This window comes from Pseudorasbora parva, chromosome 19 (assembly GCF_024679245.1).
Source record: "Pseudorasbora parva isolate DD20220531a chromosome 19, ASM2467924v1, whole genome shotgun sequence".
NCBI lineage: Eukaryota > Metazoa > Chordata > Actinopteri > Cypriniformes > Gobionidae > Pseudorasbora > Pseudorasbora parva.
Genome location: NC_090190.1, coordinates 28,565,366 through 28,853,723, shown reverse-complemented (window position 1 = coordinate 28,853,723; position 288,358 = coordinate 28,565,366). Strand labels below are relative to the sequence as shown.

Sequence of the window (288,358 nt, the reverse complement as noted above, 5' to 3'; positions counted from 1 at the left end):
TTGACTGAAACTGAGTGTTTCACCCCCCTTTAAAGTTAATATGATTATTTAGTGTCTAACTGAAAAGTTTGTAATACACTTTAATTAAAAATTACCCTTAGTATTGTAAGAAAACACTAATTTTACCTGGCCAAAAACAGCTCTGTTTTCAACAAGCCATTTCAGTGCATATGACTTTAAATGATAATGAGCTTTGCTCACCCCGCCCCTCTGTTCTGTGGGGCAGGTTTGACACAAGTGAAGTGTTGCCCTTGACAAAAATGGCGACTGGAGTCTCTGAGGACACCGTATCAATTTGAACACGGAACTGAATGGTTGGTTAACTTAATATCAATTTGATCTATCTTTGTACTGACAGGGTAACGTTAGCGTAGTGAGATACGAATGCTATGGGTTTACTGATGTATATGTTAGTTCATTGACAGATTGATGTTACAGCTAATGGTCATGAAAAACGTGTTCTGTAAATGTAGGCTTGTCAGTGATGCGTAATGTTATCTTTGCAGTGTTATGTACAACTGTCAGGGCTGAAGCACTGACATTAGGTGGGTCACCACAGGAATGTTTCAACAGACACCGTTATTATAAACTATCTAAGTAACAAAAGTAAGCTTAATGTAGTGTTAACATATTGACTTTATCACCAGCGTACGCAGTTTGTAATAAAACAATAACCATAACGCGTTGTTCATTATAAACGTGGGATTATGAATTATATTGAGAACGTCATACATAGAAAGCATGCTGTATTTTAACTTACCCTGTAAACTTTATCCGCATTCATCGCGAGACGTGCACACATTTCAAACATTACACTCACTTTCTTTTGGAGGTGCAGCAGGAACACGTATAGTTGGTACCGAGCTTTTTTTCAGGATCAGCTTCTTAGCAAATCCTGCTTTATACTGACCATCGTTTATAAAGCAGTCTGAGACAAGATTTATGCGACGCAAACATGAAAGCATTGATGTTGATCGGGGTAATATTCCCAGATTTAGGAACATCAAAATGACTGCAGTGTTTGTTATTACACCCAAGAACAGAACCCCGCAATCGCTTAGACAACATTCTGCTTCAGCGTATCAACAATGGCAGACTATGATGAGCTCGCTCAGGGCGGGTCTGGGTTGAAACTGTTAGGGGTTACAGTTTTGACCCATAGACCAGATATGCGAAATGAAGAACAGGAGTCAGGATTTTCAATCATCGGAGAGAATTTTACTGAAGAATAGTTTGCAGTTTCATCAGTAGAGTCAGCTTCAGAGTCTCTCAGGGCGGTGTCAGGCCAGACTCTCCTCTACACAAAATTACCACACCAGTTATACCAATTTCAAGGGCATGATTTACATCATTACAAACACGTGGAATATTACTGATTGGCATAAAGTCTCAACAATGTGTCACACGAGAATAGATAGGAGATGTTGTTGTTGTTAATCAGGATGTATACATCAGACAATCCCAAGATTGGGGTAGTGTTGACTTCAGGGGAGTCCTAGAAAGACGCCAAGAGGTCTAGGGTGTGAGAAAAGCGGTCCACTCCAGTCGAAAGACCTGCACAGAACATGTAACACACACACACAAGACTCATAGGGCACATCTCTCCTCCAAGGTTAGCGCAGCAGTGAGCTTATCAACAGAACAAGATATCAACACCACATGACAAACGGATCTCCAGAAAGAAAGGATGACTAATATCATCTACTCATTCTATAAAGAAATATAAAGACAAAAATGTACTTCTATCAATGGGAAAAATCACACTATATAAATGGGAAGAAATCACAATTGGGAGACTCAAATCCTCCCACCCCTTCCTGTCCTGGGGTTACTAACAACAGGCAGGATTCACCTCTTGGAAGTTCTAACTTTCTCTCCAAGGCCCTGTTGGTCAGGACCCAGAGATAGAGGTCAGGCTATCTATGTCAGGGCACATAGATAGGGGTCAGACTGTCTTTGTCAGACCGTCTCTGGAAAGCAAATTAGACACCATACAGCAGACATAGAGTCAAAATCATATTAAATAATAGTTAAATGTATTAATGATCACATAAAATTGATTGTCAATAATTCATTATTTTGAAAGGATAATAACTGATTATTAAATTCATGAGGTTATTAAAAATCATTCAAAAGGATAAGATGCATATGTTGAAGATGCATATGATGAAGAGGCAAGGGTGTCGGCCCACTCCATCCTTCAAAACGCTGCTGTCAATCAACAGTCATGGGAGCGACCATGTTGCGTCACATGGTCGAACGGCTTGATGTGAGACAGGAGAAAACATAAAAGGAGATTTAAAAAAAAACACTGTATTGATTTTTATCATTATAGGAAGGTTGTGTACAGGCACTGCCAACACACATTTCCATGCAGTAAAGTGCATGTACCATTATATGACCCCTTTAACACTCCATTCCAGTCCATTCGTGAAATTTCCTCACTACTAAATATTCCACAGTCTGTTACATACTACTGTATTATAACAAAGTGGAAGCAATTGGGAACAACAGCAACTCAGCCACGAAGTGTGGGGTTGTTTTTCAAGGGTTGGTTTTGGCCCCTTAGCTCCAGTGAAAGGAATTCTTAATGCTTAGCATACCAAGACATATTTGACAATGTCATGCTCCCAACTTTGTGGGAACAGTTTGGGGATGGTCCCAAAGACATAGATGAGCGAGTTTGGTGTGGAGGAACTTGACTGGTCTGCACTGAGTCCTAACCTCAATAGAACACCTTTGGGATGAATTAGAGCGGAGACTGCGAGCTAGGCCTTCTCGTCCAACACCTCCGTCACCTCACAAATGTGCTTTAGAAGAATGGTCAGAAATGCCCATAAACACACTCCTAAGCTTTGTGGAAAGCCTTCCCAGAAGAGTTGAAGCTGTTAGCTATGGGCCAACTCCATTTTAAACCATACGAATTAAGAATGGGATGTCATTAAAGTTCATGTAAAGGTAGACATCCCGAAACTTTTTGCAATATCTTCAATTAAACTATATGGGCAAATAATTAAATATGAACATATTAATATACTTGTATATAAGTATAATTTTAATCCCTTTTACTGGGATTCTACTTCGTCTGTCACCGGTTATTTAATTATTAAACTTAATTGTCAAAATATAGTTTTAAATATATAGTTGATTTAGTATTTTATATTAATGACAATTAAAAAATATATTAACAGTAAATATAAGTTAAGTAATACATTATGTAAAAGTTTAGCTAGCAGGGCTTCTTGTCCCAATTTGGCCCTATAGATGGATGGATGGATGGATGGATGGATGGATGGATGGATGGATGGATGGATGGATGGATGGATGGATGGATGGATGGATGGATGGATGGATAGATAGATAGATAGATAGATAGATAGATAGATAGATAGATAGATAGATGGATGGATGGATGGATGGATGGATGGATGGATGGATGGATGGATGGATGGATGGATGGATGGATAGATAGATAGATAGATAGATAGATAGATAGATAGATAGATAGATAGATAGATAGATAGATAGATAGATAGATAGATAAAAAATATTGCCACATTTACAAACAGACAAATATTTACAAAATATGTCAACATGAGCACAATTCCATTTTATTTCTACAATATTTCCAACATCCACATCTATCATCCACAACAGGCAGTTTGTGTGTGTCTGTGTGTTTATGGGTGTGTGCCAAGTGGAAGCCGATAAAGCGACAGCTGTCAGAATGATGGAGTGTCTGTCAGACAAGATGTGAGTAGCGAATGAATTCAGTGCTGCTGCCTGCATCATTGATTCACATCTTTCAAGTCATTCAGAGACACATGCAGTCAAACGGAGACCCTCTTAGAACTCTCAGAATCAGTCTCTCATTTGCATAGAACACGTATCATGTTTAGCTACTGAGCCATGTCTTGTCATTTTAACTATTAATTTACTTTAAATTTTATTATTTACAAAGACAGTAACTGACAGCCAAGGGAAGAGGCGGCTTACCAATACAAATTGTACCTGGCCCCCTGAATTTCAGCAATAGCCCTATATATATATATATATATATATATATATATATATATATATATATATATATATATATATATATATATATATATATATATATATATATATATATATATATATATATATTTATTTATTTATTTATTTATTTATTTATTTATTTTTCAAGTACTAAAGCTTAAGTATAGCTATTGAGAACTACAGAATGATTCCACCCATTGATATTAATGTCGTTTCACAGAAAGCCACACAATCTATTCTGTTTATTGGTATTGGTTACACTAAAAGACCCAATTCAGGAATAAGTAGATTAACTTTGAACATAAATTTAATTTGGCCTTGAAATAAGTATTAATGTTTTGTTGTTTATCTTACACACCTAAAGGCAAAACATGGTTAAACCTGTTTCTAGTAAATTAGTCATTAGCTCCTGATATAGTTAGTCCTTATCTAAATGCTGACAAATCTTTATAGTTCAATATAAGATCTCTGGTGCCACCTAATGGAAAATTGACAAAGGACTGTGCACGTCAACAATCAACAAGAGTGCTCTTTTATTGTCTACCCCTGTCCGTATTCTGTTTCCATAATATCTGGAGAGTTAATGTCATAGATACAGTAGTGTCAAAAAATACAGTATTAGCCTATAGTAGTAACTAAGACATTTAGCTGAATTTTTAAGAATAGACTGAATAGCGGTGCCCGATAATAGTTTTGTTTTAAAAACCAACATTGAGAGAAGATGGTTGGAAAAAATACAAATTAATGAGAGAGAAAAAAGAAAATGAAAAATGATAACATAATTAGTCTTAGCCTATATATTGTATCAATCTTTTTGATATATATAACGAGAGAAATGTATCAAAATTATATAGACCAACCTCCACACACCTGCAAACTACACATCTATATCTGCCAAAAAATATTCATTATGATCGGCTACTACTCATGAATAGATTCATCTTAATTTTTTTGTCTTGAATTACTGTTGCAAATTTAACAATTAGGCTAGCTTTAACAGATAAATGCATAACACTCATTCAGACGCATTCACTTTTCATCATGCGTGATTTGCTTCACTTTTAACCACTAGGTGTCACACTACAACATTTAACGCAGAATATCAACTGGAAGGAAAAGGCTGAAGGGGGCGCGCTGCGCGATGCCAGGTGAAGAGTTCAGTGCGCGCCTCCGAGTGTGATGATGCGCGACCTCACATCAAACTATAATTCAATTTGCCACGAGGTAGTAAATGCATCGCTCTCGACATGTAGTATTGCGATCGTCTAAATAAGGTCCTTAAAGTGAGGCGTGCCAATAAACAAATGCTCCGGACTATTACAAACACTTAACCTTATGAACGGAATATGTTTGCCCTCATTAAGTTCACTGTTTCACACCGCTCGCAGACATTGCTGATACGAATATCTAATGGGAATATGCCGTTTATGTATTGGAGTACTATCCTTTTAAGATGATGCCATGATTGGAAAAAAAGAGAAAAGTGACAGGTTGTGTTCGACTAACTCCAGTGCAATGGAGAAGAGGTAACTTCTCATATGGAGTGTGAAAACACATGGGGTGTTTCAAAATTGTAGTTATTATAGCTAGATCTACATAATATGAATAGATTTATCTTAAAATGTATCTATAGCGAAGAAATTCTTAACACTCTTTCAAACGCGTTCACTTTTCACCATGCATGATTTTCTTACATTTAACCAGTCAATAAGCTTTTCTTGCTGGTCAATTGTAGGAAGAGGGACCTTCTTACACTGTACATTTTTTGTTGGTTTAACTTAAAAAAGTAAGTAACCCGGTTGCCTTAAAATTTTGAGTTTATTTAAAAAAAAAAAGTGAGTTAATACAATGAAGGAAATTTGTTTAATAAATAGAAACTCAAAATATTTTAGTACCTAAAAAAATGGATAAATCATGAAAATAGCACAATTTGGCATGTTTCACTGCAGAAATAAAACACAATTAACCAAATGCTTACAAAATCTTTTAATAATATTTTAATAAAGATCGTCGAATCTCAAAAAAAAAAAAAATTATTGTATTAACTCAACATTTTAATTTCAATGAACTCAAAATTTTAAGGCAACCAGGTAACTTTTTTTTCTAAATCATTTTTTACAGTGTAGAGATCATTTTATTGCACATAAATCTGTGCAGTGCGCAGTATTAATATTTTCAGTTCAGTTTCCCAGAATGGAAAGAATGTACATTTTAAATGCATAAATCTGCTAATTGACATTTTGCTTACTTTTTTAGTAGCATAAAGATGTCTTCAACTCTATAGATATTAACCCTACAAAACAGAAATATCGATTTTATGAAGTCTTTAACACAAACCAGGCAAAGTTTTATATTTGAATTTTTATGTGACAGTGATATTTTAGGAAATATTTTGCAAATTTTTCCATGTAGGACAACAAAGGGTGAAATCTTTTTCATTTTCGGAATTGAATTTCTTATGCAAACCACATAAAACACACACATCTGCGTTTTATATGCATTTGGAATTGCCAATCTGCACATTGTTTGATACTCAAGCTGTATGAAAACAGACCTACAAGTGCTCATAAGTCCTGTTAATTGCTATAATTATGAAGTGATGACACTCTGATTAAATTACCGCAGCACCAGCTGCTCTGAAGCAGTCACGTGAGAAGTTGGCTGGGCATGTGTGTTTGTGTGTTCTCTGCAATGACTGTAACCTTGACCTGCTTTCATGAAGTTCATGATGTCATTTCCCCAAGACATCATTTATGTGTATACAGAAAACCAAGAAACTAGGATGCATGTTCACACAGGCACATGCACGTCAACACACTTGCCGGATTCTTCCTCTCAAGCAGATAACAGAAGTTGACTGAAAATAATGCACACATGACTTTCGTCAGACTGACAGAGAGGGTCATATACCTTTGCCCTACATGGAACACAGAGAAAAAATGGTTTATCAGCCATATTTTCAAAATGATACACAGACACGCATACAGACACAAAGACAAAGGTGTGAGGGCTGATAAAAGCAGTGTGCTGGTCAGTCTCTAGACAGCTTCTTCCGTTGAACGCACAGGCTTCCTGCCGTGATAACCTCGTTCTGCGGCCCACAAACTCTTCCCTTTCACACTCTAAATGAACATATGGAGAGCACTAATCAGGAGAATAAACCATGTTGGCTTGAGATAACTTGTAGTTAAAATACTATCTGTCCCAATCAGAACGTCCCTATTAGTTTCCGACCATCTGGTTTTTTATGTTTACACATAAAACAGACCAGTTGTTAAGATTAATTTTCTTTTTTATGCTTAATTCTTCCTACTTATTTCTCAGTCCTTTGTTGTATCCATAAAGTACTTGACTTTTGATTTGACTTGTTTCTTAATGATATGCACCGTGAAGATATTTGAGCTGGGCCAACATTTGTGCTGTGTGTCTGAGGATCGATGAGTGGTCTTAAGTTTATCTGATTTTCCACTGGCCGGACGGGGGACAGGTCGATGTTAAGCTGCCTGTGTCAAGTTGACCTTTTCAGGGCATCGGCGACCGGCCGTCCCCTGGGCACCCCTCCCGTTCCTGTGTCACACTCTGAGTGACACCGGTCCGTTCGGCTCAAACACAAAGTCCGGCCGGACGTCTATATTGCACTGTCGCGGCAGTGACAGAGATTGGCTGCAGTATTTGTGAGCTGTCCTTTGCCACTGACACTTTGCCGATGAATGCAGGCTAATTTATGCGGCCAAATCTCCTCTGTGCAAAAATGAAAGCTAATTGAGTCATTACCTGCTAATTCAAGGCAGGATTGCTTGTGTAAATTGGCTTACTTTGTAAAGCCATGTCCCAATAATCTCTCTATCTTGTCTCCCTCTCTCTCACTCTCTCTTTTTGCAGCCTAACCTACAGGTTTTTAGACTCACTGGTATAACTTTTCTCCATTTTCTGTTTATACATTTTATTATTATTTCGTTTTCTTACTGTAACTCATTTATTGCATTTATTGTAAGTGCATGCCAAAGTTCGCATGTCTATAACTGTTTAAACAGTAAAATACCTTTTCATTCCTTTTGCTATGTGGTTGAGTTATTGTGCTAGTTGCAATTATGATGTTAAATGTTCATTTCAGTTCATTTTAGTTCTATTGCTGGAGGCTTTTCCTTGGATTACTTATCATACTGCTTATCAGTATGCTTCTGATACAGAAAGAGCAATCAAAATAACAGGAAACTTAGTCTAAAATGATATCTAAGAAAATAAACATTTATCAAACCAATTCATATACTTTTGGGACGGAAAACATCATCTGCTCATTCCACAGTCCAACAAAATAATTAATTATTCACAGGCTAATGTCTGCAGCACTGCATCATCCATTATGAATCTCAATGGTTTGTTTATGAATCGATGTGGACTTTTCCGGAAGGACAGTCACACTGTCATCATCAAGATTAATTAAGATGTTTCCTGCATAGCTAATGAATCCAAAGCCATCACCATGACAACTGTTGATCACCTCAAACTCGATGTGTGTGTGTGTGTGTGGAGATAGTAATGTTGGCAATAAACAGCTCTAACTGCATTTTTCAGACGGTTGTGGTTTCCAGTGGAATTGAATGTAATGATCTTTCCTCCTCCGTGAGCCTTGCCGAAATAAAACTGTCCATTTCTCTTCCTCTGTGGTTTCTTATGGGAATAAACACAGTAATTTGTCTTTCTTTTGTGGTTTTAGTGGAGTAAATGTGAAACTAACATCTGACACCCACTCTGACCCCACTGCCGCATAGGTAGTGAAAGGCCCCGACACTAAAACACTTTTGTTTGTCATTAATCAGTGATTGGATTTTAAAGCTTACAAAATAAAAAACTTTCTTGCTTTCATACGATGTCCAAATATATAGTATTTGAACATGCTGTATATAATATTGTACACCTAAAGCACAGTAAGCCACAAAATAACAACATTTTGGGGCATATTTTAAATATTACAATAAGAAATGTACTTTAATTTCATGGTTTGATTTCTTCAGTAATATATATTTAATAAGATATATTTGACCATGTATATAACTTTAGTGGTCTTCACTCGTTTGTCTTTAAATGTATAGACCGAACGAAGCTGTAGTTACAATTATATTGATTTGTATATATACAAAATGGTTTATCAAAAAGTGACAGTAAGACAGTAAGTTACATTTTTTATTCATCATGAAAAAAATGATGAGACTTTCCAAAAAAAGCAACTAAACTTTTTTCAACATTGATAATAATCAGAGATGTTTCTTGAACATCTACATTTCTGAAGGATATGTGGCACTGAAGACTGAACAACCTGGTCTCACAGAATTCTGTGAAATCAACACGGAGCCTTAACTCAAAAATCCTTTGTAGTTTCACGGAATCGCCGAAAATTCTGTGATGGATTCACGGAAGTGATACCTATGTATGTCAATGACAGGCAGCATCCGTTGTCCACACATGGATTCCCAACACGTTTAATTATTTGCATTTGTAAAAGTAGACATGATTTTATGAATATTTATAGCCTACCTTTATATTTCGGAGCAACTAACTCCACTCCTACCCACTTATCAACAATATAAAACACATAACAGGCAAATAAATGTACAGTCACAGTTATTTATTGCAAAAACGGACCAGAAACAGTATAGAAGTATTAACTCATGTTGTATTCCAAGTCTTCTGAAGTCATACGATAACTTCATGTGAAGAAAAGAGTTGATCTTAATGTTTCAGTCGTTGAAATGATGATCTTTGTGAACGGAACACGCATGCACTTGTTAATATCATAGACAGTAAAAGAAATGGACAGAGCGATCCCATTGACTTCAACGGCAGAAAATGAGGCCAATCAGAGGCACTCACTTCCTGATGGCTGAGCTAACTGCGCAGGCTCAGACTGAGCTTGACGATGTAGATGTGATGTAAGCAACCTGTCTGACAGCTGTAGGTCTTCTAGTTGTGGAAAGTAAAATCTGAATCACGTTGTTTAAATATTTTCTCCCGTTGCTTTTAGCTCACTATCGGCTTCTCCCCATTCTTCCCCCTTGACTTTATCGGACTTTATGTCTCCACGTCCCCCCGGCTTGGTTAGCAATGCCCGCCCCTATGGGTGGAACGCTTTCCGAGTGCTAGATTACCCCCTTGGTTAATATTCTGCTTCAAATGATACGCAAAAGTTTAGAATGACGCGATCGGTCACGAGACACACAAGAGCCAATGGCATTTTAAAATCAAAGCTGACGTAATGACGCAATTGGTCACGAGACACACAACAGCCAATGCTGTCAAAGCTTCCGGCGGCAATGTTTGATTGAAATGTATTAATATTCGGCGGATGGACTCGAGTTACTGATCGCTTTTGGGGATTTTCTTCACAGAAATCAATCGTTTGATTTACATAATTTTACAATGTATTTATTTAATAATAAATAAGCCCAAACCCTGAAAAAAAAACCCACATAATAATCCCCCCTCCACCAAACTTTACACTTGGCACAATGCAGTCAGGGAAGTACCGTTCTCCTGGTAACCGCTAAACCAAGACTCTTCTATCGGATTGCCAGACAGAGAAATGTGAATCTTCACTCCAGAGATCACAACTCAACTGCTCCAGTGGTGGGTTCATTGCACTTGGGGATGTAAGGCTTGGATGCAGCTGCTTGGCCATGGAAACCCATTCCATGAAGCTCTCTGTACACTTGAGTTCTTGAGCAAATCTAAAGGCCTCACAAAGTTTGGAGGCCTGTAGCTATTGACTCTGCAGAAAGTTGGCGACTTCTGCGCACTGTGCACTTCAGCATTCACTGACCCCGCTCTTATTTTCACGCTGCCTACCAGGTTGTGTTGTGATGCTGTTGTTTCCAATACTTTCCCCTTTGTTATATCACCACTAACAGTTGACCATGGACTATTTAGTAGTGAGGACATTTCACAAATGGACTTATTGCACAGGTGACAACCTATCACACTCCTGAGAGCGACCCATTGTTTCAATGTTTGTCGAAACAGTCTGCTTGATCGTATACATCTGTGACCATGGATAGCGATTAAAACACCTGAATTCAATGATTTTGAGGGGTGCCACAATAAGAAAAATGTTGGTTTAGAGAAGAAGAAAAAACATTTCAAGCACTGATTGTCCCTTTAAATTATATGGTTACCAGAAAACGACTGCATCCTGTGTGAACCCTAATCACCTGCTCCTGATGGAGATGAACTGGTGTGGCAGTGACCTGGTTTGCCTGGTTGCATCCTGGTGACTTATTTTAAGCCAAGGTTAAAAATGTCCCAGTAACGCCACTGAGATATTGGGTCATGTTTTTTGTAGAGCTCTATAGGGACAGAATGAAAAAAATATCTTGTGCATTCCAAAATATGTTCACACATGTGACCTTGTATATGATTCATTTTTGTAGTGCTATTTTAATTTTATTTTCAAATGTACTAGAAAAAATATTTGAAATAAATACTAGTTATACTCTTACAGTTTAGAAGTAGACAGTTGATAATGATTAAGTGTGAGAGAAAGTCTCACCCTTATTCATCAAGACTGGACTAGTAACTTACGATACAGTTGGTTTGAATGTAATTTGCAGCCAGCCTCATAAAGTTCCCCCATATGTCATTCCACTCTAGCATAATTCTACATTAGTGGAGTACTTTAAAATTTCCTGAAGCTTAGTATGATGTAATATATCATATTATGTTGAAGAATTTAACATTCACATATTGATTGATTAATGAAATATTTCAATCATTGCTTGGCTAATATGACTGTTGTGACATGTGCGATATGATGATTGTAATTTGAGATACCCTCTTGGCCTTGGAACCATCTAATGTCAAATAAATCCCTGGTTAAGTAGTTGGAATGTCCTTTGTCTGAGATAAATGGGCTTATTGAACTTACATTGTATGAAATATAAGAGACCAAATTGGAAGAGAGAGAAAAACAGTGGCAGACTAGTGATCAAATCATAGCTTAATAAAGGAGGCAAAAGCTTGCTGATCTGACAGAGTCACACTATTCAAATTGACAGCATTTCTCTCAGTTTAAATGTCCGGCACTTTTTGGGCAAAAAAAGATGAGGAAAAGATATTAAACTATTGCAGGAACTATTTTGCATACTCAACATCTGTGCTTCTGACAAGTCTAGATGGGATTTAAACTTTTTATAACTGTGCCAATGTTTTTCTTTATCCCGGAACACATCCATTCTTACCAGTTAAAAACACGTCGGAAGAAGAGAGACTGGAGGAGAGACAAATAAAAAAGATATAATTTCAGTCTTGCAGTACCAAAAGTGACTGATTAATAAGCAGTGAAAAAAACTTTTCTTTATGAACATAGAACAGAATAGGCCTATTTTGAAATGCATTTTCTAATAATATCTTAAACTCGGACCAGACTTTATATTATTAGTCACAAACAGTCACAAAATACTTCAAAATTGTTAAATGTTTGATTTGTTTTACATAAAGGCATACTTGTGTCTTGAATCATGATGAGGTTCCTATAGGTTAAAGGACTCCCGCCTTTGAAATGTTTAGTCACTACAATCAAAAGACATTTTGTGTGTGTTTTCTCTGCGTAATATTTCCTGTTGAACAAGATGGTTGTTAGCTAATCAGCTAATTAGAACCCCTGGGTTTAATTAGGGCATTAGAGCACATATACACTCACAAGCACACATTTAGACCATCAACATCTCGCTGCTCTGTCAGAGTGCTTGTTAATTACTTCAGTGTTCATTAGTGACAGAGCCCCAGGCCTTAATTAGGGAACTGGATACAAGAGGCATAAACAAGAAGTATGGTTGTGATTACGCACACGCACACACACACACACACACGCACACGCACACCCACTCGCACACATTTGTTTTTGTGACATATGGGGACAGTCCATAGGTGTAATGGTTTTTATACTGTACAAACCGTATCTTCTATCCCCTAAAACTGCACCTGCCCCTAAACCTACCCATCACAGGAAACATTCTACATTTTTAATTTCTAAAAAAAACATCCTGTATGATTTATACGCATTTTGAAAAGTGGGTACATGGCCAATATCCTCATATTTCACCCTCTCCTAATACATACCCATGTCATTATACACATTTGTGTCCTCATATGTCACAAAAATATGCACGCAAACACACACACACACACACACACACACACACACACACACACACACACACACACACACACACACACACACACACACACACACACACACACACACACACACACACACACACACACACACACACACACACACAAAATAGTAATTACACTTTAATAAATATATACAAATTGTAATAACTAAAAATTGTTGCTTTTTACATGATTTTATTTTTCAATAATTACCTGATTCTGTATAAATGTACATTTCTGCATTTTGCTGATTCTTACACACTTAAAAAGTGACTTACATTGCAAAGTATATTTTATCAGTTCATGCATTCCCTGGGAATCAAATCAATGACCTTGGCATTGCTGCCATTATACCATTTGAGCTTTGAATGCTGTAAATTAAGAATACATCCTGGCACAACCTAACAGAATAGATCATAAAGGAAAGATGGGTTTTACAAATAAGGGTGAATTAAAATAATCCTTATTTTGTGAGTACATTGTTGTTTTTCTCTTGGTTTTTATTCCTTTTCTTTAGGTTCTGTTAATCATAGCTGGGAATGTGCTTCTGTTCACATGTATGCAAGCAAGCATCTGTGCTCGCAATGAGGCCTTTATATGAAGGATGGTCCGCAGAGGAGCTGGACAGGTGGGTTCTGTTTGTGGGAGGTTGGCTGAGTTAGAGTTTAGAGTCCTGGTTCGTGTGTGTGTGTGTGTGTGTGTGTGTGTGTGTGTGTGTGTGTGTGTGTGTGTGTGTGTGTGTGTGTGTGTGTGTGTGTGTGTGTGTGTGTGTGTGTGTGTGTGTGTGTGTGTGTGTGTGTGTATGTGTGTGGAGCTTAGAATTCAAAGCCCAGCGATAAATCATTCAGAACCTCCCTCTGTAATCACACACACTCAAGAGTTATGATGTATGAGCCATGTCAGAATCAGAGGCCCCATGACACACACACTTCACAAAGAACACAGGCGAACACACACACACTCACACATGGTGTAAGAAGCAAGTGAATCCGCTATGGTGTTTGGGTCTCAACAGGCTTCAAGCTCATCCTCTGTCTCTCTCTCTCTCATCTGTGCCATTTTACTGTCTATGTCTCATTCTTTCTCTCCTCCTCCAAAACTTTCCTCTCCTCTCAGACAAATATAAAAACACCACAATCAGTGTCTTTCTTATATATATGCAATACAGATATAATTGCTTTTGCAAGCTATAGAAACAGACATTCTAATATACAGAAAATGGAAATTAAAATTAAGAATCACGGTTAAAAGAATTAGTCTCCCACAGCTTTAAGTTTTGTCTCAGATGAAGATAAGGTTGCTTCCCTGAAACGTAAACTGTAAAAAAAATATTTAAAAAATAAGTTACCTGGTTGCCTTAAAATTTTGAGTTCATTGAAATTAAAAATTTGATTTAATACAATTTTGAGAATCGATAACCTTTATTTAAATATTATTAAAAGATTTTGAAAGCATATTGGGTAATTGTGTGTGTTTTATTTGTGATGACGCAGTGAAACCAAATTGTGCTATTTTCATAATTTATCCATTTATCCATTATCACATAATTTTATGTGAGTTTTTAATCAATAAACTCAAAAATGAAAGGCAACCAGGTTACTTACTTTTTTTTAAGTTAAACCACACTGTAAAAAAATGTTGGTTTTTGTTGGTTTAACTTTAAAAAGTAAGTAACCTGGTTGCCTTAAAATGTTGTGTTTATTGAACTTAAAAATTTGAGTTGATACAATGAGGGAAATTTGTTCAATAAATAGAAACTCAAAATATTTTTGTATCTGAACCACATAAAAAATGTGATAAGTCTGCGTCTGCGTCATCAGAACCCCCCCCCCCCCACACACACACAAAATTACCCAATATGCTTACAAAATTTTTTAATAATATTTTAATAAAGGTTGTCGAATCTCCAAAAATGTTCATTGTATTAACTCAAAATTTTAATTTCAATAAACTTAAAATTTTAAGACAACCAGGTAACTTTTTTTTCAAAATATTTTTTTTACAGTGCAATAAAAAATATTTACAGTGTAATAACTTTTTCAAATTCTTATAGGTATGCTGCTGAAAAGAAAAACTAATCTGCTTGCTCATTTTATGTGCTCTCTTGGCTGGTTTCAGGCACTTTTCACCTGCCAAGGCTTGGAAAGTTAGTGACTGTCCAGATAAACCAACTTGACCAGGCTGGGAAACCTAAGAGCAACAAACCAGGCTGATTTCAGCATGGGGTTTTCAACACTAAAGTATGATTTCTGTTACAAAGTACACTCAAAAAAATGATATGTTTGATTTCCTTAATTTTTTTATGTCAACAGGTTCCACGTAATTTGGTTATGTTGAATTTAATTAACATTGTTTATTTCGGTAAACGTAATTTTTTTACGTAAAAGTTAATTCAATGCCATTTTGTTAAATCAGGTTTACATTCTTCATTTTGTCCAAAACTATTACGTTTAATTACTCTGAAATGAATATAAAAAAAACAAAACAAGTAATCCAGTTTAATTGATTATTTTTATTTAGTGAAATGCTATTTTTTACAACATTTACAAAACCTTTTACATTACAAGATTGTATTGGCTAGATGGTTTTGTACATCCATGGCATGCCAAAGTAGTTGTTTTTTTTATTTATTAAAACAGCTTTAATTGTTATTAGCAGATCCTTACCCCAAGCACATGCTCTACTCTTCACCACAATGACAGCGTCCAAAAACACTAACATAACACACAATAAAACAATATAATTTTTTAATATATATTTCTTTTTATTAAACATTTTAATTACAAACAAAAACATATATAAAACAAAAACACAGCACAGGAAATAATTTAACATATCTATGAACATGTGGATAATTTACATACAGCATTTCATCATATGATTGTACCTACATTTTTATCCAGTTTCTGTTTATGACCGTTTAATCTTTATAGACACTTTAAAATATTCTCCCATTTTTTAAACAGGTGCAATTTACCATTGAAATAATACCTCAATCTTTCTAGAGTTACAACTGCGGATATCATAGATTTCCACATCTGAGTAGAAGGGGCATCACTACCAACCCATTTGACCATTATAGCCTTTCGAGCCAACTTTAGGAGAAACTGAACAATCTCTTTGTGAGCTCTCAGAGGGTCAGGTATAAGCCCCAGTAGGCACATGAGTGGGCTGAGTCATAACACACATTTTTAAATAACAAAACATTAAACATTAAATAGTCTCTCCATTTTCTCATCTCGTAAGAAATGCATTAAATAGCACTTTATTTAAACATTTACTCTCCAAATTTAGCCCATTTGCAAAGCATGATATTCAACTAAGTAAAAATAAACTCTTAGTTTAACCCTAACCTCAGTTCTTGGACCTCTTCTCAATAACCACATCTTTGCACTGTCTTCTGTTCTCTGCTCAGATCAACTTCAAGACATTGGGGCTTTACAGGAAAGTCACGGGCTGCGCACCCTCCTACCTCCACTCTCTCTTTATGAGTTTATGTGCCCTCAAGGAGCATCCGGTCTACACGTGAGTGGTGACTTTGTATTAATAGCACTTCTTGTGCTTATTGCCTCTTTATATAAATAATTTATTGTATTCCTCAATTGTAAGTAGATCATTGTAAGTGGATAAACGCATCTGCCAAATGAATAAATGTAAATGAATGGTGTTGAATAAGAAAAATATGTTAAATATATAAAGGTTAGTGTGTCAAAAGAAGCACAAGGCAGACATGTTGACTCATCAGATGAAGAGAGAATGTATCTATTGGGACAGGTGAAAGTTCTTGGTCAGCAGTTTCCATTGTAATGCCTTGGAGAGGAGGAAAGTCTGACATGATGAATAATTTAAGATTCATGCTGAACGCTGGACACCCAGCCACCCACACACACACACACGCGCACGCACGCACGCACACACACACACAGGTTTGTTTTACTATATTAGTGAGGACATTACATAGACTTCCATTGATTTTATATCAGGTTAATGATACTTTCTATCTCCTAACCCAACCCCTATCCCTAAACCTACTCATCACAGAAACATGTGCAAAAATAGATTGAAATAAAAACTTGATGTGGCCGATTTATAAGCCTTTTAAACTAGTGAGGACCAGTCAAATGTCCTCACTAGTGAGTTGTTTTCATGTTTTACTATTATTAGTGAGGACATTTGTGCCCTCACAAGTATTGGTAAACAAGGAACACACACAGACACACACACACACACACACACACACACACACACACACACACACACACACACACACACACACACACACACACACACACACACACACACACACACACACACACACGCACAAACGCACAAACGCACACACGCACACTAAAGGACAGAAGTGTATATTTGCTGACAACCAGAAAACTATAGCACACTCTGGGAGTGCACACTAGCTACTTTCACACTATAGTAGCTATACCTTCCCTTCCCAGGCATGCATGTGACTTGTATCCTTTAAAATCATTTTAATATAAGATGGTTAATGATTAATGATATGGCTGGAGGATGAGAGACTAAAAAAATGCTGGCTCACTAGGTCTCTGAATAAAAAAAGGCTGATTTTACTTATTTTTGCAAGCAGGGAAGATATTTTCTTTGCTGCAAATAATACTTACAATCCAGTGCAGTTTAGTGGTTGATTTAAACAATAAATAAACATGCTCTCTGACAAAATGATTCATTTATGAATGTAACCGAAGGAGCATAGGCACCTATTGTAATCTGTAGTCTTCTTCTTCGTTTTCCGCTCTGGAAGTCCATGAGAACCAATAGAATCATTTGCAAGAAAGTTATGCAATTTGACACACAGATAGAGGATAGTCTGAACATGAAACAGTGATTTTCGTGAGTTGGTTTGTCAAACGGATTTGGAAAAACGAGAAAATGAATTTGATGAAGAGCACGCCAAAATGGATGTGAGGCTATATCTCTGCAGTGCTTTAGTGTATTCAGACCAAACTTGGTGTGTGTTATGACAACCATGACTTGAAGGTATCTGTACCGTTTCTTCACAGTTCCATCAAATGGTCAGGAGATAAGAAACACTTTTTGCTTCTAACTATAGAACAATGAGGCCAAAAACTGGTCTCTGTAGATCCAGTGCAGCATGCCATGTCGAATACCTTTCCCCATATCGGCCATTTTGAATTTTGTCATAAAAAGCTGTATTTTACAAACACATCGACGAATGGTTATGAAACTCGGTTTGTGCCATCAGCACCATGCCCTAAAGCTACTTAAAAACTTTAGAGACAGTGTCACCTTGTGATCAAAAGTTTTGCCTTCTATTGAAATTCCTTGGACATAGAGACCATTTTTTTCATACAGGGCTCGAATTGTGCATATTGCACATAATTTTACTAATTCTTTTTACTAATTTTGTGCTTACACTTAAAGTGTGTGCACATAATTCCGCCTCTCATTACTACATTGAGTTATTTTTTGCTTATTGCTATTAAACTGTCAAATACACACAAAATAATGCCAAAATGGCAGTCTTGACAAGTATTCGCATAAACACAGTCAGTTATGTTTTAAAAGAACGTAAACAGTTGAGAAAGAAAATGCACAGTATAATGGATCAGTGTGTCGTGTCTTAAAGTGACAGCAGCTTAATATTCCTGCTGCCAAATTATGAGAAAATATTTAAAATATCTATATGGCATTTTCCCCATTATATCAATGTCAAAAATGTGGGTAACTCCTGTTTATAACTGTTTATAACTCCTTCTTGACCGTTTTTCAGATTTTCACCAAACTTGAGTCTTCAAACCATGCTGAGAAAAAGTTTATGGATTTAACTAAATTGTTTTTGTATACTGCATCTACAAAGTGGATGGCAGGATGCCAAAACAACTGTTTCTCTGCAATACTTTGGCATATTCACACCAAACTTTGCATGTGTCATTGTCACCTCACTTTGGCCAAACCACATCAATTTGGTCACAGCGCCACCTATTGGTCAAAAGTTATAAACCATTAAATCATATTAATACAATCGCCTTTGGCTTGGCTTGCTCAGTTGGGGACACTAAAATTATGATCAAAGTTATTCAACTCAATATACAAATAAAATTAATTAATTAGGTCTTATTTAATTCTATAAACTATAATACTGATCTGCCAACATTGTCGCTATATGATAAATTAATATGTTTTCTCCAGAACGACGGTACAACCAAATCAAATTTTGTTGCAATATTGTCCTATTTAACACTGTGAAGCTGCTTTAAAACAATCGTCATAAAAGAGCTATATGAATAAAGTTGATTGATTGATTGATTGATTACTAATGATTGTATTCTAATTGTTCAGCCATTTTGACTAAAATATTGCTCATTGTTGCATTTGGTCTGATGCTCTCAGCCATGCTGGCATTATTTTTGCTTATCCCTTAATTGCTGTTTTCTGCTATTATATTAATATTATTATCAATACTATTATCATCAAGTCATTCTATGAATTGTATAAGCATTGGAATAAGCATTGCAATCTGGGGCCAGTTGTTCAAAACATTTAATCTGGATAAAAATTGGTGAAAAAATATTCAAATGCTTGTGCGTTCTCTCAGAAAAGTTCCGCGTTGTGTTCTCCTGAGAAACCTTGCGTTCACTGGCAAAGACCTTTTGACTGGTTCATCTCTTATAATTTATAAGGAGTAAAAAAAAAAGTCATATAAGTTATTAAAAACACTATAAACCTGATATAATATTTTTGTTTGATATTTATAGCTGTTTGGAGATTATTTTATTATTTTTATTTTTTATTTACTCAGACTGTAGGATTAATAGGTAGCCTAATTTCTAATTCTAGTGTATTACTTTAACAATTAGCCTAACTAATTAAAATATGTGTTTGTGTATTATATGATACAAATGTTGTTGTTTTTTATTTTATTATTATTATTATTATTATTATTATTATTATTATTATTATTATTATTATTTACCAGTTTTAAAGTTTTACTACAAATTTTGTTCCTGGATCCACCTTGAAATCCTAGGGGTCAGGGGTCAGGATAATCCTGTTTTTTTGGATCAAAATTATCCAAATCTTACAGACAACTTTTGAACGACACAAACTGAAGGTTTGATCCAGATTAAAACTAGAATTGGATTCCGTGATCTAATCTGATTTCAGATTCCTTCTTTCCCTTTTCTAGATTTGATCCAATCCAATAACCACAATCTGATCAGTTTACCTTCTGAACAACTGGCCCCTAGAGATACAAATATGCTAAAAGATAAAGCCAATAATTGTAAATTAAAACAGAATTTTCAGTGTTTCACAAACTGGGGAAATAATCACATTTCAGTTCATTCATTTCAAAGATTTATTCATTGATTGACCACTGAATCATTCATGTAATTACTACAAACACCTATAGGGGTCAGCACTAGCAGCGTCTCCGTTACTTTCTGAAAAAGGTTTTGGAACCAGTAATTCCCTCTTTTCTAGTTTTCTGCCCCTTCTTTGCACTTTTCCCATCTAATGTGTCTGTAGAGCTGTATAATGGAGGTGAAACGATTCAAATTAAAAGCACCATCTGCTCTAATTCCATTACAAATGAAAAAATAGACTTGTCAAAAAAAAAAAAATTGGTTGCCAAGGTAACGTGCAGTCTGGTGGGACAGGTGTAATGGCATTTTGACAGAGTGTTCTGGGTTTGTGTAACTGAGGCAGGTTGTTTTGTATCAGTGGCAATGTGAAGCCATTTATTGTTGCTTTCGCAGAATATACATTTAAAAAGGCGATTTGTTATTTGCTTTGAGTTTAAAAAAAGATTAATGATTTAAAGAGGTATCTAGTGAAACATTGTTACATTGTTACACAATTTCAAGGTTATAGGCTTTCAAAAAAATCTTTTATTTTGTCTATTTGTGCTCAAGTGGCAGGTTGCCATAGCAATGCCCTGGTACCATTCCATCACAGCTGGGATGAGAGTGAAGACTGGGGCCTGACCCCTGTGTGAACCTGGTGGGGTGTGATGCCTTCAAAACACAAGCTGGTCACTTCACAGTATGAGCCTCCATATGTGTTCCACAGACAAGCCATAATACATGTGGGGGAGAGCTGGAATATAAACATAGACCTTTATACTGGTCCTTTACAACCTCTGTATGTCCTTGGACTCAAGACATAGTTTTGTTATTTAGATGGTGTATATTTAAAATGTATTTCAGTTTATTTAATGGCTTTTTGAATCCAGTGTCACATTCTGGTTTTTATACATATATATATATATATATATATATATATATATATATATATATATATATATATATATATATATATATATATATATATATATATATAATGTATTATATTTTTGCCATATTGGGTTCTTTTAGTCTATCTCTTACACACTTACCTCTATTTGCACACACGCACGCACGCACGCACACACACACACACCACATGCACGCACGCACGCACGCACACACACACACACACACACACACACACACACACACACACACACACACACACATGTCATGTTTCCATGTTTAATGGGGACATTCCATAGGCGTAATGGATTTCATACTGTACAAACTGTACATCCTATCCCCTTACACTGCCCCTGCCCCTAAACCTACCCATCACAGGAAACATTCTGTATTTTTACTTTCTCAAATAAACTCCTTCTGTGTGATTTATAGGATGTTTTCCTCTTGGGGACCAAAAAATATCCCTACAAGGACAAGGATTTTGGATATTGCCATCTTTGTGGGGACATTTTGTCCCCATAACGTAGGGAATACCACCACACACACACACACACACACACACACACACACACACACACACACACACACACACACACACACACACACATGCACGCACGCACGCACGCACACACAAAGACAACATCACTTTTGTAAGATCAAGGTGTCTACCTCTATGAAGCCAATATGGCTTACAGAAACAACAAATAATATTATGGGTGAGGGGATGTGTTTGTTGATGATATCAAACATGTAGACATATCCAACTTAAAAGTCTGTTACCATTTGCATCACCTGTGCACTGTTTATACGCAGCAAAAAGTTCTGATGCTTCATTTACAAAGCACACATGCAAGCACATTCAAAAGATCTTTGCCATTAGGATATATTGTCAACACACGGGGCAGTATTGCTCTCTATCTGTCCTCTCTTCCATCCTGTAATATTTTAGAATATAGTTTGTGAGAGAATGTTATATGTTTTAGCAGAATTAGGATGTTCTGGTGGTGTAATGATGGTATCATAATTATCTATCATAATAGCCCTAATTTGCAACTTAAAGCCTTTATTATGACATGCGACAATTATCACATGTATATACTGGAGCCCCTGAAAACATTTGCACAAATTTGTGTGTGTGTGTGTGGGGGGGGGGGGGGGGGGGGGACCAGGGGGGGACACAAATGTGTATAATGACATGGGTATGAAAGATATTACAAGGAGAGGGTGAAATATGAGGACATTGGCCATGTCCCCACTTTTCAAAATGCTTATAAATCATACAGTATGAGTTTTTTGAGAAAGTAAAAATGCAGAATGTTTCCTGTGATGGGTAGTCATGACTCACTGGAGTGATGACCTCTCATGGTTCGCTGAATGAATATCATCCTTACAAAACAATACCCTTATGGATACATGCACACATAAAAACATCCTGGAAAAGCAACGCAAAACATTTACATATACTCTGATCTAAAAAAGGAAGTGGAAGAGCATCTGTAGCTCCTGGCTGGATGGCAATAATTGACTTTCATGTCTCTGCATTTTAAATCATGAATAACTGTACTCAAAAGCTGAAATGTTTCACATGAGCCTGTAGAACAAGAGAAAGAGAGAGAGAGAGTATGAGAATCTTAGTCTGAGCACTGAATACTGATATTAGTCAATGAAAACTAGTAGTATATGAAAATATTTTAAAATGCTGGGCAATCCACCATATTAATGATGGTCTTTAATTGAGCCGAAGGGTCTACAAAGAAGTGTATGTGTGCATTGCAAACCACATCAACAAATAATAATTCATAAGACAAAGAGGGGTTGAAATGAGGCATGTCCCTAAGGCATCAGATATCACAGCTACAGACTTCAACAAGAGTCACTGTGGGTCACCAAAATGTATGAAACATATTACCTCCATCTCTGCATTACATGTGGCCGCAGGGCTTCAAAGAAATCCCCATTTGAAACTGTTTCAGAGGTGTGGTGTTGGTTGTACCGTGCATAGTTTAGGAGCATTCAATCATTAAGATGATTCCTATGAGGGGGAAAATGTTATTGAACTCTCTCGTGTTGGCCGTCACATAATATCAGTCTTGAGAACATGAGCTATTTTGTCTTCCACTAGTATACTGTAGATTAACAATGAAAACTGTGGAGCCAGTCGTAAAAACACTCAAAACTCATTTATGCATAAACAGATGTATACTTTTTGTGTTGCTCCTTTTTCTTATAATACAACACTGACAATTGCCTTCAGCATCCTCTTCGTAGATGGGGAAATTTTTGATTGTTTGAATGCATGTTGTACTATAATTTTTATTTATTAATGTATTTTTTGGACTGATTTAGCTATATTATTGATAAGATTTGATTACAGGATGTTGTAACTGTGGATTGTGAGGAGAATATCATTGCAACCTTCTCGTTTAACTGCAAATTGATTGCCTTTCCAAAATAGGCCTCTCAATTGTGATGTGAACCAGTGACCTAAGGATGATACAATGAAATAAAAATATCCTAACCTAATGAGATGTTGGTCATCTTGGTCAGCCCCCTGAGACATTGGGAAAAGATTAAATCGCTGTTTACGTCGCTAAGCTAACAGGCTAACACCATGCTAATCCCACTAAGCGGCTGTTTATGTAAACGCTCGAGCCAAGGAATCCCTGATGAGGGCTTTATTGACCTGAGGCTCAGACATGTGCGCGCACACCTCCACGCATTTAGATCACTTCACAGTTCCATGGAAGTGTCAATGGAGGGATGGACAGATGGTCCCAAAGGTACTGAAATGGACACACACACCCTGTCCATTTCTTTGACCCTTATCCACATACAAAAACAGAGAAAAGGAGACTAAGTTAAAGATATAGTTCACCCGAAAATGAAAATTTCGTTGTCTTTTACCAAATGTCAGTTTCTTTTTTCTGTTTAAAAAAAAAAATCAACCTTAATTATCAAAAAATAAATTATATATATATATATATTTTTTTTTTTTTTGAAGAGTTGATTGTAAAGCCATTGACTTCTAATAGTTTGAAAACTATACAAGTCAGTCACTGTAAACCCTAATGCTAAAAATGAAATTTTGAGTAGAGTAAACTTAAATTAAACAAATTTGTTCAATTAAATGACCTTTTATGAGTAATTGAACTTTCTTTTTCTTTTGAGTTCACAAAACGTAACACAAGTAATCTGAATTGGTTAATTGTTTTTGAGTTTTATGAACTTGTTTCTTTTAATTTAGACAAACTTACATTAAATTAAATTTATTATCTTCTAAAATATTTAAGTTGACATTACATGATTATTTTAAGTTAAATGTCTGAGTTAGCACACTAATATATACAATTAATGGCAATTTTCAATGACAATGACAATGAGCAATTAAAATGTACAGATATAAAATAAAAACATGTCAGTTCTGCTTAAACTTTGAATTGCTAAATTTAAAAAATCTGATGTAACAGACTATATTTTGCCTTGAGTTTTACTTAAAAAAATTGAGGCAACTATTTGCATCACACTACTAAGTATTTTAAAGGGGTGATGAATTGAGAAATCAACTTTCCCTTGAGCTTTTGATATATAAAAGCTATGTAATGCTAATCATGCTAATATAAGATCATCCTGTAAGTTTCAGAGCTGAAAACTTCCTTTTTAGTCAAAGAAAAGCTTCCATAGACACCAGGCCCAGAAAACGATCGTGATTCTTACATCATAGCGCTATAAAACACACATACAGAAAGTGTAATTTAGTTGCCCTGCCCACCGACTCATGGAGGTTTTCGGATCACGTTAGCCAGCAGCAATAAACATGTGGAAGAAGATAGCAAGATATTGTGGAAGAACACAGTCGCTGCATAAGCTTCCTCCGGATCATAATATTAGGAATGTGTGATACTTAATTTATTCTTAATGAAGTTCCAGCTCATGTGGGGAAGAACGTTTGTGTGTTTGCTTCATTTCACTGCGGAATCGTTAGTAAAGAAGTCTCAAGTGCTGGATTTGCAAACACAATATTAAATCTTATTGGATCCGACAGGAATGGTGCATCAAACTTATGTGAGTAAAACGTCTTTTTTATATGTAATAGTACTAGTCCCGGGGCTGTACCAGACCAAAACATAAGCCTGTCGGCAGAAATTCTTTCTTGATCCGCACACGTGTGTGTGTGTGTGTGTGTGTATTTGTGTGTGAGTGATCTCTTATATCTCCGATCGTGCGGGTGCGGGCCATGTAATACAATCGTGGGTGGATAAGAAATAAATCATTGTGTTTGTTTGATAAAGAGAAGTTGCAGTTGCTGCTTTCAAAATAATCTCTCCCTCATGTGAACTGAACTGACAGGGGCATAGATATGACAGCTGACCTGAAGCTCATTAAATATGCAAATCTTATCCAATAGTGGGCGTTTACTTCCCAGTCTCCAGTGCAGCACGCCCATCAAAACCCAGCGTTCAGAAGACAGCCTCAAAATCAGTGTAGAAAATAGCCTATTACTTATTAGTTATGATGTTTTTTGAATGTAAAAACCACACAAACGTCATTAGTTGACCTCAGACAACAGTATATATAAAAAAAAATCAGTTCATGACACCTTTAAATTAAATAAAAACTCATTTGTGTTTGACCAAATAGACTTGTCTTTAACATGCACCCTTAAGTAATTTCAACTAAATTTTTCTCGTAAATACAGCTTAAATACTTTTCTGTAGCTGAAACAATTCAACTAAGCGGCAATAAAATTGAGCCCGATCTCACGAAAATGCATACAAGTGTGCAATCTTGTGGAATGTATATGCCAAAATGAGTTTTGACGTGCATATGGTACGCTGTTTTTCACATGCATATGATACACACTTTATGGCGTGTACAAACCCCCCACCCCAGCACCCTAATCCTACCCAAGAGCATGTCATATGCACGCCATAAAGTGCTTATCATATGCACACGAAAAACTGCATAACATTTGCACGCCAAAACTCATTTTGGTGTATCAATTCCTCGAGATTTCATACTCGTACTATTGATATGCATTATCATGAGATGAGATGTGTTGATAAAATTAGATGTAAAACTAACATACACTTATACAACATGCATTAGTTCTATTTCACTATATGTAATATTAAGTATGCAGACAAACCACAATACTGCTATAAATGGTTGCTCATCGAGCAGAGCAATTCATATGATGCAATTGGCCTACCTGTCATCAGCCTAACCTCAGGCTTCACTCGTCACATCACGGTAACAAAACTCCAACATACCAAAAACGTTTCTAAATCCCAACTTAAAGGGGTACTTCAGCGCTGGGAAGATGAATCTGTATTTAAACCGGGTCATCAATGCAGTAGAAATGTGAAATTATTTTTGAATTTGGTGTCTTCTAGACTGAGAAAAGACAGAAAATGTATTTTTGTCCCATGGGGATGAAAGACTACAATTCCCAGAATGCTTCGCTGCCCTGTGAGGCCATTCCCAACACCACCAACTTCATTACTGTGACAGAGTTAGAGAAGACACTACAATTAAAAACTGAACTGTTCAATATAATGAGTGAGTCACCGCGCGAGTATCACAGCACTGAGCACTAACTGCAGGAGTGATGAGAGCTGAGGTAATCGCGACTACATTCGCGGCATACATTCACAACGCGAGTTCAGTCTGGCACGCGTTTCAGTTCATGCCTTTGCAAGCTTAACTTTCATAGAAATGAATTTGAGAAGTTAAAAGACTTACATTGCTCACCATAGCTCCGTTTAAATGATCCTGTCTGCAAGCTGAGCTCTCCCTGCCAGCTGAGTGTAATCGCCCATCCCCCATGCGCAGATTCAAAACATGCGGAAATAGCTCCCTCTGCTGGCTGTAGTCTTTAGCCTCTGGGCAAACATTCCTCCTATGATGCAAAAATCGTCATTTTGCATCATAGGAGGAATTTTTCCAGAAATAAAATGCATAAATCTCTTGTCTCAGGGAGATATGAGGGGGGAAAGCACAATAATTTGAATATTCTCCAGGGTTTCTACTGATACAAAGCCATATGCTAATCGCTGAAGTAACCCTTTAATAGAACATTAAACAATGATAACAAGCCTAATAATACTTCATTCTTGCCTAAAACACATTAAGATAAATAAAATCAACAAATTCTATTCCGATTAAATCTCATGCAAAGCAATCTGGGAACTAGAAATTTCTTTACCCCCAGTAAGTAGATTGTACACAATAAAATTAAGTTGTGACAAAATGTTTATTTGAATAATACTGATCAAGCAGCAAATATCCTTGAAACAGCAACGGTCACTCCTGATGTAGACAACGCTGTTATAAAAGTACCATAAAATATTAAATATGCGATGTGCAAAATGTAATTATACATACAAAGTTCTTAATACAAAGCCAAATTAAGTGAGCTACTTAAATTATCCAAGTAAAAGTATTAAACAAATATTTATTTGTAAAAAATTAAGTTTTTTAATGTTTATGTTACACTTATGTTACAGACTCAATGATTCATTTGTATCAGTGTACCTCATTTTTGGAGTTTTGCCAAATTATTAGGGTTTACAGTGTGTCTAGTTACCAAAATGTTTCAAAATATCTTTTCTGTTCAACAGAAGAAAGAAATTCATGTAGGTTTGGAACAACTTTTGGGAGACCTATCCTTTTAAGTTTATGATTTCTGAAAATCAATATATATATTTAATTTTCATTGTCATTGTGTATTAAAAAAGAAAGACAACTCAGATTTTGTGTATTTTGGTTATAGTTAATCACTGTGATGATCTATGGTATATTATACATGTAAAGCTATATTTAGTCATCAATGCACACTATGAATTTTAGCCCTTAAATGCATGCATCAGTCATTATTACATAATGTAATACTTTAGTGACTTTAGTGACCAGGATTTATATGTTAACATGAATGGATCTCTGCTTAACATGATAATATAAAACTCTAAATGCTGCTTCATCAGATCCACCATCAAGTGACAGTGACAATAATATTTACCTGATGATATTTGCTATTCTTTTGTTTTCTGCCTGCAGTAACTATGAACGAAATGTTACTTCATCATTGTGTATCAGACATTGCCACCTTGTGTAATAAAGGTAATATATATATATATATATATATATATATATATATATATATATATATATATATATATATATATATATATATATATATATATATATATATATATATATATATATATATATATATATATATATATATATATATTACCTTTATTACACAAGGTGGCAATGTCTGATATATTGATATATTGTTATATAGTTTATAATGGATTGATTGAGAAATAATAATAAGGCTGATGTCTAACTTAAATAATGAGGAGGAGGGTAGTGAATCATGTCCTGGGTCACTAAAGACCCTAGGTATGCACTTAAGGGTTAAAGTGACTTGTTGAGTGCTCTTGTTTCCCCTAGCTAACTAATTTTATTCCCAGAATGTGTAAAGAATGTTTATAGTTATGTACAATAGCACCCGCACCCCCACCAAAACACAGATTACAGTTCATAAATTCATATTTGTGTCAGACAAACATGCCCTGACATTCTGGGAATCTTAATTTATGGGGGTTTAAATAATAATGTATTATCTGTGTTTTTTAAGTACAACTTTTTTTATTTGTAACAAAATAGTATGTTTATAATATTTTATGTCTATGCCATCTACAAATTGATTGAAGGAAGCCATCAGCCTCAGTAATCTTAAGAAGCAAATTATTACTATCTAAAAAACTCAAACATGTACTGATCTTTAACTTACAAATGTTTACAGGGATTCAACATAGTTTAGCATGATTACACTCCCACTGTGATCTTCTACCTATTTTACAGAGACATATATCCTATCCTTAAAAAAATTATCTCTTGATGAAATTGATGAAATTATGAATAGATTTATCAAATTGTCTCTTTTGAGCAATATGCATTTTATGTATTTTTGCTTGAACAGACTTTCTGAAGTGTGTTTTTTAGGGTTTTTTGACCTCCTTCACATAATGTGATTGAGCAGCCGGCTGCCATTTGGCTATCGGCGGTTGTGTCTTCAGCCTCTCCATGTCCTGTCTTAGTATTGCCGTGACTGCGTTAAGTTCCTGTCAGGATATTGGCTGACAGAGTGTTTAGTATGCACGCTGGGGTCTGGTGTATAAACGACCAAAATGCCAGTCTATAGATCATGAGGGGACTAAAGATCACATCACCGGCCACACAGACACATGGGTGACATGTCACGCTCTGATGGAATGAGCCCTGCCAGCGTCCGGCAGTGATGGTCAGGGTAAAGACAGCTCTGTCATTAAATGCTCGCTTGTACTAAGAATCACTTGGCCACTCTTGCACAAATTATAATGTGGGGAGGTAATAGTGCCCAGGTGTGAGCCTAAAAGCCCAAAGAGGTCAGGATCTGCAAATAGACCTAGGCTTTCTATGCAAAGTTTTTAAAAATGAGGAGCCTACGGAGGCTTTCTGGTCCAACACTAAACAAAACAGCGAAGAGCCTTTCTAGTTTACGCATGCTCATGATGAGCTTTTTGTCTGTAAGATTAATGCCACTAGAATTTAGACAAGGGAAGGAACTGCCAGATTGTTTCTGTTAATCGCAGACCTAATATTGGCATTAGACAGATATTCTGATGATCATGGCAGTCAATGTTCAAAAATATCACAAATTATATGTGCTACTGTAAATGCAGACATTTTAAACGATTTAAAAGGATAGTTCACCCAAAATTGAAAATTGTCATAATTTACTCATGCACCCTCATGTTGTCCCAAACCTATGTGATGTTAACACTTACAATAAAGTTTCATTAGTTAAATACTTTAGTTAACTTGATCTAAGAATGATCAATACTTCTAGAGCTATTGATCTTCTACTTATTAATCTTAGTTGGTGTTAATTTCAGCATTTCCTAATGCATTACAAATCAAAATTGCATTTGTTAACATTAGTTAATGCATTAGTTAATTAGTTAATAATTGTTTTATTAACTAACATTAACAAAGTTTAATAAATACTGTAACAAAATGTATTGCTCCTTGTTACAAGACCTTATTTTAAAGTGTTACCGATTTTATTTCTTCCGTTAAAAGCAAATATGTTATTTTGTGATGGTTAATGAGGTTCATTGATGTTCGACTTTTAGCTGAAACGTTCATCCAAATATCACAAATCATACAGCTTTGGAATGACATAAGGGTCAGTAAATTATTTTTTGAATTAATATTTAATCATTTTTTGGGTGAAATGGAATCACTCAAAAAAAATGATTCAGGCCCTTCATAGATAATACACATTTAAATGATGTTTACTTTACTTAATGAAATTAAGTTGTGTCGAAATTATATATATTTGTGTTCAATTAGCCTAATATATTAAAAAGTGAAGTTTACTTAATTAATTTGCGTTAAAACTACATGAAATATTTGTGCTGACGTAACTAACTGGGCAGTGGATCTGTACTTCGCAGCATGCTTTGCAAGGGACTGCACTAGGAGAGAAAATGTATGGATTAAAGTGTTATTTTATGTGTTTTTTAGTAAAGGGAAAATGTTGGTATTTAATGTTCAGTTATGTTGGAGACTGAGGAGTTTCTGTAATTTTGTGGTTATCATTATGCAGAAGAGTGGTGCCTGTGTTTAGGCTGTTGGCAAATTCATTAGGTGGAATTCCTGCTCTCAATTAAATATTTTTAGTTTGTCCAAAGAGTTAATTTAGCATTGATTTATTTTAATGCTAGTTAATTTATTTTTTATTTATTTAAATGTGTTTGTTGTTATTTACAATGTTTAAAGGCTAATTAAATTGATAACAGTGTTCACCTTACATAATACACTTTTATAAATTTTACATCATTAAGTAAACAGTAACACATAACATCATTAAGTAAACAGTAAAAAAGTACTGAAAACTTTTACAAAAAAGTAAAAGTTAACAGTCACAAATTAAAATGGTTTATATTTAATACATTGTAAATTGTGCCAGCTTTACTAGATTTTTTTTGTTCATATAACAATTGTTATTTGTAAAAAAATTGCTCAATATAGTTGTGTGCAACCACTTACCATATTTTTGAGTGTGGAATGGAAGCTTAAAGTATCCACTTGTCTCTCATAGCTGAACTTGTAATACTTAACCATTTTAAAGTCCCTAGCGCCCTGTTTTCCAAGTCTAGCTCAGCACCTGGTCCATGCCATCCAGTCAACTATGAACACCCATTGCCTTGTGGGAGATGTAGTTTGCATTTCATTCCGGTCTCATGCAGGTGTGTCAGGTGCGACTTGGCTTTGCCTAGAGGCGACAGACAATAATTACTCTTGCATAGCTTCACTGTATATGTCTGACAGCTTGTCTATCTTTGCCTCCTTTTTTTTTTGTAAACGACATTTAGTGTGAGAGTGAGTAGGTGTGTGAAAAAGACATGATGTTTCACTTCATAAACATAGTTGAGTGTCACTGCCGCCCCAGGTTACATTTCCATTCTTCTGAGAACAAGAATATCATTATTACTCAGACACTGACAGTGTGACTATTGTTTGCCTTAACAGGGAGCAGAAGAGCAGTTGTTGAAAACCATGATGTACAAATGATAACAGTAATGTACCTCCAGCCCTACAGCCATTCTTGTCATTGATGACCATACCTTAAAATGAGCAAAATTGACCATCATTTTACTGGTCTTTGTAATTTTTGTATGACCTTTATGAAACAAATGCATTTCTTGAAGCTTAGCTAAGCCTATATTTATATTGAAATAGCATACGCTCTTAAATGGATTGATTACATTTACCCTTCTGATAGCTGAAATCTCCATGTACGGCAGAAGAAAAAAAAATCTAATCATCAATTTGTCACACAAAGGACAAATTGCACCAAATCCGTACAGACAATGTTTAAATGGTAGGCCTGTCAAAAGGCATGTGAGCGTCATTTTTCATTTTGATCTTATGTGCCTTGTGTATGTGTGTGAATTCTTTGCAAGAAAGAGAGACTATTTCCTCAGGGCTAATTGGTGCAGGTGAGCTGAACTTGAAACAGAATCAGTATTATCTGATGAACCTCGGTTTTGCTTGTAGGTAAAAACTGACTATGGAAATTTCCACCACATTTCATCACCTATCCTTTTTGTCTCCCTCTTTCTTGTACTCGAAGGGTATTTTCACATGACAAGCATTAATATATTATATTATATTATATTATATTATATTATATTATATTATATTATATTATATTATATTATATTATATTATATTATATTATATTATATTATATTATATTATATTATATTATATTATATTATATTATGTTTCATGAAGTTGCTTGCCCTTTGACTGGACTATTGACTACTGTAAACATATTTAGAACAAGATTAAAAAATCAGGAGGATCTAATTCATGATTACTCCTCTCAGTTATTCAGGTATATGATTTAAGAATTTGCCGCCATATATAAAAAAGCATCAAGCATTTCAGATGAGAAATACCAAAATGAATAGTATAAATATATGTGTATATATATATATATATATATATATTTATATATATATATATGTATAGTTATAGTTATATAGTTATATAGTTATATAGTTTGTAGTTTGTGTGCATGTGCGTTCATTTCCCCCCTCTTATGAATGGTTGTGTCCTTATGGATATAATCTAAGATGCTTTGTGTTTTTAAGTTATTGTGGGTCCAGTCATTTCAATCAAGCAGTGGCACTCACATCAGTTAAGTTGTAGTGAGACGTTCTGGGAGGTGTTGACAGATCGCACAAAAAGAGCATGCTAAAACGCTCAGTCCATCTCCACGGTTACCCGATCTCCTGCACAGACGAGAGGTGCCTCATTGGCTGCCAGGCTGGGGTCACCGTGAGGTTAAGACAGTGTGATGGATGGACCTCTCTCTTTCTGTCCTTTTTACTCTGTCTGCCTCTCTCTACACCCCCCCCCCCACCCCCAATTTCTTCCTCTTTTTCTGTCCGATTCTCGGTTGAACACCCCTCTGTAATGTTCTTCTTAAATCAGCTTTGGTCTAATCCATTTTAAGCAAAACTTTATGGCTCGTGTATTACAATGAGAGTGAAATTCAATGCATATTCTGTTTGTGTAATCATTATAGGACAGTTTTTTACTGAAAGGATGGTTGACTATATAATCACAAGAACACAAAGAAAGACTGTGGAAAGTCTTTTTAGAACCTGAGACAACATGCCTTGTACATTGCTTTCTACATGTGCGGTCCAGTCCCATTATCAGCTGCAAGAATGGACATTTGGAAATGTTTTCATATGCTATTGTTTTTGTCAACACAGGAAAATCTGCACTTTAAGTAGTACAAGCATCATTTAAGCCTGTAATCCTCGTAAATCAATACTATCTGAGAGATGTTTTATATTTTCATTTGCAGTGCATTTACATTCCTTGCCTATCATGCTTGTCTTGAAAAAATATGTAATTTGTTAACATTGAAAAGATCAGAGAAAAGAAAAAGTATTTTTATACATTGCAGTCCCGGTATTTCTTAGTTTTGCAAATAACAGTGCATTTTTTCTAAGCATGCACACACATATATATATATATATGTATTTTACAATATATATTATACAATGTATATATATATATATATATATACAATGTATATACAATATATATATATATATATATATATATATATATATATATATATATATATATATATATATATATATATATATATATATATATATATACAATGTATATACAATATACAATATATATATATATATATATATATATATATATATATATATATTATGCATAATATCCAAATGTTCTCTGCTATGCTTAATACTCTAACGCTTAATACTCTACCACTTAATATAGTTCAGATTTAGGTTGTTTTGTTGATTATTTCTGACTCCTAAGGCTAAGCATGAGTGTGCCTGATCAAATAAGAAAAATCTCAAGAAAATTAAAGATTTTAGTCCTGATTCTTCAATTTTGCCTTGTTTACACAGTCAAATAGTATAAAAACTAATTGATTTATACATTTTGGCTCATACCTCCTCCATATGCAAAGTGGGTAAATTATTTAATTTATATTTTCCATTAAAAAAAGAGATAACTGAATAGAACTGAGTGAAAAAGTAACTTTATAATAAATGGAACATGCAGACTAAAACTATAGCAAATTTTTGGGGGGTTTAGACCAATAGTTTACAAAATAATTAATGACTTTTAGGATCAAAATAATTTATGTTAGACATTAGTTTTTAACATCAAGTACGCAACAGCGGCCACATTAGATGACCATGATATATTTTAGCTCTCACATGCATAATCTAAAATGATCAACAGGTGTTATACCTTCAGCAGCATGCTCAAAGAAAAAGACTATATATATATATATATATATATATATATATATATATATATATATATATATATATATATATATATATATATATATATATATATATATATATATATATAGGTCGAATCATTGATTGCCATATTTAGGGAATAAGTAGCCCACTATAAACGCGACATGATTTTCTTGTACATTTGAGTGTATAAAGAGTTGTAAATTTCGGCCTCTTCCACTTCATATAGAATAGGCTATGTATAGCACTCACTCAGTTTTATCATCTCAATAATTTTAGCTCTCAGTGTAGACAAATAGTCTAAAATGAGTGGTTTTCATTCGGGGGTTCAGGTCAGCCTTTAATGCAAAGCCGTAACAATTAGTCTTAAATAAATATGCCCGTGAAATAATTTTACCGCAATAATGTAATTTTTACAAAACATTGTTATTATTATTATTTATTTAAGAACTGAATGTAATAATTGAATAGTTTGTTTAAAATAGATCTTTAAATCCTTGCTCATTCTTGCATTAAATAACGAATAATTAATAAACAAATGTAGGCCTATCATTTTATAATAGACTGATTTAATCGTGTCTCATTTAATAAGCATCTCGGCTACATGTTTCAGTTTTTAATCATTTGTTATCAGTTTCTTTGGGAAACAAATTAAGATATATAGGCTATGAAGATAACACGTTGTTTTTGGCGTGCAGAATATAATCGCATTTATGTGTTCACAGTCACGAGCCTTCCTGCTTAAGTCTGACAATTGGAGAGGCGACAAGAACACAGTCAAATCACGTAATGATCATTTGACTTTACATTGGGGGGTTTATTTCCAAATTCTCAAATTTATTTTCGGTTTTATTTAATTGTAAATTTGCCTATTTTTCTATTTTTATGGCTATTTTTTGATCAAATTATTTGTAGCATAATTTGCAACGCAACCATCCAAATTAAATATGTGAAAAAATATTGTTAAATGAATAACAATTATGGCATATGGCGTCACACAAAGAGTGATCTTTTTTTCGTTATAATTGACTGTTCATTAGTTCAACAGTATGACAAATCAAATCAATAGTTTTCAGCGCGTTCACATGTGTGCCCAATGTCCGAAAATTTACAGAAAAACCTAATTCATAAAGTTGAATGGAAAAGTTCTCATTTAACAATATTAAACTGAATAGGCTAATACAGTGTTTTTAGTCAAGAAAATACTTTAATACGATTATTATTTTAAACATACATACAAACACACGTCGAGCCTTTGAAGAACTTACGTAACCGGAACAGAAGATATTTAAGCTCCACGCGGACTCACACGCAATCCTCATGTGCACCTGTGGAGTTAAGGTAAAGGTGAAGCTCAGTCAAGACCGGTGTGTGCGTTTAGTGAAAGTGTCGCACTCTGCACTCAAGGAAGTAAGTTAACTAAATGAAACATTTGGCGTGTTTTTAGTTTGTACAGTTTAAAAACCATTACGCGTGGAATGTCCTTATAATGATGTGTGTGTGTGTGTGTGTGTGTGTGTGTGTGTGTGTGTGTGTGTGTGTGTGTGTGTGTGTGTGTGTGTGTGTGTGTGTATGTGTGTGTGTGTGTGTGTGTGTGTGTGTGTGTGTGAGAGAGAGAGAGAGAGAGAGAGAGAGAGAGAGAGAGAGAGAGAGAGAGAGAGAGAGAGAGAGAGAGAGAGAGAGAGAGAGAGAGAGAGAGAGACTTGAACATGTTGAACATGCTCCTTGAACATGCTCCTTATAATGCTCCATTACTGCTTCAGTCGACACTGTAAGCAAAATAGATATAGGCTAAGGACTCACACCTCATCAGCACGAATGGAGTCAGACCGACTCATTCTTGTCGATAGTTGAGATGATTGAATCGATGTTCACTCTTTTTTTTCTTCTTGTCCTTCGTTTGCCTTCTATAAACTAACAGGTCAATAGGGTTGTCATCACGAATGACGGTGACAGCACTGCGCATCCTCTTTCGTGGATAAACATGCTTGCATGTGCCAATATATTTTGGTCCCTGAGGAAGAAACAACGCGCGGACGCATACATCAGTTACTGAGCCAAAGAGTGAGCTTTAGTATAGATTATGACTATGCAAAGTAATCGATGACTTAAACATAACAGTCCAGCCAAAAAACTATATATAATGAACAAAACAATGGAATGTATAACATTGTCAGTAATATTTTGAAAGTTAAATGTGGCTGTGCGGGAGGCACTATAGCACAATAAAGAGTAAAGGACCAGCGTTCACATAAATTATAGTTGAGGAATTTTTAATTCACACATTTAATTCACCCGTATCTTGATCTTTTCCCAAAGTATGTTTCTAACGGAGACTTGTGCTTTTATCTCCGACTGATAAAACTCAGTATGACCTACGACAACTTATAAGAATTGCGCATCATGTTGCAAAACTCACATCACATTCAAACCATCAGGGATAACACTATGCGCCGTCCAGAAAAGTTGTCAGTGTCTTCAAACAAACCTTTTGCCGAGAGCTGCAACTGATTAATCTCTCCTAATAACACATTACATAAATATATTGCACTATTTCTTTTGGTTCTTGAGGTAGGCATTTTGATAAATGGTGTACAAGACGTGTAAAAGTGTAGCATTTGCTATTACTGTGCACAACAATGCACAATCCACTTGTTCTATAGGTGCTTGACAAAGTGCTCAAGACTATTAACAGTCATATTACAATAACACAAAGCACATGTAAATACACTGAGTGGTCAAAATGATCCAGGACGAAACAAAGTAATGTAATGGTCTCTGTATATCACATGATGATTTTGACAATGATTTTGAAACGAGACAGTAACTAGCCTAACAGTTTTGCAAAAAACAGGTTGGCAGGTGACGTGAGAGCCGTTTAATTCGAGGAGTATGCATCAACAGTCGGGGAAGTGGGAGAGGGCGTGGATGGTGCGGAGAGCGACTTTTCGGATGCATCCTCGGGTTTTTCGAGACCATCCTTCAGTTCGGACGGAGATTTGGGCAAAAGACCTTCCTTTTCCCGTTTCTTTTGCTTCATACGACGATTTTGGAACCAAATCTTCACCTGAGTCTCGTTGAGTTGGAGCGCAGCCGCAATCTCCACACGCCTCGCGCGAGTCAAGTACTTATTGAAATGAAACTCCTTTTCAAGCTCTGTCAGCTGTTTTGTGGTAAAATTGGTGCGTACTGTGTTTGGCTGCCCACCAAATCCATACTCTCCAGCTTTCCCTAAAGAGAGACGATAAACAGATAGATAAATGAGTGTGCATGCATTTCATATTCAGTGCCTCATAGATTTCCCCACACCCCCACACACGCACAATTTTCCCCACCAAGGGTGTTCGGTCCCTACTGTATCAGGGAAAAATAGACCTTGACATGCGAAAGTTATCCATCCACTCACCTGTTTTTGGCGGGTTCCGTTTAACCTTCATCCAGTCAAATGTCTGCCCTGTGGAAACGCCATCTGATAGAGGTGAACAACATGCATCGTGATGAGTCACATGCAGTGGGTATAGCGGATTTGAGCATCCCGCCACAAACGTAAGGTTTGCCTGATCCGGACTATTACCATATGTAGCTGAGGCGTACTGGAACTGCCCATGGAGGTGAACGTTTCCGCTACTGTAACCATGGCGATGGTGACGGTGCTGCACAACCGTGGAGGAAATATTTCCAGAGTAAACTAATGGGCCGCACTGGGGAAAGTTCACAGACGAGTCCACATCCTGATTTAGGGCATAGTGACTGTATCCGGAGCAAAAACTTTGAGTCCCGTAACTTGGATGGGCGCTGTAGGTAATTGACAGAGTCCCGGGGGACTGGTAGGAGCCGGCTTGATGTGGCTGAGGGTTAATTGCCTCTTGTGATGATCTACTGGACATGAACCGCTCGTCCCCACTGCAGCTATTTACTCTAACAGCACACGATGATTGGAATGTTGAAAGTCCGTGGTCGCCATGGAACGCTCTGACTGAGCATGAGCCTCCGCCACCTCCGTCTCCACCACCACTTATGGCCGAGAAATCTAAGAATGTGCTCATTGTAGCATCTTCCTGGGCTTCTATGCGCGTGGCTGCCACACTGGCAGATCTTTGGGCCCGGGGACTGATTAACGTCTCACCACTCACCCGGGGTTGAACCGAGCCACCCTTCTGCCTCCTTCAATCAGTCGTGGTTTGGGGGGTGTCCGCGAGCTAGTGATATGAATGACCAGTGACAGTCACGTGGGCTGGGTCAGCCAGTGATCAGTTGTTCTGTCTCATCTTGATCTTAAGTGGCCTTGCACTGACAGGTTGTCGTTAAAGACCAGACTTATGTAAATGCCGACCTCTTGTCGATCACCGTGACGTAGGCCCACCTTATCCCCCCACTGAAAGGATGGATTCGCTGGCAGAGGAGCAAGTGTCTCACAGACAACGTGCAGGCAGCATCAGTAGCCTAGGCTACTGTTGTGGGGAAATATGTTGAAGAAATGCGTAAGGTAAGATGAGCTCAAAACAATAATGAAACAAATAGGGAAATAATGTAAAGCGAATGTCTTTTTTTCTTATGGTTTATTATCCATGCTGTCTGTGTCGTGAGTCAATTGCTTTGTAGGGTTAGGCAGTCTTTTGTCAACTCGGCCTTGAGTATTAAAACAATTGTGCAGCTGATTGTATTATTACCTGAGGCTTAGGCTACTTGATAAAAAGCCTGTGCTAGCTGTAGCCTATATCATTGCAACGAGCGATTGATGTAAAACCTTTTAACATCAGGCAAAATGGAAATAGACTTTGTTACTAGGAAAAAGACTAGCTACTTGATAAGATACTTAACAATGTTTTGTGATCAGTGGTCAAAAAAGTGATCAGTTAAGCAAGAGAGAGAGCGTATTCATATATCCACGCTTAACGGAGCAGGAAGACATGCGCCCCCTGTGGATGAATGGCAAAGTTCCTTACAGATGTCCAATGGTTTTTTTTTTAAATCCTCAAAATGGCGCTTTCCTCAAGCTTCTGACGGCCTAGTATTTCTCACTCTCTCTTTTAGCACTCTTTTTAAAACCATGGTCACAAACAAACAAGGGAGCAAGCCTAAACAAGAACCTTTAATAAAGCTGCGTAACCAATGCATTTAAGCAAAAATGTGAATCCGTTATTAGAAGTAAAAATGTTAAAAAAGAAAATAAAAAAGAGAAGAAAAAAGTAGGCTATTACAGTCAATTCATTTAAGACAATATTTCGGGAAGTGTGGGGGATGTAAACATAAAATGCAGGTTTTAATGATTACAATGCATTTTTTTTTTTTTAATGAATAGGCATTTTTTATGTATTTTACAATAGCAGTCAGGTTATGAGGACAATATTTTTTTTTAAAAACAGACTAAGACAAACTGCGTGGCACGCTCAATGAAATATACTTTATGAGTGTTTTGTGTAATCCTAATGCCGGGTGTTAAAATGCCAATAAAAATGAGTTATAATCGCCCATGTGGGTTGTGCTGCAGGATCCACATTCTTAATGATAAAGAGTGAGTGAAAACGCTTATTTTGGGTAGACGTTTCACAGGCAGTGATTGTCTTGGTGCTGTCAGCTTGCCTGAAAGACTTTGATTTATGAGTTCGCCATGGAAAGAACATCATTGGCATTTCCCTATGCATAGCAGAGAAAAGAATCTGAGACAAAGAGTCCACCTCTGGTGAAAACCCCATATTTTAACACATTTTTTGTTACTTAAATTATAGCATTTGAAAAGTTTACAATATTATGTATAATATGTGTTGGAAATAATTATACAGGTATATTAATTTGCATCGTGGTAAGGGAAACAAAACGTTATAATATTTATCAGTAGCCTAGCCTGCAGTGCAGATTCAATTTTAGTGATCTCCAAAAAGTTTTCTAACGCGGAGCTTACGGCCCCTAATAAAACAATTTCAGCAGGTAAATCTTAAAATGGAGAAAAATAAAATATCAAATCTGTATGCATTTCACACATCTGTGTGACTTCTTCAAATGATCTGTATTATTGTCTGCTCGGAACATTCGTAGACGTGAATCTAATTTGGTTCAAGAATGATTAGTAGCTCGAGTTTACATTTCGTAGCTAGCTACTTAAAAATAGGCTTATAGTTATTTGTTATTGTTGCAACGTGTGTGTGTGTGTGTGTGTGTGTGTGTGTGTGTGTGTGTGTGTGTGTGTGTGTGTGTGTGTGTGTGTGTGTGTGTGTGTGTGTGTTTAATTTAAAAATTGAATACTGTCTTGAAACAAGTCTTTACAATGTGTATTTATTCTTACAAAAATAAGCAACAGACAAAATAAAATATAGGCTACAAGGAATCTAAACAGGCTACTTTTTGAATAGGCCTATGCACTGAGAGTAGGCTACAGCACAGGTCTTGCAGCTTACCTTTTTATCTCATCCATCTTGCAAATAATAATAAAACAACTTTTAAAACTCCTCAATTATCCTTCCATCTGTTCACTGACCCACTTTGATAATCAGTTTGTATTTTCTAAATCAGAAGTAGGCTAGTAAATGAATCCGTTAAAAAAATAAAACCCCGTTGGTATATCATCTGGGCTTTCCAGAGACTTGTAAAGTGTTGGCGAAGCAGCATCAGATAAACGTGTGTCCGTCGAAAAAAAATTCAAAATCCTGCTCAGACGCGTCCATAACACGCAGGGAACCGCAGTAGTCCGGTACGGCACATCGGTTGTTTATTATTTTCCCCTTGCCTGGAGGTGGTTGAATAAGAATATATTTTAGTCTTCTTTCCATAAAGCTGTTAGATATCATTTCAAACATTTGCATGTCGCTATATCATTAGAGGGCTGCCCGGAGACAGATCGTTTTAAAAAGAGGTCGACTCTCCTTCTACAATGCCCAGTCTACCATTAGCCAGGCCACAAACAGAGGTGTCCTCGTCGCTGTGTTCAGCGCTATCATCCACGACATTTACCTTGCTTAGCTCCCCAATTGGATGTCCTTAGTAGCTATGGGTCTGGCATTTATGTTTCATTCGTCGGTTCTGGGACCACACTTTGATTTGGCGTTCGCAACGCGGCTATTTCCACACGGCGTGGTCGGCAAAGGTATTTGTTGTGTAACTCCTTCTCCAGCTCCAAAAGCTGTGTGTTTGTTTGCTGTTTTCAGGCGGCGCGAACCTACTTCTTCACTAGAGATGCCGCCCTCGGGAAACTCGGTTGAACCTTGAAAAATGAGTCCAAAGAAGAAAAAGATTAAAACACGAGGCTACTTGTTTTGTTACATAGTCAAATATAATAAACAATACACGACAATCTATTTATCAATCGCAAAGATAATGTAATGGTAACTGTAAAATGCGATAAAAAGCACAAAGTATTGTGAAAAACACTTTGGACCGCAAACAGCATCGCTAGTGTCTGCGTGGTAGGCTATAGCCTACCGACCACCATCTTCTAATGAATGCCTGAGCGTCTCTTACGCCACAACAGTAGGCTAATATATCATTCTTCGTTAGACGTCAGTCATCGGAAAGACCTTATTGATTAGAATTAAACTAGATGGTCAAACCTTTTACAGAATTTTCACATAGGCTGTAGGCTATATGTAAACTGCGTGGAGAGAGTGCAGATTAAGGACATGCATGCTCACCTTTTCTCTCAGAGCTTAAAATACATTAATTCTCTCTTCAGTTAGGTTTTCCTAAACTCACCTAATGGAGAGAAGAAAAATACTCCCGCTGAAGTTACCAATGAGCCGGTCGGTGTCTTTGGGTGTTCTTCTTTTCGCGCATCCACGCAGGTAGGCTATTCCGGGGTAAGAGAATTGCAGTGGGCTCCCCCCGTCTAAGCTGTAGGCTACCGAGGCCCTACATGTCTTGGCTGGCTCCCCAGACTCAAGCTTGGGGTGGTGTGCTCGAAAGGAGGAAGAGGGTGAGGGTTCGTGAGTGCTGAGCTTTTGATTGATGACTTAAATGAGTCGTCAACGGGGGGAAAGAAGTAAGGCACTCCGCTAGCGATGGCCGACTATTAATGAAACCCGTTTCGTGCTCAAATTCATAATTCATTGTAAACCTGTTGATTCCTGCACCGAGAGCGGAGAGGGTATAGGGAAAGTTTGGTTTCGTTTTTTTTACGCTCTCATTTGATTAATGCAGATGCATGTGAAGAAAACAAATACATTAAAACTATTTATTTGAATTATGCCATATGTGGACCGCTTATTACCGACAATATTGAATTTAAAATGAGACTGGAAAGTCCGAAAAGTCATATGATTACCGGTACCTCTACCCAATTGCAATTTTGGGTTTATTCAAAAGGATCCAGCTTGACAGATCGATCCGAAGAACTTCCTCCAGCAACTCTCTCAAGAGGGAGCCCACTGCTGTTATGTATATCGGTGTCATGGTGTAGCCTACGTTAAAGAAGGCAATGGCCCTGAAGCTTCCTCTCAAAACCGGTCGCCGGTGCGTATAAAAATTAGAGCCTTCCTTCTGCCTCTGCTGCACACGTGCTCTGTCTCACAAATAAATCTAGTGGGTCAGTCTTGATCCAATACATTAGCCAAATAAGTTACGCCTGTACTAAAAGATGTTTTGTTTTTATCTGATGTGGCGTAAAAAGACAGCGGCTTCAGCCCAGCTCCTCTTACCATTATTATTGCATATAAATGCATTTGGACCCCTCCCCCACCCCAATATATTGACGTAACGTTCCGCCTACCGATTCTTAGGATAGGCCTACACTGGTTAGACAAAAACGTAGCTACAGCTTCATATGTAAAACGACCATACTTATAGAACATGATCCCACTAAAATGTATTCTATAATACATTATTAATCTATCAAATTATTTATAAAATACCGTGCAAGATAAGATGCAAATTCAAAGTAGAGGTTAGCTAGGCTATTATATTATGGTCGTCGTTCCCAGTATACACTTCCAGATACCAGATATTTTCATATAAAGAAGTTTTTTAATGTTTGAACAGTGAGGATTAATGTAAATAGCCGACTAGAAAACTTGATATCACATCTCTAGCTTGTTCCTCTACTGCCCCTTACATTGTATAGTCTACTATGAATATTATTGTGACAAATTCCTATTTGTAGTCGTTTTTTATTTATTTATAAAAGCGTCTACTAAATAAATGCGTGTCCATTACTTATTTTTAGTAGCTTACGTCATAGTAGCCTATAGAACTTTTGGGGAAAAAAGTTATTTTGTTAACAATTCCATTCTACACAGGAAGGAGATATGAAATAAACTTTATTTTTTATTTTATTTTTATGTTTAAACTTTACCGAAGCGAGTAGGCTACTTGGTCATTTGTAGTTTTAGTGCTATACTAAACAAAGAGTTCTAGAAACCTGCACGCGATCAATCTTACTTGCCGAAAGGTCTGACAGCCTCATGCCCCCACAACACATTTCAAATCCTGAATCAAACGAATCAAATCCTGGCAAAACGGGAGGCTCCATTACAGAGTTTTGCCTCTGTTTGTCTCTCTCATAAACACAGAATTAAAGTCCACTTTCAAGGAGCAGTCATTTTCTATCGAAGAGTAAGTAATTTCTTTTATATTGCATAATTTGATAGTGGCTTAGTGTTATTTTTTAAAGTAATCGTTAGGATTGCGAGAGTAGAAAAGCGGTCAGGCTGCTATGTGAGAGTTGGAAATAATTCCAAGTTGGTTAAGACTTTCCCCATGAAACCCATAACCACATCTTTAATGTCTTAAATCGATCAACTTTGTTTTTCTTACGGCGTGAACTAGATATCCCCAATGTAATTTGAATAGGCTAAATATATGTTGGGGACTCTTTGCTTACACATATTGGCAAAGAGTTCACTCATGTTTGTTTGGAAATGAAATTTTTACTAACAATAGCAATTGATTTGTGTGAATTTCTAGAGTGACTTGTGTAACTACACAACAATGAGGTTGCTAATTGCCTTTTCATGTAAAGTGAAATTCCAAAATAATATTATTAATAATGCGTCGCTACATTTAGAACAATTGTGAATAGGAATAATTGTGTATGTCTGTCTCCGAGTATTACTGACGATATATGTCTACGTTCATTATTATTCTTAATAGTAGCATTTAATACTTATCTTTTATATGTATATACTTGCACTGTTGTTGGTCCAAAAAGAGGGCTGGGCTTGAGCTTTTCAGAGGTTTAAAGATTTTTTTCTCTCCCACAGGCACTGCTGGGGGTCTAGGAGACTGTCACTACAATGGATGGAATTGCTTGCACTTTTCATATAATGCAAGACTGCAGGAAATGACGATTCAACACTCATTAAATATATGCACGTATCTTGTTTGTGTCCTTTTTCCAAATGCCTTTCAGTCATCTTTTTAATAATAAATAGGGCTACTTTTAACGTTTTGCTTAATTTGAACCAAACTGTGACATTGTGTATTGAGCAAATGATCTGCTGATTAATTGTCTAACTGTTTCTGGTGATTTTTGTTGTGTATCCCCTCTGTTAGAAGGCAAATACATATCTCGTCAGTTAGTTTCTTTTATTTCTTCAAAGTGGAGCAGCATGGAATGTGTGACATCAAAAATATTCAAACAAATAAAAGTATGAGTAGTTATCTTATCTGATGTCTCTTTCGGCTGTTTAACCAAGACATGATTAACATTCGCACACACTGATTAATATACGAACACACTGACCTTTGATAAACAGTCTTGTCTGTTAGCACTTGACAATATGTTTAAGCGCTGACATGACTGGGAGAATCCAATGGATGCATTTTTCCATTTACCCATTTCTTTATATCTGAAGGGTTTGGGCTACATAACACAAACAATCTACTGTCCATTGAAACAAATAAATACATTTGAAGGACTGAAAGACACGAGCTCACGCTGTATGATAAAACTGTTGAATACGAAATCGTGTTTGTATGCATCCTTCCTCAAGTGCAAAATGCAGAACAGAAAATAAATCGTGGACTAGGGACAATTTAAAAACCCTAAAATCAAAATCAATTAAAAAACCTGTCACAAAATTGCCCTTTTACCCTGTTTCGGATTTTCTTAAAACAATTAAAATAGCCCTACATATATTCCCATTATGCCATGACATTTAAGTTTAATTTCTATATATGTATAACGTTGAACATAAAACAAGGTCGCTTCACCTGAGCCTAAGTCAGGAAAACGATATGAACAAAATATGTGACAGAAAACACAGTCAGAACGGGGACGCAAGTGTGTGCCGTGGACGGGGGGGGGGGGAGAAACATTGTATCAGCACTATAGATGAGTCAGTTTGGGCGCTTCCTGAATTCTTCCCTGAGAATAGTGCGGTGTAAGGTCTGTAAATGTGCATGGATTTGGTTCGCACCCTCCTTGCTGATGACTGTTTCCCATGGTGATGGCGCCGTTGTAGTCTATATTGCCTTGGGGTGGATGCGGTAGATGTGTCAGGCCAAATACCGAGGCCCCCATTCCTACCAAAGAATCCGAGTAGCCTCCACCGCCACTGACATACACCGGGCTACCCTGTACTTGCGATCCGTAATTGTTGTTGCCTTGAAGATGATGCGTGTCGTATTCAGGTGTAGCTGTGCCAGTCCCCGGATACCGCTTCTGGGTAGGCGGGCAGTTGTTCAGAGGTGGATATGACGTAGGAAGGCCGTACGCATTAGGTTGGAGTTTGTTATAAGATGCAGGAGAGGGTGAGTCGTAGGGCACGCTGTTAACCAGAGAATGCATTGAACTTAAATATGCACTCCCACCCCCTCCGCCTCCGGATGACAGAGCACCGGGACTGTGAGGAGACTGTGCTCCAGGAGAGGGCATCATTCCAAGCCCCTTCTGGTCCTTTTTGTACTTCATCCTGCGATTCTGGAACCATATTTTAATCTGCCTTTCCGTGAGGTTGAGCAGATTTGCCATTTCCACTCGTCGCGGGCGGCAGAGGTAACGGTTGAAATGAAACTCCTTCTCCAGCTCTACGAGTTGAGCAGACGTGTATGCAGTACGAGCGCGCTTGGAGGCGGCTGAACCTGGGGGACTCTTGTCTCCAGCGCAGCTCTCTACTGTATGAGGGCAAAAAAGTCAAATGAAAAGCATTAGTGTATGTGTCCCACCCAGTAAATGGAACTAACTGTTTATCATTTTAAAGATTACAGGGTAATACTACCATTACTGTTGGTAAAGCTAGCACATGATGACTGTATTAAAAACATAACCGCTTACTTGCAGCAGCATTTTAATACAAATAGGCCTACAGAAAATTGGGATAGTTAGTGGGGTAGAGCAGGAGTGCAATCACTAGGTAACTTGTTTTTCCGCTGATGTGTTTTGATTGTATTATTTTTTACAGTACTTTGTGTTTGCAACTCATAGTGCAGTAATGCCCAAATAAAATGGTTGCTGAAAGTATATGAAAGTATAGCGGATAGACAGGGGTGTGTGTTGGAGGTCTGTATAACGGCTCATAAGCCTTTGAAATAATGCTCTGATTTGTCAGTAAAGAGCCAAAAAAATTAAAGGCCAAATTCCATGTTGCCTATAGATATGTTTACATTATTTTATATGTAATTTATGTAATTTATGTAGAACAAAGTGACAACAAAACATTGCACAAATTATGTTACAAGAAAACAACAGAAAGCTATGAATCGCCTACTAACTCCATGATTAAATGCGTAATATGGCGCGTATGCGCATTATGTATACATGTAATCACCTGAAATAGTACTACAGGATTTCTGCTTTGTGTTCTGACGGGACTCCTTCATCCACGGAAAAATTTGTTTCCTTGTGGCTGGCGTTGGAGATGATGAATGCCCAGGATTCTTAGTGGTGGTATCATTGCTCGGAATTTGGTTCAGGGCACTGGGAGAAGATGGTCCAGAAGGGGCAGTAGGGGGCTGGTTGTTATCGGGGATGTCTGGTACTGGGGCTTGTGTCCCGTTACTCCGTTGGCAGCCCTCAGAGATTTCATTGGGTTTGTGCAGAGCTACAGAGCCACCAGGGGACTGCAAGGAACAGGCCGGTCGATGGTATTCACTTTCCACATGAAGGGCCTGGAGATATTGCTGCTGATTGGCATCATAACCTAAACCGTTTGCGCTTTGATAGGGGAAGCCACTGTAAATTGCCGAGCCGTCGCAGTAGGTCGCTTTTTGCATCTCGCCGTTTCCCAATGTTTATTTCGCTTTCTGACAAGGTCCTGACACCTTCGAAGAAGAACATTGGCTCAACGTAGTCACGTGACACCTCTTCGCCAATGGGCTCTACGGGTGAACCTACGGTGAGAGAAGATACGTTGAGCGGGTGAAATAAGGCCTATCCATCTTACTTTTCAAAGCTCAGTTGACACTGTGGCGAGACTGGGAGAGCCGCCACTTACCTTATGGCAAACTGCAACAATAGCCAAAATAACTGAAGAGAACTGAGAATATGATAACTGTTTAAAATATTTAACTTAATCACACTGTCCAATAAAAAAAGCTAGGGCCATATATAAAAATAAAATAAAAATACACAAAAATGTATCAGTTACTAGCACGAGATCATTGAGAGACTACCATTTACTGTTAAATGGAGCATTGTGTTCATGTAAACGAGTAGTATGAACCGAAATAAAGTATTAGGGCAATAAATAAACAACTATTGCCGTGAATTTAATGTGCCCCTTATTCTCAGTTTTTCATAGATAGCCTTTTCATTTTAACAAAGGTCATTAATCAGGTTACTTGCGTTTGATTTTTTGTTCTTAAGGTGTTTCAGGACATTTTTGTCTACATAAATTCAAGCCCCTGCGTGTATTGTTTGGGTTCGAAAGTTGTTGCAGGAAACCTGAAAAACCGGGCAGACGCGCGTCTCCATTACCACACTACGAACTCTTCCTCGCCGACCAAAAATAATGGATAATGATAACTGGCATCGGTAGATGCACGAGGGGTCGACACGGCCCAGATCTAATCCAGAGCGCTGCAGTAACGAATTAAACAAATTACATTCGCCTAGTAGCCTACAATGTTCAATTCCGAAGTAGCCTATCCTATTTGATATTTGAAAGGTCAATACCCTATTAATAATTACACCACAACTCGACATGCATTTATATAAGAAACAAAACGCAGATAAAATCACAATAAATAAAAAACAAAAGAATCATGATCTACTTAGAGCGCACAAAAAAATCTGCTAAACCATGGACTAGGCTATTTCAGGAATAACATCATTAATAATAATACCAAACAATACAAAACAATAACAGAAATAATAATAATAATAATAATAATAATAATAATAATAATAATAATAATAATAATAGTTGAAAGATGCCAATAAAACGTGGCTCAAGAAAAGAAAAATAAATAAATAAATCAATAAATAAAACGTGTTTTTTGTTTTGTTTGGTTTTGTTCTTTTTTTTTTTTTTTTTTTTTTTTTTATACAACCAGCGATATAACTGTGCCGAAATCAGGCCCAGATACCATACATGAGATCACATAATTACATAAAACCAAACCAACAGGCCTCCTTATTTTCTAGATTAGCCATCCATGCTTGGCTTCCAATAATTCACTCTCTGGCACTATCATACACATGGAAAGCTAAAAGAAAAGACACTAAAGCCACAAAGCAGGAGACCCAGCTGCTGCACGGGAGGAATCTGGCTTGACTGTGAGTGAGTGTGTGTATGTGCGAGTATGAACTCTCCCTGAACCGAGATTGCAGTCGCGCGGTCATAAATCACAAACTCGCCATTTAACAGCCATGCGAGAACTCTGCCTCTGTCCCGCTTACCTTCCTCTCTGACGAGCAGCGCGCAGCACGGCGCGAGCTTCTCTCATTCAGCGGCAGAAATCGATCAAACAGCGGTCCAGGGTAAAGCTAAATCGGGAAGACAACAAAGCCAGAGCTGCACTTGCAGGAGTCATGGGACGTATCTGCAGTAAAGCTGCGACTCCGTCGCGCTCGAAGACTGAAATTCCTTCCTTCTGTCTTTTTCTCTTTGAACGTAAATCAGTATAGCTGCCAGATACCGAAAGTTGTCTCGTGCGCCCTGGTCGTAAAGATTAAGCACCTTCACACATACACACATATTACGTAGTACTAAATGAACGCCTGTGTTCTCGGACCTATACTAAATGCCACCATGGGCTGCGCTCTAGTGAGTCTTTCGTGTACCACTAACGTGCACAAACTAGCACGTTAACACATACTCATGCACACCCCAGTGAACTCCCTCGAAACAGAGCGTCACCGTAGACAAGAAAAATTATGCAAATGAAGCGCCTTCTCAAGCACAGAAAGCTGCTTCTCTCCCCTGTGAACCAGTCTGGACGTAATATACTTCATAAAATCTATATAACTCTATAATTACGTTCAGAACTAGACAATTTGTTAGAAACTATTTTCAAATGTAAGAATTTAAAACGGCAATAGCCTACATATTTGACTGAAAAGTAGGCTACGGAATTACTAATTACTATAGAGCAACCACAAAAATAACAAATAACAATAAAATAACAATAACAATATAATAATATGCCTAATAATAATAGCCTAATATTAGGCTAAACATAGGCTAATAATAATAATAATAATAATAATAATAATAATAATAATAATAATAATAACTGTAATAATAGGCTAATAATAATAATAATAATAACAACAACACACTGCAACATTTCAATAAACTTCATCCATTTTATAAATAACTTGTCATGAAGATTGAGTCAAGTACTATTGGCAATAAAAGCACAGGATGCTTTTTTTTTGTTACACAGATAAAAAGGTAATAAAACTCCCGGACCTCCAAAGTAGCAGGAAGAAAAAAAGGAGCCGCGAGCTGGGGACGGGAGGTTATGGATCAAACTCTTCTGCATACGAATGAATTACCAACATCAGCTTGTGTATTTTTCTCGGTCAGACGCGAAGATTTATGTCCTTACGCAGCACGGCAGTAAACAGATTCCTGTTCTCGCGCGGCCCACTGGATTACATATTGCCAAAGCTAAAGAGAAAAGAGCGGGCGGCGTGGGTTGGTGAGTGGGATTTAAAAAACCCTTGTGTATGCGGTTTTCCTACAATTTCAGCATTTTGAACATTTACACCATTGTTTCCTTATTTCTTTCATTAAAACGATGACTAAGGGTTTTCATTAAGGCGCGGAAAATGCTAGATGAAGAAGTAGCCAAGATTAAATGATATGTAGCCTACTTTTCAAACAGTTTAAATAAAATATCTGTGTTTTACAGTAAAAAGTGTATTAATCCTTATGTTAATCCGTAGCCTATGAAACTGTTTTTATCACGTTAGCCCAAGAGTATTGCAACAGTCTCCTTCATAATGACAATAACACCATAGAAACGTGCAAGAAAGTGCATGCGTGTAACATGTGTAAGCCTTTAAATAAATGGAACAGTATAAATAATATAGTAAGACATGGTAGTTGTGTAATGAGAGCTCACCTTAAGCAAAACACAGTCTCGCGCAGGCTTAGTGATGGGACACATTCATTTATTTGGAGATCTACGACAAGAAATAAAAGTATTGTCATTTTTTTGGTCTTTTCTCATAACAATATCTTGGTTTTGTGTTTTCTCATATCAAAAACAGCCAGGAGAAATGTAAACAGTCAGCAATTAATATCCATGACACTTAACTGAACAATTTTTGTCACTCTTTTTTTTTTTAAATGAGTAGGCTATATCATTCAAAATACATACTTTTTAATTCTATTTTTATTTCAGCTGGGTTAAACAATTTTCACTGTAAATCTATTTGCACTCATTACGAATGGTTACTTGAAATCCAATCTATATCTGACACAAATAAACATAAACTGATATCAATAAAATGTATTTCTACTGAAAACAATCTTAGTAACATAAGCTTTGTATAAACATGAACAACAGATGAAAGCTCAAAAACATTAATGCTCAACTCGAGCTTTAGAGAAATATACATTTCAAAATCCTTTATACTTTAGACTATTGCTTTGCTAACGCAATTAATTGCACTACTAATAGATCAAATGCAAGAAAGGTAGAGAACCCTAAGATTAACAGCACAAATACATCAAATTAATGAATGCATTTTTACAGTTAAAGATAAATATTGATGCATGTGTGTAAATAAGAATGTATCATCAGTAATATCATAAGGAATAAAACACTCGGGCAAATGTATCGAGTTCTCCTCCATTGTGTTTCCTTCCGAGAGAATTTAGATCGAATAGTCATTAGCTCTGAAGCAGCGGCCGCCCTTAGTCCCCCAGCCCATAAATCAAGCCTCGAGCGTCGTGACCTCGTGCGGCAGCGTGCTTCTGGATGATACTCCTTATATTATATCCTCGTTTCCCATGCGAGCCTCCGCAACAAACCGGCCGCCACTGCTCTGTTGAGTTTTATTCGCTGTCTGGTGATTTATTCTTTCTGGGAAAACCCAGTTTACACACCCTTACAACCTGAGCTTTACAGCCTCGCACAAGTGTGGCCGATTTGAGTCCACGTGCAATACAAATATGTTATCGTTAATCATTCACACGTTTAAAAATAAAAATATTAGGATAAAAATAGTATTAAATTATATACTCCGGAAACAAAAAATGAAATTGAATTATAGTGTTGTGAGAGAACATATTTTTTGAGCTCCAGACAAATTTTGAAACTTCTGAAATGTATTAGAAACCAAATTAAATAGATAGTCCATGAAGTCTGTGATTTTTAGTTACAATAATATAATATAATATAATATAATATAATATAATATAATATAATATAATATAATATAATATAATATAATATAATATAATAAACCTCGGGATTTGTGAAATGAAGCAGATTCATTTTGATTTATATGGATTTTAATACATTTTTATTTAATACAAATTCAGTCTGTTTTATGTTTGGTTTTTTGTTTTACATTTTAAAACAATAATAGTTTAGTAAAGTGTTGTTTAAAGCAATGTAGCATTTATATAAATGTAGCCTATGTAACACACATAGATGAACATTTACAAGTGGAATAGTTGTTTCAGTGCCGGTTAAGTGATGAATAAAAGTTGATTCTCATATGCTCCAAGTTGAGTTTATTTTAATGATCTTGAGTCCTACTCTCTTCTGTGTTTATCCGCCATTTTACGGTAACTGACCTTCTCTTTGAGCTGCAAAAACTCACTAGAGTAATGAACAATCAGCGGAAATACCTCAAAATAAAATCCATCCTCACGGTGCGCAGGGCTTTCTGTCTTTTTCTGTGTGGAAAAACATATCCGTTCATGACAGCTGTATAACATCATCCGCAAAACGCACCAGGGTCTTTAGTTCTTTTAATTTATTTTTCTCTCTCTATCTCTCCGGCTTTCCAGCAAGTCCACAATGACCCAACCCCACTTTAGTAAAGTAGGCTAGCGCTATCAGCACAGCAGCAGACCGGGGTTCGCATGCCATCCACCCCCTTCATCATAATATCGCAACCATATTATGCGCCCCACTCACGTGACCCGGTGTCTATTAAAAAGGAAACCCTTTTTGATCTGTGAATCATTAATAGAGACTATTGTTGGTCTCCTTTGAGTCGGATCACAAAGATGGAAAAGATGGAAGTAGGCTACTGTGCTTGTCTTATTTTTTAGTAGGCTATTTAACCAGAGAAAAAGAACGTAGCACAGACTAGTTGAAACGTTATAATGAGATTGGTTGTAGATAATGTGAGAACTTTTGGTGTTTTGAGGGTATTTGGGGTGTCCTAAAATCATACCTCATAACATGAAGTCTGCTTGTGTGCCAGTGTTACTGCTAAAGGAAATAAATATATTCGCTGAAAGCAATCTTATTTCTTAATAATAATAATAATAATACAAAAATCCGATTTTACGAAACCCCCCACGTCCCCCCCCCCCCCCCCCCCCAAAAAAATAAAATACACCATCCACATGCTTGCTATCAACTACATATATTAAAATCTAATGTACTACTGTTACTAAATTGCTACCTGTGAAGAACTCGTGTGTGCAAGGTGGCCCTCTCTCGGTGATTACGGTGTATCAGTCAAACAAGACTGAATAAGAAGTTCATGTTATCAGCGGACCTACCAAGCATCTGCTCTCTCTGACCTTATGCTCTTGTCAACTCTGCAGTAGGCTACTGGTACAAATGTGCATCTGTAATAGTATATGTGTTAATACTAAAACGTATAACTGCGGACATAACCTGTAAGTTATATATATATATATATATATATATATATATATATATATATATATATATATATATATATATATATATATATATATATATATATATATATATATATATATATATATATATATGTATATATATATATATATATATATATATATATATATATATATATACAGAGAGAGAGAGAGAGAGAGAGAGAGAGAGAGAGAGAGAGAGAGAGAGAGAGAGAGAGAGAGAGAGAGAGAGAGAGAGAGAGAGAGAGAGAGAGATCTATCAAGTCTATATCTCAACAAACAAAAGAAAGAAGACTCGTCAAGAAAAGAGGCCTACTCTTTACACCATTTGGAGCTTGTTTTCCGGCAGCAGAGTGTTTACTGAAAGCTCATCCAACAGACGTGGTGAAGCCCTGTAGATAATTAATCACCTCAGCCAGGCAGGACCGCTTCTCCCCTTGCACCAATGCTTTGTTCTCTCAAAAGCCATAACTTGAAGGAGTACAAACTTTTTTTCTTCAGATTTGAACATGAGCTGAACTATGTTATCATTTTTGCTCCATATTCAAGAACCTGGAAAGAGGCCAGCACTGTCCACTTTTGAGTGAACAATGCAAAGAGGATCCATAATACATCTTAATTTTGATGTAGCTGAGTTACTGTGATGTGTGTGCTTTATCAAGCGTGACTTATGAAAGTCAGATATCTTAAAGGAGTGATGTATCCAAAACCGCTTCTTTGCTTAGAATTTTTTGTAGGTATATTCACTTGCCTGTTATAACTACAAACCCTGGGGTGTTGCGAGAAGTTATGCGAACCTGCTGAAGTCCCTGGTGCCTGTCTGTTTGCCTTCAACCATTTCAGCATATCTCCATCCCACTTACCCGAGCAAAAAGTGGACTATTTTTTTTAAAGCCATTCTGGACCAGGACTAAGGGGTGCAAATATTCGTCGTCTTTTAACATCACTTATTTTTTATATGAATTTATTATAATTAAATGATTAACTGCAGACCAGCATATTTTAACATTTTGGTTTTCATCCCTTAACAAAATGGGTTTTAAAAAAGTCAACAGGCATGGTTGTATTTTCACGAAATGGATCGTGGACTATCGCCAGGGGACAGAACAAATCTGTTCTCAATGTTGACATTTGGAGCTCTTAAAGCTAAGATTAAGCCTACCACACGCAGACGAAGATAATTCTTTTCCTTGGATTTACCGTGGTCATCATCAAAGCAAAAAATGACGTACAGCTCAAAAGCAGCTTGATCATGGTGTCAGTGAAAACGGCAATTAATGTATGAGTTTGGATAATGTTTGTTGAATCTGAATGCAATAAAAATATCTGTAGGTCTACTTGAGTTTCTTTGCAGACTGTTTTTTTCTTGATATAAACATTGACACGTGAACTGATGTTGTGGTTTATGAACAGTCAGAACACTATTATTATTATTATTATTATTATTATTATTATTATTATTATTATTATTATTATTATTATTATTACCATCATCATCATCATTAGGCCTATGTGCTTTATGGTCACAGTTTACAAATTATTTGTAAATTTGTCGAAACGTGGCTACGAGCCACAGTCTACCACTAAAATGAAAGTGATTCACTATTTAACGTTTTTACATAAACATAACCTTAAAAAAACTTAATTATTCAGGGAAATTCGACACGATAAAATTGTTGGATAATAAAAAACACAAGTTTAGTTCACATCTGTACAAACAGCATCTGCACATAACTGTACTTCAAATATGTAGGCCTACTGCATGCTTTTTCATATAGCCTATAACACTCAAAATATTATATTTCAAAAAGCTTAGATTACTTACTCCAAATCCCCTTTTGAAGACTGACCGGAAGAGGAGCAGCTGGGAGGTTCTGAGAGGTCTCGCTAAGTCGACGGTCAACTGCAAAATGAAAAATCCTACCGAACCTCCTGTGTCTATTTCTAACCAAGATGTAGCCTATCTATTATTTAATAAGGTCATGTGAGCCAGTCAATTAAATTTTAAGCATGGTAGATTGAGAGGTGAGGTGCTAGTGTCATGATGGAAGTTTAAATTTCCTGTCTGTCAAGATCTGAATCAATGATGACGGACTGTGGCTGCAGTTTAAGGGTTTTCTTTCGAAATTTGAATATTTACAAACACAGTCATACGCACTGATTTCAAAAGCCACACATGGATCGTAGCCTACCAGACCATAAACAGATCGTAAACAGACCAGATACACTATACTGTTTAAATTCATAATCCACCTCTGTGTGGGCCTAATAATTGATATCCTGGTGATAATTAGCCTACACATACAAACTATGCGTGCACTTTAGGTCCATATATATTCCTATTCTTAAATGATCTATTGCTTAGTTTCTTCGATATGTTTAAATAGTTTTTTCACAGTTTATTTTGTCTATAATACGGTTGCTCCAGTGCGAGCAATTTAGCAGATTTGAACAGTTAAGTTATATTTTTTTAGGCGCAAAGTAGGCTAAACGCAGAGTTGCCTACGGTTTTGGTCTCCCCCTAAATGTTCAAACATAGGCCATATTCAAGTTCCACTACTGCCCCATGCGTTCGAGAAATAAAAGGACCATGGTCTACGAGGGTGTTGAATATGGCGAGGTCAGAGGTTAAGGGGTCGTACGCAGTGCTTCAGTTGATGATTGGACAGCTCAATTGTGTCCTCTGCTTGACCCCAGCAGTAGTTTACACTGGTAAGTAGCCTACTGTCCGTCTCTAATTTATTTCAATAAACTTCTATGGGGGGAAGAGTGACATATATTTGTTATTTAAATAGCCTACATTTTGAATTTAGAAAGTGACTGCTAAAAAGAATTTGCTACATTTAGGATCGACTTTTAAAATGGACGTCAATTTAGCTCTAGGAGTAGCTATAAATGAGTAGCTTTTTGTGCTAAAAAGCAAAAAGATTGGGTAGCTACTCAAAAGCTACTCTGTTTGTTTTGAAATCACGAATTAGTAACATTTCTCAGCCTAATATTAAAACAACAAATTTATGGGATTTGGTCACAATAGCCTAACGGTTTGGATATTTAGAAGAAGAAAAAAAAAACTGCCGCAAAATAAATGTATTAATTTCATTCAACTAACAACAGCGATGCAAGCTCAACTATTTGGAAATGTGTAACTTATCGCATTACAAAATAATTTTGTACACAAATATGACCATTAGCTCTGCGTATGGCGTTTTAATAAACAAATACCAGAGCATTATCTACTGGAATAAATAAAAATAATTTACGTCATATGTTTGGTGGCAAAGTAATTTGATTAGTAAAGTGCACCTTTTTATGTCTAATGTTATAATGTCTAGAAAATCAAATAAGCACACCTTAACCGTTGGTCTAAACAGCAATGTTCTTGCAATTTGCGTAATACAAATTTGCTAGGCAAGCTTTTAGTCGAAAGCGAAATTTGATTTGAGTTTTACATAAGTTTTGCTTTTGTTATGGATTATAAAGATACTTAAAAAATAAAACTGTATAGGCCTACGCTTTAGAAAACAGCCAAAATAACAAAGATCACCATAGTCCTTTCTATGGATTAACCTAAAGGGATAATGCACAATAAAGTCATATTTATTATTTCCACGGGGAGCCTACAATTGCATACAGGCTTACTAAAACAACTTGACATCATTCACCAATATACAAATAACCAAATACACGAATATTCACAGCTTTGATGACGTAAATACACTTAACAATACTCTAAAATATAGAACTAAGACAAATAAGATATCTACTCCAGGAAGATTGTTCCTATACTTGTGCCTTCATGTTAAAATGTCAGTTTGTACACGCATCACTATAGCGTTGATATTCACAAATAAGACTCGGTATGCCTCGGTTAAAGACAGAAAACGTAACGATCCATTGTCCAAGTTAAAGTACATTCTACTATTGTTCCTTTAAGGGAGAAAAAAAACTATTTTACAGGAAGGATGTGATTTCCAGCTCAAAGTATGGTGGAGGAAGAGGTTGGGAAGGCGAAGTTAGGTTGCCTCGTCGGACACTGAATAAAAAGTGACCCTGTGAAAATCCGATCCTAATACTGCAATGTGTTCTTCTTTCTTGTTCAGTTCCGTCTGTGTCGATTTGCTTCTAGCACTATAGGTTTGAGGAACACGGCGTGGGAAGCAGCGTTTGCTGCTGCTGAGTGGCATCCGTTTTCACGTGATGGTTGGAGGGCGCAGAGCTCGAGGAGCGGATCTTTGTATTGGGCAGCTTGTGGTCTTTCTTCCACTTCATGCGGCGGTTCTGAAACCAGATTTTCACCTGACGCTCAGAAAGACACATAGTGTGTGCTATCTCCACCCGTCGACGTCGAGTCAGGTATCGGTTAAAGTGGAACTCTTTCTCAAGCTCAAGAGCCTGCTGGCGCGTGTAGGCGGTGCGAGACCTCTTGGGCACTCCTCCAGAGTAGCTGGCGGTCACTAAACACATAAACACACAACCAAGCAGGTGTTATTGACATTCTCAGGTATAAGTGAGATGCCGGATAATTAGTACACTTACTGAATGTTTTGAAGAGCACTAAACGAGTAGAGTATGAAACAATGGATACGCGTCGTTCTCCGACGACAGAATTCCATTCACACGCAGTCTTGATGTAACTAATTTGGTAGCATTTCAACCTGAGTCAAAGCCTATGGGAAAATAGCTTAATTAAAAGGCCTGTTTGGTGTGAATATGGTCAACGATAAACTCCTTTGGTTCATTAGATACAAAAGGCAAATGTTCCGGGCGGAACATCGAGGGAAATAAAATTTGCGTGAACTCTTTATCACCGAGATCTCGATGGCAGTAAATCCTCTAAATGAGCAATTACAACTGGGTATGTTCCCTTCATGCCTTCCGACAAATGCCCACCACAGGGCTCCTAGAGCTTTTATTGCCCGTGCACATTACTTACCAGTATTAACATGGACTTTTTTCATCCAGGGATACACCACCGGCTCTTTACCCTTCTGTGCGCCTGGAAGAGCCTCTGACACGAGGCTACAATCCTTGTTCGCAGTTGAACCAGCACAGCTCTCTGTGGTGAGGCGGGGTCCATGATTCTGCGGAACGGATTGAGGTTGCGCGTGATGACGGTCGGTGAAATCGTTGAGGCCGTTGGTTGGCACATTACCGTAATCATAGCTCGGCTCTTGGTAGTTTGATCGCGGGTATGATGTCTCCTCGTGATGGGGGAAGCCCGCGTCTTTCGGCCGCTCATAATAATCAGAGGACACGGGCATGTATCCGTTCTGCTGATATTCCTCGCAGGGTGGGAAAGAAGGTTCGATGTAATTTGAATTGATCAAGTAGGAACTCATGATCATTAATTTGAAAAGTGCAACAATTCTAATTTTTATCGTGCTGTCGTTTTTCTGATCTCTCCAAAACCCACCTACTCCTCTGTCAAATGTACAAAGTTGGTCGGTCACGTGAGAAATACGACCAATCAGCGCCTCCTGTGGGCATCGTGTAAACAAGCACCAATAGCAGGCCAGGCATCAGCAGAGCAAAAATGTGTTCGAGCGGTATATGCGTCTCTTTTTGTTATCGAATTAAAACATCAGAAATTAATTCGATATCGTTAGCATACATCGTATAGAAAACGAAACAGCTGGCTGAATGCATACGATCTATGTTCAAATGCATGCTATACATACAGTGATAAACAATTGAGTGCAACAGAGGACGTGATTTATCACGAAAGCATCCCCTTCCAGTGTTAATGCCCTTTCTGATGATAAATGTACAAAAAGAAATCTCGTTTGTTGTGTACCACGACCTGCAGTTTTGTACCCTCCAGGGACGTTCCAATTTTATAGGTTCCTCAAAAGAACCTTCAAAAAGGCCCACGACCATTTTCAGAAAGCAACTATAAGTAGCCTATATGCTGCTCACAGTGACTATGCACCTGTTAATGAATAGGACAAAGACTAGTTTTAAGCCAGCAAAATCATCAGCCAATAATTCCACACGTCTTTTGTAACAGTTTTTACAAACACAATAAACTGACTTAATTTGGGGGTTCTACTCATCGTCAAATTATTAGGAAATATCATCAGTTAGATGGTTTGCTCAACGTTAAAGCAGCCCAAGCGTGTGCCGTCAAGAAAAACGAATGCATGCTGCACGAGCCTTTTAGTTGCAAATATTTGCATATTTGCATCAAATGCTTTTTGATTTTGAAATGGTTATCATTACTGAATTAGTAAGAAAAATCTCACACATATATTCACTAAAAGCAAAAATACATAAATGTAGTCTAAATAAATAAATTCTTTCTCAGAAATCCCATAATTAAATGTATTTTTTAACTGTCCAGTTAAACTTAATTGGACATCTTATAAAGAACTTTAATGTTTTGTATATACGAGGGCTTAGATGCATTGTTTTTCGTATTCTACTCCAAATATATTCAACTAGGCTATGTTTGCAGGCAGCTATTACTTAGGCTATTAGTTGAATCAATTGTTTTTATTGCAGTTAGCTTTAATTTTGTTTTTTGCGATACATATAGCAGCCTTATTGTTTGGAGTGGAGTTTTATTCGTATAGGCCCTTTCTTCAATAGTAATGAAAATACTTAAGACTCGTTATAATAATGGCTGCAATGTCTTGAAATCGGAACTTAAGCATCTCAATGTTATTATTTTTTATTTTTTTAACCAATAGGCTAGGCTAATGATTTTTGTCTATAGGCTATCCCATTTCCTGTGAAATGCGCAACGATTATTCTATATTCCATAACTTTACAATCTTTCTGGACTTGTTGAACTGCAAATATGAAAACGACACAAATATTAGAAGGCCTACCTTGTGTTCGTGAGGAAAATAATATCCCTGACCTTGAAGCTGATAAGACTGCCCATATAAACGAAAATAATGACACATCCTTCTTGCCACAGGTAGTTCCCATAGTGTTTCTTTATCCTTAATATTTCCACGTAGTGATTCAGCCACCCTGAACTGAAAACTCCTATTAAAGTATCTACGCCAGATTCACGTTAGGTTCCAGAGCTTCAGAACCTCTCTGGCTACCTTTCTTTAGCTACACAGATATAACTTTGGGTTGACCTCTCAGTGACTCAGTGTCCATTTCGCCCCTTATTAATCTTGTTCTTTGACAGTCTTTGTTAAACAACAAGGCGTGCCCTCTGAAAAGGTGACATTTTCATATTTGTTAGACGCAGTGACCTTGCATTTACCCCGGCCTTGGACTTCATTTATCCCCATAGAGAACAGGGACCTTCTGGAGGTCGGCATATAAAAATGCTAGGTTGTTTCAGTCCATGTTTGGGTCAAATATGGACAAACCCACCCCTTGGTTTAATTTTTTTAATTAAATAGTTAACCCAAATAAATGATTTGTCCATATTTGACCCAAACCACATTTTTCAGAAGTTGTTTTAGAAGCAGTTTTCAAAGTGTATCATAAATCAAATAATACATTATAATAACATTTATTTAGAATTATATAATATTATTGTTATAATGAAGTTGAAAATAAAGATGATAATAATAAATGTTACATTATAGGCAATAAATATATTATATAGACTATTATATATGTTATTATAATGTTGTATTATTTAATTGAACTTCCTGACACATTAAGCTAAGTCTAAGGACATTTAACCATGAGATTTTAATAATATATATTTTTTAAAACAAGGAAACTTTAGTTTTCTGGGGCCCATAAAATTATTAAAATGTTGTCTGTTATTCATTACTTCTCTCCTTTGTGTACAAAACTGTCAGGCCTAAAATCAAACAAGCTACAGTATTTACATATTTAAAGCAAGTAAAACAAACCATTTATCAGAGGATCAGAAGAAATAAAACTGTGATTATGGATATGTAAATCTCACAACTACAATAGTTATTTATAGTTATATTAATAAAATATAAATTAGAGAGACCGGGGTTAGTTGTCACATTTTCATTTACTCCACTGTAAATATTGAAAGTCAATTTCAGAAACCGTGCATGTATGGTCATTAAATAGAACGAGAAATTGCCAATAAAAGCAAAAGCTAGAGAAACCTAAACATTAAATAAATTAACAGTTAATGAAACACGAAAAATATAAAAGGTAACACATTTCACCAACAGATTGTACAAAATGACACCATTTAAAATACTTACAAGTACCCTTCTTAAAACAGTTCAAATTTCCTGTTACAAAATACCTTTATTAATCGCCATACATTTTTATCCGTTCATCTGACTTGTATTGTAATTTCAGATTTGAGGACAGAATTCCAACATAAATATTTCGTTTTATTGTTTTGAACAAGTTGGCGGAAACCAAAATGCAATAAAAATTCAAAATAATTTCAATCGCGAGCCTTTTTATAGGCTAATTGAACTTTTGACGCAAACCCATATATTTGCAGAGATCTCCGTATGCGTCCCTGTGGAACAGCTCCAGTCTTTTATAAGGGAATATACGGCTATAGCATGTGTCATCGGGTCTTCTGTAAACCTGAGGTAAGACCCGTAAATTAAGTTAAATACAACCTTGGTCAAAAGTACTCGAAATTACTTTCATTAAACAAATTTTCCCGATACAAATGTGTGTGATATACAGCCTAATAATAATGGCAATTGTTGTTTAAATTTTCTGTAGGTTATTACAAAATTATACATTTGCACCAATATAGGCCTATGCATTCTTAAAAAACAAAAACAGAGAGTCAATATGGAGCCAATATGCAATATAAGATATACAAATCCATGCATATCCAAAACAATATGCGTCCCAAATGGATGAGTAAATACAATTTTTTGTAAGACATTTTATCACAAATTTCAATTCCGTCTCAGCCACGTTTATCCATATTTTACCGGTAAACAATGCAGAGTTTATTTTCTTTTCCATTTTTCTTCAGTTAAACTAAAACAATGTCTAGTTTTCAAGAGTCCAGACAAAGAGGAATCAACTCTTCAGAACAAAGAAATGGTCATTGCGGAAATATCAATCCTAAATGCAAATTCCCAGCAGAAATGTTGGTCATCAAATGCGATTTATTCAAAGGAAATTCACCAATCAAACCCTATAATAAAAACTGAATACTTAATCTCTGGCATAGGCGGAGGAGGTAGTCTCTTGGGGATGCTAACTTAGGGTCACCCCGCTTGCAGAGTTCATCGCAAGGTTAGACCAGAACTCACGGGATTCACAGCTATTCCATCTTTTGTGCCATTATAAAAGTGGCACTGCGCTCTACAAGAACAGATGACAGCTACTTGTTCTGCAGTAAACTTTTGACCCCAGCCCTCCCCCCACCTTTACAATCTCACTCTTTCTCCCTCTCTCTCTCTCTCCCTCAGACAAACAAGCACAAATAAACAGATGGACACAAACAAGCCTTCAAGCTCATCAACTTTCGCTCTCTCTCTCTCTCTCTCTCTCTCTCTCTCTCTCTCTCTCTCTCTCTCTCTCTCTCTCTCTCTCTCTCTCTCTCTCTCTCTCTCTCGCTATTGTTTTCCCCATGCATCTTTTATGTCTTCCATTTATCATGACCCGTAATATTAGGCCAAATCTATTAATACGGCATCAAACAACCTTTATATCTACAGACAGCTTGGCCTGCTGTAGCCATCAATTTCGTTCTGCTGATATCCATGCTGCATCCAGATTTGTGAACCATTTCTATTCTACCGAGAGTCCCTGCAATTAAAGGTGTATGCGGGAGTTATTATTCTTTCTCTTTCTCCCATTTCTATCCTTATAGGGATAAGGGGCGCCAATGCGGGTGACACTGAACTTGGCCAAAAGCGAGCTCTGCTGGTGGTTTACGGCGTGCGCACATTCATCTTCCTGCCGCCACTGACCTCACGGTGAACCAGGAGCGAAGACATTTTTCTTCAGTCCCTCTCTCTCCTTCATTGTCTATCGAATCCTGCCTATCTCCCACTCATTCTCACACATCGCTTTAAGTATGTGGAAGTTATATGTGCATTTTCTCATCTAATCTGCATGAACATTTTTATTTTTTCGACAAAACTGCGATTTATGTGACGTTAAGATAAAATAAAACAGCATTGTTGATCATGATACCTAAAAATGTTCTGCAGTGGTGCTATAAGATGTTGAATAATATTTACTATTTTTTAATCACAAGACTGTCAGTTGATAAACATATCCAGAAATATGAACAAATTAGGGCTATCCATATTGAGAGTAGCCGCATGAATATGCTAAAAAAGTAAATGATAGATAGATAGACAGACCAACTCCCTATCCTCTCTCTCAAAACTTTTCGACAGGTCTCAACATCAGCCAAAATTCCTGAGGGTGTAGTTGGTACTAGAAAAACTGACACAAAAGTAATCAAAAACTTCGCAAAAAAATCTATTATTTTATGCATGAAGCAATTAGTCAGAGAGCAATACCCCCTACCACTCATCTGCCGGACAAGCAGGTCTTCACAAACCCTCATTTACACAGTTGAAACTGAGTGCATTTATGTTCTGCTCATTTTTCCATTGTGGGCCTATAGAAAATCTTAAAACTCTTAACAGAAGCGAAAAATCGAAACAAACAAGCTCGAACTTACCATGAGCTGGCTCTGGTCCACCCGAATGAATACGGTCGACGTGTTTCCAGTCCATAGCAATCTGGTGTGTCAATAGAAGTTGTGGTAAGCAGTCAATGAACACCTCTAAGGTCTGCAGAGAAAGAGAACGAAGCTCCACGTCAGTGCGATTAAACTTTATATGCGATATAGTGTCAACTCCCCAAAACCATAAAACTGACTTTAATTGCCACCACGTGACTGTTTTATGGCCAGTGAGCCTATCTGCAGTTTCACTCTGGGTGAATTTTACGATCTAATTCGAGGACCAAACCTCATTATTTATCTTACCCGCCAATGTCACGGATCCAGAATGGCAAAGGGTCTAGTAAAGTTTGCCGCTAAAACCCTTTTCAGATTTCCAGAGAAGAGAAGAGTGCGAGACACTGGGCGTGGACGCATACTCATGTTGAGAAGTTGGCAAGGGGACCATAAGTGCCCTTACCACATTGGGTAAGTAAAGTAGTGATTAGTGCGTCTCATACCTGTTGAACCACCCACGCTTTTACAGAAATAAACAAATTGCTGTAAAAATAACAATAATAAAAAAAACCTTGCTACACATTTTATTTACTATGGTTTTGAAAGTGTAATATTTCATTTGCAGTTTTATACTCACGCGCACATCAATAATCAAACCACAACAATGTGGTAGCCATGACTTTTAGATATTTGATTCTTCCACACACAGACACACAAAAACAAACATGACAAAACATTGAGATCTAATATTTTAGGTAAAAACTTTATTGTTATGAACAGTGCATTTATCATTGACCATACTGTTTTCTTCATTTCCAGTTATCATTCAAATTTCACGAGAAGGGAAATTGAATAATTAGAGTTGAACATTTGAGTAAAACACAAACCTATTCAAGTATAAAAATGAGGACACGACAAATACACGGACAAGTCTGAACATAACAATTTTATCAATACACAAAGATGACAGCAGCACAAACAAAATTATTTTACTTCAGCATTACAATGAATTAAATACAATCGATATTTGATATCGAATGAAAATAAATACATACATAAAATACAGCCATTTATATTTACAAACCAGGAAACAAAATCTAACAACAAAATTGCATTTAAGTTACGCTTCATTTAACAAAAGTCAAATACTTTTACAAGTTGGCTTACCCAATGCACCGTCAAAACATGTTATATTAGCCTAATTTACACTTTCGTGTGGCTTTCTAAGACGATGCAAAGATCTATCCATATTAGCAACATTGCATAAAAACACAGAGGGGAATTGTTTAATTCTTCTTCTTCTTACTATTATTATTATTATTATTATGACAAAGGCCGCAACACAGAGCCCAACACTCTATCACGTCGAGTGGAAAGTTATTTTGTGAAATGGGAAAAAAACTTTATTTCCTTGTAAAACACACTTAGAATAAGGAAACAGACGCGCACCCCCGCGCGCACAGACTTATTGAAACACTAACAGATTTCATGTATATGTTATAGGCACATTTACAATATATACACTTTTTCAGGGCCGGTATCCGCTTCCTGCAGCCGCCATATTCATACTCTTCAACTTATTGTCCTTTTTCCATTTCATTCTGCGGTTTTGAAACCATATTTTGATTTGTCTCTCTGAGAGACAAAGCGTGTGTGCAATCTCAATTCGTCGGCGACGTGTCAGGTACCGGTTGAAGTGGAACTCCTTCTCAAGCTCAAGTGTCTGGAAGCGTGTGTAGGCTGTCCTGGGCCTTTTCCCCTCCGGTCCGGTCAAATTGTCTGTTATACACAAAAGTTTGTCATTTTCACTTTTATAATTTAATGTAGCCTACTGTAATACATATTATGTAATGCACGACACAAAACACGGTTGAAAGGACATGCGTCATCTTCAAAGCATGCGTGACACTCGCTCTCAAGGACAGAAAGCATACAATTTAATTCGTCTAATTTCCTTAAATTATCTCAAATGAAATCAGTTTTATATAATGCATTTAGCCAATTCCTTAATGGGTAGTCGACAGGGCAATTCATAATACAAGTAGGTTCTTTCATTTTAATAAAATAAAATCTATTTTAGATTATTGTCCAAGACCTGGACCCAGTAAACATGACAGCACACTGGAGGTGAAGTTTCGATATAACTGTCCAAAAACCAACGTAAACTGTATTTGCATTAGACGTCCCCAACTGATTTTGTGTAATTTGACAGAGGGTGATTCACACCTAACTCCAACACTCAGAACACAAACATAAAAAGCAGAACTCTGTTTTCCGTTTACCATGACTTATATGAAGTTTTCGCATCCATGGATAAATCTGCGGCGCCTCGGAAACATTCTGTGAGGCTGTCTGCGCACTTCCAGGCAGATGTTCTTCTTCCATAGTGCTAGACGCTTTAGAGACGTCCTCGCGACTGAGAACCGTCCCGACGCCGTTGGTCGCTGAGCCTGCGGTGCTCGGTAGTGAGGTTTTCAGGGCGCGGTGTGACTGCTCGCTGACAGGAGAGTTGGCTAAGGATGAGCAGGGGAGAGGGTCAGAGGAAGTCTCGGCGCCGCTCGCGGTAACCGGTTGATTGTACTGGACAGGCGTCGCAGTTGGACTGTCTGTGTAGCTTTGAGTTCGCTCACCAGATGAGAGAAAGTGTCCGGTGGTAGAGCGCCCAGTGCTGAGATCCATTCCATTGTAGCCGTAAGCATACCTGCCCGAATGCATGCCCGTAGAATCTCTGCATTGGTCACTAGAGCTATGGTCTCCATAGTTATGTAAGGGATAGTCCGCGCCATTTGGATAGCGACCGCAAAATGAGTTCACAAAATAAGAGCTCATTGGTTGACAATTACCTTATAATTATTTTTAGTTACTACAACTACCTTTATGGAGAGAACAATGCTGCCGTGTGTGTTTGATTTGTATCTCTTGATGGTTTTGAGCTTCTATTGCACCCTTGCACAATTTATGATGAATTATGGAAATGAGTGAGACACAGACTTAATGCTCCCTTACGTAGGCTCCCAAATATGGGGTACGGCTTAGAGTCACGTGTTTTTGTTGACCAGTCGTAAATCCTATTCCATGACCTCCAGCGGTAAACTCACGCGTAAGCAGGAAATCAGGGTGGAATTGTTAGGACACGGGAGCGCGCAACAAGAGTTTCGCCGAACTAGCTGTTGTTTGCTCTGCTAAAGATTGTAGCCGCGCGCCCCCCTCTGGTTTAAGGCGGGACTACCAAAACCATCAGACTAGAGGCGAGCACGCGATGGGGTCATTCAGAGGGTAACGACTCTGCGGTAGAAAAATTGTATCTGCTGAAACAATGCACCGTGACCTGCACACAAAACACGCACCAGAATGTCTAATGGATTCAGTAGATTCAAAGACAAATGCAACTGAACGTTTGAAATAGCTATAATACCAAATATATACCATCGGAATCTTGTGTCTATAACATAAGCATACCCACTCATAATAAAAAGGAATACAAGGAAAATAAAGAGTGGTTTATCAAATTTACACTATTCGGTTATGTATCAGGTATGCCACACTCTCTTATAGGTTTTAAGATATGGTGCATGATCATCACTAATTATTATAGTATTGGTAGCCTATATTATATAACAGAAACATATATGGAAAATGTAAGGTTATGATGATCTGTGTGTGTGTGTGGTCTTGGTAATCCCTACTTTATGGGGACCACAAATGTCCCCTCAAAGATGGCAATAGGTTACCAGTAGCCTAATTTGTACCTTGTTGTGACATTTTTTGGTTCCCATGAGGAAACAAGCTTATACACATAGGCTACAGAATTCTCTATTTTTTAAATAAATTAATTGATTTATTGATATATTAATTTTTTTTTAAATCTGAAATAACAGAAAGTAGGTTTAGGGGTAGGGTATATAATATACAGTTAGTACATTATAAAAGCCATTAGGTGGTAAATCCCTATAAAATATGGAAACCCAAGATTGCCCAAGATGTATGTGTGTATGTGTGTGTGTGTGTGTGTGTGTGTGTGTGTGTGTGTGTGTGTGTGTGTGTGTGTGTGTGTGTGTGTGTGTGTGTGTGTGTGTGTGTGTGTGTTGGTCTGGTTAAATTAGCTTTACTTATTGTTGTTTGTAGTGATTCTTTGATGTCTGTGAGTGTGCTGCAAACGTACTTTCCCAACAAGGATAAATCCAACTGATGTTTCAAATATATGCTGACCAATGGCTTTAGAGGGGAAATGTATCTATATAATAGCCTATATAGCCTACCTACAATAGGGAAAAAGCACATTCAATTGTAAATTACGGTTTCTTTGAGTATAAGAGGGAAAACAATATCTGAATAGCTACTAAAGCAATATAAAAGTTAAAAAAAAAAGATTAACTAACTAACTAACTAACTTTTCACGAGCTTTACCTATTTTCTTGACAACAGGCAGGAATAAAATTCCCAGGAGCTTATGACGATGAAAAGAGCAAAGCAGTGACAAAGTAGCTGGCCCTTGGACAAACACTTATAAATGAGAACGGGTTTTTTTTTGTAACACTAACCTAATAAAAGCATATTGTTAAAATTCAAATTGTCTTCTCCACAGCTGTTCATTCTGCAAAATATAGAACCTTATTTAGGCATGCTTTGATAAGATGACAAACATATCGGAGTCCTAGAGATATTCGCTTAAGTTTTGGCTCTTGTTCAGCACCCAGCACCATATCCGACGGTTCGCGTAAGATATCGAGGCGCTCATCTTATTGCCTATGACATTGAGGTCGTAATTCGTTTCAGAATAGCCCATTATCTAGAAACCAGGCATCTTTGAATTAACGTCGAATTCAGCTTTCCCTCTAAAATTATAGAAATTTGGTAGAGATGTTTAAATGTTTAAATCTTACGCGAAAACGTTATAAAACTCAAACCCCAAAATATAATAATAATAATAATAATAATAATAATAATAATAATAATAATAATAATAATAATAATAATAATAATGGCTATACATATTCTTCAGAAATTCAACATGCAAGTTACCTAAACTGGTGAGTTATTTCATGTTTCAGACATCCTGACACAATTCTGTGTCTATTCCATTCTCTGTAGTGGTAATGCTTTTAATGCTGAACAGTAGCTGAGCTAGGATCTAGATAGATTCCTCGCCGTTTTACTTCACATTTCAGTTTGTTACAGGCTAGTTTGAACAAGTGAACATAAATCACTTGCTTGTACACCCAGTAAAGTAGATCACCATCTAGTGGTGGGTTTGATGTAGCCATATAAATTAAACATCATATGTGTCCCCATTCCCAATAAGAATATTTGATATTTAAAGCGTTTAAAGATTTCTACGATTTGCTTGCTATTTAGGAGTCGAGACAAAATAAAATAAAATAAAATTAAATTAAAAAAGCCACATTGTAGCCTAACGCATATTTTACGAAGGCTAGCCTATAACCGTTTTGAGTTTAGGTGTAATTTTGCGGCTGTCCTGCAGGTGACTTCATGTAATCAGTATACACTTTTGCACTCGTACGATTTTCAAGTCCTAATGACAAGACGCAAATAAATAAAGGCGGTTTCTAATTTATTATTCGTAATACCGTTTCAATTATCTACTAAGACTTATTTTAAGAACATGACCTACAACTTTATGACCATTAGCTATTAGTAGTAGTACTCGAAACCTAAAACTTTTCTGGAACAAGGACCGTACCACAGTTCTTGCCTACAACGCATAATGAATTAATACAAAATCCTATATCGACATTGTACAACCCTTTCAAAGTTCATTATTTATAGGATACAAATAGCTTATGCAAACCTATTCCATTAAGGGAAATACTAATAACCTTTTCCTTTAAAAAACTAAAATCAAATCATGACACATTTTTGCAACGCTAGTCATATGACATAGGCACATACCCTACAGTCTTCAAGGCAGCAGTAGACATAATTCAGTGAACAAAAAACAACGACAGCAGTAGACATAATCCAGTGAAAAAACAACGACAGCATCAGCAACGAACAACAGCATCATTCAGACCAACAAATCTAATTTTACATTTTTCACAAAACGCAGGATACGCTATTAGCAACATTACAGAGTCAGTTCGATAGCACAAGAAAAACCCAAGTCCTTACCGTTCAGTGTTTGTTGGTCCACGAAGGCAAGAAACAAAAGCTGATGAAAAACACTTCACAGATCTTCGGAAAGCTTCTCTACTATAGTGTGCCAAACAGGATTCGAGCAGTTTTCTCTTTTCTGTCAGTCAATGCCCACTTCGATGGCAGAGAATGTAGACTATTACCTCAAAATTAAAAGACAAGAAATTAACAACGACGAAATTATGTGAAGAAGCAGAGATGACAGAATGCTAGACAAAGCAAGGTCAGAAGAAGAATGCTGCTCTATTTTGGGTAGGGATGCATACACATAAAAAGTTAACGTTCCTGTGGCCTCAAGACACGTGAACAACTGGTAGCCAATAGGAGCTAGCGGCAGCTCATAAAGTTGTACGGCAAAGTAGTAAATTTTAATAAACAACAACAGATTTATAGCTTCTCTAGAGAAGAGGACAGAAGGTGGGGGCTGGGAAAGCAATGTTTTCAGCCAGGCGCCATTTTACAGAGAGGCGGAGCACACAGGAAAAGTAGCTTAACTCTAAAGACTTAGGTTACATATCAGCATTAGTATACAGTGAAAAATTATAAACAATAACTTTTTTTAATCAATTGTTTGAATTGTCATAATAATATTAATTTAACCCTACATACACCGATTTATTAAAATAATAATAGGCCTGATACATTTTATTTCAATAAAATTGAAATCATAGGATAACGGGCACATGAAGATTTTAAACGATCCAAATATTGTGGAGGATAACTGATCTTTTCAGATGTTTTCCCAGAAAAAACTGATGTGAACAAAATAATTACACAATATGTTTTACTTTAGCACAAGCATAAAGTCTAGGCCTAATTCGTAGTGGTTAGGCCTACATTTTTGTGTCTAACACCATTTTAGGTGTTAAATTTAATCTTTAAGTTCCCATATTTTAGAAACTAATATTGATGTATGACTATTAATGTTATAACGCGTTTTAATCATTTTATTAAATTAACTTGTTTAGACGATAGCCTCGGAAGCCCAATATAGGCTACGAGTTCACATTTGGTGTCCTTTTCTGAGTCTTTGTGAAATAGCCTACCGCAGACTGATCGTTGAAGTCATTTTGGCCTGTCACTTTGTCAATACCTAAAATGATCGAAATATAAATATTTCTAGATTTATTATTTAAAAACTGCACGATTAGCATACTCCAAAGAGAGACATTAGGATAATATCATCGCTCCTGTCTAATTAAAATTATTCTTGGTTTTGTAGCCTACCTATTAATTGATAAATTATATTAGGCCTATTGACATGCCTGTGACCTGTTAGTATTAGGTTAGATTCTGGTCAGTATTTTACAAAAGTATAGCCCAATGCCCGCCACATCAGGTATATGAATCCACGGTTTCTTTAACAGAAGCCATGCTATAAATCTGGCAAGCAGACACAAAGAGAGAAATCAATTATGCAACCAGATACGCATAGGAGATCCTCTAAATTAAGACACACTGAGTAATTAATTTATTACCACAGACCCAAGATATTAAGACATTTACGACTTCACACATGCATGAACAGCTGCATCAGCGTCTTAATGTTACAGGACACGACAGTGTAGTCTCTGACACAATAAAAATAGGCTAAAATAGACAAGCTTTCTCAAACAAACAAACATGAAAGTCATACCTTTTCACATTGAAGATACACATCCGACAGGTTCTGTCCTTGCATGCTATAGGCCTATGAATTTGGTGAGGGAGATGTCCAAGTTCTTTCTAAATCCACGATGAGCCGCAGCTTGACCATGTCATGTGTAAAAGTCAGTTCCTCCTGCAGTATAGACTCTATATTTCCAGAATATAGCTCCATTTTTTTTTTTTTTTACACAAAAAGCAACTTTTCTGGCCAGAGTTGAGGAAGGAAGAGTGAACTGCCTTTGTATGCTGTGAAAAACATTCCAAATTCATTTAATATTCATATTCTTTTTTATGTTGAGCAGGAATCCTTGTTGTCGTTTTTACGAGCCAGGGTGATATACAATCCCATTATAGCCAGAGTTCATATTAAATACCTACTTCACTGGCATTGGGCCCATGAAGTCACATGATTACCCCGCAAGCACTTAGACGGCCAATAAGTATTGCTTTTGCCTTTTCATCAGCTTGCAGTTCATCTCAAAAATCAGTCAATGGACCGCTGAAAATGATCACACTTCCTGACAATTAGTATTTTAAAATATAGAAATACTAAGGAGACTTTGAAGACTAAGACTGCAGATCGTTTTTGATTAAAGTGTATTTAAAATGCATTAATTTGTCAAAAGAGATATTTTTATACGGTGTTTCTTTTTTCTTTTCTTATTTTTCTTATTTTGTGTTTCTGAACTGCAAGGTTTCAAGTATAAAAGTTACATTTATTGTACAGGGTAAAATACACATTAAAAGGAAAAAGTTATTTTGCAATTAAAACTAGCTACATTGTGGTGTTCTGTTTTTATTTCGATGTAGCTACATTTCATTATTGTAAAATGAAGAAAAATAAAGAATACAGGATGTTTTTTATTTTTTTATTTTATAAAATGAGAACATTTTAGTCTAAAAGACGAGTTCTGAATACACGTAACATAAATTATATGCTAAGGAACTTGTATGCATATCCTATAGCTATTTTGCCAAAAGAAACACTTTTCGAATAAAACACGGGTGTTCCAAATTAAATTATACCATACTAAGCTATAAAGTAGCCTATAAAGTTAATCAGAATTGTTTGTGCTGAAAAGTTTAACGATGTTTAAATGTAAACCAGATAATACACACTAAAAACATCGGGTCGAGCATGTTAGTTTTCTTTCACGGGAACAAGCCTATATTTAAACTATATTTTTATTTCACATACTGATCTTTTCCTGTCTACACCGATGTTTTTCTTCATATGCTGCTGCTTTAATGTGCTCCTACGCCCTCCTAAAAGTTTGGAATTCAATGCATTTGTTAAGATAAAGTAAACTTATTACAATATAAAGATTCGAATTACCAGTTATTGTAATTTTGGGTATGCATAGTTAAGATCAATGAGTCTCAAATGAAATCATCTTGCTGGAAGGACCTAGTATAATAATCCCAGGAAATGCATAAACATATTAACACTTATTCTATCCTAGAAATTAAAAACAAAACTTTAATATCTGTTTTGGCTGGCCATTAAAAAAAAAATGTTTAAGCATTGTTGCATTTCCAACACGATCAAACTCTGGAGGAAGGGTGTTTGCCGAAATACATTTATAGAGAAGATATACAAGAACATAAGAACCGTATGCATGCGGTAGTTTAATCCATGTGTTCTCTACAAAATGTGGGTTATTTTTTAAAACAGATTGCAACGATAGAATAGCCTACATATGCATATTCTATTAGGCTGCAAAGCAATGGATATAATTATTACATTACATTTTAAATAGCCTTCAATGCAAAAATAAATCTCTTTCAGTAGCTACTTCTAGGCTATAACGTGGTGATTATTTAAAAATCGAGAACAGCATCACGATTTTTTGTTCGTCATTTTATCAAACAAAAGTGAAATAAAATGAAACCATTAAAAAAAAGAAACGAAAACATTGAAGCTATTGGAAATAAGGCGCCTCAAACATTTCGCGATTATGAGGTTTTACTGACATCAAGTGGTCAGACTGAATAACAACGCAGGAAACGACTATAGAGTTTCTTTTCTTTTGTCTTTTTTTGCTTGGACGTCCACGCACAGATATTGTGTTATGGCCAAAATAATTTCGGCGAATGAAAGTATATTTACGAATACTAAAAAGTTTAATTTTTGAAACAAAGTTTTGAAAGAGTTATTTTTGGAAAATTTGCACTGACGCCTCCATTTTAGCTTGTAGCCTATAAGTAGCCTACAAAGGGTGCCGTACAGGCAAACTGCAATCAGAGGCCAATAAAACTAGATTATTTCCGCTGGCTTTTTGTGCACAAAGTCGAGTCTCCCTGAAAGCGGAGGTTAACATTAGAGAATAAAAACACCTCTCCAAATGGGCTTCAGGCCCCTGGAAACGCTCTAATTGTGTCTGGACGGTCATAAAGCCATTGAAAACGGAATGCCAATGTCTGTTGCCGCGTCTGCGATTCATTGCCTTGTCTCCACGAGGAGGCCTTTGAAGTCAAAGTCCTTCCGCTATATGTGCCACTTATACCTCCAGGCTATAGCCTACAGTAGGCCCTATACTGTTTATCAAATTCATATTTACATTTTAATGTTTAAATGTTTAAAAGGACAGAATCTAAAACAACCCCTGCGAACTCCATGTCGCCAAGTAGGCCTAGCTCATCATGAAAGTTAAAACGACAGGTCTGTTCTTTTAATTCCACCGATTCATGCACACATGGTGCGTTGTTCACTTAGCCCAGCTGTCGAGTCTCATAATATCTCTGTTGTGTTGCGTTCCCTCGCCTCGCAGCGCTTTGCACACCATAAACGCTTATAGCAGTAATTGTCTTTTATGGCAGCATCATGCAGCTAACAACCTCATCTGCCAGACCGGGCTACGAGAGTGCTCTTCCCGACTCCAAATTCGCCCAACCTTTTCTTCTTCTATAATAATAATAATAATAATAATAATAATAATAATAATAATAATAATAATAATAATAATAATAATAATATTATTACTACTAGCCTACTACTATTATTACTAGCCTACTACTACTGGCATACTAGCCTACTACATCTTGTTTCAGCCAACGCTTAAAAAAAAAAAACAAAAAAAAAAAAAACAGCGGCCTATGCCTACATTAAAACAATAAACCAACAGCAACGAATAAAAATTAAATTACAGCAATTCTACAAAAAATATTTAATAGGCATAGGCCTATATTTCCCTTCCCTTGTTGCAAAATGCAAATTTACGAAACAGTGTGAAAAAATAAAAATAAAATAAAAAACTAGCCTATCATAAATTACATATTTAAAATTCTCATTTATTAGGCCTATGTTTTCTTAACTTAATTGTTATTTAAAGTGTCAGGAGAACTACAAAAATAGAAGGGAGACTTGTTTTGATATCAATTGTTTTTATTATTCAATAAATAAAATCACAAATTACATCTGAGAAAATACACTGAACAGAACTAAAAAAAAAAAAACAACGAACAAAAAAATATGACGGTCAAACAGTCCATGAGGTATTTGTAAAATTCCCTACAGTGCTTTTTTATCAACAGCGAAGTAATTTTACTTATTCCCTGAAGTTCGCAGACTTCACCCAATATCACATGCTGATATGGCGTGAACATTTTGGTCGATTCAAAACAAATAGGTAGTGAAGTGACTAGGTAGTGGAAATGTCAAATCTAAAAAAAATAAAAAATAAACAAAAATTCTAAGAGCACATGATCTCAAGTGTATAGGCCTATTACCTTAACATAAAACTTGGCCCAATATTTAGCCTATTTAAATTAGGAAAAGTTACATAGGCTATTAATTAGCGGTCTGAAATACACTGGTAGGCTATATTAACCAACAATTGAAGAGGAATAGCACATTTAGCGACATGTTAATTCATTCCTAATAAATAGCTATGGTCTAAATTAAGTAGCCTACAGATTTTTTTTAATGCTGCGTCAGCGAACGTTTGAAAAATGGATTTGTGCCGTATTCATTAAGATGGATCCACATATGACAAACAAATAGCCTATTCAATAAAACAGCAGGATCCCAGCATGCTTTAGATCAAATATGGTTTGCTTGCAAATAACAAGACCTAAGGCTAATGTAAAAAATCCCACGACAATGATTTCAGTAAAAGGATGGATATTCTCATCTACACGAAGTGCTTCATTCTTGGTCGTCCTTCGTTCCATCTTTGTTTATTTTTTTCATCTTCATCCTGCGGTTTTGGAACCAAATTTTGACCTGTCTCTCCGTGAGGCTTAGTAGACGGGCGACCTCATACCGCCGGTCGCGCGTGAGGTAAGTATTAAATAAAAATTCTTTCTCCAGCTCGAGGATCTGGTGCTTAGTATAGGGGCAGCGTTTTTTACGCGTCGAGCTCGCGTGAAGCCAGTTGGACACAGGGTTGTCTGGGGAAAGGTAGAGGGATGTGAAGGAGGGTTTCGAAATCATAAACGAGTAGTGAATAGTTTTCATACCCTATAAAAAAAATCCAGGCGATGGCATAGATCACAGATACCCAAACATAATATCAAAACCTCGTAACAATCACGTCAAAAACAAATCAAAACGTTTCGCTGTAAAATATTTTACAGCAGCCAACTACAAGAATCGTGTTATGGCCTACATAGAATGTATCAATTTCAATAGGCTGCTGCTTCATTTAAGTTTAATATCAATGTACTCATATCGCACCATCTGGTCAGCCTTACCTGGATGGACGCCCGGTTTCTCGATATCGCCTCCCTTCTCAGCAGTCCGGCCAGATACTTTCTCCGTGTCGGTAGAACATGCTCCGTTAATGAAGCCTCCTGGAGGCAGTACAGCACGTGAACTGGCCTCTGTGCCGTCATCACTCGTTCTGTTTCTATCGGGTTTGGTATGGTGATGATGTACCGTCGGTAGCTCAGTGAAAGGCAGCCCACATGCAGAGTCCAAAAGCCAAGACTGCACGTAATCCCCAGCTACTGGAGGCTGTGTATGCGACTGGTACACTGAGGATACACCACTGGAGAAATGCGTTGGGATATGGCCCCAACCTGAGCCATAAACGGGTTGCTTTGCCGGGAATGTGCAGTGACCGAGCTCTGTATGATCTGTGGATAGAATGGAGGGCCTGTGCTGGATGAGCCCTGAACCTGAGGAGAAGCGAGTCTCCTCGTTGTCCGGCATAACAAGAGAGTCAATATAGTATCCTGTCACAGCTCCAGATGTCGACATTGCAGGGACGCACTCTTATGCATACACACACACACATAAAAACATTAACACACACATACAGTAACACGCTCACAAAATAACAATCTGTGAAAACGGAGAGGCAACTTCCCCCTTGCAAAGCCCCAGTCAGCTAATAAGTTGAGAGCAAACTGCCATTTCATTGGGCGAGGCAGACACGTGACCATTGGGACAGCACAATAATTAAAAAAAAAAAAAATCGATGGAATTTCTGTTTTACAAAAAAAATTAAAAATAATAACAATAAGAAATGCAGTTCATTAATTACTTATTAAACTCTTCCTATAAAAAACAGCAATCGAAAAAGCCATAAGAAATAAATATCTACAAAATTTAAACACTAAAAGAAAAACATTGACACTATACCATTCATTTTATTAATAGTATTAGTATTCATATTAATAAAAGCGCTTTCATATTGTATAAGTGGCCCTTACATTTTCTGTGCCAAGTCTCTTTGGATGCTTTAACCATTTTGCCTTGATTGCTTATGTGATCAAGTTGATCATTAATATAATAGTTAATATTATCTGTCACACTGCATTTTTCCACATTCCGCATATTCTTTATTAATTGAATACCTTGTTTGAGACATTTATGGCTTCTGTTTGGCTACAACATGCATTCAATTTTTTTGTTTTGTTTTTCAGTTCACATTTACATCTACATTTGCAAATGCAGACGATTCTGGATAATGAATAAGAAGTAAATTATTCTACTCCGTTACAGTATATTCTCACCCATACTGATTTTTTTGGGGAATAATGTATGTGAAGAGTATATTTTAATGCATAAAGGACACCTATTTATTTATTTAGATAAATAAAGTAGCCATACCAGTAGTAACAGCTTGCTGCTGACTACCAAAGTGAAAAGAGTTAGCCGACCATGGTAGCTTCTCTTGTTAATTCAGGTCGCCGTGTACATAATGATACATGAAAAAAATCTGCACTGTAACCATTTTATTTTAACAATAGTCTAACTAATCCTTCACTTTTGGATCTTAAAAATGTAGTAGTAAATGTTGAGATCAACAACAAATAGGTATAATTAACAAACGTTAAATGAAACTGTAGGCTATTCTAGTAGCAACGCTATATTATTATTATTATTATTAATATTATAGAAATGTATATATGTATTCATTATTATAAAGGTAATAATTGTTGTAACTGTTGTTGTACGTTTTATTCGGCAATAATTTCCTAAATGGGTTACAATTATGTATAATTTAGATATAAATCATGGTACACTCTTAAAAGAAAAGGTTCTATCGGCGCTATGTAGTTGGAACCCCTAAAAGGTTCACTGCAAAAAATGCTTTTCTTACTTAGTATTTTTGTCTTGTTTCTAGTCCAAACATCTAAACATTCTTAAAACAAGAAGTATTTACTAGACAAGCAAAAGTAATTGTCTTATTTTGGAAAAAAATAACTCAAAATTAAGAGAGTTAAGAAATGCTTTTTTTGCTGTTCTATATAGAACCCCTTTTAAGTGCCAAAAGGATTCTTTCTTGTCATTATAGAACCTTTGGAGAACCTTTGGAAAAAGGGTCTTTGGAGTATACTCAACTAAACTTCTATATATAACCTTTTAAGGGTTCCAAATACGTAGCGCCGATAGAACCTTTTCTTCTAAGAGTGTAGCCTAAAAATAATAATAAATAAAAAAACACGTAGCAAGAGCAAACAAAAAGGCATAAGGAATCTTATGTAAAAAAATAAAATAAAAAATAAATAAAAAGACAGTAGCTTAAATACTGTTTTTTCGACATTTCTTTCTTTTACTTTTTAATCAGGTTTATTTTCAAAAGACCTAAGTACAAATAAATAAAGTGTAGTTTGTATCGGCTCAGTATTATGAGCCTAGTACAGTAGGCTATAACAAAAACAAATAGCTAATAATCACATATATTAATAAATATTTAAATAATTGTTCACACTGTTTTTTAGTGATCCAGAAGGGCATTCAGACGGGTTTTACAGCAGGAAACACCACTACTTTTCCACAAAAAAAAAAAAAAAAAAAAAAGAGAGCGAGCGAGCGAGCGAGAAAGAAAGAAAGAAAGAAAGAAAGAAAGAGAGAAAGACACGGAAACAGCATGGCCCTTTGAGGCCGTAAACTACGATAGGGTGTTTGTTAACACAACCGAGTTTTACCATTCATGCTTTTTAGCCCCTTTAGCTGTACTGGAGTGCCACCATAAAGCCAATCTTTCCTTTTGTGTTCAGCCACTTATACAGCGCCAGGCGGAAGCCAGGAAGACAATTCCTTTAGCTCAGTGGAACGCCACCGAGGTCGCTGTTGCAGCAGACGTGGCCGAATGCGGTGTATTGGACGTAACCGAGGCCTTGTCAAGTACTGTCTACATTCGATAAGACAAATCAGTGTCTGCAATAAAAGCCCGGCTCACTAGCATGCATACACACATGCATCCCTTCTCATATATATATAAAATAAAACCTGAACAACTCCAACAAAATGAAGTTGCATTTCAAAATGAAACAACAAAATTAATTCGCATTTCGTACAACTGAAAAACAACAACAACAAAAAACATAATAGGACAGTAAAATGTAGGCTATAGCCTAGGCTATTTATATTTTAAATGCCTTGGGTCTGTTTAGATGTCTATCGTAGGTTAGCCTATTTGACGATGAAACTGGGGCAATTAAGACAGTTTCGTGTTGCAGGGTTTAATTATACAATCCCAACAACATGAAACTACCTAAATCACTCAACAGTCTGGTTCAAATCTTCGGGGAAAACAAATAATGGTAGCTAGGCTATCTAAACAAATCATGGGCATTGGCTTTGGTTTTTCTATCAAACGAAATACATTTTCCGTAACAGCCAATACTTGTAATGTCAGAATAGCACCTTACCTGTGTTAACTTCAAACGGCGTACCAGAAATGGACTGTTTTCCAGCACCTGAAATCCGAACGTCTCTATTCCTGCCTCTATCCAGTCTCTACTGAGGGTAGTCACTCAGAAAAACGACGAGCCTCATAAAGTAGCCAGCAATAAAATGCCACAAAAGCGGACTAAACTCGCCAACTACGGTGTCTATATTGTGGCCATTCGGTGAAGAATGTTTAAAGTAGCCTACATTCCTGCCAGAGAGAATGAGAAACCTTTATAACAAAACTAAATGTATGACCTAAAAAAATCAAGAAGGTAGGCTATTAAATATTGAAAACACTATGTTCTCACAGCGAAAATGTCAAGTAGCCTAAACACAAAGGCAAAAAAATATAGCCACACTGAAAACTGACAACAAGCCAATAAGTCTGTACGCAAACACAAGCATTCTATCCAAAGTCAATGTCAGTTTCTTTTCCTGTTTCGACCATGATTTAGACCTAATTCATAATTAATTTCATAATTCGTTGTTCGTACTGGTAGCCTATTTTCCAGATAGATAGATAGATAGATAGATAGATAGATAGATAGATAGATAGATAGATAGATAGATAGATAGATAGATAGATAGATAGATAGATAGATAGATAGATAGATAGATAGATAGATAGATAGATAGATAGATAGATAGATAGATAGATAGATAGATAGATAGATAGATAGATAGATAGATAGATAGATAGATAGATAGATAGATAGATAGATAGATAGATAGATAGATAGATATCCAATGAAGCCCTAGCTGCAAAAAATAAAGTAGGCCTACCTGTGTTGCCACGGTTTCAAAATATTTAGCCTAATCGGCTACATGCTATTACAGTTAATTTAAAAATAGATTAATTTCAATATAATCTTCTAAATAAAATAAGATTCAATATAATCTATTCTAAAAGGCTCTATTTAATTTTTTTTCACAATCCTGGGTGCTAACAGAGATTGCAAACTCGTAGCCTAGCCTACTATTTATACGCATTTTCGTGAGATCCGGCTCGCTAGGCTACTGTGTCATGGCAAGAACAAAGAAATTGTTTACATTCCATACGTTGACATGAGTTGTGTGCCTGATTTCTTGCTATAGACTATAAGATAAAATTTCGAACAAAAAAATAAAGTAAAAAAAAATGTCGATGGAATTCTCGTTATGTGATAGAGTTCGATGATTCTCTTTTCGCGGGTCATTTTCCACTTTAAATGGCGGTTCGGGGAATTATATTTTGACTTGCCTGTCAGCCAGGTGCAGACTGCAGCCGGTTTCTAGGCGGCGCTCCTGAGTCAAGTACATAGGCTACTCTAGTCTAGAGTGTAGTAGAGGAACCTCTTCTCCAGCTCTATGGTTTGTTGTTTAGCATAAAGGACAGCGCTTCTTCCGGGAAGTTTTCCGTTAGCCAGTTTGTTGAACACTCCATGGCTTCCTGTACGAGATAAAGAATTAGTAGCCCAATGGGGACAGTTGAATGGGTTAGTGTTTGTTTCGTGGTTGACATAAAATGTGTGTGTTGTTTCAGATAGGCTATTCAGTTGTTTAAAAAATTATACACGAAGGAACAATATTTGAGATCGCGATTTTGAGTAGGCTGTAGCTACAATTGTAATAACTCTTCTATATTTGTCAGATTGATATGCTAGTAGGCATGAATAGAATTGATCTTTATTTCTGCATATATTATAGAATAGTTTTAAGCAAAAGTTACCTTTCTAAATATTTTATATTAGTAGCTTAATTCATTATAGCACAATTATAGCCTACACTGCGTTCTTCCTTCGAAGAGCCATACAGATAACGTTACCTAAATTTACCTAGCCTATATATTTGTTGTTTATGACAACAACAACAATAATAATAATAATAATAATAATATTAATAATAGCCTAATAATAATAAAAAATATATTATTATTGTTATTATTAGCCTATTATTATTATTATTATATGCTAGCCAATATCTATATTAGGCTACTTTAATTAATTTAGATTCTGCACCAGGTCCATTTAATGGCTTTAAGTGTAAAGTAGACCTCGAACAAACGGTTTCTTACCTTTGTCACAATACACCATATCAGGTTCTATATAGGCTTCATATATTTCCCGAACGTGCTTTGTTTCTTGTGCTTCTTCCTCTTCGTTGTCATCGGGCGTTTTGACAACACTGTAATATCTCCATCTTGTTCCCTTGATAATACTGTAGCCAGTTAGCAGCTACTGCAGCAGAGACAGGGATCGACGTCTGATATGGCCTATCTTATCCCTGCAAGATAAAGTTATCGGATCCTAACATAAATCCGAAGCATGCCGTGAACCATAATCCTCACTCACTGAGGCAAACTGCTTCTTTAGTGCACTTCCGCTACTCAAACAACGTGCTCGTCTGCTTTGATGTCCTGAGGACAGAGGTAAAATCTATTAACGATGCGACACGAGCTGCAAACTACATCACCGTGCTGGTCATCACCACAGTAATGGTTTGAGCCCTATTTATTTAGATTTGTTGGGTTGTAATACTCTTCCATTTCAGATGCTAACCTCCAGCTGCTGTTGCTGGTCAACCTGCAGGTTTAGTCCGCTTATTAATTAAGGAGTCCAACTCATGCTCAATCCCTTCCGCCATTACCGGAAAGTGTTTGGAGATGAGAAAGGATGGGCGGTCATTTACTTCGTTTGACAAACTCAATGTAATAAGGTGCCTTCGGTCAATTCAGTGCGCACATTTCAACCAGTGGAAGCTTAGAAACACAAAGCCACACCCCCTCCAGGCCTTCGTCACCTGTCTGTAGTGTAGCAGCAGCAACTTTTGGACTGCAGAGGAGACCGTGCTAGGAGACGGCTAGATTCTCGAAGTAGAGCTAAAACGTGCATGTGTGAAATTTCGGGTTGCCACAAACTTTTTGTCGCCCTCATTGATTGAAGAAATACACAACGCTTAAAACCAATCGAATTTTCAACATTATTTTAAAACATGTAGGCCTAGGCCTAGCAGTTTACCATCAGCGTGCACTTTATAACAATAAAATATGTCTTTAGGCTACATTTTGTAATTAATATGACCTATTTATAGATTTATATTTGGGACAAACTTTCTGGTGCGCACATTACAAGGCCCTAAACCTACCCAAGAGCGTGTCATATGCACGCCATAAAGTGCGTATCATATGCACGCGAAAAACTGCGTACCATACGCACGCCAAAACTCATTTTGGCGTATACATTCCACGAGATTGCAAACTCGTACTAATACGCATGACCATGAGATCGTGTTGAGAAAACACTGACAACACCATGCTTATTTGGGTGCAAAATACAAGCAGTCCGATTGACGCGGACACTCTTAAAATTCAATTACATGAAACGTGAAAAAGGGATTAAAGACCATCATAACCATATTTGACCCCCCCCCCCCCCCCCCCCCCGATTTTAAATAGAATTTATAGTAGCCTAATCAAAATAAGGGCGATCTAACCCTTTTAATTAACATTTATTAAGTTAATTTAAGTAATTTAAGGAACTATGAATTTAGCTTTATTATCGTGTTTATTCTTCTTTCTCCACTCATTTTCTATCATGCTCCTCTGACTATAAACATTTAGTTTGGTGACACGGCTACGCCTTTATAGCCTAAATTTTATTAGTATTATTTTATTGTTTCTCTTAAGTAGGCTACAGACAATACACCATCTTAGTTGAAATATATCGTAACCGTAATGAGTGGTTAGACTAGTGCAGACTAATAGGTCTAATAATCCAGTTGGTTTAGTTTGGGACAAACATGCATACAGGCATTAGCCTATATCATTTCAGTCGTTCAGCATTTCAGTACAGTAGCCTATAACAGTTTTGAGCTATATCCCTTTTTAATACACCTCGATCTAAATTTTATATTTGAAAGATTTTTTTAGTTCTAGGCCTGTCTACCAAAGTTAAAAAATGTCAGATTAACGCAGTCCATTTGCACGTTTCTTTATTCCCAAGATCGAATTCGCTGTAAGAGAAACCCAAGAACAAAAATCTCTCTTTTTATTGCTATCAGCGGAAGCATTTATTTTGCACCAGAGACAAATAGTCCACATGCACTGTAATACTACCCGTTCGCCTGCTCTCCACTTTTCATTCAGGGATTCTGTTACTGAATCCCTCTTGCGGAAAGTCGTGATCATGTATCACAATTACAAACACCATTTTAAATTACAAAATGCAATTTGTCAACGGGAGAGAAAAAAAGAGATGTGCAGACAGCTTACTCTATTATATTCTCCCGTTAATGTTCAATCATCGTTGAAAGCTCGAATGGACGATGTGCGTCATTTCTGTGGCCACAATAAATCACTGATTACAGCTGGAAATTAAATAGCGTAACCATTTTTTGAAAAAATAAAATAATAATAATAATAGTCTAATAATCTTGCTTAAAGATATAAGCGAAAACGCATATTATGACGGAGCATATTTTTAATTTGCCATAACATTTTTGATTCCGTGGTAAAAGTGAAATTTGAATACCCTCATATTTTACAATATCATATGTAATATCATAATAACAGTAGACGTTTAATGCGTGTTCTGATCCAGGCAGTTAACGTTGTGGAATGTTTTAGTGACTTGCTGAATTTAAGGGAGATCGGTTGGAACACCTGCAAAGAATTTGGTATGTTTCGCCGAACCAGTTGGACTCTGAATAGACCTAGAAAGTGTATATATATATATATATATATATATATATATATATATATATATATATATATATATATATATATATATATATATATATATATATATATAGTCAGAAGGAGAGAAGGAGAAAAGTCAGAAGGAGAGAGAAGGTAAGAATAAGATATCACGCATTTATAAAAGCATCAAAAGCGTCGCTTTTCAAAGATTTTCTAAAGACGTTTCAAAGATTCCAGTCTGCAAATGTTCAGTCGATGATGCACGGCCATGACATTGGTCTCACGACTGCCTCCCAATGGAGGCCGTTTGAACCTACTCATGATGGGACAGTTTTCATTGCAAGTAAATATAGACAGAAAAAATAAAAATAGATGAAACAGCACAACGCGCGTCAGGAACAAAAAAATGCGTTAAACTGATACAACATAATTATAGAATGTAGGCTACACGGGAACTTCTTAAAGCCGACCCTCAATATCGCTTTGCCTCTGTCCCCTTGGAATCGTGGCTAATAACCTTGGTTCTCAGACAGTTTATGGCACCACACTGCAATTGCCCAAATGCTCCAGACACAGACAGCTTTTATGGTCGTGTTGCTGAAGCAACAAGGAGGATGTCCCCGTAATTAGGCGGATACCTAGCGCCTCAAAGGATGCGCCAGCCAGGCCAAGTCGCTCTGCAGCAAGCAACCATAAAGCACAGTTTTCTCTCCCCCTCTTATACTTTCTACTTTCTCTCTCCTTCTGACTTAGTTTATTGTTCGTAGGCTGCCATATATGAACGCTATGAGTACGGCCATAGAAACATTGAGATGCTAACTGAAAATACTGTAACCACTGTGACGGTAAAACTGTCAGGTAACAATTGCTTTATCCCATGGTCAGTTTTTGAGAAAATAACAACAATAAACAACAAAAAAGCTTTTCATAAATGCACATAATGCGCATCTTTATGCTCATGCAAAAAAAAGTTGCCTAAAGGCCGTAGGCCTACACAATTATAAGAAACCGGTGTAGGCCTACTAGCTACAAATATACGTTGTTCTTTGGTTATTTAATTTAGGAAATATATGTTAAACAGGTGATTTTCTGGATTACAATCGACCAATTCTTATTTGAACCCCATTGTTCATCGCGGTAGTATAACACGGGCAAATAATTTTATTGTAAAAACAGTTATGTAGCTATTAAGTATGAAAGAATGAAAGAGAGTACATTTCTTAAAGATGACCTTAATGTCCGATAATGTTGTTTCAAGGATGAGATTCAGCAAGTTTGCATGTTTTCCGTGCAGTCAATGAGCTTATTGTCTCTTTGTTCAGAGTTTGCACCAAGTGAAACCTTTTGATGATCAGAATATAGACTAATCAGTAGCTACGTAATTGTTTGTAATGAGTTTAAATGTACAATCCCGAGAAGGCAGTAGAAGAAAGTGTTATTGCTTAAAGAGTTTACTAACAACGATGATGGAAATTCCATTTGCTGGCATATCAAATAAATAATTCGGGGGTATAAAACTGGGAGCAGTCTGCCTTTTTTCTTCTGTTTGGTCACACCAAAGTCCTTAGGCCAACCTGCACAACATTCCTCCACACAAAATAACAAGCCATACGAATGGATTGTCAAAAGTCATTCTTTTTTAGACCAATATATTCCAGCCATTTTCACTCAATCTCCGCGTCTCCATCATAAAAATAAGGAGAGAAGTAGCCTACTTGTTTAGTGTGTATCACGGGTTTATAATTCAATAATTTCTGTTCACCATAAAATTATTTACGTTTTGTATATTAAGAGCATAAAACAATCCGTACTTAAATTATGTGAATTGAAATGTCATATATGCTCTCTGTAATTGTATGCACGTGAATGGTGCCTTATCACGAACTTGAAGTTAACCGCTGAGAGTCTATAACGTCTCTTATGTGATCTCATTACTGCAGCTGTTGTATATTTGTATCTGTTATTTCCTTGTCCTAGAGCAGTGGGTTGGTACTGTAGTACTGTAACCGGTCCCGATTTAGTTTCTTTTCCTTCATGCGCCGGTTCTGGAACCATATTTTCACTTGGCGATCGGTGAGGTTAAGCATCCGTGAGAGCTGAAGTCGTTTCTCTTTGTTGATGTACACGCTGAAGAAGAATTCCCTCTCGAGCTCTCGAATTTGAAATTTAGTGTAGGGACATCTCTTCTTGCGAACTCTTGGTCCACCTAAGAGACAATGAATGAATGAAAGAATTATTAATTGTAAATAATCACAATTGCTATAATTTAGATTAATTAAAAGGCAAGAATATTATATAAGGTTATTGAGGTTGTAAAATATATAAATAGGCCTATAAACGAACATTATACCTATAATTTATTACATAGGTCTATTATTATATAAAATTAATTATAATATATATTATTTATATATTGTTATTAATAATAATATTAATATGGTTGTCAGTGTTATTAAATAACAAAAAGTCGAATATTTAATTTTATCTAGCCTAGCCTATAAGATACATATTTTCTATCAAATGCCTTGTTGTATTTGTATTGTATAATATATATATATATATATATATATATATATATATATATATATATATATATATATATATATATATATATATATATATATATATATATATATATAAAACAAGGATTTTATAGAAAATGTAGCTTGTAGGCTAGATGAAATAAAAGATTCGACTAGTTATTTAATATACATATACATACATATATATATATATATATATATATATATATATATATATATATATATATATATATATATATATATATATATATATATATATATATATATATATATATATATAATATATATACATAATAGCATAGCCTTTTCTTACTTTTTAAACCAGTGGAAAAAACATGCATAAATTACCAGAGACATACGAGAAGCTTGTTACTCTTGATTGTTGCAAGCAATCCTGTGAAATCACTGCGGCCACTAACGCATTTTAAAGTTCAAGTTAAAATTGCGCTCGCTTTGAGTCTTTTCATGGCCAATTTCAATTCCAAGCACGTGATTCTCACAGTTTATAAGTAGCCTAGGTTTTGTTGGGAAAATCTCAGGCCCTCTATAAACCTTATACGCTTATAAAACAGCATATAAAAATTTAACAGGAGCGGCAAGATTGCAAACTTTCTCGCATGACAGTCTCGCTGAGCTCACTTACTGCTCGCACCAGTAGTCTTTTCCTCACTGTTTCCGGAAGAAGATTCGGGGCTACTGGTCTCTTGTCGCTCCTTTCCTTCGGAGTCCTGCTCCGGCGCGGGCGCGGGTGCTGGCTGTTTGCTGGAGTGCATTTTATCCCTCGCTGCATAGTCGCTGTTCGCTACACTGTCGGAGCCGCCGTAAGCGGTGTCGAAAAACTGGTCAAATGCTTGAGGAAGCACCCCGTTTCTTCCAACACTGCCGTAGAAATTGTGTGCGGAGGTCGAGTTCGACGTAGAGTGATAATACGCAGATGCATTATTCTTGGGGAACATTTCACCAACTGTCGTTGCCGCTGGTAAACACTCCCTGTGTACTATGTCCTCCGACGGATAGCACTGAGCCAGTGGACCTCGGTGAGGCCATTTACCGGACGCTTCAATAGCATAGTCACGGAATGTAACCTCCCTGACATGCTGTACCTGAGGCAGGTTAGAGGAGTAAGAGTAGGTGACAGGACGAGAAGACGGACTTTGAGATAGGAAAGAGGGCAACGTGGAGAAATCAGCACCCGGGACGTAATAAGTGCAGCTGGGCAGATACATGTTGGAGCCAACGGAAACCCTCTCGTCAAAATCCATCATTGTACCCGCGCAGCTTCTAGCTTGGGCTAGCGAGACCTATACGCAACGCCCACAACATGCTCTCATGTGCGCGTGCCTCTTTACCCGCGTTGTAGGGGTATCTAGAGGCAGAAATTTTGAGACGTAAGATGACGTGGAAATCCATCTCTGTCCAGTCCAACTGAGGCCAGGGTCACGTGATCTAGGAAAGGAATTGATAGATCCTCACTCACTGTTTGTAGGCTATATCCACAAGAATGCTATCCATTTCGACTGAACGAATGAATTTGTAATGTGTTTGCGAAAACTTTGGGAAGATAAAACAAACAATCTCTGTTAAAATGGCGGAACACCAATAATCAGAATTGTGTTCGATTGACAGAGATGTTTGAATATATTTTAGACTGAAAAATAACGTTATAAGCCTACCTACTATTACCTTTTCTAAATACAATTATACAAAATAAATAGCCTAAGCTATAAAGTCACCTATCACTCCACATTCTTACAAGTCAAGTCAGCCTATAGCAAAAAATGCGAGCGAACAATTATACCACAAACGGTATCCAAACAAAGCAAACGCGTATTTTAATATAAAGGCTGTTGAGAAAAAGTATGTGGCTTCTTTAACCCAGAATTTAGAAGGATATTCACTAAACCTTACAGTCGTTAAATCATATTTTTTTATTGTGTTGTCATTATACAGATTTGATACAACAAAATGTGAGCATGATCTCATTAGGCCTAGCCTACATTTGACCGTTAATGGCATATACATCTGAACACGATTGTTCGTAATAATTAGACGGTTTCTTATCTGTTCAGTTTTTGCTCATTCCAAGTCCAATAAATGTAGGCCTATAGGCTAAAGGATAACGAACCTTCAGACGCGTATCACTTTGTGCGTTAAAGCGAATATAAAGTTTTGACATGGTTAGACCTACTATAAATAAATGATGGGCCTAGATAATGTAAACTTAAAATCAATAATTCAACAATTTCATATAGCCTAGTCCTAACAAAATGTCTCAACAACAATAAGAAATCTTTCAAAAAATAGGTTTTTGATACCATGTGTGGACATTTTGTTTTGGCAAGCTTCTCTAAGTAGCCTACTAGCCTATATGTAGGCTATAGAAAATAGGATTTTTTTAATTTATTTTTTACTTTTGAAAGGCCCGAGAATAAACGAGTTTAACCATAGGTTTTAAACCTAGATAAGGCCGGTAAAGGCCTCGCTTTTCCACAACGCATTACCCTTAATCCCCTTGTACCATATGCCTCCGTGGAACCCAGAGGGAGGTCAGTAACATGAGCCTCGTTTTGTGCAACGTTCATATGTTTACACGGCATTATTGTCGGGCTTTTAAAGATATTATGATTATACGATTATATTACCACCAGCAACATAGGTTCTTCATGACAAATAGTAGAATGGCACAAACACACAATCACTGGCCCCAAGACCAGACGCTCCGCCTCTTCGTCAACTCATGACAAATTCCGCGCCGTGTGCTGGGAAGGGTTCAGCAGTAATTTGGGATCCAAGTAGCCTACAACATAAACCTGCAATGGGGAAGCAGAGATTTTAATGAAATTATAAACGATCTATAGCGCGACCCCCATTTAGATCTTTTTTTTTTTTTTTTTTACATAACACCTTTTATTAACACAACTAGGCTACTTGACCACGATTAATGTAGCACTGACGCAAACCTCAGCTAAAGACATCAATTTATCTGTACTCCAAAAAGTAAGTAACAACTCTATAGCGAAGCTACAATTTCAGAGCAAGGTAAGATTAGACAAAATAATAGCCTATTTATAATAACTGGAACATGGACTGAAATAGTAAGAATAGCACATTAATATCCAGCAAACCTTATGCTGTAGGCCTACATTTTGTATCAGATTGTATCAATTTAATATTATATCGCCTTATGTTATGTCGTTCTGTTGCGCTTTTTGCTTTCTATTCCACGGTGTATCTATATCTAGTCTGGTGTTGCGGCCCGCACCCCCTCCCTCAGGGTCGACTTCAAGTTCGGGGAGGGGGACGGGCTACCGCCCACCGCGCAAGTCTGAAAAAGAGAATGAACAACAAACGCCACGCAAGCCACTCGATGCCCCGGATGGAGTTTCACAAACGTCGCTATCACATAAGGGAACGACAGAAAGAAATGTAACGTGACAAGGGGAACACAGGCACTTGAGAATAAAAAGAACGAAACCTCCCAATAAAATTGTATAGCCTACAGTCTCTCACACACATGTCACTTCATAACAATACTAGCTATAATAAGCCTAAATCACTCGCAGCACCATACAGTTTAAGTAGCTGTAATGATAAATATGCATCCCTTAAAAATAATAATTGGGTAAGCTAAATAATATTAAATCCAATATGCAAGTCCGGTATGGAGTGGACGATCCCCCATTAATATAATTTTAGGTACTAGCGACTAAACTGTCCGTTGTATTGAAATCCCCATTATACCTCAGCGACACATTGCAAGAGCAATCACAAATTTGTTGCTGAAGTACAGCAGAACAGCTGATGAGCCCTTTGCTTTTTTTGGTTGAGCACGCGGGCGGAGAATGCTCTGCAATCACAAATTAATTACAAACTTATTTGTAAAATACCTATTGTTTGAAATGCATGCAGTAGTCTATACGATAATTTCGTTTACACTTAGCCCTACATTGTCTTTTTTTTTTAAAACGATGATTACATAGGCCTATTTATTATTGATAAATAAATATTTATTGTTGTCGTCAAACAATTGTAAATATCGCAAAATAATGCTATTTGGCGTTTCTTTACTTTCTATAGCCTAAAAAAAATGCTAATGCCAATACCAAGATGGTAATAATTCTAAAAGATTTGAAACTTATTTGGAAGTAAACTACAACGTCTTTTGAGATGCAACATGCGCTACACAACATCATAAAACAAGCCTTAAATTCACCGATTAACTCCTTTGTTATCTACGTTTAAAGCTGACGCGTAATAGCAGGCTATGCGACCGCTAAAAACCTGTGTTTTTGAATTTTTTTACAGTTAAAAATATATATTGTCTAAGAAAATTGTTTTAAAGTGCACGACAATTCAGGGACTGGCTGAGAATGCAGTTTATTCATGACTAAAACATGTAGGCCTTTGTAGAATAAACTTTGTTTAAAAGGGTTCAATCAAAAAAAAAAAAAAAAAAAAAAAACTTTGGATTTTAAGAGCCGCGCGCATTGTAAGTAACTTTTGCAAGTTTAAGACAATATAAACTGTTACCTGAAAGAGTTATAACTTTGGTAACACAATGTAGTAGTTGAGATATTCATCGATGTTGTTTCTGACTGTTGACTAACAAAATCAATTAAATAATGTTTTACCACATGAAGCGCGTTTTTCGTTTTGTTCTTCTTCTTTTTTTTCTGTGATGGGATCATTTGTTTGAATTTGGAGTTTATAGTTATGATTTCTATTGTATTTATATACCATCTCTTCACTATTAGAAGTGTGTTGAAGGCTATTTAGCAATAATGTTATTTATTTGAATCGAAAGTGTTTTGAAAAGGGGCGCGGTAAAGCATCTGACAAAAAATAGCCTTATCTCTGTATGACTTTGCGTCATGAATTTCTACATCAAACACATTGTTAAGCGAGTAGTAAGGAACAGTTATCAAATGAAAATTGTACGTTTGTTCCCCTATTTTATCCTATCTAAAAAAAAAATGTAAAAAAAGGATACACGTAAGCTACGCTTGAGATATTGTATGTGGCCTTGGCTTTCATTGTCTAGACGACCACCCCGAGCTTTAACCCTTTCTAATGGCTTACAGAATGAAACCTGAGAAAATCCAACCCGCGCCATTTTACCAGTCATTCACAAATCTGTCTCACAACACATTCCGACATTCTGTAAACATTCAGGTTTGATTCAGAATCTTGAGTACCGATAGGCCTATAAACAAAATGCAATGCATCATTAATGATCATAGTTTTAAAATACTTTTTTTTTTGTTTCTTGTTTTATATCAATAAATGTATATACATGTAAAAGGATTTTATAGAACAAATCACATTCAAATTATTAAAACGAATCCCTTCTAGTTATCACAGGTCCTTTATAAGACTTAGCAATAGCCTACAGTCTAATTCATTGATCACTAGAGGGAAAAGTAATATATATATATATATATATATATATATATATATATATATATATATATATATATATATATATATATATATATATATATATATATATATATATATATATATATATATATATATGCTCTAAAAAAATATGTTTGCAGGTGCAGTTTATTTTTTGTTCTGTAGATGGCGCCATAAACCAAATTTACTATTCTTCAAAGGATTAGTGAATGGTTTAAATGCATTCACTCTCTCGAGACTACGTGCGCGCACTTGAGACATTACGTCAACACAACAGACCTTAAACACACAGACAAGCTGACAGAAAACAGGAACGAGACTTTGTATCAGCAACAATCCGATTATGAAAATAATGCAATAGGCTATAAATATTAACATGGGCGTGTACAATAAAGAACCTGGAAGCCTATATTTTATTTATTTATTTACATCGAATAATGATTTTTTTTAAAAAATTGGAAATTTAAAATAGATATTAAGGCCGTCTGAACCAGCAATTACAATTAGCCTACAAACCATGGAGATTGTAAAATATGCCTGCATGCACACGGGAAAATTTCAGTTGTAGATAAGGACAAATTGGTTGTCTAAACACCAGGGTGTTAGCATTTATTTTTTGGAAACTTTTACGTATATAAATATGCCAATCACGTGTTAAATTAAGGTTTAAATTAGATACAAATTACTATTAGACAATTTGACACATACTAATCGATTGTATCTGTGATAACGATTCAGCAAAGATTCAAAGTTTACCGCTGCATTCACGATATAAATTATTTACCGTTAAATTTAGATAATCATAATACTTTTTTATTTTTAACGTAAAAAATAGAACTTTTTGCATAATCAAAAAGCTTTTTAAAAGTTAAAACAAATGAAAAAGCATTACAGGCATGTCTGTTTGTGTGTGCGTCTGGCTTCTCCTATTGGCCAAAATAAAAAAAACAACTGTTACACCCCATGAAACCTGATCTAAAAATTACTCATGACATGGCTATAAACAAACTACTACTACTACCAAAAAGGTCTTCCATAGCCTACTAACAAAAAATAAAACAAAGAGAAAGGCAAGAGCATAACAACACAATTCGAGAGGATTCAGCAGCAGAAGTATTCGTTCTGTTATGAAACTTGTTTTATTGTTCTAAAGATGTAGCTATAATTTTAAGAAATATAAAACTTAACATCACGTGAAATTAAATTACATTTTGCCTTTATAATTATAATGCTCTGCCTTGTCATTATCAAGCCTGGGCATATTTGCGCATGCACAGAAAATTTAGTTTTAGCTTCAAGTTGCCCTACACTAGTTCGATGCGAATTAAAACGCCAGAGGAGAGGCTTGATAAACACATGCACGATATTCTTAGAATTAATTATATAGCCTATAATTGTATCAATATGGGATGTGTAATTTGCACATATTGACATTTATCGACAAAATCCAATATCTGTCTCAATTAAGCAAATAGTCTGCAACTTAAATGTTTCATGTAGGCCTATGTAAAATAGATAGGCAATCGTATATGAAATAAGCACTTCATTTTCTTGACCGAAAAGCAAAACGTAAACATGCAAGCGATCTCAAAATAAGATGGCATCGCTTAATTATAGATATGAATGATACAGTTGTTTAAAACAGTATTGTTGCAGTGATCGCTCTTTTTTTAATATTTTATTGTTTAATTTGAGTTCACATTTTTATTTTTTTCCTTCTATATTATTAACCAATATAGCCTAGGCCCTACATACGCTCTAGGAAATAACCAAGACAGGCAAAATTAAATACATTTATACTTAACATATTGTAATGTGGGATTCAAGTTTATTATATATATATATATATATATATATATATATATATATATATATATATATATATATACACACACATATATATTCTTTTTTTAAAAGGCCGACTGCTTCACTTACAAATGTACATCAGAAGATGGCGCAATTGCTCTATCATACTGCTGAGGTGCGCACCCACCTAGTTTTACATAACTCAAGAGCAAATCCGAATGCATCACTTCTTGTTACAACCTACGGACAAGGGGAAAAATCATAGTATTTTCACGAAGACATACTTCTTTTACAGTCCATAAAGTGTTGGATTCCATCCAACAGGTCAATTACTTGCTTGTATCAACTGTTCACAAAGATCCTAGTCAGCGTGTTAAATACAATTCATGTTCAAGTTTTGTATTTTTGCCATTTTAATTGTTAATTTTTGTCATGTTCTTTGATGTTGCAATACAGGGAAATAAATTATTGCGTCGCCATACATATTCTTCTTAAGAATGGTTTATTAGGACGGATTTTGCGCAACACAACGACAAAACACACATAAGGAACACACAGTAAGTTTATAGTGTATATTATTTTGACCCAAATATGACCACAGATTGTACATGGCCCTGATAAACTACAGGCTCCTCTCCAGCATGATACGAAATGTCATGAATTTGAGATTTGAGATTCAAGCAAATTATAATTTCAATTATAATCGACACTAGGAGTGGTGAAATAAAAGTCGTACCACACTTTAAAGAATTACAATATTACAATTTAAATATCCAATGTAATTTTCTTCATTAGATATTTTGGTGAGCAGTAAATAATCTCAACAAACCAACTTATCTTTTGGCCCTCTTTGTCCTGAGTTGAGAATATGGCCATACACCGTTTGCAGCGCAGAAATGACGCACCGCGTCACTATCATCCCTGTTCGATCCAAAGTGATCACTTCAAAGCAGTAGTCCAATGAAAACAAATATTCGTTAAAACGTCTATAATAGCTTTGAGTGTGTGTGTGGGCCATCACTGTTTAAATTGTTCGCTTACATTTACACAGAGCAAGCTAACTGCTGCCTTTTAATTTGTTGACGACTTTTTTCTCCTTTACCCTTCGGTTCTGGAACCAGATAGTGACCTGTCGTTCAGACAGGTTGGTCTGAGCGGATATCCGCCTGCGTTTGTCCTTGGTGATAAACTTGTTGGCGGCATACTCCCGTTCAAGCTCCTTAAGCTGCACCTTGGTGTATGGAACACGTTTCTTCCTCCCGCGGCGGAAGGAGCTGCCGTCTGTCCCTCCATGAGACACTGCCTCTGAAAAGAAATTTGCAATAAGAGTAGGCTACTGAAATGTGTTTAAGGAGCAATGCACAGTACTGTGATCTTTGTTATAAATGCATTATAAACACATCGTTTTGATACGCTAGAATACACGCAATACGGTTTTTACTTTTTCTTTTTTTTTTCTTTTTTTTTGTACTACTCTGACAATAGCCTTACCTGGTATAGACGATTTCCACACGCTTCCCGTCTGTGGTTGCTCTTTGGTGCAGTAGACCTGCCCGTTCCAGCCACTGGCTGTGATAGCCCACGGCTGGTAACTCTCCATTGGTAATAAAGACTCATGCCGGGGTTCTGCAGGCCCGCTCACTGCCTGGACTACAGGCACATCCAGATAGCTCGGAACCGGCTGATACGGGCTTGAGGCGTAGCTCGAGTAGAAGGCGAACTCCTTGGCGCGCGAAGTGGCATAATCTTCGCCTGTAGACGCGGACGTGTCCATGTATTTTTCCCCGTAAGGTGAGGAAGAGACGGGGGATTGGGCGCATGTCTTCACACCTCCACCGCCCCCGTGGTGGTGGGACATTCGGCAAGGATAGTATCCACCGCCACCGAAATATCCGTATGTAATTGAAGCGCTGGCTGAACCCTGGACAGCTGAACAGGGGCTGCATTGCTTACCAGGCTCACCCGCTCCAGCGGCAGCCACTTCGCTTGACGGATAAGCAGCGCTGGGCGCAAGAGAGGCAGGGTGAGCCATCAAATTCCTGCACGGGCTCGGCGAGAAGTTACCTCCCGTGAACCCTTCCATATTTTTGCCGGTGTCGTCCAAGCCGCCACCGTTATCATAGAGAAACATGACCGGGTCAATCCAGCGCGGGCGGAGAAGCAGTGACGTTGTCATAGCCCGTCGGACATTGAGACGTGTGGCTCTTTTTTGAGAAGCCCCGAGACTGAAAAAGAGGAGACAGTCGATTGCGCGAGAGTCAAGCGACTCTGACGCACCCAGCGCATATCCAGAATCACGTCTCGATTGGCTCAAAACTGGTCATGTGATATGTAAACTAGGATGATAATCACCTCAAGTGCTAACAATTAAACCGAGCAAAAAATGTGAGATGGCTATCTGTCAAAGGATTTCACTCGTTTAAAAAATGTTAAAAAGGTGATTGGATAGGCTACGCGGAAAATTGCAAATTCAGCTGTGGTTTTTCATGAGATTTCATGTATCCACTTTAATGTAACTCTAAAACAAAAAAGGTTCAATATTATTGTGTTATTTGAAATAGTCGTGGGCGCTGGTGTAAACTTTGAACGAATAGTGTAGCTAACTGAGCGCACTATGATTCCAGCTAATTTAGCAAACTTCCAAATAGCCTGCGTTCGACAGCCATTGGTGAGCTGCTGTCACCATTCAGACCTTGGTGGCCCTGCCATCAATTTGAAGATTAAGATTTAAACAGTAAACACACTAAATATGATCTAAAATAACGATGTGCTTTGTTTTAACACTATACATTTGTTAGAATATTTCTATTTTTAGAAAAGTAGCCCTACGTCATCGTCCAAAAAAATGATTCTATAAATTGTCGAATAATTTCTATATCCTCAAAAAACAGACTACATTTTTTTTCTATCAAAATATGAGCATTGAACATCTTATGATGCAATACAAGTGTGTGCTAAAGCAACCCAGGTGTGCCCTTTTACGGTTAACAACGAAATCTACAGGTTATTTTCACTATACTTAAAATGGGTTGCAAGTGATGGCAGTTAAAGAAAAAGGTCCAGGTTTTGAACGTGGCATGAAGTCCTGCTGCGACGGCTTCCGTTTTGTTTACAAGATGCGGAGACGGAGAACACCCCCTGTATTCGTCTGTGCATTTTACGTGCAGGGCTGACGCGTCTGCAGGCCAAGGTCAAGTTGAAAGTTGCCGTCTGGCCGCGACACTGTGCCTGTTGGCCTATTCAGACTTTGATGGCCAGTCTAAAAGCTTACAAAAGAGAAGAGTCGAATGGTGAGAAATCTTTGGTGAATGAGATACGCCACAGAAGCCTTTTCACTGGCCTGCCACTTTGTATCACAAATGTTCGCGAAACTGTGGCGAATGAATATAGCCAATTTAATACGAGTTCCTTTCAATTTTATATTTTAACCAACTAGACGTGGGTTGTTTGCAGCTGTTTTCTGAAGAAAATCATGTATTTAGGTAAGGAGGTTGAAAAGTGTCAAACTAAATATTGTACGTGCGCATATAAAATGTTTTCTAGATGCTCGAATGCAGGGACAAATTAGCATTTGTTTATGATGTTGCATAAAAATTATTCTTCAGAAATTTCGAACAATAACCCCATGAATTTGCAGTCCAGAGCGCGCGAAAATGTATTGAATCTAATTCTTTATATTTTTAAAATGCTCTGAATCATAAAACAAAACATGTTTTTTAAGTGTGTATTTCCTTCCCAATTTGGCTTTTTATTTATAAAAAGCAAAAAGTGCAGGCTACGTCAATAACTACGTCATCCGAAACATTTTCTGTGCTTTTTTCGCATATATATAATTACATAGGCTTATTTTATATATAATTCCTTACATTTCCTGATTATGCCATATGCTCAACGTGCTGCAATGAACTAATTTAGGCTATGATGACAATGCAATGATTTAAAAGTGGACGTATCTTCTGTGTTTATTCGACGACGTTTGGACCTTAACGACAAGAATCTGCAGAATACTCATTCAAACTTTTTGTCCAGAGAAACACACAGCACAGACAACATTATTATTGTTAGGCTAGTGGTAGCCTAGTATTTGCAGCCGCCTATTAGCTCATAGTAGTAATAGTAATAGTAATAGTAGGCTAAGACTACTAGGCTATCAGTATTTAAAACGAATCTCTTGCTGTGATTTCATGTATATAGTGAACTGAAACTGATAATTTGTTAGAACATTTTAAAAGGTTAAATAATAATGTGGGATTTTAGGATGGGTAGCACTGGATGCGTATAGCGCGAGTTATCTGTGGGCAGTAAGACTGTTTTGACTAAGAATAATGGGTAACACGTTTATAATTATAAGCGTTTGCAAGAAGAGTGTGGAGTAATAATAATAATAATAATAATATATATATATATATATATATATATATATATATATATATATATATATATATATATATATATATATATATATATATATATATATATATATATATATATATATATATATATATATATAAATCACACAAGTCTGATCCCATGCACCTCATGTTTTGTGACATTTCTTGTTTAGTAAACAAAATGTAGTCAACATCGAAAGGCTGATTTGTAGATCAAGATAATATTTTAATAAAATATTTTGTTCAAGTTTAACGTAATTTCAACTTGTTGGCCTCGGCATCTATTGTAAGGATATATACAATATAATTTTTTTTTTTTTAAATATCATTTTTTTTAAATAATGATTGTTACGAAATCTCTAACGAAATTAATATGGAAATAATGCGAATATGGGATTATGCGTTTATCAATTGTAATGGGATTTTTTTTTAAATGATAGGAGCCTAAATTTATTTTAATATTCTGTGGATGCGCGTTAAGAAGTAAAGTGCATTGCATAGCATTGCTCAATCGTCAAACATTATCGGTAGTTTAACGTTTCTTTTTGTGTTTTACATTCAGTAAAAATTAACTAACAAAAAATATGTTAAATAATGGTGCATAGCATAAATCAAGACAAAAAGTATTTTCTCGATTAGAAAATATGAATATGCTGCCTTTACTTGTATAAGTTGTAGCTCAGCTGCTTTGATGCCCATGTGCATTGTGTTTTAACGAATGCTTTAAATGAATGAATCGATGATCCACAGCAAACTATTTTACCTGACTCATGCATTAACTGAACACTAGGCTACAAATGTTAAAATCTATGTTATGTTTATTAAATATATATTTTGTTTGTTGATATTGTTTAAATATGGAATAAATCAGAATGTGTACACCTCGATAACGCATCTTAGTTAGGCTATATGAACATGAATAAAAACGACACTCGTTCTTCGAGTTAACTGTTGTTGTTGTTGTTGTCAGGCCCAAATTCAAGGAAGGCCTTGAAAATAACCCTTGTGATATCACATATACAGTAGCCTAGCATATATCACAATATATCACATTGTTTATTGTATATAGCATATCACTTCACATTTTGTGATATAAAATGTTTTCCTACTCCTCCCCATTTTTAATCAGCGTTTAATTTCCTTTTATGTTTTCAGTAAAATTAGGGAAGAGTTCTGTAAATTTCTATTAGTCTTGTATGTATTTATCCACATTGATTATTTACAACTGTTGTTCGTGTAGGCCTACGTACACACAATAAGCGTTTGAGTTAAAGACAAATTCAAAGCATTTATCAAATAAAAAATTTATAACTCAGCGATACAAACATATCAGAGACAGTCGACGAATGTCTTAAAATTAATTTAACTCAAATAAACGGCCAGTAACATTTCAGATACGGATTTGGACAGCCTCCCAAAGTAGGCCTAAATGATATATGCTAAATGGAAACCAATGTGCACGGGTTCTGAGATAGTTGGCCACTGGATCACTGCAGATGGTGTTTTGTTATTTAGAATGTGTTTTGTGTTAAAAAGTATTAAATGACTACATATCTCTATCTATATATTTAAAAAAAACATTTATTAAATGGGAAATTGGAGTTGTAGTGTAGACTGCATTCTCTGCGCGTCATGGTCAAGTTCAAGTTGGGCAGAGTTGTTAAACTTCTAGCGGAAGTTTGGTCAGTTCTGTGGGCGGATCTGGTGCAGTCCACGCGCGACAAGGCCTAAACTCCCCCTCTGATCTGTGCTCACACCGGGATTACAGAAACCGCAACATCATATGAGTCCATTATGCTATTTAATCCTATACTTACTTGTCAAGAAGAAACCACAATAAACTAGACAGCAAGTTGATTTAAGTGATTTAACTATTATTCGACTAATAATAGATCACTTAAATCCACCAGTTAATCAACCATATGAATACAGCGAGTGACGACATTGAAAGAGGAATAATGTCGCCTAATCAATAAAATACCGATAAGAGTTTAAATTAATGTATTACTATGATGGTACATCCGTTTCACGTGAATACAAACGACAAAAGAGATGGATAACGGATATTAAGTAAGCTTGGTGAAAAAAAAAATTGGAATTGGGAATATTTATAGCCTTGGCCTACATACATTTGTAAATATACGATTTTTTTAGTTGAAACGTTAAAATGTATATCGTTTGAGAACAAAAATAGGAATTAAGGAAGTCTTAATTAAGGAATGTGAGAATCAAATTACCAAACGGGATAATAATTGTGATAAAATGTCAGAATATCAAATAGCAGCCCACATGAATTTATCAAACAAATGTAAACAGGCAGCCTCAAACTCATAGATATAACTCAATCAATAATTTGTGGGTTTGACCACTGAATTTAAAGACTTGGTTGCACAAAAATGTACAGATGCAGCCTATGACTACATGTAGGCTACTTATGATTGTTTAAAGTTCAAGGACGACAGCAAGGACCGCCCACAAAAAGGTTTATTGGTGGTGTAGGAATGTACACAAGATGAGACACAAGGAATGTGAACCAGGGTCCATGTTTGATATTGATTTGAATTTTATGCAATTTATGTTTGATTTAAAATCTATATGACCTTGAAAATCGGACTGCACCTCTTGTTGAGAGACTTAATACCTATTACAACTTGTTAGGCTATATATTTTTGTAAGCTAAAGGTTCATTTTTGAGAAAAAAAATTACATCATGGAAACCTCTAAAATTATATAGCTCTGCAACAACAAGAGAGGGAATGCAACTAGTCCTGGTTTGTCACTAACATCTAACCACACTGACACTGCACACAACCTCAATAGAAATGGACATGCCCACAGCAATCAAAACAGACAGAGCCCAATTGGTTACACAACATTGTACTTACTCAAATAGTACTGTATGTAGTTATTGTAGAGTTATGGTTAGGGTTTGGATTAGGGTTAGTCACATGGTTAAATAGTGTATGTAACTATCACCTTAAAGGGATAGGTCACCCAAAAGTGCACCTAAGATGTAGGTCTGTTTGTTTCTTCAGTAGAACATGAAGGAAGATTTTTTAAACTCCAACCATTGCTCGTATAATGCATGTCAATGGGGTCTAATTAGAATTATTTTTGGGTGAACTATCCCTTTAAAATAAAGTGTAACCAACCTATTTTCTGCCACAAATCAAAGAATTATCACATTTGATAATCTTACAGTGAGCAACTATCTAGGGAAACATACACACTGCTGTGTGATGTGTCTTTCTGCCATAATATGGGACAGTCTATCACCATGTGTCCCCATTTCCCATTACAATGCAATAGTCTTGAATTGCTAAATTACTTTTAATAATGCATTTAATACTGCAATTAATATTTCTTTGTGCTATCTATCATTACTTTTTTATTTTTTTATGTGCTAGCCTATAATTATTTTAAGGGTAAATTTAGTTTTTGTGCATTTCACAGGTTTTGCAGTTTTTCCCTGTCAATAAAGAACACAATTAATTGAACACAGAGAGAGAGAGAGAGAGAGAGAGAGAGAGAGAGAGAGAGAGAGAGAGAGAGAGAGAGAGAGAGAGAGAGAGAGAGAGAGAGAGAGAGAGAGAGAGAGAGAGAGAGAGAGAGAGAGAGAGAGAGAGAGAGAGAGAGAGAGAGAGAGAGAGATGCAGTGCTCTTATCTTTCCTAACAGGCGAGGGCGCACGAGGACAGCTTTGATGATTCAGAGAACTGTCACCGCGGCCACACAAATAGAGCGTCTGACGTCACTCCACAACATGCGCGTCCCATCCACTCAATGCGGTTGTGTGTAGAAGCGCTTGTAAAACATCCCCGGATATCCCATACGCTAAACTAGAGGAGAGATCATGGAAGAAGACTGATGCGAAATGATAAGACAGAAGCGTTGGACCGCATACAAGATAATAATCACTAAGACAATAGCCACTGTTTTTTCAAAGCCTTTGAAACGCAAAACATTGCAAACTTCATAAACTACTAACCACCCTTTAAGCTGATATAGGGCTGTACATTTTAATGCATTTGTGAATTATTTTAATTAACATAATTAAAATGAAATAACGTAGATATTAATGAAAATATTTGGCATTTTGGAAAATGTCGTGGGCCAACATTCAGATTTATCTCAGATAGATGGGGTGTTTATGTGCAATTACGATAAGTCGAGCTTATTAGCCTACTGCCTACATCCCAGTAGGTTATGATCCTATTGCTTGCTCTGTAATGTAGCAACGATGTTACAAGGTAATAAGAAAAAGCCACAGAGTTGTAGGCTATATTACGCCACCAGAAACGATGAAAGCCATTTGGTTTGAGAAGTAGGCTAATATCAAATGTAAAACTACTGAGGCCATATTCTTTAAAGCTAGTGAACTTCATCGGAGCTTTGTTGCGCATTTTTACTGCCCGAAATCCGACATCAAAGAGGATGAGGGAGCGGCCTCCTCCCTGAAAGCAAGCAGTGCGCAGGGTTATCTTTGCAGCCTATATAATATACCCGACAGACTCGTCTCCTGGAGCCCGAAACTCGTAAGCCTCGCAATTAAAGTGTTGGTTTTGTCAATGACCAAGAGACAGAACAGGATTTTGAACTTTGTCCATTTCAGTATCATGCTTTCAGCTAGTGAGACAAATGCAGATCAAAATAATTCAGAAATAAAACAAGACAATAGAATCTAAGATTTACAAAGAAAATGATTTGAAGAATATAAACAACATGCTAGATGCAACATAAAATGTAATCATATCCGGGAGAAACAACTAATTTGCATTTTGAAATAATGGAAAGGATTCGAATTATTTGTTATTGTGGTTTATTCGATATTAAAATAGGTTAAGTGAAAATATTATAAAACTGGGGAAAAGTGTAAATAATTGTAAATATTGACTCTAATCATCTGACACCCAGAGAGTTTAAATTGAAACATTCCAGAAATAAACCTGGACAGCTGCTTCCCGCCAGTAGGCGGTAAGGGTAGGCTATATGCATTGTTGGCGCGGCTCAAACAAATCTAATTAAATGTCAAATACCCTGTTATTCTTACTCCTGGTCACTGGGACCTGACCTTTTTGCACTTAACTTGACACCACTTTGGAAGATCGAGTTAGGGCGGGAGAAAGAGCGAAGGGAAGAGAGCGTGACTGAGATGGTGCGCTGCAGAAAGGATGGAACTTGTACACTTCAAATTACGCCGCAGGCAGAGAGACAGCCCTCCTCATCTTTGGAATATTCCCATTCAATCTGACGTCTTCCAACGCGCGCTGACTGTGTTGATCGGCGAAGAACATGTGCTAATATATTCCGAAAGGCTGCCATTATGACTCCTTCCCATCCAAAGCTTAAGACAGGGAGATAATAGATAGGGTTTTACCATATCTGCGTTCTATAACATTATTCAAACCTTGACTGTCCTCGTTAATGGACATTAGCTTCTTTTAATCCATCAAAAAGCCACGAACCACACTTTCTTCTCTTGTGTGAGATTATTTTTACCAAATTATCTGAGATCAGTGAAACAAAAATGCCATTGACATTCTGTCGGTCATCTCTTTGACATTATATTGGATGGTGATTTTAATTAATAAAAACATTAAAAACGCATTAAATTAGGACATTTCTATAGGAAATTTATGCTGAGTCAAACACTTTATTAGTATGACCCACAATCATAAAGTGCAAATATCTTGTAATTTAAACATGTTAAAAAGTTAAAATTGGTGCATCTTTCACGCTTCAATATTCAAATGGCGATGTAGCCTTGAATTCACCTCTGTCTCTGCTAGTCTACCCTCCTGCTCTGCTTATTAACTCTAAATCGACGCGTGGCGTCACTGAGCCTTCTATTATGACGACTGCCCTATTAACAATGACAGCGCGTGAGGAGAGAGAGGGCAATGGTGATCCCTCCCAGAGTTCGTGCAGCACTCTCTGGCGCTCGCATCGCACAGCTCCTCGTCTGCGTTTGCTGCTCCAAACTGTCTCACCAAGCTCCGGGAGATCTGGTCCTCTGCTCTCGTCTAACGGTTATGGACAGCGCTAAGGACATGCTGATTCGCGCCGACGGCGGTCAGGTTGGCACACTATCTGCCAAAACTGGCTCTAATTTGACGGAAGCTACTGGAGACCCCGTGCGCAAGTTACCGGACAAACCGATTAACCAGAACAGACTAAGTCCAGTGCCTTATTCGCAAAGCTTAGTGGATGACGCGACAAAGGGACACCGTAGCGCGAAGTACGGAGATGTGACACTTGCTAGCAAGCCCTCTGCACCAGACAGAGACCTGTCAGACATTCCCAACAAAGAGGCCAGCAGCTCAGATGCGGAATCAGACCTCTATGAGGAAATAGATGTCAGCTGTACCCCAGAGAGCATGGATTACCCGAGTGGGCAAGGTAAACAACTATGGCTTATATTATTCTTGTTTTGTGTATATTTATTTGTCCACATTTCCTTCTCCTGCTTGTAAATTCTCGCTGAGTGAGAATACGCGCGACCATATTACCAAGTTGAATCGATCTGCGGTGTAGCTCACTGCTTGAGAGCGCGTTCGATTGTCAGCTCCTGTTACGTTATTGCAAGCGTTTTGAATTAACGAGTCAATTACAAGGCCACCTGGGGTGTTGTCTGTTTTAACAAGTTGTCAAGTCATCTTACAACAATATGCAATATCTCATTCACGTTTTCATTTTCATTTAATTTAATATGCAAAAGATATCATAATGTGTACTTTAACATTCTTACGCAGTCTCTCAACTCAAACTATTTAACAGGCCTACTATAATTTTTTTTAAAGAAATTGCGCAAAAATAAATGAGGAAAATTTCTGTTGTTTTTTTTAACGTTTTTTTTCAAGTATGCATAATCAACAAAGGAATTATTAAAATAAGTTTCCTCGAAAGTGCATATTTATTTTAAATTAAATGCAATATCAAAGCCGGGCCTTTTATAGTCAGTATTTTGAAAATAAATCATTATATCTAGATATATATCATTATATATTAGCTTTTCTTCACTGGATATAGATAGAGAACGCTAATTAGGCTACGTCTTGATCTCCGAACTTGTAATGTTTTTTGTTTGCTATTATTTATAAGGCCTACTTGTTCGAAATCATTCAGTAATATTAAAAATATGAAATTTAATTCAGACGCATCTTATTTGTTTATTTTTGTGTGTGTGTGTGTGTCTCTCTCTCTCTCTCTCTGTGTGTGTGTAAAAGCATTAGCAAGTGATGCAGCATGAACTCTCTATTAATAAATCGGTATGCAGAAACCTTGCAATGGAGGTAAGTCCTAATATCACTAATGTTTATTTTCTGTAAGGACTGGCTATGGGCTCGCCGAACCACAGTAAAAAAGTCGGTGTGGACAGCAAGATGGGTTCAGGCCCCGGTTCTCTCAACTATAGTTCTGACCAGATGCGAAGGTATCGAACAGCATTCACGAGGGAGCAGATAGCAAGACTGGAAAAAGAGTTTTACCGGGAAAATTACGTATCCAGGCCACGTAGGTGCGAGTTGGCGGCTGCCTTAAATTTACCGGAAACAACAATAAAGGTATTGCATTGTGCATCCGATTCTATTTTACGTCCAATATATATATACGTGTGTGTGTGTGTGTGTGTGTGTGTGTGTGTGTGTGTGTGTGTGTGTGTGTGTGTGTGTGTGTGTGTGTGTGTTGAAAAAAAGGTAACCTGGTCGATTAGAAAAAACCCTGCCAAGATAGTTCCAATCAGTCAATGGGGCAGGGTTATCAATCGATGTGAATTGTATAAAATGACAATAAGAAACTAATCATAGGCTAATTCGAAATATGCATAATAGCCCTACCTGTTATTTGATTATTTAAATATGGGAGAATTCCTCTTGGTTTTTTGCTAATCCAAATTAAATTCGCTTACATGTACTAGGCCTCAGTCTTTGCTATTATTTTATGCCTTCTTTGCTGCTTTTGGTTACAGGTTTGGTTTCAGAACCGTCGCATGAAGGACAAGAGACAGCGACTGGCTATGACTTGGCCGCATCCTGCCGACCCCGCCTTTTACACCTATATGATGAGCCATGCTGCAGCCACGGGCAGCCTCCCCTACCCATTTCAATCTCACCTTCCTCTACCTTACTACTCTCCACTCAGCGGGGTGGCTGCAAGTTCAGCCTCTGCTGCCGGGGGTCCATTCTCCAATCCTCTGCGCTCGCTGGACAGTTTTCGGGTGCTTTCACATCCATACCCGCGTCCTGAGCTACTGTGCGCTTTCAGACACCCATCACTGTACCCCAGCCCGGGTCATGGGCTTGGTCCTGGGGGAAGCCCATGCTCCTGCCTTGCCTGTCACGCTGCCAGTCAGTCGAACGGGCTTCCACATAGGTCCAACAACGCAGACTTCTCGTGTTCGCCCACAACCAGGACTGAGGCCTTCCTCACGTTCTCACCAGCAGTCATCAGCAAATCATCTTCAGTGTCTTTGGATCAGAGGGAGGAAGTGCCACTAACCAGATAAGACGACAGCAAGAAGCCATGGATTCTTCGGGTACTATATCCGGGTCAGCTTTGGCCACTTTGGCAGTATTTAATAAGTCAACGCATGAACTACTCAAAGCAGCTCGCACAACACAAAAGCAATCTGCTTTAGTTAAGGTTTCGAAACTGTGGATGTTTTCCAGTTAAGAAGCTATATGTTGTGTAGACGGAGTCTTATTTAAACACTGCAGGCAACGGACTTTTAAATAATATTTGGAGAAATTAGATAGACCTACTGATAACAGAGATATCATATTAACACAAATACATTTAATATGCTTACACCCTATTATCAAAAGCGTGACAAAGGATTCAAGGAAATGTATTTGTAAAACAAATGACTGAAGGATAGCGCAAAAATCTATGATAATTTATACTCTTTCATAACCAAACAAATTGACCCACATGCAGTTTCTTTCACATTAAAAGGATGTTTTTCATCTAGCTTTTTTAACAAGGGGATTTGTTAACCGAGCACGGTTGGCTCATTATTCCTCCTCCACGAACACCCGGTCCCGGTAGCACACCGAAATGTGCAGATGCGAGGGAAATTAAGGAGTGATGTATTCGGAAGGGAGAATTTTTGAATGTTGAATTAATGATAATGCTGCACGCTCAGAGACTTGTCTGCCAAACCGGTAACAAGGCGCCAGGGGAGCGGATTAAGAAGCTCCATGCGAGGCTTGCCTGCTTGACGGGAGAACATGCGCTAGAGATCCATTGGACAATCACATGCGGCAAATTGGGGCGAGCCAGAGATGCCTGTCTTACCCGCATACCATCCCGTACCCGTCTCTTCCCGGCCTTGCTGTCGACTTCACCTTCACTCTGAGACACACAATACAAAAATCATACACTCAAGTAAAATGCTAAATCCCACTAATATTTATGGACATCATAAGAGGTGGCGTTATTTATTGATTTATTGACCATAATGTTTTTACATTTAGGCTATGTATTTTGAATTCTTACATCGTTTTCTTTAATGTATAGTTATCTATTCTGCTCAGTTAGGTTGATTTCGTTGTGGAAAATGCGCGAAAAATGGGTCAGTAGTGTTCTGATTAAATTGAATTTCATAATAAACTATTTCAAACGAAAAGTGACGAGTGACTAATGTTTATTCTTAAAACGCCAAAGGTATAATTTGAAAAGATTTAAAGGCTATTAGGGATAGAACACTGTATAACCTTCTTTCCATCGAAGATTTGTGAATTAATTTATTTTATTCACAAATGTATCTTTCCAGACTTTCTGAAAGGCGAGCGCCAAAACAGTCGGATGTGAAGAAACTGAGAATGAACATGAATAAAAACCGACAAGTAGGCCTATACGACAGCAAAAGTACGACAGCAGCAATCTTATTACACAAAGTATTGCTCTTAAATTAAAATAGTTTGACACCTTTATCTCTTATATTGCCTCTATTTTCATCTGAAACACTGAATTGTATCTTATAGCTTGGACATAACTGGACCTTTTGATCTGAAAGAGCTGTTAAGTAGTCCCTGGGCACCGTTAGTACAAGCCATATTCCAGCGCTGTTAATAGAAAAATTTGAATGGAATGTCTTGTAGAAATATGGGAATGCAGAAAGATCGATGATGCCTCCACCTCACCAATCAGCTCACGTTAATTAGATGGGGTGTCCGCGTAATTGTGGCACCTGGAGCGGCAAATTGAAGCGTTCTGGACATAAAGAAGGGTGAATATTGTGTCTAACTATCACATGTCGAACTGTCAAAGCAGTATATATATATATATATATATATATATATATATATATATATATATATATATATATATATATATATATATATATATATATATATATATAAAGATTAAAAAAGACTGCCCTCTAACAGCATGAAGAACAAAAAAAAAACAAATAGGCTAGACAAAGAATGTAAATAAGTACACTCCAATTTTCAGAATTTTAGTTATTTAATAGAGCTAATAATTTTAACGGAAAATAATAAATCTTGTTTAGTCTATTTGTTTTTATTTAACCGTATTGGCTAACTATAGCATGCTCAGGCACTTTTAACTAAAAGCATAGTTTGAAAAGAGGTGTTTTTGAATTGTGCTTTTAATCTGCTATGTTACAAACAAAATGTCAACAATTGCTTGTGATCGCTTGTCCAAACAATTTACCTCCTCCCACACACGAGCCCCCACCAGAAGGTCCTGGTTGCGCACGTGATTGATGGCCTTATTAGAAGCAGTTCTTGTAAGTGTGACCAAGTTGATTAAAATGCATATGTTTGGAATAATACGCCATTTAAACCAGAGCAGTTAACTCAAAGTCGGATTTATGTCCGCTTGTTACACTAAATTACCAAAGGCGAAGGTAAGAAACGTCCAACGACTAAATTGACAATTAATAATAAAAGGGAACAAAATATAAACACAACATGGGGCTAATAGTTCACCACCGACTAATACATTTCAGGTTGTTTGATACTTAAAATGTGACATTTAATGCGCGTATAGGCTACCAACGGCGGTTTACATAGGCTACACCAATATGCAGGTGGGATAAAAACATTTTTTTTTTTTTAAACCTGTCTGTTCATATAGTTATTTTTAGTCCTTATGCAAGAAGAATTATCTTACTTTCAGCCCTCGGACTAATTAATCTGTTCTCTGATCTGTTCTCTTGCATATCCATCATCTTAAAATTGTATAGGCCCTGGCTAATTAATGAAAACACTCAGATGATCACAATACACACCAACAGTATAGCCTACTAAATCTATAAAAAAAAAAGAGTGTTAAAGATCTGGATGACTGTATTGTGATAATAAGATTTGACATCTCGTTTCATTTTTTTTTTTCTGGAGCTACAATACTCCAAAGGCAGGGGCGGTACCGCGCATCTGTCCATTAGAGCGCATCTCAAGGCGGCGATTGTTTAAAAGCCTGTTTACGTTCTAATTTACAGCAGGCAGATCGAGGCGTGAATGGACCGCTCACTGCCTAATGATGATGAATGGGGAATTAATGCACAAGTGTATGGGACAATCTGAGCCTTCGTCTGGTTAAATAGGCATCCAGTAGTATTAAGAATGTAGAGGTCACATTAAATCAATCGGGTGTGTGAAAGTCATATTCCGCTGGCGTCTATCAGCGTTATTTACGGTGCACCGAATAGCACCGTATTGAAGAAACCAGGTTGAGTCCAGGTTGAAGAAACAAAGTAACGTCACTTGCACACAAAAAGGAAAGAAAGAAAGACAGAAAGAAAGAAATGTCTGTTGTAATTCAAGACGAATAGGCTACCGTTTTATTGTTATAGAACAGCTCTGTCTGTATGTTATTGAAGTACATGTCTTCATTTACAGCCTTTCGTTCAACACAGCTTATTCTGTAGGCCTACATTTTCTGTTACCATGGCAGCCAAGTTATGTCTGGGATAGGCTTCTACTTCAGGGTTTCGCCTCCTATGTATTTATGTGAAGTTCCTCTCTCCACTTGATCAGGGCTAACTCAAGAAACAGATATTGTTGGTCATATCTTACTTGATTGAAATTTGCAACCTCCTTATATGAGAACATCTTCCAAATATTTGTATCTTTCAACGCATTATCATTTTAATATGATTTTTTTAAGTGAAGAAGTAGGCTAAATGGATCTGCTCAAGAGTAAAACTGGATTTACTCTTCTGAAATGTGGGCTTAGATTATAGTAAACATATTTTTTCCAGAAATATCACTGAAATTCAGTACACTATTCAGTCCTTCAAAGAGGCAATATCTTTTTATTTGGATCTGTTAAAGCACTCAATTACCTGGTTCAGATCATTATTCACTTTGGAGAGCTCATAAACATTGTTATAAAAATACAAAGGGCAGAAATTCTAAATATTCTAACCTATTAATAACCCAATTTCAGACAACAGCGCTGTGGTATGTTCACTACAAGGTAAAAAAAAAAAAACATTTGTACAATTTCATTTAATATGTTAGGCAATCATTAATATCCTAAGCATTTATTTGTACTTTGCTTTTGCTCTACAGGGGAATGTAATTGCATTTTCTCTCATGCTGTTGAGATGTTTTCTTAACCACAATAATTAGCATAACTGCAAGCTCAGTTCTGCTTCAGGAGATCTACCTTCTTGCAGAATGTCCAAACCTCACTGAGAACCCAAATGATCATTTAAAACAGTGGGTTTCAATCTGTGTAATCCAGCATTGCACATTTAAGATGCACACCTTATTGAACACACATGATAGTTGAGGCACCAAGACCTCCACTAAATGGGCCAGATAGGTGGAGATATCCAAAATGTGCAGTGCCAAGGTACTCCAGAACCAGAAGTGAAAATCTATATCCTTTACTGAAAACAAGAATCATACAGGTGAACATTGTTAAAGAATATGTTGAAGAGACTTCAAGAGATCCAAATGAGAAAAGATGAGATACCACAAAATATCAATCAAAATCGAACTGTTTGTCAGCCTCACAACATAATTGTCAACAGTGATCAATATTTTTTAAGGCTGAAAACTTAACGTACATGTGTGTGTGTGTGTGTGTGTGTGTGTGTGTGTGTGTGTGTGTGTGTGTGTGTGCGTGTGTGTGTGTGTGTGTGTGTGTGTGTGTGTGTGTGTGCGTGCATGAAAACACGACATGTGCGTGTGTGTGTGTGTGTGTGTGTGTGTGTGCGTGTGTGTGTTTGTGTGTGTGTGTGTATAATGCTATGCATTTCGGGGATCTTTAAAGCGTGGAACTAAATCTTATTGTTGTAACAGTCAATTAAATTATACATTCAGTCCTGTATTAGAACATATTGTTAAGTGTTTTGTCCGTGGCTATCAATGCACACTTAAGGATGTATGGTCAATTTCACCACAGAGAGCCATAAATAATTTTTGGCTATAAACCCCCGGTGGAGTTACTCTCTCTCTCACTCTCTCTCTCTCTCTCTCTCTCTCTCTCTCTCTCTCTCTCTCTCTCTCTCTCTCTCTCTCTCTCTCTCTCTCTCTCTCTCTCTCTCTCTCTCTCTCTCTCTCTCTCTCTCTCTCTCTCTCTCTCTCTCTCTCTCTCTCTCTCTCTCTCTCTCTCTCTCTCTCTCTCTCTCGTTCTATATAGATCTACTGTGTCTGTCTCCAGTAGCTGCAGTAGTAATAGTGGCTCTGTCCAGCTCTTCATTGCCTATACTGATGGATTCCCATATCAGAAAAGCGGCCGGTCGATGCCCCCACATTCTTCATTTACCAGTGAGTGAGAGAGAGACAGAGGCCATGCGATGTGTTTAACCCGGTCAATGCTCAGAGCCGAGATGATGCCAGAATCTCTCCTGCTTGTTAGGGTGCAACATGGACCACTGGATCATTGTTTTCTTGCTTAGAAGATTATTAAAATGTATCAAAGTGTACATAGACTAATCCACGTGTATCTTACTAAGAAAGTTCAATGTGTAGCTTTTGAGAACAAAATCTACAAATTATGGGCATATGGAACCTTAAGAATTTTGGCTAAAGATGTAGAAGATCAAATTTGGTGCATGCACTGTGACAGTGTAATGTTGATTTCACCTTCAGGGATATTATGGGATGTTCAGAATGTAGTTTTGGATCCAGAGGCATACCTGAGATACATAAGAAAAATCAAATGCTAAAACAATAGAATCCAAATCAATCCATTTAAGCCATAGCAGTATTTAATTTCAATCTTTGAAAAAAAAAGAAAGCATACACAAAAAAAGGGGACAAGGTTCATATTTTTAATCACCTTGGTGACTACAGAGCTGAGAAAATCTCCTTTTAGTCCAAATTCACTGAACAAAGGGATTGTGATTAAGATGCTTTAAAAATGCTTTATTTGGATAAGTTGGAGTTGTAAGAGTACACTGGTTAAGTCATTAATAATTATGAAGAAAGAAATAGTAAAATATTTCCATTTTAAAATAAACCCATTTTATTTGAAAATCACGAAATCCACAAAAATCATTTATTGCCATTAAAAATATAAAATCAATAGTCAAGGTCATGGTTGTCTGTTTTATCATCTAGTAACTCCACCCCTTTCTCATGTCTCTGCTCTAGTCCGCGAACACAAAATAAACTGCATGATGTGAACCTTAATGTTTATTATAACAATGTTACAAACATCCATCTGACCGGTATTGTGTTCTTTTTTTCAGTTATAATCAGGTTTTATTAAGGATGTTACATCTATTCAGGTATTCAGTTTATAATATACTTATATTGTATTTGAAAAATACATTTTCTGAAATACCTGTTTTTAACTATTGTTGTTTTCATTATGGTTCAAAAATATTATAGCCTACCTACAACAATTGTATTGTGATCACAATTAGGAATATGTAAATATTCTACTGTGTTCACGCTCATTTACATTGGTAAGTGCCAATGCTGCTGAAGTTACTTCTGTTTATTTTCTCATGCAGCTGCAAGAGTGAAGCTCAGCTGAAGTGCGCCCAAATCATGCAATATTGTCTAAAATAATTTAATAAGCACTTTGTTTTATGGGAGTGAGTTATTGTTTTATGATGACTCAGGGAGCCAATGGCTTTGCTGTGCTCTCCAGCTCTCTCCACACCTCGTTTTATTTTACAGCACTATGCTTTATTATTCGGCAACCATGCCGCCGAGCTGCACAGCAACCGTGCCAAACCCTGAGTTTCCCATCTCTTCCCAGTTCTCTATCAGAGAAATCTATAGCACTTTGAAATATCAAAATAACTTCATGCATGCTGATGAATATAAATGTATTTATTGTAAAAATGTACAGTTCAATTAATGTTCTCAAAAACAAATCTTATTTGAGTATTTATACTCTACTGGCATTTGCTAATAAGGTGGGATGTAACTAAACTTTTAGAAAGCATTATGAGTGGTGAATGTAGCTGGTGAAAAGTAGAGAAGTGTGTAAGCAAGTACAGTGTGTGTAGTGTTTAGAAGGTTACTTTGGAAATGTAATAGGTTACAGATTACAAGTTACTTTATTTAAAATGTAGTAAGTAGTGTAACCATTTGAAGTACTTCATTAAAGTAAAGTAACTGATTACATTTGATTACTTTTCTAAATTTATAACAAATGTGTTCAACTGTTCCAACATTTTCAAACATTTAAACCAGGCAGGGATAACCATACAATATTACTGTCAGACTTTCAAAATCCTTCATCCCTTGAATTAAGAATTGTCCACATCAAAAACCGGCAAAGCAACAAACTAAATATTATTGTAATTACTAACATTTTCATAAATGTATTAACATTGCAATTTGGACTGCCGTTACATTTATTTTGTAGTTGAATTATATAACGTTGTTATATGTAACTAGTTACTCCCCAGTACTGTGTATGCGTGTGATGCTGTAACCCTGGGAACAAGTGATGTGTTTTCATTACAGCTCTCTGGCCCTTTTACTTGTGTCCGATATGCTCCAACCCCCAACCCCCAGAAGGCAACAGGACAAGGCGCACACTGACAGGAGAATCATTGGTGCATGACAGGGGTGTCCTGGTTTTCCCCCTCTACACGCTAGCTGCTGTTAAAGATTCAAGACATGAGCTATGTGCACTGGCTGCTGCTAGCTCAGGCTTTCATTAGATTGTACTAAGCTATACTTATTAAATATACTCTTTGTTCTTGTTCTTGTTCTTGTTCTTGTTCTATTCAGATGGAATCAAGCAAGAAAAACAGATTTCAGCAAGCAGCATGACATTTTCACATGGATCGCACTGTCACATTGGAAACATAAGAACTGTATTGAACTGAATTTTAAATTAAATGCTCCACATAAAGTTCAAATGTGAAATTGGAATGAAAGGAAGAGAAATTTGATTTCAAATTCAGCACAGGAAATGCATTCTGGTAATGTATTCTAATGCGACCCATCGTAAAAAAATTTAATATGCTAAAATATACACTGTAAAAAATTTTTTTGTTGGTTTAACGTAAAAAAGTAAGTAACCTGGTTGCCTTAAAATGTTGAGTTTATGAAAATAAAAAATTTGAGTTGATACAATGAAGGAAATTTGTTTAATAAATAGAAACTCAAAATATTATTGTATCTGAACCACATAAAAAAATTGATAAATCATGAAAATAGCACTATTTGGCATCACTGCGTCATCACAAATAAAACACACACAATTACCCAATATGCTTACAAAATCTTTTAATAATATTTTAAAAAGCTTGTTGAATCTCAAAAAAAAAAAAAATTCAGTGTATTAACTCAATTTTTTAATTGACTTGACTTGACCTGACTTTTATTGTCCCCTTGGGGAAATTTGTTTGCAATTGTTTCCACATGCGTAATCACAACACAAACAACACACATAACACACAGAAAAAGAAAAAAAGAAAAGAAAAAAGAAAAAGAAAAGAAAAAAAATTTTTTTTTTGAATAATTTCAATGAACTCTAAATTTTAAGGCAATCAGGTAACTTTTTTTAAAAAAATATATTCTTTTTTACAGTGTATAAAGTAAATGCAAATTTCTATAGCTAGCATTTTAAAAGGTTTTTCAAACAAGGCTTTCAAAATTTGTCTTTACAATCTTCACTTCAAAAAAATACAGTTTTGAATTTCATTCGAATTTAATTCATTTGTAATTCTACTCAAATATGAGTAAAATTCAAATTCAGGTATTTAAATTTAATTTACCTGGCTTTCTAAACTCAACTAAATAGCGCATAAACCTTATGATACCGTAGCAGTATTCATTCTATAGCAGCATTATGATAACTTTCTGAACTATAAATCTTTGCCATTATAGTTATGTTGGTGACAAGACTTACATGCCACACATACAGTATATCATATATGTTATTTCAGTGATACTATGAAAGAATGTTCTACATGACAGCCTTTGTTAGTGCGCAAGACCACAAGTGCACATGAAGTGGGCCATTTGGACAGGGCCTGGCTTCAATGTGTTCAAGTGGAATAAGAATAGATTTTTGAAAAGGAAGAATAATAGGAAAGAAGGGGTGAAAGAAAATGGGATGTAAGAACAGAAGGTGGATCTGTGTTTCCATATTTAATGAACAACTTTAAAAGATAACTCATTGTTTGTGTTTGAGCTACTCACTTTGAGTGTAGGAGTCAAGCACATTAAATCAAGCACATCCAAACTTCAGCACACACACTGGCGTCTCTGTGTTGTGACTCATTCAGAGGAAATGCACGGCTTTAAGCTCGACCAGATAAAGTATGTTGAAGATAGCAGGGCTCTGAGTGTAACCTGTATGCGTGTTTGGTTTTTATGGTGATGTTCTGTTTGTGCTAGTTGTCTGTAGCTAAGCTGAACAAGCTCTTAACTCTGAACAGGTTAATGGAACTTTTATGGGTCTCTCTTACAATCAGTTGACCTCTTGAATTTCTCTCTGTCTATTTTACTCTCTCTCACTCTTTCTATTCCGTCTCTCTTTCACCTACTAGAAAATGTTGTCTCAAAAACTGCAAGATCATTCCCTTTTTAAATAATACACCCAGGGTCAGTTTTACAGACAAGTACACACACCACTATACTGCAAGCAGATTTACAGTTCCCTTACATGCACAAAATTCATAAATGACAGAAAGTAATACTTCGAACAACAAGGTATATGCGTATTAATGGCTGACCTCCACTTTGATGGATTTTTGCAGATTTTGAAAGTGTCAACTGCATCAGATTTATCAGCAACAGCTGAAAAAAACTACTAAATATGAGCCGCCATCTCTCTTTCTCTCATCGTTTCACTTTATTCTCATTCCCTGTTCTCTGAATGCCCTGTCCAGTACTCGGACACACACACACTCACTCACACACATACGCACAGGTGATAAAGGTGGGTGAGAGATAGCCTTGTAAAAGTCTTATCTCATCACAGTCACTTTTATTCATGTCCATCATCAGAGTGTCAATAGTAATCATGGACCAATCAGAAACAGTGTGATGGAGCTCCAGCCATGAAAGGACACACACACACACACACACACACGCACACACACACAAAGTACATTTTCTCATATTTAATTTGGTTTAAGATTATTATAAGATGCATTTGTAAATGATAAATGAATACAACAAGACTAAAATGGTAACTTAGCATATAAAGTTGCTGTGTGATTTGAACAGATACACATTTTTCCTCTCCTCACTTCATAAAAGAAATCAATATGAGCTGCTCTATAGGTTGTGAGTCTTTTCCTCCTCATTCCCATTTCCCTTGCATCCTTCTTTTCTTTTCTCCTCTTGCAATTTATGCTCACTGATAAGTAGTAACTCCTGCACAGTAGAAATGATGATGATGATGATGTGAAATAAAATACAGCTATGCTGTCTCCCTTTCTCTATGCTGCAGACTAGACATGACTCTTAAAGGATAATAATCAATATTGATTTTTAGTGAGTGAGAGGGAATGAAAGAGGGAATAATAGAGGAGAGCGATGGAGAAGGAATGGATGCATGGAGAGGGAGAACAGGGAAAACGTGTGCATGTTGGTGTTGTAAAGGCAGGAGGGGGAGAGAGAGATAGAGGGTTGAATGGACTCCTCCCCATTTGAAGCATGAAAAAATCAATGAGATTTAGAGATTTAGAGGATAGATAGAGCATCAATGTGCTCTTTTAAAGAAAAGTGTGTGTGTGTGTGTGTTTGTGTGTGTGCTGGTAATCCCTACATTATGGGGACAAAATGTCCCCACAAAGATGGCAATATCCGAAATCCTTGTCCTTGTGGGGACATTTTTTGGTCCCCATGAGGAAAACATCTTATAAATCACACAGGAGTTTGTTTTTTTGAGAAAGTAAAAATACAGAATGTTTCCTGTGTTTAGGGGCAGGGGCAGTGTAGGGGGACAGAAAATATGGTTTGTATGGTATAAAAACCATTACACCTATGGAAAGTCCCCATAAAACATGGAAACACTACGCGTGTGTGTGTGTGTGTGTGTTTGTGTGTGTGTGTGTGTGTGTGTGTGTGTGTGTGTGTGTGTGTGTGTGTGTGTGTGTGTGTGTGTGTGTGTGTGTGTGTGTGTGTGTGTGTGTGTGTTTTCCAGGTCCCATGTTATGGGGACAAAATGCAGAAGAATCCCCACAAAGCAGAAGTAAATAAAAAAGCCTTATTTGTGTGCACATCTTTATGTCATTTTATATATGGCCCATGTGACCAAATATAGCTTTAGGGAGCAAATTGCTGGTACTGTGAACGTCTTACCTCGCAAAAGTAAAAAAGCAACTTAATTTCACGTAAATTAAAAATACATACTTTTAAAAAAATATATATTATTTATTTATTTAGTTATTTATTAACGTGAAATTAAGTTGCTTTTTTACTTTTGCGAGGTAAGCCGTTCACAGTACCCCCAGCTCCTCCTCTTGTCAGTCAGGATTTGGTATTCCAATTCCACTTGAATCAGCCTAAATTCCTGAATTATTTTGTACATTTAATATCAGGTTCTGTTCTGTTTACCCTAAGGGGGTTATTGCTGCTCTCCCTGCTCTTATCCAAGTGTAAAGTTTGTTGGAGGAGGGATTATGGTGTGGTTTTGTTTTTCAGGGGTTTAGCATGGTGCATGGCCCCTTAGTTCCAGTGAAAGGAACCCTTGATGCTTCAGCATACCAATCATTTCTGGACCCTTTCATTTGGGGATATGCCCCTTCCTGTTCCAACATGTCTGCAAACCAGTGCAGAAAGCAACACTGATGAGTGTGTTTTTGTGTGGACAGAGTTCTGACCTCAACCCGATAGAACAAAACACTTACAGTGAAGACCCTTCTTCATAACCTCTGCAATTTAATTCTGATTGATGATGATCCATTAGTGCCTTATTAGTGCTCGTTGATCACATTTGTGGGCTTCTGCCTGTCCACTCACCTTTTAATAATTGACCACAGGTTCTCAATGGGTTTAAGAATAGGGGAGTTGGCTGGCCACCAATCCAAAATTTCTCAAACCACTTCATTATTACTTTTGCCCTGTGACATGGTGCTCTATCATGCTGGAAAATGCACAGATCATCACCAAAGTGCTCTTGGATTGCTGGGAGAAGCTGCTCTTGCAGGACGTTTTGATACCATTCTCAAGTCATTGTGGTGCTGGCAGAATTGTGAGAAAGCCCTCTCCTTTGGATGAAAAGCAACCCCACACACGAATGGTCTCAGGATGCTTCACTACTGCATGACACAGGACTCATGGTAGCGTTCACCTTTTCTTCAATCTATTTTTCAGATGTCTCAAAATAGAAAAAAACATCAGTCAATCCTTATACCTACTGCCGAATTTCAGTCTGTTTTTGATGTTTTACTAAGTGGTTTCTTTGCTGGCCTTTTTGACACCAGGCCGTTGTCCAAAAGTCTTTGCCCTGACTGTGTGTGTGCAGATGCTCTCACACCTGCTGCCAATATTGAGCAAGCTCTGCACTGGTCCGTTCACAGTACCCTCAGCTGGGTTATTAGCTGGAAGCACTTCTTCCCTAGCCTGATGTGGTCATACTCAATTCTAGTCAGAATATGAATATATCGAACTGCCCGTTCTAAAATTTTTGTAGGTGGGGCTAAGTTCGGCTGGCATCCAGGCTACTTCTTCCCTCCTTTTATAGCAATCATTCTACTCTTATAATCTAATCAGAATAGTGTTGGTCATTTGGTGCAAGGGACAAAAAACTAAATCATAATTTTTTTTTTTATGACAAAGTTATTTTTTTTATTTTTTTAGGCAGTTATGTAAAATGCATCTGATCAATATATTGAAGAGATATATGTAATATAAGCAGGTTTTTAATGTAGATATTGAAGACATTTTCTTGGCATCATGGGCATGGGCATCAGGTATGGTTTTCCGGCCTTGACCCTTACACACAGAGATTGTTCCAGATTCTCTGAATCTTTGGAAGATATTATGCACTGTAGATGATGAAAACTTCAAACTATTTTCAGTTTTTCTCTGAGAAACTCCTTTCTGATTGTCACACCCCAGTGGTGATGATAATGCACGAAGAAGAAGATGAAGAAGGATGAGGAAGATGACTTCAGTAAACAACTCTTTAATAGAAACTTCACCACTGGTAAACATAGACTTAAATCAAGACAGGTACAGAGAAGGGTCTATTGACGATGACGGACCAAGACAGTGAACACAGAGGAACTAAATACACACACTGATGAGAACATAACTCAACATAACATAACGGTACAGGTGATACAGATGATAACTAATTAACATAACAGGGCTAAACTAAACTAATAAGGGATGACGGGGGCAACAGACAAACAGACATGTGACAGTACGCCCCCCCCCAAAAAGGCGCGTCCTCGTGCCAATAACGGGAACATCTGAGGAGGGAGGGCGGGGGCTCCGGAGGAGGGCGCGGACACAGGAACTGTGAACAGACAGATATGTGACAGAGAATACAACAAAGATACAGAGTCCAGGGAGGAGTGGGAGGTGGGAGGAGCCACAGGATGGCCTTGAGCAGGGACATCCGGATGAGGATCCAGGTCCCAGCCAGGAGGATGCCCCAAGGCGGTGTCGCAGGAGGGAGGAGCCAAGGTGGAGGGACGTACAACGTCACCTTGGGGACGACTGAGGATGATGACGACGAGGATGAAGCCCACCACTTAGATGGAAGGCTGATGGGGTGGAGCGAGACTGAAGACCTTGGCAGCCGTGACAGAGTCTCCATGACGACCCCCCGAAGTGGAAGCAGGGATCCGGAGGACAGAGGTGGAGCGGGAGTGATCGAGGGCAGACCATCCCGGAGAGCTTGCCGAGGCTGAAGGGGTGGAATGCCGGAGAGCAACGAATGGCTCGCAAGTCCGCGGCGGAGGCATGGCGACGTCTGACTCAGGTGGAGCCGACGTACCGAGGGAGCCCTGCGATGCCGAATGGCCGATGGTCCTTGCTAGAGCCGAGGGAGGAAGGAGTGAGGATGTAGGAGCCAGGATGCCGGGTTGAGGTGGAGCGGAGCACTCGGAGGCTGGAGGCGGAGCCACGGGCTTAAGACTTCCCGGGATCGGTGACTCCCAGCGGGTCCGAGGTTTGACTGCGCCACTGAGAGGAGGCAGAGGTGAAGATGAGGGACTGATGGGAGGAAACGATGACTGGTCTGTAGGAGAGGTAAAAGACTGAGGAGGAGACTGAAGACGACAGATGGTGTTTACAGGACTATGGTGGTAGCTGACAGTTTGGAGAGGTGGTCGGAAAGGGAGGATGGGTAGGGTTAATAAGACTGATGACGAAGGTTTCAATGCGATGAGAGGGCATTGGAAATTGTTCTCTCCACATGAAAGTAAATTGTCCAAGCTGATCCAGCCGTACTCACTCTCAGTGGCAGGAGGGTGGGTGGGGCTCCTGCCACTGAACTCCACGAGGACTCCCTCGGCGATGGAAGGGTCAGTCTGCTCGCACACCTGGTCAGACGGGTTCTCCTCAGGCTTCGCTGCCGAGGTCTTCCGAGGTCTTCTCTCTGTCTGCGGTGGGCACATCCTGCCATTCCTCATCGCGAGGTGGTACTGGGCTGGGTCCTGCATCCGGAGTGGGGCTGGCGGCGTCCACGACAGTGAATGATGAGTTGCAGGATGCCAGCACCCACTCCACATACGATGAAAAGCTCCCTCGAGGACCCTTTCCAGACAACTGTGTCCGTGTGGCGGTGTGGAGACCCACTAACAGGAACAAGCACATGCAGTAGTCCGGGTCTGATGGGCGAGATCCAAGAAGAGTTCTAAATGTCTCTCGAGGGAGCTTTCTCCCTGCTCAAGGCACATGAGCCTGATCGCTGGATGGTCCATGGTGCACGCAGGGAAAAAAACGGAAAACAAAACACTGAACACGAAAACAAAAATAAACTCCTACAAACACGAATCTTTAGTATACTTTTGTTTGTTTGGTCCGTCGTTCTGTCACGCCCCAGTGGTGATGATAATGCACGAAGAAGAAGATGAAGAAGGACGAGGAAGATGACTTCAGTAAACAACTCTTTAATAGAAACTTCACCACTGGTAAACATAGACTTAAATCAAGACAGGTATGGAGAAGGGTCTATTGACGACGACGGAACAAGACAGAGTGAACACAGAGGAACTAAATACACACACTGATGAGAACATAACAAGGGGGATGATAACTAATTAACATAACAGGGCTAAACTAAACTAATGAGGGATGACGGTGGTAACAGACAGACAGACATGTGACACTGATATTGCTCCACTGTTTTTTACCCCAGCATTGGGGGTATTGGTGATCCTCTGCCCATCTTGACTTCTGTGAGACACTGCCACTCTGAGAGGATCTTTTTATACCCAATCATGTTGCCAATTGACCTAATAAGTTGCAAATTGGTCCTCCAGATGTTCCGTATCTGTACATTTAACTTTTCCGGCCTCTTAATGCTACCTGTCCCAACTTTTTGGGAATATGTAGCTCTCATGAAATCCAAAATGAGCCAAAATTTGGCATGCCATTTCCGAATGTCTCACTTTCAACATTTGATATCTATAATCTATAGTGAATAAAATATAAGTTTATGATATTTGTAAATAATTGCATTTTTTTTTAATTCACAATTTGTAGTGTAAAAGGGCTTGCGCAATTTATCTTAAAACGTTGTTAATGTATATTTTTCTTTCTGTGTAAAGTCTGTGTTTATGGAAAGATATTGTATAGTTTGCGCTTTTTTTGTTTCCATTTGTGCATTTTTTACAGCAAAACACATCAATGCCACTTTTTTCATTCTTGAAGCAAACCTTTTTGCCTGTATGGTAATTACTTTTAAGCCCAACTTATAAATGCTCTTGTCAGACAGAAATCGCAGTCGTAATGGCGAAGAATTTAATAGAGCCGGTCCCTCCAGCTGATATAAAGGCAGGATTTTTACAGCCCCTACTTCATTTTACCAAAGAAAGGTTGTGGATTACGACCAATTATGACTGAACTTGGATCTGCAAGTTTGTGAATCAGGCCCTTCACAAGCTCCCGTTCAAGATGTTGACGAAGAAACGCATCTTCAAATGCATTTTAACCCCAAGATTGGTTTGCTGCGATCGACCTGAAGGATGCGTACTTCCAGTGTTGTAGTCGAGACCAGCTCATTCGAGTTCGGGTCAAGATGGAGTTCAGAGAGGGTCGAGTCAGAGACAAAACCGACTTCAAAGGGTCGAGTCAAGGTTGAGACCAAGACCAGAGAGAGCTGGCGAGATCATAGATATATGTAGATGCCTCATTCGACCGATCCACACAGGCACTAATTGGGAATATATATATATAGACATATGGATTACATATGGATTCATATATCTGTGTGTTTGAGGCACTAATTAGGAATATATATATATATATATATATATATATATATATATATATATATATATATATATATATATATATATATATATATATATATATATATATATATATATATATATATGGCATACATATAGATTCATATGTCTGTGTGTATGAGAAGTGTGCTGGAAGGAGAGAGGCTGGGAGGCCTTCTGTTAGACATTTTTAGACATGTTAGATGCTCCCCCGAAATGATGTAATCATTTTATTATTAATTAAACAAGATTTGGATTTCTCTGTGACACTTTTGTCCTACTTTGTAAACAGTAAATATATTAAAATAACAGTTGAGACAAATAATGTAGCAGCAATGTGTCTTTCTGGAAAACGCGATCACTACATGTTGATGCCAGGTGGACACAGCATAAAAGAGAAACGAGAGCATGAGCACGGGCCTAAAAAGTCACTTGCAGACTTCTACAACTAACAAACTACTAAGCATTAGCTTTCAAAATGCTGAGATTTTCTGCATATACAGAAATTCTTAGTTCTTAATCTTTCACTTCACATGCCGATGAAAATTGGAAGTTTTGCTTCGGTTATTGATGTACCGCAGAATTTACACGTACTACATATGAACTCATATTTATGTACATATTTACATATTACATATTTATGTTTACACGTACTACATATGAACTCATATTTATGTACATATTTACATATTACATATTTATGTTTACGCGTACTACATATGAACTCTTTGTGGCTCTTTTATGCAAACTTAATAGCAGATGATGTAGGAGACATTTTCACACATAGTTAAGAGCTAGAGGCTCGCTGACCTCCTTCCTGACCTGAGTCCTGCTACCTTTGCACTAACGTTAGTCAAGCGCAGTGGTGCTTAAGAAAATCACCCAACATTGGATGTGTCAAACATCAATTTAAAGAAATATTAATGAGTAATAATCATAAAATATTTTGAATGGGACTTGAGTGGACTCGGAAATATGAGTCAGAGACCAAGTCTCAGGTATAAATCACTGCGCACTTCCATGTCTCGATTCTCCCTCGACACAGACTGTTCCTATGATTTGCGTTCGCATAATCATATCAGTACAGTGTCCTCCCTTTCGGGCTGTTCCTGTCACCTCATGTCTTCACAAAAGTCGTGGAGATGGCCCTTGTCCCTCTAAGGAAGCACGGCTACCTCTACAACTGGCTCATCCTGGCCCACTTGCGAGAGCATTTATGGGAACATAGGAACATGGTGCTGAGGTTTCTTAGCCATCTGGGGCTTCGGGTCAACTGAGAAAAGAGCAAACTCTTCCCTGTGCAGAGGATCTATTTTCTCTGTATGGAGTTGGACTCGGTCAACCCAATAGCACCGTAATAACATCTTACAAATGAGCAAGCTCAGTCGGTGCTGAACTGCCTGAATTTGTTCAAGGGCAGGAGAGCTGTGCTTTCAGATGCTCCTGAGGCATATGGTATTCGCAGTCATACAGCTCAGATTGCTTTATTTGAGATCGCTTCAGCACTGGCTTCACGGTCAGGTCCTGAGATGGGCAACACGGCACGCACCAGATGACAATCACCCAGGTCTGTTGCCAGACCTTCAGCTTGTGGCAAGACCTCTCTAGAAGTTTCCCTAGATAAAGTATCCAGGCATGTCCGGGGGAATGGAGACTGCACCCCCCGATGGTCCAGCTGATTTAGAGATGCTTTAGGGCCACACAGGTGGACCTGAATGCCGCTCCAGACACATTTGCCAGTTGTTTTACTCCCTGACCAAGGGGACCCTTGGTACCGATGCGCTGGCACATAGCTGGCCTCAAGTATGTGTTTCCTCAGTGAGCATACTCAGACAGACACTGTGCAAGGTCAGGGAGGATTAGGAGTAGGTCTTGTTAGTGGACCTGTTTACCAGAATTGATGCTCCTCGCGACAGCCCCTCACTGGCAGATTACTCTCAGGAAGGACATACTTTCTCAGAGACGGGGCACCCTCTGGCATCTGTGTCCAGACCTATGGAACCTCCACTTGTGCTCAATGGATGGGGGGATGTGGAGAAACTGGGTGATCTAACCCCAGCGGTGAGCTACGAGGCCCCCATATGCCCTGAAGTGGAACCTGTTTGTTGAATGGTGTCCTTCTTATTGAGAAGATTCCCTGTAGATGCCAGATCAGAGCTGTGCTTTCCTTTCTGCAGGAAGGCTGTCTCCCTCCAGCCTGAAGGTCTAGGTTGCCGCCATCGCTGTACATCATGATCCAGTAGATGGTAAGTCCATGGGAAAGCATGACCTTGGCATCAAGTTCTTCAATGGGTGGAGGATACTGAATCCTCCCCACCTTCACCTTGTACCGTCTTGAGACCCCTCTCTGGTCTTATTAGCCTTACAGAGAGTGCCCTCCTGTCTCTTAAGACAGTGCTCCTGACTGCACTGGCTTCTGTCAAGAGGGCAGGGGACCTACAAGCATTTTAGCAAGCAGAGGTTGTCCCATTGGATAGTGGATTCCATAGTCTTGGCATACCAAGCCCAAGATCAGCCCCCTAGGGATGAGGACTCATTCCACATTTGGGGTGTGGCTTCCTCCTGGACATTGGTGCACTGTACCTCGCTAACAGATTTCTGTAAAGCTGTAGGCTGGGCAACACCCGACACATTTGCAAGGATTTACAACCTCCGTGTAGAGCCTGTATCATCCCATATACTCACTGCAGGCAGCCAGTGAACTACTCGGTGTCTCACTTGCAGCTCCATTCCTCTCCTAAGACCAGATACATTCACTTTTCTGCTCTGCAGATGAGTTCATCTCTGCTTGGTATTAGGCTAACAAGGCTAAATTAGTAGAATGTGCGTAATTGCCACATGACACCTCCCTATGGGCAGGATGGGGTCTCCACAGCATCCCTTTCCATAGCTTTCCCAATTGTATCCAATATTCTCAGTGTATGGTTTAGAAGGAACTTTAGTGATCAACCTTCTCTGCATAAAGCCCTGTCCCATCTTCAGCCCCAGGATGTGCAAGGTGATAAGGGGCTTATGCAGACCGCTGAAAGGGGCAGCAATAGTGGTGCTTTGGTAGGGATCCCAATTTTTCAGTAAAGTTCTGACGTAACGTTGAGCATGACTGATTTATAAGGAACATGCGATTGCAAACACACTTCCTTATATAACTAATTTGCGGGGTGCAAATACTTTTTTTCCCCACAAAACATAAAAAATGTGCATCGGCTCATTTGGCTTACATTCAAAGGTGATTGGCCTCTCAGACGAGATCCCAATTTGTCAGTTCAGTTCTGACATAAAGTCTCCATTCTCTCCTTCAGGAAACAGGGGTGACAATAGTAACCCAGACGTTCTGTTGTGACAACTTGTGCCACACAGTGTGACAACCTTTCTGGATATTTGGCCATGTTTTGTGTTCTGTTTCTATGTATGTTTATTTTACTGTCTGGTCCATCTCACCCAACTCAACCTTTCATCCTGTCAAATGTGTCAGCTCGTATTGTATTTACACTTCATGAGCCACACATTGCAGATATAGAAATTCTGCATCAGATATTAAAAATGTGATGTAAAAGCACATAATTTCCAGTGTGTGTGAATGTGAACAGTTTGTTCAAAATGAACTGTCAGCTATAACGAGAGATGTGTCATTTGCAAGGTAAAAGTTTTGCATGTATTTGTGTACCTTGTGTGTGTGTGTGTGTTAGAAAGGCAGTGAGAGGGCACCCCCATGTCCATTTATTCTCTTTACCCTCTGACAGCCACACAGGAACTCACTGGCCTTTTCTATTCCAATCAAACCAATTCTATCTATATTTACTCCATCTGCCCAGCCCAATGCTTCACTGAGCTGTGTGTGTGTGTGTGTGTGCGTGTGTGTGTGTGCAGCTTTAATGGCACACGGTCTCACTGATAGATGAAGATTTAGCTCAGTGGATGAGAGCGCCATATTAGTGATGACATCGCGACTACGCTATCCCATCATTCCCTGTCCAGCACCGTATCCCCGAAGCCCCTGGCCAGTTCCACCCCATCGAGAGGGCATGATGGGGTGATGAATGATTGGAGCTGTGGGAGAAGGGAGAGAAAACGATACACTGTGACTACCTTCGTCCTCCGTATCTTTTCTCTCCATTATTCAAAACACGCACACTCATTATTGCTTCTGTATAGACGTAAACACACGCACACAGAGTTAAAAGAATTTCATTGGCTATCCCTGCTGAAGAACAGTGGCTAATTCCTGGGTCCATTATCCACAGGCTCCTCCCATCTCTAAATGAGCCAATTATGGGTGTTTATGTGTTTGTGTTGCTGTGATGAGGCTGAGTTGGCGGAGAAACACTGCAAAGCTGAACAGCTAATCAATGGTGCTTTAGTGCTAAATCACTTTCTCTCTCTTGCACACATTTTTCTACCATCTTTTCAACACCAACTCCCTCTTTCTATCTCTTGCCTTCTTACCTCGTTCAATTAACAGAAGCATGGATAAGCTGCCAAGTCAATTGACCATGAAGCAAACATCAAGTGCAGCAGCAGTGGTATTGGAAACAGTTATTCTTTCATTACGACATGATGGCTTTAAGAGCTTTATCTCCATAATGTGAATTCCGCTGTTAAAGTGACATGCTTAGGTGTATTGATTAGGTTGTTATATTGCAACTTGATTGCCCTGGTTCATTCAACCCAATTAGTGTCGCCAAACAAGCCCTGAAGCAGTGTTTATAGGCTGTCAAAGTAAATTTCGAAACATAAAGAGGAGAAAAATGAGGCAAATACTGTCAGAAAGAAAGCCCTCTAGGGTACTAAAACTGACATGGAAATATAAAATGCAATCTGAAGAAAGCATATCACTGGCATATAGAATTATGATGTGGAACAAGAAAGCATTTGTGAGAGCATTTTAGTGTCAAATATGTTTGCTTCTGAATGCCCAGGTACCACAATAAGGTACACACAGCTGCACACAATTGAAAAAATGTGCTGTTTTCACACAAAAACAATGGGAAATTTTAATAAACCTGTCAGAGTTATAAGTTGCACTATAAAATTTGGCTGAGAGGTAGTGGCTAGCAGCAGACTGCTGTTAGCCTAGCCTGTGCTAACATAAATAAATGTACAATAGCCACCCCGTGGGGTACAGTATGCCATCAGCCCTTACACTACTGTCATCATTTACCAGGCCAATCGTCATGGGAACCGGCTGGCGATGGATTCTGATCACCACGGGAACCAGCATGTGATGGATTCTGATTGGGTCGATGATCACTCTTCCAATAAGAGTAATTAATATAATGAAGACCCTCCGAACACGTGCAAGAGCGGGTGATGAATACCGGTGCCCGTCGCTCGTTACTCATATATGACAGAATACAGAGAAAGAAAGAGAGAGAGAGAGAGGGGAAAAGATTCACATAACACACAAAACAAGCGCAGGCTCCGAAAAGAAACAAAAAAACCTCAGTAAAGACACAATATATTTATAATACAGCAAATAAAAAACTAACAAACTCACTGTAAATTTGAAAAGGCATCTAAATAAACAATATTAAAGATCCTTTTTGGCAATTCATAAATTACTGTAGTTGCAGCTTTTAGTTCCCTAAAAAATACATTTTATATATTTAATATTATATTATATTAATTATATTATATTATGATGAACTGCATAACCACTGCTTTGGAGATACCACCGCTGTGTTTCAAAACACAAGACGCATTGGGAAGCACCAAGTGATGCAGTGTCTGAAATTACAGATTGCCCTTTCAAGACACTGGAAATGAATCAAGGGCCCTTGATATACTAGCAAAACACCCCTCCCCACCTCCTACCCCCAGGGCACTTACGCATGCATCTCTCTATCTGTAAAAGCCGCAGTTCTGGTTATTAGAGTATGATAATGAACACAGTGGAATGAACTGAGGGCTCACCACAGAGGAATCTAAATGAGTCTACATACATACACTCACTGAGGAAAGGGCAATTAGTGTAGGCCTTTCTACCTGACCCCCATAACACACACACGCACACATACACAAGAAGACAGAGAGGGACCTCCCACTGCACAACATGAGTACATATGCAGATATGTCGTGGGATGTGACTAATTGGCTAATCTAGTGCCTCTCACACACTTAATCATCTTAAGCACTTTTAAAGGGCTGGGCAACAGGAATGTAATGAGAGAAAACCGCAGACTCCCAGTGGTGCAGAATGTCTCATCCTCTTTCGTTCTGCTCTCTCTCTCTCTCTCGTCCCTTTTTTCCACCATTAATCAGCGATTCTTAAATGCAATTGTTAATACGCAATTGTTTCCCATCTGTCCATTTCTGACAGGCTTCCTGTTGGACTGTTTAGGTACTGCTCTTGTACATTCTTTAAAAAGCATCAATCCTCAGAAGACGATAGGCCTATCTGTGGTATTGTTGTTGTCTATGTTGTAAAAGGAGACTGTATATTCAGCCTCAATCAAAACTTTCCAGTATTAAATAGTGGAATTTTAAGGCAGAGAAAATAATAATGTTTTATGTAAAATATACGATAAAACAATATATAAAGCATAAATAATTTTCATTATATGTAACATTTAACCTTTTTTGCATACAATGTGTGTATAGAGTTGCATCAAAGCATTACTGGCTGTTTATCATTTCAAACCATTCTTACTGATGCTTCCAAGACTATTACAAGAGATACTTGCAGTTTATGTCAGCCAGATGGATAATGTTTATGTGCAAGTAAAAAAAAAAACATTTAGTGACAAAGCAGTACAAGCCCCAAAGCGAAAGTTGACAGCTTCTATCTCCACTGAACTGAAACTCAACTTTAAACAGGCTGTACAATATAAGTCAGAGAATTTAAAAACTTTTTTTTTTTTAATATGTTTTTAAAGAAATCTTTTATGCTTACTAAGACTTTATGTACTTTTTAAAATACATTTACAAATGTTATTTATTCCTAGCTTTTCATCAGCCTTTACTCTAGTCTTTATGTCACATGACCCTACGGAAATCTGCTGATTTGCTGCTCAAGAAACATCTCTTGCTATTATCAATGTTGAAAACAGTTATGCTACTCAACATGGTAATACTATTTTGATGGTCCCCAACAGACATTCTACTGATTATAAGTAGCTTTGCAACTAAATGTCAACTTATTCTACTAACCCTAACACCTCACAGTCTACTAATACTCTAATGATAGTAAGTCCGTTGATATGTAGTTGTAAAGTTACTTAAAGTTATTAGAATGTCAAAAGCGGACCATCGAAATAAAGTGTAGCCCTTAATCATTTTGCTGAAAACTATATAATATTTTAATCTTTGATGAATAAAAAGTTCAAATAAGATTTTTTTGAAAAGAGGAAACGTTACTGTCAGTTTTGCTCAATTTAAAGGACAACCTTGGCGAATTTTTACATTTATCTTGAACGTTATATCTTTGTGAGTACAGTCTATAGAAAAAAACTAACCGTATTGGTGCTTGCAACACGGAGCTATTACAGTTTATGCCCAGAGTCCCCCCTCAGTTAAAATGGCAGCTTTGCATAAAATGCAATTAAAATGCCTGTCCAACATGAACAGGGCCCTTACATGACAACGAGATGTCTTTAGCCACTTAGTCATTGTTTAAATTCTAGTTTTAGACGGCTAGCTGTAGTCTTGCGCTGAAGTCCAGTGGGAACGCAGTTGTAGCCGGAAAAAAGGCAAATAGACCAGTTGGGAAGAGCTTCGTGTGTATGAAGAGGCTCTGCTCATCAGCTCGTTGGTTCTCAGGTTTTCGATTCTGTACTGCTGATCCGAGAACCGCTGCACGTTCAGTTACACACGCATGCTTAGTATTAGCTGCTCGTGAGTTCATCAGTTCTCTCAGCAAAACATGTCTCAGTTCAGTGAATGGTTGGAGTTACAACATATAATTGAAGACATTATAGTTTATTTTTATTCGGAGGGAATGTCATATGTCAGAAAGTGAGCAACTTAAGCAACTTGTGTGATCAGCGCTGATTTGAGACGCAAACCGTTTAGAACGATTCAGACCGATTTGGTAAACTGGCTTGCCCGGTTCACTAAAAGAACCGTTAAAAAGAAAGATTCGTTCGCAAACATCACTAGACATCACTAGAATGATGATCCGATCGGGCTCACAAGTGAAGGAGAAATGGTTCGCGTTTGTGCCTTTCCGGATTGTGGCAAGAGAATGCCAAAATTTTCAGTGAACGCTTTGACAAGGATGACGCAGACACACTTACACAGACACAACAAAGCGGGGCCGGTTGAAGAAAAATGCCATTCCGTGGTTGAAGACGGGTGCAACCACTGTGGTGGTAATGTAAACTTTATTTATCCTTCCATTTGGGCACACACGGCTTGAGGAAAGATGTGCAGTAATAAAATAATCATGCTTTACACACACAACGCTCTTCCCAACTGGACTATTTGCCTTTTTTCCGGCTATAATTGCCTTCCTAGGACTTTAGCGCGAGACTACAGCTAGCCATCTAAAATTTTATTTAGTTGAATTTAAACGATGGCTAAGTGGCTAAACGCATCTCGTTGTCATGTAAGGGCCCTGTTCATGTTGGACAAACATTTTTATTGCATTTTAAATCTTAGTCTGTTAAGAGGCACAAAGACACCCTTTATGTTTATGCTCCCATAACTGCCGTTTCAGCTGAGTGAGCGCTCTGGGCATTAACTGTAACAGCTCCGTGTTGCAAACACCAATCCGGTTCTTTTTTTTTCTATAGACTGTACTCACAAAGGTATAACGATCAAGATTAACTTAAATTTTTTTATTAAATTTATAATGAATCATTATTCATTAAATGTCCTTTAATGCATCATTGTAGAATAAAGGTGATATTTTCACACACACACACACACACACACACACACACACACACACACACACACACACACACACACACACACACACACACACACACACACACACACACACACACACACACACACACACACACACACACACACACACACACACACACACACACATTTTAGTAAGTAGTTCATATCACCAGATCCTTTAAATGTGCATGCCTTAAACTGGACAACATCTTGATAGTCTGGGTGGTTTGAGATGCTTAAGATAGTTATGACCTCTGCAGTGGATGTGACCAGGCCCTTCTAAAGTGTCTGCATGTCCATGTGTGTGAATGCACAGACGTCAGTGTGGGCCGGTCTCACCACTGCTCTCTTTACAGCTCCTTTCATGTCCTGTTAATGAGAAAGCCACAGCACCCAGCATTCCCCTTGTAAACAAGGACAAATTAAAACCCAAATATGAATCACACTCAACATGGCTGACGCTCAAAAGTTGTAGATATTCACCGAGGTCAGACTGGACAGCACATCGTCTGAGTGGCTAATGAAACCCATTCATGGCATGTCTGTATTATTGCTGCAACTTAGATCTCTTTCTCAGTTTAGCTATATCCTTTATATATACAGTCTTGTTCAAAATAATAGCAGTACAATGTGACTAACCAGAATAATCAAGGTTTTTCGTATATTTTTTATTGCTACGTGGCAAACAAGTTACCAGTAGGTTCAGTAGATTCTCAGAAAACAAATGAGACCCAGCATTCATGATATGCACGCTCTTAAGGCTGTGCAATTGGGCAATTAGTTGAATTAGTTGAAAGGGGTGTGTTAAAAAAAATAGCAGTGTGGCATTCAATCACTGAGGTCATCAATTTTGTGAAGAAACAGGTGTGAATCAGGTGGCCCCTATTTAAGGATGAAGCCAACACTTGTTGAACATGCATTTGAAAGCTGAGGAAAATGGGTCGTTCAAGACATTGTTCAGAAGAACAGCGTACTTTGATTAAAAAGTTGATTAGAGAGGGGAAAACCTATAAAGAGGTGCAAAAAATGATAGGCTGTTCAGCTAAAATGATCTCCAATGCCTTAAAATGGAGAGCAAAACCAGAGAGACGTGGAAGAAAACGGAAGACAACCATCAAAATGGATAGAAGAATAACCAGAATGGCAAAGGCTCAGCCAATGATCACCTCCAGGATGATCAAAGACAGTCTGGAGTTACCTGTAAGTACTGTGACAGTTAGAAGACGTCTATGTGAAGCTAATCTATTTTCAAGAATCCCCCGCAAAGTCCCTCTGTTAAAAAAAAAGGCATGTGCAGAAGAGGTTACAATTTGCCAAAGAACACATCAACTGGCCTAAAGAGAAATGGAGGAACATTTTGTGGACTGATGAGAGTAAAAGTGTTCTTTTTGGGTCCAAGGGCCACAGGCACCTTTGTGAGACGACCCCAAAACTCTGAATTCAAGCCACAGTACACAGTGAAGACAGTGAAGCATGGAGGTGCAAGCATCATGATATGGGCATGTTTCTCCTACTATGGTGTTGGGCCTATTTATCGCATACCAGGGATCATGGATCAGTTTGCATATGTTAAAATACTTGAAGAGGTCATGTTGCCCTATGCTGAAGAGGACATGCCCTTGAAACGGTTGATTCAACAAGACAATGACCCAAAACACACTAGTAAACGGGCAAAGTCTTGGTTCCAAACCAACAAATTTAATGTTAAGGAGTGGCCAGCCCAATCTCCAGACCTTAATCCAATTGAGAACTTGTGGGGTGATATCAAAAATGCTGTTTCTGAAGCAAAACCAAGAAATGTGAATGAATTGTGGAATGTTGTTAAAGATTCATGGAGTGGAATAACAGCTGAGAGGTGCCACAAGTTGGTTGACTCCATGCCACACAGATGTCAAGCAGTTTTAAAAAACTGTGGTCATACAACTAAATATTAGTTTAGTGATTCACAGGATTGCTAAATCCCAGAAAAAAAAATGTTTGTACAAAATAGTTTTGAGTTTGTTCAGTCAAAGGTAGACACTGCTATTTTTTTGAACACACCCCTTTCAACTAATTGCCCAATTGCACAGCCTTAAGAGCGTGCATATCATGAATGCTGGGTCTCATTTGTTTTCTGACAATCTACTGAACCTACTGGTAACTTGTTTGCCACGTAGCAATAAAAAATATACTAAAAACCTTGATTATTCTGGTTAGTCACATTGTACTGCTATTATTTTGAACAAGACTGTAAGTATAACCTATATATATATCTCACCTAAAGGATTATTAGGAACACCATACTCATACTGTGTTTGATCCCCTTCCACCTTCAGTACTGCCTTAATTTTACGTGGCATTGATTCAACAATGAAAGCATTCTTTAGAAATGTTGGCCCATATTGATAGGATAGGATCTTGCAGTTGATGGAGATTTGTGGGATGCACATCCAGGGCACGAAGATCCCGTACCACCACATCCCAAAGATGCTCTATTGGGTTGAGATCTGGTGACTTTGGGGGCCATTTTAGTACAGTGAACTCATTGTCATGTTCAAGAAACCAATTTGAAATGATTTGAGATTTGTGACATGGTGCATTATCCAGCTGGAACTAGCCATCAGAGGATGGGTACATGGTGGTCATAAAGGGATGGACATGGTCAGAAACAATGTTCAGGTAGGCCGTGGCATTTACGATGCCCAGTTGGTACTAAGGGGCCTAAAGTGTGCCAAGAAAACATCCCCCACACCATTACACCACCTCCACCAGCCTGCACAGTGGTAAAGAGGCATGCTAAATCCATGTTCTCATTCTGTTTATGCCAAACTCTGTCTCTACCATCTGAATGTCTCAACAGAAATGGAGACTTATCAGACCAGGCAACATTTTTCCAGTCTTCAACTGTCCAATTTTGGTGAACTTGTGCAAACTGTAGCCTCTTTTTCCTATTTGCAGTGGAGATGAGTGGTACCCGGTGGGGTCTTCTGCTGTTGTAGCCCATCCGCCTCAAGGTTGTGCGTGTTGTGGCTTCACAAATGCTTTGCTGCATACCTCGGTTATAACGAGTGGTTATTTCAGTCAAAGTTGCTCTTCTATCAGCTTGAATCAGTCGGCCCATTCTCCTCTGACCTCTAGCATCAACAAGGCATTTTCGCCCATAGGACTGCCGCATACTGGATGTTTTTCCCTTTTCACACCATTCTTTGTAAACCCTAGAAATAGTTGTGTGTGAAAATCCCAGTAATTGAGCAGATTGTGAATACTCAGACTGGCCCGTCTGGCACCAACAACCATGCCACGCTCAAAATTGCTTAAATCACCTTTCTTTCCCATTCTGACATTCAGTTTGGTGTTCAGGAGATTGTCTTGACCAGGACCACACCCCTAAATGCATTGAAGCAACTGCCATGTGATTGGTTGATTAGATAATTGCTTTAATGAGAAATTGAACAGGTGTTGCTAATAATCCTTTAGGTAAGTATATATAAAGACCTTTGTCTTTAGAATAAAAACAAGTTATATGTTCGAATTTAATCTATTTCTGATAAATTTAGCTATAATGTTTTTAAAGTAGATGACATAAAATGAAATGCACTAACATTCAAACGTTTGTGGTCAATACAGGTTTAAAAAAATATATTTTTAAAGAAACTAATATTCAAAAAATAACTAAAAATGTATCTCCACAAAAATTAAGCAGTTTTTAACATTGACAATAATAAGAAATATTTCTTATCAAATCAGCATATTAGACATTTTCTGAAGGATCATGTGACACTGAAGACTGGAGAAATGAGGATGAAAATTCAGCCTTTCCATCAAAGGAATAAATTACATTTTAAAATATATTCAAATAAAAAGTTATTTTAAATTGTAATAGTTTTTTATAAAAATATTGCTATGTTTTTGATTAAATGATTGCAACCTTGATGAGCATAAAAGCATTAAGGCCGTATACTCCTCAAGAACAGAGAAAAAAAAATTCTCGCTCCCAGGGCTGCGAGAACAAAGTCATTTTGTTCTTGTAGCCCTGGTTTGAGAGTTCTTGCAGCTTGTTCTCGACACATCGCCTGAGCAGAACTTTTTTGTTGTGGGTGTCCGAGAACTATTGCGTGACTGGTCAGAAATGTAAAGTGGGCGGGGTTAAACGGAGATGTTTGGCACCCGCTTTTCTTGTGAATAATAGAATGTACTGGCCAGAACGAACTTTTTTCTTGCCACTTCAAGAAAACAGACTAATTTCATTGTTCTTGCAGAGTATGTACCAAGCTTTAAACTAAGGGCCCTATCATAAATCCAGCTTCAACCTGGTGCAGTTATCATTTTTACATCCTGCACCACGTTGTTTAAATAGCAAATGCACTCGCGCCCATCTGTTTGTCCATGCATCTAAAAATGAGCTGTGTTCAGGTGCATTGTTGGCGAGTTGCTGTTTTGCAGCAACACAAATCAACTCCTTAGGCAATATTTTATATATATATATATATATATATATATATATATATATATATATATATATATATATATATATATATATATATATATATATATATATATATATATATGTGTGTGCGCCCATACATATACATATACTGATGCGACAACCTTGCTTTTTGTTGTTAAAATATCAAAAGTGGATTAGGACACACCTTAAGTGCACCTGCACAATGCACTTCCATGTGCTCAGATAGTTAAAATAGGGCCCTAAACATTTAAAAGGTAATTACATTTAAAGGGGCTATATGCAGAATTCAGGAACCCTTGTTATTAGCGACACTGTTAAGTAAAGTGCAGCCAGCAACTTATTGCACTTGCTTGTCCTAGAGCACAAGTAACACAAAAGAGGTTAAATGTGATTTAACGCCTATGATATACTCACAGCAAAGTTATTTTCATTGGAAATACACTTACAGCAATATACTGTTAATGGCATCTACGCTGCTGAGAGCAATGTTCAGATGAATTTGAAGTATGTGCTGCGCTCTTTTCTCTCAATAACAAAATAAAGACAACAAAAATGACAAAAACGCAGTAAAGACAGCGTCTAGTATCTGAATATAGCATTGTGGATATGTCTGCAGCACATTTTACATTCTTTATCAACAACATGATGTGTTAAGCATTATTAGACCTATGCCAGAGGTTCCCAAACTGGGATTGATGCACATGTGATGATACACAATAGGATTTTTAGAAAGGACAATTTAAAAAGAATTAGGACGAATCATTAAATTATGAATAATTTACTGCCATAAACAATGTAATCCATAAAAAAAGTAACTATAATCTGATTATGAACATTTTATAATCTAATATAATATAATTCCAGGTACTACAATTTTGGAATCTGATTACATTATCCAGATAACATGAAGTCAATTACTACCCAGCACTGAGAACTGCTCTTTCGGCATTATCCTGAACATTGTACAAGCATTCATTTCTTGTGTCACAGAACGGAAGAGAGAATATTGGGAGTGCGCGTAGCTGTCACATCCATTGGATTTTCCTGGCTAAACTGGCCCGAGTCCTTCACATGAAAATCAGTCTACAGGCTTTCATAGACAACCTAGGAAGTCGTGGACGGTCTCTTTCTTTAGGTTTGGTTACAAACTGTTCACACATTTGCAATTCTTACATATAGCCCCTTTAAATTTCTCAACAGCATGGACTAGATGTTTATACATTACCAATAAACTAAAACTACTATAAGTTAGACTATGAACTTTGTGATCTATAATTAGATCATGCAAACCAGAGGTCTATTGCTCCTATTTAAAGGGGGGGTGAAACACTCAGTTTCAGTCAATCTCATGTCAATCTTGAGTACCTATAGAGTAGTATTGCATCCTTCATATCTCCGAAAAGTCTTTAGTCTTATTATATTTATAAAAGAAATATGGGCTGTACCGAGTCTTTCCGGAAAAAAACCAGCGCCTGGAGGCGTATAGAGTAGGCGGAGCTAAAGAATGACGATCGCAAACAAAGTGGTGACGTCCTCAAGCGTGGAGAAACCCATGGCTATCTCAGCTAATAGATATATGATCCAGAATCAAATCTGAGGCTGAAATAAATTGAACAGGAGAAACAGCAACGGCAGGACATCCCTCTCTGTGGTATATACTGTATTTAGTGGCCTGTCAACATTTGTGTGTGTTTACTCGCAGTGTATGAGGACATGATTCGGTTTATGGACTATTGTATGCGACTAAACCTTGGCAGTAGCAAGCAAAACGGTTTTGCACCTCAGACTAGTGTAACGTTATACAAAGAACAGCAATGGAGTAACGTTAGCGCATTTGAATGACGAAGCACACGATCGTGTCGTTTACTGATGTTTACTCATGCGACGATAGCCAACAGCAGTTATGGGCGTGCATTTCCTCTCTCGCTCTAGTCGTGCGCGCACCCTACCGGGAGAAGAGGACCCATACAAGGACCTTCCGCTCTTATTAACGTCAAGTCGAGCCATACTTTAAAAAAACCTCTCCGAAACTTGTGAGAAACAAGAAGGAATATTTTTGACACAGAAGTACTCCATCAAACGTCCAACATTAGTTTTTGAAACTTTGTCTATGTTTAGGATGGGAATCCAAGTCCTTAACAGTGTAAAAAGCTCAGTATGCATGAAACAGCATTTCACCCCCCCCCCCCCTTAAACTAAATGAATAATAATAATAGATAAAAATCATCTTTTTAAAACATTAAAAGTAAAGCATTATTATTCACCAAAACTTGCCATCTGGTAAAGCTAAAATGTCTGCATTTTCATTTTAAATACTTATCCAGCTTCCAGTTAACAACCGGCAGTCTCAGTTAAACAATTAGTGCACTTATAGTGTGTAGGACTGTCTGAGACTACAGCCACATAACTGCACATCACGAGCATTGGTCATAAAATTAAGTCCTACAATTAAAAGTTGAGGATAAGAGCAGTTTTAACAACCTCTGCTCTAGTTCAGACTGGGTTGGCCTGTCTGAGGCTGTCTACAGACACAAACAGCACTGCCGGAATAATAAAAACACGAGAACGAATGACCAAAAACACCATTAAAGAAAAAGCCCACGGGTGATGCCTTGTTTTGTAGGGTTTCTGATTGTGATGATGGAAATCATTTTAGAGCATGAGTGCATGTGAACACGTGGACAGAACAATGGAAAAGTCAGGCAGGCCGCAGACACCGGAGGACCAACACCAGGACAGGAATTCAGAGGGCAGAGAGGAGATTAATTCATTCGTACTGTTACTACAACATTACTTCTCCTTTTGTAAACATCATAAGCTATAAACAGTGATCATTTTTACATGTACACCTGTAAATCTTTGATTTTCTTATAGCTAACTTATGCTAACATCTAAACCTGAAAGTGATGTCAAAATCCTTGTCCTTACCTAACCAATGCGCACCGGCCCTTTAGTTAAACAGACATCAAATATAAACCCAGCCTTATTAAACACTCATATATAGGAGAAAGTTATAAATAGCATTATATCAGAGAGACGGCATAAAGGTAATGTTTGAATGTTAAAATACTCAATAAAGACAACTACAAATAGGCCATTTGTAGGCGGATTTCATCGAGAAACCAACTCATAAACACTGCTATCAAAACTTTGTTCTTTTTGTTTGACCATTCCGACAGCCCAGCATAGCCATGTTAGTGCAACAAACTGTGTGAGCGACGGGATTATGGGTTTACCGGACCAATGACATAAAAGGTTTAAATCATTATTGTTGAAAATCTGTTTGATGATGCAGATATTAGTATCTTTGTCAGAAAAAGATGAAAGTTAATAACTCAATTAACTTCTTTATTGAGGGCCAAATATGAACAAGAACATTTTTATATAGAGGACATGGGTGATTGTATGTGGCTAGCACAGATGGCATGTCTCTTTAACAGGAACTCTAAAGCAGAGACAATTAACACTGCTCAATTTCAATACAGCACCTTTACAAATAGGTTATACATATGTACATACACACCAGGATGGCTTAAAGCCCTTTGTTTAGTGGAAAAGAAATGTAGAATGAGAGAAATGATGGTCGGAATCAGGCAAAAATAATATAGAGATGTAGTGTAAAACGGAGGTTGTTTTAATGTGAGGTGTGCAAACTCCAGATAAAATGAGGGACCTATTACATTTCTGTAACATTTTTCACAGTTTAGATTCAGTTTAAGTAAAACTGAAATGGATGAGGTATGTCTTTCGGATCATTAAGCATTTTTAGCAGCGTCTGATCAAGACCTAAAATCAATTTTTGGCTCAGAACTGGGTCTAAGTAAAATGAAATGAAAACGAATGATTGTAAACAATTGCAGCTAAATGTTTGATGTAAGAAAGCTTAGGTATTTGTGTAACAGTTTCATCAGGTCATACCGATCTAGTTAAACAATGGTTCTGCAAAGTTTTGAATGTCAACATCAGTCTGCAACCTAACAGAGTTATCAGACTCTCAATGCCACACTCTTTAGCTTCAACATACAACATCCCTTTCAAAACACACATGCATATCAATACTTAACCGGCTTATCATATTGTCCATTTTAACCCACACAGAGTCTGGGTCACATCCACTTGAACCGGATTACACAGACCTACTGTACCCCCTCCTCTCGTAAGAACTGGAAGACGGAGGAAAAGTCTTTGTTAGAGTAGCCACCAGCACACATGGCCCGGTAGATCTGATGTGCCAAAGAACCAAGAGGAATTGGGGTCCGGGTACTGGTTGCGGTGTTCTGAGCAAAACCAAGATCCTGTGAACACAACATTGTTATTTTATATATATATATATTTATAGGGCTGGGCGATATGGAGCAAAAAATATATCTCGATATATTTTGCTATATCTCGATATACGATATATATCTCGATATCTTTACAGGAAAAATAACCCCCTAAAAACTACAGCAAAAACAAATATGCCAAATACCACAAAAACTTTTTTTTTTTAAATTGAAGTACAAAGAGGTAGTCAAGTGCTTTTGCGACATTTAAAAAAAAAACTCCCTGATTACATAAATAATAATAATTTAACTGTAAAAGAAAATAAATAATATTGCCTTCTTTTCATTTATTTCATGCTTTCAAAAGATGAATCAAAGACTCCCTTTTTTACAGTTAAAGTAAACAGTAAGCATTTTGCAGAAAGATGGGGGCATGACTGAGATATAAATAAACTGATTTTGTCATAACACCATTTCCTGTTAAATTTGTATCAAAATTCAAACAGTGATGTTTGTCATGAGTTTGACAAAATTCAAACTCATCATGCAGATCATGTAGGCTACACATGAGCTGAATTTCACTTCTTTTCCAGTTACAGAACGAAATATGAATGTCAGAAGGTAGGCTATATGATAATATGATACAGTACAACTTACAGAAGAGCAATGTGTCTCAGGAATAGACTCGTGAATAGACCTATTCATCATAATCCCGTGATAAAGCTGACAAAATAATAATAGTAATGATATTGCAATGCTTTTTAAATGTTTTCAAATGATATGCGACCATATTGACATTTTAACCGAAAACTATGCGATCAGTTAGACACAGATCATAAACTGGCATGATGATTGCGACCGCGTCTCGCACCAGTAGTGTCAATCACCTGACTGTGGGTCAAACGTGCGATTTGAACTATGATGAACATTAATATTTCTTTATGAATTTTAGCAAGCAGTTGTGTTAGAAGGAAAACATGGTCTCTAAACTGAGTCCTGAACAACGTGCGCGCTTGTCAACATGATAACTAATCCTCACCTGGTTGTGGAAGCAGCCGTGTTCAATGAGACAACACGCGAGGGGAGGGGGGAACAAAGCAAGAGGCGGAAGGCGCGCGAGGCTCCGCGAGCACAACACAGAGAAGGCAAACAAGCAAAGTGGCGGAATCAGAATTAAATATAAACAATATATCGATATATACGATATGTCCAAATCCATATCGGGCTGAAAAAATACCTCGATATATTTTAACTATCGAGATATCGCCCACCCCTATATATTTATACCTCAGAAAAGTTGCTACTAATTTCTTACCCATCTAATTCCAAGACATCAATTTTAGAGCTAGTAATTTTGAGAATGATAGTGATATATAATGATAGCATGATAGTAGAGTCATGAAGTTATTAGAGAGTAAGAGAGAGATTCTGGATTTCATCATTACTTTAAAAACCCTCTCCACGTCCTATCATTTCTTTGTTCTATATAATTTCTCCTACTAATGTAGAGAGTTGTTTGCTTTTCCAAGTACAAAATTCAACAACTGACATTCACCATGTCTACTTTTCACATATTTAAAACCAAACATTTAAATCTGTACAGAAAAAAACTCATTAAAACAATCCAACAATTGAAACAATTATTCCATGTAAAAACCTCCTGTCTTAAAATAGCCAAGCTTCTGAAGCGTGATCATCGAACAATCAAGCGTTTCATTCAAAATAGTCAACAGGGTCGCAAGAAGCGTGTGGAAAAACCAAGGCGCAAAATAACTGCCCGTGAACTGAGAAAAGTCAAGCGTGCAGCTGCCAAGATGCCACTTGCCACCAGTTTGGCCATATTTCAGAGCTGCAACATCACTGGAGTGCCCAAAAGCACAAGGTGTGCAATACTCAGAGACATGGCCAAGGTAAGAAAGGCAGAAAGTCCACCACCACTGAACAAGACACACAAGCTGAAACGTCAAGACTGGGCCAAGAAATGTCTCAAGACTGATTTTTCTAAGGTTTTATGGACTGATGAAATGAGAGTGAGTCTTGATGGGCCAGATGGATGGGCCCGTGGCTGGATTGGTAAAGGGCAGAGAGCTCCAGTCCGACTCAGACGCCAGCAAGGTGGAGGTGGAGTACTGGTTTGGGCTGGTATCATCAAAGATGAGCTTGTAGGGCCTTTTTGGGTTGAGGATGGAGTCAAGCTCAACTCCCAGTCCTACTGCCAGTTTCTGGAAGACACCTTCTTCAAGCAGTGGTACAGGAAGAAGTCTGCATCCTTCAAGAAAAACATGATTTTCATGCAGGACAATGCTCCATCACACGCGTCCAAGTACTCCACAGCGTGGCTGGCAAGAAAGGGTATAAAAGAAGAAAATCTAATGATATGGCCTCCTTGTTCACCTGATCTGAACCCCATTGAGAGCCTGTGGTCCATCATCAAATGTGCGATTTACAAGGAGGGAAAACAGTACACCTCTCTGAACAGTGTCTGGGAGGCTGTGGTTGCTGCTGCACGCAATGTTGATGGTGAACAGATCAAAACACTGACAGAATCCATGGATGGCAGGCTTTTGAGTGTCCTTGCAAAGAAAGGTGGCTATATTGGGCACTGATTTGTTTTTGTTTGGTTTTTGAATGTCAGAAATGTATATTTGTGAATGTTGAGATGTTATATTGGTTTCACTGGTAAAAATAAATAATTGAAATGGGTATAAATTTGTTTTTTGTTAAGTTGCCTAATAATTATGCACAGTAATAGTCACCTGCACACACAGATATCCCCCTAAAATAGCTAAAACTAAAAACTAAAACTTCCAAAAATATTCAGCTTTGATATTAATGAGTTTTTTGTGTTCATTGAGAACATGGTTGTTGTTCAATAATAAAATTAATCCTCAAAAATACAACTTGCCTAATAATTCTGCACTCCCTGTACAGTATGTGTATATACATACAGTATATTAAAAGAAAGAAAAAAAAATGCCTCCACTTACTTTAGCCATTAACATTGTGCCGAAGCCTCCCTGGTAGTTGTTTGCGGATGGCACTCCTTCCATGACACCTGGGACAGGGTTATATGTGTCACTGGACCAACATCGCCCTGAGCTCATGTTCAGAATCTTTGCCAGCAGCTTTGGATCCAAACCCAGTCTGATCGAGAGAGAGAAAGAGGGGGGTCAAAGGACAGAGGTCAGAAAGAGCGCTGACCTTTAGGCTCAGGACCAGATCATTCCTAAGTGGAAAGTGGGCCTGGATAATACAGTATTGATATTTAACAGGAGCTGCAGTTCATCATTTTCCACTCTCTCGCTTGTTGTCCCCCACACAAATGCAGGGGTAATAAAACTCTGACACAAGCAGCTGTCTTATTAACTCACCCCCACCAATCTGTCCCCCTACAAGAGTAACCGGGGTGATTTCAGTCCTGCATTTCAAGTAGATCTGAGTGAAATAGGCCTGGCTGCTTTACAGATTATCGTGCACCTAAATAACATAGAATAATAAAGAAAGAAACTGACAGACAGCAAAAACAACTATTTGTGACATTTCCTAATGAAAGCGGTTGTCATGATTATAAGTGTGTGGTTGCCAGGGCTTAGTACATTGTTTCTAGGGCATTGCTGGTTAAGTCGAGTTCACCCTCAAGTCTCTATGATATTAAGAAAAAAAGCTGAAGCTGAAGTCCCACTAACCGGATGTAGAGAGTGAGTTTTCTTCAGTGTTGTGACGCCTTTCCAAGTAAAACGGAATATTGAATTCGAGGGTAGGGTTTTACCTCAGCGTTCCTCCTCTACATCTCCCGCTCATAGCAGAAGAACGGTAGAGTGGTTACGCATTTTAAACCGCAAGCCGTCAAACTGACATCATCTGAGAAGGAACGCCGTTTCCAGACCGGAAGTAACTTTTCAGACTTTGATAGATGATTATGATGGCAAACCATTTTTTTCGGTGTATTAACTTGCACGGTTATTAACTTAATCGTTCACCCTAAGACCTGTAATATGTTCTAACAAAGTAAATAAGATTGATTTTGATTTCATGAGGACTTTAAGATTCATGAAAAATACACGTGCCAATTTCTTGGAAATATACTCTTCGTTTCCATGTTTTTTTTTTTAAAAACGTTTAAATAATTTAAAAAAAGTTTTGATCTAATCACACTATAAAAATATTATGTGTTCCAGCCATCAGTCAAAAGAGTCACTCAACATAAAGTTAAGTATTATTCAAATAATAATGATAATAATAATCATATAAAAATATTCATATTCAATCAATATTGAAAATATTTTAATAATAGTTTTTTTCTTCCTATTTTGACAAACTATTCTATTCATGATAAATAAAGATAGATTAAGACAGTCGTCTCACTGTGACATTTTCAACTATATCACAGAAACTAAAATAGTACATGAAACTAACGTATTTTTTAATAAATAATAGTACAAATAAAAAAAAGTCACAATATTGACCCAAACACCACTAATAAACTAACAAAACTAGCAGGTTGTTTCCAGAAACAAAAAAATGAATAAAAAAAAATGAATGGCAGTTGAGAAAAAGCCATTTTGAAAGAGAAGAGGGAAAAAAGAGGGAAATCTGCGGATGATGTGTAACTGGGCAAAGAGCTGCCGTCTCTTGCTTTAACAAGAACATAAAGATGACCACATCAAGAGCAACTCCACACACACGCGTGTGCGTGCACACTCACGCCGGAGCGGCAGCGGTGGTGAGACAGTAAAGTGCGCTTTTTAGCTTTCTTATGTCTATTAAACTATGATGAGTGTTTAAGGGCAGTTATACAGTAACTCCACCTGTCTCTCATTCAAGGGGCCGCGCCTTCATATACACACTCACACGCGCAAAGACTTTTATAAGTCTATGCAATAATTAAGATACAAGGACACACAGCTGTGCATAAAAAGTATATTTCTTTCGCCTTTCTAATATTCCATCTACCCGTCTGTCCAACAGTCTTTTTTTCCAGACTGTTTTGGAAATTTTATTCTCAATAATGTGTATGTTAGCCATGTTGTCATTTGACAGTTGTTTTTGGGGGTTTTAATGTCTGTAAACAGCCCACTGACTGACCTCGTATCAATCTCCTGTTCTCGCTCTCTCTCCCTTTATGTCTGTGTCTTTCAGTCTCTTGGGGACAACCGGTGACATATGTTCAACATCGTCCCCCTCCTTTCCCCAGCTCTCTCTCACACACACACACACACACACACACACACACACACACACACACACACACACACACACACACACACACACACACACACACACACACACACACACACACACACACACACACACACACACACACACACACACACACACACACACACACACACACACGTTCTGGGTCAGTGACTGAAAAGGTTACCGCCTCAACTGCAACCTGGCTTCTCTTCTACAACACAAATCACTCTCTCTGCACGAGAAGCGAGTGTGTGTGCGTGAAGGGGAAGCGCCTTCACAGTTAAAATGCTAAACGTCACTTTGTATAGCACTCATTCTGCTCCTATGGATATTATCCAAACCATTTACACATCAAATTTACATGAAAGAGACACTTGTGCAAATTTGGCAAATTAAACCGATAGTAAAGCGCGTGCAGGTTAATACCATGTCAGTGAGGGAAAGGAAAACAGATGTGAGAGTCTGGTTAAACAGGATGAGTAAATTACAGTTTAAGAATAAGGAAAAGAGGAAATAAACTAGAGGCGTTTGATGTTTGATCACTGCATTAGAAGGGGGCCCCATTTTGTTAAAGACTTATGTTTATACACTATGCTCCTTGTTCTCATTTCATCTTCATCAAACCCTGATGCTCTCAAGATTATAAACACATAGTCTTATAAGCAAACACACACAGGCCACAATTTTATTAATGTCTTTAAGAGGCAACAAACGAGTTTATTACCAAATGTCAATTATCTTTTTAAACATCTGTACACAGGCTGTGTGTGTGTGTGAGGGCGTGTAGTAGATGAACTTTCAAAGCCTCTAAATTCAGTGTGTATGTGGCATCATTAAAAAAATAGGGCTCATTCTCAGTTGTAGCTACTGGTTTTAAAGTGTAGACAGCAGCATATGCATGCATAAGTGAAGATAGATGGAGAGAGAGAGGGCGAGCGAGTGAGAGGGGAGATAACGGTCGTTTGGGGACACTTCTTTTCCAAACGAAACATCTCGCATGACTAGAGACACCCAGCACTTAGGAGGGAAAAAAATTAAGTAAAAGGCCCTTTTCTACAAAGAGGGTACAATTTGCTGTCATATTACTCTTTTAAAACATTAGAGGAAAACCACAGGTTTTTTTTGGGGGGGGGGGGGGGGGGGGGTATTTTTCTCAACAGTTTCTGAACTGTAACCAAAATGTTGACATAATCTAAATTTGATATTGAATTGTAGATAACACTTTTCTATTGTTGACCCAACTGGGTAACACTTTACAATAAGGTTCCATGTGTTAACATTAATTAGTTGTTAACTGACAATGAAAAATAATTCTAAAGCCTTTATTAATCATGGTTATATTAATTTTAACATTTAATACATTACAAACCGTACGCTTGCAAATGCTATTTAATGGACCTGAGCTAATATGAACCAACCAAGAACAGTTCTATTAACTAATGTTGACAAAGATGAATACATTTATAACAAACGTATTGATAATTGTTAGTTCATGTTAACTAATGGGAACTTATTGTGAAGCGTTACCACTAAAAGTATTTACAAGTTAATAATTTGATTCATGTTATCATTTTTGACACAATTCACAGTTGACTGCATTCAGCCTCGTTTCCAAAGTTATTGCAAAATAAATATTTATTTCTATTTTATGTATTTTAAAATGTTATTACTTAAATTTTCTTTCAAATACTTAAAATGTAGACATTAAAATTTAGAATTCAGGTGGAAAAATCTCCATAGTGAGAGATTATTTATTCCTCCTGTGCATCGCTTTGCTTTCAGGTGGAAAGAAAAAAAAATCATAATATCTCAAACATTCATCCTCTTTATATTCTCTATGTGCAGTTTGCTGCATGAGAAGACAGGCTGCAGTGCAGCATGGGAGATTTATGACAGCCAGGAACCCAAGGCATCTAAATGAGTCTGCATAAGTGCATATGAGAGTGTAGATGTCTACACTCTCCTGATATCCCTAAGAAGGATAACATCGCTTGCTGTGTGCTAGATTTTAAGACTGCACTCAAGTGAATATGAATACATATCTCATACAAGTGAATCTGAGTCCAGCCTATTGAGCTGCATATGCAAGCAACACTGACTATTTCTGCATTCGCAAGTACTATAAGAAAATATATTGCCTACACATTGTCACAGGATGTTTTTTAATTGCAATAAATTAAGAACAAACTCTTTTATTTTAATTAAAATTAATGCAAATGAGATTTGAGAGTGAATGGCGAGATTTTCAGTGAAAACCTTGAAGGAGCCATAGCACTAAAATTGAACGATTCAGACAGAGGGTCAAAATATATCTTTTTAAAATTAAATTAGATTCAGTTCTCTTTATTGTCACACATCGTATACACAATTGTACCAGAGGAAAATTCTTAGCTGTAACATGACAGTATGGCAACACAATGTTTGAATATACACATTTAATAAAGTGCAATGCAAGGCTAAGTGAAGTCTTTAGTGATGTATTATTTGCTACAGGCCACAATCTGATGGCCTGAGAGAAACAGAAACCGAGCAAACTAATATGTATTTTTTTTGTGCAAAAAAACCCCTTTACTAACATTATAAGTGCACAATAAAGTAGGTTCCTTATTTAAATAATGGCATGACCCCTTTACATTTCAGCCTGTTTTTTATACAAAGTTATCGTGCAGCACTTTAAAACAGCTTGAAACTAGAGCAGAGAACATATGGACTACTTTTATAACTTTTTTTTTTAGCTATACAGCACTGTCATTCACACACACACACACACACACACACACACACACACACACACACACACACACACACACACACACACACACACACACACACACACACACCACACACACACACACACACACACACACACACACACACACATACACACAAATCTTCACCTAATTCCGAGGTTCATGGTCTCTGCTGTACCAATCATGCCAATTGCTAACAGCATGTTGTTGCAGATTTTTGCTGCCTGAAAGAGAAAATTGCAAAACATCAGTTCAGCCACAGAAGTCATTTAATTTAAAAGGCTTTGTAACCTGTGGTCTTTTATGGGCATTAACCAATAAAAAAAATTTGTTAGGCACCAATTAACACATGTGGAGTCTAATACCATCTAATAATATGCATCTACACATTTTTGTTGTTGTTGTTGCATTAAATACGTTATATAATATCATATCAAGATACTATGTATAAATACTGCAACTTTCAGAACTTGGCGGGTTAAAAATGATCACTTATTTACATAAGTGCAATATCATGCAATCAGGGAACTTTGCTGCCGTATCATGGGTGCAGCAGGCGCAATGATATTACGCAGTGCCTGAAAATAGTCCCAAGCACGCTCCCTGTGCGAGCAGGTTGTCACGTTGGTTATGTTGATGGAAATTAGCCTATTTTCAGGAGCTGCGTAATATCACTGCGCAGCTGCACCCATGGTACGGCAGCGTAGTTCCCCGATTATTACGCAGGAATGAGAATATAGTCTCTAGCCCTATCCGTCTAGAAAATTGCAACTTTTCATTTTCAGTCGTTCTTAGTACACAACGTAACTATACACATCACATGTAAATGGAAAAGGAAAATGTTGGCGTTATTTTGTCACTCATTGAGCAGAAGGCTAGATGGAGCGTTTACCTCCAGTATTCGTGCTAAGCTAGGCTAGCGGTGGGTGTGTTATGGCACGCACGGAGATGAGAATGGTATGTATGGACTAACTCTGGAGGATCTGGTGAATAAGCTGAATTTCTAAAAAATCTGCCTGTTTCTTTAAGACTGATCTTCATCTTCATGAACTTTTTCATTATCTGGTCCCAAAGGGTAATACAAATGGACAAAAACAATGCAACATTTTTTTTTATTCATAAAGGTAGGCAATGTTGTTTACACTTTTTGTTATACTTGTTGAAACTCTCTTCACATCCTGATAGCAATCAATAATAGAAGGTCTAAATATATTTAAAAAAAAATTACATATATCTTCTGTTGAAGTCTCAGGACCAAAAAACGCCACGTCCAAACAATGCAATCATTTCGGTTCGACACAACCAATGGTGAAATTAATATGCATCAGTCAGGTGGTACAAGTCAGAGCATCAAGTTGTTTACGTTCATTATTATTTTAATGTTGAGTGCTTTGAGTCTCTTGTGATGTTTTGCAGAATCAGCTCTGGCTTTGCACGGTCATTCGTTTTGAAGGAGGCTTTGGAGAGCACTCTGAAGGGATGGTGGGATCTTATGCTTTCAAAGCTAGCTTGCTATTGCTATAGCCTCTCCGAAGTTGCCTACCGTACCTTCAATGTCTTTAAGCAGGAAACGCTTTTTTGACATTTTAGAATATAGCAAGAAAATGTTTTGGGGGGGATTTTATGACATGTACCATGGTCATACCGTCGTATACTTTGATGTACTGTTGATGTCACCATCACTGTACTACATTATCTAATCGATTACAGGCTAAAGGGCATTAATGTATGTGTGTTTACCTGTCCACTTCCCACTTGGCCACAGTACACTACTTTTGCTCCCATACAGGTGAGCAGCTCCTGGGCAGCATTAAATTCCTCCTCGACTCCGCCCACCATGAAGGTGAGTTTAGCCAGACTAGCTGCACCAACACCTGGACAAAACACAGCCAAACTTTTGAAAATCATTAAAAAATTTGCTCAAAATCAAGTGTCAGATAATACAATGCTGAGGTGATACCATTATCAAGACGGTTATGCCAAGGTACTACATTCAAATAAAAATACAATATATAATATGGTGTTTACATACTCTAAATTAATTATACATCAACATGGTAACAACAGTATAGACATATTACATGTTCAAAGATCCAAAGATTTTTTTTATAATGTAATCATTTATTTTGTACACGTATAACGTACATATAAAAATAAATCAAATGTAACCTGCTATTTTAACTCACTCAGTCAACATTTGTGTGTGTGTGTGTGTGTGTGTGTGTTTGTGTTTTGGGGCAGAGGAGGGTATTAATAAGCTGTCTGGCACCAGCGGGACAACATTTGAGTGTTTGCCTTTAAAAGCCGATTGTCCAAATCATCCTTCACAACTCTCTGAGGACAAGGACCCATTGTCCTCCTCCCCACAAACACATACACTTGCATACAACAGCTGTGGCTAAAGCGACACTCCTCCCCCTAAGTGAACACGCCCCCTGGGGTATGAGTGACAGCTCTAAGGAGTAATTAACTTTACACTTTATCATGTTCAATTAAGCGCCACGCCTTAAGAAGACCAAGCGTGGCCAATCACGTTAAAGCGTGCCATGTTCTACATGGGAGCGGTGCTTTTAACGCTGCTGACATAGATATGTGTGTCCAGGGATTTGCCCGATTAGAATGCAATTAAAGCAATAAAATAGGCCGAACAGTAGTAGTTTTTTAAACACTACAACCTCATCTGCTGCACTAAAATCCCTAAATACACACACACACAAAATCCAATTTATCCTAATTTTTATCAAACACTGGATACAATGTGATCTAGAAAAAAAGCTTTGCAGTGCTTTGAGATGAGTGGTTTGTTGTGTGTGTGTGTGTGTGTGTGTGTGTGTGTGTGTGTGTGTGTGTGTGTGTGTGTGTGTGTGTGTCAACACTAATGAATAGGCTGTTTATACTGAGAAGCTAATAATGTTGAAGTTAATTATTAAAGACCAAGAGAAAAGAGCTGATGCAAGACAGATCGAGTAAAATGGGGAGAAAGAAAGAGTGAGAGTGAGAGGAAAACAGAGACTTTATGACTTCCCCTGTATTGATTTTTGCCATACATATCAGTCATCAATAATTCTCTCATTAGCTCAGCGTGTCTGTCATTTCCCTTATGCTACATGGCAATCTCAAAGAGTAAATGTGTGCGTAGTGCGCTTTGTTTATCTATAAACAAGCATTGATATGCAATTTTACCTTTATAAAAAGGTGCACATTATTAAAAATAAGCATAACATTAGCATATTTACAGTGCTAATAATAATCCATGTAAAGTCAATTCAAAAACAATATGCAAATGCTGACAAAGCCAAATAATACAATAGTGTCAGTACATTTATAACATGTCCTTGCATTTGTGTATTTAACCGGTCATTTAATAACAGAAACAAACATAATTGGCTTTGCATTGCAAATTAAACATTTAAAATGGTAAAATGTGTTAAACTGACTGACTGAGCATCTCTTATTATAGCTGAAAACATAATCCAGTTGGCCAAAGTACTCAAATAAGCAGAAAGTCAAATCTTTAAAAGACTAAGTCTATAACAGCAAATATATAATGAAGAAACCCACATAAACGTGAACACTGACGGAGACGTACGCAGTTGTTTGTGGTGTTAGATACCACAAACTCTCTTTCAAGCATCTTAAACATTAAAAAAAGCCACTTAGTGCTTTAAGCACTTAAAAAAAAACACCAAAACATTTCATTAGTGGCACAGTTACATTAAACTACATTTGTGGATATGAGCCTCTTTTCTCAGGCAGTTGAACCACCTCAACGAGTGTGTAGATCTCGGAGCCTTTATTGTGTGTAAATAAAAACCCCATGCAACCTCTTGTCGTCTTTCAACAAACCTCAAGAACTGCTGACTGTAATAAAGACTCTAAATTACTAAATCATTTCTTTTTCCAGCACACCCCACCAGATGCATACACACACAAACACACAACCTTTTTTGCGATCTATCAGCTAGCCTTCTGAGCTGATCAATAACTTTTTCTTTTTGACTGTAAAAAGACCAGCATTGATTGCAAACAGACAATAGGGATTCGAAAGTGATTGTCTCTCTAAAAGACTGCGCTGGCAGGGCATTAAAGAGATCTCGAGAGAACATTCTAGGAACCGTTCTTATTGTGTTTCCAATACCAGAAACACAGCTGTAAAAACATTAGGCAAACCTCGATAAAATAGACGCTATATCAGAGGATGTCAATGATTCATTCAGTTTTACGATCAAAGCTATATTTGTCCATATTGGATAATTAGGCCTATAAATGCATACAGTCCTTGGACCACTTAAACTACTCAAACGGAGGACTTTCATAAGCTAGTTTAGTTTCTCTTATACTGCTTAAAATGAATAATCTCACATTTCCTCTCTCTTTCTTTCTTCTTTGGAATGCAAAATATATGCTGAAGAATGTTTCAGCTTTTATAATCTATATAATGCAAGCAAATGGGGTCCAAAACAATACTGTATGATGAAAAAACAACATTAATGACAACAAATGAAAAAAAAATTGGGCACTGTTGCGCTGGATATACAGATGCACTGTGTATTCTGACACCTTTCTATCAGAACCAGCATTAACTTTCTAAGCAATTTGAGCTACAGTAGCTTATCTGTTGATTGGACCACACAGGCCACCCTTCACTCCCATGCACGTGCATCAGTGAGCCTTGGCCGCCTTTGACCCAATCTCCGGTTCACCACTGTTCCTTCCTTGGACCACTTTTGATAAACACTGACACAAAAAATGTTCACTTTCTGCCTAATATATCCCACCCACTAACAGGTGCCGTGATGAAGAGACAATAAGTGTTATTTACTTCACCTGTCAGTGGTCATAATGTTATGCCTGATATGTGTATATCCATAGTGTATAGTGCACCATATGTGAAATATACAGCGAAAAATATATAGCAAATCTTAACTTCCTGATTTATTTAGTTGTAAAGTAACTATTTTGTTGCCTATTAAAGCTCTATATAAATAATATATATAATTTTTCAGCATACATACAGTTATGCGCATAGGGCGATACATATTATATAGAATATCTCAACCGCTTGCTTTCTTTTGAATATTTTTGTCCCGCTCTAATCTGGTGAATGCAACTATAAGGCATGAAGTTAAGATATTATAAACATTAACATTCTGAATTTCTGTATACATTAATTTTAAGATAAATTTAATAATTTTTTTGAGTTTCACAGAAAAAAGAAAGTCATACACATCATGAGGGTGAGTAAATGATGGCAGAGATTTTTGTTGTTGTAGTTGCATACTTCGTTTTTGGGTGAATTATCCCTTTAAGAAACCTTTTTTGTATTTTTTGGCTTTCGATGCAGTGGGAACACTCTTACTAGCATAACAGGAACAAACATATTTACTAGTTTCATGTGGCTGAACCTTATAATTACAACTAAGAGGGGATATTTTCTCAGACGAATTAAAACAAGCAAATTGCAACCAAGAGGAGATATTTTCTCAGACAAATTAAAACCAAGAAAACTTAATACACTTCTTTTTATATATAAAACACACACGAGAACTTCACACGGATTAATAGTTTCTATGCCAGCAGCTCTTGTGGCGTACTGACAGGATCACAGAGGCAAAAGAGTTTACAAGCCACCACAAAAAGATGTAAACCTTCACATGGTCACAAGGGAGACTTGCATATACAGAGGGAGCTTCTGGTTGATCTTCATCATTCAGATAAGCAGGACTTTAATCACCACCATTGTCACCCACATCCTCAGCACGCGAACGCACGGCCTTTGAGTGTGGACAACAAGTGAAGAATGATCTGGAATCAATGCTCTCACAGGCCAGGAGCCATCAGTGTATCGGCTCCTAAGGATGCTTATTAGCGGCCCTTCACACACGTTCCTCTAATAGTACCATCATCAGCATTTAAAAAATATCCATAATTGAAGACTTAAAAGCGGCTTAATAACACTCATCTTTTACACACGCACACAGTGACTGTTTAAGTGGGAGAGGGTTTTTTTTTTTTTTTGAATGACAGTTCCTCGACAGGGGGCATAAGTGCATACCAGATGACACCAAAATGACGGACAGCTTTGAATTTACCTCTTAGAAGCAATCATGTACGAATCAGAATATACACACATTAAAATACTTTAAAAAGTCTTAAAATGGCATGATATTGTAATATCTGATTACTCTTTCCTACTTAATCAGACTAAAAAAAAATAACACACAGACACACACACACACTGGTATAAAATCCCAGTTAGACAGCTGCTATGGGTCTGTTTCCATCTGGAGTTCAGGACAGACACCGACCACCCCCTTCACATACGTCTCCCAGTCCCTGGCCTTCCCAGCGAGGATCTTGTTATGCTAATTCCTCTGTCACTCACCTATCTATCAGCCAGTATCTTCCTCCCCCTCCTGCTCCGGCCGACAGAGGGCAGAGATATTAATGAGTGCGCTCACAGCGCCCAAAAACAGCAAGGGGAAAGCTGATCTACATTAGGACATATCTGGGGTCCCACCTCTCCATGAGTGATCTTGTTTCTGGTCAATCTAAAACCAGATTTTTTATTGTGAAGGGGCATCTGCTGTCCCATCAGAATAGCAAAGCTACCGTTATGAGTGAATAATTTGAATACGATCAGCTAACAGCATAACAGACTTTATTAACACTGAATGCTATAAAACAAGAAAACTCATTGCCATATTCAAACATATTTAAAAACAGAAATACATTTTATATATATAAGCACTGACAATTCTGGATTTTATTTTAAAAATGTTTTAATGGTTTGCTAATCCATTATAGGACAGTTAATTTTTTTAAAATGTAATTACCCTTTTGGCAGTCACTATAATATTAAAAATGATATATTCAACGAAAAAAAAAGGTAATATAATATTTTAAACAATAATATGAATAAATGTAAATAAATAAATATCATAATCAGTCTGTCTGATTAACAACCTTTTTTATTATTCATTTTTATTTATTTATTAACTCCGTTTGAAAACAAAATTTATGAAAAACAACACAATAGTCAAAAAAAAAAAAGATTTATTAAAGAATATTACTGATTTAATAATAATAATAATAAAAAAGTAAATATTCTTTTCAAGTCTGTTTGGTCATGTGAGGGACTTAGTTGACACGTATAAACTTGTAATGCATTTTGAAAGGAGCATCTGAAAGCCAGAGATTGTCATATTCTCCTTTATTAGCCCTGCTCTACATATGGGCCTGATGGGTGAAGGCTGTTCCATCAGGACAGCTCATGCATGCAGGCTGTTAGATCAGTGATAATAAATGAGAGGAGAGAAGAAAACACAATTTCACACATTCAGTAAGGGCCTACATTTGAGACAAGGACAACAAAGGGGAATTGAACTGTTAAATGCGAATATGGCACCGTTAGTGACCACAATAGACAAATATACATCATGAGTTACGTACGTTAGTAAATACCACACTGACTTGAGGTTAAGACACCGTGAGAGCAATGCACAAACACTGCCCTACAAAATGTAAAATAAACAGATTTAACCCAGTCCCACCACACACAAAACTGTGACACAAATGCTCTCTCGCACAGAAAGTTTTCCCACGTGAGCTTCATAGTGAGAGTGAACAACAGTGTGGCCGCAATCTCAGCAAAAACCGAGGAATGTGGGTAATTACTGTTAACTAGCCGAGCACTTGTTAGACGCGGCAATGGCCATACACCCCACGTTTCACAGCGTGTGACGTTAGCCGGGGGTTTGTTGTGGGTCCAATTCTGCAACGGCAGACAGTGAGGTTTGCGCTTTCGAGTTTATTACAAATCTGCGCAAAAGGACAAAGAGAGAGAGAAAAAGAAAGAAAGACAGAGTTCGTTCGTCATTTTACGAGTGTATTATTTGAGAAACATAGTCTGATGTGCCAAACCTTAGTGACGCACAGAGAAACGAACACAAAACCAAGAGTATAAAATTATATCAAAAGAAAATCAGCTTTAAAAAAAAATACAACATGATCTCACACACACATGCAAATAGTCCTTTCCACAACAGAGACCTTATGTGAGAGGACATGCGATGGGAGAATGCTGTGAACAGGCACAATGGCGTCATGATGGCTGGAGTGCCACCTTCTGGACACTCTGTTTATAGACTTTTTATACGTTTTTATATAGACACTGTTTATAAGTACTAGTCCTGTTATGTTTTCTAACGTGGGCTGATCTATGTTCCCCATAGACCTGATAAAAGTGTGGAGGTGGATTTGTTGTCACTACTGATACGTATACATTCTCTCTTAAATTTCAGGTCATAATGTATTGTTTATGTGTACTATGTTTAGATTTAGGATTTATTGAAAGCTGAGAGCTTTACACTATTTTATTTAATCTGATGCGCACTTTTAATGTGCTCTAAAAATGCTTGACATCACTTTTTGACAAGTGAATGGGCAAAAAAGGACACTTTTGTATGAATTTCTGTGGAACACAAAAAGAGAATTTCTAAATAATGTTTTGGTTGCTGTCATCCATGCAATTGCAAAAAATGGGAATGATTTAAAATATATATATATATATATACACACACACACACACATACTGAAACTTTGGTCTTTTCTCCAAAAAATCTATTGAATGGCTACCTAAAGATTTGTAATAGATCTTTTTGCGTCATCTTTAAGCTTGATTGTCCTCATTCACTTTTTATATTGAAAAGAGTGACCAGGATATTCTTTTTTTTTAAATCTCCTTTTTATTCCATGGATTTGGAATGGCAAAAGGCTTTAAATAATATATTTTTTAAAAAATCTTTTTGGGTTAAGTATTTCTTAAAAATCTCAAAACACTTTTTTTTGCAGCATGATGATTTTTTTATTTAGCAAAAAAAGTCTCCTGACTCCTTTATTTGGCTTCCATCCAAAAGGAAATGAGGATATGATCTGAAGAAAATGGCAAACCGTCACAGCTAAGATGTTAAGGAAGGCTTAGATCACAGTCTAGTCCAAGGGCTTGGACACGTACACCCATTCACTTTTTTATAGCCTAGTCCAAACACAGGCTCTTTAAAATCTTGTCTGCGCTACAGACGCCAATCAGTAAACATACATCCAGCAAAGCTTTAATGCCTGAGGAGTTTCCCCACTCACACAAGTTGTGCATCTTAAACATGTGCTTGTCCAGGGCAGTTTCTCAGCTCTTTATGGCCTTTTATCTACATGAAAGGCCCTGGCACTGGGAAAGCCAACATTACGGCTCCATCAAAGTGAAATCTACTGACAGCGCTGTCCTCCATAACGGCGCAGGCCATTAAAGGCCCTGTCACAGAGCCTTCCCAGAGAATCTGCATAATATAACGGGAGTGTGCTTTTGTTTCTGGAAAATTGTAGGTTTCTTCAATTAAATCTAAAAATTGATTTAACAACACTGACAATAAATGCTGGCTCACACTAAAAGACTTTTAAAATCTTATCAGATTTTCAAAATGTGAGAGACCAAAAACATGATGATAAAAAAAAAAACAAAACATTTAACAGTTTTGGGAGTACCATGGTGTGACCAGGAAAGCACACCACACACTTTCATTCAAAAACAACAAGTCCCGATTGTGAACACAGGAAATCTTACAAAATCTCTTGCGGTCAAACGTGAATATAGAGAATTTAACAAACATGCTGAAAAAGTGAAGAAGAATTGTCAAAAAAAAAAAAAAATTATGTTATTACACTCACCTAAAGGATTATTAGGAACTCCTGTTCAATTTCTCATTAAAGCAATTATCTAATCAACCAATCACATGTCAGTTGCTTCAATGCATTTAGGGGTATGGTCCTGGTCAAGACAATCTCCTGAACACCAAACTGAATGTCAGAATGGGAAAGAAAGGTGATTTAAGCAATTTTGAGCGTGGAATGGTTGTTGGTGCCAGACGGGCCAGTCTGAGTATTTCACAATCTGCTCAGTTACTGGGATTTTAACGCACAACCATTTCTAGGGTTTACAAAGAATGGTTTGAAAAGGGAAAAACATCCAGTATGCGGCAATCCTGTGGGCGAAAATGCCTTGTTGATGCTAGAGGTCAGAGGAGAATGGGCCAACTGATTCAAGCTGATAGAAGAGCAACTTTGACTGAAATAACCACTCGTTATAACCGAGGTATGCAGCAAAGCATTTGTGAAGCCACAACATGCGCAACCTTGATTACACCTGTGTGTAATCAAGTCTCCGTATAAATGCACCTGCACTGTGATAGTCTCAGAGGTCTGTTTAAAGCGTAGAGAGCATCATGAAGAACAAGGAACACACCAGGCAGGTCCGAGATACTGTTGTGGAGAAGTTTAAAGCCGGATTTGGATACAAAAAGATTTCCCAAACTTTAAACATCCCAAGGAGCATTGTGCAAGCGATAATATTAAAATGGAAGGCGTATCAGACCACTGCAAATCTACCAAGACCTGGCCGTCCCTCTAAACTTTCAGCTCATACAAAGAAGACTGATCAGAAATGCAGCCAAGAGGCCCATGATCACTCTGGATGAACTGCAGAGATCTACAGCTGAGGTGGGAAACTCTGTCCATAGGACAACAATCTTGCCTTTATGGAAGAGTGGCAAGAAGAAAGCCATTTCTTAAAAGATATCCTTAAAAAGTGTCATTTAAAGTTTGCCACAAGCCACCTGGGAGACACACCAAACATGTGGAAGAAGGTGCTCTGGTCAGATGAAACCAAAATTAAACTTTTTGGCAACAATGCAAAACGTTATGTTTGGCGTAAAAGCAACACAGCTCATCACCCTGAACACACCATCACCACTGTCAAACATGGTGGTGGCAGCATCATGGTTTGGGCCTGCTTTTCTTCAGCAGGGACAGGGAAGATGGTTAAAATTGATGGGAAGCTGGATGGAGCCAAATACAGAACCATTCTGGAAGAAAACCTGATGGAGTCTGCAAAACACCTGAGACTGGGACGGAGATTTGTCTTCCAACAAGACAATGATCCAAAACATAAAGCAAAATCTACAATGGAATGGTTCAAAAATAAACATATCCAGGTGTTAGAATGGCCAAGTCAAAGTCCAGACCTGAATCCAATCGAGAATCTGTGGAAAGAACTGAAAACTGCTGTTCACAAACGCTCTCCATCCAACCTCACTGAGCTCGAGCTGTTCTGCAGGAATGGGCAAAAATTTCAGTCTCTCGATGTGCAAAACTGATAGAGACATACCCCAAGTGACTTACAGCTGTAATCGCAGCAAAAGGTGGCGCTACAAAGTACTAACTTATAATTTTTCAGTTTTTGATTTGTTAAAAAAGTTTGAAATAAGAGTTGTAAGTCGCTTTGGATAAAAGCGTCTGCTAAATGCATAAATGTAAATGTAATATCCAATAAATTTCATTCCACTGCATGATTGTGTCCCACTTGTTGTTGATTCTTCATATATATTTATGTTTGAAGCCTGAAATGTGGCAAAAGGTCGCAAAGTTCAAGGGGGCCAAATACTTTCGCAAGGCACTGTGTGTGTGTGTGTATGTATATATATATATATATATATATATATATATATATATATATATATATATATATATATACTCCTGAACAAAATCTTAAGACCAGGGGATTCATTGCAAGTTTTACACATTTCGCAATTGTGGAACATAACCGGGTTGTAAGTGCTGATTTAAAATGCCAAAAGAAGAAACAGGAGCAAGAGACAAAAAATAGAGAGTAGGCAATTTATTGAAAACTGCATTTAAACTGAAACAGGCCGTTTATCAACTGATCAAAAGTTTAAGAGCATAGCCATGAAAAGGTAAAATCTGCACAAAAATATGGCGTTCATGTCATTGTCCTTCAAGCAGTCATACTGTCGAGATCTCCTGATGGCAAAGGCAAAAAGGCTTTCTCTCTTTTAACGTGGTAGGATTGTTGAGCTGCACAAGCAAGGCCTTTCGCAACGTGCCATCGCTGCTGAGGTTGGACGCAGTAAGACAGTCATTTTACATTTCTTTAAAAATCCTGAGAATTATGGGACAAAAAAGTCAAGTGGTAGACCCAAAAAGATTTCACCTGCACTGAACCGCAGGATCCGACGGGTTTTCTGTGAAGCAACAGGTCGATCCTCAACCCAAATTAAGGCCCTTACTGATGCTGACAGCAGCCCAATAACCATAAGACGTCCTCTGCTAGAGAAGGGCTTCAAGAACAAAAAACGTCTTCAAAGTAGAGGTCGACCGATATGTCGGTTGGCCGATATATCGGGCCAATATTTGTCGTTTTTTAATATATCGGCATCTGCCGATATCCGCGTTTAGTAGCGCCGATTTGAAGTCAGGCACTTTCACGGACAGCCGTGTTATTTGTATGTGCATGTGAAGGACCCCAAGCCAAAATATTTGGAAAACAGTACTGGGAGAGAATGGTAAGGCTCAAATTCTGATAGTTCAAAGTCCTATGGCCATATAATATATTTACAATTTATTACAAGCAAGCTATTAAGTTTTGCTTCACATAGTGAAAGAAAAAACTTTAGCATACCGTCAGGAACTGGCATAACGCTACTTCTGGCTGAAGGTTTGTTTACTTACCTTAAATAACTGCTCATATTCGGACATAAGGTAGCACTCGCATGCATTGAACAAAGTTTACAAAGAAAGACCATTTTGCCCACGTTTTTCTTTTATCACCGCTGTTGTTTTAGTGTATAACTGAGGAGCCAGCACGTGTATTCATCGACAGAAACATACATAAAGCATTATTGTCAAGTTACAACCCATATTAAAGATGCATCATCAGATGTGAGATGAACCGCAGTGCAAGTGCGTCCCGGCACCTTTCACACGGCTTTCCTGCTCGGCACCCCGGTTTGCACTGGTTTGTTTAGAACTATTGAGAGCGCCGTGACCACGCGCGCTGCCTCGAGATGAAAGCCTCTGTTATTCAACTGCTCTGGTTTTAACTGTTATGCCACACTAAATGCAGCAAAATGCAACAAAACTTGTTGAATACTTACGGTCGAATGCAACGGTCGTGTGTGTGAGTGAGAGAGAGGGAGAGAGAGTGAGTATGTGTGTGTGTGTGTGTGTAAGAGACGCATGATAGGCGGAGGGAGAGGTAAATGCAGCTGAACGAATATGCGTGCATCTTTAAAATAGCGTAAAAAAAAATGAATGAAGAAGCAATATGTGGTGGCCCGGTGTTGATTCTGTGGCGTACCGCCTCAAATTAGTCTATGTGTGGGAAACACTGAGATAAGCAAAAATTACGAACTTTCTTTGCATTTATTTTAAATTTATTTAAAAAAAAAAACAATTCACCTCATGAATATGTGCATATGTGTGCTTCCATTAACTGTATAATGTGAATAAAAATGGATATCAGACTAATAAAGTTCATAATAACTTTGCACAGTTATTATCTTCATTAAAGCTGCATAATGTTAACTTTCAAGAATATCAGGGTTTAGCATTGTCCTTGCATATAAGGCGTTTTATACCTTCGAGTTTCAAGTCAGTGTTCAATAAATAATTAAGTTTAGAAATTTTGTGCATCCACTTATTATTAGTGTGACATTTTATCATACAAATGAAGGGGAAAACTTCAAAATATTGACCAAAAAATCAGCAGCACATATCGGCCATCGGCTGACCCTGACCTCTAAATATCGGCATCGGATACAGAAAAACCCATATCGGTCGATCTCTACTTCAAAGGCCACGTCTCCTCCCACAACACAAACTTGCCCGTTTAGAATTTGCAAGGGAGCACCAAACATGGGACATTGAAATGTGGAAGAAAGTTTTATTCTCTGACGAGAAAAAATTTAACCTGGACGGTCCTGATGGCTTCCAACATTACTGTCATGACAAGGAGATCCCACCTGAGATGTTTTCTACGCGGCACAGTGGAGGAGTCTCCATCATGATCTGGGGTGCTTTTTCCTTCAATGGGAAAATGGAGCTTCAGGTTGTGCAGGGGCGTCAAACGGCGGCTGGCTATGTGGATCTGTTGCAGCGGGCATCCCTCTTGACCGAGGGCCCCGGTCTGTGCGGTAATGACTGGGTCTTTCAACAGGACAACGCTGCAATTCACAAAGCCCGCCTGATGAAGGACTTCTTCCAGGAGAATAACGTTGCTCTTTTGGACCATCCTGCGTGTTCCCCTGCTCTAAATCAGGGGATGGATGGCAAGGGAAGTTTACAAAAATGGACGTCAATTCCAGACCGTGGATGCCCTTCGTGAAGCCATCTTCACCACATGAAGCAACGTCGCATCAAGCATGCCGAAATGAGTTTTTGAAGTGATCAACAAGAACGGTGGGGCTGCTCACTACTGAGTCCTTTTTTGACACTTTTAGTACTGTTGTGCAATTATTTTTGGGCTATGGTCTTAAACTTTTGATCAGCTGATGAACGGCCTGTTTCAGTTTAAATGCAGTTTTCAATAAATTGCCTTACTCTCTATTTGTTGTCTCTTGCTCCTGTTTCTTCTTTTGGCATTTTGAAGCAGAACTTACAACCCGGTTATGATCCACAAGTGCGAAATGTGTAAAACTTGCAATGAATCCCCTGGTCTTAAGATTTTGTTCAGGAGTTTATATAAAGATGGGGAAAAAAGGTTTGGATGATGTTGTGGAGTTTCATGTTCCATCAGCTCGCTTTCTGATTGGGTATTGTTCTGATCGTAAATATTCAACATGTGGTGCAATCACTCAACACAGATCACATTACTGGAAAGTGCTGCTGTTTTGCAGAGTTTAGCTACAAGCCTAATAATGTCTTCAGGATCACGCCAGAAACATTTGAAAATTCATATTTATCTACTTTGGAATGCGTTTTCTAAAAAAAAATCAGTTTTCGCACGACAAAAATGCAGTCTCAGTGTGAACCGAAGGCCAAAACTTAGAGAAAAAGTTGCGTTTTCAAAATCATTGTATACATGCATTTCCATACCACTGCATATCAGCACGTTCCATAAGGCTATGCATAGTTGTATCCTCATATTCGCTGAGAGCAAAAAACCAACAGCAGCCACCTTTAACAGTTCCTCCTGAAATAAAACGACAAGCTCATGCAGCGTTCACACCGTTATAATCGCAATTATTAGATGGCAGCCCGTGACGTTCTCTGAGCTGTTAACATCCTCAGATTCAGATTTTTATGTTTCTGTATTAAAACTACTAATGCCGAAATTAATCTCCAGCACAAGTAACTGGGAGAAGTAAGAGCTCTTTAAGTTGTTTACGTTAATTTTTATTGCAATGTTACGTGCTTAGAGACATGAGGTCATTTACCATCATCTCTCATGATGCTTTGCAGACTCTGGAGATGCTCTAAAGGGATGGTGGGATCTAATGCTTTCAAAGCTAGCTTTCTATTGCTAGTAGGGGTGTCCATGGTTAACCGATTGTTGATTTAGTTGTAAAATATGTTTGCACCCCTAGAGACCGCCAGAGCGCTCCCAGACATTTGTAATATCCACAAGAAGAAGTCATGACCAGCTTTCTAAGCGGGTAATGAAAGCGTGGGAGCACTTTAAAAATGAGAGTGACGGGGCAAAATGCAAGTATTGCAATGCAGTGCTTACCGCATTTTTCAGGCTATAAGTTGCTCCGGAGTATGAGTCGCATCAGTCAAAATATGCGTCATGAAGAGGAAAATAACATACGGCGCACTGGACTATAAGTAGCATTAGGGCAGAAGCAGAGCGCGAGCCGCACGTGCTGTGCATAACGGAGCAGAAGAAAGAAAGTTTGAAGTGAGAAACTTGTGAATGACTAGAGAAAAGCAGACGTTACTTTAACTGTAATGAAGAAAACAAAAAAGCTAATTGCGGACTGAAAGCAAGATGGCCAGAGCTGAAGGGACGAGTCCACAGATGCTTGAACTCTCTGCCGGGAGAGGCTAAGCCACGCGACTCAAACGCTGTGTCTGTGTGAATCATTCTCGGCTGCATATTTTACTAACGTACATGCTCTAATCGTGCAGGCGCCCTCGCGGCCACTCGCATTGCTCGTGAACTGGAGCGCATCTCATTCCTAATTTAACGAAACTCAGCTTAAAGAAATAGGCTACTCTCTGATTATGTAATCCATGATGTGCATTTCTCTCTATAGGCGCGTTCACTACGGAGATGGCGGTCGTCAAATTAATAAGCTAAAAATAACCCTGACGCACACTATGGTTAACCGAGTATTAACCGCTAAGGGCCTCGGTTAACGGTTAATGAAAAACTTGAAAACGTGAAGCCCTAATTGCTAGCCACTCAGAAGTTGCCTAGCCTACCTTAAAAGTAAACAATTACAAAGCTAAATTCAAACATTAAAGGTGCCCTAGAATGAAATATTGAATTAACCTTGCCATAGTTACATAAGAAGAGTTCAGTATATGGACATCACATACTGTGAGTCTCAAACACCATTGCCTCCTACTTCTTATGTAAATCTCATGCATGAAAAACACCATCAATTATAAGTACGCCCCCAACATTTGCCTATGTCCGAACATGTTCATTGTCAGGCGGAACTGACGGAGTCAAATCATCGGGACTGCAGCGTCACGCGAGGATAGCAAAAACGGCAGCTCTCATGGACATTAATGTCATGTTCTAGGCTGTGCCGGGGACGTGAGGACTTTTCATACCCTTCACACAGACAAAAAATGTCAACAGTCTTGGTTGATGTTCGTTATAATCGGATACGGCAAAAATGTAATTCAAAATCGTTTGTTTGTTCGGCTCATTTCAAGCAAGCTTCGCTCAGCGTCTTAAACTGGAGAAAGGGGGGGGCAATTACAACTATATTACTGCAAGCAGTAAGTAGTGATTTATCCACTTGTTGACTGTTTAAGCAATTTCTGATTAAATTGAAAGTTTCTCCGAGACAGCATTGTCTATATAACACAAGATGCTAATACAGTAACAATAGGAAACTCCAAGTACCATGTATAACCATAACACCGTATAGTATACTGGTTTTGGTTTTGTCAGAGGGAAAGTAGAGCGTTCGTGCTTGCGGTTACCAGATTTCAGTAATTTAAATCCCCCAATCAGAGCTTTTCTGTGAAAAGAACACATATTTTACCTAAACATGTCCAATCTAGCAACCATATGCACGCAAGCTCTCGCACAGCGCGGATGATCCGAAAGCACCAATAAACAAGCAAGCTGCATTTTAGCAATCTCCATTTGAGATGTTCTGCTTAAAGTGTCATTCAGTCAGTCTGTGTTCTGTCAGGACTCACAAGCCGCTTCACTGAACAACTGAACAGCTGTGTGCTGTGAGCTCCTGAAATAAGCCAATCAGAGCAGAGCTCAACATTTATATTCATGACTCTTCCAAATAAGGCAAAAACAGAACATTACATCCTAGGGACAATTTCTAGGGTTGTAAATGGACCTGTAAAACTATCTGGACAATTTTTGCCCTTAAATAAGCCACATACCCTCTGTAGATATCAGAGAACAATTTAACATATTGTTTCAACTCATTCTAGGGCACCTTTAAAAGGGACTAAAATGACTTTATACACTTTAAAATTATTAATATATATATATTTTTAAATTACAGAATTTTAACTTCCAGAGCTTGAAGGTTAACTTCAGTGTTGCTATATCTAACTGATTTGTGAGTAGAGCATTAGCTATAAGAACAAGCTATAATCTACACTACAGATACAGGACATCAAAACTAATAACAAAATTATCCAAAATTACGTAATTGAACAGACAAACCCAGATGCATTCTGTGAACCTACTGACCACAATAAATCCTGAGTGAGAACACAGTTCAATCATTAAACAACACGTAACGCCGTAATTGCATCTCCACAGTAAGCACTTCCAAGAAATCTAAACAATGTGATCTTGTCAAATCAAACTCAAAGAGAATATTACATTGATGGTAAAAAGAGGTTGTTCCAGGTTGGACATACCTCCTGACACCGGAGCATCCATGAACACTGCACCCATCTTCTCAGAAGCAATAGCCATCTCCTTTGACACTGATGGGTCGATAGTGCTGGAGTCAATAAGAAGGGTGCCTTTTTTTATCTTCCTGAAGAAGAGGACAAAATCAAGTAACAGAAGGCTAAATATCATTGGAAAACTAGGAATATTTAGCATAGAAAACTTATGAATATTTAAAGGGGGGGTGAAATGCTGTTTCATGCACACTGAGCTTTTTACACTGTTAAAGACTTGGATTCCCATCCTAAACATAGACAAAGTTTCAAAAACTAATGTTGGACGTTTGATGGAGTATTTCTGTGCTGTTGGCTATCGTCGCCTGAGTAAACATCAGTAAACAACACGATCGTGTGCTTCGTCATTCAAATACGCTAACGTTACTCCATTGTTGTTCTATGTATAACGTTACACTAGTCTGACGTGCAAAACCGTTTTGCTTGCTACTGCTAAGGTTTAGTCGCATAAAATAGTCCATAAACCGAATCATGTCCTCATAAACAGCCCATATTTCTTTTATAAATATAATAAAACTAAAGACTTTTCGGAGATATGAAGGATGCAATACTACTCTATAGGTACTCAAGAAGATTGACATGAGATTGACTGAAACTGAGTGTTTCTTTTTCTAGTAAGGGTTCAATTTTGATTGATTTTATTTTAAAATTATACATTTTAATTAACATTTTTATGATTTAAATAATTATAAACCGATCATCGACTCCCAAACCCTATCAACTCCTTCAGAAATCATTCTAATATGCTAATTTAGTTTTCAAGAAACATTTCTTAGTTACCATCATCAATAATTAAAACAGTTGTACTGCTTAATATTTTCATGGAATCATACATGCAATACATTTTTAAGATTCTTGAAAATAATTAAAGTCCAAAAGAATAGCCTTTATTTAAAACAATGTTTTAACATTAAATATCTGTAATATCCCTTTTGTTCAATATAAAGCTTGTTTGCTAAATAAAAGTATAAAATTATTTTTAAAAAACTGTGTTGACCTCAAACTTTTGAACGATACAAGCAATATACTAGCCATCAGCTATAAAAAGCAAATATTGTCCAACTAGTTTAAACTGCTATAAACTAATACTCCAATACTATAACATATAATGTTACTTTAGTACTGCATTTTGCATGCCTCCCCTCCAATCTCATATTCTCCTGTAAAACACTACAGACCAGATTATCCCAGATTTAAGGTATATTTAAAAGAATGACTAAACTAACCTAGACTTGCACTAATCATACCATCAGTGGAAACTCTGGTGGTAATCTTAAACATTATAAATGATCCAGACAAGTGCAGATTCAAATACAGGGCCCTCCACTAATATTGACATCCTTGGCAAATATTAGGCAAAGAAGGCATTGTTTATCCTTTTGACCTTTCATTAAAAAAATTGACAAAATTCAAACCTTTCATTGAAGTAAAACAGTTGAAAGTGTAGGGATTTTTTTTTTTTTTACTCTTCCCACAAAAAGTTCACAATTACTGGCACCAAAATTATTGCAACATGCTTTTCCCAAGTTAGGGTTAGCCTAACCTAACAGCTCTGATCCTCTTTTATAATGCCTGATGAGTTTGGAGAACACCTGACAAGAGATCAGAGACCATTCCATCATACAGAATCTCTCCAGATCCTTCAGATTTCCAGATCCATTTTGGTGCTTCTTCAGTTCATCCTACTCATTTTCTATAGGGTTCAGGTCAGGCGACTGGGACAGCCATTGAGTTGATTTTAATGTTTGTTTTATATCATTGTCCCTGGAAGATCCAACCACTGCCTATTATAAGATTTCTAACAGAAGCGGTCAGGTTTTGATTTATCATCAGATGGTATTCGCTAGAATCCATGATCTTAACAAGATGTCCAGGACCTCCAGCAAAAATATAAAGCCACAACATTAAAGACCCAGCGGCAAATTTAACCGCGGGCACGGGGTACCTTTTTACCCTGTTTGCACCAAACCCATCTGGTGGGTTTGCTGCCAAAATTAACTTTTTTAAGTTTCATCTGACCCCAGAACCAGGTCCTTTTGGAAGTTCCAGTCGTATCTTAGAACTGAATATGCTGGAGTTTGTTTTGGTATATGATTCAGGACGATTTTTCTTGAATCCATGCCAAACAATTTGTGGTGATGTAGTTGCTGTTTGATCATTTTTTTAGGCTTTCTTTTCAACTAATCTCTGCAATTCTCCAGCTGGCCACTTAAACTTTCCTCCTCACCATGCATTATAGGGTTAGTTCACCCAAAAATGAAAATTATGTCATAAGTGACTTACACTAATGTCGTTCCACACCCATAAGATGTATGTACGGTATACTGTCGTGAACGTGTAATGAAAACAAGCCCAGAAGAGAAGACAATGCTAAATAAAGTCGTAGTTTTTGTTATTTTTGGACCAAAATGTATTTTCAATGCTTGAAAAAATTCTAACTAACAAACTGATGTCACAGATGGACTACTATGATGATGTTTTTATTACCTTTCTGGACATGGACAGTATACCTTACACATTTTCAATGGAGGAACAGAAAAGCTCTCGGTCTAAATATAAAATATCTTAAACTATGGTCCGAAGATGAACGGAGGTCTTATGGGTTTGGAACGACATTAGGATAAGTCATTAATGACATAATTTTTGGGTGAACTAACCATTTAAGGCAATATAGACAGACACACGTCCTCTTGCAGGCAGATTTGTAACATCTTTAGTTGATTGGAACTTCTTAATTATTGCCCGGGTGGATGATTTTCAATGCTTTAGCTATTTTCTTACAGCCACTTTCAATTTTGTGAAGGTCAACAATCTTTTGCTGCACATCAGAACTATATTATTTAGTTTTACTCATTGTGAGTAAAACCATTTGCGTTAGCCTTTGCGTTTCCTCATATTTATACTCATGGCTGGATATTGAAGTCATGGCTGGACAATATCATGCTCCTGGTCATCCTGGTGTGCCCCAAAAAATAACAAAATAAAATAAAGGAATATAAATGGAAATATACTTTAGAAATATTTTACTTGTTAAGAAATTCTAGGGATGCCAAACTGTGGCCAACATTTAATGGAGTTTTTTAAAAATGTTTTTAATGTGAGTACCCCCCCCCCCCCCCCCATAAATAGTTTTACATAAATGAAAGGTTAGAATTTTTTAAGATAAAAAGGAAAAAAATATTTATTTTCACTGCTGCCTTTGCTCATATTTACCAAGGGTGCCAATATTAGTGGAGGGCACAGCCAAAATGAATACTAATTTTGGTAATGTAAGAATTCAGCATTTTCTCCAATCTATTCAAATTCAGTAAGTATAGATTTAGGAGTGAACACTGCTGACAGTTTTTTTCTGAGAGGACATACTTAAGGATGCCATTGGAACCTGTGTAAACCTCAATGACATTGGGGCTGGATGGTAGCATGGTGATGATGCGGTCAGCTTTATCAGCCACTTCAGCGGGGCAATCGAGGATCTGGAAGGAAAAGCAGGGCAATTATTTACATAGGCTCATACACAGATCTGTATAGTTGAGATTTAAAAAAAACACAAAAACAAACCAAATATGGCGATTTATTTTGTTTTGACCGCATTTTGTGAGAAACAGACACTTATACCTGTGCTCCTGAATCCTGAAGCTCTTTGCAAGACTCTGGGAAGACATCAGTAGCAATGACAGGATATCCATGCTTCAGCAAGTTTCTAGCCATAGGTGTCCCCATGTTACCCAGTCCAATAAAGCCCACTGGGGTCTTGGAGGCCATTGATCTACAGGATACTGAAAATACATAATTCATAAATAAATTAATTAAAAAACTAAAAACATTACAATGTTCTCCATTTAAACTAAAAGCCACAATAGTCAAAGACTTCACCAAAACTGAAGATTTACAAATCAGTAAATATGTGAAAGCAGTCCTGTAAAAATCAATGTAATATCAGTATAACAGGAGTTTAATCCATCAAATTCATAGAATAAAACATTAAGCACCATTAAGAAGTCTTCGCAACATATACAATTCATTTAACCACCAATATTAATAGTTTAAGTTAAGAAGACCATACAGATCCAGATGTTTAGAGAAAAACTCAAAATAAACATTTTGTTTATACGATTTATTATACTTAAAATCACCAAATGAGGGGACAAAAAAAGCTAAAATCTATTATCTGAACTTGGTGAAAGGGGTGCCAAATCATTAATTTCCCAACACTATTTTTTTTAATAGTTTACAGTTAACGTTAAACTCTCAAACCCCAAGCTGCATGCACAACTTAACGTACATTTCTTAAAAAGCAGCGAATTGCTTATTGTGCACAATGACTGTTCATATATTTTGACATAAATGTGCAAGTATATTTAATATGTTCACATTTTGCAGACTGACAAACAAATCAGAAGAAAAGTCTAAATTCCCAGTGCTCTTTGCAATAACATTAGCGGTGCTTTAACCCTTTGGACGGTCTATTAAGAATGAATGCAGAAATAACATACCGAATGTGTGCTCGACATGTTTACAGCTTCTTTTATAAAAATTCCGATACCCTCTAAACAAAGCGGCCATGCTTTTTTCTCTTGACCTCAGCGCTGACAGGGAACGAACGAGTCAGGAACTCAGGGGGCGGGCTCTATGATTGACAGTACTACTCCTCCAATCACCGATTCGGATTTGTCTGCGAGATATCAGGCCGTTTCCCACCGACCCCTAGTTTCTGCTGTGATTTGATTTCTCCCATGGATTTCTCTGAAAAGAGTTTAAAAGATTATCAATGGCTAGACGTTTTAAACTTCTAAGTAAACTTACGATAGTGTTGTTCTTGCACTTAAAGGAGAACCATCACATTTAGCGCATTTCCAAATCCAAAAGTGACTTATCTTCGTTGTTGTTTAGATATCATCACACCTACGTTAAATGAATGTTTGAATTGAAATGACAAATTGTGAAATAAATAAATAAAACAAAACAAAATATCCTTTCCTAGCTACACTGGCTGCACAAATAGTTCAGGGTCCCCATACATTTCTTTATTATTTTTATGTTTTCATGGTCACTCTATCTCTTCACTGGAAAGTGTTTATTGTGATGTTAATATTTATAAATGCTTTTAAAACATTTTCTCCTGTAATCAAGAAATTTATTTTTCATAATATGGGAACTGCAAGAACCCCAACGTTTTCAGATTTTGATTCCAATGTCATTAAATCAGGGCTATTCGTGCTTTGCTCACTTATCATCCCTATTTTTGATATACACTGATATTATTTACATATACAAAAAAAAAAACATATAGCCTATATAGTATATACCTTTTTATATACTAAAATACACAGCCGTACTGTCGAAATACTGTTTAGGGAGTAAACATAAACATAGTATACCTTTTTATATACTAAAATACACAGCCGTACTGTCAAAATACTGTTTAGGAGTAAACATAAACATATTAAATGATCAAATGTTGCATAAAATGACCATTCTATATTCGAAAAAGTCTTGGGAAGAGTTTGCATTAAAAAGAAACAATAGTTTACAAATTTCCACGTATGTTTTGGTGAAACAATTCACCTTCGCGATTCGAACATTTGAAGTGACTCCAGGTCTTTTTAACCGGTTCCCGTTCGAAAGAACCGATCTGCAGAAAAGAATCGGACTTCCAAGCTCTCATTTTGTTGGGGTTATTCACTAACCAATGGTAAACCGCGAATTTCTGAGACAAGCGTGGATAAACCAATCATAGGGCGCAACCGACCGGAAGTAGCATTCTAGATTCCCCAAACACGTTGACACCTGGTTCAGTTACATGACAGAGATGCGCTCAATCTGCGTTGTCTAGCAATCTAACCAACAAGAGTTACACATCGTCAAGTAAACATGGATTACAGGTATAACGGATTTATTGAGCGACGGCTATAATGCATATATATAGTGGTAATCTTGGAAATATATGATAGAATGGCATGCGGTAGATCTCGATATTTGGGGTGGGATTGCAGTGGAGTGATTAAAACTCATTTCATCAGCTCATCCTTTAAGGACACCGGCAGTGATTATGTCGTATGATATATAGAATAAATGTTATATCATCCAGTGTAGTTATAATTATCAATAAAAGCCGCAGTGACGGTAACGTTAGTTAGCAGAATGATGCAAGTCAAGTGAACTATATATCTATAAAGTGGCTTTTGGTTTAAGAATATCATGTTTTAGTAACATCAAGAGGGAATGTTACGTTGAATGAGTTTAGTGCGCGTATGTAATTTGCTATATTCAGTCGAGCTGTCATTGAACAGGGATGACAGCACCATCAGTAGCATCTATACAGGCCTACTCGGCATCGCCCCATCCGGCCTGTAATAGGGCAGGTCTTCTTCCAAATGTATGACAGCTCGAAAATATTTAAGTTTCTAAATAACATTTTTATGCAGTAGAATTATATAAATTGCTTAAACACACCATCAGGCAAGTTTTATTAAAAACTCTATAGCCTATAATGTCATAAACTTTCACAGTAACATCATGAACTAAATATAAATGTATGTCAAAATTTCAGGAATTAAAGTGAATTAGTGTTATATAAGCTTCATGTAATACTTGATTCTGATGAATGAATCACAACAAATAAATAAATAAATAAATATATATATATATATATATATATATATATATATATATATATATATATATATATATATATATATATATATATATATATATATATATTAGGAATTCAAGGGAAACATTGTCACCGTTCGTTCTGTAAAGCCAATGTTTTCTACATAGCTGTGCCTGTGTTATTCCATGGTCTTACACACACACACACACACACACACACACACACACACACAAACACACACACACATCAGTACAGTACTGGTCAAAAGTCTTGACACATTACTATTTTTAATGTTTTTGAAAGAAGTCTCTTATGCTTATCAAGCCAGCATTTATTTGATCAAAAATACAGAAAAAACTGTAATATTGTGAAATATTATTACAATTAAAAAAATGTCTTCTATATTAAAATATAATTTATTTCTATATAATAATATATTTATATAATAATATAATTATAATAATTTATTAATAATTTAATGCAAAGCTAAATTTTCTTGAAAGAACAGCATTTATTCAAAATTGAAAAAAATATTGTAGTTTCCATCCAATCTTTTGACCAGTACTGTGTGTGTGTGTGTGTGTGTGTGTGTGTGTGTGTGTGTGTGTGTGTGTGTGTGTGTGTGTGTATGTGTTTGTGTGTGTATATCTATCTATCTATCTATCTATCTATCTATCTATCTATCTATCTATCTATCTATCTATCTATCTATCTATCTATCTATCTACTTACTAGGGTTGACAATAATTTTGACCACAACTATATATATATATATATATAGAGAGAGAGAGAGAGAGAGAGAGATAAAGAGAGAGCGAGAGAGAGAGATACTTTTAAAATAGATGTGATAAATCATGATTATTCAGTTTGATAGTATTAATAATTTAAGTCAATTTGGTAAGTAGCTAAGTAACAATGCAGAATAATATTTTTTTTAAAATACAGGTCCCGTTTGGGTTTATTTAATGATAATGATCATCTTACTGAATGTTATCCCTTATAATATGAAAGAGAAAATGTATCAGTCTCATAATTTCTTAAATAAGTTTTATTCCATCTTGTTTCAGGTAGACCAATAACAGGCTTTCCTTGAGAAATGATGATGTCGTCAGCCTGTAATACGGGAGCATCTCCTGGTGGAGGAAGTGTTGTCATGGAGACCTCCAACTTCGCCCATGTTATCTTCCAGAATGTTGGGAAAAGCTTTCTCCCGCAGGCAGCACTTGAATGTCATTACACACTCACCCCTTTCATCACCCCACATCCCAAAGACTGGGTTGGCATCTTTAAGGTTAGTATAAATGATCTCATCCAAGTCTACAAAGATCAGGTGCCTCATTTACAAAACTTTCCGTAGATTTCATCCTAAAAGTGTACGTATACACAGCTAGATTTTGCGTATGCACAAAAAAATGCAGATTTATAAAACCACGTGTACGCCAGAATCGGCGCAAAAATCCCTTTATAAGTGCATCTCCACCCTCTCTCCTCTCCGAGCTTACAATGTCTAGTTTTACTATGCATAACCTCATCTGCATATCATTTCCATGTATATTTCCATCCACGTGAGACCATGTTTAACACTGTCAAAGGTACAAGGTATTAGATACGGACTATAAATGCCATTTGTGCCTTACACATTATACACTGCTGAAATCATCCAATGATACCTTACGTGTTAGAATAAATATCAAAATATCCATAAAAACACAATTGTATAAAATATTTATCAGATTTTTTTTTAGAATAAAGTCGATTCCACAGGCCAAATTGTATTTTAATTAAAAAAAATTTGTTAATTTTGTTAATTTTGTGCAGTTTTGCTGATAATGTGAACATATATTTCACGATGTTTAGGCTATTTTTAATGGAAACCGGCCTAACAAAACTGCAGGAATTTGTTTTGTTTTGAATTGTTTAAAATTAACAAAACATTTTTAATTAAAATTCTATTTGGCCTGTGGAATCAACTTTGTAGTGTGGTTGAGGAGATTCCCCCTTCTATGTAAAGTGATTTGGGTGTCTACACTCTAAAAATGGCTGGGTTAAAAACAACCCAAATGGCAACCCAGCGCTGGGTAAATATTGGACAGAACACATGCTGGGTTAAATTAACCCAGTGGCATTTTAACCCAGCAGGCTGGGCTGTTGAGAAAACCCAAAATGTAGTAAATGTTTTACCATTAATGGATTTGCTATTCTGGGTTATTCTTGCTGGGTTGTTCTTAAAAAATCTCATGTGCATTAGCCTACTGTAAAACTAGACAATCATGAAAGAACAAATGAAGAATGCATGTTTAGACTGTTAAAATAATCATTTTTATTGCTTGACAAATGGTACAATACACAAATGTGTTAAAATTGGCTACAATGACAACTACAAACCTAATATATTCTGTCAATTTATTCACGTTTAAAGTCCTCATGAAATCAATATTGACCATATTTACTTTGCAAGCGCAAATTGCTAGTTTTGTGGTGAACAATCCATCCGTGCAAGTCAAGCCGCATCAAAAAATTATTTGGCTTCGTAATCTTTAATCAAAATCTGAAAATGCTCCACCCCCCTACATTGGTAGGCCTTTTTTGATGATGCCTGTTTGACGGCTTGGGCTTCGACATGCCATCATTAAACACGCCCATCCAACCGACAGTCTGCTGCCCGCGACTGTGTAGAGAATGAAGGAAGTATTGAGTGTCATGGCGACGCCCACTAAGACTTGCAGGAAAGTTGTGGATATCCAATCAGGTCACAGGGAGGGGGAAACATGTCACGCCCTCTGTTCTGCTCATTTAGTATTCCGTTTCTCTCGGAAATACGTCAAATCACTGAAATAAAGTCGGTTGCAACTTCCGGTTCACTGGGACTTTAAATCGAACTTTTATTTTGACGGGTTGCTGTGACTTTTGAGTCTATGTGTTCATGATAAGACACGCGCCCCCGTCATTCACAAAGAGACGCAAAACATGGAAGAGTAATATTTAAAGCTACACTGTGTAACTTTTTTAGTTTATTCTTAGCTAAAATCACTTAGTTCTTTCAAAAATATATGTGCTCATTAATGTATATTTACTTCTTTCAAGTAATAATGCATTCTCATAATTTTATAATATACCATTGAAAATGCATAAGTGTTAGGGGTTCGGATGGCGGTCGCCATGTTGCTCCTCCATCTTGAAAGTACATTTGCCAAAGAGGGACATACCCGTAAATTCAAGCTTCGCCTTTCGCGTTTTTACACTCGATGGCACCGTGTCACCATATTAATGTGTTTTGGGACAAATGTAAATGTAAAAAAGAAGTGTAATAATATTTTCATAAGAAAAGAATGTCTTTTATTTCATAATAATGTCCAGACTTAAAACTGTGTATGTTGTCAGAGAAATTCACTAAAATATAATGTCCTCTACAGAGGCAAAACCTCCAATCTGGGTCTCAGGAGGATATTTCTGTCTTGTGCAGAGTGACATTTATATTTAGATGTAAATTCCGAAAATGTGCAGCATGCAATTGGCCGTCTGTCCTCTTAGCAACATTAGATTTATTCAGTGAATGTTAGACTGAAGCCTCTAAAGCCAAGATCGCTACGATCACTGACAAAGAAGCCAAAATCTAAAATAAAATCACATTATCACAATCTAGTGTAAAGTATTCAAAATTCAGCCCCGGGGCCCGTTTAATACCGGGTTTCGGTACCCATCCCTAGTGATGAAGTAGGCATTGATCTTCTTCTGCAGATGCGGTGCTGGCCCCCCTTTGACGTCAAAGATCCACACTTTGAAAAACCTGTCATTTGCTGGACCTGGTGTCAATAAAAGCTTTTATTGGACTAACAAGGAAGTTTTCAGTTCTGAAACTTACAGGACATTATCATACTATAATGACCTATATGTCAAAAGCTCAAGGACAATTTTATTTCTCAGTTTATGACCCCTTTATGTATTTTATTAGAAAGGTGAGCAACTGCTTGGATACATTCATCGACAGAAAAACCAGGCCCAGTTCTATGGGGTGGCTAACACCCTCAAACGCAAGTAAAAGCAGCCTCGGTTGATAATGTAATAATATTGGCGAAAGAAGATTTGGCGTTTTTGCAGCGGTGAGTAATGTAGCCAATTACAGATAGTTGTTGATCTCTTGAACGCGATCAGAATCTCACCGCTCAGTTTTTAGGCTATTCAGTGCTGAGTTAACACAGGCATGTGAAACCTCTCATTAATAAACAAAGTCAAGAGACACAATGTAAGTAAGAGATTTTTTGTTGACAACATAATTTTTTATAACGGAACTTTGTGAGATTGTGATGAACTGACAAAGCAACAGTAATATTTATGTCTAGCGCAACTTAATTCCCTTTGCAGCAGTACGCTATCATTTCTCCCTATAACTCAAACGTAATGACAGAATCAGCACGATCGGTGATTGTTGTAAAATACAGTCTAGCAACTGCTGGCAAATTGTGGGATGCGTTTAATAATAAAAATAGCGATTAAAAGCACAAAAATTTGCGCAAGAGATTGTTCCCAAGTCGGCGCGCGCTCTGAAACAGCCGCAACGAGACGAGCAAATTACACTTTCGGTTTCACACTCGCGTCTAAACGATCAAATGTACACAAACATCTATGTCAAAATGACCGGCTTGGAGAGTCTCTTAAACACAGTTTGTGTCTAAAATGGACGTTGTTATTATGGATAGTCGGGAGAAAATGTAGTGCATCTGCCTATTATCAGTCGCCTATAGATCTGCACATTTGTCTTAAAGAGGCAGAAGTGTAAATAAACATGCTGATGAATTATTGCGAGTTAAACAACCAAATGCAAAGAGAAAATCCCTCACAGCTCTTGAATGAATAACTTCAGCTTTAATAACCATTAATTTATCCCATCTATGATAAACTATGCAGTGTTATTTTACATTTGATTACTAGAATTCTTCCTGAAATTAAAGCACTGTGTAGGCCTATATAATGTGTATCTTTGTTAATTGCGTGTGTGTGTGTGTGTGTGTATATGTATATGTATGGGGTATATATATATATATATATATATATATATATATATATAGTAAATCTCAAAAAGTACCGATAAGAATACCATTAAAGTACCGGACCGATAAGCAGTATCGTTAAGAGTAGAAATACCGTTAACGATACCCATCCCTATTCATCACTGCCTATTTAGCCCCGCCCACCGATTCGCTAAGTAACATAGGCCTACTGGTGATCAACCAGATCGAGCTACCAAGCAATAAAAATGCCATTGAGGATTACAAAATATTATATGCAGTTCCTGGGCTTGACAGTAATGAATTATGTAAGTGACTGTGTGTTCATTCTAATGCCTGATCGGAAATGTGATGATTCATGTACAGCCAGAGACAGTACATGTAAAAGTGTTCTTTGTCTGTGTGTCAGTAAATCAAACCAGTGTCTGAACGTCAACTTGCGTTGGTTCTCTTAGTACAGTGTTTCCCAACCTTTTTTCAGTCATGGCACCCTTCGAATATTTTCAAAATTTTGTGGCACCCAATCGCATATGTTACGCTAGGGGTGTAACGGTGCTGATTGCTAACGGTTTGGTTTGTATGACGGTTTTAGGTTCACTGTTTCAATACGGTTCGGTATTTGCCTTTTCCAGGGAAAAAAGGACTTCTGTCAAATAAAAATAAAGAAAATAAGAACAAATTACTTAAATACAAGCAGCTGCACAAATAAATACTATTGAGCAAAGATACTAATAAAATAAACAATGCTTTTGAGGTAGGTCTACAGGTAGGCTGCAATGTTTGTTTACGCTCTTGTTTCTGAAAGTCAATGAAATCATGCGCGTCGTGACAACAAGCGATGATTGGTCGAGTAGCAACGTGTAGTCTGACATGTTTCTAGTCCAGGACACGGCAAGATTTTAGGGAGTCAAAATCGCGTAATCTGACAGTGACTATCATAACAGAAAAAAAAATATTGTAGTATGAACCAGGTATAAGACCTATATTTAGTCCGACATCGTATCTAAGTGTTGGCACAATATATGTCCATGTCCAGAAAGGGAATAAAAACATCATCAAAGTAGTCCATATGTGACATCAGTTAGTTCATTAGAATGTCTTGAAGCATCGAAAATACATTTTGGTCAAAAAATAACAAAAAATAGAAGAAAAAAAAAGAGAGTTGCAACATTCTTTGATCTCGCCGCCACATGGTCACGTGGTTCATAGAGTACTCAATAGTTCCAAACTATTTTTTTTACAATTTCTGGCTAATATTAACACAATATGTGCATCTACTTCGACTAGGCTTTACAAGTAGAATTTTATTCTGGGGAGAGCTAAAGAAGAGACAACTTTAATATTTTTCTTGAGTGATCTGGTTATTTTATTTGGGTCACGAGAGTAGCTAGGCTAGAGAGTAGCTACATCATGATGAGTGTAGCCAATCACGGGCATTTCTGTTGAAAATAATAACCAATCATATGTTTAATTTACTGTGAAGAGAATCCTCTCAGTATCGATCAAAACAAGTTTTATACGGTCTCAAAACGCTGAATGGATTATAGTGCAAGTTTACGTCTCCTCATCTTCTCATTACCTACAAATCCTCTCATAAACAAAGCAAAGACACGATTTAAATAAAGATTTATTGTGAATTTTAGTCAGATGTTTTTGATTTCATTAGACTTTGTGATGTTATAGCCTATATTTACCACTTTGGTACAAATAAAGTAACACAAATAGATAGAAAAATAGTGTTATATTAGTGATTTGACCATCTATAGCTAAATTTCATTCAAAAGAAGAGAAATGGCTAATAAGCCAAAAAGTGTTCCTCTTCCGCCATTGGCTAGTGGTAATTTCTTTTATCATTTTAATGTTGTTAACGTCCCAATGTTATTTTATGATTCTCAAACATAAATACATAAATGAGGCCAGTATATACAGAATTTACTCAAGAGAGAAGCTTTAAATAGTGTTTAAAAGCAAAACAAAACAGGGCAACCATTTTAATTCAGCTCGATCTTTATATCAGGAGCTAGATACGTTCTTCCTTAAATTGGCCGACTTCATAGAAACACATTCGACAGAAAGATCTCAGAGACTGAAAACTGTTCAAATATGATAGATAACATCTGGATATAGTAGTTTTAGCAGTGCCGCTCACGTTATCTAACTGCAGTTAGCGTCTAACGATCTATTATATAACAATAAAACATAAACTGTAACGTGCTTCATAAAATACATCTTCTATCAATATTTCCGAGAGGTCAATAATGCCATAAAATCTCAAAATATGCAGTAATTCCATTAATTTGCTAGTGAGTATGCTTGAGATACACTGAAATGAATGGGGTTCAGTGCTGGAACTATTGATTCCGCATTCCTCAGTTCCTATGGGAGTGTCGTAACTCTGTTTTTCAACGGCTCTGATGAACACCAAAGGAAAACTGAAACGTGATACATCTGTTTGTTTTGATGATCATCTCTATCATAGCTCATGTGACATTGTAGTTCTTTATCATCATGAAATATTATCATCTGCATGCGGTTTAAAGCCTTACCACTCTCAACTTAAACACACACACCCGACATATGCGCACATAGAGTTGGATGTTGGCGCGTCCGTGATTAGGCTATTAAACTAGACTAGTTCTCTCTCATGTATGTTATTGCGATTAAACTGTCAAATGCACGCAAGTTTATTTCAGAAACACACAAAGTTCACATGAAAACAGTTATTATGTCTGTGCCCATATGCAGCAAGTAAGTTACAGAAATACTTTGAATAGGCTATATTAGATCTGTATACTAAAGTGAAAGCAGTGTAATATACAGTACCTACTGCTATATCTGCTGTAAATACGAATCAAACAACAGAAGGAAAACTGCAAATCACTCACTGGTCTTGACTGAATAATTTTTGTAGCTTTTTTAAGAACACATTTCTTACGTTTCAAAATGTTTTTTATTAGAACACATATCCATAACGTTATATTAACTACAACATACACAATAGTATAATGTGTATCCACAAAGAAATGTGGATATACTGTCCTCTTTTTGTTTTTAGAACATACAACCGAGGTAAAAGAGGAACAGAATCAACAGATAGACATACAGAGTACAGAAAGAAAAAAAAAGAAAAAAAAAAAGAAATAAACCCTCTTTCCCACCCTACCCAGCCTTATCCTTCCGTCTTAATATTACTTTATTATAGCCTAGTTAGAAGGAAATATTAATTTCCAATGCCAGGTGTGAGATATTGAATGAGAGGTGACCACACTTTTTCAAAGTGTGGGAGTTTATCCATAAGAATATATTTTATTCTCTCTAAGTAGAGAGTGTTAGTAAGATCACTAAGCCACATCTTTGTGGTGGGTGTTTCTTTATTTTTCCAATGCATGAGAAGAAGTAGCTTCTTTGCAGTGATGAGACTATATGACAGGAGGCATTGTTGATAGTTGTTTAACTTTTTGATATCGTCTGAAATTCCTAAAATAATAATGTGTGGATTAGGCTCCAATTGTATTTTAAGTATCCTAGAAATTAAACTGAAGATATTAAACCAATAGTTCTTAACCTTGGGACACAGGACGAAGCTGTGAAGCAACGTGTCTTCTGCAACAAGGCATCTGTCACACAGAGGGGATATCTCAAGAACACATTTCTTGAATGCTGCTGTTAAATCGTCTGGCCAGGAGATAAACATGGCCGACTGTGTACAGCTCTCTGAGGGCAGGGTCTACGCTAATATGACAGTGTCCATCAACACTCGTGGGCGGGGCCTGTGAAATGTGATGTCACATTCCCCAGAATCTGCAAACAGCTTGTTCTGAGACACTGCTTATGATTTATGGGGATTAAAAAAGGGACTAAAAGAGTGGGTGGATTTTTTGCCATTATAAGGTGGTTGTGTACATACACTGCCAAAACACATTTATGTTCAAGCACTTTATAAAAGTGAATTCTGCATAAGGTGCCCTTTAAAAAGAAAATCGTAATCGAGGGTAAGAGGTGCAGAGTGTCATTGATGGGCAGCGCATGGACACGGTCTGTGTCCTGGATAAAATGGCTTATTTCTCTGGATATAAGCCATTTTAAAACATACTTGGAGACATTTGGGATAAGGTTGTTACATTGTTCTAGTGGTTTTTGGATATTTTAAGGTGAGACACGGTGAAAACATCGTTTTTCATGCAGTGGTCAATTTTGAGATTTTGGGCCAGTTTGCTCCCTTAACATGTAGCCTAAGCTTTCATGTCAAAATAGAAAATATGTCGACATTACACATTAATGTGGTTAATTCACTATATTTTGTCAACATGCGCCTTTAGAGTTCTACCCGAAATCATCAAAAGTTATTTTAACGCGAGCTCCCGTGCCGTCTCCATTCACAGAAACATGTCATGCCTAGTATCTATTTAAGTCTAAGAAGACTTAGATAGTCTGTAGCTGTGTCTCATTTCAGAAGGCTGCGTCCTCTGGAGGTCGCATTTGAAGGGTGCATACGTCATAAGGCCGTCTCATTTCAAAAAAGTGAGTAGGACACTTCAAATGCGACAAATTTGATTCAAATGCGATAACCCATAATTCTTTGCGTCGCCGTTAACAACCGTCATAAATATTTTTTTTTAATATTATATGAAAAAACGGCACCACTGCCAGATATACATGCGAGCGTAGGTGTGGTGTTTAAAATATAAGTTCAAGCTTGTTTTTATTTTTAAGCTCTATTACATCAAACGGTTAACAGGATTACAACGCTTTAGTGCTTTTTAAACGTTTAGAACAGTACATTGCTGTCAAGACAAGAAACATTTCATAGTAATTTTCAAGTTATAAATAATTTTCATTCAAATAAACTGGCGTGAGAGCGCAACGAGGCTGAACGTGTTGGCATAGCAACGAGATAATTCCTGTCTGTGTGTCCTACAAAGGACATCTCGTTTAATTCTGATTGAGGACACTTCGTATACTGCATCCTACACAGGACGTGTCCTCCGGAGGATGCAGCCTTCGAAATTTAACGAAATGAGACACAGCTTGTGTATGAGACTATCTAATCCAAATATGGGCATTTCCTTTGCAGAACTAACCAACCGCGAAAGTTTACAGCCGAAAATCACATTTGATTGGCCAATGTGAATTTTACACTACGTCATACGTGCCGGTGCCGCCTCTTCCTTGTGTATTCTCTGTCTGAGAGAAAATGCAGACAATGCCGAATTAACGTAAACAACAACAGATTAGATGACGAAACCCTGTCAGATTTATATTCAAATAGTTATATATGGACATACAGCAAACAGGGACAGTTTTTGACATTTTTTTTGTGAATGTTATGATGTGTGTTTGTTAAGGTAGTTCTCTTCAGCATAAGGCTTTTGCTATTAATAATTTATTAATTTATTAATTCACATGTGTTTTAAATGTTATACACTGCTGATATAAATGAAGTGAATATATATTTTGTTTTTAGGTTGGGGGAAATGTATGCAATTATACAATAGAAAACTTTAAAGGCTGTTTTCTCAAAATCAGTTTTTTCTCACACTCAGAGTTAGATATTTCCACTTCATTTCATATTTAAATGTGTATGTAAATGTGTATGTGCCACTGTATGCCCGACTGATTGCACCTTATCTATGCATCATTTTTTTAAAATTCTTTTTATAACTGTTTTAGTTTACCTTTGTTATTTTCTTTGGTTATCATCATTCTATTATTTTTAATTCTCTTTACATTCTTTTTCTTATGCATTTTTATCCCTATTTTAATTCCTTTCTATGTAAAGCACTTTGAATTCCCATTGTGTATGAAATGTGCTATATAAATAAACTTGCCTTGCCTTGCCTATATCAGATGTAAAACAGAGTGTTTAAATCCTGATATGTGTGTTGAAAATTTCGCCCATTTTTTTTTTTTTTTTGCCCATTTTGTGTTTTATGAAACTTTTATACATGAGGCCCCTGGTTTGTGCATGGACAACATGACCTAGGTTTTCATACACAGAAAGGCTTTTTGTAAGAAAACTATATCGTTTCATCCGATTTATTCTCACGTTCTTTTCTCTTGCTCTTTCTTTCATGTTGAAATTTAATCTTGCGCTTAATCTGGAGGAAATGAGTGCATGGAAAGTTAACATCTTGTTAAGAGACAATGACAGTTTATGACTCGTATTAAAGGCACTTCAAATCAACCAGATCTTTCCAGACAGCATTTTAGAGTGGTGGGTTGCAGGGGAAAATGTGGATTGGAAAAAAGATGTTTAATCCACTCAATATCACTCGTTTTGATGGTTAGTTTATGAGGGAAAAGGGTTGCGGTGTGTGTGTGTGTGTGTGTGTGTGTGTGTGTGTGTGTGTGTGTGTGTGTGTGTGTGTGTGTGTGTGTGTGTGTGTGTGTGTGTGTGTCTGTGTGTGTGTGTGTGTGTGTGTGTGTGTGTGTGTGTGTGTGTTTGCACGCATGTGCTGTTGTGCTGGATGCTGTTATCGTTTGACAACTGAATCCTTCCTTATGCTTTTTGTTTAGTAATTTCTTTTGTCATATTTGTGTCTGCAATAAGATCTAGTGAAATAACTGATATGACCTACCCATGTATAAATCATATCTAGACGATAGTAGTTAGACTTATTATTATAGACCATAATAATGCATGGATAAATTATGACAATATCTATGAACTTCAATAATCAATGAGGTAATTTATTCTCTGGCACTCAGACATTTAATACACACCTTAACCTGTGCTTTGTAATGTATTCCTTAGTGAACCACAGGCTCCCTCTGCTGGTATTGAAAAGATACTGCTCTGAAAAGACCACTGTGTATTGCATAACAGTTAAGAGATTACTTACATGTTGATTTTTTCTAATGTAAAATAGAATTAAAAATATCAATTATTATTATATATGTGCAAAATTTCAGTTTTATCTCATTTAGTTGAACTTTTTTTTTATAATATGCACTATATTGCCAAATTATTAGGACACCACTCCAAATCATTGAATTCAGGTGTTCCAATTACTTTCATGGCCACAGGTGTATGAAATTAAGCACCTAGACATGCAAAATGTTTCTGCAAGCATTTGTGAAAGAACAGGTCGCTCCCAGGAGCTCAGTAAATTGAAGTGTTGCCATCTGTGCAATTAGTCAATTTGTAAAATGTCCTCACTACTAAATATTTTTCAACTGTCAGTAGCATTATAACAAAGTGGAAGCGATTGGGAACAACAGCAACTCCGCTACAAAGTGGTAGGCCATGTAAAAATCACAGAGTGGGGTCAGCGCATGCTCAAGTGCGCAGAAGTCGCCAACTTTCTGCAAGGTCAATAGCTCTTCCAAACTTTGTGTGGCCTACAGATTAGATCAAGAACAGTGCTTAGAGAGCTTCGTGGAATGGTTTTCTATGGCTGAGCAGCTGCATCCAAGCCTTACATCACCAAGTGCAATGCAAAGGATTCGGATGCAGTGGTATAAAGCACACCACCACTGGACTCTAGAGCAGTTAAGACGTGTTCTCTGGAGTGATGAATCACGCTTCTCTGATTGGCAGTCTGATGTATGAGCTTGGGTTTGGCTGTTGCCAGGAGAACGGTACATGCCTGATTGCATTGCGCCAAGTGTAAAGTTTGGTGGCTTGGCCCATTAGTTTCAGTGAAAAAAACTCTTAATGCTTCAGCATACCAAGACACTTTGGACAATTTCATGCTCCCAACTGGGGGATGGCTCCTTCCTGTACCAGTTCACAAAGCAAGATCCATAAAGACATGGATGAGCGAGTTTGGTGTGGAGGAACTTGACTGGCCTGCACAGAGTCCTGACCTCAACCCAATAGAACACTTTAGGGATGAATTAGAGCGGAGACTGTGAGCCAGGCCTTCTCATCCAACATCAGTGCCTGACCTCACAAATGTGCTTCTAGAAGAATGGTCAAAAATGAATTCCCATAAACACACCCCTAAACCTTGTGGAAGGCCTTCCCAGAAGAGTTAAAGCTGTTGTAGCTGCAAAGGATGGGCCAACTCCATATTAAAACCCTACAGATTAAAAATGGGATGTCCTTCAAGTTCATGTGCACGTAAAGGCAGACGTCCCAAAACCTTTGGCAGTATAGTCTAAATCTAAATAATTGTATTTGATCTTTTTATTTGTACAGTTATACAAAGCTGCAGATTTTAATTTGTGCTTTTAATTTCCCTATGCATGTTGTATAAAGTGTAAAAAAAATGGAAACCTCTGCTCTTTAATATTTTTAGGCTGAACAAACATAGAATTCGTTATCAAGTAGGATGTTGAGGCACGTTAAAAATAGGCTACCTTCAAGCAATTCTCAAAAATGCTGTGTTATCGTGCATATACTCATACATATAGGTTTGTGCACACACTCAGAGAGCTACTATATAATTAAGTTGTCGTGCACATGCCGAACATGTTCTTATGTCCTTGATTTATAGTTACGTCAGCCCTCTTATTATTTAATTTATCATTTATCTGTCCTGTGTGTACAAGCTTGGCTTGTTTGAAACACACTCAAATGCCTTCTCTCTCTCTTTCCTCTTGCTCTCCTCTTTTCTTCTCTGTAATTAATAGGCGATTTCTTCACAGATGACTGTGTGCCAGATAAAAGCAGAATACTTTCTGTAAAAAAAAAAAAAAAGATTACAGATGTGATAAATTGTAATCAAAGTAAATGTCAGGTAGTGCTGTGAAAAATCATGGTGACAAATTGCTGACTGTGTGTGAGTGTGTGTGTGTGTGTGTGTGTGTGTGTGTGTGTGTGTGTGTCTTGTTTGTAACTGTAAGATGTAACTGTATGTGGCAGGTTTATGATGGTGGATTACATTCTGTACTTTATTACCATCATATTTCATTTAAAAATGCATAAAACCATAATCAGTCATTTGTGCACCAACAAATATGGGTGGTTATGGAGGTTTTACACTTTCTTCAAAAGCATAAATGATGAAATTCACATACACAAACTTTTTAGTGTAACCACACAATTTTAGGCGCCTTTGAAGCAAGTGTAAAATGTTCACCTTTTTCCCGGTCTTTTTTTCCATTACGCCTCCTTTTCCACACACATTGCTGGCTAAGAAGTGCAGGCGGGAGGATAAGTGTTTCCATTCCTCTTTGAGCTTATTGATATTTATAATCTGTGAAATTGAAATAAAACAAAGTATTAGGACTTAAGATCTCTCGCTGTATATGTTTAATGTTTTGATAGTAAGTAATGTTTCTGTCTTTTTTTTCTCCCTCTCTTACCATCTCTTTTTTGACTGGGTGTTCCTTAACTTTTATATAGTCTGTGCGTTTATGTAGTTTATATTGTTATGGCCAGAATGAACTAGTCTGTGTTTACACATTTTACTGTAACTGTTTTTAAAGGCCTTCATTGGTTTAGTCATGGACATTTTAGTTCTGACTCATTTTTATGTTTTGTGTGTGTGTGTGTGTTTGTGTGTTAGGTGGGCTGGAGCAGTGCAAGAGACTACTACACGTTCCTCTGGTCTCCCATGCCTGAAAACTACACTGAGGGATCCACTGTTCACCGAACCATCATCTTTCAGGGTATGCACCCACACATATGCCAAAAGTCAACATGTAATGCCTTATACAACTATTTTACTTCCGTAATTTGATGTATTTCCGAGTGAAAGAGGAGAGATGTGGAATATTATTTTATTTGTCTGGAATTGATTGGATGGTCAAACTTGCTTTTAACCATCATGAAATGATTGGCCTGTGAAAATGGGTGCTATTATTTATGTTATTACATTGACATTTTTGTTGCTTTTTGCAGGGACCATGTTGATTATGTTGATATTGTGGTTGTTTTTTAAAGCTGCAGTTGTTACTTTTTGTGCTCTAGCGGTAATAAGCAGAACTGCATCCTTCTTGCGGAAAAACATTGTAGCCGGAGCTACTTCTCTCAGTTTATGTCTATGGCGAGTCACACAGGGGCTTTGGTTCTCCGCAGCGGTTCCTACCAGTCTGATCTGAAATAGTCCCAATATAAATACTTATTATAAGTGTACCATAATTATTCAGGGTAAGACAAAAACACTGTTTGGAAAATGGATTCATGTTGTACATTCTCATAAAATACTTTTGGGAAATCTTGAACACAGAAAAGTTACGGACAGCAGCTTTAAGTAAATCATCTTGTCATAAAGACACTTGATCCCAAAATTAATATTTGCTGTTTTTTCTTCGGCATTTTTCTTCTGTTTGGTTTGCAAGTAGTAGGCCGATGTGTTAACTTATTTCCAAGTGAAGCAAGAGAAAAGTGTAGAGTGGGACATTCATTAATTTGTCGGGAATTAATTGGCTGTTTTTTTTTTTTTTTTGGTCTGTGTGATCCCGCCCACTGCCAATTTACCCAATAGTATTTCGATACCCCGGGTTTCTAGTTGGAGAAATAAGGGCATGGAAGCCAGCAAACAAACTGGGTCAGAGATCACAGATTTTACCTGACCTATAAAGCTTAGGCGTCAATCTTAAAATCTCTTTGGACAGAGGCATATTAACACAATATAAAATCAACTGATAAACTTAATGCTCACCACCTTCCATTGTCGACTGAGTTTGTTTCCTGTTACTTACTCTCAATCTGGCAACCCAGGTGAGCATTAGGGGAGCATTAGTCTGAGGAGGAGGGGTCGGGAAAAACAACCCTCTTCAGTATTTAGAATTTAGACTGCAGTACCCATCTCAACCACAAACAGTCATAAAGGGTATGAATGTGACATCATCGCCGGCCAGAGTGACTGTGGTTACGCTCACTGAGTGGCAAAAGGGTTGAGTGCATTGGTTTTTAACGTGAATGCTGCAAAAACCACACAAAACACATCTAAAACGGGAAAGAGCTGTGAGATTAACTGTACAAATAGATTTGAAAATAAATCAGAGGTATATTTTTACAGATTGCTGAAAGCTACAGAAAGGAGTAGCAAATGTATCGCTGCAATTCACAGAAACAACTGAACTCCAGGCAGAGATACGTGGATTTGCAGTTATCATTTTGTGTCAATCCGTTGAATTTTGGTTTAAAAACATACTCTATATCTATTGTATATCTATATATTGTATAGACAACTCAGCAATTAAATATTTGCCATCTTATATTCTGCATAATTGGGTGTTTTTAAATAAACACAGACATAAACATACACATTTTAAGTTTTAGGGCTGGACGATATATATATATATATATATATATATATATATATATATATATATATATATATATATATATATATATATATATATACACACTGTATATACTTATACATAAGTATATGTATATAATTATAGAATTTTTTTTACTCCCTGTTATTTTTCAAGTTTTCCCACTTGGAAATCATAGATGGGTCTGAAATTGTCATCGTAGGTGCATGTCCACTTCTTTTTCTTTCGGCTGTTCCCTTCAGGGGTCGCCACATGGTCGAATCATCTGCCTCCATCTAGTCCTATCCTCTGTATCCTCTTCTCTCAGACCGACTTCCTTCATGTCCTCCTTCACTACATCCATAAACCTCCTCTTTGGTCTTCCTCTTGACCTCCTGCCTGGCAGCTCTAACCTCAGCTTCCTTTTACCAATATATTCACTCTCCCTCCTCTGAACATGTCCAAACCATCTCAACCTGGCCTCTGTAACTTTGTCTCCAAAACATCTCCCATGTGCTGTCCTTCTGATGTACTCATTCCTGATCCTATCCATCCTCGTCACTCCCAAAGAGAACCTCAACATCTTCAGCTCTGCTACCTCTAGCTCTTCCTCCTGTCTTTTCCTCAGTGCAACTGTCTCCAAACCATACAACATCGCTGGTCTCACTACTGTCCTGTACACCTTTTCTTTCATTCTTGCTGGTACTCTTTTATCATACAACAGACCTGACACTTTTCTTCACCCATTCCAACCTGCCTGCTCACGCTTCTTCACATCTTTTCCACACTCCCCATTGCTCTGGACAGTTGACCCTAAGTACTTAAAATCCTGCACCTTCTTTACCTCTTCTCCCTGTAACCTCACTGTTCCACTTGGTTCTCTCTCATTCACACACATGTATTCTGTTTTGCTGCGAAAAAGAAGGGGCTCAGAGCCGATCCTTGATACAGTCCCACCTTCACCGTGAAGTCCTCTGTCTCACCTACGGCACACCTTACCACTCCAACTCCATTTTTCTTCCTGTCCACACCATTATAAAACAGTTTAAACCCTGTTCCAATGCTTCTAGCCTTGCTCCCTGGTCTCCTGAACACACAGAATGTCAACTTTCCTCCTCTGCATTATATCTACCAGATCTCATTCAACATTCAAAGTCCCTACTTTCTGTCCTAAACTCCTGCCTTTCCTCTTCTCTCTCTGCCTAAGGACATGCCTTCTCCTCTAACACACTTTCCTCCTCTCCTTCTTTGACTAACAATAGCCCAATTTCCACCAGTGCCCTGTAGGTCAACGGAATTGATGGCGGTCGTTGTTAACCTGGGATCCAAGCGATCCGGTAGGGAAGTCATATTCGTGATTCGCATAATGAATTTGGCCAATTTTTTGCGTCGGATGCCCTTACTGACACAACCCTCTCTATTTATCTGGGCTTGAGACCAGCACAAAAGTTACACTGGCTTGTGACCTCCTGTGGCTAGATTCATAATCTAAAGTAATCATAATCTAAAGTCATCGTGTGAGAGACATAATCTAAAAAAAAATCACAATATATGATTTTTTAACTATTTATGTGTATGATACATCGGCAAATAAGTATCTGAACACCTGTCTATCAGCTAGTATTCTGACCCTCAAAGACCTGTTAGTCTGCCATTAAAATATCCACCTCCACTCCATTTATTATCCTAAATTAGATGTACCTGTTTGAAGTCATTAGGTTAGGCAGCAAATCTAATCTGCCACGAGTGTCATCTAGCAACTCTCAATACATTTCTGAGCTGTAAAAACCAATCTCTGGTCAGGCCCATCACATCTTGTATTGAGTCAGTGGGCGAGGCTTTACATAATGACGGCAGAGTTGCGCTTGCGTGCTACTTGTAAACACAGAAGTTGGCGGACGGCGATCTTTTGAATCGACTTTGACCGCGACTCTGGAAAACAGAGTTAAGCTTTTCTCTTGAAAAAAGAACAAAGGACTGCACTGAAGTCATTCTTAAAAAGGAAAGATGTGTTCTGAGTTTTGCCGACCGGATACGGTAAAATTTTAATCTGTCAACTAGCTCCGCTTCACCTTTGTTGCTCTGGTTGGTTGTAGCGTTATCCAATTGTGTGCAGAGTGATTTTGAAAGACAATGGTTTATCCCACCCCTCGGATTGAGCCCTGTCAATGGTGAGTTTCCAGACCAAACATCTTGATGTGGGTCTGGCTTGTCAGGCTACCTTCCCTTAGTAAGAGCATTGAAGATGGGTCGAGGCTGGGTCTTCCAACATAATAATGACCCAAAGCACACAGACAGGATAACCAAGGAGTGAATCAATAGAGAATCTTTGGAGGGAGCTCAAACTCTGTGTTTCTCAGCGACAGGACAGAAACCTGACTGATCTAGAGAAGATCTGTGTGGAGAAGTGGGCCAAAATCCCTCCTGCAGTGTGTGCAAACCTGGTGAAAAACTACAGGAAACGTTTGACCTCTGTAATTGCAAACAAAGGCTACTGTACCAAATATTTACATTGATTTTCTCAGGTGTTAAATACTTATTTGCAACTGTATCATATAAATAAATAGTTAAAAAATCATACATTGTGATTTCTGGATTTTTTTTTTTTTAGATTACGTCTCTCACAGTGGACATGCACCTATGATGACAATTTCAGACCCCTCCATGATTTCCAAGTGGGAGAACTTGCAAAATAGCAGTGTGTTCAAATACTTATTTTCCTCACTGTATATATTGTAATTATATAAAGTATTCACAGGCAGTGTCGAAAATCAGGCACGTATAAATGTCAGGAAACATGATTTCTGGCTGCATATCAATATGCATGGATCACTGGATCTTTGGTATGTTGTGAGGAACACTATATCGAGGCCAACTGTTTCGTTTAAACTGATAATCGCTTTTGCCACTCAGTACAGCTGAGGGGGGCATGTTCTGGCAGGAAAGTGACGTCGAGGCATACCCTATGTACTATATACATGCTGCCCCTTTAAAGAGAAAAAAATCATCTTTGATGTAATCTTTGATTAATTAATCTTTGCTGTTTGGTTTGTTTTCAAATGTTTTTCTGCATTGATAAAGACAAAACCAGGTAATCAAATACTCTGCATGCTGTTTCCTAGGTTATTATGTTCCCCGCAGTGATGGTGAGTTTTATCAGTTCTGCTACGTCACACATACGGGTGAAATCAGAGGTGCAAGCACGCCATTCCAGTTCCGCCCAGCTACGCCCACGGGGGAGGAGCTACTGACAGTGGAAGATGAGGGCAACTCAGACATACTGGTTGTGACAACAAAGACCGGACTACTTGAGGTATGCAAATCACACAGACTAGAGTACAAACCTTTGCCCTGTTCCAATACATAGTGAGGTACTTGTTAGAATAAATAAAAATAAATGAATACATTAAAAAGTACATCACTGAAAAAGCATCAGCAATAGATCAGTGTAAATAAAATGGATTAGTTCACCCAATTTTGTCTCCTGTTTTTTATGCTTATTAGAGTAGATAAACTTACATACAAAAAAGTATAAACAATTTTGTTCAATTCTGAAAAGCATTGAATATTTAATAGTTCAAAGTAATTAATATGGATTAATTTAGTCAATATTTGTGTTTTGAGCTTTAATGTTTATTACCATATCAAACTATTATCTTAGTAGAAAGAAAGTTTTAAACATTATCCAAATCAAAGTGTGAAGTGTGCATTTGAGCGTCCAAATCAGTCATCCATCAGCTTCCATTATGGTCAGAGGATGTCTTAGAAGGCGGCTACCTTTGTAGATTGCAAGAAAGCTCACTAGGTTTTGGAACAGGTCTTGTCTGTTATTTGTTGGCTTACAATCTGTATGTTTGTGAGCAGCAGCGTGTAGAGGAAGTTCAACAGGAGTGCAAAGAGCTTCAGAAAGCACTGCGCCTCCTCACACAGGAGAGAGATCAGCTACAGGAGAGGCAGAGACAACAGAACCAGGTACTAAACACACACTCGCATATAAAGGTGACCAGCCAATGAAGCAACAAAAATGGCTTACACACACACACAGTGTTTGAGCAGCATATAACACACCAGAGATCACAAGTTCAAATTATCTGCACATCAAAGCGCTCTCCTGTGTACGTTCACATTTGTGCTTTAAGACTTTCTGTCTCCAAGTGTAAAACGCCTTTCTGTTTGACTGACGGTGAACTTACTCCCACAGAGCACTTTATCTTATCAGATAATGGCTGTGTGTGTCTCTGTGTGCATTACTGACCTTCCCCATAAAGTCATGTGATTTATCCATATGTAATTCTGACTGTGCTAAGGATGATTTACAAAGAGTAAGAGAACTGGGAGTTTGAGAAAAAGAAAGAGAGAGACAGAGAAAAGCCGAATTGGGCAACTGTTATCATGGCGGTGCCATGTCGACCACAGAGGGTAGACGTGACGTCAAATGTGAGCACACAGCCAGGAGTAAATGTCCTCCAAAACCACTCAACAGAAAGGAGGAGACCAGCCCATGCACTGGGACAACAGCAGCCAGTCACGCAATTTTTCTCTCTTCCTCTCTCTGCCTCTCTTGTCTTTGGTTTTTCATACTTGTTTTGATTATATTTAAAGGTGCTGTAAGTGATTTTTTTTTAATACCACATATAAAATGTCACTAGTACAAGCTGATAGATATTGCTGAAAGGTGTCTTGGGAAATCTTTAGAAAAGTGTCTTGTGACTGAAAATCAAAAAATAGTCTTGGGGGCCATTTTTCCAAAATTTATATAATTATTTCACCTAAATGTTTGATCTTGCAGTGCATTTTTTTTAAATGGGGGAATTGTTGCGCAATAGCTTACACATGGCACAAGCCTTCACAATGGGAGCAACATTGTTGCTATATGATAAATTAAACTAAGCTAATAACATTACTGTTTTCTCCAGTACGACTGTACAGCCAAATCTAATTTTGTCGCAATATTATCCTGTTTGACACTGTGAAGCTGCTTTGACACAATCGTGATTGTAAAAGCGCTATATAAATAAAGTTGATTGATTGATTGATTGACAAAAGAGACAAGAAAACAGTCAGTAATAAAATAAGAACAAATAAAATAAACAAGACACAGGTCAACACTGGATTTGCAGACATATTGAGATTAAAACACAATGCTGTGCCTTCTAAATTGGATCTGACAGGAATGGTGCAACACACTTATGTGAGTAAAACGTGTTTTTTTTATATGTAATAGTATTGAATTGTTACAGATCTTATTGATTATGTGTATGTGTTAAACAGAAGGTACCTTAGCACGCTGTCACAAGCTGGAGAATCCCTTATTAGTTGGTTCATTTCGATTTAGTATCAGACATGGGCCAGGGCTCGCAAAGCCCAACGTCCCGGGGCTGTGTTTTCCAGAACGAAAACGGAAGCCCGTCATCAGGCCAGTGAATCTTAAATAGTGAAATAACATTTCTTTTTTGAGCTGTGGTGTTTACTCTCTTGACATTTGAAGGATGTGTGTGTGTGTGTGTGTGTGTGTGTGTGTGTGTGTGTGTGTGTGTGTGTGTGCACGCGCTTCGCGCTTATATCCACCGATCGGGTGGGCCAAGTAATATAAAAATATTTCAATCACGGGTGGATGAGAAATAAATAATTGTGTTTGTTTGATAGAGACGTTTACGAGCCCTGTAATCGAGAGAATCATTACCATTGCCGCTTTCAAAACAATCCCTCCGTCATATGAACTGACAGGGGAGCTGAAGTTTATTAAATATGCAAATATTATCCCGTTCTAGCCGTGGACATTTACTTCCAAGTCTCCAGTGCAGCACGTGCATTAAAACCCAGCGTTCAGGAGAGAGCCTCAAAACCAGCGTAGAAAATAGCCTATTACTTATTAGTTATGATGATTTTGAATTTAAAAACCACACAAACGTAATTTGTTGACCTTAGACTACAGTTTTAAATATTTAAAAAAGCCAGTTCATGACACCTTTAAAGGTGGGGTAAGTGTTATTTCAAAACCATTTTAGAAAAAGGACTCGGGCGAGTGGAATAGCAAACTTGTAGCCAATCAGCAGTGTCAAAACACACGAGTCACACAGGATGGACTTTAGCCAAGAAAGAACTAATATATGCTCGCTTTTGCTTGAATATGCTTGTGTGTCATGTTCGCTTGTTTGTCCATTTCCGATCGTATTGTCGCTTACTTCAGCAATGATAAAGACCCGTTCATTTCCACACCGTATGGAGCATCTAAATCCCCTCAGTGTTTCAAGGTTTCAAGCTTCAACTCACAAAATGTGTCAGACAGGTAAGATCCTAATTTATGTTTGTTTCCTCTTTTCATCTATAAAACCCATCCGGTCATAATTGTAATATGTCGTTAGCTGGACTATCGAGCTTGTATACTAACGTTATCAAGTTGTTCATGAGAACTGTTTGTGTTTTGTGATCGCCATAACTCTAATCTTGTCATAATTATAATAGTCGTTAGCTGGACTGTCGGCTCGTGTTCTATCGAGTTGTTCATGAGAATGGTTTGTGTTTTTGTGATAGAAGGGGTGACTTTTTCATTGAATATTCAACCTGGATTAGTTACACAGAGATTCTGCCATAGTCATTGCCTGGGTTAAGTAGGTGTGGGGCGGAGCTATCAAAATAGGGCTGAGGGACTTTTTGGGGGTAGGGGCGTGTTTGTTTTGGTGATTTGAAATATCAACAACGGTTACCAGATAGCACTTACCCCACCTTTAAGGTCATTCAAGAGCGGTGATTGTCATTAATGTTAATTAAAAAAACAAAAGACAAAGAAAAAATCAGAAACAGCAGCTGTGATGTTAGGCTGCTGTCACTTTAAGAGCTGCATAAATATTGTTTACACAACTGTCTCAACTGCTGACAAACCTGACTGTTTACATGCATACTCATCAAGACGGCCATTTTGTACATACATTTGTGTTTATATGACTTTTTAAGTGCAATTTGTGCAAGCTGTTTGTGAGGCAGCCTTATGTGTGTGCTTTAAGTGTGCAAAACTGCATGAGCAGACATCTCTCAGAGCACTGGCAAGACTGAAACTCAAATTATAAACTTTAGTGATGATGAGACTGCTTTGATTGTGCAAGTGACATTTCTTGACTGTGAAGATGGTGATGTGAAGCCATTCACGCATTTTGATGATCATGCTGTTTGTAAACATATGTCTCTCATAAAGTTTAGACTACCTCACCTTCAGCATTATAATTATTTTCGCCGCACTGGACATAGATTGAGTGCAGCTGCATGGCATGAGCTCGGTTTATGGGATCAGCATTTATAGAGACCACCAATCAAACTTCCCAAAACGATTATCGACCGATAGTGGAAACAAGGCACGGTGTGCATAGAAACTTTAGTTGAAAGATGAAGCGGTTTTTAATGTTTTCAAAACCCTTACTAGTGAGCATTAATACGGTTTCCTATGCAATGGCGCTAGCCAATCATAACAGTGTCCATTTACTGACAAGCCTTAAAGGATCCGCTCCTTTAAAACAGATAATTTCAGACAGAAGGTCAGAATGAAGGTTAAAAATAATCGGTTAATTTGATTAATATATTTGTTTTTTTGTGCAAAAATCTTTCTTAACATTATATCTGAACCTCAAGGAACACATTAAAATAATTTTAAAAAAATCTATGTCACAACCTCTTTAAAATGTAATAGATTTATTTGACGGTAATGGTGAATTTCCAGTATTCTGTTTTGTGGGAGCCTTCCGAATTAATTCTAATACGCTGATTTGGTGTAGTGCAAGTAACATTTCTTATTAATATCATCATGTTGAAAACAATTGTGCTGCTTAAAGGTGCAGTGTGTACATTTTAGCAGCATCTAGTGGTGATGTTGCAAATTGCAACCGCTCACCGCTACCCCCTCCCTTTCTAAACACATAGAACTACGGTGGACATTGATTGACATAGCTAACGGACATAGCTATGGTGGCCAACATCGGACGAAGATGTCATCGTCTGAGACAGCAGAGAGAAGCTTGTACTAATAGAGCAGTTTGTCTCATTCATAAAATGGCTCATTCTAAGGTAATAAAAGCATAACGGTTCATTATGTAAGGTCTTTATACACCACTGAAAACAGTTATGTATATTATATTGCATTTCTGTCAATAGATCGTCATAAATATTACACACTGCACCTTTAAAATCTTTATTTTGATAAATTTAATGAATCTTTGCTAAATTAAAAGTATTAATTTATTTAAAAAACATACTTCAACATTTGAACAGTTGTGTAATGTTGTACTACATGATCAATATATCCATGTACTATTTAAATACACTTTTAAGTGCACCAATTAAAGAAATATTTAAATGGTATTTATTTTGTATAAAGTAATTTATCCAGTTTATTTACCTCATATCCCTTTTTAAATGTTTATTCATTTATTTACCTATTTTTAACATATTTTCCCCCTTTTCTTTCCATAGCTTTATAAAATAGCTCTATATATGGCATAAAAAAGTACCGGTAAATAAATAAACCATGTAAGTAGTAAGTACTATCAATACCAAAGATACCAAAAATACTGTCCCTTGCATTATTTATTAGATATGTTTGGCTAATTTCATCCATGTACTACTTTGTACCATGTTTAATTTTCCCTCAACCTCAGCAAAGAATATGCAAAAAAACAAACAAAAAAACATAAAGCATTATTCAATTTTGTTCTAATGTGGTGTTGATGTTTGTGTGCACAAGCACATTCAACTCTTAAGGGCCCAGAAAACAGCAGGATATGAATTGATTGGTTTGTTGGTCTTTCAGCGCCCCCTAGTGTTTCTTCTGGAGACCCTTTTGAAGTGTGTAAGTGTGAATTATGAGTGTCACAAAGGACAAAGAACACCACAAATAAAACATTAACACTTTTATAATTCTCTCTCACACCCCAGTCACACAAACCCTTTCATATGCCATAAGTGTGCGTGTCTGTTAAACTGTCAGAACTTACATATGAAAATAGACTTCCTCTTTATCGTGAGAACATAAGTATATATTTTGTGGCTGCTAATTTTACGACCGCACATTTTATTTGCCTGTGCTGCAGTTCCGAAACATCATCGGCCGTAAAACACCACGAGTCACCAGATTAGCCGGAGGACAAGGCGTGTATGTGTGCTTGCAGAACCAGATGTTACTGTGATTTACTGATGACGACTTAAATATGAGCCACCGCAACAAAAGTGAAATCAAACCCCTCTTCTTTCCTTCTGACATCATGCTATTGTAAAACTTAGTCATTTAGTTTGTTTTTTTGGGAATTGGCTGAATCCGGCTAATACCAGTATTTCTGATCATTATTTTCTCCTTTTCCAATTAAGTCTCTTGTTAACTACCACATTATTAAAAGTGTCTATGAAATCTCTGTTGTTCCCCAAATATTACCGTTTGTTACTAGACTATAAAAACTTAAAAGCTGTTCGGTTGAAGAAAATGTTTTAAAATGATATCTTGTAATGGTAACACTTTACAATAAGGTTGCATTAGTTAACATGAACTCTAACTAACTGAACTCTTTAATCTTTGTTCAAGTTAGTTGATAAAAATCCAGCTGCATTAATGCACAGTGCATTAAATAATGTTAACAAGATTTTAATAATGCATTAGTACATTTTTAAATTAACAGTAACAAAGATAATAAGTGCAACTATTGTTAACTAATGAACCTTATTGTAAAGCGTTACCATTGTAATTATATGTGTGTGTGTGTGTGTGTGTGTGTGTGTGTGTGTGTGTGTGTGTGTGTGTGTGTGTGTGTGTGTGTGTGTGTGTGTGTGTGTGTGTGTGTGTGTGTGTGTGTGTGTGTGTGTGTGTGTGTGTGTGTGTGTGTGTGTGCTTGTGTGTAGTTTTAAATTATTGGTTGGATCACGTTTGAATCAGTATTGGCCCTTACAGCTTTTTGCTGTTGGGTGAAATTCTTCAAGGTGTTTTAATTGGCTGTGAAGTATGATTGATAGCATCTGCTGTCCAATGGCAGGAGCTGCAGAAAGGCCCGTGTGAGGAGAAGGAGGAGGCTCAAGCCAGAGTGAGACAGCTTGAGCAGGACTTGCTAGAAATCACACAAAAAGCTGTTCTTAAAGAGACTGAACTGGACTGGTAAGGCCCATACACACATTACCTGACTTGAATATGATTATATCATTTACTTATTTAAAGATGTCTCCAAAAGTCTGAGAGAACTAGTTCAAATATTTTTGTGTTTTTTTTTTTTTTCATTTTCATTTAATTAATAATTGTTTTCATCTTTGAGTTGTCAAATATTGTTTCATTATTTAAATAAAAATATTAAATGTAACATTTGAAACAAGTATTTTCTGTAAAGCTGCTTTTAAACAATATATATATTTGTGAGAAGTGCTATACAAATAAACTTGAATTGAAGCATCTTCTCCTCAACGATTTGAGATGATCATCCAAAGATCAACTTCAGTGGAGGCAAAAACGTCTGCTTATTTGATTTGTGACATACAAAGAATTAAAAAATATTTTAATTCCATAATTTTTCCGGTTATTGTCAGGAATTAATTTGATTTTAAATTCCAGACTTTCATTCTCTATGTACTGTATATGGAAAGGGGAGGATTTATTTCCCGTATTTTGTATTTTTGTGTGTCTTCCAGTTTAAGAGACAGGCTTCAGAAGGTGATTTCTGAGAGGGACGTTCTACAAGCTCAACTGAAGAATGAGAGAGATGAGAGGGAGCTTTACAAAGTGAGTGTGTAGTATCCACAGGTTATAAAGTGTAATTAATCAATCTTATGACATGCATTGCTCCACGATGTGTGCTGCAGTCTCATGTGCGCAGCGCCGAGCTGGAAAACACTAAACTCAGTGCAGAGCTGCAGATGCTGAAGGCGGTGGAGCTGAACAGAGAGGTCACCATCGCACAGTACCAGGAGGAACTGCACAGACTACGCACGGAGAGAGACACACACCACACTGAAGTCGTAAGAGATGTCTGTTTAAGGAATATATACGAATACAATAAATATAAAGATATATATACTACCAGTCAAAATTTTTTAATAATTACGTTTTTTTCAATCTTTCTGAAATCTTTTTAATGTGTTGATTTGCTGCTCAAGAAACATTTCTTATTATTATCAATGTTTAAAAAAAGTTTACCATGATAGACCACCATTCAAAAGTTTGGGGTAAGTGAGAAGAAAAAAGCAATTTTTCACAAAAATGCATTAATTTGATCAAAAGTGACAGTAAAGACATTTATGTTATAAAAATGTCTATTTCAAAATCAATTTTATTCTTTGGAACTTTCCATTCATCAAAGAAACCTGAACAAATGTATTTCCACAAAAATATTTAGTAGCAAAAACTACAGCAACATTGATACTAAGAACCATTTTTAATAATTAAGTACCAACAATAATTTAGCATCATCAGCATATTAGAATAATTTGTGAAGGATCATGTGACACTGAAAACTGGAGTAACGATGCTGAAAATGTAGCTTTGCCATTACAGGAATTTTTCAAAATATTACTATTTTACTGTATTTTGAATCAAATAAATGCAGCTTTGGTGAGCATAAGAATTTTCTAAAATCGTTCTCATTCCAATGAGTTATTATTATCTTAATAATACCACTACTACTTTTGACTGGTAGTGTACATCACGTGTCCTGTTCCTAATGCAATTGTGTGCATCTCCAGGGTCTCAAAGAGCAGTTGCGTAAAGCTGAGGAGCAGCTCCAGGCCACGCGGCAGCAGGCAGCCATGTTGGGTTCTGAGTTGCGTGACGCCTCCGGAGGACGAGATCGCACCATGGCTGAGCTGTACCGTGCCCGTCAGGAGGCTGAAGACCTACGAGCCTGTTTAGCTGAAGCCCAGGAAGAATGCAGACATGCTCAGAATCAGCTGGACAGCATGAGAAGCCAGGCATCACAGGAAGTGGTAACCACAACTAACTTTGCCTTATGTTTATTTGACTGTGAAGATCTAGCATTAACAATATGAAGAACTCATGGTTTGTTTAGACACAATGTGAACTCAGAGATAACTCTCATTTTTTCTCTTATGTCTCTTATGCTTTATTTTAATTTCAGGGCAGGGCTGGAGTGGGTGTGGGGTCAGAGCTGGAGGCTGAGTTACAAAAGGAGGTTGAGGAGCTAAAGCTGCGTCTGAATATGGCTGCAGAGCATTACAAAGAGAAATATAGAGAGTGCCAACGTTTGCGAAGACAAGTCACCAAACTAACTCAGCAACAGGAGACGCAGCCGGGGGTGAGCAACAGCAATTATGGCTTCACTCGCAACAGTGAACAGTGAATGCAAGTGAAGTGAAGTGAAGTGAAGTGACGTGACGTGACGTGACGTGACGTGACGTGACGTGACGTGACGTGACGTGACGTGACGTGACGTGACGTGACGTGACGTGACGTGACGTGACGTGACGTGACGGGACGGGACGGGACGGGACGGGACGTGAAGTGAAGTGCGAAAGGGTTATATTCTTTTATTTCACAGATATTTTGTTTCTGTATTGTTTCTTTATAAAAATGTCAATACAATGTAAAGTATTTTCTCTGGCTCTTGTTTTAAATTATTTTATTTCGTTATTATGCTTGTTGGGTTCATCTGTTGACGTTCAACAAGCAGAATGTGGCGGTTGGTTGGTGTTGTATTTATCCCGCCCCTTTGTCCACTGTCATTGGACGGCTGGGTAAAAAATGACAGTGATAAGCCCTGCATTTTACCTGCAAGTTGAAGATTCTTAAACTCTCAGCGACTGGTAAAAAACGTCCAGTGCTTGATCATGAAATAGACACTTAGCGCCTTGTTACGTTCATGCCATTCTAAAAAAATTATATTGGAAAATGCTCCAGCTGTGTAAAATGGCCTTTGGACCAGATTCAGTCAAAGCTGCTTGCACCAGCACATACCCTCTTTTGGCCATAAAGAACAACTGTCAGGATTTACTAAAGACACGCTGTGAAATATTAGTGCTGAAAAGCTATTGCATATTGTCTGGCTATCATCAGACCAAGCTCAATTTAAAATTGAACATTGTTCTGGGGAGTCTGCCCTGTATTTTCTACTGCACAAGAGGTGTGATCAACGAGCATTATTCAAATGACTCTTTACACAATTGGATAGTCTTTCAACCAATGAGACCACAAGAGGCGTGATCAACAGGCAAGACCCATTGTTTCTCTAGCTGTGTCTCATTTCACTTAAAGTACAACTCCGGCGAATTTTTAAGTTTATCTTGATCATTATATCTTTGTGAGTATAGTCTATAGAAAGAAAAAAAAACGGATTAGTGCTTGCAACACGGAGCTGTTACAGTTAATGCCCAGAGCCCCCACTCAGTTAAAACGGCAGCTAAAAATGAAAATTAGATGTTTATCTGCTTACCCCCAGTGCATCCAACATGTAGGTGTGTCTGTTTCTTCAGTAGAACACAAATTAAGATTTTTAACTCCAACCGTTGCTGTGTGCCAGTCATATAATGCGGTGAATAGGTAACAATTCTTTGAGAGGAAAATATACAAACAAAAAAACATGCTTAGGCAACGTGCACAAAAACCCTGCTGCTCCTCATGACTCATTGATTGACACGAAGAGACACGAATCGGTTCGTCAAGACACGAACCTATCGGTTTCTGTGAGAAACCAAACAGCATTTATGTTATTTTTTACCTCATATCCCGACGAGTCTCATCAAGTTTTCCCATCAGCAGTAACTTCCGTCTGATGAGGTCAAGCTGGCGCGATCATAGCTATATACCATTCCTCATTCGATCGATCTGCGGAGGCACAACTGAGGTTTCATATATATATATAGAAACCTCAGGCACAACTGGACTCGTCGGGATATGAGGTAAAAAATAACAAATGCTGTTTGGTTTCTCACAGAAACCGATTGGTTCGTGTCTTAACCAATCAATGAGTCGTGAGGAGCAGCAGGGTTTTGTGCACATTGCCTAAGCATGTTTTTTTGTTTGTATATTTTCCTCTCATAGAATTGTTACCTTTTCACTGCATTATATGACTGGCACACAGCAACGGTTGGAGTTAAAAATCTTAATTAGTGTTCTACTGAAGAAACAGACACACCTACATGTTGGATGCACTGGGGGTAAGCAGATAAACATCTAATTTTCATTTTTGGGTGAACTAACCCTTTAAGTAACATGATAAACAATATGAAAATTTTGTGTGTATGTATGTTAGCTGACCTTGTAGAGCTTGACATCAAGTTCTGAGAGAAATCAAAAAAATATTACTTGTGTTTTAGGACTCTAACAGGAATGATGCATCTACAGAGACCACACAGGAGTTACACACCCCAGATGCAGAGACCCCTCCCACAGGTATCGACATGCACAGAAATTCATCTCATCAAACTAGTTCCAATATATAACCAAACATTTGTTATTAAGTTATATACAAATAATTCAAAGTCAGTAATAACAGAAATAAATAATTTAATTCAGATAGAGTGCATTAAACAGATCAAAAATAACAGTAAAGACATTTTATAATGTTACAAACGATTCATTTTTCAAATAAATGCTGTTCTTTTGAAATGTATATTTATCAAGGAATCCTGACAAAAAATGAACACAGTTTCAACAAAAATATTAAGCAGCACAAGTCTTACAACACTGATAATAATTTTAAAAAAAATGCTACTTGAGCAGCAAATCAGCATATTAGAATAATTCCTGAAGGATCATGTGACACTGCAGACTGGAGTAATGATGCTGAACATTCAGCTTTGCACACACAGGAAAAAAAGTCATTTTAAATTGTAAAAATATATAACACACAATATTAATTTTTAATTATATGTGTTTATTCCGATAGTCCATAGTAGTGTTGTTTGAAGCATAGAGATTTTTAAGGTGAGCTTTTGTTATTGGTCTAAAAAAATGTATATTTCTTATATAGGCCAATATATCTGTTATTGGCTTTAAAGTATAAATAAAAGTTTGTTATTGGCTTCATTCCAAATTTCCATAGACGTACATCTAGGCATTGAATATCTAATATGGTTTCATGTTGCGTAGTTTCATGCTCATTGTTTTATATGCTTTGTAATATTTTGTCCAACTTTTCGTTTATTATAAATTAACATCTTAAATTTGAAAGATCAACATCCTGCTGAGAACAAACCAGTGCAAAGAGATGCTAAAAGACAGAGGGATGATGAAGCTAGACCTGGACAGGAGGAGAAGGAAGAGGAAGATAAGGAGGAAGATGACGATGATGATGAAGAAGAGGAGGAGGAGGAAGAGGAGGAGTGCAGCGTGTCAGTAGAATCCGAGCTTGCCTGCATGGAGGAGAAGTGGAGAGACCAGTGCACCATCAATGAAAACCTGAAGCTCCTGCTAGCCAATGAGGAGAAGCGGTTTAAAGTATGTAAACACACACACGCACACAGAGGCATATACATGATTCAGTTCCAAGGATACATACGTTATTTTGTGTAAAAATGTCCGTGCACACAAGCGTGCAAACATGGTTGATCTTCCACGGGTCGATTTTTAGGTCGGTTTGACTGAGGTGGGGTATCACATTTCCATCAGTCATGTGTGTGCGTGTGCAACGGAACTCATAAAGGACAGAGCTGGCCAAGTGGAAAGGAGGTCGTAAAGGACTCTTCTTGTCTGAGTATTTAGACAAAGCTGGAGACACCATCAAAAGGAAAGTCTTTTATTTACAGCGTGTTTAAACGCACGCACACGTTCTCACCGGATGCTTTATGACTGTTTACTGCAGAGCAGAGTAAGATCTTAGTAAAGCCATTTCAACTAAACTTCAAACCTAAACAGGCATTTACAAGATGGTAACTCAGAAAGAGAGAAAGAGAACACGATCGGTAGACAGTAAGCTAGTGTTTGCTCTTCTCTGTTAGATGAGAGATCTCTAGTTCCAAAGATGTAGTGAGGAGGTTGCAGTTCGCCTATTTATCAATCTGTCTCAGTTATACATACTCTCAGCACAAACTTGAGGTCTCAGTTAAAAAAAAAATAATTTACAATCTTATATAGGACATTAAAAAAACTTAAAGGGATAGTTCACAAAAAAAAATAGATAAAGGATTAGTTCACTTTAAAATGAAAATGACCCCATGATTTACTCACCCTCAAGCCACCCTCAGTGTATGTGACTTTCTTCTTTCTGATGAAGATAATCAGAGTTATATTAATAAATATCCTGATGCTTATAAGCTTTTTAATGGCAGTGACAGGGCCCATTGAGTTTGAAGCTCAAGTTATCCTTCCATTTTAAACGTACTCCACATGGCTCCCGGGGGTTAATAAAGGCCTTTTGAAACTAAAGCGATGTGTTTGTGTAAGAAAAATATCCATATTTAAAACTTTATAAAGAAAAATATATGGCTTCCGCCGAACCGCCTGAGAAGAAAGCGTAACTTGTGCAACTCATGACGTCAGGCATAGGATAAGCATTTTGAACTGCGAGAGCCGCTACACTTCCTTTGTAAGTGGAATTCGGAAGGTAGTCTGGTGGATATTTTATGGATATTTTTCTTACAAAACTCGATTGATTCGCTTCAGAAGGCCTTTATTAACCCCCCGGGACTGTCAGGATTGCTTTTATGATGGATGTGATTTTTTTGAGTTTCAAACTCAATAGACCCGTGACCCGTCACTGCCGTTATAAACCTTGGAAGTGTCAGGATATTTATTAATATAACTCCGATAGTGTTCATCAGAAAGAAGAAAGTCATATACACCTGGGATTGCTTGAGGGTGAGTAAATCATGGGGTCATTTACATTTTAAAGTGAACTAATCCTTTAACTGCCAGCCCTAACCAAGTTTAATAGATTGTCCAGGCTCTTTTTGATACTTGATACAAAATCCAAAACTTTCTGTAGTCTAGTATACATTACCTTTCAAACTTTTTGGATCAGTATGTTTTAAAGAAATTAATACTTTATTTCCATGAGGACACATTAAATTGATCAGGAGTGACAGCAGAAACATTTATAATGTTACAAAAAATGAATACTCCATCTATCCATCCATTATCTTCCGCTTATCCTGGGCCGGGTCGCGGGGGCAACAGTCTAAGCAGAGACGCCCAGACTTCCTTCTCCCTAGCCACTTCCTCCAGCTCCTCCGGGGGAACCCCGAGGCGTTCCCAGGCCAGCCGCGAGACATAATCCCTCCAGCATGTCCTGGGTCTTCCCCGGGGCCTCCTCCCGGTGGGACGGGCCCGGAACACCTCCCTGGGAAGGCGTCCAGGAGGCATCCGAAATAGATGCCCGAGCCACCTCAGCTGGCTCCTCTCGATGTGAAGGAGCAACGGCTCTACTCTGAGCTCCTCCGGAGTGACCGAGCTTCTCACCCTATCTCTAAGGGAGCCCCCAGCCACCCTGCGGAGAAAGCTCATTTCAGCCGCCTGTATCCGGGATCTTGTCCTTTCGGTCATGACCATAGGTGAGAGTAGGAACGTAGATTGACCGGTAAATCGAGAGCTTCACCTTACGGCTCAGCTCCTTCTTCACCACGACAGATTGGTACATCGCCCGCATTACTGCAGATGCTGCACCGATCCGTCTGTCAATCTCCCGTTCCATCCTTCCCTCACTCGTGAACAAGACCCCAAGATACTTAAACTCCTCCACTTGAGGCAAAAACTCTCCACCCAATGGACCTCACTCCACCTCACTTTCCATCAAATGAATACTGTTTATTTTAACTTTTTTCATCCAAGAATCCTGAAAAAACAAAAACAAACATTGATTCCACACAGATTAAGCAGCTCAATTGTTTTTAACATTCATTCATAATAATCGGAAATGTCTTTAAGAGGCATATTAGAAGGATTTTTGAAGAATCACGTGACACTGAAGACTGGAATATATTACATTTTAAACTATATTAGTTAAAAGAGAAAATAGTTATTTTAAGTTGTAATAATAATTCACAATATAACTGTTTCCACTGTATTTATGATCAATACCTTGGTGAAATATGTGAAAAATATATTTACCACCCCCCAACTTTTGAACATTTTGAGTGTGACTTCTATAAAATTACATTTCAAAAGACATGGAAAATTCATCTAAATTTGTTGGTCAGAAAATGTCGGACCCCTGAGGAACACACCAACATTTCAAATCCAGAATCTGAGATGCACAAAATATCATGGTTAAACTTTTGGAACGACTTTTCATCTACGCTTCTGGAGTTCTGTGCTGCGTCCCAATTCGCCTACTTATACTACGTCCTAAAAGTATGTACTCTTTTTGTGAAGAAAAGGTATATACTTTTGAGTGTGTAGCAGAAAAGTATGCAAGCTTCAGGACATACTTCGCCATCTTTAACAGACTCTGTCACTTAGTTACGTGCATCCCGTCACCGTTTATCTGCCCTGTCAATCATCGTCAGATTCGTCACAGTTCAAATCCTCCACATTCAGTTTAATCTCCTACCGTATCAGAGAAAAATGTAGCCGCACGTTGATCTGCCATTTGTGGGTCTTTGTGGGTCAGAGACTCTCCTCATGTGTTTGCAGTTTAAATATAATGATGCATTTAAAAGTTAATGGCCAAACGTGTCATTAAAAAAGTTCACAATGCTGCTGCAGGTGAAATATAATGTGGACAACACTGAATAAATATATTTTTGTCAGGTTAAATATTGATAGTTGGTCACTCAAACCCCTTTATCTAAACTTCTCTACTTAACCGTCGAACTCGCACATCCGTCATGCTTGTAGTTTTTTAACGCTTTTTATCCGCGTTTGTAGTTCTAATCGAATCCTCGTCCAACTCGCAATGGGTTGTGGGCAATATCAGCCGTTAGAGTGCCCATCGATCCGTACTTCGAATTCGGACCGGAAATAGTAAACCATCCGGGAATCTTTGGAATATTCTTTTCAACATACTACGATTTGGGACATACTAATTCTATTTTTTGAATACTATTTAGGATGGATAGTATGCGAATTGGGATGCAGGGCTGGAGTTTTGGAAGCTGTGTTGCTTAAAGGGGTACTTCAGCGCTGAAGAAGATGAATCTGTATTTAAACTGGGTCATTATTGTAGTAGAAATGTGAAATTATTTTTTAATTTGGTGCTTTCTAGACTGAGAAAAGACAGAAAATGTATTTTTGTCTCATGGGGATGAAAGACAACAATTCCCAGAATGCTTTGCTGCCCTGTGAGGCCACTCCCAAAGCCACCGCTACTGAATCACTTTAACTTTCCACTTTCCCACCACCACGTTCATCTTCATAAAATCAGTTCAGTTAGAGAACAGACACTACAATTAAAAACTGAACGTGTCTGTTCAATATATTGTGATTTAGCCGCTGAGAGAGTTTCACAAACGCAGCAGGAGTAAGATTACACACATCGTGATGAATGAGCTGAGGTAAGAGTTCTCATTATGAGAGCTGAGGTAAACGTGTCCGCGCTCGCGACAATAGTTCTTAGCGCGTGTTCAGTCTGGCGTGTTTTCAGTTCATGCCTTTGGAAGCTTAACGTTCATAGGAATTAACTTGAGAAGTTAAAACACTCCCTTTGCTCCGCCGGCCACTCCGTTTGAATGCCTGCAGCTGCTAGCTGTGCTGTGAGTGTGATCTCCCGTCCCCCATGCGCAAGTTGAAAACATGCGGAAATTGCTCCCTCTGCTGGCTGTAGTCTTTAGCCTCTGGCCAACATTTTTACAGATTGTACCAGAGTAATTTTTCCAGAAATAGTATGGGGGGGGGGGGGGGGGGGGGTTCGAATATTAATTCGAATATACTCCAGGGTTTCTACTGATAGAAAGCCATATGCTAATCGCTGAAGTAACCGTTTTAGTTCTGCATCACCAGAGGCAGCAAACAGAATTGCAGTCTGTTTGTTTGAGCTGCCCAACCGGGTCGACCACAACAACAAGGCTCAAACAATGGTTATGGTATTTGTTGTATGACTTTTCGCAACTCTGTTTGTTCCCTCTAGTGATTTAGAACTACACACTTCACTTTTAAGTGCAGCTCTAAAATATATGTCCAGATGCCACACAAAATTAACCATATGAATTCCATCATAGACTCAGGTGGCAGAGAAGGACAGAGAGGTGTCCGCTCTGAGGGAGAGTCTTGTGGTGGTGACCAGGGAGAAGGAGAGACTGGAAAAGGTAAGCATTTATAGTATAAATCTTTTCTTATAAACAGTTTGTTGCTTTACTTAAGTATTTTGTTCTTTATTTGCTACTCAAAAATCTAGAAAGCTGTAATATCTTCTAAAGCTGGTTTTATTAGCTTGATCTGCTAAATGTTAACAAGAATGTTTAAATATTAAATATCTTAATTTGATTCTTAGCCGGTAAGACTCTGAAATCAGGCTGTGTGAATGTTTGAGCCCCAAGAGTCACGGCTAAATGCCACATTCGGCTCCCTGATTACCCATCAGCACTTGTGTTAAATGTTAAATGTGCGCATAATTCCTCTAATCATGGCTAACGGATATGGGGTCAAAGGAGAGGAGAAGAAAGAAATAACAAGAAAAAGAGTAAAAAAAGAAGGAGAGAGTTCTACTCTGTGTCAGTAGTAGACTGGTAATATTTCATCTGTATTACATTAGTACTCAAAGTTTCAGTTTCTTTGGTTGGAGTTTATTGGCCATAGGCAGTTTTATTCAGGTTCTTAGTGTTCCTAGTTATACTGATGTAAGCAATAAATCAAAGGGTTTTCTGTCAGGTATGTTGAGAACTCAAACTCAAACTTTGTGATCACATGAGATGCATTCTACAAATAATTTTATGAACTCTTTGTTTCTCTTACAGGAGTTGCGGCAGTGTATGAACAGAGGGGAGACATCAGGGAGTCAGAATTCAAAGGTCAGGGAGCCAGTGGTGCTGCGTTACCCACTGCCATATCCACAAGACCCGCCTCCGCTTCCTCTGGTGCCCCAACAGCCTGCTGAACTGCAGTACGGAAACCCCTATTCAGAGCAAGAGACGCGGGGTGGGTGCACCCTTTCCCTTCAGTCTGCTTTTATTATTTTTTATTTAAATTTCAAATATAGTAATTAATTAAATAACCTGAAAATAAGGTTTAATTTGTTAATATAAGCTAAAAGTGCACTGTGTATATTTTTGCGGCATCTAGCGATGAGGTTGCAAACTGCAACCGCTCATCCTTCCCTTTTAAAACACACAAAGAAGCTACGCTGGCCGACACAGGACAAGGATGTCATTGTCTGAGACAGCTGAGAGTAGCTAGTGCTCTGTAGAGAAGTTTTTCTGTTTAGAGCTGCTGTAGAAACATTGCGGCTCAAAATGGCGACTTCACTGCAAGGGGACCCGCGGTGTATGTAGATAGAAATGCCTCACTCTACGGTAAAAAACAAAACAATGCCTTGCACCCATCTGTTCGCACATGGGCGTGCTTATTTGAAAACCAGGTGTGTTCAGGCACATGTGGCGCGTTGCTATTTTAAGGCGACCGAATACTACTGCACCATTGTCCAACAAAATCCAGGGGCTAGTTGCATAAACTTAGCAACTATGTTAAGTCTGTGTCTTAAGCACTAATTTGTCCAACTAGCGATTAGTCAAAATGTAATCAGTCTTACTTTTCAAATTCAAATTGAATCAATCTACCATTTTATGTAACTGATTTTAAAAAGTTAGGACTTGTCTTAAAGAAAAAAATTAGATGACTTACTTTTAAGACTAGTCTAAGTGGTTTATGCAACCGGCCCCTGGTCTAAAGTCAATAGCGCATATATACATTTTTTTTTTTTTGATTTGCTTTATACAACATTATAAAGATTAGACCCTTCCTATCAGAGCAGGCTGCACAACTCCTGGTTCAAGCTCTTGTTCTCTCCAGATTGGACTATTGTAATGCTCTTCTAGCTGGCCTTCCAGCATGCACTATCAAACCCTTGCAGCTGATCCAGAATGCAGTGGCGAGAGTGGTCTTTAATGAGCCGAAGAGAGCGCATGTCACGCCTCTCTTCATCAGACTGCACTGGTTGCCAATGGTTGCTCGCATCAAATTCAAGGCACTGGTTCTCGCCTACAAAGCAACCACTGGCTCTGCACCAATATACCTAAATTCACTTGTTCAGACTTACACACCCTCCAGAAGCTTGCGTTCTGCGAGGGAGCGACGCCTTGTGGTTCCATCCCAAAGAGGCATGAAATCACTCTCACGGACATTTCCCTGGACCGTTCCCACCTGGTGGAATGAACTGCCGATCTCAATTCGTGCTGCTGAGTCTGTAGCCATTTTTAAATAACATCTTAAGACATCTTTTCCAATTGCACCTGACCAATAAAGAATAGCACTTAACTATCCTTTTAAATTTTGTTTGTTTGTCCAAAAAAAAAAAAAAAAAAAAAATTGTTTGTGTACTATGCTTAATTAACTGAGACTTCTTACAGCTCTTGCAGGTTGTTGGCCTTGTTTGTTTCGTTGCTTCTATTGCTCTCCCCTTTTTTGTAAGTCGCTTTGGATAAAAGCGTCTGCTAAATGATTAAATGTAAATACAAATATTTTGTAACATCATATATATCTTTAGTGTCACTTGTGATAAATTTAATTGAATAAAAGGGTTCTTTTCATTCAAACAATTCTCTAAACCTGATATTTTGAATGGGGGTGTACATTAAGAGTGAGGATACTCTATTGGAAATCGAGTATTGAGAAAATGTCAGTGTTCATAGTGTCTAAAAACTTAGATACATTTGTGTAATGTAACAATCCTGTTGGTTGAAAACATGCTCAATTCTTGTTCCTCAGATGGAGCAGATGGGGCATTATCCCCAGAACAAACCTGCCGGCCTCCTCCCTTGGCTCCTCCACCATGGGGTGGTCCTGTGGTCTGCAGTCAGCCATCACGCAGTCTCAGCCCCCCAGATGGCCTGGAGAATCCCCCTGAAGAGCGGCCTAATGTAAGAGCGCACACACAGATGACTGGAGCAGTGGAAATATTTAGAAAGCACCACAACAGCTTCTACTGTGTACATTCTTTTAGCAGCTACATAGATGTACAATAGACGTGATCTGATTTAATGTAACGTCAGACTGCTTGATGGGTAGAGTGTATTTTAATCTGGACAGTGTTCTTTTTAAAGCTGTTGCTATCTGCAATACATTGTTAAAACACATCCTGTCAGATGTTAGAATAACATTTAGCAGATGTTTTTGCAACGTTAACTTTAGATCAGTAATTCCTTTTTTTCGTCACAGCCCCATTCAGCAAGTTTTTTTAACTGACAATTTACTGAAGAATTCTCAAACTTTTTTTGTTTTTTTACTGCTTGACATAAAAATGACTTAATTTTTAATACGTTCATATATTTTTTTATAATTTAACAATACATTTGCATGTTCATGCTTGTCTGACATTGGTCAATAGTCATATCGCATGCAAGTAAACAAATAAAATATTATTTTTTAATCTTTTATTTTGATTGTTTTTAAATTATTCGTTTTAATTGTATAATTTAGTTTTTAAAAAACATTTATTTATTTTATTTTTAATAAAAAAAATTAAAATGTTGTGTTTATTTTAAATTTTATTTATTTATTAAATCATTATATTTTTAACTCTGTCCCTGCCAGCGTTTACATTTTTTTTTTTTATGGCCGCTAGGGTTTTTGACCATTTTCACAAAAATGTAATAGCCCATAGAATATTTTGTTTTATGAATATCTGAGCATGCAATATATCAAAAGAAAGAGCTGACCCTCTTCTTTTAAACAAACAAAAAAACGTTTTATTCTAGCTTCATGTGTTCTTTTTTTATCAACACTTGAATATGGGTACGTTTCATAAAAAAAGCAACATTTTGGAACAAAAAGCTGAGAAAATCTTGTTTTTGTGAAAGACTGTATCCAGATCAGATTCAGAATGATGATTAAACACAGATAGAGTAGATCGATGCCATCAAAACCCCTAATGCTTGCACAGTCCTTTAGCTCGTCCTGGGTCAACATTTCATTCAGTAACATTAGATAGTTTTGTTTAATGTTGATGATTACATTATTTTGCATATGCATCTGCTTTCATGCGATCGCTTGTTTTACTGCGTCTTCCTCACGTGTGTTTTGATTAGAGATACAGAAGATGAATAGCGTCTGACAGGGAAAAAACGGAAACCCGAAAAATAAGTTTTAACACAATACAATACAACATCAGTTATCTTACCCAGCGACACAACATTTGACGATACCTCAAAACTGTCACAATACGACAAATCGATATATCAACATTATGTGCTTATTTTACACAGCCAGTTCGTTTTTTATTACCAGTTAGAACGCACTAGCCTGACAAGCCAGACCCACATCAAGATGTTTGGTCTGGAAACTCACCATTGACAGGGCAACCAGAGCAACGAAGGTAAAGCAGAGCTAGTTGATTAAACTTTCGCCGTATACAGTCGGCAAAACTCAGAACACATCTTCCCTTCTTATGAATGACTTCAGTGCCATTCTTTGTTTTTTTCTCATAGAAAAGTATAACTCCATGTCTTCCAGAGTCGCGGTCAAAGCTGATTAAAAAGACCACCGTTCCCCAGTTTCTATGTTTACTAGTAGCACGCAAGCGCAACTCGGCCGTCACTATGTTAAGCCCCGCCCACCGACTCTATACACGATGTGATTGGCCCGACCAGAGTATGGCTTTTACAGCTCGAAGTGACATGTGCTGCCGCTAGAACGTGCACTATTACAGAAATTTGAAAATTTAACAGAGACTGCTTGCAGATGTGACCATAACATGAGAGTATATCAAAATAAAGATGCATATAGATTTTTACGCTGGTTGCGTTGTCATTTAATCAATGTATCAATCCATATCAGGGGAAAACTGATTATTTCAATAAGCTGATTTTTTTTTCCCGTAAAAACTGTTGTAACATATATATACATATATATATATATATATATATATATATATATATATATATATATATATATATATATATATATATATATATATATATATATATATGTATTAAATAAGCCGACAGAAAGCAGGTCAATGTGTTTACATGCAGCCTGAAATCGGGTTAAGAGGCAAAAAACTACCTGTGTCGACCGGTTTATGCTTCAGCCGTTTATGACTTCACTCTGATAAAAGAAAATGGCTTACCGCGTTTACATGACCATGTTCATTGTCTGCTTATTAGGCATAATCGGCTTAAGAACGTGCATGTTAACTCACCCAATATTGAAGCTTTTTGTCAGCTCCAGTGATAATAACTAGGTATTTTTTGTCAGTCTTTAAATTGATACGTGGCAATTGCTTGTCACTCTTCAGCAAACTTCTGTACTTCTTCCTTTCTTTCTGTTTTCAACCCTTCCTACTGACTTGCACCTTGTCGTCCTTTGATTCAAACTCTTTCCCTTTTTTTATCTTCTCTTCTTCACTGCCCTCTGCATTCCCCGCACCCTCAGACCTCAGTTCATAGGTGAATACAGAGGTGGTTAATTTGCATGAAACGGCAATTAAGGCTTTTCTCTTTTGAAGCTCGTTAGTGGATTAGAGTGACGAGGGTAGAGGCTCGTTAGAGAGAGATGTTGACGAGGGCTATGCTAATTGGCTGGGGGTGCCGGCCTGTGATATTTGAGGGTGCAGATCGGCACTGACCCCTTTCTCCTCCTTTCTCGTTTGCTGCGTTAAAAGCCCATTAACCTTTGCAGGAAGCCGGCTGTGTGCAGACAGGCGTGGCTTTTCCTCGAAAGTGTGGGTGTGTGTGTCTGTGTGAGATCTTAGCTGTTATGTCTTAATAGAGAGGCGACAGCTAGCTAAATGTGTCCGCGGAAGTACATAGTATTGTTATGTCTCAGTCAAGAAGAAATGATTTCATTTTGGTTTTAATGTCTTTCTAAGGGAGGTGATGGTGAGGCACCTGCAGTCTGTGATCATCAGAGCCTGGAATCTAATGAGAGCCACACAAGCTTCTGCTTTGACACCAGGTACATGTTTAGAATTACATGCTACTCATACTATGTTTGCAGTATGCATAAAGTACGCCGTTTGTTTGCATAGAATACCTACAATTTGCCAAAATTTGTGGGATACAACAAAGCACACTATTACCCATTTTCCACCAGCATGAACTGGGTGCAGAGCCAGTGCTAGTGCCAGTTCAGAGTTGGTTCGACTGACGAGCCTTCTAAGAACCTGTTTGCCTTTCCACAGGCTAGAGAGCCGCCACAGAGCCAGGTCTTGCACCACTGTATACATCTCAGCGAGGCAGCAGGAAACACAAACACACCAGGCTTGTTCAAGATGCATCGGCACTGATCCGCGTATGACATCAAAATACTGCATGAGCGATTCAAAAGCATAAGGAGTCACATGACCTGCGCAGCGCTGTTGCATCTCAAACAAGCCTTTCATTAACAATGGTGAACGTTGCGTTTCTATTGATGCTCATGGCTTTGTGAACCTACATTGGCATCAAAACGCAGCGGCTCCAATGCATTCATGCAGCTCGGCGTAATTTGTATAGACGGAGATTAAAATCAAGCAGCTTTTAGCTTGATTAGCTGCTATTTCAAAAATGGCGGTCACAAGTTTGTGTTAGTCTTGTTGGTCACGGTAACCCCACACCCAGTTGTTGACGCAAACGGTTCTTACTTCTAGACCAGCAATGTGTTGGTGCTACCTAAGAACCACTTTTACTGGTTTGGAGCTGGTGCTTTGGGAATGGAAATTCAAAGAATCGATTTGAAACTAGGCTCTGGCTCCGAACCAGCACTCAAACTGCCTTGGTGGAAAAGGGGTCTATGTGAACTTCTGTATCCCTCAGTGCAGTGATATGGACTTAAAGGGGGGATGAAATGCTGTTTCATGCATACTGAGCTTTTTACACTGTTAAAGACTTGGATTCCCATCCTAAACATAGACAAAGTTTCAAAAACTAATGTTGGACGTTTGATGGAGTACTTCTGTGTTAAAAATACTCCTTCCGGTTTCTCACAAGTTTCGGAGAGTTTTTTTAGAGTATGGGTCGACTTGACGTTAAATAGAACGGAAGGTCCTTGTATGGGCCGTACGGGCTCTTCTCCCGGTAGGGTGCGCGTACACGTGACTAGAGCGAACGAGGAAATGCACGGCCGTAAACACTCTCAGCTGCAGATCCAGTCGTCCGTGAACACTAATGTCGGTTATAGTCCGCGCTCCACTTCATTCCTCCACTTTGACATTAAGCGACTTCAACGCTTCTGCACAGCATTCCGGGAAGGCAGCGCTGCATTTGAACCGATTTGAACGCAGCTTCAGTCGCATCGCAAAGTGGATCTCCACACTCCAAGAAGTGTGTTTTTGACGGAGCCGTCCCAGCGATAAAGGTTCGGTCCTGCTTTGGAAGCAGCCGGTGAGTAAAACTGCTTCAAATGTCTGTGCTGTTGCTTATCGTCGCGTATGTAAACATCAGTAAACGACACGATCGCGTGCTTCATCATTCAAATGCGCTAACGGACTTCATTGCTGTTCTATGTATAACGTTACACTAGTCTGACGAGCAAAACCATTTTGCTTGCTACTAAGGTTTGGTCGCATACAAAAGTCTATAAACCGAATCATGTCCTCATAAACTGAGAGTAAAGACAAATGTTGACAGGCCACTAAATACAGTTCATACCACAGAGACGGACGTCCTGCTGTTGCTGTTTCTATTTCAGCCTCCGAATTAGATTCTGGATCATATCTATTAGCTGAGATCGATAGCCATGGGTTTCTCCACGCTTGAGGACGTCACTGCTTTGCGCATTCGTCATTCTTTAGCTCCGCCGACACGATACGCCTCCAGGCGCTCGTTTTTTTCCGGAAAGACTCGGTACAGCCCATATTTCTTTTACAAATATAATAAAACTAAAGACTTTTCGGAGATATGAAGGATGCAATACTACTCTATAGGTACTCAAGATTGACATGAGATTGACTAAAACTGAGTGTTTCACCCCCCCTTTAACTTTCCATTAACAAAGTGACAAATGACTAGTAATATCAGTTATTTTGTTTTATTTTGTATACTAAAATTAAACTAAACTTGTGCTTTAAAATGAGAGTAGAAAGCTTTAGGTCAGGACTGGGCAACTTTGGCCCTCGAGATTCGTTTCCCTACTGATTTTAGCTCCAATCTTGATCAAACTCATCTGCCTGGAGCTTTCTAGGAATCCTGAAGACCTTAAAGGGTTAGTTCCCCCAAAAATGAAACTTCTGTCATTAATTACTCACCCTCATGTCGTTCCAAACCTGCACGACTTTCGCTCATCTTTAAATATTTAAAGGAAATTCGAGAGATTTCTGTCCCTCCATTTACAATTGATGCAACTACCACGTTGACGCTTGATCATAAAACTAATCCAAACGAATAGAGTGGCTTAGTCCAAATTTTCTGAAGAGAAATCACTATCAGTATCACTTATGTGATGAACAGATTGAATTTAGGCTTTTACTCTCATATAAACATTGTAAGTGGAAGTACAGAAAACTCTCAAATTTCATTTAAAATTTTATTTGTGTTTTGAAGATGAATGAAAGTCCTACAGGTTTGGTAAGACATGAGGGTGAGACATTTTTAGGTGAACTAACTGTTTAATTAGCTGGTTCTGGTGTGTTTGATAAGGACTGGAGCTTTTCTAAGATTATAACTCTGTCATTTGTTGAATAAACATGCAGGTTAGTGAGGTCATGTGAAATTTTACAAATACATGCAGTGAGAAAAATAAGTATTTGAACACCCTGCTATTTTGCAAGTTCTTCCACTTGGAAATCATGGAAGGGTCTGAAATTGTCATCATAAGTGCATGTCCACTGTGAGAGACATCTAAAAAAATAATCCAGAAATCACAATATATGATTTTTTTCACTCTTTATTTGTATGATACAGCTGCAAATAAGCATTTGAACATCTGTCTATCAGCTAGAATTCTGACCCTCAAAGACCTGTTAGTCTGCCTTTAAAATGTCCTCCTCCACTCCATTTATTATCCTAAATTAGATGCACCTGTTTGAGGTCGTTAGCTGCATAAAGACACCTGTCCACCCCATACAATCAGTAAGAATCCAACTACTAACATGGCCAGGACCAAAGAGCTGTCCAAAGACACTAGAGACAAAATTGTACACCTCCACAAGGCTGGAAAGGGCTATGGGGAAATTTCCAAGCAGCTTGGTGAAAAAAGGTCCACTATTGGAGCAATCATTAGAAAATGGAAGAAGCTAAACATGACTGTCAATCTCCCTCGGAATGGGGTTCCATGCAAGATCTCACCTCGTGGGGTCTCAATGATCCTAACAAAGGTGAGAAATCAGCCCAGAACTACACGGGATGAGCTGGTCAATAAACCTGAAAAGAGCTGGGACCACCGTTTCCAAGGTTACTGTTGGTAATACACTAAGACGTCATGGTTTGAAATCATGCATGGCACGGAATGTTCTCCTGTTTAAACCAGCAATTGTCCAGACCCGTCTTAAGTTTGCCAATGACCATTTGGATGATCCAGAGGAGTCATGGGAGAAAGTCATGTGGTCAGATTAGACCAAAATAGAACCTTTTGGTCATAATTCCACTAAGGGTGTTTGGAGGAAGAAGAATGATGTGTACCATCCCAAGAACACCATCCCTACTGTGAAGCATGGGGGTGGTAGAATCATGCTTTGGAGGTGTTTTTCTACACATGGGACAGGTCGACTGCACTGTATTAACCCTTAAAGACTGAGACAGCCGCCGCGGCTAGAAATAACTATCATTCTAAAATGTTTAATAACTTTTAAACCGCTAATCCAATCTGTATGCCGTAAACTGCATAGTAAAGAGGAGAATCTCCATAGGTTATACCATAGGTATAACATTTCTCGCAACTGATCATTAAGAGGCTCCGTAGTCAGCGTGGATGCGTCATCAAAATATGCAGTATTGATTTGTTATTGAAACACATGTGGGTTGGTCCCCTGAGCCAAACAGAAATTATTTTTTATCATTAGTTCCCACCCCCACGTGCCCAGATTCGTTGAAACTGTCATCAACTCAACCAATAAACACAGTGTTTGGTCTTTTGAACCACCAATCACATGTTTCTCTGCAAAATGAACGTGAAAGTGGGTGTGAATTTGTAAGCATGAAAATAAACGGAAATAAACGCATACAGAGCGCTCACACAGAGCACAGCACACTAAAGTCAGTATATTTCTCTATTTTTATGTAGTTTGTGTTTTACACTGTTTTCACTCAGTATATTTTCCTCAATTTGTGTTTGAGAAGATTATTTGTGGAGAGGTTGAAAAGTCCGTTTATGAAATAGCCAGCCACGTATAATCATAGCCTCAGTATATTTTATTTCACGGTTTGTTGGTCACAACTTGTTGCATTGTTTGATTTGTTTTTCATGTTCAAATTATAATATATTTCTCTGAAGAAAAATGTTTGTTTCAGTGTTGTTATTATATAACAATCTTTCTATTTACTTTACTACTAGAAATTTTTAGGACACATTGTCAGTAAATAAAATATGCCTGATTTCATTCAAAAACCTAGAAACACCTAGAATAATGTTATAATAAATGGCTATAACTTGCTGAGGGATTGTTACATGTAGACAAAATTTCATCTGGAAGTGTAAAACAACCAAGTCTTACTTTTTAAAGGAAAAAATCCAAACTTCATGAAGTTCTGTTTGAGTTCCCAGTAAAAAAAATACCAAATTTTTGCTGCCTTTTTTCTTGAACTTATATTAATTTAATCCATTCTAAGAAAAAATAAATGTAAAATTGGGACATCAAATGAGCTAGATGGAAACTTCAGGTTCTCCTGTTTAAAATTACTTATAGCACTTGATGCTAATTGCTAGAATGGGTGCGAAAAACAAAGACAAGTAGAGACACGTAAGGCGCCCCAAAAATGTTCTAGGTCTTTAAGGGTTAAGGAGAAGATGACTGGGGCCATGTATTGTGAGATTTTGGGGAACAACCTCCTTCCCTCAGTTAGAGCATTGAAGATGGGTCGAGGCTGGGTCTTCCAACATGACAGTGACCCGAAGCACACGGCCAGGATAACCAAGGAGTGGCTCTGTAAGAAGCATATCAAGGTTCTGGCGTGGCCTAGCCAGTCTCCAGACCTAAACCCAATAGAGAATCTTTGGAGGGAGCTCAAACTCCGTGTTTCTCAGCGACAGGACAGAAACCTGACTGATCTAGAGAAGATCTGTGTGGAGGAGTGGGCCAAAATCCCTCCTGTAGTGTGTGCAAACCTGGTGAAAAACTACAGGAAACGTTTGACCTCTGGAATTGCAAACAAAGGCTACTGTACCAAATATTAACATTTATTTTCTCAGGCATTCAAATACATATTTGCAGCTGTATCATATAAATAAATAGTTAAAAAATCATACATTGTGATTTCAGGATTTTTTTTATTTTTAGATTATGTCTGTCACAGTGGACATGCACCTACGATGAGAATTTCAGACAATTTCAAATTCCCTCCATAATTTCTAAGTGGGAGAACTTGCAAAATAGCAGTGTGTTCAAATACTTATTTTCCTCACTATATATATATATATATATATATATATATATATATATATATACCTTTTTTTTTTTTTTACAGATTAATAGTTTATTCTATAAACACATTTAAATATTAAAGATACTACAAATTATTGTATTACAATATAAACTGTCTAATGTGCAGCTGTTTTTATCATTGACATGAAAATCAATCCTACTATTAATTTATCAATTCTCACTATTAACTATCAACTACAACTTTACACACACACATCCATATATATATATATATATATATATATATATATATATATATATATATATATATATATATATATATATATATATATATATATATATACATATAATATACATACATACATATGTGATCAAATACTTATATGTGTTTACTGCCATAGTTTCTAGTATAAACTTGCAGTATGAAAAATTGTGTAGTATGCAGTAAGCAATAATTTATTCCAAACACTTCCTACTTCTCTGTCATCCTTACTCAGACCTGACGTTCATAAGCGGTGTCCCCTTTGTGAAGTGATCTTCCCACCACACTTTGAGCAAAGCAGTTTCGAACGACACGTCGAGTCTCACTGGAGGGTGTGTCCCGTCTGCAGTGAGCAGTTTCCGCTAGACTGCCAACAGCATCTCTACGAAAAGCATGTGCACACACACTTTGATGCCAATGTTCTCAACTTCGACAACTTTGATTAGAGATGAAAAAATATATTATATTTGCTTTTAGTTCAACATAAAATGCCTCAGGTGATTCAGGGGCTTCAGTGTTTTGGTCAAAACACGCTGATGTTGTCACTTTGTTGTAACCGCTGAACAACTCATGTCAGGAGGACTTGCATCAGAATATTTGATTTGCACATACTTAGACAAGCATTAATTCAGATATTTAAACTTCTAAGGGACAGAATACTATAATAATGGTCTTCAGGTGTACTAGATATGAATAAAATGAAAAGCACTTTTTTTAGTTAACAATTTTGTGTACTACTGTAAACTGAGTGCGCTTTAAAACGAGAGCAGAAAGCTTTAGATTATTGTTTATGAAAATGAAGAATTTATTTTAAAGGACCAATGATGTATAAGTTTATTAGGCCAAAAAAAAGATGGCCATAATTAATAAACATAATGAAACTGACTCTAAAACTGTTACCTCAGAGGCACTAAAGCCTTTATGTGTGAAACACCATGCACTAATTTAAAGGGAGAGATTACCTACAAATAAAGTGGTCATTTAAATCACCCTCATGCTGCGCTAAAACCATATGAAATTCTTCTGCGGAACAAAATGTTGTGCTTTTTAACACGCAGACATGAAATGGAGCTTTTAAACTTCAAAAAGGACACCACAACACCATAATAATGTAATAGAAGTGGTCTAAACTATTTTAAGTTTAGCCAAAGAACTGAATCAGTCAGACTGGATTTGTGGCTCAAGGAATTCATTTTGTTTATGAAGCTTGAAAGCTCCATTTATTCTACTAGTACCTTTTTTCAATAATCCAGTGATCTTTAAAATGTCCTATTTTACATAACAATGATGACAAAACACTTGTTTTTAGGTGAACTCTTCCTTGAAGCTCAGCTAAAATGACAAAAATACTCAATCCAGAGAACCAGTTACCTATGTATAACTATGGCTATGAATTTGGCAGCAACTTTTCAATGCATCATTGGTTCAAACATCTTGCATTAAGCAACTTGCACATTATATCCATCACATGTTATCTGCTTGAAATCCATTTATCCAACACGGCTGATGCTTCACACTGTACGTATGCCAGGACGTTTAACTTAGGGTTGATCTGTGTCTGTGTGTATCTAGTGTATGTTTAATAATAAAGAATGCTGCAAGCAGTAGTTCATTAAACTGAATGTTTGTCCTTGCATCGGTAAGTCATCACACAATCACGTCGACACTGTATGGGCAATAAAACACAGAAACGGGCACCATACTTGTTTGCTTTTCTTTATTTTTGTACCATTGTCCTAAAGTTTACATTGCAGCTTGAGGATAAAGACATCTCAAAAGAGTCTCTCACTCGCTCGCACAAACACTCACACATTATACGTCATCTCGCATACAAATTGCCTCGGTTCCACAAAACATTTTCCACAAAAACATACAGTACGAAAATATAATTTCAAAAGCACTTTACAAAAGACTTGCAATACAATACATTCACTATATAGTATATCAAACTCCCTCCAAAATAAATGCATCTCAGTTACATTACTACATTGTAGGTGTGAGGAATCACACGGATCCTATCTGGTAAAATCATGTTTAAAATCGGGTTCTAGTTTGCGTGTCAAAGCTGAGACCAAATGACTCCGTAACCAAAGAGAGGTACAAATGTGGTTACTGGTACAGCATCCAAAAATACACATATACAAACAAACATGACACTGGATGAATTGGAAAATAACAGGACAGTGAGTCATCAACAATGAGTCACTCACGAATAGGCATCCAATAGTCTTCATTCCCTAGCTCCAGTTTTTTGGCATCTAAATTATAGTAACTATCCATTCATTCAATTTTACACCTCTTCCCCCTCCTCCTCCCCCCCGAAAAAACCCCAAAACAAAACATGGCGACAGTCCACATTTTTAGTGTTTAAATACAGATCCAACACAAATACATGGAAACCTGGAACATTTTGTCCATATCGACTCTAAATTCTGTGTCCCATCTTAGCACCACTAACAAAAAGTACCATGTATTACCATGTTTTTTGGACATCTACCATAAGAATACCTTAAAGTACCATATAAATACAATGGTAGACATATCAAAGAACCATGGTAACAATCTGATACCATCACTACAATGGACAGCACCTTGTTTTTCCAAGCTTCATATCTGGAGATTTGGCAGTGCCATTTTTGGTCCGTGTTGTTTCATTTGACCGACCCTTACGAAGAAAAACAGACTAGTGGATAGGAAAGCTGACTTGGTCCTTCTCTGCACCGAAAGTTGAAGCTCTTAGAAGTTGTTAAAGACATTTTACTTTTGTAAACTGTGGTATGCTTTATTTGGCCGACAACAGGACCGATGCAATATCGTTCAAGAATTAAAGTTGAGAAAATATATTCAGGCGTAGCTATGCATCTGGCACTATCGAACTGTAATACTAGCAGTAACAATATAAAGTAAAGACTTAATACTTTTGACAACAAAGATTGTAACAGTATGATTACAAGCCAAGAGACAGCAGAGCAGCTGAGCGGTCGTGTCATGCTAGCAAGCCGTAGCTTAGAATACAAGGCAAGCAGAGGGCTAACAAATACGTTTACACAAACACAACCACAAGGACAGTCCCAAAAATGTCAAAAATAAAAGATTCATCAGCAAAGACCGAAATTAGGATTTTACAAGCTAAAACTGACAAAAAATACTGCAAGGCTGAGTACACAAATAAAAGTTTAGGTCCTCTTTAAGGCTCATCTGCTAACAGGCACCAAACGGATAACCAGATGTGACCCGTTGTGTTTGGCAGATCATCCATGTTTCTTTTTCAGTTGGAGAAGAATAACTTGGCACTTCTACACTGCTGGCATATCAGCAGGGTAACAGGGCAGAATAAATCTGCCCTTCTTTGTCTCTCTTTAGGCTGGCACTGCAACGTATTTCCAATGCTATTATTGTTTGCTTCAACAAAAGTGTGTTTTCATTCAGGGATCGTGGTATAAAATATTGCTCCGAACTCAAATACAACTAGACGCATGAGCCAGAAACCTTGTCTACGTCACAGAACTACTTGCAGTCATCTGGAAAAGGCCTCATGCAGAGAATTCAATTTACGCCGAAGGTGCTGTCTGCATGCCAGCCGCATGCAAAACAAAATCTGGAAATGTAACTTTACACAGCGTAACATCAGCCGTTTTGATATAATGCGTGGAATGTTCTGGAACGAAGTGGAAGTGAGTTTTTCCTGTTTCCTGGTTTGTTTGTCTGAAAGTTGGCAGCTGTATTGTGACCTGAGATCAATGTCCTTCCAATTCAGACAATAAAAGACTGTTTCTCTACAAAGCAAATAAAAATATGAAATGGTCCATAAAAAGGAGATAACGTTCTTGTATAAAACATAATATAAATGTTCTGCAAAATATATAATGGAAAATAAAATATTTGGATAATACAACTTAGCTACTAATATATATATAAATGTATTTATATAATTTTATATGTACACGTTTCAAAGTACCTACTGTCGTTTTCACGAAGTAGGTTTGATGACCAAAAAAAGGAAAAAATCTTGGAATTGCTTAACTCTTCTTTTCTGATTTAAAACCATTTTCTCTGAATTGACTTTAAAATCAGAAACAAATGTTTGTTGCCCTAATCTCCAGAGTTATTTTCAGTCTCTGTGCCACTAAAAAATAAAATTTAAATAAAAGGATATTTAAAAAAGAAATGTTATACATGAAATGTGCAAATGTACAAGTATATCTACAAACATATATAAAATCACACACATAATGAGGGGGAAAAAAGAATGAAATCAGCATTTGATCCCAGTCAACACGTGATCCAGAAATGTAAATGAAAGGATGATTAGGTAAACTTGAAAATGACTGGGCATCACAGGGGTGGGTGGAAGTTGATAGTGTGATGTCTAAGGCCTTGAGAGGTTTTATAGCTTTTCCCACAGCGACACTTGAAGGGCTTTCTCACACGGATCTGTGTCCTGTGTCCGTTTTTAGCATGGTACTTAATACCATTCACATTCTGGAAAAGAGAGAAGTTAGAGGGGAAAACGAGAATGAGTCAAAGCCTAAGGAACTTTCCAGAAATAAAGAACATTTGGTGTAATTATCTGCAGCTTTCCCATCTTTACATAGACAGGAAGAGACCATCTAAATGACATTTAATGTGACCTACTACAGTGTACACACACACACACACTATATGGACTAAAGTATTGGGACATGTGATAATAACACTTGGATCATGGAGTGTTTCTGTGGGAATATTTGCCCATTCATCCAGCAGAGCATTTTTTGAGGTCATGCACTGATGCTGGACGAGAACGCCTGGCTCTCAATCTTCGTTCCAGTTCATCACAAATAGTTCAGATGGGGTTGATGTGCAGGCAAGTCAGGTTTTTTCACACCAAGCTCATCCAGCCAAGTCTTTATTGACCTTGCTTTGTGCACTCGGGCAGTCATGCTCGAATAGATAAGAGCCTTCCCCAAACAGTTCCCACAAAGTTGGAAGCATAGCTTTGTTCAAAGCGACTATCTCTGCTGAAGATTTCTCTTCACTGGAAGTAAGGAGCCTTGCCCAACCCCTAAAACCAATACCATGAAACTCCCACCAGTTTTTGGCAGCCATGGAAGTTTGGAACTCTTCAGCTATGGAATCAGCAAAGCATTGGCAACTTTTACGCACCATGTAGCTCAGCACTCAGTAAACCTACTCTGTAACTTTATGTGCTCTTGTGATTCGTGGATGAGTTGCTGTTCCTAAACCGTGGAATTTCTAGCAATAGAGCTGCACAAATCTGGCTAAATTGAGAAATCACCAATTTATTTTTCAAACAGAGATCACAATTCTCCCACAATTCTAAATGGACAACAAAACATGTTTACAAGAAGTTCTGGAAAAAAATGCTAATTGCTGCAGTCCATTTAAAATGTCTAAATCAGAACTAATTATTTTATAAAATGGTTTGAATGAATGATTCAATGACTCGCTTATAAATACTACACTTGTTTCATTACTGGATGAATCAACGTTTTTGAATGAAAATTCAAGAGTCACTTGTCGCCACCGATGTAATGACACAATTGTTATTTGAAGCACTGTGTGATTTGCTCTATTTATTGCTACAGTAGACATCAGTGTTTATATCTGAACTACAAACTTTTATCCCAGTACTTCTGTAATTATATCAATATTTGTAACAGAAATAAACTTGTGTTTGAAAAGACATGAAGTTCGGGGCTCCGTTTCATACCTATATTGTACATAACTGCTTTCTCTGGCTCAGCGGCAGCGCTAACTAGGGATGAAACGGTATGGAAATTTAACATCACTATTATAGTGACCCAAATTATCATGGTTATCAATATTCTCACGGTTTTGTTCAAATAAGATAAAGTGTTCAAAAAGAACAGATGCACACACTGAAAACATTTCAACAAGTTTTATATTTAAAAATCAACAAACAACAAATAAATCAAGCAAGTTAAGCAAGATTCTATTCTGTGGGATTTCCTTCCTTATATTGGCAATAGCACCACAATGCATAAATAATAATTTGGTGTAAATAAAATCTATATTACATCTATAAACATGTTCAAACAATATTCTCATCAGTGTCCTATCAGCTATGACACATTTAAATCTAGCATATTTTGTGTACGAACAGTATCCCAGTAAAATAAATCATATCCCTATTTTCATATGATTTGACAGTTTATTTTATTAAATAACAAAAATCCAAAAGGTGTGCATTATACCCGACACCTAGATGAACACATTACAGCCAGTTTTATACAAACGCGCATACCAGTGTTGTATGTAACTTTAGAGATGGTCCCTAAATTTGCGAATCTCGAACGTCAAGCCAACTTTATGCCAGTCATATCAGATGCACTATGGTTCTGCTGTGTTTTTGTTAACTGTTTTCGCTGCTGAAATAGAACAAAAACATTCAACCGTATGCTGAATGAATCTCCTGCGTTCATCTCTGCTTTGAGTGCAGATTACAGTGAGTGAGAGCGAGCTCTGAACAAAACTCTAGCTAATCTGAACGCATCTGATTATTAGACATTGCATTCATTAACTCAATAGAAACGTGATAGGTTATAATGCGCAACGCGATTATAACATGGCTTTTAAGAAGGCTATAATAAGTAGGTGACTAGCAACAGTGACTAGTGTGAGTGACTGTGTTCACGCCACAGCTGAAATACACCAAACAAACGGCGAGTGTTGATGTCAAGCTGATTATTATTCCTTAAAATGTCACCCTAGTCGTGTCTGAACTTGTTTGTTCGTCTTTGGCTCAACCTTCACGTTATTATTTCCCAAATGTAGTTTTGGTATTGAGGTAAAGTCCACTTGCCTTGCGTTCGCAAACCTTCGCAGATTTGAAGCGTTTCCCCCTATTACAGCGACTTTCTTCTGGCATGTTCTGCTGCAGACAGGGTGACCAGAGCATCTTCAAATCATTTTCCCTCAGGACATTTGTTTAAGCCAAAATATTGCCACACCTCAGATTTGGTCCTTTTAGAAGGCTGGAAAATCTCCCGGTGCTGTCACTGCCTTATTTCTTCTAATTCAGAAAACAGGTTGCGTGCTGCGCGCGCCTGCACCAGACTGGATAGGAATTACTGTGAGTTTTCAAAATCACGATAATCACTGACGGTTTTAATGATAATTAAATTTTAAACAATATTACTAACCGTCAATACATTGTATCACGGTTTATCGTGAAACCGGTAATTGTTTCATCCCTAGCTCCAACACAGATTTGAATATTCCGGTGTGATTTTGTCAAAGGTTTAATAAACAGGCGAATCATTGTCATTTAGGAATGAGATTATGTCGGTGTTTGAATCGAGATTGCGATCTTTTAGCGGTTAATCATGCAGCTCTACCTAGCAGAGAATGCCAACTTTGCAATAAGTAAAATGTTATCCATCACAGTATCATGCTTGAATTCACTGAGCTCTTTAGAACAACCCATTTTTCCAAAATATTTGTAAATGCAAACTGCATGGCTAGGTGCTTGGTTTTATAGATGTGGCAATGGGTCTCATTAAAACACCAAAATTCAAGAATTAAGTCCCAATACTTTTGTCCATATCACTCAGTTGTTGTGAGTGCAGTACCTTGTATCTCTTCTTGCATCCTGGAACAGGGCATGCAAAGGGTTTCTCATCGCCGCCGTTCATGCACATGGAGCTGAGGATGGACTCTGAGCTGATGGCACTTTCTGTAGTCCAGGACTCGTCGCTGTCAGAGTCTTCATACTCCACTTCCTCCTCATCACACTCACTGCCTGAGGCGCACAAATAAAAGTTAAACTCTTTAATTAGTCATTTATTTGCTTCATATATTAGCTGATGAAAGAACTAATGAGAACCGAGAGTGTAAACGTGCCCTTTGCTCCAATTATTCAATGTTTCTTCATTAGGGTCCTAATGTGTTTTTTTGCCACACTTCAGTTCAGACTTGAGAAATCAAATTTTCAAAAGTCATATTAAAAATGACCACTTAGAAATATCCTGTAAGTTTCAGAACTTAAAACTTGAAACCAAGCTGTCAAAACAACATCGTAGTGCAATGAAAGCAGTCATTTGTTAATTTCATTTTACTGTGGATTAGTTTTTAAACAAGACAGTTTGATGCAGGCTTTTCAGAGAGACTAGTCCATAGGCAGAGTTTCACTTTTGTGCTTGGGGGGGAATAAAGGAGTATTAAATAAAACTTGAAATTCAATAAAGGAATTGAATAATTAAAGGATTAAAATGCATTTAAGGGAATAAATAAGAATGGTCAAATAAGTTATTATGAGTAATTATAGAAGGCTAATGAAGAAATCAATTTAAACGGTTTGCAATTTTACTTGTATGTCTGACGTGCACCTTTCCACAAACTCTAGTTGTGTAGTGGCAAGTAAGACCTACCTTCTTTGATCTGATTGGCAATAAAAATTTAACTTTTAAATTGTTTTGTCACCCTAAAAACAATCACCTTTACTCATTCTAACCTAAAAGGATAAGCCTATTACTTCTAAATTAGGATGTTTTTATCGTAAAACCTTGCTTGCTTGCATTTGATTTTTTTTTAAATGCAGTTTATGACCAGTTTAATATTTCTAAAAGAACCACTTTCTATGCATCACATATTCAGCGCAATTAAAACTAAATGAATGTGTACTATTTAGGACATGTTTTGGACACTTGGCATCAATTGATATAATGAATAGCTTATGTAAACCGCACAAAACAAACAGGAAATAAGCAGGAAGTGTGGATGTCACAAAAGCTTGAATTTAAATCAATGGAAACGTTATGCATTGATTTAAAGGGCATGCACGCACCCTCAAACACATTCAGTTATTGCAAAATAAATCTAACTTTGAAATTATGTAAAATTACACAAATTCCAATAACCTGTAGGTGTGCTGCTGCGGAAGGAGGATGAGGGTGTGATGGGAGGGGTGACGGGCGGAGTTAGGCTGCCGTTGCTATGCCGTGGAGGCGTGGCTGTACTGTTACGCGATAAACCTCCGGTGACTGATATAGCAATTTTGGGTTGGACCTTCTTCTTCTGAGTTTCTTGCTCCCTGCGTGCTGCTTCAGTCATGAATCTAAAAAAAAACAACAAACAATAAGCCACATTAATAGATTGAATGTGCAGGTACTGGTGTACCTGAGGACTATTGTTCATGGAATTACAGTGTTTTAAAACTTTAACACAAAACAGAAAAACTACAATGTACTAATTAGAATAGGTGTCAAATACCTCTGACCACCAAGTGCTTAAATTCATTTATATTTGATGCATAAAGACATTATGTAATATATTATTACATATATTTTTTTATCTTTCATTTTTTATGTAATTCTCTAAAAAATACTGTTTTTTAAATAACTTATGCTCACCAAGGCTACATTTATTTGAACAAAACATTAAATTATTATTGCTACAATTAAATATACATTTTACAATAAACACACACACACACACACATTATTCTTACTCCGGTCTACAGTGTCACATGATGCTTCAGAAATCATTCTAATATGCCGATTTGGTGCTCAAGAAACGTTTATTATTATCAATGTTGAAAACAGTTGTGCTGCTTACTATTTTTGTGGGAACAAACATATTACATTTTTGGAGGAATCTTTGATAAATAGAAAGTTTAAAAGAAATCCCAAGTTCTGGCATAAAACTCTAGATGTTTGATTCTATGCAGGCTGATAGGTCTTTAAACTCATTTGCAGCATTCTTTCAGAAAGCATCTGAAATCAACATCTAAGATAAGTGCTCTTTTACGTATTACATTTTTTTTTTTGATTTACATAGGCCACTAGTGTAAGCCATTGGGCATGATAGCCCAGGAACACAGTCATAGGCCACTAGTGTTAAGCCATTTGGAGGAGGTCGGGTAAATCACTTTGCAGGGCTTTAAGTATCCACAAGAAAAGCCAATGGAAACAGAAAGAACAAGCCACCTTCTTCAAAGATCCATTTAAGCATGCCAGACAGCTGCTGGAGGAGAAGAAGAGTGGGAAGATCGAAACCACCAGGGAGCAAGTGGAACAGCATGTCAGAGAACAGTACAATGATCCAGTAAGGAACATACCATTAGGAACACCAGGGTATGTGCCTAAGCCTGCACCTACAACTGCTGTATTCAACATCATGTATTCAAGCTTAGTGAAGTCAGGCAAGTCGTGCAGAAGGCAAAGCCTTCATCAGCACCAGGACCCAATTGAATCTCAACCCTACAAACTCTATAAGAACTGCCCCAAAGTACTAGAGCTGCTATTGTACATCATGAGTACTGCCTGGAAAAAGCAACTCATCCCATCCAAGTGGCAAAGAGCTGTGGCGGTCTTCATCCCCAAGGAAGCCAACTTTAAAAGATATCAGCCAGTTCAGAAACATTGCTCTGCTGAATGCAGAAGGTACAATTTTCTTTTCAGTGCTGGCCAAAAGGATGACCACCTAACTACTTGATAATGGCTACATTGACACCAACTGCCAGAAAGCGGGAGTCCCAGGCTTCCCAGTGTGCATAGAGCACTCTACAATGATCTGGGAACAGATCCAGGGGGAAGATAGACCTGCATGTCCTCTGGCTCAATCTTGCTAATGCGTATGGATCAGTCCCACACCAGTTGATAAACTACACCATGGAGTTCTTCCATATGCCCTCCTTCATAAATAATATGGTTGCATCCTACTTCAATGACCTGCAGATGGGCTTTGCTCTCCAAGATTTCACCACCAAGTGGCAGCAGTTAGAAGTAGGAATCGCCATGGGTTGTGCAATCTCTCCCATTATGTTCGTGTCAGCCTTTTGAAGTAATTCTCATCGGAGCAAGACAGATGGTTGGAGGGACCATACTACCATCTGCGCAGAGACTACCCCCAATCAGGGTGTACATGGACGACATAACCAGCCTACTTCAGACAGCAGCATGCACATCAAGAGTCCTGAAAAGAATGCACAAGTTGATGTCGTGGGCACGGAATAAGATCAAGCCATCAAAATCACAGAAACTCATCAGAAGAGGAGTCAGAAACAACAACAACCACTTTCATCGTAGGGGGGAGATAAAATCCCACTCCTTTCTGAGAAACTCATTAAAAGCCTGGGGAGACAGTACACGGCAGAGCTTACCGACAAACAGATATGGAGAACCATGATGTAACAGCTCTTAGAAGGCCTGGCAAAGATCGATCAAAGCCAACTCCCAGGGAAGTATAAGGTCTGGTGCTACCAATTTACGGTCTACAGGTGGGTGATGTGGCCACTGAAAATGAGTGAGATCCCCTCATCCACTGCAAGTAAGATAGATGGAAAAGCCAATGCATTAATTCGTTGGGGCTGCCATGGTGTCTTTCTGAAATGGGCCTCTTCGGAAGGAACATGCACTAGTTGCCGGATCAATCAATCAGTTTGGGCTACAAGCAGGAAAAAAAACAGGCTCGTTCTTGAGTTGAGAGAGTCTGCTGGCCAGGCTGTAAGGAACGTGAACTCCAAGGTTCTGACAGGCCGGAAGAGGAACATCCAGACTGAGGTCGAACAAGTCGTTAGTCATCTGCAACATCAAGAGACTGTTGGCACAGTTCAGGCAGGAAGAGCAGGGCTAGGATGGGGAGAAGTGCCACGGTTCTGGTCCAAAGTCAATAGCAAGGAGAGGAAGGGGATAGTAGTGTCGGAGGTGACAAGAATGGAGGAAGAGCGCTATAATATCAAGACCAGTTCACAGGTCTGACAGGGAAGCTGGACAACCTGGGAGGGAGTTGCAAACCGAAACAATACCTGCGCAGACCTGTGAAAGATCCCGCAGAAAAGGCACAGCTCCCTCATCTGCTCAACCTACGACACACTTCCCTGTCCTTGCAACCTTTACCAGTGGTAACCTTTACCTATATCAGTTGCAGGGGGTGACAGGGAGATGTCCCTGTCACTGCTCCACCACCAGGAGATGTTCCAGGATTAAAAGAACGAAATGTTGGTGAACAGTGGTTCCTGGATGATGACCCTGCAGCTGACCCATGGGCACCGGAGGAGGTGTGACCGGCAGCAATGCCTAGCAGACATTCCAACTACCTGTACATTTCAATAATTTGTATTCTCATTAACACCATAATTTCTTCACTCATATCAATTTGAGAACATGCACAAAACAAGAGGCGGGATTTATCGCACAAACCAATCAAATCAAATCCAATCATTGTGCAATGGAATTGCCTTTTCTCTCCTGACTTTTTCCACATTCATTCTCAATTCCCCTAACTAAACCCATCGCATGCATTGGGTGGTTTGTTTTAAGTCGGTGTAGGAGCCACAAGAGATGAGGACTCCTGCTGTAACTTTACCAGCGGGTGTTGCTGTTGGACAGTGTAATTTTTTTTAAAAAAAAAGATTTTTATTCCTTTTAAATGCCACATTTGGTAATATTTGCCTTCTTTTTAAATATTTGCGATCATTTTCTAATCCGGTTCTTGTCCTTGAGGAGACACTGCCTTCTTTGCCTCCTCATATGAAATGCCCCTATCTTGTTTTCTCACTCAGCAGCACAAGTATATATGGATGTATTGTTTATTTCTTCCATTAACCTGTGCAAGCATGCACAGATAAGAGCTTTGCAAATGCATAGCAATAGTCTCTTTCAGCTGTTGCGCAACTGTGTTCCAAACTCCAAATCTAGAGTGGTGCCACTGTACAGCTTTATTTGGCATTGGCCGTACAGTCTTTAACTATCTGGAAAATATGTGTGGGGGAGGGCTCTGTACTTTTCTCATGTCTTGTCTCCTGCTTTGTTGAGGGGTTATTTCATGTACATTATATTGCCAAAAGTTGAGACGACCTCCTTTGCATGCACATGAACTTTAATGAAATCCCATTCTTTATCCGTAGGGTTTAATATAGAGTTGTCCACCCTGTACAGCCAAAACAGCTACAACACTTATGTTTATAAACTCCTGTTAATGGGATTTTTTGACCATTCTTCTAGAAGTACATTTGTGAGGTTAGGCACTAATGTTGGACAGGAAGACCTGGCTCGCAGTCTCCAATTCGTCCTAAAGGTGTTCTGTCGGATTGAGGTCAGGACTCTGTGCAGGCAAGTCAAGCTCCCCCCAACACCACATCATCCCTCCTCCACCAAACTTTACACTGGCACAACGCAGTCAGGCAAGTACCTTTTTCCTGGCAACCACCAAACCCAGACTCCTCCATCGGATTGGCAGACAAGAGAAGTTTTATTCATCACTCCAGAACACACAGCTCCACTGCTCAATCCAGTGTCGGTGTGCTTTACACCACTGCACTTGATGTAAAGCTTGGATGCAGCTGCTCAGCCATATAAATAAATTCCATGAAGCTCTATACACACTGTTCTTGAGCTAATCTGAAGGCCAAACAAAGTTTGGAGGTCTGTGGCAATTGACTGCAGAAAGTTGGCGACTTCTGCGCACTGGGCAATTCAGATTGCACTGACCCCCCGCTGTGATTTTACATGGCCTATCATTTCATGGCTGAGTTGCTTTTGTTCCCACTTCCTTCCACTTTGTTATAATATCACTAACAGTTTACTGTGGATTGGAGTTTTTTGTAGTGAGGACATTTTTATGAATTGACTTATTGTACAGGTGGCAAACTATTACGGTTCAATGCTTGAATTAATTGAGCTCCTGACAGCGACCCATTCTTTCACAAATGTTTGTAGAAGCAGTCTGCATGCCTAGGTTTTTATACACCTTTGGTCACGGAAGTGATCGGAACACTTGAATTCAATGATTTGGAGGTGTTTCCCAATACCTTTGGCAATTTAGTTTATTTTACATGTGCTGCAGCAGCAGCATGTCTTACATGCTCACAGCAATGTCTGTAAATGTATTGGTAGTAGCAAGTCTCGGTACTTGCTCTGCAGCAGCAGCAACTTGGCAGATATATTTTGCCAAGACCAAATACATTAACAATGCCATAACCATTACCATGCCAATCTATCAGAGAGTTGTCATGACAGAAAAACATTTATTAGAAATTGGAATATTTTGTAACATTCTAGATGTCTCTTTACCATCACAATATAATACACCCTTGCTGAATAAAAGTAATAATTTATTATTTTATTTTAAAAATCGTACTGATTCCAAATTTCTTAATGTTATATTAAAGCTGCTGTCCCTAACTTTTTTGTGTTCCAAGATTTACAAAAATTATATAATGAGAATGTACAACATTAATCCATTTTCCAAACCGTGTTTTTGTCTTTACCTTAATCATTATGGTACACTTATAATAATTATTTATATTCTGACTATTTCAGGCCAGACTGGTAGGTACCGCTGCGGAGGGGCACAGTCCCTTCGTGATCCGCCATAGACATAAACAGAGAGAAGTAGCTCCGGCTGCAATGTTCTTCCGCAAGATGCATGCTGTTCTGTTTATTAACCACTAGAGTGCAAAAAGTTACGGACTGCAGCTTTAATATAATACACTCCTGAACAAAATCTTGAGACCACGGGATTCATTGCAAGTTTTATACATTTCGCACTTGTGGATCATAACCGGGTTGTAGTTGCTGATTCAAAATGCCAAAAGAAGAAACTGGAGCAAGAGACAAAAAATAGAGAGTGGGCAATTTATTGAAAACTGCATTTAAACTGAAACAGGCCGTTCATCAGCTGATCAAAAGTTTAAGACCATAGCCATAAAAAGGTCAAATCTGCACAAAAATATGGTGTTCATGTCATTGTCCTTCAAGCAGTCATACTGTCAAAATCTCCTGATGGCAAAGGCAAAAAGGCTTTCTCTCTTTGAACGTGGTAGGATTGTTGAGCTGCACAAGCAAGGCCTTTCGCAACGCGCCATCGCTGCTGTGGTTGGACGCAGTAAGACAGTCATTTTACATTTCTTAAAAAATCCTGAGAGTTATGGGACAAAAAAGTCAAGTGGTAGACCCAAAAAGATTTCACCTGCACTGAACCGCAGGATCCGACGGGTTGTCCATGAAGACACAGGTCGATCCTGAACCCAAATTAAGGCCCTTACTGATGCTGACTGCAGCCCAATAACCATAAGACGTCATCTGCTAGAGAAGGGTTTCAAGAACAAAAAACGTCTTCAAAGGCCACGTCTCCTCCCACGACACAAACTTGCCCGTTTAGAATTTGCAAGTGAGCACCAAACATGGGACATTGAAAAGTGGAAGAAAGTTTTATTCTCTGACGAGAACATTTTTAACCTGGACGGTCCTGATGGCTTCCAACGTTACTGGCATGACAAGGAGATCCCACCGGAGATGTTTTCTACGTGGCACAGTGGAGGAGTCTCCATCATGATCTGGGGTGCTTTTTCCTTCAATGGGAAAATGGAGCTTCAGGTTGTGCAGGGGCGTCAAACGGCGACTGGCTATGTGGATCTGTTGCAGCGGGCATCCCTCTTGACCGAGGGCCCCCGTCTGTGCGGTAATGACTGGGTCTTTCAACAGGACAACGCTGCAATTCACAAAGCCCACCTGATGAAGGACTTCTTCCAGGAGAATAACGTTGCTCTTTTGGACCATCCTGCGTGTTCCCCATATCTAAATCCCATTGAGAACATTTAGGGATGGATGGCAAGGGAAGTTTACAAAAATGGACATCAGTTCCAGACCATGGATGCCCTTCGTGAAGCCATCTTCACCACATGGAGCACCAGCCTCCTGGAAACAGTCGCATCAAGCATGCTGAAACGAGTTTTTGAAGTGATCAACAAGAACGGTGGGGCTACTCACTACTGAGTCCTTTTTTGACATGTTTAGTACTGTTGTGCATTTATTTTTGGGCTATGGTCTTAAACATTTTATCAGCTGATGAACGGCCTGTTTGAGTTTAAATGCAGTTTTCAATAAATTGCCTTACTCTCTATTTTTTGTCTCTTGCTCCTGTTTCTTCTTTTGGCATTTTGAAGCAGCACTTACAAGCCAGTTATGATCCACAAGTGCGAAATGTGTAAAACTTGCAATGAATCCCCTGGTCTTAAGATTTTGTTCAGGAGTGTATAGTGTTAATTTAATGGTGACCTCAAACAAACTATTATTTTCAGTAAAACATCAACATGAACTAAACCTAAGGAGGATAGGCATACAAACTTCTGAATGTTATATTAATATAATATAATTTTATCATTACAATTTTATCAGTATTTTACTAAGAAAATTAGTAGACACATTTAAAAAAAAAAAAAAACATACCTATTAATGTAACTTAGAGCAACGTATGTTGGCTGCTGCAGCTCCTGCCTCTCCAGAACTCTGGGATCTGTATCTGAGAGAGAAAGAGAGAGTGCACAAACATATCACACTGTAAAACACACAGGATAAAGCTAAAGGCAAAGATGTACACATAGGTCAAGAGAAGACGTATAACGTTTATGCAGTACTACATTGGTGATCACATCAACAGCTTGAAACATTACTTTGTCTTGTGCTTACTTTAAGTTTAGTCAAACAAGTACCCCTAATGCCCTGAAGGTCCAACCCAACCACCACCACCACACTTTTTCCATTCTGCTTGTGACAGCAGGCAGCTTTCAGCGCCTGAGGCACACCAGGCAATGCTTCAAACGTTCCTCAGCCAAGTGTGTGCGTGTCCGGTCTGAATCATGGCCTTAGACTGCCCTCATGTGGCAAAGACGCCCTTATGATGACCAATTAGTATGCGTCTTATTTCTACATTTATGCAAATACTTACACAAAATTTTAATTAATAAAGCCATTTTTCCCCATGCACTGTATGTTTGAACGTGTGTGTGTGAGAGAGAGAATTGTAACATGTTAATTGCTGCTTAGAGCTCATTAAAACTTAAATGGTGCACAGAAGACCTCACAAAGAGAAAAAAGACACACTGCTGAGTGTGTGTGAGTGAAGAGCTGGCACATTCTGCATGATTATTTTACAGAGGTTTCAATGACCATGTGGAGAAAGAAAAAGAAAAGCAAGGTTTTCTCGTTCAAATGGGTTGCGTTGCATGCGTGTGCACAGTTATATTTGTGTATAACAGGCAGTGTATATAATAGCTCCCATATGTCTAAATGAGGTATTACTCAAAGCCATTAAAAGCATTCCAGCATGTTCACTTAACCATTATTCTCCTTTAACATGGAGCAAATTCTACCCGCTCACTTAATTCTTTGTAGAACATGCCAGATTTTGTATGTGAATAAATATCTTTTGCACTCTTACATAATCTACAATAGCATGACTTGAATCCCAAAACACAAATAAATAACACAAATAGCACAGAGTAGCTAAGTTTCCTTGACGTTTTTAAAGGAAACCAGTCTACCTGTGTCTGCTTCTGCCTTAATCCCATCAGAGAGCTTTCTGGTGTCGGCAGTGCATGTATTAGGCCTTCCTCACCTCATAAAGAGGACACACACACTCTCTCTCTCTCACACACACACATTTGTGTATCTCAGGTGGTCCACTGAGGTGGTCTTCATCAGTGGTTTATTAGCGTTCCCAAATCCTTTTACCTGCTGGTGTGGTGTGCCCAGTCAATCTTAACCATACTTTACATTTAGTAAAGTAAAATGGGGGTTAAAAAGAAATACAACAAACAGTAAATACTTATCAGTAGTCCATATCAAAAAGTTACTCTTCTGGTATGAAAGAAGTTTTATTTTTCCTTAACCTTTACACTAATTAGTCAGAAATTTACATTTATAGGGGTAGTTTACCCAAAAATTTAAATTCTGTCATCATTTACTCACCCTTTGCCAAACACAAAGAAAGACATTTGGAAGAATGTTCATAACCAAGCAGATCTCAGCAGCCATTGACTGCTATAGTACTACTGCAGATATCTGCTTGGTTACAAACATTCTTTCAAATGCCTACCTTGTGTTCAGCAGAAGAAATTCAGACAGGTTTGGAACAACTTGAGGGTGAGTAAATTACAGAATTGTCATTTTTGGCTGAACTATTCCTTTAGGAGTATCTTTACTGGCATCATCTTTGCAAAAACATTTGTTGTGAATTAAGAATTTAGTGATCTACAATAAAAATAAATTATTCACCCTCATTTCATTCCAAACTAGTATGACTGTCATTCATGGGACATTAAGAGAGACATTTTGAAGAATGTTTATTCTGCTCTTTTTTTATTACAATAAAAGTGGACAGTGACTTCAGAGTTGTTCTGAATAATATCTAAAAAGCAATGTAAAGTATCATAAAAATGTACTGCACTTAATGTTTTACCAATATTAAGTCTTTTAAAGTGGTGTAATAGATTTGTTTAAGGAACATACTTAAATCTTACTTGGCAGCCTTGGCTCACTTTTTCACTTCAGTCATTATGGAAAAGAGCATTTTGGACATTCTGCTTATGTGCTATATCTCCTTTGGGTTTCATGGAAGAAGTCAGTCATTCAGGTTTGAAAAACACAAGAAAATGATGACAGAATTTTCATTTTTGTGGGGTGAATTGCTCCTTTAAATCTTAGCAACTTTATTCTGGTATTATGCGTGGGTGAAGTGTAATTATGTGTGCCAGGTGCAGAGCAGTTAAGGGAGGGCAGAGTTAATGTTTTTCAATTTTATGATTTCCCTTCACCTAGAAAATGGAGGCACACAAGGTCTTTCCATAGGAAAAGTAGCAAGGAAATACAAAAAGAAACGCGCACACACACTTAACATTCAGTGCCTCTTAAACTGAACACCCCAGAGTTAATTTTCACATTTAGCAAAATCATAAACTTTCAATAATGTCATAATTTAGTACAAACAACAACCATCCTTACGGCAGCAGTTGAAAGCACCACTCGTCACAACCAGTGGCAGTAATATTGCATTTTAATGGGCCATGACCAGTATTAAATCCCTATGAAATCTTTATGTAGGGCTAATAACACTGGGCCCTCTGTGAGGACATTAAAGAACTTTCTCCCATAAACATGCCTTTTATTCAGTCATATCATTAAATCCTCTCATATCAAACCTCACTGGGCTATTTATTGCTGTCCTGAACACTGATTTGGGATCAGGTGGATCTAAATTAGAAGTAAATACTTTCTTGTAAGAACATTTTGGAGTAGCAGGAATCTTTTTAAGAGGGCTGAAACCACCAGAAGAGCAAACGTGCCACCCTGTGGTGGAGAACAGCACATAAACCAACAGAAAGCAATATGTGTGTCCCTGTTAGTGTGAGTCTCTGCATAAGTCAGAGGAGCCTGGCATGGAGCAGCGATGCAGGAATGCCGGGTTTGTTTTCCAGACGGCTAATTAAAAAGCAGGGGAGTGTTTTAATGTGCTGGAGAGCAGCAGGTCTCCGGATGAAGGGAAGGGGGGAGGAGGGGAAGATAGGCGGGAAGGAGGGGATGGAGAGAACTCTAAACGAGGCTGTAATTACACTTCTCAGAGCTCAGCAGGATGCAACGCTCCAAACACTTCCGTATGTACACGCAAACGCACGCAAGCTCAAGGACGAGCACCCATATGAAAAAAGGAAACAAAAACATAAGCAAGCCATTTCACACACAATCATGCACACCAGCACACACAGAAAAAAACACACACTGGGTTTTTGGGTGGGTCTAGGAAAGCTGGAGTAATGGATTTTCCACTGAATCTCACTAATTGCCTCATAAAAAGGCCTGACGAGTCATTTAATGCAACACTTTCTCTTAGGCTACTCACTCACACACACAATTAAATCATAATGATCTCAACAGAGATTAACAGAATTTATCATTCTAGTTGTAATGTCTTGATGTTATAGTTTCATAAACTATTATTGCAATTAGTGCATTATTTTAAACAGAGTACCTAAAATCCATTTTACAACTTCAAAAATGATTGAATGAACTATTCACAATAATATCACTAAAAAATGAAATACAACCTAAACAATACAGTAGTATTATGAAATGCAAAACTTCCCTTATAGATAGGCCTATGGTATGATTATTCATACAACAACCAAACCTCAAAGCTATAAATGAGAACTGTGCTATTAGTTATACTAGCCTCAAAAGAATAAACTTGGACATTTACAGGCCTTTATACCTTTTGGTTTATATCTTAAAAAAAAACAAAAAAAAAAAAAAAAAAACACACGTAGAACTTCCCTTACCACCTAGCCTAGCGCAAACGAATTTTGTTTAACAAGCCTGACATCTTCTGGTCACTGGCAGAAACTCACCCACGTTTCAAAATGTACCCTACTCCAATTTCCTTCTAGTTTTATATTTAAATTCAAAGCATTTTGGTCCTAGTATATGCTTGGTGAGCAAAAGCAAAAAAATGTCTTCGTACAGTTCCAAATTAGTGACACATGAAAGAGCTGTGCCTGTGACCATGAACATGTTTTGTAATGTTTTACAAAAAAAAACAAAAAAAAAAAAAAACTTTATCTTTCGCCAAAGTTTAATTTAGTTTCATTGTTGCCATGGTTACGCTCTTAATTTTTTCAGAGACGACAACATACAGGCTGTAACAGTAACTCGGCTCTCAGTGTTCACAATTATGTTACCTTCTTACATACGACATTCGAACAAAATAGAGGAAATGTATGTGGCATGTCTGAACAAATTTCCACTGTCACAACAACATTGAACAACAACTTACCTAAATACATGTCTGAATACCCGGAGGACCGTCTAGCTGACACGGGGAGGGTATGACATAATGCAAAATTCCTTTCGGCCTAGGCAACTATACACAGATATACCCAATTAACTTTCTCTTTCTGTGTTTGTTTGTATGGATGCAATTCTTTCTCAAACTCACCCTGACCTATAGCACGACGCACAACTGTGTTTTGAGGGATCTTTGATACGTGAAAATATTATTTTATTTAAACCATAGCTATGTCAATAAAGCAAATATACAATCTAGTTTTCTATATAGGGCAACATGACTGCTCTTTCTTGATACCATTTAATTACATTATGTAAATGTGCACAGATCTTATGACAAGTCTGCAGTCTCCCCTGCCTGCCATGTGGTAAAAACACCACAATTTTACCACAAGGAGGCAATATTCCATAAGTTCTTGTAACTAACTTTGTATTCACATGAATGCAGTCAGTCTTTTTAAACTGTATAGCCCACGTGTTCCTTTGAAAAACAGCTAAGACAAAGTAGTGCATCTAATTATTTTACACTGTCTAGTTATTTTGATAACTAAAGGAATGAAAATGCACAACAACAAAACAAAAATTCACATTCAGATCAAGTGTGTTCATTTTTGTAAAAACAAAATTACAAACAATATCATATGGTATTGTTTTAACATCTGACAAAATTAACATTTAACGACACGTCTTAACCTCTGAGATCATATTGCTTGTAACACTGGTATAACACATTTTACTCTGGAAGTTTTACGCAATTACAATTGTGTAAACCTGTCTGTTTTCCTATAACATCACTTAGATGACATTGAAGATCATTTTTTTTATAAATCACCCTGTAGAATATGGTTTAAAATAATGCTGAAGAAAAAAAAAAGAAGTAATTAAATCATATCCAAAACAAAAGTTTGTGTTTGCATAACATGTGTGCATGTTCTGTATAATTATTATGTATAAATAAACACACACATGTGTGTATATATTTAAGAAAGTTTTTATATTTTTATAAAAATAAAAATAAAAGATAAATTATATATGCAAATATTTCTTCAAATATATACATGCATGTGTGTATTTATATATACATAATAATTATACATGTAAACACAAACTTTTATTTTGTTCCCTAGCGAACAAATAAGATAATGAGGCAGCACCATCTGCAAAATGTTGGTGACATTAATTTGTATGTAAACATGGGCAATACATCAAATCACAAAACATAAAATATACATATGTCTATGTTTACATTTATGTACAGATCCAGTTTTATTACTCCAATAGTGACTATTTAATTAGCCTAGTGATTACTACAACATTACTACATGTAATACATATTCTTATTATTTTGCTACTAATCATCACACCAATAGTCACATGTATTCCATTGGTAACAAATCGCAACGTTTGTTTATCTTGTCCCCCTTGTGTAAAATTAATCAAAATGTAAATTTTTGCAAGCAGACACAACCTCTGATAATTTTTAATCTATTTTATAATCCATTTTTTTTATCTATATGAATTCACATGAACAACTATAGCACATAGTCTTGCTCCAGAGTACATATCATGTCTGTTACACCATCATTGTTCTGCAAGACCCCCAAGATCACCCCAGAGTTCGCGCTTACATCCTGTGACTCATTAGAATGTTTTTAAATCTATACTGAAAACACACCTCTACACAGTGGCATACAATTGCCCCTAGGTTATGGGACTATGATCAATGTTGTATTTTTGAGTTATGTGCTTATCGAGTAATCAGCCAACGTTGTGTTGTTTTTAAAGCTGCAGTCCCTAACTTTTTGCACTCTAGCGGTTAATAAGCAGAACTGCGTGCGTCTTGCAGAAGAACATTGCAGCCAAAGCTACTTCTCTCTGTTTACTTCTATGGCGAGTCACGCAGGGACTTTGTGTCTCAAATTCGTGGTAGTTATGCTTTTACTGCAAGTTGTACACCGAAGGCGGTCTACCATAACCTATTTTACTTTATAACGTGTTAAATAAAGATATTTTCTTACAAATACCCATCGATTCACTTCTTTTATTTATTAGCTCCTTATTAACACCTTATTATTTATTAAGGCCTTTATTAACTCCACGGAGCCGTTTTATATAATGGATGAATACACTTTTTTTGGTCTTTAAATTTTGGGCTGTTATTCACTGCCATTATAAAGCTTGGAAGAGCCAGGACATTTTTTAATACAACTCTTTGATTGTATTCATCTGAAATAAGAATGTCATACACCTAGGATGGCTTAAGGCTGAGTAAATCATGGGCTAATATTCATTTTTGAGTGAACTATCCCTTTAAGGTAAAAAGTGAATCAAGGGCGTCTAACTGCTTTTTTAAAGAACATTATTTTAAAATTGTTTGTAGCCATTTTATCAATTTACATTTATATCAGTAAAATAAGAAGCAATGCCCTGCCATCAATAACACTTCATTTTTTACATGTATGAGACATTTCCTACAGTGATGAACGAAAGGAAGAGTTGGAGACAATCATGGGATGTAATCCAGGAGATGTAGAGTCTATATCCTGCTTTAAATGCCAGCTGCACAAAATATAGGTTGTCCCAGTCATGTTTTCACATTAATCTCCCAACACTAACAGTGAGGAACAAACTAGTGCTAACTCAAGCATAAGGGTGCTGCTTAATGATCTAAAGATATAATTTTATCATGACGATTATGTAAAATTTAATTTACATACATTTTAGAAATCTTCTATATGACTGGCAAACTGCCAAACCGAACCACAGCATGAGGTTTCAGCACTCAGTAGGATTATTATTGATTAGTAGTATTAATGATCTTTGCAGAGGACTAGGGGTCTCTCGATGTTGTGCTCATTAGAACAAGAGCTCAGAGATCAAATCCCTAACCCCAATTGTCAGATCTGTGACCCCTGAGGGAAATCAGGGCAGCTGATCTTTTATGAGGCTATAGTGACAGACACATACTGGGGGTGCAGGTGTGCTTCATTCTGACAGAGGCTTTCCATTGTGACATCTGCAGTCACTATGGAGACAAGTGTGGCACTGCCAAGAGAAGCACAGCAACAAAGAAAAACGAAATATCAGTTAAATATAAACATGCATTTTCCATCACAGATCAACAACGCATACAAATGTTACTTTATCAACAATGCATACAAATCAACAATGCATTGTCAACAAATCAACAATGCAGATTTGTATGCATTGCAACAATACAATGCATACAGATCAACAATGCATACAAATGTTATTTTGAGAATGGTCTTTGTAGGGGGATTTGTAAAGTCGCTGAATACTAACACACAATAATTACTATAGACAATATATAGTTAATATTATATTCCTTGCATTGCAATGGAGACAATACGTCTTCATCATGATATAACTATATTTAAGGTGCGCTAGAAAGAGTTGAAACAATATGTTAAATTGTTCTCTGATATCTACATAGAGGGTATGTGGCTTATTTAATTGTCCAGATACAGTTTTACAGGTCCATTTACAACCCTAGAAATTGTCCCCAGGATGTAATGCTCTGTTTTTGCCTTATTTGGAAGAGTCATGAATATTAATGTTGAGCTCTGCTCTGATTGGGTTATTTCAGCAGATCACACAAGTGAGTCCTGGCAGAACACAGAGCGACTGAATGACACTTTAAGCAGAACATCTCAAATGGAGATTGCTAAAATGCAGCTCACTTGTTTATTGGTGTTGTCAGATCATCCGCGCGCGAGAGAGAGCTCAAATGCATATGGTTTATTGCTGTCCTGAACACTGATTGGGGATCAGGTGGATAAAATCGCTACTTACTGCTTGCAGGAATATAGTTGTAATTGCCACTTTCTTCAGTTTAAGACGCTGAGCGAAGCTTTTTTGAAATGGGCAGAGCAAGCGAATGATTTTGAATTAAATTGTTGCGGTATCCGATTATAAACATCAACCATGACTGTTGAGATTTATCTGGGTAGAAAAGTCCTCACGTCTCCTGCACAGGAGCATGGAACATGACGTGTCCATGAGAGCTGCCGTTTTTGCTATCCTTGAGTGTCTTGTTTACCTGCAGTCCTGATGGCTCTGTCAGTTCTACCTGACAATGAACATGTTCTGACAGATGCAAATGTTGGAAGCGTACATATAAATTATCCCCAGCGATTGCGTCACGGTTGGTGTTATGTTGAGAATCACTTATTTTTCCATTGTGTTTTTTATGCACGAGATGAACATATGAAGGAGGAGGCAATGGTGTTTGAGACTCACAGTATGTGATGTCCATGTACTGAACTCTTATTATTTCACTATGGCAAGGTAAATTCAATTTTTCATTCTATGGCACCTTTAATGGGTTTTTAGAGTTTCAACTTGAATTTATTCATCAGTAATTCAATTCAAATTGGTAACTTTGGAATCACTTCAAATACACTTTCAATTTCAGATGAATTTTCTTTTTAGTGCACCAAGTCTTCAGGTGCACACCACTTAAACCTAAAGTTAATTCAGTTTTTTATATATATGATCGCTAACTAATATTTGTATGTAAATCTTAATGCAACTGTTAAGCACCTAAACAGAGAATCATTCCTGTGGACTTGACAGACAGCTTGAATACACAACATTAGCATAAACAATGGCTCTCCACAGCAAGCACTAATTACGGTAGACATGGCAAGCCATTTTTACATTTATTCCTTTAACAATAATTTATTTTTACTAGTCACTAATATACATTTAAAGGCCTGTCACAATAACTACTTTTTGTTGGGCACTATATTGTCACAGAAATAACTGCCATAAACAATATTTTAGTACCATTTTATGCCACTGAATATACATACCTAATATTACTGCATAACAGTGCAAGTAGGCCAACACACTTTAAATTGACTTTCAATAAACATTTCATTCTTAAGAATATTTAGATACTTTAATTGAAGTGTCAAAAAAGAAATATTTTTAATAAAAAATAAATTAAAAAACCTTTGCTAACAAAAATTTTCCATCTAAAGATTTTTTCCTGACCTTTTTTCAGTATATTACGGGTTCACACTATTGCTGTAAAACACAAACCCTACTTAATAATTAGATCTCCGTATAAACAAAAGCACAGATGCCTCCTCAGGCCATATCTAATGCTATTTGTCTAAAGGAGTGTTTTTCGCCTCAAATTACTGCTTCTTTTCACCTGATGATGTCTGCTCTGCATATAAAGGAGAGGGAGGGTTACACTTTATTTTAAGGCGTCTTTGTTACACTCTAATTATAAATTAAGTACGGAGTTAAGTAATTTTTAAAAATGAGACGCTTTGAGTGTGGAATCACAACACCTCTGACTGCCCATTGTGCTCACGTTCTCATCAGATATGTCTGTGATTGGCTACAATGACCAGCACTTCAAAAACATGTTGTAAATGTACATCCATGACACTTTACACAGAGCGCTTGAGCATTTGAATACAGGCACCTATCTACCTACCTGATCGACACCTGCATGTGCTTTCAAAATGCTCCTGGCTTTCAAAACACTTTCAAACACTTCCGTGTGCTTTTAAATGCTACCGTGCATTGTAGCCAATCACAGACAAATCTGATGAGCGCGTGAGCACAATGGGCCAGTCAGAGGTGTTTACGATTCCAGCTAATTTCAGTACCGAATTTGTATCGCAGTTGGTACTTTCACAACACTAGAAACTACATTTACTTACTACAGGGTTAAGATTAGGGTTTGGTTTAGGGTTAGATGCATGTAACTATGCATCATTTATAGTTATTACTATAGTAACTACATGTAACAGTAAAATAAAGTGTTACCAAGTAGAGCAGATAAGATGAATGAGGCAGCACCATCTGCCAAATGTTGGTGACATTCATTTTTATGTAAACAAAATGGGCAATACATCACATCACAAAAAAATAAGTCTATATATTGATTTTCGCAACAGCTGACAGGCTTATAAATGCATGTATTTTATGTACAGGTCCATAGTTTTATTATTCCAATAGTGACTATTTAACTAGGCTAGTGATTATTACAATATTACTACATTTTAACTACATATTCTACTAGAATTTAATAGCAAAGTTTTGAGGTTTGTTACCAATAACAATGGAATGAATACATGTGACTATTGGGATGATGACTAGTAGCAAAAGAATATAAATGTATGTTATATTCACATTCCTTTTATTTATATATGCAATATTCATATGTATAGCCTACCATTTCTAGGAATGAGTAGGCTACCAGCAACTATTTAGCTGTATCCAGAGTAATAGGGGAGTGCGGGGCACAGCCTAACGCAGGGGTTTAGTTGTAACACGCATGATTTAAAACTTTCCACACATGCCAGGATGACAAAATTGTGTATTAAAGGACAACTCCGGTGAGAAATAAAAAACAGATTAGCTTATAAAGCTTGTCTATGGGGCCCCGTTGCCCCATAGACAAGCGTTATAAACTAATCTGTTTTTAGAGATAAAACTCTTTACATTCGATTTTCATGAAAATGCATCCCAGAGAACGATCTGTTAATTCGATCTGGTCATTTCTCACCGGAGTTGTCCTTTAGCTAGTTGCCATATCACCATTATGTATTTAGAGAAAAAAAATTGCATCAAAATGAACTCTTTGGAAGATATCAGGGGTGTAACGATACACTCGTGTCACTGTTCTATATTTATCTCGATACTGAACTCACGATACGATATATATTAGGGGTGTAACGATTCACTCATTGTCTCGATGCATCGATTACAAATCCTGACGATGCAAATGCGTCGATCTTGAAACATGTATTTTGAATCGTGAATCGTTCATTTCAGCCGATACTTGATGTAAAATGCTAAAAATTGGATGAATCGCGATTCAATAACGATTCAGTGCTTATAAACATTTAACATTTAAATAAACATTTGATCATATCTAGGCTAGTAAATGCGTGAATTAATAGAGACGTTGTGCTGCGACAGCTGTGTCATCCGCGCCCCACAGCTCTTCACAGACATGCATGCGCTCTTTACAGCCTTCACTGGATTGCGCTCGCAATGTCCGTAGCTCATTTATATAAAATAAAATACTGAAGTTTATGGGTCATACCTGAACTATTGAAGTAAAACCCTGCTTATTCTACATTTATTGCATGGACGGAGCAAACACATTTGTAAGTGTCCGCACAGTTCTGATGAATGACACAAGAACTTTAAAGGGGGGGTGAAACACTCAGTTTCAGTCAATCTCATGTCAATCTTGAGTACCTATAGAGTAGTATTGCATCCTTCATATCTCCGAAAAGTCTTTAGTTTTATCATATTTATAAAAGAAATATGGGCTGTACCGAGTCTTTCCGGAAAAAAACGAGCGCCTGGAGGCGTATCGTGTGGGCGGAGCTAAAGAATGACGAATGTGCACAAAGCGGTGACGTCCTCAAGCGTGGAGAAACCCATCGCTCTCAGCTAATACAGATAATGATCCACAATCAAATCTGAGGCTGAAATAAATTGAACAGGAGAAACGGCAACATCAGGATGTCCATCTCTGTGGTATGTACTGTATTTAGGGGCCTTTGTGTGTCTTTACGCGCAGTTTATGAGGACATGATTCGGTTTATGGACTATTGTATGTGACTAGACCTAAGAGGTAGCAAGCAAAATGGTTTTGCACGTCAGAGTCAGACTAGTGTTATACAGAACAACAATGGAGTAACCGTTAGCGCATTTGAATGACGAAGCACGCGATCGTGTAGTTTACTGATGTTTACTCATGCGACGGTAGCCAATAGCAGAGACATTTGAAGTTGATTTACTCACCGGCTGCTTCCAAAGCAGGACCGAACCTTTATCGCTGGGAACGCTCTGTCAAAAACACACTTCTTTGGTATGATTTGGTGAAGTCCTGTGACAGCAGTGGCCGTGGAAATCCACTTTGCGACGCGACTGAAGCGATGCCTTGAAGCTTCCCGTCATTTCTGCGTTCAAATCGGTTCAAATGCAGCACTGCCTTCCCGGAATGCTGTGCTGAAGCGTTGAAGTCGCTCGACATCACCCATAGGAATAAAGTGGAGCGCGGCGCGTCATAAGTGTTCACAGACGACTGGATCTGCACCTGAGAGACTGTTTACAGCGTGCATTTCCTCTCTCTTGATCTAGTCACGCGCGCGCGCACCCTACCGGGAGAAGAGCCCGTACAGCCCATACAAGGACCTTCCGATCTATTTAACGTCAAGTAGACCCATACTCGAAAAAAACTCGCCGAAACTTGTGAGAAACCGGAAGGAGTATTTTTAACACAGAAATACTCCATCAAACGTCCAACATTAGTTTTTGAAACTTTGTCTATGTTTAGGATGGGAATCCAAGTCTTTAAAGGTGTAAAAAGCTCAGTATGCATGAAACAGCATTTCATCCCCCCTTTAACTTAATATCGTTTAACTGAATATATAAAGCAAACTGCTAACGTAACTACAACACTGAAATAAGATTGCACGGTTCATCTGTTAATCAGGGCACATTAAAGTTGCCGAAGGCTTTTCTTTCTATTCTGTGAAGAAAAGTTAGTTTAGGATTAGCTGGATAAGTGCCGTATATTTTCTCTCCATGGAAGATTTGCATGTTTAATGCCTGGAACATTTTAATAAGGTTGTGTAGCCATTACACACATAAAAGTTATCTTAACTAACAATACTTTTAAAGACTTTTTAAATTTCTTTATTAAAGTGTGTAATAATATGAACTAACATTAACAATGGACAAACGTTTTTGATGGTAACAATTTACAGAAAGGTTCATTAGTTGAACTAATAATGAACTGCACTTATGAAGCGTTTATTTATTTATGTTAATGTCATTTCAACATTTACTAAAACTTTATTAAAATCTTGTTAACATTAGTTAATGCACTGAACTAACGTGAACAAACCATGAACAGCTGGAATTTTATTAACAAACACTAACAAATACAGTAACAAATGTACTGCTCATGATTAGTTCATGTTAGTCAATACATTAACTAATGGTAACTAATGAAACCTTATTGTAAAGTGTAAGTGTTTTTTTGGTAACACTTTACATTGTTTCGTTAGTTAATGCATTAGTTAACATGAACCAACCACAAACCAACACCTCTATTCAGCATTAGTTCATTTTTGTTAACATTAGTTAATAAAAATCCAGCTGTTCATGGTTTGTTCATGTTAGTTCATATGTGCATTAACTAATGTTACCCAGATTTTAATAATGCATCAGTAAATGGTAGAATTAATATTAACAAAGATTTAAAAAAAAAATGCTTTATAAGTGCAGTTCATTATTAGTTCAAGGGATACTTCAGCAATTAGCATATGGCTTTGTATCAGTAGAAATCCTGGAGTATATTCAAATGATTGTGCTTTCCCCCCTCATTTCCCCTGAGACGAGAGATTTATGCATTTTATTTCTGGAAAAATTCCTCCCATGACGCATATATCATCAATTTGCGCCATCAGAGGAATTTTTGGCCAGAGGCTAAAGACTACAGCCAGTGTGACGTCATTATGTTGTCGGTGGCGACCAGACAGGTGTTGTAATAGAACCACCCTTTACTGTCAAAGAGCACACACGGATTATTGTTCCGTCTGTATACACCGCCCCAGACCATTGTTGTTTAAAATTAATTAATTGATCAAACTTGATCATACCATGGGCTTCGATAGAAAAACTGTGGGTGGTCTCAGAATTTGTTTTTGCTGAAGTAACGTTAGATACAAACCGCAGTTTACTAAACGATTGATTGCGCCAGACAAAATTACAGAAATCACTGAGTTATTTGCCCTGATTATAGAGTAGAGATGCATGACATCAAGTTGACGCAAATTGATCAGAGGTTTGAATCTGCCTTTTGACGAACTCGCTCTACTCCCTTTTCACATCACATATCAGATCGGAAAGGCATTTATTTTCAATAAAAAGGAGAACATTTTAGAAAAGTAGAAAGAAAAAAAAAGAAAAGAAAAAAAGAGTCAAACACCTAATAATTTTTTCGCGGTTAGGGGTAGGTAAACAGACATGTGTTGAATTAGTGACGATAAAAGTGAGTGGGTCCAATATCATTTGTCTTAAAAAGTGGGATGGGTCTTGTCCTCACGACACACAATGGTACCGATGCCCATGGATCATACACAGACATGTGTTAATCATCACTCATAAAGCATTCTTTTTATTTGTGTTCATAGGCTACATACAATATCCAGCATCTGCAGGGCTCTTAGTCCATCATGTGCGCATATTTGGAGTAGGGATGTCAATTTTCACAAATTCCCATGATCGATTGTCATGTAAATTAACGATCAATTAATCGATTAATCGTTAACCTTAATACTGCAGTATGCATCTACAGCAGTGGCTTATAGCTGACAGCATGACAGGATGTGCAAATGCTGCTCAAAACGCCATGTTCTTCACCAAATGAATGAGAAGGATTTTTTTTATCTAAACAAAGGGCTATGGGATTGTAAAATTAGTCAATGTGATTTATAATTTAATTAAATTGATTTAATAACCAAATACCTATAATAAAACACTAACGCTGCCTCAGATATGTTATTCAGAATGTGTGGACACTCTTCCAAGAACAACGTGCTGAAACATCACCTAAACCCAATTAATTAAAATTGATTTATTAAAATATTGTTTTCATTAATGTTATGTAATGTGACAGTCCCAATCATAGTTATTAGTAGTGCGTTGCTGTTTGAACGGCGTGGGCTGGTAAGTTACACTGAAGCTCTTTGCTAGCGCGTTATTTAACGCGACAAAAAGCTTCCTATATGAGATTAATCAGATTTATATAAAGTTAACAAAATATTACAAATTATATCTGCACAAAATGATGCGAATGCACAAGTGAACTTGAATTGAGTTGCTGATATTCATTCAGAACGGGAGACGCGTGGTGTTCACGCGCTATTCCTGGAACAAAACTCTGAACACGGCATCTAAACCCAATGAATTTACAACCACTTATTAAAATAGTGTTCTCATTTATGTAATATGACAGTCCCATTCATAGTTATTATGCATTGCTCTGTATGCGCTAAAGCCGAAGCACTGAATGAAAACCGGTTTTATTTTTCATAGTGCGTTTTATTTTGAGAAGATTTCCCAATTTTACTTTTCTTAACCATGTTAGTAGTAACGTTACTCAAAAAAAGTCTAAAAATGCGCTTCTGCTGCTTATTGCTAGCCATGACCAAACGAGAGTTAGCCAGGTGACGTGACGAAAGCACTTCCTGAGGAATTATTAAAATAATTAATCATTAGTTTATATCTTATCCACTGCAAATTATTTTAATCCCATATCATGTCATGTGACATGTTATGTCAGTCTATTTTTTTAAATGTTTTAAATACAATATAATTTTAGTCCACAGCCCCCCCACCAGAGGGGCTGATGCTATAACGAGGGGGGCTGCACCCCCCTTCCGGCACTACTGAATGTGACTCCTGCAGCGTTTTGTGAGACTCCCTCAGCGGCTACACGTTCAGTTTTTAATTGTAGTGTCTGTTCTCTACTGAACTGATTTTATAAAAATGAAAGCAATCGGTGGGAAAGTGAAAGTGATTCAGTAATCTAGTAGCGGTGGCTTTGGGAGTGGCCTTGTAGGGCAGCGAAGCAGTCTGGGAATTGTTGTCTTTCATCCCCATAAGACAAAAATAAATTATTTTCTCAGTCTAGAAAGCACCAAATTTAAAAATTATTTCACATTTCTACTACATTAATGACCCAGTTTAAATACAGATTCATGTTACTGGGTGTGTTGCCCACTCTCTGACATCTGAAGGCCGCTGTGTAATTCACACCCGGACTAATACCCCTTTTCCACCAAGGCAGTGCTGGTGCTAAATCGGAGCCAGAGCCTAGTTTCAAATCAGTTCTTTGTGTTTCCACAGCCAAAGCACCAGCTCCGAGCCAGGAAAAGTGGTTCTTAAGTAACACCAAAACATTGCTGGGCTAGAAGTAAGAACCGCTTGCGTCACCGGCTGGTGGCGGCGTTACCGTGATCAACAAGATGAACACAAACCTGTGACCGCCATTTTTTCAACAGCTGCTGGATTGTAATCTCCGTCTATACAAATCATGGAGAGCTGCACAAATGCGTTGGATTTGCGGCGTTTTAATGCTGATGTAGGATCATAAAGCCATGAGCCAGAAAGGCTTGTTCGAGATGCATCGGCGCGCGCTGTGCAGACTGATTGCGTATGACATCAAAGTAGAGCGAGCGTCAACGACCCCTTATGCTTTTGAATCGCTCGCGCAGTATTTGGATATCATATGTGGGTTGGTGTGCTCAGCGTCAATGCATTAGATAGAACATGCCTGGAAATTGTGTGTGTGTGTGTGTGTTTCCCGCTGCCTCGCTAGCAGTAGAGTCCTGCAACGGGTCGGGTACCCGTGGGCATAAAAGTGGCTAAAAGGTGGATTGTGACATAAATTATAAAATAAACGGGCTGGGTGCGGGCGGATAATTAATTCCGTGCGAGCGGGTAGAAGCGCGGATGAAAAATATGTGCAATATTTTTCTGTGCTGTGGCGAGGCGGAGGAGCGAGCGAGACCGGGGCGTGATGGCGAATGAGTGTCACCTGTGAGCCACACCGGTCTCAAATCCTCTCACGAGGGAGCTCGGCGGCATATAAGGACGAGAGATCACCAGACCTGGGTTTGACGTTGAGTTGTGTTTGTTTTATTATGTGTGTGCGTGGCAGATGTCCGTGAGGGGCCGCGTTACTTTCGCTTTGTTTGGTTAAGTCTTTTCAATGTTCGCCGGTTCTCGGAAAACGATCAAAACGATCCGGTCGTCCTTCTTCCCCCCCAAACATACTGTATTACAATTTCTATGTCCAATTTACCATTACACATACACGCAACAACGATTTGCCATTTGATCCATCACGTCACCACCACTGTGACTTTTGTTGATGCCACTCGTAGCCCAGATGGAGCGAGCGTTGCAGGATTAGCAATGGATGAAGTAAAAGTAAAGTTGGTGAGTGAAGTATATAAAATTGTTGACAAAGAGTCTATAAAGGCACTTTAGCCTGTTTCTTTAGCCCATTCATGATGCTGTTGATGTTGAGAGAAGTGCAATATTAAAAAAAATAAAGCATTTTAATTGGAATGATTTTAGCGTGTGTGATTTATTGCGGGCACGGATCGGGTAACGGGCAAATATTAACGGGTCTGGGATGGACCCGTGCAGGACTCTGGTATGACGTAAGACCTGGCTCTGTTGTGGCTCTTAGCATGTGGAAAAGAAAACGGTTCTTAGAAGGCTCTCAAGTCGAACCAACTTAGAACTGACACTAGCACTGGCTCCGAACTAGCACCCGGTTCATTCTGGTGGAAAAGGGGTATAAGACACATTAGGGGAAGCAATTTAATAATCATATGTATGCATATAAAAAATGCATAATCAAATCGAATTAATTTAATTGTATCGAATTTTGATGTGTATCGTTTTTAATAGGATTGTTCTGAATTGGCAAAAATCATTCTAGAATCGAAACGAAAACCTATGAATCATGAATCGAATCGATTTGCTGCCTACCCAAAAAAATTCACAGCCCTAATACATATGTATGTATATGTATACACACACACACAGAAACTTTTTTTATTATTATAATATTATTTGTGTATTATAATCAGGACCCAAAAAATATTCCCCTATTGTGTTATTATACAGTATGTTCAACATTAAATATTACTGAAACTCTGTAAACGTACATTTTTTTCCCTCACGCATTACTCACGCTTTAAATGCAGGCAGCATTCTCTCCTGATGCTCGCTATGCCCTGCCTCTCCCGCTATTAATGCAGTAGCCTATGTAAGAATGAACCATGTAAAATGCTTTGAATAATCATACTACTAAAACTAAATGTGATCTGGGGATTTAAATAATGTTTGCGCTTTCACAAGGAGTGCCGCTATAAAGGTGCCCTAGAATGAAAAAGTAAATTAACCTTGCCATAGTTAAATAACAAGAGTTCAGTACATGGACATCACATACAGTGAGTCTCAAACACCATTACCTCCTCCTTCATATGTAAATATTGTTTGTGAAAAACACGGAAAAACAAGCGATTCTCAACATAATGCCAACAATGATGCAATCGCTGGGATCATAAACATGTACGCCCCCAACATTTGCATGGCAGCCAATGTTCATTGTCAGGCGGAACTGCGCACCTAATCTTCGGCATTCAGCAGATAAACAAGCATCACGTGACGATAGCGAAAACAGCAGATCATGGAAATGTGCAGGGGATTTGATGACTTTTCTTACACTTCCCACAGATAAAAAATGTCAACAGTCATTGTTGATGTTTATTTATAATCAGATACCGCAACAATTTAATTCAAAATCGTTCGTTTGCTGGGCCCATTTCACCATGGACAGTTTTTCTAACCTGGGACAATATCAAGCAGGATTCACTCAGCGTCTAAAACTGAAAAAGGGCCAATTCCAGCCATATTCCTATATATACACTTTTACAAAGAATGGTGTGAAAAGGGAAAAACATCCAGTATGCAGCAGTCCTATGGGCGAAAATGCCTTGTTGATGCTAGAGATCAGAGGAGAATGGGCCGACTGATTCAAGCTGATAGAAGAGCAACTTTGGCTGAAATAACCACTCGTTATAACCGAGGTATGCCGCAAAGCATTTGTGAAGCCACAACACGCACAACCTTGAGGCGGATGGGCTACAAAAACAGAAGACCCCACCAGGTACCACTCATCTCCACTACAAATAGGAAATAGGAATACAACTTGCACGAGCTCACCAAAATTGGACAGTTGAAGACTGGAAAAATGTGACCTGCAGGGATGGAAATTAACTTTTTTTTCCACCGGCCACTGTGGCTGGTGGATTTCAAAATCTACCAGCCACTCAATGTTTTTACCAGCCACTTTCTTGTTTTTAACCGACAATGTGTAACTGCATGTGAAAAATTAATACTACAAGCTCTACAATACTTAAGCTGTTTATTTAATCTCAAATCTCAATGAAATATTGACATTTTTTCTTTCACTCTTATACACACACAAACCATGAACTGGTATACATTTCATTAAATGAGTAGGGCTCTGTGTTCTCTCTCTTTTTTTTTTACCTGGATGTGGCATTTGGATGATTCGTGGTCTTTTATGGCTTCCAGTTTTAGGTTTTTAGTACCAACAATGAAACTACTAGTTTTGGCATCTCCTGAACCGTGTTGACGACATACCGAGCAGAACATTGTCAGTAGGGATGCACCAAAATAAAAATTATTGGCTGAAACCGAAGCACTAAAAGAAATTATGCCAATTATCCATTGCATTTATGGCTAATGCTATGACTGAGTAACTTTACTAAAAATCAAGGCATTGCAATTGCATTAATTAATATTAAAGTTTCTAATAATAAATCAATTACAAATTATGCAAATATTAATTTAGCACATTGCAACATCACACAGTATAAAATAAAATTCAAAGTAAAATGTTTAACTCAACCTCACTCATGTGTACATTAAATAATAATGTACAGGTCTACTGGCCTGCAGAAAGGTACAGACATTTAATAAAGTAATCAAATATAAAATAACTACATATTGAACTGTTCAAATGAAAGATTAATCCTTATTAAACTTACAAAAGCTATTCAATCAAGAGCAGTGAGTGATGTCCTTTTGTTTGACATTAAACAGAGCAGTAAAGGCTACTGCCCCTTTAAGACCTAATAGAAGGATATGCGTCATCTTTCACGACTGTATAAAGTTCACTTAAGGCATATTCAGACTATGTCTGCTAGAATACTCATCAAGATGGACATGTTGACATACTTTTTGTGTGAGTTTGTTCGTTTAAGCACAAGACTTGAAAGAGAACTCAATATTTGCGCGCTGTGAGACGGGTGCGCGCTTCCGGATGACAGTGACGGATCTTCTCTCAGCGCGAGCGCGAGTTCTTATTCGCGTCTTCTGGCACTACATCCCGGTAATGACGGCGAAAACGACTGGTCATATTCGGACATACGGCCACACTCGCATGCACTGAACACAGTTTATACAGAGGGGAAACAGTATGCTATTTTTATTTACCCGCCACGGTGGCCGGTAGGTGAAGCGAGTTTACCCGCCACAACTCAAAATCACCCGCATTTGGCTGGTGGCGGGTGCTAATTTCCATCCCTGGTGACCTGGTCTGATGAGTCTCGATTTCTGTTGAGACATTCAGATGGTAGAGTCAGAATTTGGCATAAACAAAATGAGAACATGGATCCATTATGTCTTGTTACCACTGTGCAGGCTGGTGGTGATGGTGTGGGGGATGTTTTCTTGACACACTTCTTGAAGGCTACCTGAGCATTGTTTCTGACCATGTCCATCCCTTAATGAACACCATGTACCCATCCTCTGATGGCTACTTGCAGCAGGATAATGCACCATGTCACAAAGCTCAAATCATTTCAAATTGGTTTCTTGAACATGACAGTGAGTTCACTGTACTAAAATGGCCCCCACAGTCACCAGATCTCAATCCATTAGAGCATCTTTGGGACGTGGTGGAACGGGAGCTTCGTGCCCTGGATGTGCATCCCACAAATCTCCATCAACTGCAAGATGCTACCCTATCAATATGGGCCAACACTTCTAAAGAATGCTTTCAGCACCTTGTTGAATCAATGCCACATAGAATGTTGGCATTCTAAGTTCAAAAGGCGAAAGGGGGTCAAACACAGTATAGGTATGGTGTTCGTAAAACTCCTTTAGGTGAGTGTACTTGTGTCTATTTAATTAGAACTAGAAATCTGGAACATATATTAGTGTAACTGTTCTATTATGCAACGAAAACATGTTCTCTATGGCATAAGTACTAGTAGACAATCTATAAATTAGAAGAAGAAAAAAAGAACAAAAGTATAATTATTCGTATTAGTTACTATTGAAACCCCTAAAATTACTAACACTGCTGACAACTGAATTGGGTAACGTTAGTTATTTTAAGCTTAAATGTTTAACCAGCTTGCCACACGTACATACAGGCCTAGATATAAACACAGCGTCTGGTAACTGTGCACTCGTCGCTGAAACCTGCTTATGACTATTTATCGACTCGTAATTAAACCGAGTCAATGATAATGTTATTCAATTTGCAGCGAGTTCGTGCAAGTGAATTAGCGCGTCACTGCATACAACCCAGCCAAATGCTCGCCGCTTGAGAGCGACTGGTTAGCGGGACAGCAGGCCGAAACCGGAGCGCTACTCACCGATGTGGTTATCTTCGATGTGAACGATGAGCTCGCCCAGCGACTCGAAGTGCAGCCCGCATCCACCAAACCGGCAAACGTTGGAGAAGAAGGAGGCAGCCGCGACGCCCGTCATAATGAATCGGTTGGCAGAGGTCCGTGAGCTTGCAGACCGGCGGAGGCAGAGGCTGTGCAGGATGGGGGTGATCAAATAGCCGGCAGCTCGTTGCAGCAGCAGCGGCGGCGATTGCAGCTGGAGCTGTTTAGACGGCTGGCAGCCAATAGGAGGGGGATGGGGGGCAAAGCAGCATGACGGAGGAGCAAAAGAGGAGGAGGCACCGGCGAAACAAACATGCTGCTTGTTCACCTGAGCGGAGAAAGACCAGGAATGCTTGACTGAGAAGGGCCGCATAAGCAACTATATTATTGATTATTTCTGGGCATCTTCTGCTTTCCAGTTGGACTTTAAATGGCTCAATAGTCCCACTTTATGGGAATGCAGAAATAATTCAAATTAATGTTTTACTTAATAAACTTAAAAAAAGATCATTAATTAGCCTACACAATTAGTGCGACTTTTCCACGTGTTTATGCATTAAGTACTTTTGTACTTTTGCATAACGTTTCATTTTGAATTGTAATGCAGTTGTAATTATTTTCACACCTTTTTTTGTTGTAGGCAGAAGGATAAAGATAGATATCTTTAAAAATGATATCCATTTCACATACAAGGCTTAAACCTATTCTCAGACTAAAATACATATTTAAGCTGTTTTTAAGTGCAATATACTGACTCCATAATTTTTTTTAATTGTTTTTATGTTCATAATTTCATATGTAATAATTTTATTAAAATCGTATTGGCCTAAATAAATTTATGTCTTCCTCTGTGCTGCATTAAAGGAATAGTTTTATAGTTTAGTAAAAATTTAAATTCTGTCACCATTTACTCACCCTCAAGTTGCTCCAAACCTGCATGAGTTTCTTTCTTCTGTTGAACCCAACAACAGAACATATTGTGAAGAATGTCAGTCAGTAACCAGACAGTTTTTTTGTTTTTTTCTACTTTGGGAGTCAGAGAGCCTATCAACTGTTTGGTTGCCAACATTCTTTAAAATATCTTCTTTTGTGTTCACCAGAAGAAAGAAACTCATACTGTTTGGAACAACTTGGGTTTTTTGGGTGAACTGAATGCACTTTTCAAATGCAGATCTCCTTGCCACCATTTTGTGCTAATTGTAAATGTATCCTTTTTATTTTTTATTAACTGGTAGGCCTACATTTATTTTAGGTGCAAGCATATACAATAACAGTGAATATGTAAACACGCATATCTGAATGAAAATACACAATAGCATCATGTGACTCCTCTATATTGTGTCATAAGTATGAGACATCTAATTGGCATTTTTTTACTGAAGAAAACTGTTAAAACTTGCGAAGACTGAGAATCTGTCAGGTGTTTCACAAGCATCCAAGGTGCTGTGTTCACAAAGAGCAGGAGGAATGTCCTTTTGATCAGCCTGTGACAGTGACCGTGTGCTGACCATCACTTGTTAATCATCCGTTAAATCTCCCTGTTATAAAGGTTCTCTGCCGTTGGGCTATGTAAATACCCGAGTGACTAAATGACCAAATATTTTCCACGGCACTGTTTTCAAACAAACAGACTTGCACAAACACGTACTCATGAAATACCATATTTTCTCATCAGCTTCATAATTTGATTAGCTCCCACATCCAGGCTCTCCTTTCTAGTACAGAAAAGCTCATAAATGTACAGACAACTGTTTGAGGATGTACCTTATAATGTCATAATGCAAAGCCAGCCAGATGTTAGTAAATGGAACCATCTGCCTCACGCAAGAGACACATAACCAGGCGATGCCAGATGCTAGAAACTGTGAGGAGGACATTTTAGGTCAGACAATATGATTGAACAATATCAAAGAGTTCTGGATTTATTAAGTTCCAAATTGTTGATTGATTCAGTGTCGTATCACTCATATGCAGTCAATCATTGAGACCTTTGAAGATCTACCTTGAGACCTTACAACGGATCACGTGAAAAATTACAAACAGACCTGCTATACATGCATACACACACAAGCACATACTCATTCACTTGTTCAACAATGGAAAAAAAACATTAAACATAGCGCTGTGTCAAAAGTATATTTTAGTTTATAACTGCTTTTGTTCCTAGTCACATTGAATAAATGCATCTATTTTTTAATTATTTTTTTGTGATAGTTTTGTTATTTAGCTAAAAAAAAAAAAAAATCTCTATATGAATTCTTTAAATGGTGAAACAGACGGTGAACTTGACCCAGTTCCTTTTTACAGTGTATTATATCATGGGAGAAACAGGGATGATGTCATATGAGACTTGTGGGTGCATGCCCTCCGCTACATTGTCTCTGTGTGTGAATGATTCATACTCAAAGATGTAGGAGTCAGCTAAGGCTGAGGCTTGACGTGACATCATCACCACTTCCTGTTTTGTGGTGTTGCTGAGGAAACAGCTACTAGCATTCTGAGTTAGAGCAGGCTAATGAATCACGCTCTCTCTTTATCTCCCTCCCACTTGTTCTGTTTTTTGTTTTTTCCACTCTTTCCCTAGCGGTAACCACAAAAGGACCATGCTGTTCTGAAACATCAGACACACCCCTCAGTTTTATCTGGTAATCCGAATGTATCAACATTCTCATGACATTCGTAGTTTAACACATCATGGTTAGACACTGAAAACCAGTCATAAGTGAACTTTTCAAGATATAGTTACTTTAATAAATGTAAAAACTTAAACATCATGACACCTGTTTTCATAATAGCCTAAGATGATGTCATCATACAGAGCATCTCTGACAGATGGGGGTCACACTTTTTTGTTTACAAAGCCTCAAGTTCTGACCTAGCATAAGAAACATTTAATCAAAATACACAATGGGGCTTTTTCCATCACCTTGATTCTGCAAAGTGAATAGAAATTCACTGACCAAATGTACTTTTTTCCAAAAATAGAAATGCCTTTTACGTTAATCTACCTGTGACCATGAAAGTTTATGTCTTGAATGACAAATGACATGATCCGAGCTGTTTAAGTTTAGTTTACCACTCTAATTTGATGTCAGTAACAAAGTTCTATAAAACATGTCTTTATACAGATACAACTAGCCTACCATATTTTGTAGCCTATATATTAATAATTTATCAATACAAACCAAGAGTCCATTTTTTTGTTTGGACAACGGACTCTTTTTTGACAATGGTTTTCCAATGGTTAGCCTACGTTGTAACCATAAAAAAGAAAGAAACAGTTTATTTCGTTGAACATCCAAAAAAACAAACAAACATTGTCTGGAAATAGTTGTAATGTGTAAACGTGTGGAACTAAAAGGGTAAGGCCAAGAGCTAACGCGCTCATACATGCCCCTTCTCTCTCTATCATCACACCATTCGCTAATCGGGACCGTCCCGCGCACAGCTCCAGACAGCTGTTGGCGCAGCACGCACTGAGCTAAGCTCCTCCCACTTCCCTTTTTTCTCTCAACGCGCCAATGTCCGCATCGGACGCCCGCTGCATCCTCCGGTGGGCGGGTGCGCGAGGTCTGAAAACCCCTCCTCTTTTTAAAAAGCGGACCGCAATGATTTAGAAGTTCAGGAATCCCACGTGACGTCACCTCGAGGTGATGTAATGCTTCTGTAAATAGATCATATTGTAATCGCGTTTCACTTCAGCGTGCTTCGTCTGAGCGCGAGGAGCGTTGCTGGTCTCAGTCTGCGTGCGTTTAGGTAAGTTCGTATTAGTATTTTACACCCGCTTGTGAATGTGATTCCACTCTTAGTTCAGAACACAAATGGAGCGCTTCTTGTACAGTGCTGTTGGGACGTTTAGTTGCTGTTGTTGTTGTTTTACTGTCAAGTTAGTGTCTGTCAAAGTGCCGGTTTCCATTGAGATGTTCGTCAACTGTTTGAATGTCTGTTTGAGGGGGTGTGACACATCTAAAAAACAGATAAAAAGAAGTGTTAAAATAAAGGTTTTGATGATCCGAAAATGGATGTCTTTGTAAATCTTTAGTAGCCTAAAGATTGCAAAAAATCGCTTACGTTTTAGCGGAATGGCTGTTTGACAGCTCAAAAATTGAATTTTAAATATATTTAAATGTTTGATCGCACACGTGTGCGTGTTTGGAGGGAATACGGAGTAGTCTTACGTATTTGCATTTATTTTGGGTTAATCAAATTATTATGATTGGAGTTTAATTTTTATAAATAAACCCACATTTGACATCTGCCCAAACGTATGCTCTCAAGTGCTCATACAACTTTTCCGCAAAAAAATGGCACATTATTGCCCATGGTTAGATATCTGATCTCAGTTGTTTGGGTTTGTAAAATTCGTGACACCGCGTGAGTCCTCCGGTTTCGCCATTACGTCATTCTGCAGCCCGGTTAGACACTTGGCGTTTTAACACTGTAGACCCGTCTTGCCAATGTCAATTCAAACTCTGGCCCCGGCTGAACTTAATGATGATGTCATGACTACAGGAATGCTCACGTTATGAGTGACCGGGCAAGTAGCAGGTTTATATAAATATATAAGGCGTGACTATATGTGATACGCATTACAGAGAACACTCAGAGAAGAGAACTCAAACTCAAACAGGGAAACGTGGGCTAAATATAGAGAACTGAGATATACATTTAAATAGCGCCAGCGTTTTAAAAACTATAGCTCACTAATTAGGGGTCATCTATCTATCTATCTATCTATCTATCTATCTATCTATCTATCTATCTATCTATCTATCTATCTATCTATCTATCTATCTATCTATCTATCTATCTATCCATCCATCCATCCATCCATCCATCCATCCATCCATCCATCCATCCATCCATCCATCCATCCATCCATCCATCCATCCATCTATCTATCTGTCTGTCTGTCTGTCTGTCTGTCTGTCTGTCTGGCTGGCTGTCTGTCTGTCTGTCTATCTAGTAAAGGTTCTAGATAGAAAGAAAGATAGATAGATAGATAGATAGATAGATAGATAGATAGATAGATAGATAGATAGATAGATAGATAGATAGATAGATAGATAGATAGATAGATAGATAGATAGATAGATAGATAGATAGATAACTGAGAGACTGAGAAATTAAAATAATACATTAGCATTTGACATTATATTTACCTAAGTAAGTGAATCCAGAAAGAGCTAACACTGTCATGTCATCAAACAGTGTCGTTTTTATTTGCCTGTTTGTCTGTTTATTTGTCATGAACATTTTATAATGTCATCTCCCATGTGTGTATGTGTTTGTATGTCTGTGTGCATGTGTGTGTATATGTTTAGGTTTTTTTTTTAGATCTCAGTGATGAATATTGATCAGGACAGGCCATATGTATGCACTGCTACTGGATGCTCGCAGGTAAGTGACAGATGTCCAGCTCGCTGGTGGTTGTCATATCGTCTAGACTAGAGCTACAGCAATGTGTTTTATATATGCTGTCACAAATTTTAGCCATCACTTAGAGTGCAGTAAATTACAATTCATGTGTAATTAAACACATGTGTATCTTTTATGTAATCTTTCATCTTCCATCTTTCATGTTCTTTCAGTATTTTCACGGCCTACCATGTTTCTTGTTCTTGTAGCGCTTTCAAAGAGAAGATCACCTAATAATTCACAGGCACAAACATGAGATGACCCTTAAATTCCCTTCCATCAAGTGTGACAATATGCTTTCAGGTAAGGGTGGGTACGCAATTATTAACATAAAAATGCATGTTTTATCATAAACAACTATTCATATTTTCTATGCAACTAAAGATTATCAATCTACAGATTGAGGTCAGTGATATAATAGCCTGTAAAAGTGAATGTGTGTGTGTGTGCGTGTCATGATAGGTCATGCTCTCCATCTCCTTTAATTTAGGATTTAGACAGTGTCTGTTACCCTGGAAACCCAATGTCTGATATATAAACATCAGGTCCGACCCTTGACCTCTGGGGTCTGTGAGCCATCATTCCAGCGACAGAAACATTTACATAAAAAACAAAAGAAGGATTTTACCTTCTGACCCCTTTCTTAGTAGTCTAGAAAAAGCAGTTTCGTTTAGACTACCTCTAAATTACCAAAACAACACGGGCAAAATCAGGCTATGTTTATGACAAGGGTTAATTTTTAACATTTTCCCAGCATGCCAGAAGGTTACTTTAGACAAGTTCTGCTCATGACATTGAGTAGAGGGTTAGTTTCTTTACATTTGTTTAGAATGCCTGAAGGTTACTTGATATTGATCTACTGATCTAAAGTTTTCCTGACCTTGAGAAATCTCCAGTGCCTCCTCAGTTTAGTATATATGTATTGAAGCTTTAAGCAGATACATTTGACATTGTCTACATTCTTTGTTTATTATACATATCCTTCTACATTTTCCAGCACTTTAATTTTCATAAAAACTGAAAGCTTTCCAAATATAAATAGATATTAATTCATGTATTATTTATAATAATTAGTGTCAAAATTATTAATTGTAATAAATCGCATTCAAAATAAAAGTTTGTGTTTACATAATATGTGTTATTAATTTAATTATTATGTATTATTAAAAACACACATGTATATATCGAGATTTTTGATTATTAATTTTTAGATTTTTTTATATTTATATATAACAAATTTATATATATATATATATATATAGTATATACATGCAATTTATTACATGCAAAATATTTCTTAAATATATACATGAATGAGTGTGTATTTATATACTGTATACATAATAATTACACACAGTACACACACACATATATAATGTAAACACAAACATTTATTTTGGATGTGATTAATCACGATTAATCGATTTGACAGCACTAATAATAATATATAGTATATTTATGATATAATATATGAAATAAATAATACAATGTTTCATTTGTGCTACGTCCTACTGATTGCACTGTATCATCTTATTTATGTATGATTCTCTTTTCTTATTACTTCTTATTACATTTTAAACAAGTTTGAGTCCATTTTTGTTCGAATTGTCTGTTTTGTTTATTTTATAATTATTTATTCGTAATTTATTCGTAAAAACATTTTGAATTATCATTGTGTATGTAATGTACTCTATAAATAAACTTGTCTTGCCTTAAAGGGTTAGTTCACCCAAAAATGAAATTGATGTCATTAATGACTCACCCTAATGTTGTTCCACACCCGTAAGACCTCCGTTCATCATCGGAACACAGATTAAGATGTTTTATATTTTAGTCCCAGAGCATATGCAGTCAATGCCCACTTTACTGTCCATGTCCAGAAAGGGAATAAAAACATCATCAAAGTAGTCCATATGTGACATCAGTTAGTTAGAATCTCTTGAAGCATCGAAAATACATTTTGGTCCAAAAATATCAAAAACTATGATTTTATTCAGCATTGTCTTCTCTTCCGCATTCCTCCAAAAAGATTCAAACGGTGTGAATCGATCAATGATTCGGGTCGCCAATGTCACGTGATTTCAGCAGCTCGGATCGTGTCAAACCGCCAAACTGCTGAAATCACGTGACATTGTCGACCCAAAGCATTGATCGATTCACTGATTCAGTAACCATTTGAATCTTTTTGGATAATCACGAAAGAGAGGACAATGCTGAATAAAGTCATAGTTTTTGATATTTTTGGACCAAAATGTATTTTCGATGCTTCAAGAGATTCTAACTGATGTCACATATGGACGACTTTGATGATGTTTTTATTCCCTTTCTGGACATGGACAGAAAAATGGGCATTGACTGCATATGCTCTGGGACTAAAATATAAAACATCTTAATCTGTGTTCCGATGATGAACGTCTTACGGGTGTGGAACAACATTAGGGTGAGTCATTAAAGGGGTACTTCAGCGCTGGAAAGATGAATCTGTATTTAAACCGGGTCATTAATGTAGTATAAATGTCAAATTATTTTTGAATTTGGTGCTATCTAGAATGAGAAAAGACAGAAAATGTATTTTTGTCTCATGGGGATGAAAGACTACAATTCCCAGAATGCTTCGCTGCCCTGTGAGGCCATTCCCAAAGCCACCACTACTGTATTACAGTGACTGAGTTCAGAAAGTACAATTAAATACTGAACGTGTCTGTTCAATATAACGATCGAGTTGCCGCGTGAGTCTCACAGCACTAACGCTGCAGGAGTCAGATTACATTTAATGTCATAAATGAGCTGATGAGAGCTGAGGTAATCACGACCACATTCGCGGCATACATTCACAACGTGAGTTCAGTCTGGCGCGTTTTCAGTTTATGTCTTTGGAAGCTTAACTTTCATAGAAATTAATTTGAGAATTTAAAACACTTACATTGCTTAGTATCCGTTTAAATTAATACCTGCAGCTGCAAGCTGTGCTGTAAGTGTGATCTCCCATTCCCCATGCGCGAGTTGAAAACGTGGAAATGGCTCCCTCTGCTGGCTGTAGTCTTCAATTTGCGTCACGAGAGAAATTTTTCCAGAACTAAAATGCATAAATCTTTCGTCTCAGGGGGGATATGAGGGGGAAAAGCACAATCATTTGAATATACTCCAGGGTTTCTACTGATACAAAGCCATATGCTGATCACTGAAGTAACCCTTTAATTACATAAATTTCATTTTTGGGGTGAACTAACCCTTTAATTAATAAAAATAATATTTTTGTTCAATTGTTCCTTCCTTTATATATTGCCAGTAGCATTTTGTGTGTGTAGCATGATGCTGAATGTATATTCATGATAAACGTGCACTCTTTGTTCATCTATAGATCAGACTCCAACTCCGACCCGTTTCTTACGGGACTGTGAGGAAGTGGGCCTCTTTACTGACCTGGAGCTTAACCAGTCGCAGGCTGAGGAGGAGACAAAACCGGTGAGAGGAAATATGTTTCAAAGTTTTACACAAATGTGCAAGTGAATAAATGTTTACACAAAAGTCAAATAGTCAAATAAAAAGAAAGCGAGCATTTAACAAAAATGTAAATTCTGAATTTATTTCTGCGCTTGTTTGTATGTGTTCATGTTGACGGTAGTAAGAAATACAAAACCAAGCAATCGGATCAGATTTTCAGATGATCATATTAAGTATATTAAATACCATACAGTTCTCATGCTCACATAAACACAGAGGTGGAGAGCAGGGGCAGATGATGGAGAAATAATATGAATTAGCATTCATCAATATATGATTTGCAACGAAATGTTTTCTAAATTCTAAAAATGTTCTTGATTATAGAACTTTTCGGCTCAGGTGTCAGGTCAGAACCAGCCTCACACAGAGACACAACCTCAGCAGGGTCAACATCATCAGTTTCACCCTCAGCAACAGCAGCAGTGCGCTCTGGCCCATCTGAACCAGCACCAGAACCAGCTCCTCACACACAGCTCACAGACTCAACGCACTGCCACATACTCCACTTCAAATAAACAGTAAGTAAAGCATATATTTACCAGAATACCCCAATACTCTTTACCCATTAAAGGCAGCACTGCTTCTTGATTATATAATGGTAGGCAGATATCCTGGATGGGCAATTCTTTTTTAGTGGAGGTTTAGTTCATTTTATATATAGATATTTTATCTATTTTGTTATAATCTCTGCAGCTCTGCATGCACAGTGCCTTGCGAAAGTATTCGGCCCCCTTGAACTTTGCGACCTTTTGCCACATTTCAGGCTTCAAACATAAAGATATTAAACTGTAATTTTTTGTGAAGAATCAACAACAAGTGGGACACAATCATGAAGTGGAATTAAATTTATTGGATATTTCAAACTTTTTTAACAAATCAAAAATGAAAAAATTGGGTGTGCAAAATTATTCGGCCCCTTTACTTTCAGTGCAGCAAACTCTCTCCAGAAGTTCAGTGAGGATCTCTGAATGATCCAATGTTGACCTAAATGACTAATGATGATAAATAGAATCCACCTGTGTGTAATCAAGTCTCCGTATAAATGCACCTGCACTGTGATAGTCTCAGAGGTCCGTTTAAAGCGCAGAGAGCATCATGAAGAACAAGGAACACACCAGGCAGGTCCGAGATACTGTTGTGGAGAAGTTTAAAGCCGGATTTGGATACAAAAAGATTTCCCAAGCTTTAAACATCCCAAGGAGCACTGTGCAAGTGTAATATTGAAATGGAAGGAGTATCAGACCACTGCAAATCTACCAAGACCTGGCCGTCCCTCTAAACTTTCAGCTCATACAAGGAGAAGACTGATCAGAGATGCAGCCAAGAGGCCCATGATCACTCTGGAGGAACTGCAGAGATCTACAGATGAGGTGGGAGACTCTGTCCGTAGGACAACAATCAGTCGTATACTGCACAAATCTGGCCTTTATGGAAGAGTGGCAAGAAGAAAGCCATTTCTTAAAGATATACATAAAAAGTGTTGTTTAAAGTTTGCCACAAGCCACCTGGGAGACACACCAAACATGTGGAAGAAGGTGCTCTAGTCAGATGAAACCAAAATTGAACTTTTTGGCAACAATGCAAAATGTTATGTTTGGCTCATCACCCTGAACACACCATCCCCACTGTCAAACATGGTGGTGGCAGCATCATGGTTTGGGCCTGCTTTTCTTCAGCAGGAACAGGGAAGATGGTTAAAATTGATGGGAAGCTGGATGGAGCCAAATACAGAACCATTCTGGAAGAAAACCTGATGGAGTCTGCAAAAGACCTGAGACTGGGACGGAGATTTGTCTTCCAACAAGACAATGATCCAAAACATAAAGCAAAATCTACAATGGAATGGTTCAAATATAAACATATCCAGGTGTTAGAATGGCCAAGTCAAAGTCCAGACCTGAATCAAATCGAGAATCTGTGGAAAGGACTGAAAACTGCTGTTCACAAACGCTCTCCATCCAACCTCACGGAGCTCGAGCTGTTCTGCAGGAATGGGCAAAAATTCCAGTCTCTCAATGTGCAAAACTGATAGAGACATACCCCAAGCGACTTACAGCTGTAATCGCAGCAAAAGGTGGCGCTACAAAGTATTAACTTAAGGGGGCCGAATAATTTTGCACGCCCAATTTTTCAGTTTTGGATTTGTTAAAAAAGTTTGAAATAACCAATCAATTTTGTTCCACTTCATGATTGTGTCCCACTTGTTGTTGATTCTTCACGAAATGTTTGAAATGCCTGAAATGTGGCAAAAGGTCGCAAAGTTCAAGGGGGCCGAATACTTTCGCAAGGCACTGTAGATTATTTTCACTGTAAATAAAACAGTTTTTACTTTTCCATCATCCATTGACAATTCTGAAATTTAAAGTGACAGGAGCCTACTGTTGCTGCAGTAAAGATAATAGATAAATATTATCTATTGATTGATTGTCACGTGTGGCTGTGGTGAATAAAGCGCACAGCAATAAAAATACTACAAAAACAGTCAAATACTACAAAAAAAAGAAATTACAGAAGAACTCAGGAAAATAGATGAGAATGGACAAAGGAAACAGATATAAACTTTGGGTGTAAATACAAGAGTCAAACAAAAGGAACTAATAATGACGAGTTGAACTGAATGACTAATCAATGAGTAACCAAGGAAATTAGAAAGAACTCAGACAGACTGGTGACAGATTTAAAAACAGGACACAAACGTGACATTATGCCCCCTTCTGGAAAGGCATGTCCTCTCGCAGTACAAGGTCCAATTGAAGAGGGAGGACGGTGTTCTGGAGGAGGGCGTGGAACAAACACAGTCAGGGCAAACAAAACAGTCCATGGGGGAGTGGAGGGAGTGAGTAGCCACGGGAGAACCAGGAGCAGGAGTGGCGATGACCAGACAGAAAGGAGGAACCATCTGAGGAGGAACCAGGGCGACTGAGGACCGAGGTAGAGCTGGAGGGGCTAGACGGAGGGTAGAGGTAGAAACGGAGCACTGCTAGTTCATGGAGTAGGCAAGGCCTCGTCTGTCCAAGGTGAAGCCGGAGGTTGATGGTCCCAGGTGGTGCTGATGGAGGGAGGAGCCGAGGTGAAGGAGTCTGGACGACTGGCAGAGGTGGAGTGTTGGGATCAGCGGCTGGAGGCGAAGCCTGGGGACATCTTCGTCCAGGAGGACCTGGATGTTGGAAGGCCTGAAGTGTAGTCCACAGAGGGGAGGCAGAGGAGGATTAGCTGAGGGACTGAAGGGAGACAGCGGAGACTGGGCAGAGGAACTGGCTAAAGTTTGAAGAGGAGGTTGGAGAGGGAGGCTGGAACTTTGGAGATGCAGAACAATTCATGCTGGGCAGAACCAGCTTTAACACAGGAGATTACCTACTAAATATGACTATCAGGGTTGGAAGATCAAGGTCAAATTCCTCTTCTAGTTAATCACAAAAATAATTCCGCCATTCTTTCGAACTCCACCAATGCTTCCAAGACATCACACGCTGTTGCTGGTCAGACGCATCTGGAGGCTCTCACTTCGGGGCAATGTTTGACTCATTCCCTTTTCCCGGTGCTGGCTTGTGCATTGCGGCGGGCTCAATCTCCTCATTTGCGGGAGGCTCAGACGTCTTATCCGTGTGGTGAGATGATTGCTGGCTTAGCTCTGGGTCTGTAGGAGAGGGGCTGGAATCCTCTGCTGGGCAGATGATGTTAGGCGCTCTACTGTTTTCCAGCACACACTCCACAAACTCTGCAAAATTCCCCCAAGGGCCCACAACGGGTAGGCATGCCTTTGTTTCGGTGTTAGAACACTCAGGGTATAAAATAAATGAGAACGGACAAAGGAAACTCAGGGTGTAAATACAAAAGGCAAACAAAGAGAGCTATTCCAGCTGAACAGAATGACCAATTACAGGTAACAAAATTAAAACAGGACACAAACATAGATAGGCCTAAACCGTGCACTCTTATTTCAGTGTTGTTGTTAACATTGTGGTTAAGCAGACAGTTTGCTTTAAAGTAAATATGAAGATACATTTTAAACCCGCAATTCAAACATTGATATCAGGCAAATATTTTCGGCCGTTATTGCCTGTGAAATTGTCAGCCTCTACACTGTAAAAAAAAATCCAACTTATGTTTTGTATGAAAAATTGGGCTTTTAAAGCTACACTGTGTAACTTTTTTTGTTTATTCTTAGCTAAAAACACTTAGTTCTTTCAAAAATATGTTCTCATTAATGTATATTTACTTCTTTCAATAATAAAGTATTCTCGTAAGTTTATAATATGCCATTGAAAATACATACGGGTGAGGGGTCTGAATGCCGGTCGCCATGTTGCCCCTCCATCTTGAAAGGACATTAGCCAAAGAGGGACATACCCGTAAATTCAAGCTTCGCCTTACGCGTTTTAACACTCGATGGCACCATGTCGAATGTGAAGAGGGGGATTGCCATGTTAATCTTGGACTACATCGGCCACCGTAGGTGTTAAAACGAAATTGGAATTGAGAGGAACAGAAACTGGATGGTCATATACCTTTACACTGCTAGATGGGGGAAAATATCACACTGTACCTTTAAAGTTTATGCAACTATTTAACATGAAAAAAAGTTGAGCTAACTCAAACAAAGTTTGTAAAACTATTGACCCTTAGTTGAGAAAACACAAAAATGGTCTGCAGCTGGTTGCCATAAACTTTTAAGTGTTCTCAATTTTATTTTATTTTTCACAGTGTACTTTTCCACAACAGACTGAAATGTATAATGATTGTTGTATTAGCGTTTCTGTCTTTTTGTGTTATATATTGTTTTTCCTTTCTTTCCTTTTATGTATAGCATCTACCTGCCAGGGGCTATAAAAAATCTGGCATATTTTCATTTGTCTTAAATGTTCATTAATATGCATTGTTCCCCCTTTCTTAAAAATAATAATAATAATAATAATGCAGCTTTGTTTTCATCTACAAAAGGAAAATACAGCAATTTTCTGGTGTTATTATTAGTTTTGTGTAGTCTTCAGCCCATCCTTAAACATCTCAACATGCTTCTCAACCCCTCAGACTGCTTGTAATCAATGCACAAATCATAAAAAGATGCCAGCTTGTCATTGTAAAAATGGTGAAATACTGCAAATTAATGTTTAACTTTTAAATTATGATATACTTTTGTCACGTTTTGATGAAAGACATCATGTCCCCTACAAAAAGCAGCCCTCTTTAAACTTTATGAAAATTTCAAAATTGCCTTATACTGACTCCATGAGTAAATATATAATTGTTTGGATGGACTTTTTTTTGTCTTTTGTTCATTACTAATCCGAATCCATCTGGCTTATTTCAGATCTGCACCCAGCTGTCTGCACAGCACGCAGGCAAGCGCCATGCCTGGGACATCAGCCATGAATGTAAGTAAACCTGAGAGTATTTCAAAGCCACCTGCACAGTAAAATAATAATCAAGGTAATAGCTCTATTTCTTTTTAAATCAGCAGAATAATTTAATATATTTTTAAAATAACAGATGGAGGCACAGTTGTCAATGAACTCCAGTATGATTGGTATACCAGGCCCCGCCCACTCTGGCTCATGCTCCTCCCTTCAGGTACAGCCCCATTCTAATGATTCGACTCCATGGTTACAGGATTATGATGTCTCTATAGAAACATTACAAGTCAGACTGGGTCATAATGCCACATTGCTTTGTAACTAATGTAGACATCTTGATTGTGTTATCTAATTCAGACACATGCAATGTTGCGGTCTTGCCTGTTTAATAGCTGCATTCACGCATACACACACACACACAGACAAGGAGACTCATGCGCCGATTCTCTTCAGAGGAGATTACATTTCAAAGGCTTCAGGCTGACCTGGTTATCATCTGACTTTTCAAAGCCGTCTTTGTAGATTCTCTGTGTTTTGAAAAACGTAAAAGTGCCAAGTAATCTTACCATCGCAAAGAATCACTACATACAGGAAACCTTAGATGTAGAAATTAAAAACACATGGTTGCCTCCAAAAGTTGGTTAAACAGATTTTGCTTTGGGCATTTCCCTTTTAAATAGTGATTATACACAGTGTTACATGACAATGATGTTGACAGTGACTCTTTCTGACCCACCTTTCCCCATCTCTAATCCTTCAGAGGTCAAAGGTCATACCAGCCCACAGCCAGCCTGCAGTTTCCAATGGCAGTCAGAATTCTCTCTGCCACATGATGGAGATGATGTCGTCACAACAGCACCCACTGTCGCATTTGCAATCCTCATCTCATCATCACACATACCAGCAGCACTGCCACAGCCAATCACCGCAAAGACTTGCCCATCAACATCCAAACCAAGACCAATCACATCACAGCCATGCTCACCACTCTCCACCCTTGCACTTGCATCCTGGCTCCTCCCACCAGAGCCCCCCTCCCCTTTCACATCAGTCAATACCTACACAGGTCTAGATTTTTGCGGCAAACTCTGACTTTTACAGTTTGTATTAAACTGTCGTATTATTTAATACATGGTTTGTGTTTTATAGCTGTCCTCCACAACGAAACACAACCACTGCCCGCAATCTCCTCCACAGCCGACCGTGAGCAGACGCCGGCGGACTGCAGAGGAAGACCCGGATGAGCGCAGACGGAAGTTTCTGGAGAGGAACAGAGCTGCTGCCACACGGTGCAGACAGAAGAGAAAAGTCTGGGTAGTATCGTTGGAGAGGAAGGCTGAGGAGCTTACACACACTAACTTACAGCTACAGGTACATTTACACATGCACAAGTGTGTACATACCTTACAATATCAAATACATTTAAAAAGTCATGATAGATTTGTACATTTGCTGCTTTGTTTTCATGCATTTTTTTTTGTCTTCTCTTAGAATGAGGTGACCTCACTCAGGACAGAAGTCACTCAACTGAAGCAAATTCTTCTTGCACATAAAGACTGTCCTGTCTCTGTGAGACAGAGAGAAACGCAGAGTGAGTATGAATCATTTTCTCATTTTCTCCTCCTTTTTCTCACATACTACTGTATTTTGTTGAATCCCATTTAAACCTTTAAGAGCATGTCTGCATCTCATATTTTACCCCAAAATAATAATAATGAAGCCTATTTTAGTACAACTATGTCCTTGCAGCGTATGATCTTTTTCAAGACAATTAAGAAGCCCAAATAATATACAAATAATGCAAAGAAATAAATAAAAGTATTTATACAACATAATATTTAAAATGCCATATAAAAAATATAAAAAAATAGAAATATGTATAAAAAAACAACAAAGAGAATTAAATAAGAAACCAATTTTCTTTCATAATAATAAGTAACAGTAATTATAAAATTAAAATTAATTAATTTAAAAAATTCAACAGTAATTATATACTATATACGGACCAATGAAATCATCAGGACGGGCTTTGGATGATGACGGACAGATGATCAACAGTAACGTAATCATGCGTGTCATCAAAGGGGCTTGGATTATATTTGTCCAAATCTTAAACGGAGAGCTTGTTTGTATATGCATTCACCTTCACAATTTCTCTCAGAAATGATCATGTTGGGAAAGTACTCTGTGTATCATTAAATTATTTTATTTTTTTACAACACCGGCAAAGATCGTGAATTCCAGCCTGATTTCAGCACGCGTGCAGACAGGGTTGCCAAGTTTTTACAACAAAACCCCCCCAATGTGTGTTATTTTGGCAAGGTTACTGCTAAAATTCCCACTCATGGGTCTATATATCACATAACAGTTCCTTCAACCCGCGGACATAGAAAACAACCCGTGGAAAAGATGTTGCTCTGATTGGTTGTAGGTCTATTCAATTGAGGTCTTTCCTGGTTCGGTTGAAACACGCCTCATAATCACAGCCCAATGGAACAGTTTCAGACTCATATTATGACTAGGATTGAGTATGACCAAGTCAGGCTACAGTAGTACTGCATCCTTCATATCGGCGAAAAGTCTTTAGTTTTATTATATTTATAAAAGAAAGATAGGCTGTACCGAGTCTGTACCCTCTGAAAAGAGGGGGGAAAAAACTGTGTAATGCCATGTTGTTACCACTAGATTCCTATATAACTATATATAAAGTGGCTTATTATTAATCTAGTGTTTTTAGACATAAATACTTATTTTTATTAAGTTGTGCATTTGGATTTATACTTAGACATTCTAAAAGACTGATTTTTTGTCAAAGTTTAGATTTTTTTTTTAATTAAATGTTGATTAAGGGGGGGGGGGGCACACTCAGTTTCAGTCAATCTCATGTCAATCTTGAGTACCTATAGAGTAGTATTGCATCCTTCATATCTCCGAAAAGTCTTTAGTTTTATTATATTTATAAAAGAAAGATAGGCTGTACCGAGTCTTTCCGGAAAAAAACGGTTGGAGGCGTATCGTGTGGGCGGAGCTAAAGAATCACGAGCTCGCAGCTACAGCACGAGAGCTTCTGAAAGCTGACATCATCAAGCGTGGAAAAAAAACATTACCCTAATAAACCATGGCTATCAATCAGATTCAACTAATACATATATGATCCAGAATCGGATCCGGAGTCTAAAATAAATTGAACAGGAGAAACAGCTGCAGCAGGGCGTCCGTCTCTGTGGTATGTAACTTACTGTATTTAGTGGCTTGTCAACATTTGCGTTTGTTTACTTCTGGATTGTGAGGACATGATTTGGTTTATGGACTATTTTATGCGACTAAACCATTGCAGTAGCAACCAAAACTGTTTTGCATGTCAGACTGTGTTATAGTGTTACATAGAAATACAATGGAATAACGTAGTGCATTTGAATGTGCTTTGTGTGAACAAGAATTGTGCTGTTGTGGCTAAGTTTATGTTTGGCATGGTTTTTCAATAAACAAACAGATACATAGTGGTCAGCTAATCAACTTTATTTAAACACACGCCACAAGTTACATCGCCCCCCCCCCCCCCCCCCCCCCCCCCAAGTATCTAAGCAGTGAGACCATTTTGGACACATAACATCAAAATTCAATAAAAATGTAACAAAAATGAACAGGTATGTTTTATAAAAACATAATAAATCTTGGTCTAATCGATTTTAACCTGTTATTTGACACTTTTGGCTCAATTTTACGATATTGTTACATCCACACCAATTAATTTGTGTGCAATATTGTGGTTTGTGCGTGTGTCTGTGAGTGTGTTTGCGTGACTGTGTGTTTGCGTGTGTGTGAGTGTGTCTGTATTAAACTCTTGATGTTTTAGAGTGTAACCTCTTCCTTGCTGTTGTAGTTTTTTTACTGCACTGTGGCTGAATTATTGATATACAAATGTATTAATACAAAATGTGCTCTGTTATAGTCGCACTAATTGTGTGTGTGTGTGTCTTGAGTCAAAACACAAACACACACACACATACACACACACACACACACACACACACACACACGTGGGGGGAGGGGGTGGTTGTGTCTATTTTGCACTCTTGATATTTTAGACTGTCACCCCTACATTGCTTTGCACTTTTTTCTGCATCATGGCTGATTTGTGGTTTATATCACCAAAAGATTCCCTGAGTTTTTGTGTATTTCCTATTTACCGCCTATGTCGGCCATTTTTGATCATGAAGGAGCCTTGTGTGACTATTTTTTCCTGACCCTTTAACATAACATAGCTAATGCAACAAAAATCACCAAGTGATGAAGCAAATAAATAAATATATTTCAAAGCGTAAAATGTTTCGTTCATTTTTGATTAAAGACGACCAGAGGGTTTTCCACAAAAATACTAAGCAGTTTTTATCACTGGTAGAAGATACATTTTTTTGAAGGATCAGGTGACATTGAAGACTGGAATAATGGCTTGACCGAAATAAATTACAGGATTTTAAAATATGTTCAATTATATCACAATAGAAAACAGTTATTTAAAGTGTTTTGATATTTCACAATATTACTGCTTTAGCCTACTGTATTAAAATACAGCCTATGTGAGAGTAAAAGACTCAAAAACATTTAAAAAAGCTTACCAGCCCCAAACCTTTGATTGTGTTTTAGTACATATCATGTGTATATGATTTTAATGAACTCCTTTCATGTTTAGGTGCAGTAAGTAGCCCAACAGGAAGTCCTGTCCAGCAACATGCCATTCAACACAACAGCATCTCAACCTCAAGTTCGACTCTATTACACAGTCACCTCAACACACACTCCCACCCTAACTAACAACATACAACTATAACATGCTTCTACATAGACACGGAATGATGAGAACTTCATCTTCAGAGCCATATGGTCAGGGCACCAAATAGTGCATCAGTGCAAAAGCAAAACTGAACAGCAAAATGTTAAATCCAGAGTTTTAAACTTAGATTTACGACTAAAAGGGTATAATGTATGCATCACGTATATGCGTGTATTGTTCTTAAAGAATAGAATAATGAATCAAAAGTCTGTTTATATTTATGGCGCTTGTCATCTCAGGAAATCAGCCGAGGGTCAGATGGGTGTTTCCAGTGGTTTTACTTTACCTCTCTGTTATTTGTTATTGTGCTGGAAAACAAACCGTCCTTTTCCACTCACTAAATTTAGTTTTCTTATTATCAAATCTGTCTCTCACCCACCTTTATCTGTCCTCTCACACTCCTCCTCATGCTCTTTTTTTAATAGCTGATCTTTCTCAGGGACACTCATTTAGTTTTACTCCTGGAGTAAGTGTGCACATTTGTGTTGTTTTTCGGTTTATTGGCCACTTTCAGTGTAAATGCTTTGATAGCTTCAGTGACAGCTGTGTGTGCTAAATCCTGAAACTAACGGCAAGGCTGCGTGAAATGCATTGAATCAGGGCAGTTGTACATTTTGAATTGTAAATAGGAATCTTTAGTTTTATAAATGTATGATGATGCAGCTAAAGCTGTTGTTACATGTTTGTCTTCGCTGTAAATATTGTCAGTGGCTTGTTGGTAAATTATCAGGTATCACATTACCTATGTGAATTTTGGATTGATAGAAAATGCTCCTCATTATAGAGCAGAATTCAGAATCATGTATAGGAATGATGGTAGAGGACTCGTGTGTTACTAATCGCACTCATGACACTAGAAATGTCTTACAGTATTCTCAATACAGCATAACATCATTTCACACTAACTGGTTCAGAGACAATCAAAATGTCAATACGGACATTTCCTAAAAATTACATGCAAGCATGTGTGTATAAATGGCTTTACATTCTGTGGAATATGGAATTATGAAATCTGGAAAAAAAGAATGTTTGTAAACATTGCAGGTTTAAACTGTTTTATGCATGTACAGGTTTTTTTGAAATATTTATCTATTTTTGTACACATTTGTGGCCATTTTTAATTAAAAGCACTTAATATCTGTATCCATGTGTTCGATCTCTTTTCTCACAGTCCTTTGTAATAATTTCATACTGCTTTTATACAACTTCTGCCTTAACTTGAAAACTGTAACGTGCCCAGATTTGTACATACATACTGAAATGTGGTTAGACAGCATTGGAGTTCAAGTCTTGTGGAAACGTTTTATTGTTTATTGCGCCATCTTATGGTGGAGCTTTGCAGAAAAGCTAGGCAGTATCTACACTATAATTATTTTTATTTTTATTTTTATTTACCTGGTTTTAAGAATTGACAACCTTTATATACATTTTTAAATATTTTGTACACTGTAAAAAAAAAATTAAAAAAATTAAATAATAATGTCTCCAATTGAAAATTTTCTAGTGACTGATTACATCTAATTTTTTTCAGTTAGCCGAATTAAATTGCAATTTAATTCACAGAATTTCAATTAGGGCCTGAATTGTTATTATTTTATTTTTATTTTTTTTACAGTGTAAGCATATTGGATAATTGTGTGTTTTATTTGTGATGATGCAGTGAAACATGCCAAATTGTGCTATTTTCATGATGCATCACATTTTTTATGTGGTTCAGATACAATAATATTTTGAGTTTCTATCTATTCAACCAATTTCCTCCATTGTATCAACTAAAATATTTAATTTCAATGAACTCAAAATTTGAATGCAGCCAGGTTACCTTTTTAAGTTAAACCAACAATATATTTTTTTACAGTGTAGCAGTTTGACATTGTAGAGTTTTGAATGTAAGATCAAGATGAATTAGTTATAAAGAAAAAAACATTGAAACCATTGCAAACTTGCATTAGTATGCAATCACTATTAATGTCTATATATTTATTGCAACAAAAAAAGCAATGATTTTTACACCTCTATCTGTCCGCACACTCTTCCACAAACTTTTCTTTATAGCTGATCTTTCTCAGGTATACTCATTTAGTTTTACTCCTGGAGTATATGTGTGAAATGTGTGTGCATTTGTGCTTTTTTTTGTGGCCACTTTCAGTGTAAATGCTTTGATAGCTTCAGTGACAGCTGTGTGTGCTAAATCCTGAAGTTTTGCATTGAATCACAATCACTATTAATGTCTATATGTTTATTGCAACAAAAAAGCAATGACAAAGGTGAAAAGGTCAAATTTAACAAAATATGGTTTGTGCTGTACTTCAATTGATACACAGTATATCTGTACAGGGTAAATAAGTACATTTTCAATAAAGACAAATACATTCATTCCAAAAACCAAGCAATTCTGCCAACCAGCAGCTGAGGCTTAGACAATCAACCAAAAGAAAAGAGTCTCAGGATTTAGTGGCTTTGGGGGAAATCATTTGCAGCCAAAATTATTTTTCCAAAAGTGTCTATTTTCAGACACACGGGACACTTCAGTCTGAGTATCTAAGCATTATGACATCATCATCTCTTCGTGCGGGGCTGTTGTCAAAGAAACGTTCGCCGGGGAACTGGATGAGGTCACCTTCTTCGGCCAGTTGTCTGCCACTCTGGTAACCGCTGAATTCAGAAGAGACACACGTAGTGGCCACAGTGGAGCGAAACGGATGTCTGGTTGAGTACATGTGACGTACGTGTGCATGAGCGGACGTTTTCCTGCTTCTGATCCGCTTCTTCAACACACGCCCCAGCCAGATTCCACCCACCAGAAGAAGGAGCAGAGCGTTGGCTGTAAGGGCTGCTACTGTGAAGAGCTGTAGGTTGACCTCACTTGTCACAGAGGGCAAATGGGTGACAAATCCAGTGCAGTGATCTCTGGGGGCAACCTGGCACAAAGCTCCATCCACTACGCTCTCCACACAGGTGATGTAGGTGGAGTCTGAACGGAGCTCTTGGAGGATCACCGCCCGGTCAGATCCATCTGTGTAAACATAGCGTGGGAAGCGAAAAGTATGGCCGAAACGGTCAAATAAAACCCGGAAGAGAAGTTCTTTCCCATTAACTAGTCTGACATCGAGAGTTGTGCTCCAGTGGACCGTGGCTGTACTGGAAGTGACGTCTTCTACGCTAACATTCAGGATGGAGTGATGGTTGAATTGACATGCATCAGAGATCACTGTGATTCTTGAGTCATGATGCTTGGCTCTGTCCTGTAAGGGCAGGTTGAACCGCTCCTGTTGGGCCAGGGCAAAGGTGCTGTGGTTGTGGGAGTTGTGGCCTGTTAGGAACGTGGACATTGTTGTGGAAAAATCAGTTAAGGAGCCATTTTTCCCAGCTGTGGGTCTTGGCCTTGAGCTGACCAGTTTCCTCTTCTTCTTGCTTTCAAATGTTGTCACACGCCCTTTCCCCTCATCTCCTTGGACCCCTACTTCTTCAAGTTGCTCTCGCTTCTCTCTTTCCTCCTTGGGAATCGATGTCTCTATTACTGCTCCACGGCTCTCCATTGGCTGAGACTCGCAATAGCCACTCATATTTCTCAGCTGCCAGTTGCTGACATAGTCCAAGTATTTTCCCGCCAGCGCTGGGGGGTGAAGGCAGCGCACAAACACGGTCAACAGCTTTCCCTGAGAATGCGCATGCGTCATCCAGCTTTTAAGCTTCTCCATCCTGCAGTCGCAAGTCCAGTTGTTCCCATTCAGATCTACGTGAAACAAAACGCCATTTGAGGCGAAAATTCCGCCGAAGAGATTCATAAGACGGTTGTTTTTCAACTTTAAGGTTTTTAGATGTGAAAGGTGGTCGAAAGCACGGGGGTCCACGCGGGATATGTGATTGTCACTGAAGTCGAGGTGTTCGATGCGCTCGAGAGGGTCCAGCAGACCAGCCTGGATCTCTGTCAGCTCGTTCTTTTCAATCTCGAAGTCTTTGACGCGCGCGAGCCCTTTGAGCGAATCGTTATCTAGTTTTAATATCTTGTTGTGGCTGAGTGAGAGTTTTGTTAGCTTTTTCAAATTCTGAAAGACGTGATTTCCAATGTGCCTTATTTGGTTGCCCGTTATTAGAAGAGCTGTTAGTGACTTAAGATGAGAAAACATAAAAATATCGCGCAGTTCTGTTTGTTTATTGTCTGATAGGTTTAAAAACTGCAGTTTGCTGAGCCGCGAAAACGCATTGCGGTCAATATGGCGAAGCTGGTTCGATTCTAAGTGCAGAAACATTAAATTAGTCAGACCTTTGAAAACGGATTCTTTTAAAAGCGCAATGGAATTTCCATCAAGTCTCAGTTTTACTAAACTATTTAACTGACTAAAAGATTCGGAAGTAATGTCCTTGATTTCGTTGTTATTGCTATATAATATTGTGAGTTTGTTCAGCGACTGCAGAGTCCCCGGTTGTATTGCCGAGATTAAGTTGTTTCCCAGATATAGTTCCTCCAGCTTGGAAAGTTTCTCGAATGCTTTAGGGTGTATATTCCTTATTTGGTTAAACTGAAGATTAAGTCTCATTAGGTTCCCGTAGCGCATTAAGTCGAAGGCGCTTAGGTTGTGAATGAAGTTCCCCGCAAGCCCGAGAACCCGCACGTCCCCTGCGCGCTCCACCTGCGGCGGTTTGGGCACCGCGCGCAGACCGCGATTTGCGCACAGGATATGCTGCGCGTGCTGGCAGTCGCATGTTTCAGGGCAAATGGTGTAAACAGGCGCGAAGAATAAAAGCGCTCCGCTGCCTAGCAAAAGAAAGTTGTAGAGCAAATATGCCATTCCAGTGACACGCAAACAACACCGCACTCAATGCATTCCTTTGTTTCAGTCCAGGTTCGCCACAGTCTTCCTCACCGGGAATTAAAGCTTTACGGATGCAGTGCCTCCCGAATACAGACATTTAGATTGTGTTTAGGTATAGCACGATGGCATAGCGTTTCGAAGCCGTATTGATATCCATGCACAACCGTTGCGAACAGATCCAACCAAGGAAACATTTGCCTCCGTCAGACTCTCTCATCCCCCAAGAAGTCATCTGTTGCAGATTACACACACACACACACACACACACACACACACACACACACACACACACACACACACACACACACACACACACACACACACACACACACACACACACACACGGATTCACCCCGCCCCATCCCCTCCAGATGTGGACATTATACACACTTGTGAATCGGATCTAGAGATTCTGGATTATTTTAGTACTTTAAAAATTTTTCTGTTTTTTTTTCTTTTTTTCTTTTCTTTTTTTATGTAGGGTAAGAAACACAATTCCTATTGCATTCACTGCCCTTAAGCAGTCTGTTGTTCCATCAAGAAAATAATTATTGTAATGGTTTGTTTAAACAGAAAGAATTTTACAAACTTTTAGAGGCAGCAACAATTGGCCCTATAAATACTAAACCATACCATTTCAGACCTGACTAAAGTGACTAAATGGGGGGGGAGGGGGTCTTCAATCCAACCCTCTACATTGACTTTGTATTTTGTGAAGTCTCCTTGTCATTTTTTGTTTCTAACAAAAGAACAATACCTAGCTGCTGTGTGACAGGATGTACAGAAAACAAGCTAAAAAAACATTTTTATATACTGAACCATAAGGAGCCAGCCTTTAAGGAGACAAAGATAAGATGTGAAGCATCAGCAGGAAGAATGGGTAAACTGTGGGATCCTGACTGTATGGTATGCCAACGTGTGCCTCTCAGGTTCACATAGGGTGACTGGTGAAATAAACCTTTGACATGGTTAAAGGGTTAGTTCACCCAAAAATGAAATTGATGTCATTAATGACTCCCCCTAATGTCGTTCCACACCCGTAAGACCTTCATCATCATTCAAAGTGTATGCACACTATACTGTCCATGTCCAGAAAGGGAATAAAAACATCATCAAAGTAGTCCATATGTGACATCAGTTAGTTAGTTAGAAACTCTTGAAGCATCGAAAATACATTTTGGTCCAAAAATCACAAAAAAACGACTTTATTCAGCATGGTCTTCTTTTCTGCGTTTGCTTTCAAACCTCAAATAAAAATTAAATCGGTCACAAATCAGCAGATTAATTCATGATTCGGAACGCCAATGTCACGTGATTTCAGCAGTTTGACACGCGATCCGAATCATGAATCACTACACTGATTCATGACCATTTGAATCTTTATTTGAGGTTTGAAAACAAACGTGGAAGAGAAGACAATGCTGAATAAAGTCGTAGTTTTTGTTATTTTTTGAAAAAACAAATGTAATGCTTCAAGAGATTCTAACTAACTAACTGATGTCACATATGGATCAATCAATTTCATTTCTGGGTGAACTAACCCTTTAAAAGTAAGGAATGTCTTATTTTAGAATATCCTGTCACTGATTATGTTCCCCTCAGAGTATGACACATTGTCTCAATTGCCTGTATCCACGTTTGTGGCCTTAAAGGATTAGTTCACTTCAAAATGACATTTTTACTGATATTTTACTCACCCCCATCTCATCCAAGATGAAGACGCTCATGTCTTTCTTTCTTCAGTCGAAAAGAAAATACTTTTTTTTTTAGGAAAACATTGCAGGATTTTTCTCCTCGCCATTTGCAACCAAAATGTTGATGGTCAAACTCAATGCAGTTTCAAAGGGCTTCATTAGAGACAGTTTCATTAGAGACAGTTCATCTATCGGCGATCCTAGACAACCCCAACCCCACCCCACCCCACCCCCCACAACCACCATCTATGAATCTCTAGTGATGTCCCTGCTAGCAGTGTTGCAGAAAACAAGTATTTTCAATGCAGTGTTCTGTACTAAAAATGCCCATTCCAGAATCTTTAAAGTCACCATGAAATCAATATGGATAAATCTTATTTTTAATGGAATATTGGTGTATTTATTATAAATGTTTTACCATTTACATACATTTTTGTTGATGCATGTGTCCTCATGTTCTTTAATCAAAGTAACTTCCCCTCCCATTTGTAATGACATCTCTTCTCTGCTGACGTGTTTTATGGCGTGAGGGTGAGTAAACCTGTCAGTCACACGAGATCACAGCAATAGCGAATGACAATGATCCAATCAATTCCCGATAGACAAAATCAAGTCCAGCCATGCATATTGTTCGATAAGCTGTTTTACTCGGGTATACATCACGATCGGGAAAAAAGACTTGCGACTTCCGTTTCATTCCAACTGTAACAGAACTGACATCATGAAAATTACAAGGTACATTTTTTTTTTTTTTTTGCACTTTGAGATTCTTTGGAATAAAAAGTGCGATATAATTAAAATATTTTATTATTATTATTATTATTATTATTATTATTATTATTATTAGGATGCATTATATTTATTTAAAAAAAATGGAACCAGGGGCTAGTTGGATAAACTTAGCCACTATGTTAAGTCTGTGTCTTAAGGACTAATTTGTCCAACTAGCAATTAGTCAAAATGTAATCAGTCTTACTTTTCTAATTCAAATTGAATCCATTTATCATTTTATGTAACAGATTTTAAAAAGTTAGGACCAGTCTTAAAGAAAAAAAAAATGAGATGACTTACTTTTAAGACTATAGTCTAAGTGGTTTATGCAACCGGCCCCTGGTCTGAATAAGAACAAGTGCTTTGTTCCCAACCCTACATGTGTGCATAGGCAAAGCAAATGAACATTCTTCCCACGAAGGTCCCGTGAGGCTCAATCTTGGACTCCACTGCTTGTTTAAAAAGCACCGCCAGGGAGGAAAAATAGAAAAGTAAAGACAGGGAATTTCAGACCAAATTTCTGTCTCAGGCCGCGTGCCAGGTCGTGGGAAGGATTGAGGAGCGCTCTCTCTTGGGTGCGTGGGTAGACTTCACTCAATTGCAAAACACTTGAATTTATAAGTTTGATGTATTCGTGAAGAAATAGCTTGTCAAAGAAAAGTTATCGCGGAATAATTCAATTTTTCATTACTTTTCTAAACCCAACAAGAACATCATAAATAACGTCCACTCAATTAAGCAAAATGTCCAGATGTTTCATATTTCCTTTTAGCTCAAACATTTATATATATATGTCAAAGAAATAATAGATTAGCAAGGATCTGATTGGCGCATGGTGTTGTGAGTTTTACTGGACAAAATGCTGAACTTTTCACTTGTCTTAAAAGCAACAGAATAATGCAGGAAAAAAACCTGGACAAACATACGTATATCTTCTCTGCACTTTGAAATGTGTTCGCATGTGTGTGTTTGCAGTGAGGAACCCCTACACCCGGGGGTCATTTCCTGTCTAGTCCTCACTTGAATTTGTGGACTGCACACGCTAAGCCATGATGAAGAAAACTCTTGTGTGTATATAAAAAGTGTTTGTGGGACAAAATAATATGATCACACCACACAACTGCATGGCTTGATTCAAGTTACACTGGAAAGAATAAACAACAAGCGAATGAGATAAATGAGAGGAGAAAGAAGTGACAAAACAGATAGCAGGGAATGGAAAGAACACAATAGAAGGAGAAGAAACAAGTAAAAGGGGCCAAGGGGAAGGAGGCTACGAGGAAAAAAGAAAGAGACAGATAGAGAATGAGATATGGCAGGATGCGCAATAAAGTGCCTGTTGCCATAAATTGATGCAGAGTGTTTAGCATCTACTGTAAAAGCATCAATATGTACACAAAGTCATATTGCACACTTGTACACAAACCAGGAGAGCATTCTTATATACAGTATTGCCAAAGGTTTTGGGACATCTGCCTTTACATGCACATGAACTTTGATGACATCCCATTCTTAATCCATAGGATTTAATATGGAGTTGGCCCATCCTTTGCAGCTATAACAGCTTCAACTCTTCTGGGAAGGCTTTCCACAAGGTTTAGGGGTGTGTTTATGGGAATTTATGCTTGTTTGAAAAGAAGCACATTTGTGAGGTCAGGCAATGATGTTGGACGAGAAGGCCTGGCTCACAGTTTCCGCTCTAATTGCAAAGGTGTTCTATCAGGTTGAGGTCAGGACTCTGTACAGGCCAGTCAAGTTCCTCCACACCAAACTTGCTCATCCAAAATGTATTGGTATGCTGAAGCATTAAGCGTTTGTTTCACTGAAACTAATGGGCCAAGCCAAATCCCTCAACAAAAAAA

General features: G+C 37.7%; 13 protein-coding genes and 1 long non-coding RNA gene across 25 annotated transcripts; 4 read left to right on the top strand and 10 right to left on the bottom strand.

Moving 5' to 3' along the window:
* Positions 1 to 13,722: 13,722 nt before the first annotated feature.
* Positions 13,723 to 16,732, top strand: LOC137048454 (uncharacterized). The gene is made up of 3 exons (XR_010899409.1): positions 13,723 to 13,834; positions 15,325 to 15,446; positions 16,622 to 16,732. It is a non-coding gene; the product is annotated as an uncharacterized lncRNA (long non-coding RNA).
* A 20,420-nt stretch (positions 16,733 to 37,152) lies between these two features.
* On the bottom strand, positions 37,153 to 39,514 carry hoxa1a (homeobox A1a). Of its 2 annotated transcripts, XM_067426617.1 has the most exons (3): positions 38,427 to 39,514; positions 38,259 to 38,321; positions 37,153 to 38,083 (listed from the first exon to the last, which is right to left on the bottom strand). In XM_067426617.1, the coding sequence occupies exons 1-3, from the start codon at positions 38,896 to 38,898 to the stop codon at positions 37,731 to 37,733; spliced, it is 888 nt and encodes a 295-aa protein (XP_067282718.1). In that variant the 5' UTR covers positions 38,899 to 39,514; the 3' UTR covers positions 37,153 to 37,730. The 2 variants fall into 2 exon arrangements, with proteins under 2 accessions (XP_067282718.1, XP_067282717.1); XM_067426616.1 differs by having other exon boundaries at positions 38,259 to 39,514.
* A 6,568-nt stretch (positions 39,515 to 46,082) lies between these two features.
* hoxa3a (homeobox A3a) lies at positions 46,083 to 72,579 on the bottom strand. 5 transcript variants are annotated; one of them, XM_067426614.1, is made up of 6 exons: positions 72,411 to 72,579; positions 70,751 to 70,917; positions 64,622 to 64,733; positions 51,293 to 51,353; positions 47,548 to 48,109; positions 46,083 to 46,894 (listed from the first exon to the last, which is right to left on the bottom strand). In XM_067426614.1, the coding sequence occupies exons 5-6, from the start codon at positions 47,990 to 47,992 to the stop codon at positions 46,107 to 46,109; spliced, it is 1,233 nt and encodes a 410-aa protein (XP_067282715.1). In that variant the 5' UTR covers positions 47,993 to 48,109; positions 51,293 to 51,353; positions 64,622 to 64,733; positions 70,751 to 70,917; positions 72,411 to 72,579; the 3' UTR covers positions 46,083 to 46,106. The 5 variants fall into 5 exon arrangements, with proteins under 5 accessions (XP_067282715.1, XP_067282713.1, XP_067282714.1 ...); XM_067426612.1 differs by lacking the exon at positions 72,411 to 72,579 and having other exon boundaries at positions 70,751 to 71,175; XM_067426613.1 differs by lacking the exons at positions 64,622 to 64,733; positions 70,751 to 70,917; positions 72,411 to 72,579 and adding an exon at positions 53,032 to 53,477.
* On the bottom strand, positions 57,622 to 59,464 carry hoxa4a (homeobox A4a). The gene is made up of 2 exons (XM_067426620.1): positions 58,976 to 59,464; positions 57,622 to 58,496 (listed from the first exon to the last, which is right to left on the bottom strand). Exons 1-2 carry the CDS (start codon positions 59,385 to 59,387, stop codon positions 58,171 to 58,173), a joined length of 738 nt encoding a protein of 245 aa, XP_067282721.1. The 5' UTR covers positions 59,388 to 59,464; the 3' UTR covers positions 57,622 to 58,170.
* hoxa5a (homeobox A5a) lies at positions 65,372 to 67,705 on the bottom strand. The gene is made up of 2 exons (XM_067426618.1): positions 66,904 to 67,705; positions 65,372 to 66,400 (listed from the first exon to the last, which is right to left on the bottom strand). Exons 1-2 carry the CDS (start codon positions 67,448 to 67,450, stop codon positions 66,150 to 66,152), a joined length of 798 nt encoding a protein of 265 aa, XP_067282719.1. The 5' UTR covers positions 67,451 to 67,705; the 3' UTR covers positions 65,372 to 66,149.
* Positions 72,580 to 75,855: 3,276 nt separating the features above from the next.
* On the bottom strand, positions 75,856 to 83,162 carry hoxa9a (homeobox A9a). Its single transcript, XM_067426619.1, has 3 exons — positions 82,603 to 83,162; positions 77,117 to 77,638; positions 75,856 to 76,813 (listed from the first exon to the last, which is right to left on the bottom strand). Exons 1-3 carry the CDS (start codon positions 82,619 to 82,621, stop codon positions 76,569 to 76,571), a joined length of 786 nt encoding a protein of 261 aa, XP_067282720.1. The 5' UTR covers positions 82,622 to 83,162; the 3' UTR covers positions 75,856 to 76,568.
* A 3,598-nt stretch (positions 83,163 to 86,760) lies between these two features.
* On the bottom strand, positions 86,761 to 89,071 carry hoxa11a (homeobox A11a). 2 transcript variants are annotated; one of them, XM_067425808.1, is made up of 2 exons: positions 88,411 to 89,071; positions 86,761 to 87,430 (listed from the first exon to the last, which is right to left on the bottom strand). In XM_067425808.1, exons 1-2 carry the CDS (start codon positions 89,030 to 89,032, stop codon positions 87,198 to 87,200), a joined length of 855 nt encoding a protein of 284 aa, XP_067281909.1. In that variant the 5' UTR covers positions 89,033 to 89,071; the 3' UTR covers positions 86,761 to 87,197. The 2 variants fall into 2 exon arrangements, with proteins under 2 accessions (XP_067281909.1, XP_067281911.1); XM_067425810.1 differs by having other exon boundaries at positions 88,420 to 89,071.
* Positions 89,072 to 95,633: 6,562 nt separating this feature from the next.
* On the bottom strand, positions 95,634 to 107,620 carry hoxa13a (homeobox A13a). Its single transcript, XM_067425452.1, has 3 exons — positions 107,492 to 107,620; positions 96,483 to 97,216; positions 95,634 to 96,296 (listed from the first exon to the last, which is right to left on the bottom strand). The coding sequence occupies exons 2-3, from the start codon at positions 97,165 to 97,167 to the stop codon at positions 96,049 to 96,051; spliced, it is 933 nt and encodes a 310-aa protein (XP_067281553.1). The 5' UTR covers positions 97,168 to 97,216; positions 107,492 to 107,620; the 3' UTR covers positions 95,634 to 96,048.
* evx1 (even-skipped homeobox 1) lies at positions 105,364 to 115,425 on the top strand. 3 transcript variants are annotated; one of them, XM_067425450.1, is made up of 4 exons: positions 105,364 to 105,780; positions 106,711 to 106,943; positions 107,348 to 107,914; positions 115,290 to 115,425. In XM_067425450.1, exons 1-3 carry the CDS (start codon positions 105,414 to 105,416, stop codon positions 107,882 to 107,884), a joined length of 1,137 nt encoding a protein of 378 aa, XP_067281551.1. In that variant the 5' UTR covers positions 105,364 to 105,413; the 3' UTR covers positions 107,885 to 107,914; positions 115,290 to 115,425. The 3 variants fall into 3 exon arrangements, with proteins under 3 accessions (XP_067281551.1, XP_067281552.1, XP_067281550.1); XM_067425451.1 differs by lacking the exon at positions 115,290 to 115,425 and adding an exon at positions 113,002 to 113,104 and having other exon boundaries at positions 107,348 to 107,927; XM_067425449.1 differs by lacking the exon at positions 115,290 to 115,425 and having other exon boundaries at positions 107,348 to 108,936.
* A 25,395-nt stretch (positions 115,426 to 140,820) lies between these two features.
* Positions 140,821 to 172,319, bottom strand: hibadha (3-hydroxyisobutyrate dehydrogenase a). The gene is made up of 8 exons (XM_067426214.1): positions 172,167 to 172,319; positions 171,289 to 171,449; positions 171,037 to 171,146; positions 167,626 to 167,747; positions 151,444 to 151,577; positions 149,851 to 149,927; positions 144,742 to 144,898; positions 140,821 to 141,784 (listed from the first exon to the last, which is right to left on the bottom strand). The coding sequence occupies exons 1-8, from the start codon at positions 172,234 to 172,236 to the stop codon at positions 141,626 to 141,628; spliced, it is 990 nt and encodes a 329-aa protein (XP_067282315.1). The 5' UTR covers positions 172,237 to 172,319; the 3' UTR covers positions 140,821 to 141,625.
* Positions 172,320 to 173,423: 1,104 nt separating this feature from the next.
* On the top strand, positions 173,424 to 223,107 carry tax1bp1a (Tax1 (human T-cell leukemia virus type I) binding protein 1a). Its single transcript, XM_067426598.1, has 17 exons — positions 173,424 to 173,555; positions 175,354 to 175,577; positions 188,748 to 188,850; positions 193,572 to 193,762; positions 194,314 to 194,421; positions 200,457 to 200,575; positions 201,100 to 201,190; positions 201,271 to 201,426; positions 202,150 to 202,389; positions 202,542 to 202,718; positions 204,736 to 204,811; positions 205,593 to 205,858; positions 210,514 to 210,600; positions 211,249 to 211,429; positions 213,215 to 213,366; positions 216,315 to 216,400; positions 222,458 to 223,107. Exons 2-17 carry the CDS (start codon positions 175,383 to 175,385, stop codon positions 222,666 to 222,668), a joined length of 2,439 nt encoding a protein of 812 aa, XP_067282699.1. The 5' UTR covers positions 173,424 to 173,555; positions 175,354 to 175,382; the 3' UTR covers positions 222,669 to 223,107.
* An 818-nt stretch (positions 223,108 to 223,925) lies between these two features.
* jazf1a (JAZF zinc finger 1a) lies at positions 223,926 to 260,895 on the bottom strand. Its single transcript, XM_067426599.1, has 5 exons — positions 260,087 to 260,895; positions 238,416 to 238,488; positions 231,105 to 231,301; positions 229,818 to 229,987; positions 223,926 to 226,704 (listed from the first exon to the last, which is right to left on the bottom strand). Exons 1-5 carry the CDS (start codon positions 260,475 to 260,477, stop codon positions 226,558 to 226,560), a joined length of 978 nt encoding a protein of 325 aa, XP_067282700.1. The 5' UTR covers positions 260,478 to 260,895; the 3' UTR covers positions 223,926 to 226,557.
* A 2,786-nt stretch (positions 260,896 to 263,681) lies between these two features.
* On the top strand, positions 263,682 to 280,357 carry creb5a (cAMP responsive element binding protein 5a). 4 transcript variants are annotated; one of them, XM_067426320.1, is made up of 11 exons: positions 263,682 to 263,862; positions 265,432 to 265,504; positions 265,732 to 265,825; positions 268,884 to 268,987; positions 269,366 to 269,544; positions 274,338 to 274,401; positions 274,517 to 274,597; positions 275,141 to 275,446; positions 275,530 to 275,751; positions 275,872 to 275,971; positions 279,074 to 280,357. In XM_067426320.1, the coding sequence occupies exons 2-11, from the start codon at positions 265,451 to 265,453 to the stop codon at positions 279,193 to 279,195; spliced, it is 1,326 nt and encodes a 441-aa protein (XP_067282421.1). In that variant the 5' UTR covers positions 263,682 to 263,862; positions 265,432 to 265,450; the 3' UTR covers positions 279,196 to 280,357. The 4 variants fall into 4 exon arrangements, with proteins under 4 accessions (XP_067282421.1, XP_067282420.1, XP_067282419.1 ...); XM_067426319.1 differs by having other exon boundaries at positions 263,685 to 263,860; positions 265,429 to 265,504; positions 269,351 to 269,544; XM_067426318.1 differs by having other exon boundaries at positions 263,685 to 263,862; positions 269,351 to 269,544.
* Positions 280,358 to 281,457: 1,100 nt separating this feature from the next.
* tril (TLR4 interactor with leucine-rich repeats) lies at positions 281,458 to 284,257 on the bottom strand. Its single transcript, XM_067425586.1, has one exon. It carries the CDS (start codon positions 284,005 to 284,007, stop codon positions 281,743 to 281,745), a length of 2,265 nt encoding a protein of 754 aa, XP_067281687.1. The 5' UTR covers positions 284,008 to 284,257; the 3' UTR covers positions 281,458 to 281,742.
* Between the last annotated feature and the right edge of the window lie 4,101 nt (positions 284,258 to 288,358).

Excerpts from the sequence above, each read along its gene's own strand:
- jazf1a (XM_067426599.1), bottom strand. The coding sequence starts at position 260,477 with ATGCGGCCCTTCTCAGTCAAGCATTCCTGGTCTTTCTCCGCTCAGGTG. Across the intron at positions 229,988-231,104 it reads CCGCAGCAGCACACCTACAG|GCAGTGAGTGTGATGAGGAG; the intron begins GTTATTGGAATT and ends TGTGCGCCTCAG. Across the intron at positions 226,705-229,817 it reads GATGCAAGAAGAGATACAAG|AATGTGAATGGTATTAAGTA; the intron begins GTACTGCACTCA and ends TCTCTTTTCCAG.
- tril (XM_067425586.1), bottom strand. The coding sequence starts at position 284,007 with ATGGCATATTTGCTCTACAACTTTCTTTTGCTAGGCAGCGGAGCGCTT.
- hoxa9a (XM_067426619.1), bottom strand. Across the intron at positions 76,814-77,116 it reads GAAACCGGGCGTCCATCCAG|ACAACCCTGTGTCCAACTGG; the intron begins GTAAGGCTGACC and ends ACCTTTCCCCAG.
- tax1bp1a (XM_067426598.1), top strand. The coding sequence starts at position 175,383 with ATGATGATGTCGTCAGCCTGTAATACGGGAGCATCTCCTGGTGGAGGA. Across the intron at positions 175,578-188,747 it reads ACTGGGTTGGCATCTTTAAG|GTGGGCTGGAGCAGTGCAAG; the intron begins GTTAGTATAAAT and ends TTTGTGTGTTAG. Across the intron at positions 194,422-200,456 it reads GGCAGAGACAACAGAACCAG|GAGCTGCAGAAAGGCCCGTG; the intron begins GTACTAAACACA and ends GTCCAATGGCAG.
- hoxa13a (XM_067425452.1), bottom strand. The coding sequence starts at position 97,167 with ATGACAACGTCACTGCTTCTCCGCCCGCGCTGGATTGACCCGGTCATG. Across the intron at positions 96,297-96,482 it reads GTGGAAATCGTCTATACCAG|AGGCAGTGTCTCATGGAGGG; the intron begins GTAAGGCTATTG and ends ATTTCTTTTCAG.
- hibadha (XM_067426214.1), bottom strand. The coding sequence starts at position 172,236 with ATGGCCGCTTTGTTTAGAGGGTATCGGAATTTTTATAAAAGAAGCTGT. Across the intron at positions 167,748-171,036 it reads GGTTCCAATGGCATCCTTAA|GAAGATAAAAAAAGGCACCC; the intron begins GTATGTCCTCTC and ends CCTCTTCTTCAG. Across the intron at positions 149,928-151,443 it reads GCCAAGTGGGAAGTGGACAG|GCAGCAAAAATCTGCAACAA; the intron begins GTAAACACACAT and ends TTTCTCTTTCAG.
- hoxa4a (XM_067426620.1), bottom strand. The coding sequence starts at position 59,387 with ATGATCATGAGTTCCTACTTGATCAATTCAAATTACATCGAACCTTCT. Across the intron at positions 58,497-58,975 it reads AAAAGTCCATGTTAATACTG|TGACCGCCAGCTACTCTGGA; the intron begins GTAAGTAATGTG and ends TTATGTGTTTAG.
- hoxa5a (XM_067426618.1), bottom strand. The coding sequence starts at position 67,450 with ATGAGCTCTTATTTTGTGAACTCATTTTGCGGTCGCTATCCAAATGGC. Across the intron at positions 66,401-66,903 it reads AAAACTTCATATAAGTCATG|ACAATTTGACCGGACCGGAG; the intron begins GTAAACGGAAAA and ends TGTGTATAACAG.
- hoxa1a (XM_067426616.1), bottom strand. The coding sequence starts at position 38,898 with ATGAGCACATTCTTAGATTTCTCGGCCATAAGTGGTGGTGGAGACGGA. Across the intron at positions 38,084-38,258 it reads ACGGAACCCGCCAAAAACAG|GGAAAGCTGGAGAGTATGGA; the intron begins GTGAGTGGATGG and ends GTCTCTCTTTAG.
- evx1 (XM_067425450.1), top strand. The coding sequence starts at position 105,414 with ATGGACAGCGCTAAGGACATGCTGATTCGCGCCGACGGCGGTCAGGTT. Across the intron at positions 105,781-106,710 it reads GGATTACCCGAGTGGGCAAG|GACTGGCTATGGGCTCGCCG; the intron begins GTAAACAACTAT and ends ATTTTCTGTAAG. Across the intron at positions 106,944-107,347 it reads TACCGGAAACAACAATAAAG|GTTTGGTTTCAGAACCGTCG; the intron begins GTATTGCATTGT and ends TTTTGGTTACAG.
- creb5a (XM_067426319.1), top strand. The coding sequence starts at position 265,451 with ATGAATATTGATCAGGACAGGCCATATGTATGCACTGCTACTGGATGC. Across the intron at positions 268,988-269,350 it reads CTGAGGAGGAGACAAAACCG|AACTTTTCGGCTCAGGTGTC; the intron begins GTGAGAGGAAAT and ends TCTTGATTATAG. Across the intron at positions 275,752-275,871 it reads ACACTAACTTACAGCTACAG|AATGAGGTGACCTCACTCAG; the intron begins GTACATTTACAC and ends GTCTTCTCTTAG.
- hoxa11a (XM_067425808.1), bottom strand. The coding sequence starts at position 89,032 with ATGATGGATTTTGACGAGAGGGTTTCCGTTGGCTCCAACATGTATCTG. Across the intron at positions 87,431-88,410 it reads AAAGACTACTGGTGCGAGCA|GTGGACCAAGAGTTCGCAAG; the intron begins GTAAGTGAGCTC and ends ATTGTCTCTTAG.
- hoxa3a (XM_067426614.1), bottom strand. The coding sequence starts at position 47,992 with ATGCAAAAAGCGACCTACTGCGACGGCTCGGCAATTTACAGTGGCTTC. Across the intron at positions 46,895-47,547 it reads ATCCTGTAGTACTATTTCAG|TAGAGAGCTGCGCTGGAGAC; the intron begins GTGATTACATGT and ends GCCCTCATACAG.